The 235344-nt window shown below is 45.5% G+C and overlaps 2 protein-coding genes, 1 non-coding gene and 1 pseudogene across 5 annotated transcripts; 2 read left to right on the forward strand and 2 right to left on the reverse strand.

The window, feature by feature from the left end:
* Positions 1 to 9427: 9427 nt before the first annotated feature.
* RHBDD2 (rhomboid domain containing 2) lies at positions 9428 to 21120 on the forward strand. Its single transcript, XM_077482177.1, has 4 exons — positions 9428 to 9833; positions 15368 to 15769; positions 19429 to 19579; positions 20307 to 21120. The coding sequence occupies exons 1-4, from the start codon at positions 9578 to 9580 to the stop codon at positions 20602 to 20604; spliced, it is 1107 nt and encodes a 368-aa protein (XP_077338303.1). The 5' UTR covers positions 9428 to 9577; the 3' UTR covers positions 20605 to 21120.
* Positions 21121 to 33260: 12140 nt separating this feature from the next.
* Positions 33261 to 224437, reverse strand: LOC143982987 (transmembrane protease serine 11D-like). 3 transcript variants are annotated; one of them, XM_077482179.1, is made up of 10 exons: positions 224224 to 224437; positions 100750 to 100875; positions 98702 to 98822; positions 77802 to 78046; positions 69422 to 69489; positions 68765 to 68925; positions 43831 to 43975; positions 40185 to 40420; positions 39974 to 40086; positions 33261 to 35235 (listed from the first exon to the last, which is right to left on the reverse strand). In XM_077482179.1, the coding sequence occupies exons 2-10, from the start codon at positions 100807 to 100809 to the stop codon at positions 35056 to 35058; spliced, it is 1329 nt and encodes a 442-aa protein (XP_077338305.1). In that variant the 5' UTR covers positions 100810 to 100875; positions 224224 to 224437; the 3' UTR covers positions 33261 to 35055. The 3 variants fall into 3 exon arrangements, with proteins under 3 accessions (XP_077338305.1, XP_077338306.1, XP_077338304.1); XM_077482180.1 differs by lacking the exon at positions 224224 to 224437 and adding an exon at positions 179328 to 179466; XM_077482178.1 differs by lacking the exon at positions 224224 to 224437 and adding an exon at positions 131894 to 132165.
* On the reverse strand, positions 47233 to 47449 carry LOC143986416 (small nucleolar RNA U3). The gene has a single exon (XR_013276511.1). It is a non-coding gene; the product is annotated as a small nucleolar RNA U3 (small nucleolar RNA).
* LOC143986376 (U2 spliceosomal RNA) lies at positions 91259 to 91438 on the forward strand (annotated as a pseudogene).
* Positions 224438 to 235344: the final 10907 nt, after the last annotated feature.

Below are 235344 nucleotides of genomic sequence, written 5' to 3' on the forward strand. Positions count from 1 at the left end.
TGCTGCGTACACACGATCGGAAGTTTGGTCGAAAAAAGCTCTGATGGTTTTCCCGATGGAATTCTGACGGTATTTCGCTCAAGCTGCCTTGCATACACACGGTCACACGAAATTCCGACCGTCAAGAACGCGGTGATGCACAACACGTACAACGGAACTAGAAAAAGAAAGTTCAATAGCCAGTAGCCAATAGCTTCCATCTCGTAGTTGCATTTGAGCATGCGTGAGTTTTTGCACGTTGGAATTGCATACACACGATCAGAATTTCCGTTAGAAACTTTTTCCGTCGGATAAATTGAGAAGCTGCTCTCAATCTTTTGCTAGTGGAAATTCGGGCAGCAAAATTCTGATGGAGCATACACATGGTGGCATTTTCAGACGAAAAGCTCTCATCGGTCTTTTGCTGGCCGAAATTCCGACCGTGTGTACGCGGCATTAGCAGTACCACACATAGATACAGATGTGTATGATATGTGATGATTATCCCTTAGGTGCCTAAATATGTCAGTTAGCAATACAACACAAGATACAGGTGTTGGTAAAATGAATCCAAAAAGAACAAAAAGATTAGAATGGGGACTCTTACATTTTTTGAATATATAAAAGGGGCTTAAATGTCACCCAGCCAGATGCAACAATGCTTAAACTTAAAAGTCATGGAAAAGGGGGTTAAAAGGTCACTTTTGCTTTTTGGAAGCGTTCTGGTTTCAGGAAATGGCAGTTTCCCAGATGATTTATTCGTTTTTTTTAAAGCGAAGGTCCACCCTAAAATGGACCTTCCGCTCATCGGAATCCTCCCCCCCTCTGGCGCCACAATTGGCACCTTTCAGGGGGGAGGGGGTGCAGTTACCTGGATAATCCAGGTAACTGCACCCACTTCTGGGATAGCTCTCTGCGGAAAGGGGCGTAGATTACGCCCCTTTCCGCAAGTGCCCGCCCCCTTACGCAAGTGCCCCGCTGCCTGCTGGGAAACACACAGATCCCAGAGGCAGCGGGGACCGTCCTTATTGCGCAGCGCGACTCGCGCATGCGCAGTAGGGAACCGGGAAATGAAGCCAAAAGGCTCCATTTCCTGATTCCCATACCCAAGATGGCGACGGCAGCACCCGAGTGACGATCTAGAGATCGGCTTCGGGTGCCGACATCGCGGGCGCGCTGGACAGGTAAGTGTCACTATTTTAAAAGTCAGCAGCTGCAGTATTTGTAGCTGCTGGCTTTAAAAAAAAAAAAAAAACGCGGAGTCCCGGCGGACTCTCGCTTTAAGGCTGGAATCAACTCATATTTTAACCCTCTGGTCATGCCTTGGTAAAATGAAGCCAAAAAAATTGGTGTGTATGCTGTCTGATGATCAACCCCCAAGAATTGAAAAAATGTCAGTTAGCAGTATAAGAAATAAAAAAGTTTGTATGCCTTGTTATGATTATCCGCCCATTTAAATATGTCAGCAGTACAACACATAGATACAGATGTGCCTGTGTGGTGATTATGCTCCCAAGTGTTGTCTAATGTCAGTTAGCACAGGGCATGTCTGTTTTGACGGACTTCACTTGCTCAGCGGGGGATCGATCCGTTAATCCCCACTGAGCAGGCGGATGACAGGTCTGTCTCTGCTCACTGTACAGAGACGGATCGGTCAGAGCCCCGCTGCTCTCTATGGGAGATCGGGTGAAAACGGATCCACCTGTCCATTTTCATCCGATCCGCCAGAAGGATGGAAGATATGGTTTCCATCCGTCTGTATTTGGCGGATCGGATAGCAGCGGATGTCAGTGGACATGTCACAGCTGACATCCATTGCTCCATAGAGGTGAATGGAGCGTCTGATCGGGTCTGCCTGAAAAACGGACAAGCAGACCTGATCAGACAGCATGTGTGAAAGGGGCCTAAGACAGGTGTGTATGATGGATGTGTGATGATGTTTAAATATCAATTTTCAAATATGTCAGTTAGCAGTGCAAGAAATAGATATAGATGTTTGTGTGTGTGTTGATGATTATCCTTCCAAGTATTTAAAGCAGTATTAAACCTAAAAGCAAAATTTTCTCTTCTTAGATGTGATGGCTGTATTAGTTTCTTTTTGTCAGACTTTCTTTCTTATATTTTCATCTGGTGATCCAGCCAGTAAGTCTGATGTTATTCAAAAGCACAAGCACTCCAGCAGAATGTATCAATTTACATGGATGAGAGAAACCATTTAACACTGGCAGAGGTGATTAAAATGATTAGCTTTTATTTATTTATGTAAAACCTTTACCTCAAAAGCAAAAAAAATAAATAAATTTCTGTAACTGATTATAAAGAATTTAAATATGTCTGTTAGTAGTATAAGACATAGATACAGGTGTGTATGATTTGGATTATCCTTCCAAGTATTTAAAGGATAAGTTCACCTTGTAGAAAAAATAATAATAAATGCACATTTTTTTCAGGTAAAAAAATGTGCATTTATTATTTTATTCTTTTGAAGCCTGTAAAGCATTGCACCAGCAATCAGAAGATTGCTGGTGCCGTGTAGATACACTGACAGGAACAAATTAATGAACTACCACGGCGCTCCACAGTGCTGTGTTAGTTCATTGAGAAGTAAAATCAGACAACTGCAAAGGATGTCAGGGCTTGTAGTTCATTCACAGTCACACAGTGCTTTGTACACTGGTCCAAATCATTTTTTAGAAGGGGGATTATGATGTGGGGTTGTTTTTCAAGGGTTGGGCTTGGTCCCTTAGTTCCGGTGAAGGGAACTCTTCAGGTGTCAGCATACCAAGACATTTTGGACAATTTCATGCTCCCAACTTTGTGGGAACAGCTTGGGGATGACCCCTTCCTGTTCAAACATGACTCTGCACACAAGTGCATTCATAGAGACTCTATGAATAAACTCTGGATAGAATGAAATGCCTTAGGGCTTGGAGGATAGGTGGATCTGCAGAGAATGCTTCAATAAATACACTTAAAGTTATTAAAGTGGAACTTTAGTCAATACATGAAGTCCAGCTAGATCACTTCAGGCTGACCCATTTTGCAGGTATAGCTATGTAAAAAAATCAAATACTGTTTAAAATCCAGTAATACACTGCCTCACCCTGCTCTGCACATGCACAGTTGCACTCTATTTTGTAGGCACTGTGCCAAATTTATAGAAGCCGATCTGCTGACAGCCTTGAAGCAGAATTAAACCCTCCCATCCTTTACAGCCAAGGAAGCTGCTTCTGTTTGATCTGCAACTGTCATGGTGTTGCACATGTGATCAGTTATGACACCACCCACTTGATGGTTTGATAGTTTGGTTGATGACACAATCATATGTGACATTTAGTAATCCCAGCATTCCAGGAATGTCTCGGAGCCCAGTGCCAGAACGATTGCCAGCACTGTGCTCCACTAGTTCCCATGCTCAGACCCCCCCTACAGTGCAGCCAGTTTTTCCTTCTCTCCCTCCTGCTGGCTGTGCTGCAGTGGCATCTACAGTGTCCACAACCAGTGCCTCTCTCCCATTCTAATTTGTGCCCCCCTCCCCCATGTGCCTCCCCCGCCGATCACTCGCACTTTGTAAATGAACGGGAAGCCTCTCAGCACAGAGTACTTTCCATTCATTCACTGTCCGTGGCAGCTGAGGCTGCAGGAAAAAAAACGGAGAGAGGAACTGCAGTCTGCTCACATAATTTTATAATAAAAACATCTTTGCCATTCTGAAGCTTCCCTCCAACAACTTTGCATATTATTTTATATATACTGTGATTCTGTACTTGCCAAATATGCTGCAGAAATCTCCCTCCACTGAGTCTGGCTGCAATCATTGTAACTGTGGGCAACTGAAGCTGCTGCCTGTTCACTTCCTGGATTTACACAGGCACACAGAGGAACACCTCCAGCTCTGCAGCGCTCATTGGCCCTCTTATGACTCACCCCCCCTCCTTTCCTGGCAAACTCTCACAAGAGTAAGGCCCCTTTCACACGATAAGCCTGCTCAAATCTGCCTGTCCATCTTTCAGGCAGATACGTGCACTCCATCCATTGACACCTATGGGCAGGCAGATGTCAGCGGAAATGTGTCCGCTGACACCCGTCTGCTATTCGATCCACTCAAGACAGACGTATAGTGATACGGCTGCCATCCGTCTTGGTGGATCGGATGAGATCTGATGAAAACGGACATGCTGTCCGTTTTTGTCCGATCTCCCCATAGAGATCAGAGGGGCTCTGACAGGTCCCTCCTCACTCCATGAGCAGAGACGGACCTGTCATCGGCTCAGAGGTGTATTAACTCTTCCTGGCAAGACTGGGCACAGATGACAAGAAATCCTATACTGTACAATGAGCCTTAATTAACCACTTCCATACTGGGCCTATTCTGGCACTCCTCTCCTACATGTAAAAATCATATTTTTTGCTAGAAAATTACTCAGAACCCCCACATTATATATATATATATATATATATATATATATATATATATATTTAGCATACCCTAGGTAATAAAATGGCGGTCGTTGCAACTTTTTATCTTGCATGGTATTTGCGCAACAATTTTTCAAACGTGTTATTTTTTTGATTTAAAAAATAACAAAACAGTAAAGATAGCCCATTTTTTTTATATAATGTGAAAGATGAGGTTATGCCGAGTAAATAAATACCAACACATGTCACTCATGGAATGGCGCCAAACTTCGGTACTTAAAAATCTCCATAATCGACGCTTTCACATTTTTTACAGGTTACATGTTTAGAATTACAGAGAAGGTCTAGTGCTAGAATTTTTGCTCGTGCTCTAAAGCATATGGCGATACCTCACATGTGTGGTTTGAACAGCGTTTACATATGTGGGCGGGACTTGAATGTGGCGGTAGCTAACGGGGCGTTTTAAATTATTATTTTTTATTTTATTTTTTTATTTTACATTATTTTTTTATTTTTACACTTTCTTGTACATTTTTTTTTGATCACTTTTATTCCTATTACAAAGAATGTAAACATTCCTTGTAATAGGAATCGTTTGTGACAGGTCCTCTTTATGGAGAGATGCGGGGTCAGTAAGACCCCACATCTCTCCTCCAGGCTGGAAAGCATGATATTGGGAAAAAAAGCCACAATCTCATGCTTACCAGCTGTTATCGTGGCTTTGTTTACATCCACGGCCTAGATGGGATGTTATAAGTTTACGTCCGGGCCTCTGAGGGTCATAGAGATGGTCGTCATCCGGCAGTGGGCGATGGCACGGGAGAGCTTGGAGAAGTACCGGATGGCAGTGGGAGGGGGGTTGTCCCCTCCCATCACCTGTAAGCCCTTGTACACACGATCAGACATTCCGACAACCAAATCCGTCAGATTTTGACCAACGGATTTTGTCCGAAACTTGTGTTGCATACACACGGTCGGACAAAGTTGTCGGAAAATCCGATCATTCAGAACGTGATGACGTTATTTCGTTACGACGGGACTACGCTCAGGCTAGCAGCCAATAGCTTTGATCTAGGAATTTGATCTGAGCATGCAAGGCACTTTGTCCGATCGGAATTTTCTGCAAACTATCGGACAAAGTCCGATCGGATCATGTTGTCGGAAAATTTTATAGCCCAGCTCTAAAACTTTGTCGGTCGGATATTCCGACGGAAACAGTCGGATGGAGCCCACACACGGTCGGATTATCCGACAACACGGTCCGATTGGACATTTTCCGTCGGACATTCCGACCGCGTTTACAAGGGCTTAGAACAATCAAGTGGTAGAATTGCCGCTATGATAGTTCTTATGGTGCACAGAATCCCCAGCTGAAAACAAGGATATCTGAATGATGCCTGTAGCTGCAGGCATCATTCAGATATTCCCACTGAAAATCATATGACATCCTTGGGCAGGAAGTGGTTAAAAAATGTTTTTTTTGGGGTTTACATCCACTTTAAAACAACAAGGGCAGAAGATTTAATAGATGGAAAGATAAAAAAATGACTGAAGTTCTACTTGAAGAATCTCTGTCCTCAGTTCCTCTCTCAGTCTCAAAAGTGAGACAACAGACATGTTAAAAATTTAAAATAAATAAATAAAATTCAAAAAAACTAAAAAAAGGATTAAAAAATAATGTAAAAAAATATAATAAAGGGTTTGCTTAGACTTTGGTACCTGAAGAGCAATCAGCATTCAGATTGCTCTTCAGAGAGCATTTGACAGGCTGTAATAAAGCATTGTAGGCAGTTGCTGGGCACTTGAAGAGCAGCGCCATTCACTTGAATGGGTTGCGTTGGACAGGGGGTATAGGTGATGCCACTGCTGTGAAGCAAAGCATCGCGGCCGCAGCATGTGTACACCCCCCGACGCTACCTCTCAAGCTAAAGGCGGTAGAGGTCAAGGCCCGATTGTCCCCTCCCACCCATCCTAATTTAACCACACCCACTTTTCACAGTGACGCACTACACTCATGGTAGGTCACTGTCCCGCTGAAGTGTCCCTCATTCTCAACTTCAAAAGCTGGGAGGTGCAACAAGTGTCAGAGGAGCATGCTGTAATTTGGCAGGGTGTACACACATAGACACTAGGAAGGGTACATTTACCTTAGTTTGAGTAGCAAAGTAATTGAGGTCTGTGATATGATCAGGATGGATCCTGATGTTATAGTGATCAGAATTTGCGGCGATAATACATATTTTTTTCATTATTTACTTGCTTGCAAGTGCATTAAAAAGTTGGTATTCTCTACTTTATAAGGGGAGCCATGAAACAAAACCACTGAACGTGTGATAGCAGCATAGCTCCCAAATGTCCCTGTCCCTCTGTCCATCATTTTGGTCTGATCTATGTAGACGTATATAAAATGCACTTTTTATCTATTAACCACTTGCTTACTGGGCACTTAAACCCCCCTCAGTCCCAGACCAATTTTCAGCTTTCAGCGCTGATGCACTTTGAATGACAATTGCGCGGGCATACAACACTGTACCCAAATGAAATTTTTATCATTTTTTTCCCACAAATAGAGCTTTCTTTTGGTGGTATTTAATTACAGCTCGGAGTTTTATTTTTTGCTAAACAAACAAAAAAAGATGCAAAAAAAAAAAAATCATGTTTTAATAGTTTGTTATAAAATTTTGCAAACGGGTCATTTTTCTCCTTCATTGAAGTGCGCTGATTAGGCGGCACTGATGGGCTGCATTGGTGGGCACTGATGGGCTGCATTGGTGGGCACTGAAAGGCTGCATTGGTGGGCACTGATAGGCTGCACTGGTGGGCACTGATAGGCATAGTTAAGGCGGCACTAATAGGCACAGATAAGGCGGCACCGATGGGCACAGATAAGGCGGCACTGATGGGCAAAGATGGGCACAGATAAGATGGCACGGATGGGTGGCACGGATGGGTGGCACGGATCGGCACTGATAGGTACCACTGATAGATGGGACTGATGGCCACTGATAGGTGGCACTGATAGGTGGCTCTGATAGGTGGCACTGCTGGGCACTGATGGGCGGCACTGCTGGGCACTGATGGGCAGCACTGCTGGGCACTGATGGGTGGCACTGGGGTGCAGCACCTTTGAGGCAGATTGTGGGCACTGTGGGTGGCACTGCTGGGTGGCACTGTGGGCACTGCTGGGTGGCACTGTGGGCACTGCTGGGTGGCACTGATGGGGGGCACTTACTTTTTATTAGGGTGGCACTGCAGGGGGCAGGTGGGCACTGGCAGGGGGCAGGTGGGCGCTTGCATTGCTGGCCGTGATCGGAACTGATGTCCCGATCACGGCCGCCGGTGATCGGCTTTTTTTTTTCTCCTCGCGCTGTCAGCGCGAGGAGGAATACTAGCCGATTACCGGCTCCGTTATGTCACCTGATCAGCTGTCATTGGCTGACAGCTGATCACGTGATAAGGGGTCGGGATCGACCCCTTGCACGGATCGGTGGTCAGGCGAGTCTCATGGACTCGCCGATCACAGGGCGCGCGCAGGGCGCTCGTACACGGGACGACGTCAATAGACGTTGTCCCGGAAAAGGAGATCCGCGCTGTAGCCGTCAATTGACTATAGCGCAGATCTCAAGTGGTTAAAAATAGTTTCCCATCGCTAAACCTTTCTTCTGATTTGACTGCGTTTGTAAGTACCAAAAGCCAATATAAAGGAATAATAGTGATTAAAAAAAGGACTTGTGGATTTAAAGCGGGAGTCCGCCGGGAGTTCCGCCGTTTTTTTTTTTTAAAGCCAGCAGCTACAAATACTGCAGCTGCTGACTTTTAAAATAAGTACACTTACCCGCCCAGCGCGCCCGCGATGTCGGCACCCGAAGCTGATCTCTCGATCGTCTCTCGGGTGCTGCCGCCGCCATCTTGGGTATGGGAATCAGGAAGTGGAGCCTTTCGGCTTCATTTCCCGGTTCCCTACTGCGCATGCGCGAGTCGCGCTGCGCAATAAGGATGGTCCCGCTGTCTCTGGGATCCGTGTTTCCCAGCAGGCAGCGGGGGAATCTACGCCCCTTTCCGCAGATAGCTATGCCGGAAGTGGGTGCAGATACCTGTACTGTACATGTACCTGCACCCCCCTCCCACCTGAAAGGTGCCAATTGTGGCGCCGGAGGGGGGGGGATTCCAATGAGCGGAAGGTCCACTTTAGGGTGGACCTCCGCTTTAACCAATCTTGTTTTTTGTATACAATGCCCCATTAGAGGGGCGTGGTAAGGGGTGTGTCCTATGTCTGCATACTTTTGCTGATAGGTGCCCCTCATTCCCATCTCAAAAAGTTGGGAGGTATGTAGCAGGTGCTTCAAGCGGAGGTCCACCCTAAAGTGGACCTTCCGCTCATTGGAATCCTCCCCCCTTCCGGCGCCACAATTGGCACCTTTCAGGGGGGAGGGGGGTGCAGGTACCTGTACAGGTATCTGCACCCACTTCCTGGATAGCTCTTTGCGGAAAGGGGCGTAGATTACGCCCCTTTCCGAAAGTCCCCCGCTGCCTGCTGGGAAACACACAGATCCCAGAAGCAGCGGGTCCATCCTCATTGCGCAGCGCGACTCGCGCATGCGCAGTAGGGAACCGGGAAATGAAGCCGAAAAGGCTCCACTTCCTGATTCCCATACCCAAGATGGCGGCGGCAGCACCCGAGAGACAATCGAGAGATCGGCCTCGGGTGCCGACATCGCGGGCGCGCTGGACAGGTAAGTGTCACTATTTTAAAAGTCAGCAGCTGGCTTTTAAAAAAAAAAAACACACACACTCCCGCTTTCATTTCTCGTGTACATGTCTGCCTTTGCCCCTATTGTAAATGATGCTGAGCACCCATTGGTGGGTGTTGAACCTGTAGTCCTCCAGCTGTTGCGGAACTACAAGTCCCATCATACCTCTGCCTTTGGGACTGTAGCTGTCAAGCATTGCAAAGCCTCATGGGATTTGTAGTTCTTTAACAGCTGGAGGGGCATAGGTTGATCACCTAAATTAGATCTTCCATATAGTCTGCGGGTCTGGGCTTCCCATTACATTGTGGAGGAACAGGAACACGCAGGAGTGCCCGATTGATTTGTGTTTCTGCTCCTCCATCCAGCACAATGCGGATGAGCGGACGTGCAGGAAATGTTGTGTACAGGCCGGGAGGCACGTGAAACGCATGTGGAACGCGGAAGTGCCGCACAGGCATTGGGCGGATAGAAGAGCTGCGACAATGGAAGATGACCGACCGCCGAGCTCATCGTGGAGGAAAGTTATTTTGTCCTGTGTGCCAGAACTGCATCTGAGCCCGGGCTCCACTGTCACCATACTGTTGTCTTTAGCGATCTCTGGGCCGGCACTGCTGAGGAAGGTCAGGGGAGAAATCGGGGACAGTGACCTGGACCTGGAGGCCGGAGTGCTGGACACAATGGCAGGTAATGGGATCAATGATGGAGAAGTTTGGGCTCTGACCTCCCATCATATCTGCTACTTCTGATCTCCAAGACTTTCTATAACAGAAAAAGTTTGATCTCTCTAAGAGGACAAAACTTTTCAAGTTTTGCACATGATGCCCAAACTTTTTTTTTTATTTCTTCTTGAGGCATGTATCCCCTGGTGGTTTTAATATTTCCATCTATACACAATTGGGGAAATTTCCCTTAATTTCCTGTCCCAGAGATTCAGCAGGAAGTAAGAGGAATTCCACTCATAAGGACTTGTTCACATGGCCAATTATACCCGTCCACTGCCCAGGTCTGTGGCATGTACGGCCACATTGACACTGTCCACACGTGTTTGCTAAGGATGAGCTCAGGCGTGTTTGCATATTCCACATGCAGAGCCCACCAGGAAGTCGGTGCAGGCAGTGAGACATTGCCCTGATGCACGGCTGCAGAGATCGGGAAATGTCTTACTGCCTCTGATCAGCGATGCACCGACTTCCTGGCAGGCTCTGCACGTGGAGTAAGCGAACATGCCGGAGCTCATGCCTAATGTTCGCATGTAATCACATATAGAACAATTTTATACTGTGCAGTTAGGGACACGTGCACTCCTAGATGCAAACTGTCTCCTAGCGGCATGCTTTTGTCCCTATTCCTGTGCAATTACTTTTCTGCAGAAGTATACTTTTATGGGCAGTATACAGCCCTAATTGGATATGTACACAAGCCCTTGTACATTTGCCTCTGGAACAGGTGTCGCCTCGCTTCTTGTTCTGGGGACAATTTTGGATCCCCCCGCTTTCTTTTTTGGGGACCAGTATAAATGGAGCGTGAATCTCCCCATTGGAGGCCCAGACCGAGATAAAAACTCAGTAGGGGGTTTAACCATTCTCTTAGCTCCCGTTCACACCAGTGGGGCTTTAGCGTGATTTCAAAGTCGCACATTAGTGCGATTTGCTCTACCAATTTAATTGTGGCTTGCAACGTCATACAACAGATGTCTATGCAAGTCACAATAAAATCAGCAAAAGCTAGTGCAGGATCCTTTTTCAAAGTCGCAGCAATTTGAACAGTTTCATTGCCAACAATGGGGTGTGACTTGTAATGCGATTTGGAAAGCTCAAATCGCACTGGTGTGAAGAAGTGGTTGTAAACCCATTACAACCACTTTTTGCTACAGGTGAGCCTATAATAAGGCTTACCTGTAGCTACCCTGGATATCTAAAACTGCATGGTTTAGGAGATATCCCCTGTATTTGCATGTGCCAACGTCATTGGCACATGGACACTGAAGCAACGTGCAGGAGTGACATCATTGTGGCTCCGGCCAATCACAGCGCTGGAGCCCACGATACCTGGAAGTAACTCCGGTAGCAATGTCAGCCGCCGGAGCGGGGTATGAGGACAGCTGCAGGGGCTTTGATATCAGGTAAGTAATTCATGATGAGCTAGTATGCTATGCAAATCACAAAGAATCACAGTATGTATAAAATGATATGCAAAGTTGTTGGAGGAAAGCTTCAGAATGACAGATGTTTTTATTACAAATTATGTGAGCAGACTGCAATTCCTCTTTAACCACTTGCGGACTGCCCGCCGTCGTTGCACGTTGTTAGTTTGAAGAGGAATATCTTTGTTATGGCAGCAGCTAACTGGCCATAACCCTGGTATCCTCTTCTTCAGCGAGCAGTCAGCTTTCAGATAATAGTGGTCTCTGCAGCGGATTTGCAGCAAGATCACTTTTATCGAGGGCTGGAGAGGGCCCCGTGCTCCGGTTGCCCCTGCCACTTACCCGAGTTATTGGTAGAGGCGGAGACGATCGCGTCTGTTCTCTTCTGAGCCTGGACGCTGAGTGAGGGGCAGAAGGCCCCCACTTGGCTCCATAGCGTTGGAGGACAGAAACAATGTAAAACGTAATTTCCGCCCAATGCTCTTAAAGGGGATTTTTTTTTTTCTTTCATTTTTTTATATATATCTCTATATCATTTTAGTGTAAATATGAGATCTGAGGTCTTTTTGACCCCAGATCTCATATTTAAGAGGTCCTGCTTTTTTTTTTTTTTTTTTTTTTTTTTTTTTAATCCTATTTTTAGTAATGGCTAAAGTATAATAAAAAATATGTGAATAAAATTATAGTCGACCATAGCCAAAAGCATTACTCATATAAAGGCATAACAAATAGGTCAATATTAAAGCTGGTCTATATTTACATATGTAAATATAGAAATATGTGGCCACGTGTGTGTGCAATTGAGTATCATTAAATGCATCATGTGATATATCTTGACTTGGTATATATTTGCTTAAAGCGAGAGTAAACCCGCTGACTTTTTTTTTTTTTTTTTTTTCTAGACCTGTAAGGAAAAAGGCATAATGAGCTAGTATGCACCACATACTAGCTCATTATGAAATACTTGCCTTAGAACGAGGCGCCGGCATCTCACTTGGTCCACGCAGAATGAGCTGACATGTTCCCTCGGCATGTCTTCCGGGTTTTCGCGACTCCGGCACTATGAGTGGCTGGAGCCGCGATGTCGTCACTCCCGCGCATGCACGTGGGACTTTTCTTCCTGGCAGGGTCTGGCGTCTTCTGGACTTTCAGCCAAGAATCCCCAAGTGCATGCGCTGCTGAAGTCAGTGGCTCATTGCGAAGGGAATATCTCCCGAACCGTACAGGTTTAGGAGATATTCTTTTTACCTACAGGTAAGCCTTATTATAGGTCAAAGTTACAAATCTGACTATACAACCGCTTTAAACAATATGTGGTCATTTAGCTATGATTAAGCAACGATGGTGTTGTGAAACACATCAGCTGTCTTGCCTTGCTTCTGCTGTTACATGAACTTGTGCGGCTGTCCAGATTACTTTTCTTCACCATTGTCATACCAGTTACATGGGAATAACCTATCACTGTCTATGCACTTTCTTCCAAATTTTGATCACTGATACCATTGTATATATTTCTTTAGCTTACTGCTGATATCTGGGACATTGATGGGAATTTGACTGAGATCTTTAGTTACTTGAGAGATCAGCTGATTTTACACATTTTCTGCTGCATTATACATTTTATTTATTTATTTTTTGAAGGTTATCAGAGGTGTTTACATACCGCAGTTGTGATGCTGTGCTTCACATCTGCAGCCAAATCTATCGCTTCTGTTCCGATCGGCAGCCGGTAAGGCCACTGAACACAAGCCATTTAAGTAAAGCCAGCAAACCATGCAGCTGCAATGTGTTTTGTGAGGCAATTACAGGGTTAAAACTGGCATTAAGGAGGTGTGACCATTGCATCCTCACTGCCTGTCAAACACCTCTGAAAATCAATCTGAACCCAAATCACTTTTCTGAGGCATGGCGTTTTTAGATCCAAGCCTAAATTTAGCCTTACTGCCATTGAACTGTATTTGAAATTTAAATAATAATAACTCAAATATAAGAAAATGAAGACCAAAAAAAAATCACATAAAATTACTTGTTTATACCGCAACTTGTGATCAGTTGCCTCGTCCCTTTGAAATTTAGTAAGGAAAAAATTGGTGCGATTGACAGCGGGAGTGATTTGAAACGTGTAGTAGGACTGATACCATTGCCTCATGTACTCTCATGAAGGCATTTGATTGCTAATAATTTTAGTTTTGCAATTTAGATAATAACGCATACAGCCTTATTTCACAAGAGTTGCATAAAGTGTGGAACATGGCATTGAAGGTTGCAGGATTTCTGGTCAGGAAGGATGCCAAAGGAATAACAAGCTGATGGGGTTTTACAAATCCCATAATGCTTTTCTTTATGGCCACAGCAAAAATGATGCCCCATCAAGTTCGGCAGGCTGTGCCGCCACCAAATGTTAAGTGAATAGGGCTGTGCTATAACCGCAAACCAAATGCTAGCTGTGCAGGTAATGGCCCAGTATTTACATTCAAAATACCCCTTCGGGTGTCAAAAATACAGACATGCAGGAGGTGGAAGTAGGTAGTCACTTTCTTACTAGTATTAATGTGTTTGTAAACCCAACACTTCATATTCATGATATGTGCTTGCTGTACCAAGTACTTGTATGAGAAAGTCTCCTGTCCCTCTGCTTTTCTATTAAAAACTGACCACACTAAGGGCATTTTCACACTGAGCTGCCCCGAGTGTCGGCGGTAAAGTGACGCTATTTTTAGTAAAGTTTTTCCATTGTTTTAGCGGCACTTTTCGGCCGCTAGCAGGGGTTAAAAGCTCCTCGCTAGCAGCTGAAAAAGGGTTAAAAGGAACAAGGCGTTCCCCTGCAAGTGCCGTGACATTGGGGCGACGTCATGGCCTCATACCAGGAGAGAGGATCCTGTCATTTGACTATAAGAGAGCTAGTTAAAGCGGGAGTCCGCCGGGACTCCGCGTTTTTAAATTTTTTATTTTTTTTTGTTTAAAAGCCAGCAGCTACAAATACTGCAGCTGCTGACTTTTAAAATAGTGACACTTACCTGTCCAGCGCGCCCGCGATGTCGGCAACCGAAGCCGATCTCTCGATCGTCTCTCGGGTGCTGCCGCCGCCATCTTGGGTATGGGAATCAGGAAGTGGAGCCTTTCGGCTTCATTTCCTGGTTCCCTACTGCGCATACGCGAGTCGCGCTGCGCAATAAGGATGGACCCGCTGCCTCTGGGATCTGTGTGTTTCCCAGCAGGCAGCGGGGGACTTTCGGAAAGGGGAGTAATCTACGCCCCTTTCCGCAGAGAGCTATCCTGGAAGTGGGTGCAGATACCTGTACTGTACAGGTACCTGCACCCCCCTCCCCCCTGAAAGGTGCCAATTGTGGCGCCGGAGGGGGGGAGGGTTCCGATGAGCGGAAGGTCAACTTTAGGGTGGAACTCCGCTTTAAAGAGGGAGTCCACCAAAAAAAAAAAATATTAAAAGCCAGCAGCTACAAACACTGCAGCTGCTGACTTTTAATAAATGGACACTTGCCTTTCCTGGAGTCCAGTGATGTCAGCTGCCAGTGCCATTCTCGGTGAGGGAACCAGGAAGTTAAGCTTTGCGGCTTCACTTCCCGGTTCCCTACTGCTCATGAGCGAGTTGCGCAATGCGAAGTGTCTCAGAGACATCCCGGACCCGTATGTGCCCCAGCAGACAGCGTGGCGGGACAGGAAGAGGCGTAGGAGCCGTAGGAGTCTGTGCCCGGAAGTGGGTGCAAATACCTGTTGGTATCTGCACCACCCTCCGCCCTGAAAGGTGTCGAATGTGACACCGGAGGTTCAATTTTTGTGTGATCCTCCGCTTTAAAGAATATATAAACTCTCACCTTGTAAAACAACCCAATCAGTTTAAAATCAAGATAAAAGGCAAAATATTTATGTATAGCTTTAAAAACAAAATGCTTTTTGTGAAAACTGGCAAAGAACGGGTCTGGATCCCTGGGGTGGTATGACTGGGACCTTTATTTTTGTAATGTCCAAAGCAAGGACATTTGGCATTTGTAAGCACTTGTCTTTTTAGTACATTATGTTATATGTTGTCTGTTTGATCTTCACTTTGTGTTTCCAGGTTACAGGCTGATCACATACATTTATTTCAATGAGGATCTACCTACCATGGTTTGCAGTATCCTACTCATTTGGTATTTTGGTGGAGGATTTGAGGAGAACGTTGGTACAGTGAAGTTTTTCTTCCTTACACCCCTGTTTGCTGTGTGTTCCGGAGTTCTGTATCTGGCTGTCATTGCCACAGGCTTCAACCCTCAATCCGATGTAAGCGTTCAAGGATTTACAGCAGTGGCTTTTTCCATGACCTGCGTCTTCACCATGCGCACTAGTCTACGACGTCTTATATTCTTTGGATTTTTGGTGCCAATAAAAATTATGCCAGTGTTGTTCCTGATCCTTGCCCTCTTGTTCCCTCATGCCCCGGTCCTCAGCAATGTGTGCAGCATTCTGATTGGTGCTATGTGTATCCTTTTCATATTTAATATACATTTCCTTCACAGAGACTCAGTAGGATACTTTTGCTTGTCACCTATTTCTCTGGTTGTCTAATACTTGGTTCCACCAAAATGATAACCGGTTTGGGTTACTTTCACATTTTAATTTTGGCAAAAACTGAGATTAAACTCCGAAAATGCATACTGGGGCACTGCTTGTATACACAGATTTCTGCATTTCATCTAGGCCTAGCTTTAGCCCACTGAGTCACACCAATGCCAAAAGTGGATAAAAGCAGAGAAAAACTTACTTTATTAACCACTTCAAGACCAAAAAAAAATATTAAATATATGTGTATATGTATGTATGTGTGTATGTGTATATGTATGTATGTATGTGTGTGTGTGTGTGTGTGTATATATATATATATATATATATATATATATATATATATATATATATATATATATATATATATATATATATATAGCTGCAACTGTCATCCATAACCCAGTATTGTGGTTTTTTATTTTATTTTTTTTCAGCCCTGTAATTCTATTTCTGATAAATGTGTTTTTTGCGTCAAACCTCACTCTGACAAAAAACAAAAAAAACAAAAACAAAAAAAAAAACATATAACAAAAACGGGTAGACTCGGTGGACCACTCAGTCTTTTTTTCTGCCATCCCACTTTTCTATGTTTCTAATCTAAGCAGTCTGATCTCCGGTGCTTCTCTGGCTTACCGTTCTCACCGGCGAGTCTGGGAAACAATCCAGCTGTTAATGTGGTTGACCATAGAGATGAAGGGAAACCAGATCGTCTCTCTTCACCTCTTTGATCTAGAACAGGGATATGCAATCAGCAGACCTCCAGCTGTTGCAAAACTACAAGTGCTGTCAGAGTCTTGCTATGCCTCATGGGACTTGTAGTTTTGCAACAGCTGTAGGTCCGCTAATTGCATATCCCTGGTCAGAAGCAATGTCTTGACGTCACTTCTGGTGTAGGGCAGATGTAAACATGTTTTCTTTTTGGAAAGCATCATATTAATGGGGTGTTTTTTTTTTTTTTTTTTTGTTTTGTTTTTATCTGATGCTTTCAAGGGTAGAGGAGAGATCTGGGGTCTTAAAGACCCCAGGTGTCTTCATAAAGAAGACCTGTCATGCTTTATTGCTATCAAAATAAACCGGCTTTACTTTGTTTCTAGAGGGAGTGTTTTTCCGTAGAAACTACTGTATTTACTTTTACCCCAAGGGTCATATAGTTAAACTACTGTAGATACAAGTGTTTAAAGTGGATATCCACCCTAACACTAGAATCTCTAAATCTATAGGCATCCACATTCTAAGATTTAATCTATATAGAAGAAAGTCTGAGCTGTCCGCGGTGGCTTCACTAAGTAGGGGGGTGCAGAGGAGGCAACTGACAACAGAAGCCCCATAGTAACTCTATGGGTGACGTCACTTCCCATTCATTTTCCAACCATTGTCGACTGTGTCCTCTGCAGAGCTTCCGCCGCTGGAGACCAAAGCAGTTTCAAAATGGTATGTATACTGATATATATATATATATAATTTTTTTTTAACTTTATAGGACTAGATAGGTTAGTCTTATGCCACGTACACACGATTGGAATTTTTGGTCGGAAAAAGCCCTGATGGTTTTCCCAATGTCAAGAACATGGTGATATACAACACGTACGAGGGGACTAGAAAAAGGAAGTTCTATACCCAGTAGCCAATGGCATCCATCTCGTAGTTGAATCTGAGCATGCGTGAGTTTTTGCGTGTCGGAATTGCATACACACGATAGGAAGTTTTTGCATCGGAAAAAATTGAGAACATGCCATCAAATTTTTGCTGGCAAGATTCGGCCAGCTAAATTCCGATGGAGCATACACATGGTCGCATTTTCCGATGAAAAGCTCTCATCGGTCTTTTGCTGGCTGAAATTCCGATTGTGCGTACACGGCATTAGAATGTGGATTTCTATAGATTTAGAAATTTTAGTGTTAGGTTGGACTTCTACTTTAAAATTAGCATTATCTTTGACAGTGCAGGATGGAGCCACAGTTTATCATTGAAGCAAAATTAATTTTTAATATTCAAAGCAAACGCACTCATTTGAGCAAGAAGACAAAAACGAAAGCAAGGCAAAAGAGAAATCACTTTGATCATCCCCCTAACATTTCTAGCCACAGCCATCTTGAATAAGGGCAGATATTCATGCAGCATTTACTTTCTGAAATCCATCTGCCCTTAGCTCAGTCATGCAGGCAGGAGAGTGTGCTTAGTCGCTCCTGCCTTCCTCCAGATGACAGAAAAAAAAATGCCCATAAAGGCTTCTGGGATGTATGACCTCATTTTGGCCTAGGCCAGAAACCAGGAAGCAACTGGAAAAAAAAGGTTAAAACCAGAAAATATAATCTATCTTTCCTATCTTTTTACTAATGGTAGCAGGATAAGGAATAAAAATTGTTAATGTTAAATGAGAGAGTGACATTCTACTTTAATTGGCAGCTCTATAAGTACACCCACTCTACATAGAAAGGAGGTCGGATGCAGTTTTAGAATTGGCTGTAAAAACCTTTAGGAGAGTCTGCAGTGCGTGCTGAATGCATGTGAACTTCTGCTTTATTCACCTGTCTGCACAACTCTTAGGCCCCATTCACACCTGAGCGTAGCGGTTTCAGGCAGAAAGTCACGCACATTTTTTACACTTTTAAGTGTTTTGCCATGGTTTTTTTTACAACGTTTTGCTGTGATTTTGTGCAGGTCAAAAGGTCACCAATGTAAAAAGCAGAAAAATGCCCAAATCAGCTTAAAAAAAAAAAAAAGTTCCAGAACTTGTTTGAGCTTCATGCGTTTTGGAGCTGCTGGCTTCAGGTGTTTTGGAGAGTGGAGATGTGAACCATCTCCATAGAGGATCCCTTTTTTTTTTTTTTTTTTCCCTCCAGCGTTTTGTAGCTTCAGGCTTCAAGCTACAAAAAGCTCAGATGTGAATGGGGCCTTAAAGGGCAGCTCTAGGCAAAACTTTTTTTTATTTTTTTGTCTGTGTCTCTGTTGGGGAAATTCATCCCTTTTATTTCTACTGGTGACCATTTCCACCGAGAGAATGTGACAGGAAATCCAAAAATGTAGTCCCTAGAACAAGAGGCAAGTGTTATACAGTGTTCAGTGCGATTAAAACTGCACTAAATGCTGTGTAAATGTGACTGGCAGTGAATGGGTTAACCACTAGGGGGAGCTGCAGCCGTTAAGTGTGTCCTAGGGAGTGATTCTAACTGTGGGGATATGGGCCACCCGTGACATGACACTGATCACCGCTCCCGATCACGGGGAGCAGTGATCATTGACACTGTCACTAGGCAGAACGGGGAAATGCTCGTTTACATCAGCATTTCCCCTTTCTTCCTCATGTGAGACAATCGCAGGTAGGCCCAAGGACATAGAGTCCACAGGACCTGCGATCACACTCGTGGCAGGGCTGCACGCGCGCCGCCGACGGCGCGCATGTGACCACACAGCAACAAATTTAAAGGCACATACCTGTACGCCAGTTTGCCTGTCCCTGCCATTCTGCCGACATAAATGTTTGTACAGCAATTAAGCTGTTAACTTGTGTACAAAAAAAAAAAAAAAAGACAGACAACGAGATGGTTACACTGCTGGACTTTAACTTAAACACAGATGGTCTGGGTGGTTGCTTTTTCTTGGATCCCTCCGAATCATTGCTGTCTCGAATAGACCAAATGTTACCATTTAGGGTGCTGAAGAACATTCCGCTTTGGAGATATATTCCTGCAACTTTGGCTGAGCGAAGTGCTTCTCAGAACAAAAAGTAAGTGAGCTTTGTTGTACTACTTTGCTGCTTATTAAGACATACACCATATAATTCTTTGATACTAATGGGTGGTATTGTATTAAAGGATAAGTACACATTTGTAAAAAAAAAATTATAAATACACATCTTATTGCAGGTAAAAAACTTGCAATTTTTTTTTTTTTTTTTTTTTTTTTTTTTAACTAAGAGCCTGCAAAGCATTGCACCTATGATCTCCTGATTGGCTCACTGGCTGTGATTGACAGCAGCGGGAGCCGTTGGCCTCAGCCAATGTGTAATAAGAGTCGTCCCCCCCCCCCAAGAGCTAAGGCACATCGCTGGATTTAGATGGGGCTCAGCTAAAGTATTGGGAGGGGGGGGGGGGGGGAGAGCTGCTGCACATAGAAAGTGTGTGTTTTTTTTTTTTTGGTTTTTGTTTTTTACCTTCATGCATAGAATTCATGAAGGTAAAAAAACTTTGAGCCTTTAAAACCACTTTATTTATGCCAGCTTTCTAACTTTTCTCCCAGGACAGATTTACATTAAACAGTGTTGGTAATTAGAAAGTTGCTTAACAAAGTTAGTGAGATTGCACATTGATTCATTTTTTTTTTTTTTTTGTAATAATTTTATTTCATTTTGGGTTTTATTAGAAACTAGCAGAATCCAGAACTACATGTTTTGTTGAAATGCAAATGTTTCATACTTTTGATATAATTTTTATTTTATTATTTTTTCCCTCTAGGTTAAACCCACCACCTGGGTCTTATCCCACTCAGCAATATTACACTCCACCAGAAGGTCTCCAAGAAATGTACTCTCCATACCACCATGCTAAGGTGCCAGGAACATGGCCTCCTACTGGAGTTTTCAGCTACCCATCTACAACTGCTTCTGGAGCTTATCATCAAAATCACGATTGTTCAGGACACTCCCACAGTCATTCAGATAATGCAGCTTTAGTTGGATTTGGATCAACGACCCAGGAGGATGCAGAAGTTTCTACTTCTCAGACTGAATTACTGCAAGTAGAGACTAGGTGACACAGTGGTGCTAGAATTTGAGCACTGTTTGCTTGATGGCTAAAAAAACTGGTAGCCATCATATGTAGCATCTGTACTTTATAAATTTGCCGAAAAATGGTAGTGCCATTTTTTTTTTTTTTTGTGTTTTTTCGCATTCATATTTAATTGAGGTGCCTGGTGAGGGCTGTGGTGGGCTATATTCATTTCATAAAGTTGAATATGACCTGGTATCATCTGTGCAACAAATTGCTTTCCTATTACATTCATAGATCTTGGTTGGGCTCCCTCTGGTCAACACCTTAAGTTCCAGAGGCGGGGAATTTCATAGAGACTCAAAGGGGTAACATTTTTCTAAATTGGCCATAATTATTGCAATCAGCTTACAGTGCACGGTGTACTTACTGAGCCACATAATGATGCCATATCAGAGGGTTTCTTCTTCTTCTTTTAATTTTTTTATTTTGTTTTATGCCTTTTTGTTATTAAACAGAACTATTTTTTTATAAAAAAACAATAAATGTTTTATTGCTGTTTCTTTTGTGTTAGAGTACTATTGATTTCCCCTTTGGTCATGAAATGCAGGATATGTTTTCTCTTATTTATATTATAATTTATACAGCGGGTAAAATAAGTATTGAACGTGTCACCATTTTTCTAGGTAAATACATTTCTAAAGGTGCTATTGACACAATTTTCGCTACATGTCGGTGACAACCCATTCATTCCATACATGCAAAGAAACCAAAACAAACAAGTTCAGAAATTAAGTTATATGTAATAAAATGGAATGACACAGGGAAAAAGTATTGAACACATGAAGAAAAAAAGAGGTGCAAAAAGGCATGGAAAGCCAAGACACCAGCTGACATCCATCAGTAATTAAAAAGCAATCCTGCCCCTTGTCAGTGCAAAATAATATCAGCTGGTGCAGTCTCTAATGATGACCTATAAATAAAGGTGTCTCATTACCATGGTGTCACACAAGAAACATCTCATGATTGGTAAAAGCCAAGAGCTCTCTCAAGACCTTTGGTTACAGAAGAATTTCCAAACTTCTGAATGTTCTAGTGAGCACTGTTGGGGCCATAATCCTGAAGTGGAAAGAACATCATTTCATCACAAACCGGCCATGACCAGGTGCTCCTCACAAGTTTTCTGACAGAGGCGTGAAAAAGAATTCTCAGAAGGGTTGTCCGAGAGCCAAGGAACACTTGTGAAAAGCTTCAGAAAGACCTGGAATTAGCAGGTACAATTGTTTCAATGAAACAGTAATGCACTCAACCACCATGGCCTGTATGCATGCTCACAACACAAGACTCAATTTCTGAAGAAAAAGCATGTTGAAGCTCAATTAAAATTTGTGGCACAACATTTAGACAAGCCTGTGAAATATTGGGAGAGTATAATCTGGTCAGATGAGACCAAAATTGAACTCTTTGGATGCCATATGGGACTGGCAAAAGCGGTCCCCGGTCTTCTCCATTTAAAAAAAAAAAAATGTCACCCCCCCCCCATACAATTTTGCCTCCAAGAAACTCTCCTTACTAGTACCAAGGTGAGAGCCCTCAAGCGGATGTGGTTGGCTCAGTCCTACCACGCCACCCACACAAACTACTCCCGGAGTTCTCTATTCTACTGGCCAAATCCCTCTCCGCAGAAAGTTTACAAGTTAAAATGGGCCCCAATGTGAGATTTATTATACTCCCTGTACAAATTTGCCTCTGTGACATTCACCTTTGTGACCATTTATATCCCTCCCCCTTTTTCAGTGCAGGTATTGTCCAAATTATCACTCGTGCTATTATCAGGAAACTGTCGGCCACCTTCATGTCTGTTGCATTTTGGGAGTACAGGTTGCTGTAGTAGTTGCTGACCACTTGCATCACAGCCTCCTTCCCCTTCTGGAGTGTTCCGGTCTCATCACACAGCTCTGACAAGGGTGTGTGTCCTGAGTGCAGTTTCCTGAAAAAAGAAATAATTAAATTTCTCACCTTTCTCAAGATTCTCCACCTTGGCATGGAAGACAATGTGCCTGGATTCTTCCTTGAAGTGCCCTTTCAGGCTCTTTTTGGTGTCCTCCAGGTCCTGCATAACATCTCAGCCGCAGTGGTGAAGGTCCTGCAGGGACTGCACCTGACGTTGCAGTCTCCTGAGTTCCTTCTTCCTGGCACACAATTTCTGGCATCCCCTTGGCTGAAATCAGGATCAATCGGGTCGGCACCATGAATAGTTCATGGAACCTTTCACTATGGATCCCACCGCGTCCAGCATGGAAGCCTCCTGAGATAATCTCCCTGAGCAGCCTAGAAGTGGCATCAAGTTTTGCGTACATGATGGAGCTGCGCCCATCCTCCTTGATCGGACAGTTAAAATCACTACTGTTCTGGTGGTGACGAGTTGGGTCCGCAGAGTCTGGATAAGTTCCAGCCGAACATAATTATCTAGGGGGGGGGGGGGGGGGGTGCGGCGCGTACATGTTGAGTCTAACTGGCTCTCCCACCCACGAGCCGTCTATGACCAAAAGGTGGCAACAGACTAGCTCATGGATAGAGTCAACCGTGAAGTGCCCACCCCTGACAAGAATCTCTACCCCTGCGGATTTACAGTTACCACCTCTAAGGATCCACTGGGAGGACAGATGAGTGTACCTCCTAAAGGGAGGGAGAGCGCACTCCTGAAGCATATAGACATCACTCTGCTGAGTAAAAAGAAAGGTCAGCACTGCTTGCCTTCTAGTAAATCCTCACATTAATGGAAAAGATGGAGATTTCAACAATAATGAAAAAGGGTATGAGGTCTAGTCAGCAAAGGGCTGAACTAACCTCCCTGGAGGGGAGGGGGGGGTGACTCTTCCATTGCATCCGCTGCCTTTTCTGAGTCAGACCCAGCTCCTCAAGGACAGCATCCATCATCTGGTTGAGGGTGAGGTCGGGGTCAGCCATCATCTCCTCTTCCAGGTCCTCCTCCTCCTCCAGGTCCTCCACTACTGGCTCTGGTCCATCGCTCTCACGCTGGACCCCGTTGTGCCGTTTGGAGGCGGCGGGTTCCTCTGCTGTTTGGTCTTTCTGGTTTCCGTTCCGGGCTACCTGTTGGGCCACTGGTGGGGTTGGGAAGGGGGAGGGTGGGGAAGTCCACGAGGGAGGACAGGTTCGGGGGGGGGGGGCAGGAGGAACCTCTTGCTGTATGCATCTGCTCCTCCCCCTTAAGGGTCTCCACATTGCTACCCTACCATAGAGGAATGAATCTCGCTGTACGAGGATTATACCCTGGTATGCCTGGCATGAGTCACTTCATGCTCTGCTTTCCGAAATTACCACGTTTGGCGACTACTCTGGCTTCTGGATGAATTGGGATAAGTCCAATATTTTTTATTTTGGATCCCGCTGCGATCTCTCAGATTCACCCGGACTCCAGATTGCAGGTTGTGGCCTCCTTTTAGGCATCTCGGAGTTGTGGTACAGATACCTCTATCTTCCTACATTGCTAATAACCTAGGTCCCTTATTAACTTGGCTACAAGAACAAACCAAGCAATGAATGGATTTTCCTCTAGATCTCATGGGCAGGGCCAACACCCTTGCAATAACTTGGGTAGATATATCATTTCATACTCTGACTAGCTCCCCTTGCAAAATCCCTAAATCCATTTTTAAGCATATAGATGTGATCTGCACGGCGTTCTTATGGAATGGCCGACCCCCAACCCCCCCCCGGGTGGCACTTGAAACGCTAAGGTTGCAGACACATCTGGCAGGTTTAGCGTTTCCTAACATTTATCTCTATTATCTAGCATCTCAATTGATCCATATTCATGATTGGCTGCAGCTAATTAATGCACTACTACTGAGGGAGCCATTGCCTCTTCACTAGAGACCCTCCATAACATTATCTATAAAGGCCAGGTTCCAGCTCGTCCCGGCACATCCATATTAGCTACTTCTCTCTCGTTATTCCGCTCAGTTGTTTCGAAGATATCCAAATAATCTTGGTCGACCTCTCCCAATAACCCCCTCTGTGGTTCATTCCCAATCCGAAGGAACTGTACTCCCTACCTGATCCCAATTGCTGGTACTCTAAGGGGTTAAATACCTATGTCATTTATATGATGCACAAGGTTTTAAATCTTTCTATCAACTACGCATTGACTTTGACTTACCACGCTCCTACCTGTTCTACTAATATCAGCTCCATCATGCTGTTCGAGCCCAGTTTGGCTCATTATACAACCTTATAACTATACCCCCATTGGAGAAACTACTAAGACATGAAATGGACCTCTATGGACATTTCCCTCATGGATGATGACTGGTCGGAATTTAGTGATACATACAAGACCTCAGTTATCTTATCCAGGGACTGAATTGTACACATCCAAATCTTTCACAACTCCCAACTTACTCCAGCTAGGTTACTTAAAATGGGGCTAACCCCCTCGGCTGAGTGCTTCCAAGGCTGTGGCCAAAGCACTGATTTCCTACACTGTTTCTGGTCCTGTCCAGTGGTTCAAGACTTCTGGGCAGAGGTTGGTTCTTTCATTTCCTCAGCGATAGGTCTTCCAAACATTGTCCATCCCAAGAACTGGCTTCTAGGCATCTTTGCTGACTTACACATACTGTCCCATGCTAAGAGACTTCTCCGTAGTCTGTTAAAAAGTCTATCTTGCTGTCTTAGAAGGGAACACAGACCCCCCCTGAAATCCCTGTACAAACTTACTTTTGAACTCCGGAAAAGGAATAAGACATTCAACAAAATTTGGGGTAGATGGATAGCCATTCCTATGACCCTTACCCCAAAGTGAATACATTATAATGTAATTTCTTGGTCGTGCCACTTACTTCCATGTGTTGATCTCCACTGTTGATAAATGAAGTTCACACTGACAGTGTGGTAAATTCCTATACTTATGCAATTAATAATCGCACGCAATAAGTCAATTTGTGTGTTTATTGACTGAAAGAGTGTGTTGCTTGTTTTATGTATACCAATGAACAGGGCTTTTTTTTCAGGTGGAACTTGGTGGAACTCAGTTCCACCACCTATGGCTCAGGCCCTCCGCTCCCTGCTCACCGCTGTTCCTTGTAAACACAGAAGTTCAGCTTCTGTGTTTACAAGTGACTGCTGGTCTCCCAATGGCTCCCACAGATCTGGTCTTCTGAGTAGCTTCCACTGAGTGCAGGATGGGGACAAGGGAGATGCAGATGCCAACACCCCTGCTGAATACAGCAACAAAAATAAGACATGTGGAAGATGGTGGAGCGTTTGAGGGGGTAGAAGGTGGGATGGGGCAGTGGGGGGATTGTAGGCAGAGGTCGGAAGAAGAGGAGCGAAAGTGAGATGTGGATGCAGAGGTGGGCAGTTGTGGAAGAAGACTGAACTCTGCACTTTGTGTGTAGTGCACCCCTAAACTCTGCACTATGTATTCAGCGCACCCCTGAACTCTGCACTATGTACATATTGCACCCCTAAACTCTGCGCTCTCTGTGTAACCACACCCCACAACCCCCCCCCCCAGAACTCTGCACTCTGTACATAATGCACTCTTGTTATTTACTGCCCCTTTAAGACCCTCCCACATTGAAAGGTGTGAGTGTGGGGGAAGGTTTTTTTTTTTTTGGTGGGGGGGGGGGGGAGTCGGGTGTGTTCCTGCACCTATTTTCTGAGAAAAAAAAACATGTCAATGAACAAAAAAAAAAAAAACTCTGCTTACTTCCATCATCCAACCATGTGCAAGCAGAAATAAATAATTTATTAATTTTTTTACATTCTCCTTGCACGTGATTGGGTATTCTTTGCTAAATGAAGCTTTACCTAATTTTTAAGCTCTGAAGAAACTGCACTTGCAGAGTGCAATTGCACTTTGCAAAATGCAGTCTATTTGCCTCTAGTAAATCAACCCCAATGATCCCAAACAAAGGAAACCCTCAATTGGTTTCAAAGAAAATAAAGCTGCTAGAATGACCTGGCCAATCATTTATGCAAATGATTAACATGATACCCTTATCACATGCAGTAAATGTTAGTGAATTGACCCCTTTGTCTGGCAGTGAATTGAGTAGGCAAGGCACAATCGGGAAGCAGAGCCTTCATCTGTGTTAAAAAATGCTTTTTTATTCACAGTAGATATAAGATTTTTAAAAGGTTAGCTATATGTTTTTTTTCACAAAAAAAAAAAAAAAAGCTGCATTATGCAATTTTGCGCTGCTACACCCAGTGCTGTTCTGACTTGTAGATTTCCTGATACTTTCTGGTTGTGTCACAGCTTGCCTAGGAGCAGGCCATCCCAGTGATATGCCATTAGGAATGTATAGAAGGCAGTAGGGAATAGCAAGCTTTCACATTACCAGAAAGTATTGAAGCATCAAAAATTATAGCGACTGAAATGTATGCTTTTTTGCTCATCACAATGCTGTGATATCAGAACTAACAGCCTAGGGCAGTGATGGCGAACCTTGGCACTCCTGATGTTTTGAAACTACATTTCCCATGATGCTCCACTACACTGCAGAGTGCATGAGCATCATGGGAAATGTAGTTCCAAAACATCTGGGGTGCCAAGGTTCGCCATCACTGGCCTAGGGCATGCACATTTGAGGAATCCTGCCAGGTGTAGGGTACAAAGGCAATTCATTTTTTTAAATTTATTTATTTTATTTTATTTTTCTTAAAGTGTCACTAAACCCACATCATAAAAAAACTATCAAATGGTGTATTACATGCTGTTCTTTTTCACTCCATCACTGAGATTCCTTTTCTGTATTCTGCAAAAAAAAAAAAAAAACACAACTGATTGATCCTGCTGTTCTCTATCCCCACCTTCTGTTAATGCCCCCAATTCAGGTAGGGATTGTGCAGCTGTGGTGGTAACTCTGCACATGCTCAGTTTTCAGTGAATTTCTATGCTGAGCATTTCCTCACTATCCCATCTGAGCAGCAACTATAGAGTCACACATGTGGGCATATACACAGTGGTAAATGACAGCTCATTCCCTCCCTCCTCCATGTCCACTAACCAGCTAAACACAATGGGGGTGGGGTATTACATGTAGACTAATGGTGGCTTCACCTCCCTCGTATTTTAAGGCACAGGCTGAAGGGGCATGACACAGCCTGTGACTAGCAGAAATCTGCCCACATCATGTTATTTACTCAAAATAATAAAGATTTTGTTTCAAATATATATTTCTATGCCAATTAAAAAAAAAAGTTTATTGATTTTATTAATTTTTACTTATTTTTTTTTCTAAAGGCTGTTTTTTTTTTGAACATGTGACTGGTAGCAGAGGAGTAGAATTCTGCTTATGTTTCCCTGCAGGCAAGCTGGTAATGTGACTGCTGTAGATCTATTAGGAAAAAGGTACTTGGACATTTAAAAAAAAAAAAAAAAAAATTATAATTACAGTGTCATCATCCATATACAGAAATAGAAGGGACAATGTAAATTAAACAGTGGGGGTTATTTACGAAAGGCAAATACACTTTGCACTGCAAGTGTACTTTAAAATGCAGTCGCCCTAAATCTAAGGTGTAGATCTGAAATGAGTGGAAGCTCTGCTGATTTTATCATCCAATCATGTGCAAGCTAAAATGCTGTTTTTTATTTTCCTAGCATGTCCCCCTCGGATCTACAGTAGGGTTGCCACCTGTCCGGTTTTGACCCGGACAGTACGGGTTTAGGAGGCTGTGCCCGGGTTACCCTCTGCCTCACACCCGGACAGCTGACAGGGGTACCATGGGGCCTCCTTTTACGAGCCCCAGCACACAGGGGGACCTGGACAGCAGGGGCATCGGAGCGGCGGGCGGGGGGAGAAATTACAGAGCAATCAAAACATATGGGAGAGAGAGGCGACAGACAGCTGCTGGTGCGGAAGGTTTTAATAAAATAAATGCTTAAAAGCAATCCACTCACTCTGCATGTCAGAGCTGTATATGTCAGTCTGTGAAGTTGGACGTCCCATCCCCCCCTCCGATCTGCTCTTATCACTGAATCGCTGGAGGAAGCCGAGGATACAGAGCTGCGGGGAGACTGCAGTGAGCTGCCAGCCTGGGATGCTGTGACCAATCGGAGCATTCCAGAGGCTTAACCACGCCTCCATCATCAGAGGCTGACAGTTCACATGAGTTTCCCGATTCAGTGATAAGAGCAGCGTGGAGCGGAGGGGAGGATGGGACAGCCAACTTCACAGACTGACATATACAGCTCTGACATGCAGAGTGAGTGGATTGCTTTTAAGCATTTATTTTATTAAAAACTTCTGCACCAGCAGCTGCCTGTCGCCTCTCTCTCCCTTATGTTTTGACCCTTCTGTGTTTGCCACCCCCTCTGTAACTGCCCCCCCTCCTCTGTAATTTCCCCTCTCCTCTGTATTTGCACCCCTTTCATCTGTAATTGTCCCTCATTTCTCTGTAATTGCACCCCTCCTCTGTATTTGCACGGGCCCCTCCTGTCACACCGCACCCCCTCCTGTCACTCTGCACCCCCTCCTGTCACTCTGCACCCCCTCCTGTCAGACTCTGCACCCCCTCCTGTCACACTCTGCACCCCCTCCTGTCACTCTGCACCCCCTCCTATCACTCTGCACCCCCTCCTGTCACACTCTGCACCCCATCCTGTCACATCGCACCCCCTCCTGTCACACTCTGCACCACCTCCTGTCACACTCTACACCCCCTCCTGTCACACTCTGCACCACCTCCTGTCACACTCTGCACCACCTCCTGTCACACTCTGCACCACCTCCTGTCACACTCTGCACCACCTCCTGTCACACTCTGCACCACCTCCTGTCACACTCTGCACCAACTCCTGTCACACTCTGCACCACCTCCTGTCACACTCTGCACCCCCTCCTGTCACACTCTGCACCACCTCCTGTCACACTCTGCACCACCTCCTGTCACACTCTGCACCCCCTCCTGTCACACTCTGCACCACCTCCTGTCACACTCTGCACCACCTCCTGTCACACCGCATCCCCTCCTGTCACGCCGCAGCACCACCTCCTGTCACACCGCAGCACCACCTCCTGTCACACCGCAGCACCACCTCCTGTCACACCGCAGCACCACCTCCTGTCACACCGCACCCCCTCTTGTCACACCACACCGCACTGCCCTACTGACACTGTCAACTGCTCTACTGACACAATTTACTACCCTACTGACACAATTTAGTGCCCTACTGACACTGTCCACTGCCCTACTGACACTGTCCACTGCCCTACTGACACCATTTACTGCTTTACTGACACTGTCCACTGCCCTACTGACACCATTTACTGCTCTACTGACACTGTCCACTGCTCTACTGACACCATTTACTGCTCTACTGACACCATTTACTGCCCTACTGACACCATGTACTGCCCTACTGACACCATGTACTGCCCTACTGACACCATGTACTGCCCTACTGACACTGTCCACTGCCCTACTGATACCATTTACTGCTCTACTGACACTGTCCACTGCCCTACTGACACAATTTACTGCCCTACTGACACTGTACACTGCCCTACTGACACTGTCCACTGCTCTACTGACACCATTTACTGCTCTACTGACACTGTCCACTGCCCTACTGACACCATTTACTGCCCTACTGACACCATTTACTGCCCTACTGACACCATGTACTGCCCTACTGACACTGTCCACTGCCCTACTGATACCATTTACTGCTCTACTGACACTGTCCACTGCCCTACTGACACCATTTACTGCCCTACTGACACAATTTACTGCTCTACTGACACTGTACACTGCCCTACTGACACTGTCCACTGCTCTACTGACACCATTTACTGCCCTGCTGACACCATTTACTGCCATACTGACACCATTTACTGCTCTACTGACACTGTCCACTGATCTACTGACACAATTTACTACCCTACTGACACCATTTACTGCTCTACTGACACTGTCCACTGATCTACTGACACCATTTACTGCCCTAATGACACAATTTACTGCCCTAATGACACCATGTACTGCCCTACTGACACTGTCCACTGCCCTACTGACACTGTCCACTGCCCTACTGACACTGTCCACTGCCCTACTGACACTGTCCACTGCCCTACTGACACTGTCCACTGCCCTACTGACACTGTCCACTGTCCTACTGACACTGTACACTGTCCTACTGACACCATTTACTGCTCTACTGACACCATTTACTGCTCTACTGACACCATTTACTGCCCCACTGACACTGTCCACTGCCCTGCTGGCTGACAGTGTCCAATTTTAAGGTAGGCTATTGTCACTGACATTTCTTTTATTAATCGAATCATATTTTATGGGTACACTAAATGCTTTTGTTTTATTTAATCATGCCCATTTAAGTCCCTCCACTGTTAATGCAATTTGGCTATAGCAACTGTTCTGTGTAGCACACTTCATTACTACTCTTTTTGGGTAACCCAAGGTATTTTACAATCCTATAGCGTGTACTACAAAAAAATTGCCGTGCGCCGTGAAAATGTTCGGGTTTGGCTTGAAGAAAAGGTGGCAACCCTAATCTACAGCGAGTTTACTTCCAAGTGCACTTTCAGTGCAAAGTGGATTTTCCTTTAGTAAATAACCCCCAGTGTGTGTTTTTTGGTATCACTAATGTGAAGACAGGTGTGTGTGTACGAGGATGATGATGATCACCATGATGACGACTTGCCCTGCCTTTTTATCTCCTTTCCTTATTTGTCCTCTTCTATAGCCAAATTGTTGAATTTTCTTTTGAACATATCTGAGAGATGATTTGAACTTGAAGCGGATCTAGGATAATGTTAAAAACCAACAATTTTGCAAACAGAGGCAGTAAAAGTATATTATCGAGGGTTAGATGGAGGTTGCTGGGCATACAGTGAAATGCATTGAGAGCACCCTGGCAGGGTGGATATCAGTGCAGCAAGGGCAGACATTAGGGAAAAATTAATTGTAGAAGCCTGGGAAGAGGGGGGGAAGGTACAGCCAGATAATTTTATTTCACATAAACTCAGCTTCAGCTGATAATATGATGATAAAGGAGGACTGATAATGCACAAAGTTATCATACCTTACACCTTCTCCATCACTCCAATTTTTGCAGCAAGCCTTGTAAAAGCCTCACATTAATACATCACCACAGCATGCCACCTGGTGGCCAGTAAGTATATTGTACATTAAGGAAAAAAGTTAACTATAAAAATGACTTTATATTTCTTTTAATACATCAGCAAAGATGAGGCTGTGTTCATTAAACTTCTCTTTCCAACGTGTAGCTAAAAACAATAAAAAAACTATAAAGGAATAGGAGTAATGGAAGCCCATCATATAAAGTAGTTCCACGTTAGGACAACAGTGTAATTTCCCTAAAAAGTTCACTTCATTCCAAAACTTTATTTAAATTCATAGATAGCATAAGTAAACCTTCACCTCTCACCATTAAAAACAAATGACAAAGCTGCCATATGTAAAACCAAAGCCCGGGCTCATAGGCATGCCAACACTCTCACAGCTCCCTGCCTAAAATGATATCTAAAAATGCTAGTGATGGAAAAAGCAGAATATGGGCAAAGGCAATTGTTAACTCAGCTGGATAACACTTAGGAGTGATTGACTTGAATAAGCCTCTGATGGAGAGTAGTATATTGACACTCCCAGCATTAACCAACAAGCTTATGGGCTATGTGCACTTCACTGAGATTAAATTGCATAGAGAAATAGCCAGCCCGTATTTTATCCTAGGTAAAGTAATGAAGCTAGCAAGCTAATAGCCCTTCACAAAGAGCTAATAGGCATCAAATTATCCCAGGTAGTGGCTAGTCCTTATGTAGCAAGCAACTGTTAATCCGCTGATTTCCCATTGTGTTGCAGCAGCCTCAAAGCAGATGAAATAGCAAGCAACAGCAAAGAGGATAGTGGCAGTAAGGACAGCACATTAGGCAAGCAGTAAGGTAGCAGTGATTGAAGCCCACACATGCCATCAGTTCACATGGATTACTCCTCCAGGTGCATTAGTACACAGTCCCCAGGGTTAGCAGCACAGCTATTGGTATGCCCGACTGCTTCTGCTACAAATTTCTCACCACTTCATCTGGCCCCGATTCTCCCGATAAAGCTGCAGTCTCCTACACAGGCTGTGCTGTCATCTAGTCCCATTTCTGTATGCAAATACTATGATACAATTTGCTGTGGTTGTTGGCATAGAGCGGCATTATGGATAGGCGACCTGGCATGACCGATGCCCAGGAGTGGTGAAGCAATCATGCCAACACATTTCACTCACTGAACACATGAGTGTCCTCAGGACTGAGAATATAGAATATTGATCTATGTACATTGCAAGGATTTTTAACAAACTTTGTTGCAGATTCCTACCTTATTGTTATTCTGAAGGAATATCTGTGTGTTTTGTCTGTGTCCATGTGCAGAGTAAGTCTGTATGGGAGTAGTTTTATAATTATCTATCAGCTGCTGCACTTGCAAGGCTCTAATGAGGGTCTGCATCCCTTTAGGCGTGATTTCCTATTGGGAGTATCTCCCCAAAAATGGCATTTTTTGTTGCAGGGAATACCCAAAATCTGACTTGTATCTTAGTGCAGACTTCTGGGAAAATCTGTGAGCCAAATCTGTGAACAGATTGCCTCCAAGTAGCCATTTTGCATTGAATTTTACAGAAAATGACAGCACTGCAGATAGACTAGGAAAAGGTAATTTTTAATAACATTAAATTACAATACAACTTGAGTTGCAATTGTATGAGTTAGATTATTGTTATTTGCTATTTTTGTTTCCCCATGAAAGTTGAGTTACGCTTTAAAAATACACTACTCTAAAATTGGAAGATAAATATACCGGCTAGAACTGCAAACAATAATTCTTTTGAATATTGCCCTGGTATTCCACATCGTAAAAAGAAAAAAAAAATCTTCCTCTAGAAAACACCCTTTTAGATAAAATATCCATGCCAGCATTATATTACAACTACAATATACAGTAATCATAACTAGTGTAGAATGTGGTCTAATTTACCACTACAATACAGGGCACTTTCACCCCCTTCCTTCCCAGCCCAATTTTCAGCTTTCAGCGCTCTAGTGATTTCAGTGACAATTGCGCGGTCATGCTACACTGTACCCAAATGAAATTGTTATCATTTTGTTCGCACAAATCGAGCTTTATTTTGGTGTTATTTATTCACGACTCCGTTTTTTTTTTTTTGCGATATAAGCGCAAAAATAGCGGAAATTTGGAAAAAAAACAATATTTTCTTTTTTCTATTTGAAAAGAAATCCAATAAAATCAAATTTTGTCATAAATTTAAGCCAAAATGTATTCTGCTACATGTTTTTGGTAAAAAAAATTCCGTTAAGTGTATAATAATTGGTTTGTGTGATCACGGACATATGTACGCAAATGATCATGTACATATGTGTGCAGGTGATCACGTACATATGTGTGCAGATAATCATTGGGACATGTGATTTTAGTGGGACATATGTGGGGGACATGTTTTTATTATTAGGGACATGTGTTTTTATTATTTGGGGACATGTGTGTTTTGGGGACATGTGTGTTTTGGGGACATATGTGGGGACTGTGTTTGTACTGTGTGGTGTGTTGTGTGTTTACACTAGGCTGGTGATCAGTGAGTAAAAAGCTGTAAAAAGCAGCCCATACTCACTGATCATCAGCCGGCTGCAGCGTTCTGCTCTCCTCTCCTCAGCGGTGACTTCCGTGTGAGGAGAGGAGAGCCGATTGCCTAGCAACCGGCTGTTTGTTTACATCACATGACGGCCGTGATTGGACACGGCCGTCATGTGATCAGGAGGGCTAATCACAGAGCCCTCCTGCCGATCTGAGATGTGCCGTGTCCGGGTGACACGAGCACATCGGGATCGCGCCGCTGCGCGAGCGATCCCGCTACTCCTGAAGGACGTTCCTGAACGGCCTATCAGGAGTAGACGGCTCCCACCCGGCCGTATATATGCATTGGCCGGGTGGGAAGTGGTTAAAATGTATATGTAGTACATTTATATCTGTGAAGATGCTCATTTATTCAGCTCATGATATAACTAGGAGTAATTAGTCATGTTCAGGCCTGGTTCATACTTATGCACTTTATGGTGTTTTTTTGCAGAAATGCACTACAGTTCAATTAACATTGTTTTCTATGGGACACATTCACGTCTATGCTTTTTTTTTCAGCTGTTGCGTTGTTGGAAAGGGACTTTTTAAAACGCAAGACTGTGTGTTTTTGGTTCAATAGACTTCAGTGGAGATGCTACAGAAGAGCATTTAGTGCATTTTTTAATCTGCCTAACAACAAAAAAAATAAAAAGCATAAAAAAACACACTGAAAAACGCAACAACGCACTGCAAAAAGCACTGCGAAAATAGATCAAAAGCAAACTGCACAGGTGTGAACCAGCCTCAGCTTTTCTTGTTCTGTAATGCTGAAAACATTTTGTAGCTTATCCAAGCCACTTTTTTAATTCTGCATATCTTCATTTATACATGATCTAATCCAGTCTACAGCTGGTCCAATATTGGCGTAACTGAGGCAAGTGCTGTTGATGAGATTTCCATTAGACAAGTAAGGTGACATTCCCTGAATATAAGACGTGTTGTCTGCTGTATTTATACACACCAAAGCATTTCCTGTGTCCATCTGTAAAGGAAGAAAGGGATAAAAACATTATTTGAGAGGGGTCTGGCTGCAGAGTGGATCTCCACTGATGTAACGTCGGCTCCACTTTTTTTTTTTTTTTTACTGAACTTTATTGTGAATCTCTGCAGCTGGAGCTCCACTACAGGAAGTGGAGGCCACATGATTCCTGTACATGATTTCTATGTAGATTGGAGCTTCGGTGACTGCAGTCTGCATCACATACTGAGCCGTTATGTTACTATTAATTAAGCCAGGGATTTGCAGAAATACTTTTTGGGAGGTTTTGTAAAAGTGCTGTCCTTGTAAAAGCAATTGTTTATTATTTACCAATGTACAATTTTGGTGATGATGGAAGTTCACGTTTATGGTGGAAGAAGAATGCAATCCATGTCTCTAAGCACAATTTCATTGTCCCTTTTTTCCCCACCTTCCTACCAACTAACAGGACCAAGATTGAGACACAAATGGATCTCCACGCAAAAAATGTTTTACGGTTCAAAGATATGTCGGCATTAAACCTACATCTTCCTGAAAATGATATCTGTTCTGTTTGAAATATTATCCACTTAATGAACGCCCGGCCACATTGTACTGAGGACAGGGAGCGTTGTAGGTAAATCGGTGTGCTGGTATGTTTAGGGCACGCGCATGTTCAGCCCCACCCAGCTCCTGCTGTGATTGGTCACACCCAAGACCAGCTGATCAGCTGTGTCCAGTCACAGCCCAGAGCTATGTGTTGAAATTCAACAGTGACCTCTGTACAGAGGGAGTGATCTGTCAGAGATCATTAGTATAAAGCAGCACATAAAACAACATTTGTTTTATACTATAAATGGTGGCGATAAACGACTTATAGTGCGGCTGTGGTAGTGCGATCTGACACTAACTGCCACTGGGGGGAACCGACTAATTGCCACTGACATCAGCAGTGACACTAATACAGTGATCAGTGCTAAAAAAAAATGATCACTGACAGATCACTCCCTCTGTACACAACCCAACACACAGCTCTGGACACAGTCGATCAGCTGGTCCTGGGTGTGAATCATTGGCCGGGATGCTGTGTAGAATCACAGCGGGAGCCTGGTGGAAGTGAACATGCATGCGCCCTAAACCTGGGAGTAGGCAGCAACGTACCGGCACATCGCTTTGGCTACAGCACCCCCGTCCTCAGTACAAGATGGCTGGCCGGTCGTTAAGTGGATAATATTTGCACCAGAACAGATGTGATTTTCAAGAAGGTGGAGAATTAATTCTGACATACCATTGAACAGTAAAAAAAAATTTGTGTGGAGATCCATGTGTGTCTCAATCTTAGCCCTGTTAGTTGGCATGAAGGTGGGACAAAAAAGGAACAAGTGGATTGTATTCTTCTTCCAATATAAACCTGAACTTCAACCATCACCAAAAATGTACATTGGTAAATGTCAAACACTTGCCGACCTGATGTGCTTCTCCGTGGAGTCAGAGGGGGGCGGGGTCACCTGTTTACATCACCGGGTGTCCCCATCCTCAGCTGTATAACAGCTGTGACCCAGAAGAAGTGTCACTTGGTGGGAGCCTCCCATGGAGGCAAAACTGTTGCAGATTTTTTTTTTTCAGTCCGTTCGGGTGGAGTGAATTTACATCGCTGGGCATATTTATTTATTTTTTAATTAAGGACATGTCCCAAGCTGTCTCTTGTATTTTTTACAATTTTTTTGTGAAAAAGTAGGGGACATCAGATTGCCTAAGACTCCATTCACACAGGGCAACTTTGGATCCGACTTCAAGTCCCCTCAAGGCGCACTACATGTAAAAATCAATGCAAGTGAATGAGAGCCGTCTTAATGCACACTACTAAAGTCGCTCTGACTTCAGAAAAGGTTCCTGTACTACTTCAATCCGACTTCTAGGCGACCTGTACTCATTGATTTCAATGGAAGTCGCCTCCAAGTCGGATCTCCATCTATATTGAAGCGACAATGTGGTCTCTCTCACAGAATAATCAGCTCTCGAGGGTTTCCTACACCGAAAAAACTGTGTGGGGGTCCCTCCAAAATCCATACGAGACCCTTATCCGAGCAAGCAGCCCGGCCGGTCAGGAAAGGGGGTGGGGTCGACCGAGCGCCCCCCTCCTGAACCGTACCAGGTCGCATGACCTTAACATGGGTGGGTGGGTGCTTTGGGGAAGGGGGGCGCCCTGCGGCCCCCCACTCTAAAGCACCTTGTCCCCATGTTGTTGAAGACAAGGGCCTCTTCCTGACAACCCTAGCCGTTGGTTGTCGGAGTCTGCGGGCGGGGGGCTTATCGGATTCCGGGAGCCCCCTTTAATAAGGGGGCCCCCATATCCTGGCCCCCCACCCTATGTGAATGAATAAGTACCCCTACCCATTCACCTGGGGGAAAACGTGTCAATAAAAAAATTAGTCTTCCGACTTCGGGGGTCTTCTTCCGACTTCGCTCTGTTCAGCCTCTTCTCCCAGTGTCCGGCCTCTTCTCCTGCTCTCCAGTGTCGTCTCCCGCTCTTTGGCGTCTTCTCCTGGGCTCTTCCGCTATCTTCTTGCATCTCTTTTACTAGCAGAGGAACGTGGTCTCATTCTTCCCTCTTCTCTATTATTTCTTCTTTCTATGTTTACACGACGCTCTCTTCCACTGAAATGCGGTGTGCGACGTGCGCTGCGACCTATATAGGTATGGGGCGTGGTCACCCAGTGATGTCACACGATGAGCCCACCCCTTTTGACATCAAGTCCCGGGGCATGCTGGGACTGTGACGTCATAAGGGGTGAGGTCACCGTGTTACATCACCCGGTGAACATGCCCCATACCTATATAAGTCGCCACACACGTCGCACACTGCATTTCAGCGGGAGAGAGCGTTGTGTTAACATTGGAAGAAGGACGGAGGAGACCGGGCTCCTCCGCTAGTAAAAGTGCTGCAAGAAGATGGTGGAGGAGCCCGGGAGAAGAGGCCGGACATCAGGAGAAGGGGCTGAACAGAGCTGAGAAGTCGTAAGAAGACCCCCGAAGTCGTTGTGTTTTTTTTTTATTCACACTTTTTTTCCCCAGGTGAATGGGTAGGGGTTACTCATTCACATAGGGTGGGGGCTGGGATCTGGGGACCCCCTTATTAAAGGGGGCTCCCGGATTCCGATAAGCCCCCCGCCCACAGACCCTGACAACCAGCAGCCAGGGTTGTCGGGAAGAGGCCCTTGTCCTCATCAACATGGGGACAAGATGCTTTGGGGTGGGGGGGGCCGCTGGGCACATTATTGTGAGCATAGGCTTAATTGGTCAGAGGTTCTTAGCCCATAGTCTTGGCTGGTTTCTCTATTAGTATGATGTTTTTAACTACTTTGGTCAAATGTTCTTAGCCCATAGTGTTGGCTGATTTCTCTATTGGTTCAATGCTGTTAACTACTCTGGCCAAATGTTCTTAAAGCGGGGTTCCACCCTAAAGTGGAACTTCCACTCATCGGAACCCTCCCCCCTCCGGTGTCACAGTTGGCACCTTTTCAGGGGGGAGGGGTGCAGATACCTGTCTAAGACAGGTATTTGCACCCACTTCCAGACATAGACTCCCACGGGAGTCTATGCTTCTTACTGTCCCAGCGCACTGTCTGCTGGGACACACGGGTCTCAGAGACAGCGCGGACCATTGCGATGCGCGACTCGCGCATGCGCAGTAGGAAATCGGCAAGTGAAGCCGTAATGCTTCACTTCCTGATTCCCTAACTGAGAATGGCGGCGGCAGCAGCCGAGAGCTGAGCGATCAATCGGCCTCGGCTGCCGACATCGATGGACCCTGGGACAGGTGAGTGTCCATTTATTAAAAGTCAGCATCTGTAGTATTTATAGCTGCTGGCTTTTAATAATTTTTTTTCCAGTGGACTCCCTCTTTAAAGGGGAGTTCCACCCAAAAGTGAAACCTCTGTCTATTTGCGGGGACCTGTTTTTGACAGGTCTTCATCCTCACTTCTGTGAAACGGTGCCGTCCCTCAGAAGTTCACCCCCCCTCCTCCTTCCTCTACTGCCGGGCCAATTAGAAAGCTCGGTTTTGCACATGCACATGCAACCGCCTGTCAGTTTCCTTTAGTTGAGATGGCTGTGGCAGCACCCGACAGCCGATCCAAAAATTGTCTGGGGTGCCGATGTCGTGGGCTCCCTGGACAGGTAAGTGTCCATATATTAAAAGTCAGCAGCTATAGTATTTGTAGCTGCTGACTTTAAAAATTTTATTCCGCAGCTGAACTTTTTAAGCTTTCTTCCTTTAGGATTGAATGATAGGAAATGTTATGTTTGGCCAGCAAAATGAACTATAGAATCTGACAAATATTAAGAGTACAATTTGTGGCTTTTACATAAATGCTGATACATTCACAAAGCAACTTTTTTATTTCATTTTTTTTATAACTAGACCCCAAAGTATTCAGGAACATTGATATACATAACTGTGCAGCCTGGGCACCTAGGGAGCCTTGAGTCTACATTGTCTATGGTAAGCTCTGAGGACCAACAGTAAGGATATGCTGAAACCTTTGGTTACCACTATAGGTTCACATCTACTATGTGCCTGAGTGACCACTGGCAGCCTTTGTCAATCTGAAGACTTTCAAGACAGTTATGGCAAGGCAGTAATATGATATACAATTGCACCAAATATAATTACTTTAACAGAGCCCCCAGTGTGTTCTTGCACGTGGAAGCCTGCAGAGGTACACATGCACTCCAGAAGGTAGGATGCAGCTAAAATTACCTGAGTAATTTGTTTTATGGATAGGGTGGGTGTAATGTATATTGTGCCATTCTGTGATTGCTTAAGGCAAATCTCTTCTGAAGCCGTTGTAGAAGCCGCGTAAACTGGACCACCTATGAAGCAAATTGTAGCAGAAAAAGTCCATTGAAAACTGGCATGAGCACATAGTTTGGTGTTATTATGTATTTACCTTCAGCTTTTATTTTTTTACCTGAAAGAAGATCCCCAGCTGAGCCATTGCATACACTGCCTGGGACGGGTTCTTGGATCACCTGGGGCAGGCACTGGGGTCTAATAGAAGACTTGAACCACACTGGCTTTGAGAGATGGATCAAAGCAAAATTGTTGTATATGGGTGCAGCTGTGAAGTTAGGGTGTTGGATAATCTTGGCTACAGTTTCAGAAGAATTTCCAGATTCCAAGGAGACACTGAGCAAAGAGGTATCTCTGAAAAGACACATTTAGGACTTAATTTAATATTTTAAGAAATAATGTACAATACGTGAAGTAACCCACATTCACTTCAATTTCTCTTTTCCAATAATATTTATTGAAGATTTGAGAAAAAGTATATATAGTATGCTATAGATCAGTGATGGCAAACCTTGGCACCCCAGATTTTTTGGAACGACATTTCCCATAATGCTCAACTACACTGCAGAGTGCATGAGCATCATGGGAAAGGTAGTTCCAAAACATCTGGGGTGCCAAGGTTCGCCATCACTGCTATAGATATTCATCCAAATACAAGGGATTGTGAAGGTGAAATATAAAGGTATATTCCAGCGAGCATACTTTGTACATAACTTAAGCGCTGTACCCACGGGCCGAATGTCATATGGCATCGGCCAGTTCAATAGAAACTAGACAACATTTGGCCCATGTGTACCGCAGCCAGGCTGGTTTCTGTCAATGGGGCATGACCAAAAAAGGTCTGCCAACCGTCTTCTTGTCAGAACTCAATAGAACAGCAGGGGAGATTGCTGTACTATAATCAGATTGTTAGTACAGCGGCACCAACCTGAGCTGTCAGTTTTTTATTTTGTTTTTTGTTCAGCCCATTGGGTTGATGGGAAAAAAACTAGCAGTACTAGGCTTTAGCTCAATGAGCTACAACAAGAAAATCAACAACCAAAAAAAAAAAAAAAAGATACAAAAAAAAAAAAGAAGTAGGCATATTCAAGTTTTCCTATTGCTCTTTTGAGCACAATATAGAAAGAAGGAAAATGGGATAGCATAAACATAAAGCCATCATATACACTCAACTGCCACTTTATTAGGTACACCTGCCCAATTGCTTGGTAACACAAATTACTAATCAGTCAATCACATGGCAGCAACTCAATGCATTTAGGCATCTAGACATGGTGAAGACAACTTGCTAAAGTTCAAGCTGAACATCAGAACGAGGAAGAAACGGGATTTAAAGTGGATGTAAACCCTCACATATACCCAGTAAGTGAACAGCCTCAGATGATATATAGAGAGGAAACAAATCTCCCTTATTATATATTATTTAGAAAGTGTACATCGTGTAAGAGATTTTCTCTTCCTCTTCAGCACTGAGTGTGAAGTCTGGGCACACAGCCAAGACAGCTGATTGGAGGAAAGGCACCCCCGCACATAGGCGGATACTCTAAGACCTGTTCTGTGAATAGTTTAGCTGTCTGCTAATATATTTATAGCAACCTCCCTGACACAAAATTCAGGCTGGTTTTATCTCAGTTGACAGAGAACTTGTCAGAAGTTATCATGATGATGACAGCAGAATGGAACAGGAGGTAAGCCACAGGACTGCTTTGAAGAGAGATAAGAAAACACTGCATATATATGTGCCCAGCTCAAATTTCATGAATCACTTTAAGTAACTTTAACATGGTGGCATGGTTATTGGTGCCAAACGGGCTGGTCTGAGTATTTCAAAAACAGATCTACACGGACTTTCACGCACAACCATCTCAAGGGTTTACAGAGAATGGTTTGAAAAAGAGAAAATATGCAGTGAGCAACAGTTCTGTAGAGAAAAATGCCTTGTTGATATTAGAGGTCAGAGGAGAATGGACAGACTGGTTCAAGTTGACAACAGTAATTCAAATAACCACTCGTTACAAACAAGGTTTGCAGAATACCATCTCTGAACACACGACACATTGAACCTTGAAGCAGAAGGGCTACAACAGCAGAAGACCACACTGGGTGGCACTCCTGTTAGCTAAGAACAGGAAACCGAGGCTACAATTCACACAGGCTCACCAAAATTGGACAATATAAAATTGGAAATAAGTTGCCTGTTCTGATGGGTCTCAATTTCAGCTCCAACATTTAGATGGTAGGATCAATATGGACCAAAATCTCTGGACATTTAGATGATAGGGTCAAAACTTGGCGTAAACAACAGCACGGATCCATCCTGCCTTGTTTTAACGGTTCAGGCTGGTGGTGTAATGGTGTAGGGAATATTTTCTTGGCATACTTTGGGCCCCTTAGTACCCATGGTACGTCGTTTAAATGCCATGGCCCACCTAAGTATTGTTGGTCCCTTTATAACTACAGTATACCCATCTTGTGATGGCTATTTCCAGCAGGATATAATGCACCATGTCACAAATCTCAAATCATCTCACCACTGGTTTCTTGAACATGACAATGAATTCACTGTACTCCAATGGTCTCCACAGTCACCAGATCTCAATCCGAGAGAGCACCTTTGGAATGTGGTGGAATGGGAAAATCACATCTTGGATGTGCAGCCGACAAATCTGCAGCAACTGCGTGATTCTATGGTGTCAATATGGACAAAATTCTCTGTAGAATGTTTCCAACACCTTGTTGAATCTATGCCCCAAAGGGTTAAGGCAGTTCTGAAGGCAAAAGGGGGTCCAACTTGGTAGTGTACTAGCAAGGTGTACCTAATAAAGTAGCCGGTGAGTGTATATTCCCATATGTTGTGAAATAAGTGGGGATAGGAGGGTGTATCAGGAGGCCAGAATGATAACCATGGTTGTGCCTCATCCCTTACAACACTTCACTTGTGGCATAATGTCTTATATTATTTGGCTCACTGGTAGATCTGGGGATCTGGGAGGCAAAAAAAACAAAGGGGAGAGAAAGAGTCAGAAAAGAAGAAAAAAGGAGGAAACAAAGGATAAAGGAAAGTAAAGCGTGCACCCTATCTAATCAAAACATAGCTGGCTAATAGTACCCCATAAGACATCGGACCGATAATCGATCCAAGGTTCCCAGACCTTGTCAAAGAAGGCCTGTTTGTCAAGTAATATCATTGAAAGTCGTTGATTAACCATGATCTATGAACTTGGTTTTCACCAGGTCAAAGGGGATTGTAGATGGCCTCCAGGACCTGACTTTTGCAATCCTAGCTGCTGTAAAAATAAATGCTATGAGTTTTCTCTTGTGTCCCGGCGTCCCCTCAACTGGGCGTCTCAGTAACGTCACTTCAAAATTTTTTTTCCTGCGTATTAAAGCGGAAGTGTAGTGACATTTAAAGAAAAAAAAAAACAGCACCAGGAGGTACCTCCATGAATGAAGTGTATCCCATGTGATATGTTAGGGTTGATATCTTAAGTGATCTTCCAGCACTATGAGGGTTAAAATGAGTGGCGTCAGCTGTGACAGTCACTCATCTAGTGTGGACTATGGCCACCCTTTTCTCCCCTGTGCTCCATTCATAGAAGTGGTACTATTGATTTTCACAATATAAAGTGCTCTATGGAAGGAGCTGTATCTTTAGGCTCATCAACCCTGCATGGAAAGAATACTAGTCTAGGACATGTTTTGTTGCTGGACATAGGTCCACCATCTATAACTGCCACGCATGTTTTCATCACGCAAGCACTTACCTGTTTAGAAGACAGTTAGCAGAGCTGAGGACCCAAAAAGCAGTTAATAAACTGCCTGTGCATACTGCAGTCCCATCTACTTTGATAATGACTTGCCAGGGCCAAGGCTGTACTACATCCCAAAACAGTGGGCATGGTGCCACCCCTAAAAGATAAGAAATAGCAAATGGAAAGTATTCACAGGAAAAAATAATAGAAGGGCAACCAACACAATTACTTTTTACTTTTTAACATTTTGCTGTAGAAAAATTAATATTTTGGGAGATGCTGGAGAATTAAACGTCCAAACAGTTAAAACAGGACTTCATTCTCTCAATCAACATGAAGTATTTTTTATCGTTATGCTGCTAGCATTAGCAAATAGATAGGAAAGTATATTATAATTAATGGTTTTAAACTTTTTTACATTTCATGTTACTTCCTGGTTTCTGGCCTAGGCAAATTATGTGATACATTTTAGGAGTCTTCAGGAGGGTTTTTCTCAGATAAGCACTCCCTTCCTGCTTGCATGTCTAAGTTAAGGGCAGATGTATTCCAGGAAGTAAATGCTACATGAATCACCTGCCCTTACTGCCACAGCCAGAAATGTAAAATAAAGTAATTTCTCAGTAAAATAGAGCATGGAGTCATGGACGGATAGGGAAGTTAAATTAAATGAACTAATGCTAATTAAAGCTATATAAATCCTGTATAATAATATTTAACCCCTTCAGCACCGGAGTATTGTAATATGACGCCCGCAGATGGGATCTCCTATCCTGGGTGGGCGTCATATGACATCCTCTCATTCCCGGCCGTCAAGGGGCGTGCAGCCGATGCTAACCTAGTCATTCCTGCAGCAGGAGTCTGCAGATTCTTGCCGTAGGAATCCAGAAGCTGAAACAAAACAGCCATGTGAAAGGAGGCCTTAAAGTGGTTGTTAAGCCACTTTAACCTGTATGCACCATCCACGCTGTCTCCTCTTGTAGTGTCCCCCTCTGTGTATGATTTATAAAAATAAAGGCTGCAAATACCTAATTTCAGAGCCGGGATCACGATCACGTAACCCGCCGGCTTTCTCCTTTCCTCCTCTGAGAGATGCAGTGGGAGGGGCCGAGATTTCCCTTCTGATGTCAGTTGGGAGGGGAGGAGGAGAGGAGAAAGCTGGCCAGTCATGTGATCGCGCTCTCTGCACTGAGGGGAGGGGGGAGGAGGACACAGGAGCAGAGAGGACACCGAGAGCAGGGCTGCGGATGACAGAGGCACATAAACTGACAACAGTGTCAGGGCTCAGTAGCCATGATACACCGTGGTCAGTTTACATAGGGGAGGGCAGAAACTGGCAGGATCAATCAGGGTTTTAGGTGTTACACAGGGGTAAATTACACAGCACAAGCCCTGTCATATAAAATGCTTTTTTGGGTTAACAAACACTTTAACCACCTCAATACAGTGCACTTACACCCCCTTCCTGCCCAGACCAATTTTCAGCTTTCAGTGCTCTCACAGTTTGAATGACAATTACTCATGCAACACTGTACCCATATGCATAATTTTTTCCCCACAAATAGAGCTTTCTTTTCGTGGTATTTAATCACTAGTGGGTTTTTTATTTTTTGTGCTATAAATAAAAAAAGTCTGTAAATTTTGGGAAAAAAATGCCACTCTTTGTTTCTGTCATAAAATTTTGCTAATTAGTAATTTTTCTTCATACATTTTGGCCAAAATTTATACTGCTACATATCTTTGGTAAAAAAAATAACCCAAATTAATGTATATGATGTGCAGTAACCTATAGCAACCAATCAGTGATCAGTATTGATGTACAGTAATCCCTAGCAACCAATCAACAAGCAGAGATCATGTGCTGTAACCTCTAGCAACCAGACAGTGAGTGGTAATGATACACTGTAACCTTTGGCAACCAATCGCTGTCCGATATGATTCAGTAAACTGATTTTCAGTCTAGCTGCTTTTTATTGTATGTCTCAAAGCTGGTGGAGAGCGAAACTGCATGGAGGGAACATCCCTCAGAAGGAGGGGGATCACGCACGTGGGCCCATGCAGCGATGCGATCCCGATGCACTCGTGTCACCCGGACACGGCGCATCTCAGATCGGCAGGAGAGCTATTGGCCTCTCTTCTCTTCACCAACTACTAATGTGTGAGGAGAGAAGAGCCGATCGCCTAGCAGCCCGCAATCTCTGTTTACATCACATGACGGCTGTGATTGGACACGGCCGTCATGTGATGTAAACAGAGATTGCTGGCTGCTAGGCGATCGGCTCTTCTCTCCTCACACATTAGTAGTTGGTGAGAAGAGAGTGTATCGCTGCAGCTGGCTGCTGATCAGTGTGTATGAGCTGGTTTTTTTTACAGCTTTTTACACACTGATCACCAACATAGTAACACAGTGTAAAACCCATGACCCCAAAATACATGTCCCCACATATGTCCCAATGATTTTCTGCACACATATGTCCATGATCACCTGTGCACATCTGTACATGATCATTTGCGTACATATGTCCGTGATCACACGAACCAATTATTATAGACTTAACAGGATATTTTTTTTTACCAAAGATATGTAGCAGAATACATTTTGGCTTAAATTGATGAAAATTTGATTTGAGTGGATTTCTTTTAAAATAGAATAAAGAAAATATTGTTTTTTTTGTTCCAAATTTCCTCTCTTTTTTTCGCTTATATTGCAAAATAAACACCACCAAAAGAAAGTTCCATTTGTGGGAACAAAATTATAAAAATTTTATTTGGGTACAGTGTAGCATGACCGCGCAATTGTCATTGAAAATGCGAGACCACTGAAAGCTGAAAATTGGGAAGGAAGGAGGCAAAAGTGCCCAGTATTGATGTGGTTAGGTACATCTTTTTTTTTAATTTACTTACCTTTTATTGTGTGCATGTGAAGCCCACTAGGACTCGGTTCTAGGATAAGGTGATGCTGGCTACCCAGCATTCACCTCCTGATGATCTTGTGCATTCTAGCGCAGGAATGGTATCTTGTTGCCATTGCAATGGGCGGCGACAGAGGAAGTGCCCGCCCTGTTATGGCAATGCAATCCTGCAGCGATGCCCACTGACTCCTGGGAATTATTTCTCCCAGGAGCAGAGACATCGAAGGAGGCAGCATTCAGTAGACACCCTGGCAACAAGTGAAAACAGTAAGGAAGAAAAAAAAAAAAAAAAAAACATTTTGCCGAATGTTCTTCAACTTACAGGAGCGTACTGATAGAGATAAGAATTAAGTTATGGGGGCAACAAACTACAGAAATTTTGGAGCAAAATGTTACTGATTTTCGCTTAGGAATAATTAGAAAATTGCATGTAGAAATTACGTTTGATTAGAGACCTAAGCTTGCTGCTCAGTAATCATAATTCTATCTTTTACAGTATTATCAAACCACTCAGCTTGTAGTGTCTCCCTCCTACTCTCCTTGAAAGAAGAGAGGTGCGGTCATCTACAGTCAGTAACAGCTGCCATCAAACAGCATTACTAACTCACATCGCGCTCAGGAGAAACTACCACAGCTCCTCATCGTGGTTGGTGAGTTTGTACACTTTAGAGCACATTTCGACAGTCAAAAACTATAGAAATGATCCCTGAAAGTATAGTCTTAACTAACAAATCTCATCAACTACGACCAACCCATAGCAACTGATTGTTCACATTATGGAGAGAAATTTTGTTATGCACCATAACGGCCATTTATATGTTATACTCAATGTGCTTTATAAGACACATATGTCATAAGAACTTTAATATTTATTTTTGTACGAAAAGCTCCTTATATTAGGAAAGAATAAATACAACATGACAATTCAGCATGTACCCAGCACTGCAAGCGTGATTTACATATACCACTCCCACCAACCAATCAGATAGTCCACGTATATGGCGCGGCAGGCTGTGTCTAAACCAGTGGAATGCGCTACATAGCAGATAAGTAGAGGGTAGGACGGGTTTCCTACATTGTCTGATTGCTGTGTGTGACTAATGTTATGTACTGTGTTTCATGATTAGACTGGATTGTTTATGAGCTGCATAGAAGTACAAGGTAGAATGTACTCAGATAAAATCTTTGTTTTTAGATAAAAATAAAGTATATATATTTTTTTCAAAAATAAAAAACGTTGTTTCTAGATGAGCTATAAACCTATATAAATCGGAATAGACAAATGATCTATACCTTCAACAAAATTGTATGTAAAAACAGGGATGTAAGGATCAGAACTGCTGTCAGATCAAATAGAATTAGTTATCAGTGGCAGATGTAAAAATATTTTAAGTACTAGAAAAAAAAAAAAAAAAATTATATATATATATATATATATATATATATATATATATATATATATATATATATATTATATATATTTTTTTTTTCAAATCGATTGACAAAATGCTGTCAAGCGATTTGAAACTGTCATAAAAGTCGCACCAGTGTGACCAGGGGCTTAGTGAATAATTCCAGAACCATATTACATTATGCTATAAATCATGATTTAGATTTTTGCATGTCTTCCAAGCAGCACCTGAAGTAGCACTACTTTAAAATCATGGTACTTCAAATGAAGTATGTCGCGATCAGGTGAAGATGGAAGCGCCTTTGTTTTAAGGTAAGTTACTGTAGCGCCAGCTCCTGACGAGCATGCGCTATATGTTTTTAACTTAACCACTTTCAGACCGGACCATTTTGCTGGTAAATGACCAGAGGTCTTTTTACACTTTGGCACTGCGCTGCTTTAACTGGTAATTGCGCGGTCATGCAATGTTGTACCCAAACAAAATTTGCGTCCTTTTCTTCCCACAAATAGAGCTTTCTTTTGATGGTATTTGATTGCCTCTGCGATTTTTATTTTTTGCGATATAAACGTAAAAAGACCGCAAATTTTGAAAAAAAATGATATTTTCTACTTTTTGTTATTAGAAAAATCCAATAAACTCAATTTTAGTCATACATTTAGGACAAAATGTATTCAGCCACATGTCTTTGGTAAAAAAAAAGTCAATAATTGTATATTTATTGGTTTGCGCAAAAGTTGTCACATCTACAAACTAAGGTACGTTTTCTGGAATTTACGCAGCTTTTAGTTTACGACTGCCTATCTCATTTCTTGAGGTGCTAAAATGACAGGGCAGTACAAAACCCCCCTAAATGACCCCATTTTGGAAAGTAGACCCCCTAAGGAAATTGATAAGAGGCATGTTGAGCCCATTGAATATTTTATTTTTTTGCCTCAAGCGATTGAATAATGACAAAAAAAAAATTTTTTTTTTTTTTTTACACAAAGTTGTCACTAAATGATATATTGCTCACACATGCTATGGGCGTATGTGAAATGACACCCCAAAATAAATTCTGCTGCTTCTCCTGAGTACGGGGATACCACATATGTGGGACTTTTTGGGAGCCTAGCCGCGTACAGGGCCCCGAAAACCAAGCACCGCCTTCAGGCTTTCTAAGGGCGTCAATTTTTGATTTCACGCCTCACTACCTATTACAGTTTTGAAGGCCATAAAATGCCAAGATGGCACAAAACCCCCACAAATGACCCCATTTTATAAAGTAGACACCCCAAGCTATTTGCTGAGAGGCATGTTGAGTCCATGGAATATTTTATATTTTGCCACAAGTTGCGGGAAAATTACAAACTTTTTTTTTTTTTTTTTTTTTTTCACAAAGTTGTCACTAAATGATATATTGCTCATGCATGCCATGGGCATATGTGAAATGACACCCCAAAATAAATTCTGCTGCTTCTCCTGAGTACGGGGATACCACATATGTGGGACTTTTTGGGAGCCTAGCCGCGTACGGGGCCCCGAAAACCAAGCACCGCCTTCAGGCTTTCTAAGGGCGTAATTTTTTGAGTTCACTTCTCACTACCTATTACAGTTTTGAAGGCCATAAAATGCCAAGATGGCACAAAACCCCCACAAATGACCCCATTTTAGAAAGTAGACACCCCAAGCTATTTGCTGAGAGGCATGTTGAGTCCATGGAATATTTTATATTTTGCCACAAGTTGCGGGAAAATTACAAACTTTTTTTTTTTTTCACAAAGTTGTCACTAAATGATATATTGCTCACGCATGCCATGGGCATATGTGAAATGACACCCCAAAATAAATTCTGCTGCTTCTCCTGAGTACGGGGATACCACATATGTGGGACTTTTTGGGAGCCTAGCCGCGTACGGGGCCCCAAAAACCAAGCACCGCCTTCAGGCTTTCTAAGGGCGTTACAGTTTTGAAGGCCATAAAATGCCAAGATGGCACAAACCCCCCCCCCCCCAAATGACCCCATTTTAGAAAGTAGACACCCCTAAATTTAGGGGTACACTAGTGAGACTAGGTAATAAATGGCGGGTGCCCTGAAACTATAAAAAAATAACTAACCAACCAGCGTCACCTGTAACAGTTATATGGTGATCACTGGTGAAAGGGTTAACTAGGGGGCAATCAGGGGGCTTTATGCGGTAGTATATGGGGGTCCCTGGCGCTATAAAAAGCTGCGGCGAACCTAAATACCTACCTGCCTAACTAGCGTCACCTGTGACACTAATACAGCGATCAGAAAAACGATCGCTTATTAGGCTGGGTTCACACTGGAGCGATGCGGGAACGCCACGAATGCGCGGCGGGTTCCCGCATCGCATGCCTCCCGGCGGCAGTTCACACTGCCCTATGCGAACTGCTGGGAGTGTCAGTGAAATGTTAATGACACCCCCAGATCAGTTCGCATATCGCAGTGCGATCTGCAAACTTGGATCGCATGGTGTGAACACCCATGCGATCCGATTCTGCTGCGGACCAAAAAAAGGGTCCCGTGCGAGTTTGCGGCGGGTGCGACACGAATTCAGCCATACTATCTGTATAGCTGAACTCGAATCGCACAGAGATCGGATGTGATTTGCACTGCAGTGCGGTGCGAATCACATCCGTTCTCATAAACCGCTGCAATGTGAACCCAGCCTTAGTGACACTGGCGACGGGGGGTGATCACGGGGTTAAACCTTTATTGGGGGGGTTAGGGGGGTACCTTAGAACTAAAGGGGGCTAACCCTAACTGCCCTAACAGTTATTAGTCACAAATGACACCTGCCGGGTGATCAGGGGGTTAAACCTTTATTAGGTAATAAATGGCGGGTGCCCTGAAACTATAAAAAAATAACTAACCAACCAGCGTCACCTGTAACAGTTATATGGTGATCACTGGTGAAAGGGTTAACTAGGGGGCAATCAGGGGGCTTTATGCGGTAGTATATGGGGGTCCCTAGCGCTATAAAAAGCTGCGGCGAACCTAAATACCTACCTGCCTAACTAGCGTCACCTGTGACACTAATACGGCGATCAGAAAAATGATCGCTTATTAGGCTGGGTTCACACTGGAGCGATGCGGAAACGCCGCGAATCCGCGGCGGGTTCCCGCATCGCATGCCTCCCGGCGGCAGTTCACACTGCCCTATGCGAACTGCTGGGAGTGTCAGTGAAATGTTACTGACACCCCCAGATCAGTTCGCATATCGCAGTGCGATCTGCAAACTCGGATCGCATGGTGTGAACACCCATGCGATCCGATTCTGCTGCGGGCCAAAAAAAGGGTCCCGTGCGAATTTGCGGCGGGTGCGGCGGGTGTGGCGGGTGCGGCGGGTGCGGCGAATGGCTGAACTCGAATCGCACAGAGATCGGATGTGATTTGCACTGCAGTGCGGTGCGAATCACATTCGTTCTCATAAACCGCTGCAATGTGAACCCAGCCTTAGTGACACTGGCGACGGGGGGTGATCACGGGGTTAAACCTTTATTGGGGGGGTTAGGGGGGTACATTAGAACTAAAGGGGGCTAACTCTAACTGCCCTAACAGTTATTACAGTCACAAATGACACCAATGCAAAAAAAAAAAAAAAAAAAAAAAAATGACATTGGTGTCACTGTGACTGGGGGGCAGGGGTAATTGGGGGGGTGATCGGGGGGTAAAGGGGGGGTGTGAGTGTGCCTGGCATGTTCTACTGTGTGTGGGATGTGTTGGTGCAACTCACTGATCCGCTCTCCTCCGTGTCGGAACGAAAAATACCGACACGGAGGAGAGAATACATCACTTCCTCTCCTGTGTTTACATTACAGGAGAGGAAGTGATGTCACCGGGGATTTCCATTCGTCGGGAGCGATCGCGAGGGGGTGGCCATGAATGAATGGCCGTCCCCTCGTCCGGGATCGCTCCCGAACGAAAACCGACCGCCGCAGGCACCGGGCGGGGGCCCGATCGGGCCCCCGACCCGCGGGAGGCAAAGGACGTACATATATGTGCTTATGCCTGCCCGTGCCATTCTGATGACGTACATCGGCGTGAGGCGGTCGGCAAGTGGTTAATATTCCTGAAACTAAAGTTGGGTTTTAGGGCTAATTTTGCTAAATTATGGTTTCAGTACCAGTCTGGCTGGATTGCACTGAGTTCTCCTTGGCTGCAGGTGTCGCTGTCACCACCAGCAAGTGGTAGAACGCAGTCTAGTTGGGTGTATTGAGTGCCACGTTTTTTTCTCGGAACCAGCCCAGTGGGAGTGTTCTCCTGCTGTGCACTCTGGGAGGTGGTATTTAAGGTACTGAGATCACCTGCTTCAGGGTTTCCGGCCCAGAAGATATTTTCTGTCTGCTTGGTCCTGGTCCTCCTGTACAGCCCCCCATGGCCCTCCTGGCCTGGGATGTGGATCCATGCAATTCCGAGTCTCGGGGCTGGATAGCCGGAGGCGAAGTAACTGCAGGGACAGGCCTGAATGGATGTAGAGGCCTGAGGAATCAAAGGTGGTCCGGTGCGGTCTCAACTAATGAGAGGCTCTTCAGGAGGAAGCTATGCACGAGGCTGGTTTCTGGAGGCTCAGTTGAAGGACACTTCATGGACTTACAATCTTACGGTATCGCCGGACCGGCTGAGAGATACTGGTACCGTATGATAGTTCTCTAAATTTGTCCATGACCCTTGGTTACGCTCAAGTAATTCATATCCAAGTCTGTAGCAGAGACTTCACTTTACCTAACACCCTTCTGGCGGCTAGGCCTATTGAGAGGAGGTCTATCCGGAGGTTGCGAGAATCCAGCTGTGAAACGGTTAATCTCTGGATTTCTTCTGTAAGAGACTTTCTATTTTTGCAGTTCCAAAAGTACCTGAACTTTCTCCTAACCCTCTACCCTTCATTAATCTTCTAAATAAATAACCCAAAAGAAGATCCAGTGTCAGTTTCTGCATTTCTTTGGGCCATCTACCACGGGAAACCCTAGACGGAGACAAGGTAAAGAAGGTAACGGTAAGCCCAATAAAACCAGCAGCTCCTTCGGGGGTCATTGCTACATTACTTTAACATAATGTGCACATTATAACATTACACTGCAGGGTAAATAAAAAAAAACAAAAAACATCCAGCGGTTTACAACCAATTTAAAGCGGAGTTCCAGCCGTTTCTGTGTTTATTAAAAGTCAGCAGCGACAAAATGTGTAGCTGCTTTTAATAAACAACCACTCACCTGTCCCATGGTCCAGCAATGCAGCAACTCGAAGCCTCATTCCTCTCCCCCTCCTCTCCTCTGCACCCGGCTGTGTCAGCTTGCGGCTTCACAGCCGGATGTGCATTGCGCATGCGTGAGTCACACTGTGCATCCTGAAAGGTCAGGCAATCTTCTGGGAACAGAGACGTGTCCCAGACGATTGCTGGGAGGGGAGTGAAAGTGAGAGCTGGGTACCTGTCAAAACTAGGTATCCCCCCACAAAAAAGGCATGGCAAATGTGGCATAGGTGGGGGGGGGGGGGGGCGGGGGTCAGGATTCCTTAAAGCGGAAGTTACACTTTTGGGTGGAACTCCACTTTAAGGAACACAGCCTTTAAAACCACTTCAGGCTATACCATAACAGAGACCCCAGCTTGCTTACATTTTGTGGCATAGATAAAACAGAGAGAAACTGGAGGGGCACTGACATGCACAAAGTAGTGTCACAAAATGAAAAACTCTGCATATAAGAGTTATGTACTATGAGCCCCCAGGTTATAAATATTGATATAGATAGAAACTGCTTCATATCAAACTATTAGTATACTGTACAGATTATACGGCAACCCAGCAGTTATGGCATAGCTTTTACACTTGGGTTACACTAGACTCCACATAGGAGGATATAACTTAGTTTTTAGGACCTAGCCATGGACAGTATTTAAGGCTCATGTGGATATATTGCACACAGCATATTATTTCATGGTAACATATATAGATTGTTAGGACCAAAAAGTCACCCATTCATTTTGGAATATCACCCCACAGGGTTTTTTATTTAATTTAATTTTAACTTTAATTGCATAGTTTCTCAGCTAGTCCCCCTAAACTCATACCTTTACTGCAGCAAACCAAAGCACAGGATGCTACTGGTAAACACTGCCCATTGATAACTATTGTATAACTAATATGCTTCTTAGCCACTAGATGGCCACTATAAAGTGAGACAGCATCATGAGGTGGCTCAGGGCAATGCCTGCATAGTTTATTTCATTTTATTTACATTTGGGGATCACAGCACCATCTTCCTATTAAGTGGATGAGTGGAGGGACTCCAGGGTTGCCATATGATATGTACATTAAAGTGATTGTAAAGGATGAAGCTTTTTTTATCCTAATGCATTCTATACATTATGATAAAAAGCCTTCTGTGTGCAGCAGCCCCCTCAGCCCCCCTGATACTTACCTGAGGGCCATCTAGATCCAGCAATGTTGCAGGAGTGTCTCAGCTGCCCGGGACTTTCCTCCTCATTGGCTGAAACAGCAGTTCGGAGCCATCACTTCTTGGCCTTTTTGGCAAAGATCTAGAATCTTACCAAGAGGTTTCTGAAGGCACCAACCTTGCTCAGCCTGGGGGTGTTTCCTACAGGTGTACCCACTGCTGCTATTGGACAAGGTGCTGCTGGAGGTTTGCGAGTCAGGATCGGGTCTAGACTAGTCTCGTCTTGACTTTTTTGAAGATGTCGGGGTATGGACTCCGGGACACCATGCCCTTTCTGGCTCAACCAGGACAATTTGGGAACCGTGATGGTGCATTTGTTGAAGGATGTTTTGAAAGTACAGGTGGGGCAGATTGTGTATCTTCAGGATTTCCCTGCTCAGCGGATTTACAATGTCACTTTTGATTCTCTGGGCACATCCTGGACCGTGTACGAGAAGTAGTTTGATGGAAGTTCCCTTCGTGAAAATGTTCGAAATGATCCCGTTATTCATGGAAGAGGAAAAGGTCATCACTGTTCATCTTTATAATCCGTTCGCAGACGCGGACCTGGTAAGATCCTTTTTATCCTCTTACTGTGATGATTTGAGGGGAAGTGAGAAAGTAAATAATCACTTTGATATTTGGTCAGGGAAGTACCATTTCCTGGGAAGGTTTCGATGAGACCCTGATTCTATAGGGGTGTGAGGAGACCACCAGCTGTCTTTTCTCTTGCAGGTGAGAGGGCTTCCTCTTTTAATCTGGGAAGCCAAAATTTTGACGCAGGTGTATCGCTTACGGTCATACTAGTTCTGTATGCAATCAGGGGCTTGTGTAAGCATTGTAGAAGCCAGGAACATCAGGCATCCCAGTGTAAGGTGAGTCGCGTATGCAACATTTGTAAGAAAGCGGGGCATTTTGCCCGACAATGTAACGAATATAAAGAGGCAAAGGAGTCTTCCTATGCAGATGCGTTGAGTCGGGCAAGGTGGAAGAAGACAGGAACAAAATTAGTGGTAGTGGAGGAAAAGCAAGGAACTCAGAGTTAGGAGGAGGGGGCTGAATAGGCCAAAGGTAGTAAGGAGACCAACAAAACAAGTGAGAAAGAGATGGATGCCTCGACTAGTATGGAGGGTGGGCCTTCTGTGGCGCTGACTCCTGGAGCTGATTCTGGGGGGGAGACACAGGACGTACAAGTGAAGGAGGAGAGTAAGAACTTGGAAGAAATGGATACCGGGACCTCTGCTCATCAGGTACCTGCACAGCGGGTGGATGAGGAGCAGGTGAGTGAGGGGAGCCAATCAGGGTGGGAAGATGCTAGCCCTATGTCTCTGTCTGCTCTGCTGGGGGACTTGTCATCCAGATAGCTAGAAGGGGAAGTGGAGGAAGAGGTGGAGGTAGAGGAGAGTGGAGAAGATCTAACATGTGGGCAGAGAATGGTAAAGAACTTTGGTGAGCAAGAAGGGATAAATAGTAACAAGAAGGCTAGATTGGATGAGGACCCTGGACCTGGGGATACTCCCGGCTCAGAGGGATCTAGTAGGCAAGGTCAGAATTTGGTCTATACCCCTTTGCCTGTTTGCCTGGAGAGTGAGTGAAAGAGTGGAAGGTGGGTACAACAAACCACATTGATTAGTATGGCAGGGGTTTTCTTTTTTTGTTATTTTGTGATGGCTCTTTCGGTGTGCACCATCAACACTAGGAGCGTAGGATCTAGATGGAGGAGGGCTGTGGTGTTGGGAGAAATCCGTAACTTTGAGGCAGATATTATTTGCCTTTAAGAATGTTGCCTGGAAGGATTCCCAGGAAAGGAGGAGTGGCATTTAGGGGAGGCTGTGTGGGAACCAGCATGCTCATCCTGAAAGGAAGGTATTGGTATCTTATGCAAGAATAAAGAAATCCAGATTTGTTCAACCGGGGTGGTAGTGCCAGGGCGAGACCTTATTTGTAGCATGCTTTTCCGTGGAATACATTTTAAGTTGGTTAACGTTTATGGGCATGCCAATGCTGCAGAGAGACGAGATCTATTGCGAGACCTAAAAGTTTTTTTGCCAGGAAGGATGCCAAGTATCATTTTAGGAGATTTTAATTGTATACGATTTTTGAAGGCCAGAGAAGGGTTGGGTGAAAATAAACTTGACGTGTCTTCAAATGTTCTTAATGAGATTATTTCTGATCTTAATCTTAAAGATGTGGCAGAGGAGATGGGTGGAGTGGGAAGGGATTTTACTTTCTTCTCCATCTGTGCATTATGTAAGTCATGGATTGATTATATTTTTGTGGGGCAGGAGGTTCAAATACGTAGTTGCAACACCTTTAAGGTCTCTTTTTTGGATCACCTAATGTTGTTTGGGAAATCTTCTTTTCAGGGTGCACCTGCCTTTGGGAGGGGTGTATGGAAGATTAACACCTCCCTGCTGGAACATAGGGAAGTGTGCGAGGCCTTTTCTTACTTTTGTCAAGTTTAGGCAGTAAGCAGGGGGATTTTGGTAATATTCTTTTGTGGTGGGATTGGGCAAAAAAAGAAACTGCAGAATGGTTTCAGAAGGTTGGGATCCAGAAGGGCAAGGAAAGGAAGGATGTAAACATGAGGTTGATGTCCCTTTTTGCATAGGTGTAAAACCTTGGGGATGGAGGTGGAGGGAGAAATAAGGCAGGTGAGAGTGGAGAGGGATAATGATTTAAAACGGAGGGGGAAGAAGATTATTTTCAGGGCTGAAGTGTGGGAGATGGAGGAGGGAGAAAAGTATACACGGTACTTCTTCAAGAAAGCCCTCAATCTGAGGGGTTGTTTTTCATCTATTGTGGTACAAGGAAGAGAAATTAAAGGAGAGGAGATGCGGGAGGCTATTATTGACTTTTCAGGAACTTGTATAGGGGTGTGGAAGAAACGCATGAGGATGAGATCAAGGAATATTGTGAGATCTTAGAGAAGGCTGTGTGTAGGGAGAAGGTGGAAGAGTTGGAAGGAGAGGTGGCAGCATAGGAACATTTGGGTACTGTCAGAACCATGGCAGCCAATAAGACCCCGGGTAGTGATGGGCTGCCAGTGGAATTTTTTGTCAAATTTTGGACATTAGTGGAGGCTTCTCTCCTGGATGTGATAAAGTTTTGCTTTGCAGGTAATTGCATTTCTAAGTCCATGAAGGAGGGGATTATAACTTTAATTTTTAAGAAAGGTGACCCAAAGGATTTGAAGAATTGGAGGCTGATCACCCTCCTTAATTGTGATTATAAGATCTTCGCTAAATTGCTGTTGAACCGTTTGAGGAGGGTGGTGGACCAAATGGTTGGGGACTGGCAGACATGTGCGATACCGAGTAGGAGGATGTCAGATAGCCTCATTTTGCTCAGAGATTTGATCTTCCATGGTTAATGAAAGTTTGGGCCCCATGGTGGAAATTAGTTCAGGAGTGAGGCAGGGGTGCCCGCTGTCGTCAATCCTCTTTATTTGTGCAGTGGAGCCACTCCTAATGCCGCGTACACAGGATCGAACTTTCCGGCAGACTTGGTCTGGCGGACCGGAATCCGTCGGACAGTTCAATCGTGTGTGGGCTACGGTGGACTTTTTTCCCCCAAAAGTCTGATGGACCTAGAAATAAAGCATGTTTTAAATCTATCTGATGGACTCAAGTCCAACGGACTAAAAATTGGGAAAACCGTTCGTCTGTGTGCTAGTCCGACAGACCAGATACGAAGCAAGGGCAGCTATTGACTACTGGCTATTGAACTTCCTTGTTTAGTCCCGTTTACGTCATCATGTTCAAAACGAATGGACTTTTGAATGGACTTAGTCCGGTCGTGTGTGGCCAAGTCCGTTCGTTCAGAAAGTCCGTCGGACCTCCACCGAAAGTCTGTCGGACCTAGTCCGCCGAAAAGTCTGGTCATGTGTTTGCGGCATTAGGCGAGTGCAGAAGGACAAGACCTTGAAGGGGTGTTTCTGCCAGGTGGGAATGGGCAATGGGTGAAGTCATTGGCATATATGGATGACCTAGTGTTCCTATTGAACTTGCAAGTGGAGTTCAATAGAGTAAACCTACTACTACAGATTTACTCTGGGGTATCAGGACTGAAAGTGAACTGTGGGAAATGTCAGAGGTGCAACTTGAGTAGCAATTCAGAGATTGGAGCTGGTGTAATTCCCAAGACTGACACTATCAAGATCTTGGGTGTTGTATTCGGGAAGAACCTTAATAGTCAGGTTAATGCTGAAGCAGCAGTAAGCAAAATTCAGAAGAAAGCGGACTTTTGGAAGACAAGGACACTATCCTTAGCAGGTAAAGTTTTGGTTGCTAAAGCTGTGTTTTTGCCGTTAATTTTCTTTTTTAGTACAGTTTTCCCACCCAATAAGATCTGGAGTAGGAAGTTGCAAACAACTCTCTTCCGGTTCTTTTGGGGTTCCAAGATGGAGAGGGTCTGCAGGTTAGTAGTTCAGAAGGAAGTGGAGAAAGGAGGGTATGGATTTCCAAGTGTAGATCTTTTTGTGAAAATGCAATATTGGTTGTATAAGCATAGGATTGTGGTAAGGGGATTTAGGTCGGGAAACAATATGATTTATCATGTGGGAAGATTGTTTTCAAAATGGGGGTGGTGTGGGAGGATCTTATCCAAGCCTGTATCCCTGATCACTCCGGTTTTCTATTTGAGGCTGAAGACTTTCCATGAGGAGTTTGGCCTGGAGAGTCTGGGTGAGGAAAGCACGAATAAGGTAATACTTAAGAGATGGATGGTGAAGGAGCAGACGGTGTATAATGTTTTTCATTTCCAGGCTAATATACTGTAGCTGAAGTTGTGTGGCAGAGATTTAAGTGGAATGGGCTTCAAGTTATGTGTATGGAAGCATAGATTTTTGGGTTGGAGGGTGGTGACAATGGCGACAAAGGAGGGTCTGGACATTTTCATGTATCATCAAAGAGGTTTTGTAGGATGCTAGAGGTCTATATGTTAGGAAGAGTATGGAGTTGATGGCTGATGAATGCGTGGAGGAGGGGTGGACCATGCGGAAGAAGCTTTTGAGAAAACGGAAGTGGCAAGACACAATCAGGGTCCGTCAATGAGTGACTTAAAGGGGTTGTAAACCTTTGTGAAAAAACAGCTGGCAATGACCGGCTCCTCAGCCCCCCATTTTACTTACCTGAGCCCTGGAACTTGACCTGGCGGGGATGCGCTGTCTCTCTACCCGGGGTTTTTGGCTCTTAATTGGATAGATTGATAGTAGTGCAGCCATTGGCTCCCAGGCGGCGAGGCCGAGTCATACATTTGTTCGTTATGGACACCGAATGCTGGACACGGGAGCACTCCCGCAGGGTAACCCCCTTGGGAGAGCGCTTCTCTTAGAGGGTTATCTGATGTGGGGAGGAGCCGAGAGAGCCCCTGGGGGACTCCAGAAGAGGATGTTCAGGGCCACTCTGTGCAAAACAAGTAGCACACTGGAGGTAAGTATGATATTTTTGTTATTTAAAAGAAAAAAAACGAACCCTTACAATCACTTTAAGGTGTTGGTAGCAAATAAAGGGGGATTGGGGGCTTAAGAAAGGCAGAGTTAGAGTTATGCCGGAAAAGTCCGGCAAACTCAAGTCCACCGGACAATCCCCCCGTGTGTAGCCTCCGGCATACTTTTTTGACCCGAAAGTACGGCGGACTTAGAATGCCATGTTGCAATCCAATCTTCCCGCCGGACTCGCATTTCGGCGGACTATCCGGCCGTGTGTATGCCAGTCCGACGTACTTTTGAAATGAGCGGACTTTTCCCGCCCGGAGAAAAGTCCGCTCTTTTCGAACGGGTCTGCAGGTAGGCGGGGCCCGCGAAGGAGACGTCGCTGGCCCCGCTGCCTGGTATGAACTTAAAGGGGAACCCCAACACCGAAAAAAATTGGCGTGGGGGTCCCCCCCAAGTCCACAACAGACCCTTGTCCGAGCACGCTACCCGGCCGGCCAGGAAAGGGGGGGCAAGCGAGCGCCCCCCCCTCCAGAGCCGTACCAGGCCACGTGCCCTCAACATGGGGGGTGCCTTGGGGAAGGGGGGGCCGCGCGCCCCCCCCCACCCCAAAGCACCTTGTCCCCATGTTGATGAAGACAAGGGCCTCTTCCCGACAACCCTGGCCGTTGGTTGTCGGGGTCTGCGGGCGGGGGGCTTATCGGAATCCGGGTTAATAAGGGGGCCCCAGGATACCGCCCCCCCACCCTATGTGAATGAGTATGGGGTACAATGTACCCCTACCCATTCACCTGTAAAATAAAGTATAAAAAAAAACACAACACACAAGATAAAATAATTTATTGCACAGCTCCAGGGTCTTCCGTCTTCGGGGATCTTCTCGCCGGACTCCTCCGCTATCTTCTTGTAGCTCTTTTACTAGCGGAGGAGCCCGGCATTCTTCTTCGTCGCCGCGGCCTCTTCTTCCGACTTCGGGGGTCTTGTCCCCCTCTTCGGTTCTTCTGCCGGGCCACCACGCCTTCTTATAGCTCTTTTACAGGCGGTGGCCCGGTCTTCTGTCGCCGCCACCGCCGCCGCCACCTTCCGTTCTTCCTCTTCTTCTTCTTCTTCTCCAGGAGATGTTGACTTGACGATCTCTCCGGCCGCAATGCCAGGGACGCGCTGCGCTGCCACTTATATAGGGACAAGGGGCGGTGTCACATGGGTTTATGTCACATGGTGACCTCGCCCCCTTACGATGTCACAGTCCCGGAGGATGCTGGGACTGTCGCCATGTGACATTAACCCATGTGACCAACCCATGTGACATAAACCCATGTGACACCGCCCCTTGTCCCTATATAAGTGGCAGCGCAGCGCGTCCCTGGCACTGCGGCCGGAGAGATCGTCGAGTCAACATCTCCTGGAGAAGAAGAAGAATGGAAGGCGGCGGCGACAGAAGACCGGGCCACCGCCTGTAAAAGAGCTATAAGAAGGCGTGGTGGCCCGGCAGAAGAACCGAAGAGGGGGACAAGACCCCCGAAGTCGGAAGAAGAGGCCGCTGCGACGAGGAAGAATGCCGGGCTCCTCCGCTAGTAAAAGAGCTACAAGAAGATAGCAGAGGAGTCCGGCAAGAAGTCCCCCAAAGACGGAAGACCCCCGGAGCTGTGCAATAAATTATTTTATCTTGTGTGTTGTGTTTTTTTTTGTACTTTATTTTACAGGTGAATGGGTAGGGGTACATTGTACCCCATACTCATTCATATAGGGTGGGGGGCCGGTATCCGGGGGCCCCCTTATTAAAGGGGGCTCCCGGATTCCGATAAGCCCCCCGCCCGCAGACCCCGACAACCAACGGCCAGGGTTGTCGGGAAGAGGCCCTTGTCCTCATCAACATGGGGACAAGGTGCTTTGGGGTGGGGGGGCTGCGCGGCCCCCCCTTCCCCAAGGCACCCCCCATGTTGAGGGCACGTGGCCTGGTACGGCTCTGGAGGGGGGGCGCTCGCTTGCCCCCCTTTCCTGGCCGGCCGGGTAGCGTGCTCGGATAAGGGTCTGTTGTGGACTTTGGGGGGGACCCCCACGCCAATTTTTTTTGGCGTTGGGGTTCCCCTTTAAGTTCATACCAGGCAGCGGGGCCAGCGACGTCTCCTTTGCGGGCCCCGCCTACCTGCAGACCCGCTTGAAAAGAGCGGACTTTTCTCCGGGCGGGAAAAGTCCGCTCATTTCAAAAGTACGGCGACCTGGTACGGCTCAGGAGGGGGGGCGCTCGCTCGCCCCCCCTTTCCTGGCCGGCCGGGTAGCGTGCTCGGACAAGGGTCTGTTGTGGACTTGGGGGGGGACCCCCACGCCGATTTTTTTCGGCGTTGGGGTTCCCCTTTAAAGTCCATACCAGGCGGCGGGGCCAGCGACGTCTCCTTCGCGGGCCCCGCCTACCTGGAGACGCGCTCGAAATGAGCAGACTTTCCTCCGTGTGTGTGGGCGAGTCCGTTCATTTCAAAAGTAGGGCGGATAGTACGGCGGACTTAGTACGCCGTATTAGTCCGCTGAAAAAGTACCGTGTGTGGGCAAGTAGCCCGTTCGGAAAGTCCGACGGACAGTCTGGCGGGAAGTCCGCCAGACTAAGTACGTCGGACAGACGGCTACGTGTGTACGCGGCTTTAGAATTAGAGTATGAGTGGAGGGAGAGTGTTAGGAATGTATAAAAGTGTATGTTTGGTTTTGAATGTGGCTATGTGGGTTTTTGTTTTTTAGGGAAGGGGGGTTAAAAGGTTAAGATTGAGGATGATTAAGTGAGAGTTGCTTTGGGAGGTGGGTTTCAAGTCATGCCTTAGATTTATGTTCAAAGGTATGGATGTTTTTTGAATTTGATAAGTCCTCTAGTGATAGATAGGAAAAAGGTAGGCTGTTTATGGGCATTTGAGAAAGCAGGTTGATAGAGTAGTGGTTAGGGTGAGTGTGTAGGGAGAGTAAAATTAGAAGTTCTAAGCCCAGGTAGGGGTAAGTGAGTAAAATTTCTGAGCTCATATGATGATGAGATAGTAGCTCATGTTGAAGTTTTGTGGAGAAACGTTTAAATGTAAGAGCTGTCTCGATCTGAGTTGCTTGGGGGGGAAAAAAAAAACCTTCTTATCCGTTGCCAGAGGAGGTGCTGTGCTACTCCCAAATCTGATGGTGTAATTGTACCTGGATGGCCTGTCTCTTAAGCCCCATACACACTATCCGATTTTCTGCTGATTTTTGTCTTCAGATTTACCAAAACCATGTAGTGCAAGGGCCTGCCTGATTGCATACAAATTGAAACTCCCAAAGTTTGACCTCATGTTACATGGTTTTGGTAAATCTGAAGTCAAAAATCAGCAGAAAATCTGATAGTGTGTATGGGGCTTTAGGCTATAGAGGCCGAAGATGGTCATATCCAAGTAGGTTGGAAGGGTGCTGCTGGTGAGGGTGGGTGCTGCATTTGGTCTGGCCGAAGGGCTTTGGTTTTCCTGGCTAGGACTGGCCTTCTGGCTAGGATTGCTGCGCTGTCGCTGTTCCTGTCATCATCTGGTGGAGAAGCTGGCATCACCCTGGAGTGCACAGGGTGATGCTTTGCAAATCTGCCTGGTTGATGGGGGCCTGGAAAGGCTAGTACCGGTGGAGGCTGCTTTGCTGTCGGCTGTTCTCCCACACAAAACCTGTTAGGGCTCTCTATCTGGCTGGGACGGAGGGCTGCACTGGTCTGGCTGAGGGTCAGGCCCGAAAAGAAGACCATGGTGTAGGTGCTCCTGGAGTAGCAGTCTAGGGGTGCTGTACAATCACTGTGAGTGAGGGTTACTTTGATTTATGGCACCACGGCCACTGCACCATAATCACACTTTTTTTTTCCACCTGCCTCCTGGGCCGGGCCTTTTGGTTGGGACCGGAGGAATTCTTGATTCCTGGCCAGATGGCCTGGTCATTCTTTTACAAAATGCAGACTTTTCACTCTTCTCTCCACTTCCTACTCCCCCAACCTTCTTTTATTTAAACCTACATTTGTATTTTTATGTTTGTATATGTTTTTTTCACGTGTGACTGGTAGGTTGTAAGTCCTCGGGCCTGCTCTGAAAGTCTTGGGAGGGGGTGGACATGGCCTTATGGCTTGGTTCGCTCTCTCTCATGGGGTCTCCCTTCGGGGGAGCCCCACCATGTACTTGGATGGGTCTGTTTCAGCAGACCCTCCAGAGAAAGGGGTCTATTTGGTTTTGGCCAGATGGACCAAGTGTAAAGTACCCCAGTCCCCGTCTGGAGCCTCACGGGGATCAGGGCAAGGCCCTCTTTTTAGAGGGCTTGTGTACACCCGTTGCAGGGTTTTTTTTCGCACTTTTTTGCCAACGGGTGAAGTTATTAAGTGTGTTTCACAGGCCATGGGCTTTCAAAAAAAAAAAAAAAGCAATTCAGTGCCATTGGCTCCCGCTGCTGTCAATCGAAGTCAGTCAGCCATTGAGGAGAGAAAGGGGGTGGATCGGGCCACGGTTCCATGTCTGAATGGACACAGAGAGCTGTGGCTCGGCTCAGGTGCACCCATTGCAAGCTGCTTGCTGTGGGGGCACGCAACAGGAGGAAGGGGCTAGGACCACCGAAGAGGGAGTCGAGAAGAGGAGGATTCGAGCTGCCCTGTGCAAAACCATTTCACAGAGCAAGTAAGTATGGCATGTTTATTATTTTTAACAAAAAAACAGAGACTTTCCAATCACTTTAAATTATCCATGTAAAGGGAAATTGGTGGTATCTCAGTGATCGGGGACTGTATAAAGGATTGGGGCAGGCACCGTGACTTCCACCTTCTGAAAAGATCACGTAGTGATGAAACGCGTACGTAACTCTCAGTGCAGGTGGAAAACACGCTGATGCTTAGCGGCCCCCTGTTCTTAATACATGGGGTGGATGCTTACGTTTGGAGTTTTGATGTATAGAAATGGACATTGGATGCTTTTACAATAAATCTAAAACAATTTTACACTATGTGAAGCCTGTCCTTTTTCTTTCTCCACCTCTAAAATCTTGCCATTGGAGTTATTGGTGATCATGAGGAAAAGATACTGGATACCATATTTCACGTGACCGACCAAACAGCGCTCTCTCTCCTCCTCCCCTCCTGACTGATGTCAGTGTGGGAATCTGGGCCCCGCCTGCTGCAGCTGTTAGACGTGGAGAGCAGAGAGCCGGCCAGTGACATTAGCGCTGAACGGCACTCTGAAATACGGTAAATACTGCATTTTTTTTTATAAATCACAGCGACAGGATCACACAGTATTAGTACACACAGGATTCTATAGAGTTAAATGATTGGGTTAACCACTTTAAGGTTTGGACCTGCTATATATAAAATTTTTGTTTTTTCATTTAACTTTAACAGTACTTACGGTACTTGTCTGCTACAGAGTACTTTTACTTATTTTTTTTCTAGGAATGTTTTAACAGACTTTACATTCATTTTAATGTAATAGTTGTCAATTTATTTAAATGAAATCTGAGTAATACATAGAGGGTGTGCTTGTAACCTCCCCTGAAAATTAAGAATCAACTTCAGACTTTTCTCTACCCTCCTTTCTTCTTTCCAGGCCACTGAATGACAAAAATACTGAAACTAATGCCGCGTACACACGACCGGACTTTTCAACATCAAAGGTCCGACGGAACAATTCCGGCAGACCATTCGATCGTGTGGGAGCTGCAGCGGACTTTTGATTTGCAAAAATCCGACAGACTTTAGAAATGGAACATGTTTAAAATTTTTCCGCCGGAACTCCGCCGGACCCAGTTCCTACCGAGAAATCCGCTCGTGTGTATGCTAGTCCGATGGACAAAAACCGACGCGAGGGCAGCTATTGGCTACTGGCTATGAACTTCCTTATTCTAGTCCGGTCATACATCATCACGTTCGAATCCGTCGGACTTTGGTGTGATTGTGTGTGGCCAAGTCCGTTCATTCGGAAAGTCCGTCAGAACTCTGTCAGAACTCAGTCGAAAGTCTGTCGGACCTAGTCCGTCAAAAAGTCCGGTCGTGTGTACGCGGCATAAGAGGTAAAAATCTGTGTATGCGTGTATGCAGACTTGCCAACTGTCCCAGGTTTGCCACAGTGTATTGCTTCCTAACTAGTTTTACTACAAAGGATTTTTGCCACCTACACCGACCTTCAACCGGTTGGCAATCACAACAGTGTTGCAGTATTCAGCCAAAAGGTCAGTTGCCATATTATGGTTTTTAAATATTTTATTCCAAATATGTTTGCAGTGCAATTCCTGTTTTTCATGTATTCTCTGCAAGAACTGTTGGATTATTAGGCTAGCCATATTAAAGTTGTTCTTGTTTAGCCCTGAATGAGAGAAATCAATTGATTCCCCTATCCACCCTAAACAGTGTGAATGGGAGAATCTCCTCTGGTGGCTAGTGTATTTAGACAGCCACAGCAGCTGCAGCTGTCTTAATAGTGGCTGCATCAGACTGGATGATACATATAAAAGGATGCAGTCACTGTTCAACCAATAATTTTCCACCCAGCTTTGATTTTGAAGCCAGCTTTTGTTGAGTTGGGTGATGCCCACAGGGCTACCCATTGTTTGATTTTCTAATTGTTAACGGGGTCAAATCAATGTTCATTTTTGACTGCAGAGACAAGCAAATTTGAAGCAGAAGCAGAAATAAACAAATTTCTTAACATTGCCCAAAATCAAATGTTAACCACTTCCTTCCCCACCCATAATCAAATAAATTACGTCTGCAGGGCTAGGGCACCCACGATTGTCGGTAATACAGAGCAGGGAAGTTGATCTGTGTGTGTCCCAGTACAGAGGAACACCGATCAGTCTTTGTTTTTGTGAGTACCTGTCTTTATATTTTTTAATTCAATAAATGCTGTTAAAATACTACACTATGTGGCATTCCTCCTCTCTTTAAATCCCCACATATATGGTATACTGGTGAGAACCTCCAACCTGGACACCCTAAAACTGCCCTTAAAGGCGACACATAAATGCTGAGAATAGGCAGGATAGGAACGCCAGCAAGGACCTGGACTGCCATATTAGGATCCTTAAAGGGGACGGTCACCAAGGACCACAAAGATACACAAGTCTATGCTGTTACCTTACAGCAGTAAGGTAAGAGGACACCCATACAATTACCACAAAGGATCGCACAGAATATCAATCACCCGCAGCACTTTATATTGAATTTTATTTACAAGCACTAGCACTTTATTATTTTTTGGATTCAAACACACTGTGCACTTTAGGATTTACATGGAAGGAAATATTTATGGACTTTAACTACCTATATATTTTTTGTTTTTATTGATTGTATTGTGTTCCGCATATCTGTGATTTCACGTTAGGATACCAGCACTTTATTTCCTTCTAGCACGTGGGTTTACCACCATTAATACTCACTGCTACACTTACGTTTTACTTTGGCACACACTACGTGCATTGAAACGTAAATTTTTTACCTATGTGTTTTTTTATGCTGTTTTTTTTTCAAATAAGCACTTTATTGCACATCAGTTATGCCATGCCATCCCTGAATCTCTTGTATTAATTTTGAATATTTACCTGCGTAATTTTACCACCTGATACCTCTGCTTATTAGCAGTGGGGCTATTGCCACTGGCTATCACATTCTCTCTAGTGTGATCTGATTCGAGTCTTTTCTGTACAGCGCACCACTATCTCCTTATCTTTTTATTCTTTTGGGTTCAGATATTTCCTTCAGTGTGTGCAGCAGTACGCTAGTTAGTCTTCTTTGAGTTGGCGCAGGAATACCTACCTTTACCAAATATACACTTATTGCAATTTTTTTACCAAAAATATGTAGAAGAATAGATATCTGCCTAAACTGAGGAAAATGTTTTTTTTTTTTTTTTTTAAATTGGTATATTTATTATAGCAAAAACTAAACAATATTGTTTTTTTTCAAACTTGTCACTCTTCTTTTGTTTATAGCGCAAGAAATAAAAACCGCAGAGGTGATCAAATACCACCAAAAGAAAGCTCTATTTGTAGGGGAAAAAATTATAAAAATTTAATCTGGGCACAGTGTTGCATGACTGCGCAATTGTCATTCCAATTGCAACAGCACTGAAAACTGAAAATTGGCCTGGGCAGGAAGGAGGCGAAAATGCCCTGTACTGAAGTGGTTAAAAACATTTTTTTTTCAAAAGTATTTTCAAATAACATTTATCAAGTCATTCAACGTACTGATGAGAATTTTTGTATTTTTGTACAAATGTTGGTACAAACATTTGTTTGGAAATCTACTAGTGCATAACCAGCTGATAATTCTCTAGTTTAGTGAATCTGTCAATCTATAGCATAAATCATTGTAAAGACCAGCAGTCACATACAAACTGAAACAATTGATAGACAAAGCGTTTTCTGTTGCCATATTAACTCCTTGGCACCGGCCGCATGCACATTTGTGGCCTCTCTAGGCGGGCCTTAACTTGCATCATGCGTGCTCCCAGCACAGTTACTAGTAACTAACAGAAAGCTCTTGATCTCTACTTGCGATCATGAGTTTGCCAATCATGTGAGCCAATCACGATGATCACAAACTCTCCCGGAATCTAGAACTCCTTAAAGGGCTAGTGCTAAGGGGTTAAAGACAAATTCTTATGTGCTGCTGTAGGCGGCCATATTTTACATTTTACTTTTTGGCATTCCTCCAAAAATATTGAGTATATTCCTCTTTTACTAATAGATTGGTTCTAAGCCTGCATAAAAAAACAAAAAAACAAAACAAAATGGAATATTACCTCCAACTGCAACACTGTACACATTTATTGATATATTGCCATACTGCTGGCTTATATTGTAACTTTGCAAGATATTAGCCACTGCATCAGCTTTGATTCCACTCCATGTATTGCTTTTGTTGCAAAACAGCAACTGGAAATAGGCAATGGTCGGACCAGATCTGAAACATAAATCATGACATTTCCCATTATCTCTACAATAAAAAACAGTCACTTTACTCATGTAGCTTTGGTATTCTAAATATCCATAGCAGACCCTTGTGGTGACATTCATGGATCAAGAACCCAGGGCATCAAATGGTATATCCCAGCCATTCTCAATCAGGGTTTTGTGGAACCTTGGGTTCTTCCAGAGGTTGCTAGGGGTTCTTTGAGTTGTGGCTGATTGACCTCCCATCTGATGATGCCTTCATGGTTTGAGGTCCAATTCCATTTGGCAGAACCAGAGGCATGACAGCAGTGATCTTTTGAGCCATCTGTAAGGGTAGCATTCTTCCCACTGACCACCAATGTTCAGGGCATTTTTCCCACTGATCCCAGATTTATTCATTTTATTAGGGGTTGCCTGACACAGAAAATTTTATTTAAGGGTTCCTCTAGGGAAGTAGCTAGAAAGGCTGGTAAATACGTTCTTTTGCAAAAAATGATAAACTTTACCTTAGTGAAAAGAGAGATGCTCTTCTGTAGCTTGAGTATAGTGGACTGTTAATAAACGTTTTGTTCAGCTGAAAGAAATTAAATAGAAATTCAGTGAAACTGCAAATAATTAACATTTACTTCACATAGATATAGTATAAAGATTGTTGAGTACCACCAAGGCTGCTAGTTGACTGATGGATTTATGCCCATGCATTGAAACAAAGTATTATTATTATACAGGATTTATATAGCGCCAGCAGTTTTCACAGCACTTTATAACATAATGGCAGACAGCAGGACAATCTTTAACATTGATTGGACCCTGGGCAAACATTTTCTTGGCCCCCCTCCTTGTAATTTCGCTCTCTACCTGCTCTGAGACATACAATAAATAGCAGCTAGACTCAAAATCAAATCAGGCAGTGATTGAGATTGGTTGCCAGAGGTTAAAGTGTATCATTACTGCTCACTGTCTGTCTGTTAGAGGTTATAGCACATATTATGGCTTATTGATTATTTGCTAGAGGTTACAGCACATGACTTCTGCTTGTTGATTGGTTTGTAGAGCTTACTGTACATCAATACTGCTCACTGATTGGTTTCTAGCAGTTACTGGACATGCTTATCACTCATTAATTGGTTGCTAGATGTTACTGCACATCCTTACCACTCAATGATTGGTCACAAGAGGTTAGTGCACATCATTACTATTACTGGTTGCTAAAGGATACAGCACATAATTTCCTCACTGCCTGCACACCATGGACTGGGGAGGTGAGGGGACCCATCAGTAGACAGAAAACTCCTAGGGATCCTAGGACTCCTGGGAATAGTGGCAATGCCGGTAGAGGGGGGCTGTGTGTGATCAGTTGAAATTCTAGGGGTTGATGGGATCAGTGGCAGTGGTGGGGGGATAGGATTAGTTAGGAGGCAATACACTGTAGCACATTCTGAATCATGTAGAGCAAAGCTGGAAATCTTTTGCAAGTATATATTGGGGGATTCTACACTGACCACCAATGTGAGGAAGGATTTACAGTGACCACCAATGTGAGTGGGAATTTGCACTGACCACGATGCAACTGGGGATTTTACGCCACCCACCAATATAAAGAGGGATTTCTACACTAACACCCATGTAATAGGAGCATTTACACCAACCACCAATGTAAAGGGGAATATACAATGACCTCCATGTAAGGGGGAATTTACACTGATAACCATTGTTGAGGAGATTTGTACTGACCACCAATGTAAGGTGAAACTTCTACAGTAGTAAAGGGGAATTTACACTGACCACCAGTGTAAGGGCAAATCTGCACTTACCACCAATGTAAAGGGAAATGTACACTGATCACCAATGTAATAAAAAATGTATATAGACCACCAATGTAAGGGGGGCCTTCACACTGGCCACTGGTGTGAATAAAATAATTTTACACCAAGCTCCAATGTAATGAGAAGATTTACACTGACCACCAATGTAACTAGGATATTTAGCCTGAATTCACATTTCTTTGTGTTGGGAACGCATGCAGAATCACTTTCCTGACACCACAGAAACATGATGCCCTTTAGCAGATACACAGCAGTGCTGTTCATTGTCAATGACACCCTCTTGCATCTGCTGAGATGTGTGTATTCACATCCACTAAAATTCACAGTGCTGTGGCACCATATTTTTGAAAAAGGGTTCCGTCTCCAATTTGCGTACCTTTGCAAAACAGGCTGATGTTAGGCTTAAATGACCACAGTTGCAGGCAGGACTTTCAAGCATGCCCCTTTACCTCCCCAGTGGGCAGCATTCAGGACAAGTGATGGTGGATATGACCTCAGGGAGCATAATATACATATGAATGCCACCTCTATTTACATATCAATGCAGCGTTCCACAGCTATTTACATATTAATGCTGCCACTATTTACATATCAATGCCGTTTATTCACATGTAAACACAGGGTCTGCAGGTGAGTCATCTGTACATGACAATAGGGCAGCGCTTGGCAGCATTAGTAACAAAACTTTACATTGAGATTTCGGGACACAGCACGGGACTAAAACTTTAAAGGACAAGGGAATTTAAATTGTGATAGTTGGCAAGTATGAGGCAGCTGCTTTGGACCTCACAACAATGATGGGGCCCAGGGTGGCTGCCCCTTTTGCCCTGCCTTAAAGACGGCCCTGGTCATTGGTATGCACAGCCTATTGCCTTAGGGTGTGCACACCAAAGCTCAAACACACATGCAGTAGAGCAGTAGACAGTGTCAGTAGGAATGAGATTGATGTCAGTAGTTTTTCGCTTTTATTATTTTATTTTGTTATTTTTGTTTACAGTTTTATTTTAATTTTTTTTACAGTATTATCTTTTTATTATTATTATTTTTTGCAATTTGTTAGGAGCCTATGGCCCTGGCAGACAGTACAGTTACAATACAATTCAATATAAGCGGAATCATAGGGTCCTGCTCGTTACAGCTTACAACCGAAAAAGGAAACGAATGTCAATTGCTCACACTGTTGTCAAAATTTTGTTTGTAAAATGCTGCATACTATATTGTATATGGTTTATAGATTGGATAAAATAAGAATAAACTGAAATCATTTATTTTGTTCTCATTCGTGGCTGTGTGTCTTGTAGTGCTATTCTCAAAATGTGACAAAGCTCAAAACGAAGAATCCCATAGGGCACATTCACACATGGGAAATTGTGTCACCTGTTGCATGAAGCTCAGAAAAGCACATTAGCCTTTTTGGGGCATAATCGTGCAATTTTGGTCCCATAGTCTTTGAGCATTTTTTTTTTTTTTTTTTTTTACTGATAGATCATTTCTAATGCCGCGTACACACGGGCGGACTGTATGGCCTACTTAGTCCGCCGAAACACATTTCAGCGGACAGTCCGCTGAAGCCCACACACGAGCGGACTGTCCGCTGAAATGTGTTTCGGCGGACTAAGTAGGCCATACAGTCTGCCCGTGTGTACGCGGCATTAGAAATGATCTATCAGTAAAAAAAAAAAAAAAAAAAATGCTCAAAGACTATGGGACCAAAATTGCACGATTATGCCCCAAAAAGGCTAATGTGCTTTTCTGAGCTTCATGCAACAGCGGCGGACTAAGTATTTCGGAATGTTCAAAATACTGTCCGTCGTACTCGCATTTCGGCGGACAATCCGCCCGTGTGTATGCCAGTCCGCCGTACTTTTGAAATGAGCGGACTTTTCCCGCCCGGAGAAAAGTCCGCTCATTTCGAGCGGGTATCCAGGTAGGCGGGGCCCGCTCGAAGGAGACGTCGCTGGCCCCGCCGCCTGGTATGGACTTAAAGGGGAACCCCAACGCCGAAAAAAAACGGCGTGGGGGTCCCCCCCAAGTCCACAACAGACCCTTGTCCGAGCACGCTACCTGGCCGGCCAGGAAAGGGGGGTGAGCGAGCGCCCCCCCCTCCTGAGCCGTACCAGGCCGCGTGCCCTCAACATGGGGGGGTGCCTTGGGGAAGGGGGGCCGCGCGGCCCCCCCACCCCAAAGCACCTTGTCCCCATGTTGATGAGGACAAGGGCCTCTTCCCGACAACCCTGGCCGTTTGTTGTCGGGGTCTGCGGGCGGGGGGCTTATCGGAATTCGGGAGCCCCCTTTAATAAGGGGGCCCCCGGATACCGGCCCCCCACCCTATGTGAATGAGTATGGGGTACAATGTACCCCTACCCATTCACCTGTAAAATAAAAGTACCAAAAAAAACACAACACATGAGATAAAATACTTTATTGCACAGCTCCGGGGGTCTTCCGTCTTCGGGGGTCTTCTCGCCGGACTCCTCCGCTATCTTCTTGTAGCTCTTTTGCTAGCGGAGGAGTCCGGCTTTTTTCCTCGCCGCCGGCCTCTTCTCCCGACTTCGGGGGTCTTGTCCCCCTCTTCGGTTCTTCTGCCGGGCCACCGCGCCTTCTTATAGCTCTTTTACAGGCGGTGGCCCGGTCTTCTGTCGCCGCCGCCGCCGCCGCCGCCGCCTTCCGTTCTTCTTCTTCTTCTTCTTCTTCTTCTTCTCCTCCAGGAGATGTTGCCTCGACGATCTCTCCGGCCACAATGCCAGGGCCGCGCTGCGCGGCCACTTATATAGGGACAAGGGGCGGTGTCACATGGCTTTATGTCACATGGGTTGGTCACATGGGTTGATGTCACATGGGGACTATGACATCTTAAGGGGGCGGGGTCACCATGTGACACCAACCCATGTGACATAAAGCCATGTGACACCGCCCCATACCAGGCGGCGGGGTCAGCGATGTCTCCTTCCGCCTACCTGGAGACGCGCTCGAAATGAGCGGACTTTCCTCCACGTGTGTGGGCGAGTCCGTTCATTTCAAAAGTAGGGCGGATAGTATGGCGGACTTAGTACGCCGTATTAGTCCGCTCAAAAAGTGGTGTGTGTGGTCAAGTCCGTTCATTCGAAAGTATGACGGACTGTCCGTCGGACTGTCTGACGGACTAAGTTGGCCATACAGTCCGCCCATGTGTACGCGGCTTTAGTGTGTGCAAATAAAACAGAATATTACCTCCAATTGCAACACCGTACGCATTTATTGATATATGCTTGAAAAATGTGTGTTTACATTTACAAGTGACATTATTTCAACGTTAACGAGGTGAAAAACTCATGATTCTGCTTCTGTACTACAAGTTGCACATACAAACACACAAAAAAAGCTTCTAATTCGAAGGTTCTTGGTAGAAAGGGGAGATTAGTAAATGTTTGTTTGCCTATCCCCCTCCCCTATACCTAGCAGCACCCACCATGCTTGTCCCAGGTCCATCGATGGAAATGCAGAGCCTGGGAAACATGGCAGGGGGGCCTGTGCAGAGGGAAGCCAACTGTTGCCAGAGTGTGTGGAAGAGATTGGGTGGCTGTACAGCCAACCGCCAGCTGTAGCAGCCAGGAGTGTGTAAACCCCCCCCCCCCATTAGTGACAACATATGGCATACATCAGTGCCAGGGAAAAGGGTTAAGTGGGGCCTAAGCGCAATTCTGCCTCATAGAAGCTCATGTACATTTCTGTGCTTCATGCAACAGGCAACACAATGGTCAGGTGTGAAAGGGTCAATTGAGAATAATAAGATTCTTCATCCTAAGCAGTGTTGCACTTTGGTAATTGTGCAACAAAATACGCAGGTGTGAATGGGCACTCAGGCCTGGTAAATGGGCAATCCACCACTAAGTGCTGTGTTGTGAGAAAACAAGGGAAAAGGTTACGTATGCCTCCATACTTGTGCTTCAGAGCAAGAGGAAGACAAATATTTGCTTCTTACCATCTCTGCTTTAAAGTAATTGTAAACCTCGGATATCAAATATGAACAATGCTGCTTCATTCCTCTGCTATCAGCATGAATAGCTTCTGACAAGTTTTCCTGATACCAAGAGAAAAATGGTGGCAGGGGAGACATCTCTGATCTCAGCGCTGTTCCTGTGAGTTGTGTGAAGGGGGGTCCCTTCCCTCCCCTCCAATCAGCTCTCAGAACTCTCCTTACTGAGCTCTGCAGAGTGTAACTTTACCTCTCAGTCCCCTTTTTTTCTGAACTCTCAGAAAAGCTTTATAATTCAGCGTTTTGATGTAGAGAAGAGAGGGCTGCAGATAAGCAGTTACAACTTATGTAAGATGATTTGTTTCATCTCTGTGTATCACCTGAGGCCAGTCTCTTCACTGGGTATATGTAAAGGGTTACTACCACTTTAAGACAAACTTGTTACTTTGCCCTGAAGGGGCAAATAGAATGCAAGATCACATTAAGTTTATACTTTGCACAAATATATTGTATATTCATTAAAAATAAAATAGGGTTGGAGAAAAATTATGTATATATAAAAAGAGGTCTGTGGTGTATGTACACGGTGAGGGAGCTGAAAAGCCAGACGGAGGGGAGTTGATGTGACATTAGTGGTTTATAAAAAAAACTTTATACAAAAAGAGGATGGTGGTGAGGAGATATGCCTGGTTTGCCTTTTCAGAAGGGAATGTTTTCACCCAATGTTCTTGTCTCAGATTTATTTTATAATGCTCTGTTCTTTTCATTATGTACTTACAAACAGGTTAGTTCTCCTACCATTATGTTCACTACAATGCAGCGCTTTGTAATCACTGCTAGCTTATATATCAGAAGTGCACCTGTTCTGTATCACATGATAAGCTTTATTTCCACAAGCATTGTAAAGATTATGTAAGTGAAATACATCCTATGTTTTATGAATTTACTAGGTAAGAATTAGAAGCTAGGACGGTCACGAATATTCAGCTGTGAGCCACCTCCTGCTGACCCACAGTGGCTAATAACTGACCTGAGTAACCCTTTTTTATTTGACATGCTATATAATATGTACAAAGAGACATTTGACCACTATTTAATAGGTGGATGCTATATGAATAGAGATTTTTTTGCCCACTATCTAACAAATTGATGCTGTACTGTATACATATTTTTGCCTAATGCTGCCTACACACGATCGGACTTTCTGGCAGACTTGGTCCGGCAGACCGGAATCCGTCGGACAATTCGATCGTGTATGGGCTCCAGCGGACTTTTTTCCCCAAAAGTCTGATGGACCTAGAAATGAAACATGTTTCAAATCTATCCGATGGACTCAAGTCCGACGGACTAAAAATCGTGAAAACCGTTCGTCTGTGTGCTAGTCTGACGGACCAAATACGATGTAAGGGCAGCTATTGGCTACTGGCTATTGAACTTCCTTGTTTAGTCCCGTATACGTCATCACGTTCAAAATGACCGGACTTCCGAACGGACTTAGTCCGGTCGTGTGTGGCCTAGCCAAGTCCGTTCGTTCAGAAAGCCCGTTGGACCTCCGCCGAAAGTCCGTCGGGAAGACCGCAGGACCTAGTCCATAGAAAAGTCCGGTCGTGTGTACGCGTGATAAGATCTTCCACTCCTTTTTTTCCTCTGTTTTTCATATGATTAATAGATCCAGTTCCGGATTTCAGCTTCAGTGGATGATTTGACCACATACAAATTGGGATGTTTCATCTTTCCAGGCACTCTTATTACTTATTTGATTTTAGTGAGTATATAGATACTCTCTTTGGTAATATACAACCCCTGACAAAAAAGTATTGGAATCACCACTCTTGGAAAATGTTCATTCAAATGTTTAATTGTGTATAAAAAAACGAATCATAGACATGCCTCTAAAACTATTTTCATTTAACTTTCCCACCTTCTGGCTTTAAGAAATAGTTAAAAAAAAAGAAAAAAAGAAAGAAAACTGTAGTCAGTTGCAACTGTTTTTGAAGATCAAGCAGAGAAAATAAATATGGAATCACCATGTACTTTGCAGTTCTAAAACAAACAATTTGGTTTGAGTATGTTTGAGATTCAGTCTTGCCCTGTGTCATTGTGCCCCTTCTATAATTGACCCAAAGCATGGGTGTGTGTGTGTGTGTGGGGGGGGGGGGGGGGTGTGGGGTGTGGGGGGATTGAGGTCCCATGTTAGGACCCTTGAATGGTCCGTGCACCCCCTGTTTCATTTGGGATGTTCCTCCTCTCCATTTCTAGCCCATAATTCCATCTAGGTGTAACCTGAGGGAGCCTTGGTATGTGACGTGAACCTGTTATGTTATAGAAACTGATTATTGCATATATGTTTTATTAATTATGATTATTATTATTTCATTTAGTTATTTTGTACACACTTAAATACTTGCTGAAGAAGCCATTTTGGATTTTTTTTTAGAAAAGACTATTGCGCTGGAATTGGCTCATATTGCTTCAATAAACAGGACTGATGTCACTATGTGAGCATTATTCTCTGCTTCATTCAGGCCCGCCAATCACTGACAAGAAGGGGGAAGACCCTGGGATGCCACATAACCAAACAAAAGACATTTGGATTGTAGATATTTCGTTTGAGGGAAGGCCATTAAAAAACAATCCCATGCTCCCTGTTGGAATGTATATTTATTCCATATTCTGGAGCATGCAACAGAGAAATCTGGAGCATGCAATGGTGGGCAGGAACACCCAATCCCCCAGGTGGATAAGAGTAGAGTCACTAATTAAGGCAGGGAAATCTCATTGTTGGAGAATCAAAAACATAAAGCTGGCCATACACCTATAGATTATTTGCAGATTTTCTATGGTTAGATGGAAAAAGTGGGAGATTCCTCCATCCACACAGTTTAGCAAACATGGAGAAATCTGTTGCACTTTTTCCATCTAACCATAAAAAAATCTGCAAATAATCTATAGATGTATGGCCAGCTTTAGAAACCTGGGTCTGCCTCAGCCTTCACCTATAATATTACGTTGGTGGCGACTGGCCATTTAAATATATATGCATTGGTATATCTGTTGTTCATGTTAGTCCACCAAATTACACATTAGTGAAAAGTTCAAACCTACCAAAGTGTTTATACGCTGAGCAGTTGCCTGAAATTCACGACTTGATATGTCCCCATACTGCGGTAAATAGGTTTCATTTAACAGTTCAAAGGAACCCACAAACATCTTGCATTTTTCAATTGAGATGTCATTGGAGGTTTGGTTAGATGGCTCTTCAAAATATGTTGTTACCTCCATTAATGCTTCCACTGTCTCCTTGGAAAAATTCAAGGTATTCCTGAAGCCATTATAAATTACTGGAAACTCTGCAATGATAAATATTAGTATTTATGGAAATAATACATGCATATATTTCACATATGTGTGTCTACAGTTAATGCAAGTGGCCAGTTTTTTTTGTAGAAGGGTTCAGATCAAATATATATAATGTCACATAAAAGGCTCCGGAGTGTACCAGTGTCTCTTATTGGGAAAAAAAAAGGTTAGATTGGCATATTTGTTCTTGTCGATAGCTAAAACTCATTCACACTATAGCATTCCACTGCAGCTGCAAGTCACACTTGCAGTGCCATAAGTTGTTAATGGCACCCCAACCATGGCAAAAAAGATATGCATTTTTCATGTAAAAAACACGCACAATGAAGGCAAAAAAATGCACAGATAAAAAATGCATGAAACACAAAAAGGAGCCAAGTTTGTCACCCTCAATGCAGCCAATTAAAAAGAATGGGCTGCCCTATGAGCGTAGTGCAACAACCTGCAGAAAACATGCACACATTCCTAAAACGCTATATTGAATGCAGTCTAATTTCACGTACACGCGACCGGACTTTTCGACAGCAAAGGTCCGACGGAACGAATCCGTCGGACAATTCAATCGTGTGTGGGCTCCGTCGGACCTTTGCTGTCCAAAAATCTGACGGACTTTAGAAATGTAACATATTTCAAATTTTTTTCGCTGGAACTCCGCCAAACCCAGTTCCTACCGAGAAATCCGCTCGTGTGTATGCTAGTCCGACGGACAAAAACTAACGCTAGGGCAGCTATTGGCTACTGGCTATGAACTTCCTTATTCTAGTCCGGTCGTACGTCATCACGTTCAAATCCGTCGGCCTTTGGTGTGATTGTGTGTGGCCAAGTCTGTTCATTCGGAAAGTCGGAACTCCGCCGAAAGTCTGTCAAGAAGACCGTCGGACCTAGTCCATTGAAAAGTCCGGTCATGTGTACGCGACATTAGAGATCTGTGTAATCTAGGGGGATATTTATTGTCAAAAACAACATGAATTGCCAGCCACAGCAAACAGCTAAATAAATATTTTTGACAGTTAGAAACACTTGGGGTGCTCACATAGAAGAATAATAATAATAAAAAAAAAAAGATATTCTTGAACCACCAAGTAAAGAACTTTTCTTACTTGTTGTTACATGTGGGTGTTTTATAACATGATAGCCTCTATAATAGTAAAGCTACCCTGAACACCCTTAGGCTCGGTTCACATCTATGCGGCTTTGGTTCATGCGTTCTTCCATCACGTTATGCAGTGCATTTTGCATTTTTAAACCTGTGTTTTTGATGCATTTTTGCATGCAGTTTTTATACATTTTGCGTTTTTTTTTCTCTTTAACAAACTGTGAATAACTGTTTGAGTAGGCTGGGAAGTTGGCCACTCCTTAACAACTGATAAGTCATCAGCTGTCAGCAGGGTTGCCCTCTGAATGTAAAAAAAAAAAGAATTGCCGACAATAAAAAAAAAAAAAAAGGGAACAAATGGTGTTGGGCCCCCCTCCCAAAGTCTCTACCAGACTCTTATTTGAGCATGCAGCCTAGCTGGTTAGGAAAGGGAGGGGATGAGCGAGCTCCCCCGCCCAACCTCCGGAAACCATACCAGGCCACATGCCCTCAACATGGGGCATGCTTTGGAGCAGGTGGAGCTCAGCCTCCCCCACCCCAAAGCACCTTATCCCCATCAAGCCTGACAGGGCCTCAACCTCCAACATTGTAACCCCTCTACATCTTATATACATCCAGCGCCAGTGGCGTAGCGTGGGGGGTGCAAGGTGTGCCGTGGCCCTGGGCGTGAGATTTAGAGGGTGCCAGTATGTGTCACTGGCTGCCTCCACCTAATTTTAAATTCCTGTTTCCCCCATGCTCCGGCCACCATGTTCAGTGTCTGGCGCCCTGTGATTGGGCATATGGGGGTCATGTGAGGCATAGGGCTGGCCTGCCTGCGATCGCTCCTGATATCCCGCCTCCGCAAATGACCCCCCATATGCCCAATCACAGTGCGCTGGACCCTGAACTAGAGTGCGGTGAAGAGAAGCAAAGTGAGCCGCCAGTGTCTCTCCTATCCTCCGGACTGATGCAGGCCAGCCAGAGTCAGACAAGAAGGTGAGTGAGAGTGAGACTCCCTCGTGAGAGTCATGTTACTGGCTGGGGGGGAGGGGGAGAGAGAGAGACAGAGAGAGAGAGAGAGAGAGAGAGAGAGAGAGAGAGAGAGAGAGGGTAGTGTAGTTATGTAGTATGGTGGTCAGTCAGTGTAGTGTAGTATAGTGGTCAGTGTAGTGTGGTATGGTGGTCAGTGTAGTGTGGTATAGTGCTCAGTGTAGTGTAGTATAGTGGTAAGTGTATTGTAGTTTGGTGGTCAGTATAGTGTGGTATGGTGGTCAGTGTAGTGTAGTATAGTGGTCAGTGTAGTGTAGTATAGTGGTCAGTGTAGTGTAGTATGGTGGTCAGTGTAGTGTAGTATAGTAGTCAGTGTAGTGTAGTATGGTGGTCATTGTAGTGTAGTGGTCAGTACAGTGGTCAGTGTAGTGGTCAGTATAGTATATTGGTCAGTGTAGTGGACAGTATAGTGTAGTGGACAGTATAGTGGTCAGTGTATTGTAGTTCTCAGTGTAGTGTAGTGGTCAGTATAGCGTAGTGGACGGTATAGTGGTCAGTGTAGTGTAGTGGACGGTGTATTTCTCAGTGTAGTCAGTATAGTGGACAGTATAGTGGTCAGTGTAGTGGACAGCATAGTGTAGTGGACAGTATAGTGGACAATATAGTTGTCTGTGTAGTGTAGTAGACATTATAGTGGTCAGTATAGTGTAGTGGACAGTATAGTGGTCAGTGTAGTGTAGTAGACAGTGTAGTTGTCAGTACAGTGTAGTGGACAGTATAGGTGTCAGTGTAGTGGACAGTATAGTATGGTGGTCAGTGTAGTTCTCAGTGTAGTGGACAGTATAGTATACACCCCCCCTCTACACCACAGATATCCCTCCAGCTCTCTGACCACTCTACACCCTAGATATCCCCCTAGCACTCTGACCCCTCTACACCCAAGCTATCCCGCTAAGCACTCTGACCCCTCTACATCCTAGATATCTCCCTTGCACTCTGGCCCCTCTACATCCCAGATATTCCCCCAGCACTCTGATCCCTCTCTGCACCCCAGATATCCCCCCAGCACTCAGACCCCTCTACACCCCAGATATCCCCCCAGCACTCTGACCCCTCTAGACCCCAGATATCCCCCAGCACTCTGATCCCTCTCTGCACCCTAGATGTTCCCCCAGCTCTCTGGCCCCTGTACACCCTAGATATCTCCCCAGCACTCTGACCCCTCTACATCCCAGATATTCCCCCAGCACTCTGATCCCTCTCTGCACCCCAGATATCCCCCCAGCACCCAGACCCCTCTACACCCCAGATATCCCTCAGCACTCTGATCTCTCTACACCCCAGATATCCCCCCGGCATGCTGACCCCTCTACAACCCAGATATCCCCCCAGCACTCAGACCCCTCTCTGCACCCTAGATATCCTCCCAGCTCTCTGACCCCCTATACACCCCAGATCCCCCCTCAGCATTGTTTTCCCCATACACCCTTGATATCTCCCAGCACCATTATTCCATCGATGTAGTACCCCCTTTTCCAGTGGAGATACAGTGCATGTGAACTTTTGGCTATTTGCCCACCTCCAGCACTGGGATAAGGACTCACCTATACCAATCAAGTCATGCAGGCAGAAGGAGGGGCAGAGGAGAGAGCATCCCCCTGGGAATTCCAAGCCCTTCGGTGCAAACAGTGGTGGACAGCTGGGCTCACCATGACACCATCCACAATGCCACTTCTGCAGGCGGGCTCTCAGTGCTGCAGACTTAGCAGCTCCCACTCCAGCTCCTACCCTGGGCCCTCCAAATCGTGAGCATTCAAGCTACATGGGGCGGGGTCAGGGCCAGGGCCACTGTTAGAAATCATGGGGCCCCATACAGCCTACTTGACGGGGCCCCCTTGACCCCGCCCACAACCCTCCCTGGCTCCGCCCACAATCCCCGCCCCTCGTTCCACCCCTGCCTCCGCACTGTCAGGATGGGGGTGTCTGGAGGAAGGAGCTGGAACATGTAACATTTACAGCGCCCCACCAATCATAACTGCATCTGAATGGGAGAGATGTCAATGTTTTGACATCTGTGCCCATTCAGTTTGTGTCTTCATACACCACCAACTTGTGTCCATTTACATCAGGCTACCTCTGATCTGTCACATTTAGGTCTGGAAAAATAGAAAATGATATTCTTTTCCAAAATTTTTTTTCCCACCTGAATGGACACAGAAGAAGGTGGATCTAAATGCACACAAGTCAGTTCATACCTGTAAACCTACATGGAGCTTTCAATCAGGTCTGCATGAAAAAGGACCTAATTGCAAAGCTTGGGTGAAAGGTTATGAAAGGGGAGTGGTTTGGGGGTGGTAAAAATGCAGCTTGGCTGTGTGTTTTTACTGTCCCTTCCCCCATCACATGTGTAAAAGTAGCATCTCACTATGTGCTCATTGTCATTATCATTATGATGATCAGAGCACAGGAGGTGATGTATGGCTCTGTCAGTGTAACATGACTGTGTGGTGCTGACTTGCTGTTATGGCTGTGCTGAGTTATAGTCTGTAACACACAGTACAGCCATATATCAGGAAAGTCAGCACCCAACAGTCATGTTACACTGACAGAGCCATACAGCACCTGCTGTGCCCTGATCATCATAATGATAATAACCATGAGCACAAAGAGTCTGGGGACTGCACATTCTACAATAGTGTGACCTGTCAGTGAGTGTGTCTGTGCAGGGGACTGCTTGCCTGTGCACCACTGCCGTTTTCCACATTACTCCTGCTGTTCTGTCTGTCTCAGAAGCCTCAGTGATAAGTCCCTCAGGCTGCAGCACTTACTGAATGAAGGGAGCCGTATAACAGTAATATCAATTAGTTTGTGCAGGTATACTGAGAACAGGATGCGGCACAGCACTGTATCCCTGCACCCAAAAATGGAAAAAAATGTCCCTCTTCTGCTTTCTTTCTGGTAACCTGATGGGGCTCATGAAATGAATATATATTGCTTATATACTTTAGTAATCAAGTGGATGTGGGTTAATTTAGTTATTTAGTTTTTTTTTTTATAGCTAGAAGTTAAAAGCTGCTCGGGCCCGGTACAACAGGGCTGGTTGTACTGCTCTATCAGCGGCCCTGGTCAGAGCATCACTGGCTCTTCGACCCCACCCCGCCCCTCACTGCTGGCAGTGAAATAGGTATTTTTCTGCACAGCACGGCACACTGCTGCCAGCCTGTCTCCCTTCTGTATCCATCACTCTCAGTGTCATCATGGGGCCCCCAATTTCTGGGCAGAATGGGCTCAGAGAGCAGATTCTTTGGGCAAAGTACTGGGGCCCCTGGGCAGTTCCCAGGTATGCCCTCTCATTAAGACGGCCCTGCATTTGTCCCCTGCCTGCTCTAAGGCTGGGAGCTGAGTGATCAAACACCACTGATCGCTCGGTTCTCCCAGCTCCCTGAGCAGAGAGCTGGTAACTGTCAGTCACTGCTGCCTGCTCTGTCACCCCGCATTCACTGGAGCTCTGGGGTGTGGAGGGGGGCGGGAGCAGCCAGCATTTTTATGAGAGGCTGAGCAGGATGATGGTCCAGGCATGTGGGTTGATCCTGACCATATGGTGGCTGTCTTTCCTGAGCCTGGACCGGCTCTGTGACGTCAGCCGACAGAAGCTTCAGCCTACTGTCAACTGAAAACGGATCACAGGAGCACAGAACAAACTGCATCCCTATGATCCACAGGAGAAGTACAGCCAAATTAACTTTGGCTGTATTTCTCCTTTAAGGGTTGTGTGAAAGAGCTGGGCTGTTTCTTGAGTGTGAGACTCTCCTACTGGGTGCCAACATATAGGAATATGGGCCCTTTCACTTGTGTCCCTGCTCTAATCCTCATTTTCTATCTCTGAGTAGTACTGTTGATTCAACAGTGTTTAGAGAGTGTGTGGTGAAACTAGGTTGTTTCTTGAGTGTGAGACTCAGTGGCGGCCCATCCATAGGGGGTGCAAGGATGCCGCCCCCACCTATCCATGCATCCGGCGCCCTGATATACATGCAGGTCGCTGGACCCATGGATTCCAATTAGTTTTTTTTTTTGAAGAGCGTGATTAAAGCCAAAGGCTCTAACAGGCTTCAAAAAAGGGTGGGCTTGGGTGCAGAGCAATGCACCTGAAGTCCACCCAGTTGTGTGACAATAGTGAATGAATATTTGCTATTGTAACATTGATTCTACTCCCGGCCAATCAGGAAGCGGGTCCTGAACCATCGCCCACTCTCCTCCTCTAAACAGCCATTTTGATTTGTTCAGAGAGTGTGTGGGAGAGGTAGGCTGTTTCTCGATTGTGAGGCTCTCCTCCTTGCTGCCAGCGCATAGGAATATGGTTGCTGCTCTAATCACCATCACTCTCTCTTTTAACCCCCCCTGGCGGTATTCCCGAGTGTGGCTCGGGGTGAGATTTCAGTACCATTAGCGGTAACCCCGAGCCACGGGATCGCATCGCTGGACCCTGGAAGAGGTTACTTACCTTGTCCCCGGATCCCACGATGTACTCCTTGTGTGTACGGTGGCCGGATCTTCCGCCCGATGCACTGTGTGTCCTGGCTTCTTGCGAGTGCCGTGACACAAGGGGTTGTAATTGGCAGCAGATTCAAATAGTATAAAGCACAAACACACTGATAAATTGTAATCCTATTGGATTAAATTACTAAATAAAATAAAATTGACCTTAGTTTGCCCACCAGTGCTTTATCCAGTGCCCTTGTCTGCAGTTTTACTGTACTTTCTGTCTGGAACACAATGACCATGGCATCAAAAAAGCATGCCTCTACCTCAAAAGCTGCATATGACCTGCTGGAAAACAGCGACAGGGATAAAGAAACACTTGCAGAATTGAGTGATTGCAATTCATGGGAAAGTTTGTCATCAGGCACAGAAAGCTATTTCAGTGATGAACCCATGACTGTGCCTAGTGATGTGGGGAATTGGTGCTTGATTGACTGCGGTACAGAGCACGCAGCTCCCCCAAGATTCCCGTTTACTGGAGCACCCGGTATCAAAGTGGAGTTTGAAGATGACAACCTGTCACATACCTTCTAGTAGCGAGCCCGGATTGCGGAAAGAGGCCTCCCTTACGACTCCCACTACCGGTTTCCTGGCAATGTAACAGGGAACACAGGAGTAAGGAGGGGTACAGGTGCCTGGCAGGATCAACAGATGAGAAGGATGGATAGGTGAAGTTCAGTGGAACAGGTAATCTCAGCAGATGAAAGCAGTGCAGAGAAGTAGGCACTTGTAACAGACGAACGGTGTAATATAGCAGGTACTTGCAGCAGATGAACAGTTCAATGAGATAGGTAACTTGTAGCAGATGAACAGTGCAATATAAGCAGGTACTTGCAGCAGGTGAACAGTTCAATAAGACAGGTAACTTGTAGCAGATGAACAGTGCAATATAAACAGGTACTTGCAGCAGGTAAACAGTTCAATACAAGCAGGTTACTTGCAGCAGATGACACTGTTCAATATAAGCAGGTTCACCTTAGCAGACGGATGGTCAAAGCAAGCCGGGTCAGATATCAGACTGGAAGCGAAGTACAAGGGAACAGGCAGGAGAATCGTCACAACAAGCCGGGGTCGGGTGAAGGCGGATAGCAGATGGGTCACAGGTAAGCCGGGTCAAACAGGAACAAATACTACAGATCAGGTCTCAAGGTATAACGCTGTAGAGCAGACAGCAGAGACCATTAGGAAAGGGCTGGTTTAAATAGGCCGTTTGGCGCCAACACGGGATCGCGCACGCAACCGCGCACGTGCCCACGCACGCGCACGATCGCGCTCACCCGCGGTGACGCCCGCGATCGAAAACCAGAAGACCTGGGGGTCAGTCTCTTCATGCGACTTTCATGACACAACCCTTTGGCATACCTCCAACTCTTTTTGACCAATGAGGTTATAGAAAAAAATTGTTACAGAGACAAATCGGTACCAGGAGCAACAAGCTGCTACGCATCAGAGGTTTGCAAGGAGCAGAAAGTGGGAACCAGTGACCAAAGAGGACATCTGGAAGTTTCTGGGCCTAATAATTCTTCAGGGAGTGTTACTGCAGAGGTGGTATTGGACAATACTAGCCACTCCTTTTTTTTGGCACGGTCATGTCAGAGTACAGATTTTTTCTGATAATGAAGTATTTGCACTTTCAAAATAATGAAGAATTTTATGAGACTTGAGAGGTATATAAAATTATTCAGAAAGAGAGGTACTTAGCAGGGTTTCCAGAGAGGAGGCAATAGCTCCTTCAGTGGATGTACAAGCATTCACCACAACCGGGTGCAGCCAGTAATGAATGTGGACCAGTTGGGAGGCCAAATAGTACAAATAGAAGTTCCATAAGTACGCCATACAGGTTGTATCTATCTGCCTGAAGATGGTGCCCCTAGTAATGTGAAAAGTGTCTGTAATATGGGAATTAACTTGTATACAGTCCAATGGGGAGGGGTAAAGGAGTCTTATCCAAGCTATATTGCGTGGGCCGAAGCCATATCATTGTAATACTTGAAGAAGATAAGTACACGCTGTCAAAGGCTTTGCATGTATCTAGAGATACAATCGCCTGGGTAGGAGGACAGCGGGATGGGTGAGTTTGCTTTGAACATTATAAATTAACTAAATTGTTTTTGGTTTGTGGCACTCAGATGCAATGTAGTTCCACTTAAAGCAGTATTGAACCCAAAAACAAACACTTATTATATTGCAACTTACCAATTCTTTGACGATATGGCTGTATTAGGCCTCTTTCACCCTGTCGGTCAGATTTTCAGGTGGACCTGATCAGACCATCTATTGCCCTCTATAGAGCGGCGGGTGTCAACGAACATGTGTCCGTTGACACCCACCGACATCTAATCCTATCCATTAAAAACAGACAGATGGGGATCTGTTCTCCATGGCGAACCTATGGCACACATGCCACAGCCGGCACGCCAAGCCCCCTCTGTGGGCACGTGAGAAAATCCTGTACGGAGGTGTATTTCATGCACAGCTCCCCACCCCATAGAGCTACATTTCCCACAAGTCTCTGGGGCAGGGGTGATGTGTCTAGGATGGGCGTGGATGAGATGAAGGGTTGCTCTGGGTTGGATGGCAGGTGGAACATGTGGTGGGGATTGAGCCAATGGGGGGCCGTGTCTAGGATGGGCGTGGACTGGATGAAGAGTCGCTCTGGGTTGGATGGCAGGCAGAACATGTGGTGGGGAAGATGCCCAATCACAGGCCGTTCTTGAGCCCGGGAACTGAGTCGGCTGATGGATTTATTATTGGAGTGCTGTGGCAAGCGTTGTTAAAGTAAGTGTACATGCTGTGTGGGGAATAAATGTCTTTAGCTGTGTACACTGTTTCTGTGCCTCTTCAAATAGAATCTATTTCTTGGGGACCTTTCTTTTTTTTTCTTCTTATTCCCAACATTGCCACAAAATAAGGAAGGGTATGGTCAGAATAATGTTGTGTATATGCTGTCTGTGTTACTCTCTACCAAAGCTGTTGGAAGCATTTTCTGTAGGATATGAGCTTTGATGATACTTTGTGTTGGCTATTCAGGTTTATCTGGCTGGGAAAGCCTGCTAGATTTAGCAAAGACCACTGCAGTACAGTGAGATGGAAATACATATCGTTTTTGTCCCTGCCATCCCCCTGTATTTCATGACACAAGTCAGGCCGCGTACACACGCGCGGACTGTTCGCCCAACCTTGTTCGGCAAACAGTTTGTCAAACAGTCCGCTCAAAATTTGCATGAGCGGACTTGCCCACACACGAGCGGACTGTTTGACGAACAAGGTTGGGCAAACAGTTCGCTCAACTTTTGAAATGAACGGACTCGCCCACGTAAGGAGGAGGCAAATCCGCCCATTTCGAGCGCGTGTACAGGTAGGCGGGGCCCGCGAAGGAGACGTCGCGGGCTCCGCCGCCTGGAATGGGCTTAAAGGGGAACTCCAACGCCGAAAAAAATCGGCGTGGGGGTTCCCCCCAAGTCCACACCAGACCCTTGTCCGAGCACGCTACCCGGCCGGCCAGGAAAGGGGGGCGAGCGAGCGCGCCCCCCCTCCTGAGCCGTACCAGGCCGCGTGCCCTCAACATGGGGGGGTGCCTTGGGGAAGGGGGGGCCGCGCGGCCCCCCCACCCCAAAGCACCTTGTCCCCATGTTGATGAGGACAAGGGCCTCTTCCCGACAACCCTGGCCGTTGGTTGTCGGGGTCTGCGGGCGGGGGGCTTATCGGAATCCGGGAGCCCCCTTTAAGAAGGGGGCCCCCGGATACCGGCCCCCCACCCTATGTGAATGAGTATGGGGTACAATGTACCCCTACCCATTCACCTGTGAAATAAAGTACAAATAAAAACACAACACAGGGGGAAAAAATATTTTATTGCACAGCCGGGGGTCTTCCGTCTTCGGGGGTCTTCTCGCCGGACTCCTCCGCTATGTGTGTGTAGCTCTTTTGCCAGCGGAGGAGTCCGGCTTTCTTCCTCCCCGCCGCCGGCCTCTTCTCCCGACTTCGGGGGTCTTGTCCCCCTCTTCGGTTCTTCTGCCGGGCCACCGCGCCTGGTCCGGTGGCCCGGTCTTCTGTCGCCGTCTTCCGTTCTTCTGTCGCCGCCTTCGGTTCTTCTGCCGGGCCACCGCGCCTTCTTGTAGCTCTTTTACAGGCGGTGGCCCGGTCTTCTGTCGCCGTCGCCGCCTTCCGTTCGTGTTCTTCTTCTTCTCCAGGCGATGTTGACACGTCGCTCCCTCCGGCCGGAATGCCAGAGCCGCCCTGCGCTGTGACTTATATAGTGACAATGGGGCGGGGTCACATGGTATATGTCACATGGGTTGATGTCACATGGTGACCCCGCCCCCTTACGATGTCATAGTCCCCATGTGACATCAACCCATGTGACCAACCCATGTGACATATACCATGTGACCCCGCCCCATTGTCACTATATAAGTGACCGCACAGCGCGTCCCCGGCATTCCGGCCGGAGAGCTCGTCGAGTCAACATCGCCTGGAGAAGAACAAGAAGAACAAGAAGAACAAGAAGAAGAACACGAACGGAAGGCGGCGACGGCGACAGAAGACCGGGCCACCGCCTGTAAAAGAGCTACAAGAAGGCGCGGTGGCCCGGCAGAAGAACCGAAGGCGGCGACAGAAGAACGGAAGACGGCGACAGAAGACCGGGCCACCGGACCAGGCGCGGTGGCCCGGCAGAAGAACCGAAGAGGGGGACAAGACCCCCGAAGTCGGGAGAAGAGGCCGGCGGCGGGGAGGAAGAAAGCCGGACTCCTCCGCTGGCAAAAGAGCTACACACACATAGCGGAGGAGTCCGGCGAGAAGACCCCCGAAGACGGAAGACCCCCGGCTGTGCAATAAAATATTTTTTCCCCCTGTGTTGTGTTTTTATTTGTACTTTATTTCACAGGTGAATGGGTAGGGGTACATTGTACCCCATACTCATTCACATAGGGTGGGGGGCCGGTATCCGGGGGCCCCCTTCTTAAAGGGGGCTCCCGGATTCCGATAAGCCCCCCGCCCGCAGACCCCGACAACCAACGGCCAGGGTTGTCGGGAAGAGGCCCTTGTCCTCATCAACATGGGGACAAGGTGCTTTGGGGTGGGGGGGCCGCGCGGCCCCCCCCTTCCCCAAGGCACCCCCCATGTTGAGGGCACGCGGCCTGGTACGGCTCAGGAGGGGGGGCGCGCTCGCTCGCCCCCCTTTCCTGGCCGGCCGGGTAGCGTGCTCGGACAAGGGTCTGGTGTGGACTTGGGGGGAACCCCCACGCCGATTTTTTTCGGCGTTGGGGTTCCCCTTTAAGCCCATTCCAGGCGGCGGAGCCCGCGACGTATCCTTCGCGGGCCCCGCCTACCTGTACACGCGCTCGAAATGGGCGGACTTTCCGAGCGGGAACAGTCCGCTCATTTCGAAAGTACAGCGGACAGGCCCACACACGGGCGGACTGTTCGCTCAAACACAGTTTCAGCGGACAGTTTTTCGGAATTTCCGAAAGACTTTGTCCGTCCAACTGTCCGCTGAAACTGTCCGCTGAAAGCCCACACACGAGCGGACTGTCCGCCCAAACACTGTTCAGCGGACAAGGTTGGGCGAACAGTCCTCCCGTGTGTACGCGGCCTCACATGACAGACAGTCCAGAATCACTGGCATTATACAGGGAAGAGGTGTAGAGCTGCTGGGAGTTTGCATTTGACATGCAATGAACTGCACAGCATTGTGGAGTGAACTGCATTGGTAAAGCATTATTGCTACAGTTGTCCTTGAGTGTTCACGTTCAGAAGGATGTTTCCTGGACATATAGGACTGTGAACATAGTCAGGAATGAGAGATTTTTGAAGTAGTCTTCTGCTACAGCAATGCAGAGCAACCAGTACGTCTTCAGCTGGAGTAGAACTACAGATCTCAACATACCTTGGCAACCAAACAGTGCATAATGTGTGCCAGCAGGGCATGGGGGGACTGGAAGTTCTGCTGCAGCTAAAGAGTTGCTGGTTGCATGTCACCCCTGTAACAGGATTTCTTTATCATCCAGCCAGTGCTTCTACTGAACAACTAGTCATTTAAAGTGTACCTGTCATGCAACTTGACTGTATTGAATATTAATATATAGTTAGTAGAATAGTGATCCTGGAATTTGATTGCACAATGCTAGGACAGCTTCCAAAAGATTTAACTTTTGTCAAAATGTGTTCTAGTTTTAGATCTTCTTGTAAAAAACACTATGACTACATAGTGAATGCACAACGGTTTCTGATGTGTCCCATGTTCACCCCCAGACATCACAGCATACGCTCATCAAGTTCTGTATATGTTGGCACTTTGAAATTAATACGTTGGTTTTGTGTTGCAGTTTGGGCACTCGGGCTCAAAAAGGTTTGCCATCACTGGTCTAGGGGATTGGATGGCCGTCAAGTGTAAACAGACAGGTGGTCTGTTTACATCCGAATGCCCATAGAGGACAGTGGGCTGTGTCTGTATTCTGTCTGATGTGCCTCATTGTTCCAGAGTTGTCTCTCACTAATATAGTACGTGTGTTACTGACCAGATCAGGTGAAAAGAGAGGGGAAACTCCAAAGAAAATAAAACTGATGCAGCCACCACATCTATTGATTGGTAATCGCTTCTCAGCCTTTTGGCTAAGATCAAGTTTAGTATCTGTTCTTATCAGTTACCAGGAGGTGGCGCTTGCTCCCATCCCTGTTCTATGGCGAAGTGGGCCAGGGGTGGCAGAGGCTATGTAAAACTTGCTGGTGTAAAGGTAACCTGGAGTGGTTTGTAGCCGAAAGAGAAGCCTTCTGATGGGGATGGAGAACCACTGGTTCCGGGCCGAAGGGTTGGGTCCCTGGCTTTCTGGCCTGGATTGGGGTAGTCCTAGCTCCATACAGTTTCTCTGGAGAGAACGTTGGTTTCTCCTTTGGGGGGAGTGTGGTTAGTATCTCCTGAGTGTAATTAGGAGGAAGGGATGGGGGTGAGGGTTGAGCCCAATGGTAAAGGGCTCTCCCCATGCTCTCAGAACTTCAGTTCTTCCTGCATGGAGTGGGGGCTGCATTGGTCGGTCAGGGTTGCAATGAAAAGCCCGTGGTGAATGTGCCCCTAAAGTGGCAGTTCAGGGGTGCCGTATATTCACCGTGATTATTCACTTTAAGTTATGGCACCATGGTCACTTCACAACAACACACGTTTTTCGCACCTGCCTCTAGGCCCGAGCCTTTTGGCTAGAAACAGGGGAAATTTTTATTCCTGGCTGAAGGGGTGGCCATTTTATTACACAATGGTCACTTTTCACTCTCCCACTTCCTTCTTCCCCACTTTCTTTTTATTTATCTCGTGTTTGTCACTTTTTTGTATTTTTTTGTTTGGTGTTGTCACGTTTTGTCACAGTGTGATTAGTAGGGTGTCGGTCCTCGGGTCAACCCTGAAAGTCTTGGGAGTGGGGACATAGGCCTTCTGGCTTGGTTTGCCCTCTCTCAGGTGGTCTCCCTTTGGGGGAGCCCCACCTAGTACTTGGGTGGGTCTGTTTCGGCAAGACCCTCCAGAGAAAGGGGGTCTGTCTGGTTTCTGCCAGATGGACCCATGTGATGTACCTCAGTCCGTGTCTGGAGCCTAATGCCCCGGGGGATCAGGGTAAGGTCCATCCCTAGTGGAGGACAGTGTAACCCCCGTTGCACGTTTTGTGTCTCATGCTTTATGTGCGTGTACTTTTTTTGGCACCGGGTGGAGTTTTTGGGTGTGTTTCACATGCCACTGGCTTTTAAAAAAAAATGGTTATTTTTTTTTTTATTGGTAATCTGCAAAATAATTTGTTTTTGGGCTTAATATCACTTTAAGCATTTAGCAGTTATAAAAAGTAGGAGATAAGCAGCCTTAGTGCATTAGAGCAATAAATTCAGAGGGGTTTTGGTCTTTAAGCTCTATCTCTGCTATAAACCGGTTCTGAATGTACAGTCAGCACATGGGACAAAGGATATTTGCATCGCATTATACAGTATCCTAAAATATATAGAAAAAAAACGTATTTTTGTACTTGCAATGAACGTAAGACATATAAATAATGGACCTTCTGCTTTAGGAACCTGGGATATATTACAATTTCACATTTATGTAATTTACAGAGGTAAATACTTAATCTGACTAGCACTTAATTTATAACATAGATCTATGCAATGACAGAACTTTACAAGTACACACTTCACAACTTGTTTTTATGCCTCAGTAAACATAGTAGACTGTTATGAGCATTTATGCTAAAATTGTGAACATTTACTATCTATACTGTTAATTTACTCTCAACACAAGGGCTGCTTGTAGATAAGGAATGTTTGTATGTAGATGGCTACAAGACTTGGCCATTCTCAGATATATTTTAAAATTTAACTGTCTGTATATAACACAACATTTTGGCAATATACCGTACAGTACACATCCAGTGTAGGGCAGTGGTCTATGCATTGGTCTGCATTGGTCTTGTTGATGTCAGAGGGCATAGGGGAGAAGAGGCTACGGGGACCGGTCTTACACCCAGGGAACCTGCAGTAGCAGGGGATCAGGTAAATAAAACTACTTTGCACCCAACCCAAATCTAAAAAAGTATTTGCCTTTACCCAAAAACTACCTATGCAGATAAGGGGTGTGTGTGGATAAAACAAACTGCGCAGCTATGACCAAAGTTGAACAACGCACTTACTATAGGTGTAGGCTATTTACATATCTCACAAACCCTGACTGAAAAATTCCCAGAAATTGCATCTCACTATCTTGCTTTATTGAAAGGACATTTCTCCCAGTTGTTACTGTTCACCTTTACCACCTCGGGAGGTGTTTCTCTGATTCAAACTAGTGATGAGCCGAACACTCCCAGGTTTGGTTCGCAGCAGAACACGTGAATAGGCAAAAGACTTGTGCGAACACCGTTAAAGTCTATGGGACACGAACATAAAAATCAAATGTGCTAATTTTAAAGGCTTATATGCAAGTTATTGCCATAAAAAGTGTTTGGGTCCTGCCTCAGGGGACATGTATCTATGCAAAAAAAGTTTAAAAATGCCAGTTTTTTTGGGAGCAGTGATTTTAATAATGCTTAAAGTGAAACAATGAAAATGAAATACTTCTTTAGCTATCATGCCTGGGGGTTGTCCTTAGTATGCCTGTAAAGTAGCGAATCTTTCCCATGTTTATAACATTACCACAGCAAAATTACATTTCTAAAGGTAAAAAATGTAATTTAAAACGGCTTGCGGCTGTATTGTATTGTCAGATCCCAGCAATGTAGATAAAAATACCCCCCAAAAAAAAGGGGGACGTCACCCCCTCCCCTCAAAATCCATACCAGGCCCTTCAGGTCTGGTATGGATATTAAGGGGAACCCCGCACCCAATTTTTTAAAAAAATTACGTGGGAAATATTATATAAAATATTTTAATTACATGCCCCTGTTAAACGGGCAGAAAAATTGGGCCTAGGGTGGTGGTGCCACAACACTGTAAGCCCTCACAGATACTCTTGTTGGGTGCAGGAACAAGCCCTGCTGTGAAATATTAGATCACATTTTGTAATTACATGCCCCTGTTAAACAGGGGCAGAAAAATTGGGCCTTGGGCGGTGGCGGTGGTGCCACAACACTGTAACCCCTCACAGATACTCTTGTTGGGCACATGAACAGGCCCTGCTGTTAAATATTATATAAAAAATTGTAAGTACATGCCCCTGTTAGACAAGGGCAGGAAAATTGGGCCTTGGGTGGTGGTGGTGCCCTAAACCAAAAATATTGTTGGATAGGCCAGTAGCTCTATTGCATATTGCGTAAGTTCTGGCCAGTGGTCCATCCTCAAGACCCAGTAACCCAGTGGATGCTCTGTTGGAAAGGTCTCCAAGTCTGCTCTTGCCCCTAGATATTCCTGCACCATGTAATGCAGACACTGGCGATGGTTGCTTGAACCAATCAGACCCTGGCGCTGAGGACTGAAAAATTGTTTAAAGGCATCGGTCAGCCGGCCACCTTCTCCACCGCTCTTCCTCTGAACGAAGCCTCGGCAACACGTTGTCCAGCACAAGGAAATTGTAACCTTCCAGGGTATGGAAATGCATTGCACAAACCTTTCTTAAAGGCCTCCTGAAGATGTTTCATCCTCTGCTACCTCTGCGAAAGCAGGATGAGTTCTGCAACCTTATCTTTGTAACGTGGATCAAGAAGGTTTCCCAGACAGTAATGATCCCTTTCCTTGATACCATGAATCCTAGGATCCTTTCGCAGGCTTTGCAGAATCAGGGAGGCCATGCAGCGTAAGTTTGCAGAGGCATTCGAGTCCTTTGGGTCACTAAGGATCACATGATCCGTAGCTACCTCCTCCCAACCATGTACAACTCCTTGGGTTTCTGGGGACTCAAAACTATCTCTTGAAGACTGCTGCTGAGTCTTATCCTCTACATCCATGCTGACACAATCCTCCTCCTCCTCCTCTTCTTCCTGTGTGTTTGACGGGCCCATAGGAATTCTATCTGGATAAAGGGGGCCTTGAGAGGTAAGGAAGTCCTCCTCCTTTTCCCACTGTTCTGTCGCAAGTGCCCTGTCCATGATTCCACCAAGCGTGTGTTCCAACAAGTAGACTAGAGGCACAGTGTCACTGATGCATGCATTGTTGCTGCTCACCATCCTCGTGAGCCTCCTCAAATGGTGACAGGACAGTGCATGCATCCTTGATTAATAGCCACTGGCATGGCGAAAAGAAGACAAGCTCCTCTGACCCTGTCCTGGTGCCATACTCACACAGGTACTCATTGATGGCCCTTTGCTGTGTGTGCTGCCGCTGCAGCATTGCCAACGTTAAGTTCCACCTGGTGGGCATGTCACAAATGAAGCAGTTGTTGGGGAGGTTGTATTCCCTTTGAATGTCAGCCTGCTGAGCACTGGCATTGTATGACTGGCAGAAATTACCACAGACTTTTCTGGCTTGCCTTAGGAGATCCTGTAAGCCTGGAGACCTGCTCAAGAACCGCTGCACCACCAAATTCAGGACGTGTACCAAACATGGAACATGAGTCATGTGTCCCTGTCAGAGGGCGGAGAGAAGGTTGGTGCCATTGTCGCATACAACCATTCCTGGGTGAAGCTGGGGTGGTGTCAACCACCTCTGAGACTGACCCTGCAGAGCTGACAGAATCTCTGCCTCAGTGTGGCTCCTGTCCCCTAAGCAGACCAGCTCAAGCACTGCATGGCATCTTTTAGCCTGACTGCTTGCATAGCCCCTTGAATGCTTATGGAGCACCGCTGGTTCAGAGAACAAATCTGCAGAAGAGACCACTAGCATTTTGAAGGCATGGTGGCGGAACAAGATCCAACAACACTGAACCTTGTCCTGCATCCTTTCCAGCTGCCAGCAGAGTTACCCAGTGCATCATGAAGAAAAGGTAATGTCCCTGGCCATGCCTACTGGACCATGAGTCAGCGGTAATATGAACCTTACTGCTGACCGCCCTGTCTGAGGCCAAAACATGGCCTTCCACATGCCGGTAGAGAGCCGGAATGGCCTCCCGTGAAAAATAATGGAGTTTTGGAACCTGCCACTGAGTTACACCACATTCCACAAATTCAAAAAAGGGGGCAGAGTCTACCAGATAAAAAGGCAGCAGTTGCAGTGCTAGCAATTTGGCCAAGCTAGCATTTAGACGCTGAGGATGGCTGGGACCAAATTTCTTTTTACAGTTCAGCAACTGGGGTAGGGAAATTTGCCTGCTAAAATCAGATGGTGGTGTACTGCTAGCAGATTGGCTGCAAGTACTTGGGACACCTATTGCTATACCTTTATTCCTCTCAGTGAAGGTTTTTGAGAGGACTGGAGCTATAGTAGGGTTGGAGATCCCAGATGAAGAGCAAGGAGAAGTCTGCCTTTTTCTTTGATGTGGATCTTTCTAGTACTGTTGCCAACAGACTGCATGGCAGGTCATCATATGTCTGGTCAAGCATGTGGTGCCTAAGCAGCTGCTGTTCTGGCCACACTTGATCCTCTTCAGACATAGGTTGCAAACAGCAACATTGCGATCTGCTGCACATGTGTCGAAAAAAGGCCAACAGCAAGGAACTTTTAAAAGTCAACAGGGAGTCAGCAGCACCCTGCACTGATGGAGCTCTGTGGTGTGATGCAATAGGGTGGCTGCCCTTTAGCTGCCCCCTAGAGGACATCCTGCCTCATTGGAGTTGTGCCTTATCCTCCTCTCTTCTCTCAGGCACCCAAGTACAGTCAGTGACCTCATCATCCCCTCCTTGCTCGTCATTGGCAAACTTGGCAATATACTGCAATATGCTGCAGCTGGGGGAACATGACTGCCAGTTTCTTGTCCTTCTTGGGCACCCTAGGCTCATGCTACTCTCTTCCTCAACCTGGGAACCAACATTGGATCCTCCAGCAGCATGTACCCAACACTGTGGTCAAATAATTCTGGGGACTCCTCCATGCATGATGGTGGGGCTATGGAAGGAGTGACTGTGGACATGGAGTTGGTGGAATAGGCCGCTCTGGCAGCTGCTTTGGAAGGCAAACTACTCTGAGCCTGGGCGACAGAGGATGAGGAGGATGAGGACTTCTTTGTTATCCACTCCACCAACTCTTCTGCATGTTGTGGTTCAATAATAATAAAATGACAAGCGTACCCCACAGCCACCTGCAGAGAATGCACCATGTCCAAAACCACCACTGTTGACTGTAGATACAGAGGCTGCTTGCCCTCTTTTAATGGCCTGTGAGCATCTGCCTCTCCTTGATGGCCTTCCGGACATGATGCATTTCTTGTTTTGCAACACCACACTACACTACACTACACAAAACAGTGCAGCCATTGTACAGTTGCTAATACAGTGCAGGCGGTGTACACAGTATCTAATACGGTGTGTACAGTTTCTAATACACTTCAGGGTACACAGTCGCACGACAAGTCGTACCCCATGATTTCCAATGAGTACCGTTCATATCTGTGTGACTTCAAGACACAGCGACTTCAAAGTAGTCCCTCCACTACTTTGGTCCCACTTTGATGCGACTTGAGGTCCATAGACCTCAAGAATACACAGGCATTGCTTCCAGTAGCGGCAAAAAATCGTGGTAAAATCGCGTCAAAATTGCGCGACTTTGGGGATGCAATAGTGGAAACATAGCCTTAGTCCCCCTGAGCCATGATTGGCCAAACGCACCCTGCCTTTGGCCAATTATGGCACTCTTAGCAGAGCATGCTGTGATTGGCCAAAGCATCCAGGGCAATCTTGCAGTGCATTATGGGGCATTCCGCGGTGCTTGAATTTTCCATGAATGCCCCATTATGTTTGCTGTTTGGCGAACGGGTGAACACCCAATGTTCGAGTCGAAATTATGTTCTGCCCGAACTTTGAGCTCATCCCTAATTCAAACTTCCTCACGTGTGCTTTCTTTTCCCTAATGCAGTAGTTCTGAGTTCAGAGTTTAAGGCTCGGTTCACACCTAAACCAGCTGCGGATCGCACAGGAACACTGTGCGTCCCTGTTCACCATTTAAGGAACGAATCAGGGCTGAATCTTTGCCTGAATTCAGCCCTGAAACGGAACCAATGACGCACAGCATTTCTGTGCAGTACACCATGTCTGTTTACTGTTTCTAATAATGGAGTCTCCATTTTGGCATCTAGAGGGGATCTTCTGTCCCTGCTCGCTCTCACAGTCTAAAAAAAACACCATCCTGCAGGGCTCCACCCCCCTGGCCGTGTCATCCAATTACAGTGTTCTGTGAATGGGAACATTACAAGTCCTGATAGCCTTTGCTGTTGGCTTGTAGCTCTCAATGAACTACCAGGTCGCTGTTGCTTGCTCTAGGTAGTTCATTGAGCTTCCTGTCAGAGTGTAACTGTCTCACCATATTGGAGGTACAGGCAGACAGCTACACAGATGGCCTGCAGGACTATGGCATTATACCCACAATTTGCTGATCATGGGTGCAATGCTTAACAGGTCCCTAACAAAAAATAAATGCATATTTTTTTACCTGCATGTACTGTTTTTTTGTAAAAGTGAACTTAGCCTTTAAGTTATTATTTCCTTACCAAAAAAGACTCTGAAACATAAGACGATTCCAGCTATCACCAGAAGAACAATGAATCCACTCATCCATCTGATACAGCAGATGCAACAACTCTTGCAGCACCCATGGCATGTCTCCTTAGGCTGAAAAATTAAAATAGTGAAAATGTAATGTTGTAGCAAATATTGTAAACATATCATATGAACTAGATGATTATATTTATATTTAATTTATATTTAAACTACAGTGGGGAAAATAATTATTTAATCCTCTGCAGATTTTATAAAAAGAAATAAAGGATCTATAATTTTTATCATTGGTGTATTTTAAATGATCGAGACAGAATATCAACCAAAAATCCTGAAAAAAACACATAAAACAAATAAGAAGGTGCTACTAACAACAACTCATTGTGTATAAAAGACACCTGTTCACAGAATCTCTTTATTCCATTCAAACCTCACCATCCTGGGCAAGACCAAAGAGCTGTCAAAGGACATCAGGGGCAATATTGTAGACTTGCACAAGACTGAAATGGGCTACAAGACCAACAGCAAGAAGCTTGACAACTGTTGGAGCGTTTTTTTTTGCAAATGGAAATACAAAATAACCATTAATCGCCCTCGGTCTGGAGCTCCATGCAAGATTTTGCTTCATGGAGTAAGGAGAATCATGGGAAAAGTTAAGGATCCGCCCAGAACTGCATGGGAAAATCTTGTGAATGATCTCAAGGCAATTGGGACTACAGTCACCAAACAAACCATTGGTAATACAATACGCCGCAATGGATTGAAATCCTGTAGCGCCTGCAAGGTCCCCCTCCCCAAGAAGGTACATGTACAGGCCTGTCTGAAGTTTGCCAATGAACATCTAAATGACTCAGAGAAGGATTAGGAGAAAGTGCTGTGGTCAGATTAGACCAAAATTTAGCTCTCTGGCATTAACTTCACTCGCTGTGTTTGGAGGAAAAAAATGCTGACTATTACCCTAAGAACACCATCCCTACAGTCAAGAGTGGAGGCGGAAACATTATGCTTAGGGGCTGTTCCTCTGCTAAAGGTACAGGCTGACTTTGCCGCATTGAGGGGCCAATGGGCATGGCCATGTATTGTAAAATCCTAGATGAGAACCTTCTTCCCTCCAGCCGGAACACTGGAGATGGATTGTGGATGGGCTTTCCAGCGTGACAATGACCCAGCACATTCCACCAAGGCAACAAAGGAGTGGCTCAAGAACAAGCACATTAAGTTAATGGAGTGGCCTAGCCAGTCTCCAGGCCTTCATCCTATAGAAAATTTATGGAGGGAGCTGAAATGTCAAGTTGCCAAGTGACAGCCAGGAAAACTTAAGGATTTAGCGAAGATCTGTAATAAAGAGTGGACCAAAATCCCTCCTGAGATGTGTGCAAACCTGGTAACCAACTATAAGAAATTACTTACCTCTGTGCTTGCCAACAAGGGTTTCTCCATCAAGTACTAAGTTATGTTTTGCTTGGGAATCAACTTATTTTACTCACTGAACTGCAACTCAATTTATAGCATTTGTATCATGTGTTTTTTTTCTGGATTTTTAATTTATATTCTTTCGTCCGTGCGCCCTGCAATTTAAACTCAATGTTCAGAAGAGCTTTACCTCTATTTTTAGGAAAAAATGTACAGATACAGAAGTCCTTTTCATTTCTCAGACCCACTGGATACTCTTCACTGCAACTTAGATTTCCTTCTTATAAGGGATGCATGTGTAATACTAACCAGTACTTTAGAATAGTAGCTATTCTTCTCATTGACTTAACATTGTCCACAAATAAAGTTGCACTTTGTTTATCTCTTTTTCTTCTATTGAACCTGGTAGGCTTGTGTAAAACTAAAAAAAAACCTACTAAGATTCATAAAAATTGGTAGCCCAAAACTTGTATGAGCCTATTCAATGCATTTGTATAGGACAAGTGGGACTCTAAAGATTTTACAGTTACACTTCCAACAATGAGCTCTGTAAATAATATAGACAGAAGGGTGTCTATATGCATCCTTCTTCCACAACAGTTGTGAATTTTTACAATATTGTAATTACCTTCTTGTGCAGTAACTGCTGGTCTCCATCCTTTTCAACAGCTTGAGCCATTAAAGCCATTAGTCAACAAGTTAAGTTAGCAAACCCAACTGTGTTTTAACTGGACATAAAGTTTTGTTTCTTATTCTAGAAAAATATACAATGAGACAAAGGAAAAGTACTCTTTTAATAGGGTACCAAATAAATGTATTTGTTTATTCATTGTAACACAAGAAAATGATAACCTATAGCAGCCATTTGGGATTCAACTCTCACTGCTCTCACTTATTGAAAATCTGGTTGCCACAAGTTTCTGCACTATATTATATCATTGTACTTTGCACTAAATACTGTAAGGCTGTTAGCATATGGCCAAAACATTACATGCTCTTTAAGGTAAGCTACAGAATCGTTGAGCTGTGCTGAAGTTTTGGATTAAGTAGTGAAGGGCTAGTATTTTTTTTCTTCTTTTTGTCTGTGCCCAGTTGGAGATATTTCCCCTTCACCTCCTGTCTCACAGACAGGAAGTCTAAAGTGAGGAAATTCACAATTTTCACAGTTGCCCACGATGTAAGACTACACCTCTATTCCTATTCTGGTGACAACTTGAAATTTTGGATTTTTTTCTCACTTTTGGGACCAGTGACAATAGTCATTAGGAAAAGAAAAAGAGTCTGAATCTCCCCAGCATAGAAACAAACATAAAAACAACAGGTTAAAATTCATTCCTGCCCAAAATATGTTTTAGATAGACTTTAAAGTGTAGCTGTACTTAGACTAGAAAAATCAAATTTAGACGAGAGGAGTCAAACCATGACACCACATCCCCAATTAATATTAGAAGAAAAAGGGGAGGGACTAGAGGTCACAAACCTCGGGAGTTTAAAGATGTCTATATATTGTAAATAGTAGCACAGAGATAGTATATTGGAAAAATACAAAAGTAATTTTTATTTAGATTACAAAAGTATTTTTTTGTTAAAAAAGATATACAGCAAAAAACACAAATTCATAAAAACAACATTATAATTCAAAAAAATCTATTTTTACACTGCAAACACATTTGCGCACAGCTACTACCACTTTCTCAACATGTTTCGCCCGGTAGAGCTTCTTTGGGAGATAATGTATGTGGAGACTGTTAAACAATGAAAAATAAATGAATAAATATTAAATATACAGAATTTATATGATTACATATCATCAAAATAAAGTATATATTGTTGAAGTAACAAAAATATCAATAAATCAATAAATCAAAAACATGATTGTTGAATAAATTATCAAATAGATGATGGGAAATTTTCAAAACTTCTTACATTATCGTGGGCAATAAACATAAACCATGAATCAAATAAACACCAAGAAGAACCTTACCAAACAACGCTGCAAAATGAATATCAAAAGTAGATTAATAGATATGTGGAACTACAAATTTATATATGCACACAGACCCATCCGTGTACTGATGAACGTTTTTGGAATGCAGAGTAGACAAATAATTTAATCAAAATGTTTTTTTCTAAAAGAAAAAAAAACACACACAATGAATAAAAGTAAAACTAAAATCAACATCAGCATTCATGTGAGTGTATCAACAGTAATTTATGTTATATATAATTTACATTTAGGAATTAAATAACAATTGAATTAATGAGGAAATCTGGTGTGTTGCTTTCAATATAAATCCTTGCACCCCAATTAAATAAGGCTGAAGAAAAAAACAAATAGCAAAAAAAGGGATTTCTTTGCACTTGATGAAATTGCTAGAGCCAGGACAGTAGGACTGCAGACTAATCCCAATCAACCTTAAATAAAATCTATGGAAAATTAGATTAAAGAAAAAACCTTAAGACAATTTGTGCTCGGAGACTCTTATAACAATGATGAAATGGAATTGACAGATACTGAAAGAAAGTGACCTGAAGGTGTGCCGTGGTCAGTATGCCTAAAAGGGGGCATACCCAAGTAGTACTAAAAAAGAAAAGGAGATAAAAAGAAAAAGGGGGAACGGGAGGGTGGAACAACCTCCAGAAACATCCGACAGGGCAGGGAGGAACCGAGGCCGTCTTATAACGGCGAGGCTCCTCCCACAAATGCAGGCGGGCCTGCGTCCCGCCTCCCCACTTGTGCTCGGAGACACTTATAACAATGATGAAATGGAATTGACAGATACTGAAAGAAAGTGACCTGAAGGTGTGCCGTGGTCACGTGGTCAGTATGCCTATAAGGGGGCAAAAAGTACAACAGACAGAGAGATGAAAATACAAAGTTTATTTAACCTGAACCAATCAATCAGTCAAATAAAGAAACGCTTGGGACATCTCTGTTACTGGCTCCGGGACCTGGCATAGCATGAAGACCTCCACCTACCTAATCTCTTAATGATGTGCACGGGGACCCCCTGACGTGAAGCTGCAGAGGCTGCCCTGATCCTAAAGGAGTGTACCCAAGTAGGACTTGGGGTTGAGCCCCAAATTCCCCAAAAGTGTGAGGCAGTATTTGATGAAAAGTGATGAAGTGAGCGGGGCCCCGTTAAAGGGCAAAAGAGGACTATCCCTGGGTTGTCCTGCCAATTGGAGCAACAACAGATCAAAAACCATGACCGGGCACCAACTAGAATTGATCCTGAAAAATCTGTGCCGGACCCAATCTGTTGCGTCTTACAAACCTCTAAATGTAACAAAAAATGGTCAGGATACTTAACTAGTTGATCAATGAACAACGTACGAGACCCAGCCCCGGTACGAGCAAATTCCCCTGGCCTAAGAAAACCGTAGAAGGCCAAATAGATTGCCACCTTCAGCACCATACTAAGTAAAACCCCGAAAGGAGATCTAGATAACATGACCGACAAGGCCCGGAAAATGTCCCCGGAGATAGGAAGCCTATTGCTGGGGCTCGGCGAGCTACCGTTCTGAATACCCCTCAGAACCGCCTTGACCGCGAGAGCCGCAAACACCGGGGGTCTACCGGGATATTGTAAAGAGAAAAAAATGCTGCACGCCCGCCAAGTAACCCCTGATTATGCCTTGAGATAACCCGAGCTGAGAATGACAGTAAGCTACAAACGCTAAAATGTACCGCACGTCCAAACAATCCGACCTGGGGTACAGGGTACGAAACGTCTGAAATGCTTTCCAAGCTGTGTGGTAAGCCCACCTGGTGTTGATGGACAGAGACCTGTCGATCAACCCCAATGCGCCTGTCAAGTGCAACCCTAATCCATCCTCAGAAATTAAAACTGCGGGGAGGGGATCGCCAAGACGTCTGCGTCCAGATGAAAAATCAAACCGGGACAGAGCATCTGCTGCAGAATTTTGCACGCCACTAATAAACCTGCAGTGTATGTGAAACCTAAAATTAAGTGACAACCAAGTGAGCCTGCGTAAAAAAGACATGATGAACAAGGAACTAGACCTGCCTTTATTGATGACTTCCGAAATTGCCTGATTGTCAGTGAAACATGTGACCGTATTACTCATCCATAAATGCCCCCACACCTGGGCTGCCGCCACTATGGGGTAAATCTCAAATAATGCCGACGTCTGAAAGAACCTGGGAATCATGCCACATTCCTCCGGCCATGCCCCCGCCAGCCAATGCGTATCAAAAATGGCTACTTGCAAAGAAGACAATGACACTGCCGGGATAAACATAGAAATACCGTTCCAGTGATGGAGGAACTCACCCCACATGTGCAAATCTGACAAAGCTGTGGAATCTAAAACGACCCTAGAATCCGATTTGAGGGCCACTAGTAGCAAAGCCACCAACCGGGAAATGAAGGACCTGCCCTGAGGAATGATCCTCATGGCAAAGTTCAACATGCCCAGTAACGACTGCAAATCCTTCCTAGTAGCGGCCTGGGAAATTAGAAATCCATGGATCTGCTCTCTGATTCTGATCAACTTATCTTCCGAAAGGCTGGCCTGCATGGCCTGGGAGTCCAGAATGATACCCAGAAAGGTCAGAGTGGTAGCAGGGCCCTCCATCTTTTTGCCTGCCAAGGGAACATTGAGAGCAGAAAAAACAGCTACCAACTTCTGAAGATCCGAAGGTACCCGACCCGTACTCTCAATCAGAAGGTAGTTATCCAGGTAATGAATAACCTCCTGACAATGCTCCTTCTGCTTGAGAATCCAATTGAGCGCCTCCGCGAACACATTAAAAAGCCAAGGACTACTTCTAGACCCAAAGGTAAGCTTGGTGGCAAAATAATACAAACCCCTCCATTTGACCCCCATGCCACTGCCAAAGCGCTGGCTGAATAGGAAGGAGCTTAAAAGCATCAGAAATATCTGCTTTAGACAGCCAAGCATTCCTTCCTGCACAGATGATGCGTTGGATAGCTAAATCCACTGATGCATACTTCAGTGAAAATTGCTCAGAGGGAACCAGGGAATTCAAGCTAGGCACTACTGAACAATGAGGCGCAGACAAGTCATAAATTAACCTTACTTTATTGGAGAAATACGCCCTGACCAACCCCAAAGGGTTGACCCTCCACTGGTGAAACGGAGGTGTGGAAAAAGGGCCGATGATGAACCCCTTCTCCAGCTCCGATTGAAGCAGCCGATCCACCGCCTCCATGTCTGTGCCTGCGGACAATAAATTCTTGCACTCAAAGGTGCCCTGTGGTAAGGTGATGAGCCCCGTGTGAAACCCGTGCGTGAAACCCTCCACCAAGAATTGCCGTAGAGAGAGAGACGGATGAAACTCCAAACAGGCCTGTAAAACCAAGACGTTGATCCGGCTTAGTCAGGAAGATTTCCCCTGCTTGAGTGAACACAATGATTTGGGATGTGCCCTAAAGCAGCTGGCACAGACATGAAGGAGACGACACTGGCTGTAATTACATGAACCCTGATTGAAATTGTTACAGACCTGCAATTTCCCCAAAAACTGAATAGGCCGGCCCAGTTTGTCAAAATAAGTGGAAAGCCCTGGAGAAGGTAAAACACCAGAGAGGCCCCTGGAAGTGCCCGGCACTGACGGGGAACCCATGAGAGGGCACCAGTAAGTAGTATGTGCTGAGGACTTGCAAGTGGCGCAGACCAGGGACCTCAACCCAGCAAAATGCCGGCAAAAAAGTTTGGTGTCCACCTTGCTCCAGTCAGTTGTGACCTGGTGCTGAGCGAACACCGCCGCCGCTTTAGCTGAAAAGGACCGATGATAATCATAGAAAGGCCGACCCTCCATACTTCTGTCCCAACTCCACCACCATGTATAAATATAGGTGAAGCTCCTCCTTTCTCTGAGGACTGACCGAGAAAACAACATCCCTGATGCTAAAGGCTAGCACAAAATCAGGGATGGAAAGTTTGCAACTGAGTCTATGGTCCCTGGTCTTGACTACCACTGACATGTCACCACAAGCATATGACTTGTTGTCCGCAATGTCATGGGCCGCGATCAAGAGGGAGGCCAAGTTAACATCCTTTCCCTCCAAGATATCTTTTTTAATATTGACCAGGATAAAATGGGCTGGAGTGACCGAAAATGAACTAGCACTATTACCTGCTGCCGATGGCAAGACCAGAGGTAACCCCGGGACTGCTGATCTGGACCGAACGCACACCCCTCTTTCCCCGAAAACCTACCCTAAACCCTGCATGTGTGCCCTGTCTGGACCCCACACCGACCGAGCTTTCCCAGCGACAAGACCAACCCAGAACTGACCGCACAGGCACTTACTATGGGTTTGACAAAAAAGCAGGGCCGTCTTTAGCGCAGGGCAAACGGGGCCCGCACTGCTATCCGCGAATTGGGGCCCCAATGAAGGTTTTGCAGAGTGCACAGAGGACACGGGAGGCTATATTCCTGTGCTAGCCAGATGAGAGGGGGCGGGGCCGGGAGCTCCACTGATGCTCTGACCCCGCCCCCGTGCAGCCTGTATGCTCGGAACAGAGCGGCTGTAGTTAGAGCAGTGATCAGAGTGGGAGCGTCAGTGGAGCTCCCGGCCCCGCCCCGGACCTCTATTCTCCAGCCAGTGTAGAGGGGGCGGGGCAGGGAGCTCCACTGACACTCCCACTCCGATCACTGGCTCTCACTACAGCCGCTCTGTTCTGAGCATACAGGCTGCACGGGGCGGAGTCAGAGCGTCAGTGAAGCTCCAGGCCCCGCCCCCTCTCAGCTGGCTAGCGCGGGACTACAACCTCCCGTGTCCTCTGTGCACTCTGCAAAACCTTCATCGGGGCGCCAATTCACGGGTAACGCCCCCCCTACAAAGCATCAGTGGAGCTCCCGGCTGTTATAGTGAGATCAGAGAATGGAAGCCCCGCCCACATACCTCTAAATGTATGTAGTGAGTTTGGCTGCCCAGGTATGTCCTTGCACCCATAAAATGCCTGACTGCTTAAACCCTAAGCTGTGTTATTCAACTGTCAAGCTGTGCGTTGCTGAAAGTTCTCTGGCCATCACCTGTAGTATGTCCGCAGTCTCTGATTGTCTCCTGCAGTATGTCTGCAGTCTTTGATTGTCTCCTGCAGTATGTCCGCAGTCTCTGATTGTATCCTGCAGTATGTCCGCAGTCTCTGATTGTCTCCTGCAGTAGGTCCGCAGTCTCTGATTGTCTCCTGTAGTAGGTCCGCAGTCTCTGATTGTCTCCTGCAGTATGTCCGCAGTCTCTGATTGTCTCCTGTAGTACGGTATGTCCGCAGTCTCTGATTGTCTCCTGCAGTATGTCCGCAGTCTTTGAGTGTCTCCTGCAGTATGTCCGCAGTCTCTGATTGTATCCTGCAGTATGTCCGCAGTCTCTGATTGTCTCCTGCAGTATGTCCGCAGTCTCTGATTGTTTCCTGCAGTATGTCCCCAGTCTCTGATTGTCTCCTGCAGTATGTCCACAGTCTCTGATTGTCTCCTGCAGTATGTCCCCAGTCTCTGATTGTCTTCTGCAGTATGTTCCCAGTCTCTGATAAAATACCGGCAGTATGTCTGCAGTCTCTGAACCTCTCCGGTAGTATGTCCGCAGTCTCTGATTGTTTCCTGCAGTATGTCCCCAGTGTCTGATTGTCTCCTGCAGTATGTCCACAGTCTCTGATTGTCTCCTGCAGTATGTCCCCAGTCTCTGATTGTCTTCTGCAGTATGTTCCCAGTCTCTGATAAAATACCGGCAGTATGTCTGCAGTCTCTGAACCTCTCCGGTAGTATGTCTGCACTCTCTGACACTCTCCTGTAGTATGTGTATTAATGTACCCCTTTACTTGCTCAATTATTTAGGATTGCTCCACTGCTCAGTGAGAGGTAATGATGTGCATTAACCTCTAGCAACCAATCGGCAAGCAGAAATTATGTGTTGTAACCTCTAGCAACCAGCCAGCGAGCAGTAAGGATAGGCTGTAACCTCTGGCAAACAATTGCAATCACTGCGTGATCTGCTGCAGTAAACTGATTTTGAGTCTACCTGCTGTTTTTTGTATGTCTCAGAATGGAGGGGGGGCCCCAAGAAAATGTTTGCCCAGGGCCCAATCAAAATTAAAGACGGCCCTGCAAAAAAGTATAACTTTAATTGGCTGCTCACACCCACAGACAGCTCCAAATAGTTCCTGAGGGAAAAGGAAAGGAAAACATAGCATAAAATGACATTGCAGTATAACTGAAAAGAGAAACCCCCAACATTCCACAGTGCCCTGCAGTAAGGAGCCAGAGCCTGGGATCATGAAATGAAAAAATGACAATGAAATGACAACCAGAAAGAAATGACTGTAAAACATACCAGCCGTTACCCGTGCATGACCATGACACCATCCTACTTCTAACAATATCGCCAGCAAGAATGTCCTATCCCAGACAGTGATGCCCCTATGGAAAACACTGCTGTTAGCGAACCAGTGACATACTCCCCCCCTGCACCAACCCCCCCCCCCCCAGACAAAAAAGCAGACATCGCCATCTGTCAGACCACCCCACCCCCCTCCTTATGATCCCTGAGAAACGCCCACAACCTCCAGCAAGAACGTACCTATGTTGGCCAGTGATACCCCTATAGAATGCACCGCTGTTATGAGACCAGTGCTACCCCCCCAAACAAAAAATTAAGGCAGTGTCATCTACTGGCTGTGACCACCCCCCACAAATGATTAAAATGAACCGCACATTGTGACAATTCCCCCCCCCCATCAGAATGCAACCATACCTCTAACCTGAAATGACCCCCTCTGCCAACCTGCGACTACCCCCCGCTCCCCCAAAATAAATGCCCCCCACCAACTACCTGACCCTGCACGACAGCAGGGAGAATAGGAACCCACCACCGCCGAACACCTCCACGAGTGGCACCGGAAATGACACGTGCGATCGTAACCCAGCCTCCTAGCACTGAGATACGCCCACAACCTCCGGAAACATCCGACAGGGCAGGGAGGAACCGAGGCCGTCTTATAACGTCGAGGCTCCTCCCACAAATGCATTCGGGCCTGCGTCCCGCCTCCCCACATATCTATGGGAATGTCTGATAAACATATGGTATGAGGCAGAAATAAATCTCACCATTAATGTTGGCAGGCATCAAGCATAGGAAGCTACCCGGGGATATGTTAGGCCGCGTACACACGCGCGGACTGTTCGCCCAACTTTGTCCGTCCAACAGTTTCGGCAAACAGTCCGCTCAAACTTAGCATGGACGGACATGGCCACACACGACGGACGAACAGTTTGCTGAAACCGTGCGCGATGACGTGAACGGCACGTACGACGGGACGAAAAATACGACGTCCTATACACTGCATTATAACTTTCGGCATGAAAATCCTTTCTGAGCATGCGCGCAACTTTGTTTGACGAACAAGCCTACACACGAGCGGACTGTTCGCTGAAACAAGGTTTCAGCGGACAGTTTTACGGAATTTCCGAAAAACCTTGTCCGTCAAACTGTCCGCTGAAACTGTCCGCTGAAAGCCCACACACGAGCGGACTGTCCGCCCAAACACTGTTCAGCGGACAAAGTTGGGCGAACAGTCCGCCCGTGTGTACGCGGCCTTAGTCTTCCCCTGCTTACAGGCGTTTCTGACAGAGACACGGTGGAGAGAATCCCCATATTTATATCTACACTTGGTGAAGCGACGTCTGACGTCATTGCGACAACACGGACAGCAAAAGGATGCCGCGCGCATGCACCCTGTGAACCACTGGCAGCGCATAGGATGACGTGAAGAGGGTACATCACAAGCGGCCATTTTAGAAATTCTCAATGTCCACACTGAAGGAATAAGGAGCTGCCAGACTACAAGAAATACCTAAAGTGAAACCGACAAGGTCTGCCATCACCAGGTACCAATTGTAGCGAAAATGGGACTAACAAAAAAGGGGGCAATATAACAGGCCCCATAGCGGAAAACTATAATAGGGCAAAAAACGATCGGACCATTGACTAAATACCGATCGGGAAATGCCCTGGGTGTCCGTACATTCCTAATTAGGGAAACAGAATCACACGGGGTCTCCATAATAGCACATAGGATACATTATGAATTTAAAAAGGAAATATTTAGATGGAATAAAATAATTAATAATTGTAAATTTTAATTAATATTTTAAATTCCAAAAGGAATAAACTACTCACAGCAGTAAAAACTAATTATATAAATATAAATTTAATATTATATACTCGCAGCATTTTTGGCAAAGTTTAACCTGGAGAGAAAAAAATATATATATATTTATAAAAATGGATTAACGCTTAATGTGTCATTCAACCCTGGAGGCCTAAGGGCAGATAAATTAGAAATCCATCTGACTTTGCGCTTAAGTAGGATCTTATCATAATCTCCTCCTCTTTCAGTTGGAGGGATATGTTCGATGGCAAAGAAATGCATCTTTCTATCATCAAACTGGTGACAAAGGCCCATGTGCTGACTAATAGGTGTTTCCACATTCTTCTTTAGTACTTGAGACATGATAATGTATTCGATGGAAAAAGGGGCATTTTGTTTTCCCCACATAGATTGCATTCAATTCACACATCATCAAGTATACTATGCTAATGGATTGGCATGTAGCCAAAAATGTATCTACAATAATCACATATATGGCATGGTCTCGTACCCTTAGTACTGGTGGTACATGAGGGGAGAATAGTGTAGTGACTATGCACAATATTATCTTTAATTGAGAGTGACTCACTACCAGATTTTCAAAATTTCCGGCCTTGAATCAAGGCAGATCGATCCTCTTTTTTCGCTCTAGCATAAGCTTTCATTAAACATTTATTGCTATAACCACGTAGTCGTAGGCGAGTTTGCAGGGCCATAGCTTCCTGTTCAAAATGTGCATTTTCACTACAGTTCCTTCTAATGCCGCATACACACGTAGCGGACCATCCGGCGGACTTAGTCCGGCGGACTTCCCGCCGGACTGTCCGCCGGACTTTCCGAACGGGCTACTTGCCCACACACGGCACTTTTTCAGCGGACTAATATGGCGTACTAAGTCCGCCGGACTATCCGCCGTACTTTTGAAATTTACGGACTCGCCCACACACGCGGAGGAAAGTCCGCTCATTTTCAGCGCATCTCCAGGTAGGCGGGGCCCACGTAGGAGAAGTCGCCGCACGTCGCGTCCGTGCCATTGTGAGCGGAGGATGCGACGAGGCAACATCTGAAGAGAAGAACAGAAGGCGGCGACGACAGTGGCGATGACAGCGGCGACAGAAGACCAGGCCACTGCCTGCAAAAGAGCTAGAAGAAGGCGCGGTGGCCCGGCAGAAGAACCGAAGAGGGGGACAAGATCCGGTGGCGGTGGCGAGAAAGAAAGCCGGGCTCCTCCGCTGGTAAAAGAGCTAGAAGAAGATAGCGGAGTCCGGCGAGAAGACCCCCGAAGACGGAAGACCCCCCGGAGCTGTGCAATAAACTATTTTAACCCTTGTGTGTTGTGTTTTTTTTTAACAGGTGAATGGGTAGGGGTACATTGTACCCCATACTCATTCACATAGGGTGGGGGGCCGGTATATGCTCTTTAGGTTTAGCTACAGAAATGTTAAGCTTTGCTGGAGTTTTGGATCAAGTGGTGATGGACTAGTGTTTTGTTCTTTTTGCCTGTGTCCAGTGGGGGATATTTCCCTTCACTGCCTGTCCCACAGACAAGATGTCTAAAGTGAGGAAATTCACAGTTGCCCACAATCTAAATCTACACCACTATTCCTGTTCTGGTGCCAACTTTACATTTTGGATTTTTTTTTCACTTTCAGGACCAGTGGCAAATAGTCATTAAGGAAAAAAAAAAAAAAAAAGAGTCTGAATCTACCCAGAAGAGACACAAACATAAAAAACAACAGGTGAAAATTCAGCCTTGCCCAAAACAAAAAAATGGTTTTGGTGCGGGGCTGCATGTAAATCACATTCATTCCCACACCCACAGCCAAAACACACTGCTCTTTTGCAGATGCGTGGGGGTGCTATTCATTCTTAATGGAACCGCCTCACTGAAAAATGTTACTCGCTTTTGGGTGTGTGAAGATGCATGATGCTTGCAGATGTGTTAAAAAAAAAAGTTGGGGGGTCTGGCAAGCCGGCAGAGAGTGTGGACGCTCACTAACACAGCTGCACTCCGCCACGGGCAAGCAGGGAGATTTAAAGCAGCCAGAAGCCTAATTTCAAAGCGCCATTACACATCTGAGAGAGGGGACACACCGAGATTGGCTGTCAGAAACCATGAATCAGACCGAGACAGAAGTACAATTAAATCACACTTGTTTATTAAATAAAAAGGTTAAATAGAGAAAGCGTAGTCAAAGCATAGCCAGAGTCCAGTAACTGGATCGAGTAGTCAGCCAGTCCAGAGTTCAATAACCAGATCGGGTAATCAGCCAGGCCAGAAGTCAGGTATCCAAGTATAGCAACAGCAAGCAGGTTAAGGAGCCAGAAGGGATGTCAGCAATCCAGTCTTTGAACAGTACCACAGGAGATGGTTTCTTGTGATGTGACCAAGGTGAAGGCAGATATGAAGTGAGCTGGACAGCTTTAAGTAGGCAGGTCAGATGAGCTGGATAAGGAACAGCTGGTAACTGTGGAGAGAGATGGGAGCTGACAATTAGCTGACAGCTGAGCAGCCAGCCCAGAGAAGGAAGGGCTAAGCCAGCCCTGACAGTACCCCGTCCTCAATGACCCCTCTCCCTTGGAGGGCCACCAGGCTTGAGGGGAAAATGTCTATGGAACTCGCGGAGGAGGGCAGGGGCATGTACGTCCGAGGATGAAACCCAGGAGTGTTCCTCCGGACTGTACCCTTTCCAATGCACCAGGTACTGCATGCGCCCACGGAACCTACGGGAGTCAACAATGGATTATACCTCATACTCCTCATGGTTCTCAAAATGAATAGGGTGAGGACGTGGCACCGAGGTGGTAAATCAGTTGCAGACCAACGGTTTCAATAAGGAGACATGAAACACATTTGAGATGCGCATACTAGGAGGAAGGTCCAATGCGTAAGCCACTGGGTTAATCCTGCGAAGGATACGGAAAGGCCCAATAAACCGAGGTGCAAACTTCAGTGAGGGAACACGAAGCCGGAGGTTGCGAGATGACAGCCAGACCCTGTCCCCAACCTGGTAGGAAGGCGCAGGCAGGCGTCTGCGGTCAGTATGGAGTCTGTACCTATCATTAGCATGACGCAAAGCCTCCTGGACTTGTACCCAAGTGGAACGAAGACCACGGAGATGCTCCTCTAACGCAGGAATACTCTGCGGAACAAACGAGTCAGGAAACATGGAAGGTTGGAAACCATAATTCGCCATAAATGGAGGGAGGTAGAATTCAAGGCACTGTTGTGAGCAAACTCTGCCCATGGTAATAGGTCTGACCAGTTGTTATGGTGGTCAGAAATATAGCAACGTAGGAATTGCTCCAAGGACTGATTGGCTCGCTCTGCAGCCCCATTAGACTGCGGGTGATACGCAGAAGAGAATGCAAGCTGGATTCCCAACTGTGCACGAAAGGCTCGTCAGAACCGGGAGACAAACTGACTGCTCCTGTCCGAGACAATCACCTTGGGTAGCCCATGTAAGCGAAAGATCTCCCGAGCAAAAATGGAAGCCAGTTCCTTAGAGGTAGGCAACTTAAGTGGAATACAATGACACATCTTTGAGAACCGGTCAACCACCATAAGGATAACAGTGTTGCCTTGGGAGTTGGGAAACTCCACAATGAAATCCATTGGCAGGTGAGTCCAGGGCCTCTCTCCACTGGGTATGGGTTGTAGGAGGCCCACTGGAAGGTGTCGTGGAGTCTTACTCTGAGCACACACAGGACAAGCAGTGTCATGGATCTGCCACCTAGGGGTTAAAATTGTGCAGACTAATTTCAGTGATTGGTAACAGGCTGCCTTATTTAAACACCTCAGCAGCACTGTGTCTTTGCTGTCTGGTCTGCAGCTCATACCTGTTCCTGTGACTTCCTGTTCCTGTGATCCGATCTGTTTCCTGTGTTTGACCCAGCTTGTTTGACTACGGTTGATCTCTGCTATCCTGACCCTGGTCTGCCTTGTAATCACACTCTACTCTACTCTGCTTGATATCCTGTTGCCGAACATTGCCTGTATCCTGACCATTCTCTGCCTGTTGTCTATATTTACATGTGATCATCTGTTACCAAACCCGGCTTGTCTGACTACGTATTCAGTGTCTTCCCAGTTTACCAACCTGCTTCCTGTTTCCTGCTGCACCAGCTGAACTGACAAGACCAAGATGAACCAGGCACCCATTCACCGCCAGGCTCTTGCAGCCACTGTTGCAACATCGGTGGCTCTTGAGCCGGGGTTGTATGAGACAGCCTTCTCACTGCACGTCAGGCTCATCCAGCAGGTACGTAACAGTACCAGACAGCCATGTCTGAGCCTGCAAGTGGGAAGTCGGCCATGGATGACAACTGTCAGCATCTTGCAGCCCTTGCCCAAGCAGTTAAATCTCTACAGGAGGGTTATGCACAACTGGAACAACGTGTACAGACTATAGCTACACCAGCAAGCGCTGCTGCGCCTTCTGCTTCAAGGACTGCACTGCAGCAACCTCAGTGGTGATGTTGCCCCCTGAATCCAGAGTTCCAGCACCAGAGAAATTTTCAGGTGATCGGGGAAAATTTCGATCCTTCCGTAACGCATGTGAACTATACTTCGCCTTGCAACCTCGAACCTTCTCCCTTAAAGCCACCAAAGTAGGATTCATCATATCACTGCTTCAGGGTGAGCCCCAGTCCTGGGCTCATCGGATGTTGGAGAAGAACGATGTCTTGTTACAGTCCATGTCCGCCTTCTTCGGCGCGATGGCCGAATTATACAACGACCCGCAACGAACCACCACAGCAGAGGCTGCCCTTCATGCACTCCAGCAAGGCCGCAGAACGGCCGAAGATTATTTTACAGACTTTAGACGCTGGAGTGCAGACACCCAGTGGAATGATGCAGCCCTGCGACACCAGTTCCGTTTTGGGTTATCAGAAGGTCTGAAAGACGAATTGGCCCGTGTCGGAGTCCCAAATACCCTGGAGGCCCTTATTACACTGACCATTCAAATTGACCGTCGGCTCCGTGAGCGACGATCTGAAAGATCAGCCCAGCAGCCACTACTATTGCTGCCGAAGCACCGGAGCCTATGCAAGTTGGCCTAATACGCCCCTCTCTGTCTCCGGAGGAGTGCCTGCACCGATGATAGAACAACCTCTGCCTATACTGTGGGGAAGCGGGCCACTATGTACGTTCCTGTCCAACCAAGACACGTTGGTGGCAGATGTTTTCTTCCGTAAATAACTTTTCTTCATCTACCAACGCCACCAACCAACCCTTTACATCTCTTTCCAGCTGCTAGAAAGGGAAGTGCCAGTTACCGCGATCATTGATTCCGGGGCTTGCAGTTGCTTCATTGATCTAACCTTTGCAACACAACAACGTATTCCCTTAAGACCTAAAGCACAAGAACTTTCTGTTTTTCTAGCTGACGGGTCATGTATCAAGTCCAGACCTGTGACCCAAGAGACATTTCCCTTACCCGTGTTGGCCTCCTCCCAACATAAGGAAGTCCTAAGCCTCAATGTCATCTTTTCCCCACTATTCCCTGTTATTCTGGGCCTACCCTGGCTGCAGGCGCATAATCCAGGAGTTAACTGGGCCACAGGGAGAATTGATTTCCAATCAGCCTATTGCCAGGAACACTGCCTTCCAAGAGCCCCAGCTTCTTCTACAACACTACTTTGTGTGGACTCTGAGTCTGAGGTGCGGCAAGTCGTACCTGAACCAAACCATGAGTTCCTGGATGTCTTTAGTAAGCGAGGGGCTGACACTCTTCCCCCGCATCGGCCATACGACTGCCCAATTGAACTGCTTCCAGGGTCTGAAATCCCTTTTGGTAGAATCTTCCCCCTTGCTGAACGAGAATAGGAGGCACTAAAAGAATATATCCAAGAAAACTTGAAAAAGGGGTTCATCCGACCCTCTACCTCCCCAGCAGGAGCAGGAATATTTTTCGTTGAGAAAAAGGACCACTCCCTACGACCTTGTGTGGACTATTAGGAGCTCAACAAAATTACAGTTAAAATCCGGTAACCTCTCCTTCTAGTACCTGAACTATTTCAGAGATTAAGGTCAGCAACCATTTTCACCAAACTCAATCTACGGGGGGCCTACAATTTAGTCCACATCCGTCAAGGGGATGAGTGGAAGACAGCTTTTCGCACCCGATTCAGCCACTATGAATACCTGGTGATGCCCTTTGGACTATGCAATGCCCCGGCTACCTTCCAACACTTTGTCAATGACATTTTCCAAGACTTTCTGGATATATTTTTGATTGTTTACCTAGATGACATTTTGATTTTTTCCATTTCCCTAGACTCTCACTGAGATCATGTCAGAAGGGTGCTGAGCCAGCTCCGCCAACACGGACTCTATGCTAAAGGTGAAAAATGCGAGTTTGAACAAAGCAGCATCCAATTCTTGTGACTGATAATCTCACCTGAAGGCATTAAGATGGACTCTGAAAAAGTCTCTGCTATCTTAGACCGGCCTGCACCTACCGATAAGAAGGGGGTGCAGCGCTTCGTAGGATTTGCCAACTTTTACAGGAGGTTCATTAGGGGCTTCTCCGCTATCATAACCCCTATCACAAAGCTGACTAAACAGAACCTCCGCTTCCATTGGACACCCAAGGCACAAGCCGCATTTGATACCTTGAAGGGACTGTTTACTTCAGCACCTGTTCTTGGTCACCCAGACCCGTCACTAGAAGTAGATGCATCTGAAGTCGCTATTGGAGCAGTCATCTCCCAACGCCAAGGCCCTAAGGATCTGATGCATCCAGTAGCCTTTTTCTCCCGCAGGCTGTCTCCAGCAGAAAGAAACTATGACGTTGGGGACCGAGAATTGCTGGCCATAAAGGCGGCTTTAGAAGAATGGAGGTACCTCCTGGAGGGAGCAGCGCATCCCATATTGATCTATACTGACCAAAAAAATCTTGAGTACCTGAGGACTGCTAAACGCCTTAAGCCACGTCAAGCATGTTGAGCCCTGTTCTTTTCCCGCTTTGTTTTCCACATTACCCACCGGCCGGTTTCGAAGAATGTCAAACCAGATGCACTGTCTCATATGTTTGATGACCCCAAGGAACCACCAGTGGCAGATACCATCTTGTCTGAAAATAACTTCTTACTTTTACAGGGCAACTTTCTCAACCGAATGAAGCAGGCTTCGACAGATGTTCTTAGCCTTCCAGGGGTCACACTGACACTCCAGGAAGTATTGCTGTTTAACAGAAGCAAGGTATTTGTGCCTGAATGTCTACGTATAACCATTTTGGGTCTGTGTCATGATCATCCCCTAGCGGGTCATTTCGGTGTGCACAAGACGCTTGATCTCCTGAAACGCACATTCTGGTGGCCAGACCTGGAAGAAACCTTTAAGAGATACGTAAATTCCTGTGCAATCTGCAACCGGAGCAAGGGTACAAAGATCCGAGCCTGGGGTCTACTTTGGCCACTGCCAGTCCCTGACAGACCATGGAGAATGATAGCCATGGATTTCATTGTGGAACTTCCCCCATCAGAAGGATGCACAGCCATCTTCGTGGTAGTGGACCGATTGTCCAAAATGGCTCATTTCTTGCCTCTGAAGAGTACTCCCTCTGCCATGGAGACGGCTAAAGTGTTTATCAGGGAGATTGTTAGGCTTCATGGAGTCCCTATGAACATTGTCTCTGATCAGGGGGGTTCAGTTCACTTCCCGTCTGTGTGAAGCCCTCAAAATTGAAAGATCCTTGTCCTCCGCCTACCATCCCCAGACCAATGGACAGACAGAGAGGACCAATCAGACGTTGGAGCAGTATATCCGATGCTTCACCACTTTTGTCCAGGATGACTGGGTATCGCTGCTACCACTAGCGGAGTTCACCTACAATAATGCCACTCACTCAGCCACAAGTCAGTCACCCTTCTTTGCAAATTATGGTTTTCACCCATCCTTCTTGCCCGACTTTCTTCCAGAGACCACAGTCCCTGCTGTCCAAGACACAGTGGATTTCCTCAACCGCAACAATAGGTTACTTCAAGAAGTGGTTACCAAGGCACAAGCAACAAGCAAGAGGGCTTTTGACAAGAAAAGAAGGGGTGAACTGATTCTCCACCCGGGAGACCGGGTATGGCTGTCTACTATGAATCTTATGTTGGCATGTCCCTCAAAGAAACTGGCACCTAAATTTGTGGGACCATTCCCAGTCAAGAAGAAACTTAATGAGGTTGCTTATGAATTATCTTTACCTGATTCACTTAAGATACATCCTGTCTTCCATGTTTCTCTCTTGAAACCCGCAGTCCCTGACTCTTTCCCAGGTAGAGTATCCAGGCCACCAGAACCTGTGACCATCAATGGCAAAGAGGAGTACGAGGTAGAGGCCATCATAGACTGTAGGAAAAAAAGGAATCAGGTACAGTACCTAGTTAAGTGGAAAGGTTATGGCCGAGAGGATAATTCTTGGGAGGCTAAACAGGATGTGCATGCCAGAGACTTTTTTCGCAGTCACCCACAGAAGAGAGACCCGTTGGGCACCCGGAGGTTGCCCGTAAGAGGGGGGCAATGTCATGGATCTGCCACCTAGGGGTTAAAATTGTGCAAACTAATTTCAGTGATTGGTAACAGGCTGCCTTATTTAAACACCTCAGCAGCACTGTGTCTTTGCTGTCTGGTCTGCAGCTCATACCTGTTCCTGTGACTTCCTGTTCCTGTGATCCGATCTGTTTCCTGTGTTTGACCCAGCTTGTTTGACTACGGTTGATCTCTGCTATCCTGACCCTGGTCTGCCTTGTAATCACACTCTACTCTACTCTGCATGATATCCTGTTGCTGAACATTGCCTGTATCCTGACCATTCTCTGCCTGTCGTCTATATTTACATCTGATCATCTGCTACCAAACCCGGCTTGTCTGACTACGTATTCAGTGTCTTCCCAGCTTACCAACCTGCTTCCTGTTTCCTGCTGCACCAGCTGAACTGACAAGACCAAGACGAACCAGGCACCCATACACCGCCAGGCTCTTGCGGCCACTGTTGCAACATCGGTGGCCCTTGAGCCGGGGTTATACAAGACAGCCTTCCCACTGAAAGTCAGGCTCATCCAGCAGGTACGTAACAGGCAGCTACAAAGGTAGTAACATCAGCCCGTAGACGAGGCCACCAGAATTGTTGGGAAATGGCCCAAAAAAGTTAATTCTTCCCAGGATGGCCAGCTGCCTTGGGAGAAAGGTAAGTCTGGGGCACAGCAGTACGGAGACTCTCTGGGACAAAGCAGTGGTCACAAGGTTTCTCAGGAGGAGCATGGACATGAGCGGCAAGAATTTTGTCACCCAAAGGAGAAGTAAGACTGGTGCGAACCGTTGCCAAGATACGATCAGGAGGAATCATAGGAACCCGAACCGACTCCGACTTAGAAGTGGAGGAAAATTGTTGTGACAAGGCATCAGCCCTTACATTCTTAGTACCGGGTAAGAATGAGACAATGTAATTAAAGCTCGACAAGAAAAGAGCCCATCGCCAACAGCTCTCTGTCACCAATCTCATAATTGCACTCAGTAGGTGACAATTTCTTGGAAAAGTAGCCACACGGATGCATAGAACTCTCAGAGTTAGGACATTGGGGGCGTGACTGAGACATGTAAGAGGACGTGCATCACGGAGCTCCTGCACTGATCCTGCACAGATCCTCTTCCCAGCCAGCTAATACACCCGAAATTGGGCTGACCTCAGCACAGGGGATCCCACTGGTGTGCCTGGAACCGCGGCCACGGTCCGTGGAGACTATGATGACCCGAAAACACACGGAGACCGGGACACCAGATTCCCAACATGGCACCGCAGCTCCTCTCTCACAGTGTGCTCGTGGCAAGGAGAAGCACAAAGATCCCGGTAAGGCTCCTAAGACCCCTACAAGCACAGTGAAAGACCCCCCAAGGGACATGTTATACTATGCTCAGAAAATAGTGCCCCAGACGGCCCAGGGGAGTGGGGAGGACATGTCTGCCACCCCTGCGGTGTTTCATACTCAGCAGGAGGAGGGGAGCGACGCACAGGGCCCTGTGGCGTCCCCCAGCCAGAGCCTTCCTGCTATGGAGGAGGAGGATGAGGGAGAGGAAGCAGCTCAGCCCTCCCTAGCAGACATACTGAGGGCAGTAAAGCGATGCACAGCTTCAGTTCATACTCTGCAGGATCAGTTTGGTGGTCTGAAGGAAGAACTGGGGTTTATTAGGCATGATCTACAGAAAACGAGGGAGAGCACCACCGCGGCGGAAGGCCACATCAGTGAGATAGAGGACAAGCTGACACCCCTGCTGAGAGACACACAAATTACAGCCAGGATTGCTAGAGCGAATGAACTGAAATCTGACGAAATTGAGAATCGCTTGAGACGGAATAATATCTGTATTGTGGGGCTCTCCGAGAAGACGGAGGGTAGGGCTGTGACAAAGATTTGTACTTGAGATGTAAGCTGCAAGTTGTACTCATATGTTTTTTGTTGTTATTCAATAAAATTTCTCTGATTTAAAAAAAGAGTTAGGACATTGAGACAGAAGGGTGCCAACTCCAGTCTCAGAAGCATCAACTTCTAGTATAAAAGGCAACGTAGGATCAGGATGTGCCAACACAGGAAGCCTTGACAGTCTCAAAGGCCTTAATGGACTCTGGAGACCAACTCCGTGGGTTACCGTCCTTTCTGGTCATATCAGTCAGGGACTTGACCAGAAACGAGATGTTACGAATAAACTTCCGATAGTAGTTGACGAAACCCAGGAAACGCTGCAGAGGACGTAAACCCACGGGTTGAGACCACTGTAGGACTGCCGAAAGTTTCTCTGGGTCCATTGAAAAACCAGCAGTGGAAATGACATAGCCCAGGAATGTAACCTGTTCATGATGGAACTAGCACTTCTCCAGTTTACAATAGAGATTGTTCTCTCTTAGTTTCTGAAGAACACGACAGACATCTGCTCTCCAGGGACTTTGAAAATATGAGAATATCATCAAGATAAACCACCACACATAACTGCAATAAATCTTGGAGGACATCGTTAATAAATTCCTGGAAAACTTCCGGGGCGTTACAAAGGCCAAAAGGCATTACCAGGTATTCATAATGGCCTGTTCTGGTATTAAACACAGTTTTCCACCTGTCGCCCTCCTTAATGCGCACAAGATTGTATGCCCCTCTCAAGTCAAGCTTCGTGAAAACCATTGCTCCCTTGAGGCGGTCAAATAACTCTGTAATCAATGGAATCGGGTAGGCATTTCTAATCGTGACATGATTGAGACCCCTATAATCTATACAAGGTCTCAGTTCACCGCTCTTCTTCTTCACAAAGAAGAAACCAGCACCAACAGGAGACGAGGATTTGCGGATAAAACCTTGAGAAAGTGCGTCAGCAACATACTCCTCCATGGCCTTATCCTCCAAGACTGACAAAGGGTAAACCCGGCCACGAGGAGGTATGGCACCAGGTTGAAGGTTAATTGTGCAATCATAAGACTGCTGTGGAGGCAAACTACTGGCTTGACCTTTATCAAAGACGTCGCTAAAATTGCGGTACTCCTCCGGCAGGTACTCCTCCGGCAGGGAGGGGAGTGAAGAGGTGCACAAGACCTTGGATACCTTTGTCTCACTGCATTGTGGTGACCAGGAAAGAACCTCAGCATGGAGCCAATCAAAAGAGGGGTTGTGCCTCTGTAACCAAGGATAACCAGCGGAAACCTGGGTGAGGAAATAACTTGGAATTGGATTATCTCATGGTGAGGGGCCCCTACGGTCATGGACAACAGAACCGTCTCATGAGTCACATGGGCAGACTGTAAAGGTCTCCCGTCAAGAGCCTCAATGGCAAGTGGAGTGTCACGCAGCTGCAGCGGAATCGAGTGCTGCAAAACAAATTCAGCATCAATGAACAGGCCTGTAGCCCCAGAGTCGATTAGAGACTATATCTCGATGGACGACCAAGAAAGGGTGACCGAAACCAGGGGCTTATCCTTCTGGATAACTGGGGACGAAACCACTCCACCTAAGATCATTTCATGACAGGACCTCAAGGTTCGGGCGTTCCCTGGACAGGTAGGACAAGACTTCAAAAAGTGACCTGCCTGGCCACAATAAAGGCACAATCTCTCCCTCCTCCTAAAGGCTCTCTCATCCGCAGAGAGACCCATGAAGCCCAGGTGCATGGGTTCCTCTTCACTGACCGACTCGGTACCAGGAGGCATGGGAGGTGAGGGAGGCATGGGTGGGACTACAAAGCTCGGAGGCAAATGTACAGGAGGCTTCCTCAAGTGCTCCTTAAGAGAAAGTCTTTCTCTGAGTCTGGAGTCAATGAGGATGGCAAATGAGATTAAGCTCTCCAGCTCAGTGGGTATATCTTGGGCTGCTATCTCATCCTTGATGGAATCCGAGAGACCATGAGAAAAAGCAGCCACGAGGGCCTCATTGTTCCAAGCAACCTCTGCTGCCAGAGTATGGAAACTCAATGGCGTAGTCGGCAACAGTTCTCGTACTCTGTTTGATGGACATGCTGGCAGCAGTAGTGGAGCGTGCGGGAACGTCAAATACCCTTTTAAAGGAGGCCACAATCTCAGGGTAACTCAAGACAACAGGTTTTTGCGTCTCCCATAGAGGGTTAGCCCAGGCCAAGGCTCTCTCAGAAAGCAAAGATATCATGAAACCTACTTTGCTTCTGTCCGTGGGAAACGCCTGGGGCAGCATCTCAAAGGATATCTCAACCTGATTGAGAAAACCTTCTGCATTGAACTGGGTTCGGCCCCAAATCGATGGGAAAGCGGAGTGGAACCAGACATACCTCTTATAGAGGTAGTACTCAAGCCAGGTGCCTGCACAGAGAATGGCACAGCAGCAGGGATGGCCTGCGACTCAGGTTGTACCGGAGCAGCCACAGTGGGGGATTCCAGGTGAGCCGTGTGGCTCAGGAGCTTTGTAATGCCAAGGCAAACTGATCCATGCGGTGATCTTGCTCATCCAATCTGGAAAAAATATTACCAACAAGTGGATTGACTATATCTTCTGAATTCATGGCCTTCGCCTACTGTCAGAAACCATGAATCAGACCGAGACAGAAGTACAATTAAATCACACTTATTTATTAAATAAAAATAAAAAGGTAAATAGAGAAAGCGTAGTCAAAGCATAGCCAGAGTCCCTTAACCGGATCAAGTAGTCAGCCAGTCCAGAGTTCAATAACCAGATCAGGTAATCAGCCAGGCCAGAAGTCAGGGATCCAAGTAGAGCAACAGCAAGCAGGATAAGGAGACAGAAGGGATGTCATCAATCCAGTCTTTGAACAGAACCGCAGGAGATGGTTTCTTGTGATGTGACCAAGGCGAAGGCAGATATGAAGTGAGCTGGACAGCTTTAAGTAGGCAGGTCAGACGAGCTGGATAAGGAACAGCTAGTAACTGTGGAGAGAGATGGGAGCTGGCAATTAGCTGACAGCTGAGCAGCCAGCCCAGACAAGGAAGGGCTAACCCAGCCCTGTAATTGGCAAATCAACAACTGGTAATACCGGTTCAACGGTGTCCACCCTGGAAACTCTGACATGGAAACAGGCTGAATATCCTACATGTGCTATGCACACTTGTCCAATCCCTATTGCCAAAGATGGTGCTGCATTACTTACAGTTAACCCCTTATATTGAGCGGTGGTTCTACCTCACAGATTCTACAAAGAATCACAAGTTACTCTTTACTGACTTCTTCACCTCTTTGGTTGTTTATTAACTGTCTGTCTTGAAGGTTTCTACAATGGATTCAGCCTTCACTATCTCGACCCGGGAAACACCATCTCATTTTCCTTTGGACATCCTCTTTCTGGAATCGCAACGTTATCCACTCTGGACCAGGTAATTTTGCATATCATTGTTATCCAGTCTCCCATTCTATAGCCTGTCTCCTCCAATACTATGACATGCCATTCAAAATTTCCTCGCTCAAAGTAAAGGGTCTGAACAGCCCCTTTAAACGACAAATGGCATGGAAAGAAGCAATGAGACTCCATAGTGACATGATCTGCTTCCAAGAGACCGACTTTGTCTCACACAGGACCCCTACATTCCAACATCGCAAATACCCACATATCTTTCAAGCCAACGGCTCCTCTAAAAAAATGGGAGTAGCAATTGCCATCAAGGACACTATCCAATTTAAAAAACTGGAGCTATTCCTATATGACGCAGGTAGATACCTAATCCTGGTATGCGAGATTAACAACTCCATATATACATTTGTCATTGTATACCTCCCCAACACAAAACAACAGACATTTCTGAAGAAAATTTGGAAGAAAGTATCAACCATGAAACAAGGGAATGTAATAATATGTGGAGATTTCAATGCAGTACCCAATAAAGACTTAGAATTCTCTAGCGATACTAGGCTCAAACAGCTAGGATCAACTCTGGGCAGCTTCATTTCTTCAACAGGACTGTATGACATATGGAGGTGCCAACACACGTCTGAAAAGGACTTTACATTTTTCTCTAATGTCCATCATACCTACTCTCGAATAGACTTAATTTTAACTGACAAATTTCTTTTTCAGAAAATTGTAAAGTCGGAGATTCACTGTATCACGTGGTCTCAATAATTTCTATCAGTGTGGGGATTCATCGTACCACAACCAGGGCACATAGATGGTGTAACGATATTTACACTCTATCTCAACCGACTCACTCAACCCAAATAAGCAAAGCACTAACAGAGTTTTTCAATTTGAATGCCCCATCGGTCAATGATCCCTTCACGCTATGGAACACACACAAAGTATATATCAGAGGCCTACTCATACAGTTAAATACAAGGGTTAAAAAGCAACATTAAAAACAACTCAATGAATTGCTAAATGAAATTAGTCGATTAGAAATTATCAACAAACAAAACACAACGCCAAAAACTAGGGAAGCTCTATTTCTCACAAGACAGAAATTACGAACCCACCCAACATGGCCCAACATGACTACCAGATGCGTTCCTTGAAGGCCCAATCCTATAAATATGGCAACAAAGCAGGTAAGCAGTTAGCAAACCAACTAAAAGAAAAAATTGCTAAAGAAAAAATCCACCACATTATGAATCCTAAAACTAAGTTAAAAGTCACAAATCCCAAGGAAATCGCGGACACATTCAGTGATTACCACGAGGAGCTTTATAACATTAATAAGGACCCTGACACTTACCAACCGAATGAGGATATCATTACCAATTTTCTAGCCTCTGTAAATTTACCCACAGTAACACAGAATGATAAAATGATTTGAACCAACCATTTACAATACAAGAAATAGAAAAGGCAATCAAAAACCTGCCCCACAATAAATCCCCAGGGCCATATGGGTATTCTTCTGAATACTATCAATTATTTAGTCACATTTGATCGCCATACCTGCATTGAATATTTGAAGAAGCAAGGGAATCGGCAAGATTCCCTCAAGAAATGCTAACGGCCACCATCATCACCCTCCCTAAGTCAGGCAAGGAACCCAGCCTACCTAAACTGATCAATTATGATCAAGTGGGATTTGTGATCAGCTGCCAAACTACAGATGCCACCAGGAGAATGGTCAATCTTCTCCACTTAATGGAGAGGAAAGGAGAGCCTTCTCTGCTCCTTACATTGGACACAGAGAAGGCTTTCAACAGGGTACACTGTGGGTATCTCTGCAAAGTGCTAGAAAAATTCGGACTGGTCGGCCTAATACAAAAAGCAATAATGGCATTATACTCATCCCCCCAGCCTTTGTTTTTACTGAAGGAATGTTCTCTAGAATGTTCAGAATAACAAATGGGACCAGACAGGGGTGCCCCCTATCTCCTCTAATTTTTGCACTTATTATGGAACCCCTACCAGAAAAAATAAGGTCTGACCCGAATATACAAGGCATTACAACCCATAATCATCAGCAGAAAAAATAAGGTCTGACCCGAATATACAAGGCATTACAACCCATAATCATCAACATACAATATCATTGTTTGCCAATGATGTCATCTTATCCCTATCTAACCCGATCCAATCACTACCTGCAGTTCATGACACATTACAGCTGTTCAGTAAAGTTTCCCTCTACAAAGTAAATACCACCAAATCCAGTATACTAGGTATAGCGGTGGCCGCCAAATTGGAAGTTACCTTGAAAAAAAAGAGCCTCCCGGGGGGCGTGGCTAGCCAGGAAGGAAGATGGACGCCTGATTCCTCAGCTCGTCAACCGGGAGCTTTTATCTCACGACTCAGGCCAACATCGACGAACCATCCGCGGGTATTCCGCACAGTAACGACCGGAGAAAACGATGAGCTCATCTCGGAAGAGACTCACCGATCGCAAACCTCAGAAACTCACTGAGTTTGCATACAAACCGGCGGATCGTTCCGCGCCCAGTCAAAATGGCACCGACCGGACTGCACGAAGCGAGGCATACAATGTTCCGAACGATCCAGCGATGGATACCCTGGACACAGGTACTCCTTCTTCACCCCCCCTTGACCAAATGCTCGATTCTTTACTGGATAGTCCGGCCAAAGCCAAAGTGCAGCTAGACACGCCACCGCAGCGGCCTTCCCACCCCCAAATTGAGTCCCAGGCTTCAACTCCTCTGTTTTCTGGACAGGCCCTGCAATCCTCCATGGCTGCCTTTCCCACAGCAGGCCAGCCAGTGCTGGACACAACTTTAAAGGAGATGCTCCTATCCCTCCAGTCTTCCTTAATGACTGATCTCTCCTCAATGTTCTCTAAAATCACATATGATTTTAACTCTTTATCTGACAGAGTGACTAAAACAGAAACGGCAATGGCTGACTGCTCCACTACAGTCAATGACATAATTGATACCTGTGAGGACCTAAAAGAAGAACAATCCTGGATAAAAGCCAAACTGGCCGACCTCGAGGACAGGTCTCGCAGGAACAACCTCAAGCTGCGGGGGGTCCCCGAAATTGTCCCCCCTACTGATTTACCACGCTACGCCAAAGAGCTCATTCGGGTTCTAATACCAGACATACCCCCACGCGACTTGATCATTGACCGCATTCACAGAATTGCCAAACCGCCCCACTTAGCGGCCTCGGTCCCTAGAGATGTTCTCTTGAGGATCCATTTCTACCACGTGAAAGAAAGAGTACTACTAGGCATGAAAGAAAAATCTCCTTTACCGTCTCCTTATACAGGAATCCAATTGTTCCCGGATCTCTCCAAATATACCTTACAAATGAGAAGGCATCTTAATCCAATCACCAAGTCGCTGCAAAACCACAAAATCCCCTACAAATGGCGCTATCCAGCCACACTCCTCATTGCCAAAAATGGTCACACACATGTGATTGGTACGCTTGACAAGGGCCTTCATCTCCTCCACTCCTGGGGTGTTGTGATCGAACCCCCCATCTCGATCAACCATCAAAGAGCTCAACCTGGGCCCAGTCGAAACCTTGACTTTAACAAATCCTAATGCCGCCTCACCTACTACTACTCGGCCGCTTTATGCTGTTCTGTTTCACGTTTTATTAGCTCCCGGGAGCTTTGATTTACCGACACCCCACCTTTCGTTTCCTGGATATCCGAACTGTTCAACCCCTATTTGGAGGCTTTAATAAGTGCTATTTGCACCCCTCCAACAAGTTTTCTTTGTATATTTTAATTTTCTTTTTTTTATTAATACCATTGCAAGTACATACAAAACTACCAACCCCGAGCAGCCTAGAGTTCTGAGACAGATTTGTATCACTGGGACACACTAGTACCATCAAATTTCACTCTCTGCCTCTGTTTTATTTTTAATTTAACCAGCACAGTATTGCTCTATCCACAGCTCAGAGATCACTTGAACTCCCGTCTCCTTTGACCGACACTTTTGTGCCTGGATTCGTATAGCTTTTGCTCAATACTGAGTTCCCCTAATCGTGAGGGATCCCAATACAATACTCCACTGATTGCTCACTTTCTCCAACACAGGATGTCACTCACCATTGTGTCTCTGAATGCCAATGGTTTAAACCATCCGGCCAAACGCCACTCACTGTGGAAAACTGCCTCTGACCTCCGTAGTGACATCATTTGCGTACAAGAGACCCATCTACTGCCAGAGGACACCCCGCTCTGCAAACACCATTTGTTTCCTCATGTCTTCCACGCCACTCATACCACCAAATCTAGAGGAGTTATGATCGCTGTCAAACACACTGTTGACTTCCAACTTCTAGATGCCACATCAGATCCAGAGGGCAGATACCTCATCCTCACCTGTAACATTAACCGAACAACCTATATGCTCCTTAATGTTTATGCTCCTAATTCCCTTCAATTGAGCTTCCTCCACAAAGTACTCCGACTCGCAAAACCTGATCAAAAACATTGATTCATAATGTGCGGTGACTTCAACTTGACTCCAGATCCACTGATGGATTCCACATCTACTGCTACAAGACTCGGGTCACCTCTGAGAGACTTCATTTCCAACCATGACCTTTACGACATCTGGCGTTGCCATCATGGCTCTGAACGAGACTTTACCTTTTTCTCCGCCAGGCATCGTTCTTACTCGAGAATAGATCTATTCCTATCTGATAAGTGGACCTTGCAAAAAATTGTAGATTCTGCAATCCACACCACGACTTGGTCAGACCACGCCCCTATTTATATTTCTGTCGATACTTCCCGTTCCTCCCCCACTGCTCACCTATGGAGAGCTAACAACTACCTCCTCCAAAACGATCAATACACATCAGAAATCTCAACCCATATTACAGATTATTTCCAGCTCAACAAGGGCACTGTGTCTGATCCAGGAGTGGTGTGGAGTGCCCATAAAGCATATGTGAGAGGGGTACTCATAAAATTGGGTTCCCTTCACAAAAAAAAGAGGACGCAACGTTTTGACGAATTAACAGCCCAAATTTCTGCATTAGAACTGAAACATAAATCAGACCCTAGTCACATATTGACAGACAAATTATTGTCCCTCCGTCAGGATCTCAGGACCCTTTTGCTCCACTCTTATGAACATCTCCTGAGGAAAGTGAAAGCAACGACGTACTCAACCTCTAATAAAGCAGGCAAAAAACTAGCGCAGCGCATAAAAGGGCGACGCCTTAAGACCAAAATTACCCATTTGATTCACCCCCATACCAAAATTAACCTTAGCGACCCCCAGGACATTGCTGACGCCTTTAGTTCCTATTATAGCGACCTGTACAACCTTGCACGAGACCCTACTATTCCACAACCTTCGCAAACTAATATCGACAATTTCCTTCAAAATCTAGACCTCCCCACTTTGACTGCAGACCAATTGAACGAACTCAATGCCCCGTTCTCCGAACAAGAAATTTTGGAAACTATCAAAACACTGCCAAATGGCAAATCTCCAGGCCCAGACGGACTCACTGGAGAATATTTTAAACAATTTGCTCCACTTCTAGTCCCCCATTTGACTGAACTTTTTAACAACGTTGCCTCCTCTTCTACTTTTAATAAAGAATACTTAAAAGCATTTGTGATAACTATACCTAAGCCAGGGAAAGAACCGAATGTCCTCCAAAACTTCCGCCCAATTTCACTATTAAATCAAGATCTGAAAATATACGCCAAAACTATTGCCCGTAGACTAATTAACATCATGCCCCACCTCATTCACGCTCAACTTAATCTACCAAGCACAATCAACAGGAACTCCTTCTCTGCTTCTCTCTTTGGATGCAGAGAAGGCGTTCGATAGAGTTCACTGGCCCTACCTCACCTCAGTCTTGAAAAAGTTTGGTTTTACAGGTCTTATATTAAATGCCATCATGGCACTATATTCTACTCCGGAAGCACAAGTCTTCACGGAAGGAATGCTATCCCGCCCATTTTCCATCACCAATGGTACCCGCCAGGGTTGCCCCCTATCACCCCTTATTTTCAACTTAGTTATGGAACCCCTGGCTGAACATATAAGGTCTCTCTCTACTATCACTGGTATAACAATTGGCCCTGTTTCTTACCCCTACGGGGTGCTACACTAGTGGGAATTCTGGTTACGTTTTCTCGGGTCATACTACTTACCTTGCTTTTCTTTTTTCCCTTTCTTCCTTTTTATTTCCTTATATACATTTTTGAAATACACTACCTACTGATGTATACGTATAACAGTGTTAAACAACTAAACCATTGTATATGTTATGTTTTGACGTCGCTGTTCGACGTACTGTGTTAATTGTACCTGTAACTCTATATTATACTCAATAAAAAACTTAAAGTCGAAAAAAAAAAAAGAGCCTCCCATAACCATGGACAAATGATTCTATCATCTATCTAGGAATAAAACTAACATTCTCCCTCTCAAGATTATATAACACTAACTACCTCCCACTTCTCATTTCAACAAGAACTCTCTAGACTTCAAAAACATTACTTATCTTGGTCAGGTCGCCTGGCAGCGTATAAAATAATACTTCAGCCAAAATTGATTTACTACTACAGAGCCTTACCTATACCTATACCCACATCTTTCTTTATGACAATGCAGAAGCAACTATTGAACTTTGTATGAGCAGGAAGTAGAGTCGGGTGTTCTCCCATCATTCAGCATAGGCATAAATCTGTGGGGGGCATGGGCATACCGGTTTTAAAGGACTACTGTATAGCAGTGGTAGAAAATCAACTCAAAAGTTGGTTCCAGAAACCCACCATTAAACCATGGTGCCAAATAGAACACATGTTGATGCATAACAAATCCCCACTTTCTATATTAATGGCCACTAATTTACTCTAAACAAGTGATTTATTAAATCACCCTACCATTCAAGCTGCAATCCAGGCCTGGAATGCTCTAAGCCCTAAAGGATTTGGAATACACTCCACCACTGGGATTGCCATTCCCCTCAAATCTCTTTGGTGGACGATTCCCAATCTAAGATTGAATACATGGATTAAGAATGGTATTAAGGATAAAATACTACCCTTCACAGCTATACAATGTAAGTACCAAATTCCATAAACTGAATTTCTCACCTACACACAGATAGCTTCCTATTACCAAAAAAACAAAATTACTCATGTACCTATCATGGAAAAAGCATGGACCTTTATCCAGTCTTGCAACCAGAAATTAAAAGGCATATCATTAATTTATAAAACATTAAACTCTAAGGACACATTCACCAAGTACACTCCATTATTAAAATGGGGAAAAGAGTTGGGGAAAGAGTTCTTGGCACTCCAATGGAAGAATGCAATTAAATGCAACCTCCAATTCTCGAGATGTTCTAACTATGAGGATCTGGCCCAGAAACTTACGCAAAGGAGGTACATAGTTGCTAAATTTTCAAAAGATGCGATGAACCTATGTTGGAGAGGTTGTGGAAAGGTGGGAACCCTAACACACATGATATGGTCCTGTGTTTGTCTTCGTAACTACTGGACAGAAATATTCAAACTAATCTCAAAGGTGACAGGTACCCACATTAAACCGAATATCGAACAAGCTATTCTAAATATAAATATCACAAATCTTCCTAAAACTATTAGGTCCATTACGACCAACATATTACTAGCAGCACGCTCTGCAATTATGTACAGATGGAAATCCTCTGATATTCCCAAAATAAGAGATATAATTTCAAAACTAAACACAATAGCTGAATACGAAAGAATATTGGCAAACAGAGATGGTAATACCTCTAAATTCGAAACCAATTGGTCCAAGTGGAGATCCTTTTTCTGTACTTCTTGTTAATTGCTTAGTTGTCTATAAATGACATCTTTGTTTCTTTTCTTTCTTTCCTTTATTTGACTTAATATTAAGTGTAATTGCCTCTTGATGCTGCTTTTCACATGCTGATAATAGGAAGGGGCCGAGCTGGGAGATTCACCCCCTTTCCAGACACAGCATGATCCCACCGGGCTGTGTGGGGGTCGGTTTCCTCGACCAGTGGCTTCCTCAAATTAAATCAAACCGTATTGTTGCAAGGAGAAGGGTTACATTCCTCTTTAGGGGCAAAGCTTGACATTCTTTCCCTATTAATAATTAAATAGATGTGGATGGAACTTATTATGTGAAAAGAAAAGGTGATTTATGTTGTTTCATTTCAATGGAATTGTTTTGTGTATCTATCGTGTACCATTTTCTCTCTTATCGTCAATAAAAATAAAAAGCACAGTAAAAACAAAACCACACACACAACAGCGATATTGTTAGAATGATTGAGAGAAAACAGATGAGCCACCAAACACATGTATAAATAATACAAAATATATATATATATATATATATATATATATATATATATATATATATACTGTATATATGCAAAAATATGTGAATATGGAGGAAACTCAAAGCTAGTCTCAATCATAGTAATGGGTCAGGTCCCATTCAAAATGTAACCCAATTGGGATTCTGATTTGGAGGGTAAAAATCCAGAAAGCCTCCCATTTGTACAGGAGTCTGAAGCTGTCACCACCCCTCCTAGGGACTACTACTTTCAATGCCTTATATTTAGAACAATAATTTATATATTATGGTGTTCGGGCTCAAATTTTAGGCCATATATTTTATATTAGTTTCATTGAACTGTATCTGAATGAGCAAAAATAATTAATTCAGATAAGAAACATTTATTTAAAATATTTATTTTAAAATATCATTGTTTTATGTATTTTAGACATTTTCCTCAACATATGACTGACAAAGTGCTTCAAGAACACCCTTTCTTTCTCTTCGTATAATAGACCCCTGGATAGTAAAAGGTGGAGGTTTAGATATACTGAATTTTGGTAGAAGTTTTCTCAGCTTACCTCTTAACCCCTGTACACACGGTCGGACATTCTGCCAACCAAATCCGTTGGATTTTGTCTGACGGATTTTGTCCAACGGATTGTGTCCGAAACTGTTGCATACACACGGTCGGACCAAGTTGTCGGAATTTGCGGTTGCCAAGAATGCGGTGACGTAAGCCGTGTACAGCGGGACTAGAAAAGGGAAGTTCAGCACCACGTCCGGCACCCTTTGGGCTCCTTCTGCTGATCTCGTGTTAGTAGAAGTTTGGTGAGAGACGATTCGCGCTTTTCAGATTTGTGATTCAGATCGCTACTGCACTTCGGTTTGTGCTTTTCTTTGCGTATCTGATAATCAGTGTGTGCAGTCAGTAAGTATTTGTTGATCATTGTGGACTATATTTTGGTATAGTATGCTTTGAAAGGCATTTTTTATTGTCTGCTTGCTTCTGCTATTCAGGTCGTTCTTTCAGGCCTTGCGGTTTATCGGTGCTTTCTGGTGTCCGTTCTGACGAGCCAACCATTTTCAAACCATGTTTCATCAACATACTCATCGTAGAGTTTGCGCTGTGCAGGGGCTTCGTGTTGGGGTTGTTACTTTGACACAAGCCCGGTCCATGAACAGGGAGGGGAGGCGTTTGTGGACCAAGAATTAGTTGCGCCAGCGTGACCAGTTCTCGCACATGCCTTTGCTCCGTGAGATCCGGCACAATAATCTTGATTATTTCAGGAATTATCTCCGGATGACGGAACCCGTTTTTCACCGTCTGCTGGCTTTGCTGACCCCTTATATCACCAGGCAGGATACCTGCATGCGGCAAGCCATCACTCCGGAGCAGAGGCTCATCGCCACGTTGCGCTACTTGGCGACTGGGAGCAGCCTTCATGACCTCAAGTTCTCTACAGGCATCTCCCCCCAGGCTCTGGGGATCATTATTCCAGAGACCTGTTCTGCCATCATTCAGGTCCTGCAGAAGGACTATATGAAGGTAAGTTTTATCCTTTAACATCACATTCTATGTATTTAATGCTTGCTAATGTCTTGCATTTCTTTCCTCATTCCCTAATTACCATCATTGCAATATGCTCTAATTCATATGCTCTGCCCCTTTGTCCTCATGCATATTTGCCTCACTAACTTCCCCACCATGCTCTTCAAGGCCCATAAAACTATAGTCTAGTCACTTACCAATGTCTTTTGTCAGCTCCATAGTATTACTTTCCCCTAAACACCCCCTAAAATGTCTACAAATGTGATGTGTGTGCTTCAATTCATGCAGAGTGACATTTTTCTTTTTTTGGGGTTGTGCCAAACTCATTAAGAACCCCCCCCAACTGCTAGCTCAGCTGATAGCAATCCTCTGATGACTTTACCAAACCCAATACACACTCTACCTACCTTTTTGATGCTCAATTTTTTTTTTTTTAAACCTATTAATTATCTGGCTATGTAATAGCATAATGTCAAAAAGTGCTTCGATTTTGGTTTCTTTTTGGTATTATGACACTTCTTTCCTATCCGGTGGGCTGCCAATAGTGTAACTAAGGAGGGGCTTCCCAAAGTAGCACACATTATTTAGCCATTCAGCTCTCAATCAAGTGGATAGGGTTACCTGTCCTAAATATCCCCCCTCATTTTTTAGCAAGGGCCCATCAGATGGGGGATATGGGGGGTGGGGGAGGGATGGGGGGGGGGGGGTGATGACTCTCATAAGGGGACCTTAGACTTTAGGCTTTAAATACTCCGTTCCCAAAATGTTATACTAATTTTGACCAAAAATGTTGGTGTCTAATCTGCTTGCAATGTTGATTTGTCAAATTACAAATTTTTGTTCTTGTTTCACTCCACAGTGTCCTTCAACGCCACAGGAATGGCAGACTGTGGCCTCCCACTTTGCCAGTCGTCGGGACTTTCCCAATTGTGGAGGAGCAATAGATAGGAAGCACGTCCGCATCGTCCCACCACCCAACTCGGGGTCATACTATTATAATTATAAGGGGTTTCATAGTATCGTGATGTTGGCGGTGGTGTCTGCGACATATGACTTTTTGTATGTGGACGTTGGGCAAAATGGACGGATGTCGGATGGTGGAGTCTTCGCACGGACGGAGTTCTACTGGCGTCTCCAGAGTGGCAGTTTGGGCTTGCCACCCCCAGAGGAGAATCAGGAAGGACTCCCGTTTGTCTTTGTCGCGGATGAGGCGTTTTCCCTGGCGAACCTTCTGATGCGGGCTTTCTACATGAGGACCCTCACCCCAGAGCAGAGGATTTTTAATTTCCGCCTGTCCAGAGCCGAAGAGTGGTGGAGAACACTTTTGGTATACTGGCCAGCCGGTTCCACCTTTTTCTTACGCCTATTCACATGGCAGAATACAAACTGAATCACATAGTGCTGGCGTGCTGTGTCCTGCACAATTTTATGAAAACAGTGCAAACCCAAGTTCAGAGCGAGATGAGGGGACAGTCTCTTCTTCAGATAATCTTATTATGTTGTGGGTCTGCTACACACACACCTTCTTTTTGTAACTAATGTATGTAGTGCATTACTGACCAAAATCGTGCTCATTTTCTGCACCATGCCAGGAAAATGGCATGATTGTCCAAATTTACACCTCACTGTGGGTGTTTTTTTCTAAAGGCACATCCACTATGCACTACAAATTTTACTACAAATACATTTTTGGTACAATGAAAAAGGAAGCCACACATTGTTGATAATTAAACTTTTTAATACAAGCACATTCCATGTGCGTTTCGAAAAGGTTTTTACAACAAACCAAGAAATTGTGTGTATCAAAAACAGAGTTTAATCAAAATTTGGTTTACTTGGTGTTTTTGTGTAAGCAGGCATGTATCAAAGCGTAAAATACAGAACACAGGAACTTACAAAGTTCAATTTTGAAAAGTGAAGACAATATCAGACATGAGTATGTACAAACTGAGCTGATATTGCCTTCATCACATGGGGTGTCACCCCTGAAAAATCCAAATTTGGAAGATGCACACAGTGTGTCAACATGTGCTATCTCCCATCATGGGGGATCAATGTACATGTTTTGGGGCTGCAACCCCTTCATCTCTGACACTTTCCACAAAACACGTGCATTGATCCCCCATGAAGGGAGATAGCGCATGTTTACACACTCTGTGCATCTTCCAAATTTGTAATTTCGAGAAATACAAAATTTTTGGTTTAAAATATCAAAAATATTTCACACTCTCCCCAAAACATCAATGATGTTCTTCATTTTATTTTTAACATCATTGATGTTTTGCTGTATATTTTCCAAATCCCGATTGCACCCCATTATCTCCCCAATCTGGATCTGGGCACTTTCACTGGTAAAACGGGAATCTTCTTCTTCATGAAGGTGGACTTGAAACATCCAGATAGCCATTGTTTGCTCCAATTAATGACTCACATAGAAACAAAAACCCCCCTTGCCATAGAATCCGTCTAACTGATCTGGAAGTAATTTGCAGGACGTCCTGTACTTGGTTGACATCTCGATAGTATTTGAAGTACTCTTCAGACATACTTATATTTTTCTAAATGGCAGGCATTTTGATCCTCGAACTTACACCTCACTAGATTGCTATATCATCAAGTTTGTTCACCCCTGATGAAGGTTCTGAATTATCAGCAACTGGAAACGCGTCGGGTGTGGGTGATATAGGACAAGCATTATTTTAATCATATTTTGTTCTGTATATATGTTTGTTTATTTATTAATATACCAGGAGGACATTGTTTAGCCCATTTGCACTTCCTGGTAATATTATGTACATTGTGTAATTTATGAATAAAAATTGTATATTATTGTGTCCATTTGTGTCCGGAGTTGATGGTCATTTAAAATCCTACCCACTCAAGGGGAAGCCTTTTTTTTTTATAAGTATATAGGGATTGGACCACTTCACCGTTATTTGACCCATTTTCAGTTCTTTTCTTGTTTATCGATAAATACAGAGACATGCCCTTCCTCTGGCAAGCAACACACCCACTATATAGTAACAGACAAAAGAGGCAGGCAGCAATGTTGCAACTGGTTGAGTTTGTGAAGCCGGTGGTCCCCAGGGCAGATGTCAACTATTTAAAAAAGAAAATTGTTAGCCTCAGGAGTACATATCTGAGGGAGAGGAACAAGGTGCTGAAGTCCATGCAATCTGGAGCTGCAGCAGATGATGTTTATGTCCCCACCCTGTGGTATTATGACAGGATGCATTTTCTGGCAGACCAGGCTGAGGTCAGAGAATCCCTCTCTACTCTTCCTTCCAGGCATCGTTCTATGCTCCATTCCACACCCGATGAGTCTTCTGACGCCCAACCTGGGCCTTCCACTCAGGAAGAACTGGAGGAGCCCAGCTGGAGCCAGGTATAGTATTGTTGTACATATTTGTGGAGTCAAAATGAATGATGTTAACTTGATTTTTGCTCCCTAATTGCTGAGTTTTGAAAGTGTTTCACATATCAATAGACAGTAGTGGCCAAAACCTTGGGGACAAGAAAGAAAAATGCTGGGCTCAGAATGATAGTCTTTTCTATTGATTAACAATTTGCAACAGTGTTGATATGAAAATTGTGTGTGTTTGATGAACCAAAAACTCAAACTATGTCCCTTTTTCGTACACAGGAAGAAGGAACAGGAGGGTTTGGAATGCAGCAGCCAGGAGGTGGCTGTGAAAAGTGGCAGCCAGGAGGAGGCGGGGGTAAGCAGCAGCCAGGCGGTGGGCAGCCAAAGGAGCCTCACTGAATGCCAGGTCCCTCCCCTCCGCCTTCCACGCAAAAGGGCAAGAAAGGGGGGGAATGTTGAGGAGTCGGCCCTGAGGCTGATTGGTGAGGCTTCTGCGGCACTCCAAGCAAAACCCACCTACCAAGAGTCCTTTGCAGCCATGGTTGCGTGCAAGCTTGATAAAATGGAGCAGGGGCAACAAATCTTGTGTGAGGAGGTTATTCTCCACACCCTTAACAAGGGTCTGTTGGGCCAAATGACACAAGAAACACACTTGTGTGGTTTGGCCCATGCCCCTGCTCCTCCTCCTCCTTCTTCTGCCACACCTCCAGCACCACAGCCACAGCCTGGAAGGAAGCGTGGAAGGAAGACCAGAGTGTGATGACCTGGGTTCAGTCTGGTCTGACAGAAGATGCAGCCTGTTGTAGTACCACAGCCTGGGAACATAGATGTCATCTGCTGCTGTTCCGGGTTTCTTGGACTTCAGGACCAGACTTCTCTCCCTCAGACATGTATTCCTCAGGCCACCAATTTTTGCGTTTAAATAGTTGATGTGTGCCCTGGGGGCCAAAGGCTCCGCTAATCTCCCCAGTTTCAACATCTCTGCCTCCCTCTTTATCTGTTACTGACACCTAAATAAAGGTATTTTTTGTTTGAAGAAATACTTGCGTATGTGTTTTCCTTCCAAAAGGCCAGTTTATTTGTGAGCCGGCAGGTACATTTAAAAAAAAAACAAAGTGAAATGAATAACAAGGGGTAACAACAATAAACAACCTCCTGTAGATTAAAAAAGAAAAACAAAATATCAAAAATAGAATAATGTTGTTGTGGTAAGTTTACACACCAAAAAAAAAACCAAAAAAAGGAGAAATGAGCAAACTGTCTTTAAAGGACATTTTTAGGGAATCCAAAAAAAAAAAACATCCCAAAAAGAATAAACAAAATCTAAAATTGTGTAGATGTGACGCAAACTAAAATTGTATTGCTGAAATGGTTAAAAAAGAGTAATGAAATACGTTCGGGAGAAGTGTGTGTGACTATGAGCAGCAAAAGAAGTTCCTTCTTGCAGCATTGTAAAGAACAAGAGAATGCGCTTCATGAAAGAATTTTTAACATTGCAGCGTGACGAATGTGCTATATCGCTTACGAGCAGTAGTTTTACCTGAACGAACGCTTCCGTGTCGGAATTTGAATGTGAGCATGCGTCGCACCTTGTCCGTTGGAGTAGGCTACACATGATCGGAGTATGTCCGATCGGACCAGTTTGTCGGAAAATATTTCCAGCAAGTTGGAAAATTGGGTCCGTTGGATATTCCGACGGAATCAGTCCGATGCATACCACACACAGTCGGATTATCCGACAAAACAGTCCGATAGGACACATTCCGTCGGAATCTCCGACCGTGTGTACAAGGGCTTAGAGGGATAATACTTTTATAAATGAATGTACAATTTATGTGCCTACATTGTAACTGACTCTAATGCCGCGTACACACGAGCGGATTGTATGGCGTACTTAGTCTGTCATACAATCCGACGGACAATCCGTCGTAGTTTCCACTGAACGGACTTGACCACACACGGATGCACAAACAGTAATAGGAAATAGGAAGTCCAAGACACAGCGAAGCACCCTTCCGCCGTGTAAATCCTTTCTGGGCATGCGCCATTCTTAGGCCGCGTACACACGGGCGGACTGTCTGCCCAACTTAGTCCGCTGAACAGTGTTTCAGCGGATAATCCGCTCGTGTGTGGGCTTCAGCGGACTTTTTCAGCGGACAGTCTGACAAACAAAGTCTTACGGAATTTCCGTAAGACAGTCCGTTCAAACTTGGTTTTGTCCGTCCAAACTTGGTTTCAGCGGACAGTCCGCTCGTGTGTAGGCAAGTTGGACGGACTAAGTATGGCGCATGCTCAGAAAGGGTTTACACGGCCGAAGGTTGCATTGCAGTGTATAGGACGTCATTTTTCTAGTCCCGTCGTATGTGCTGTACACGTCATCACGCACGCTTTCAGCGGACTGTCTGCTCATCGTGTGTGGTCAAGTCCGTTCATGCTAATTTTGAACGGACTGTCTGTCGGATTGTCTGCCGAACTTAGTTGGGCAGACAATCCGCCCGTGTGTACGCGGCCTTAGTCCGTCAAACTAGCATACTGCGACCGTATTGTCCGCTGCACGCTGAAAAAGTCCACTGAAGCCCACACACGAGCGGATTGTCCGCTGAAATGTGTTTCAACGGACTAAGGTCGCCATACAATCCGCTCGTGTGTACGCGGCATAAATGTAATCCATCATATAAACACATCCTTTTGCCACAGTTCACCATTTTTTTTAAATAAAGGTGTAATGTAGAAAATGCAAAAAAATAAATAAAAATTGTTAGGTCTTACTTTCTTGAAAGCCTTAATAAAATCAATGGGGGAAAATGTAAAAATAAGGGTCAGAGATGTTTTACCTGTGAGAAACGCAGGAGCAGCCTATTCGAATTATTGATCTGCAGTGTCCACAAAAACTCTAACTGCACCATCCGCACAGATACGAAACAAGATTTTTATAGCCCAGATGAAACAAATGTTGCCTATTTAAAAAAATGTAGCATCATTCACTTTAGTTTATTTTATGTATTAACACAAATGAGGCTATTATATAAACATAGTATCTTTTTAGTTCTTAGAAAAGTTTGGACAAGATACAAATATTGGCCAGTGAAGTACATACTATCCATGCTTCTAGTTAGTTGCCTTCCAACAATCTGCATGTAGCAGTGTGAGAGATAAAGATGGAAATGGGATACAGTGATGCAAAATATATGATAGGTAGTGATGCAAAATATACACCAGTTCCCTTTTTCTTAGAAAATAAACTGATTTAACCACTTTCAGACCGGACCAATTTGCTGGTCAAAGACCAGACCACTTTTTGCGATTCGGCACTGCGTCGCTTTAACTGACAATTGCGCGGTCGTGCGACGTGGCTCCCAAACAAAATTGATGTCCTTTTTTTTCCCACAAATAGAGCTTTCTTTTGGTGGTATTTGATCACCCCTGCGGTTTTTATTTTTTGCGCTATAAACAAAAATAGAGCGACAATTTTGAAAAAAACGCATTATTTTTTACTTTTTGTTATAATAAATATCCCCCAAAAATATATAAAAAAAATGTTTTCCCTCAGTTTAGGCCGATACGTATTCTTCTACATATTTTTGGTAAAAAAAATCACAATAAGCGATTATTGATTGGTTTGCGCAAAAGTTATAGCGTTTACAAAATAGGGATAGTTTTATAGCATTTTTATTAATAATTTTTTATTATTTTTTTTTTTACTAGTAATGGCGGCGATCTGCAATTTTTATTGTGACTGCGACATTGTGGGGGACCCATCGGACATTTTTGACACATTTTTGGGACCATTGTCATTTATACAGTAATCACTGCTATATAAATGCAGTGATTCCTGTGTAAATAACACTGGCAGTGAAAGGGTTAACCAGTGGGTGGCAGTGTAGGGGTTAAGTGTTCCTAGGGGTGTGTTACTAACTGCGGGGGGGTTGGGCTTTCATTTAGTGTACACTGATCTCTGCTCCAATCATATGGAGCAGAGATCAGCGTCACTAGTTGCTAGGCAGAATGGAAAAATGTTGTTTACACAGCATTTCCTCCATTCGGCCGCTCCGTGAGACGATCGCGGGGATGCCCGCGGCGATCGAGTCCGCGGGTCCCGCGACCGGACTCACGGGGGTCCCGACCAGCGCGGGAGCGCGCCGCCGGCGGCGCGCTCCCGATGGCAGGGCGGCATCGAATATTGGACGTACCTGTACGCCAATATGCCTGCCCGTGCCATTCTGTCGACATACATCGTCGTGCGCTGGTCGGGAAGAGGTTAACTGAATAAAATCTTTTAAAAAAAAATCTGTATACCTCATTAAAGCTAAACTCTAGGCAAGCAGCTAAAATACAATTGAAATGTGTATACAGGAACTTCTTAACTTCCAAAGGATATGTAAATTTGACTAGCCAGTCCTGAGATTTAAACAACCCTGCTGAATAGTACAGACTGATTGTCACTCCTCCCTATTGAATTTAAGCAATCCATGTTAAATACATGCTTGACCCTAGCCAGTGACTGAACAGTGAAGAAGCATTCCTCTCTGTTAGTTTGTTCCTTGTTAGTACATGGTATGGAACAGGATTGGCACAGAAGACTTTAAGTGACAAACACAACATCACAAGCAAGCATAGTGTAGTAAGGCCTTTTGGCTAAGATCAAGTGTAGTATCTGTTCTTATTAGTTGCCAGGAGGTGGCGCTTGCTTCCGTCCCTGCTCTATGGCGAAGTGGAGCAGGGGTGGCAGTTGCTATGCAAAACCTGCTGGCGTGAAGGTAACCTGGTGTGGTTCGTAGCTGAAAGGGAAGCCTTTTGATGAGGTTGGAGAACCACTGGTCGGCACCAGTGGAGGGGACCCTGGCCTTCTGGCCTGGATTGGGGCAGCTCTAGCTCTGGTCAGTTTTTCGGGAGGGAACGCTGGTTCCTCTTTCTCCCACTGGGGGAATGACCGGTACTTCCCGAATGTAATTAGGTAGGAGTGATGGTAAAGGGCTCTCACTAAGCTCCTGGATCTCCATGCCTTTCTGGCTGGGGTGGGGGCTGCTGTGGTATGGGCTGGGGGGGGGGTGTCGGGATTCTTTTGAAAAGCCTGTGGTGATGTGCCCCTGAAGTGGCAGTTCAGGGGTGCCTTACTTTCACTGTGATTTTTGGTACCTTGGTCACCTCACCATAACACATGCCTTTTCACACCTGCCTCTAGGGCCGGGCCTTTTGGCTAGGACCAGAGGAATTTTTGATTCCTGACCAGAGGGCCTGGTCATTGTGTTACACTATGGCCACTCTTTTCACTCCTCTCTTCACTATCCCTTCCCCACTTTATTTATTTATTTTTTATGTGTGTTGTGTGTCACTTTTTTTGTTTGTCACTGCTTGTGTGGCGAGTAGGGTATCGGTCCTCGGGCCAACCCTGAATGTCTTGTGGGAGGGTGGACATAGGCCTTCTGGCTTGGATTGCTCTCTCTCTTTGGGGGTCTCCCTTCAGGGGAGCCCCTACCCAAGTACCTGGGTGGGTCTGTTTCGGCAGACCTTCCAGAGAAAGGCAGTTGTCTGCTTTCGGACAGATGGGCCATGTATGGTACTTCAGTCCCCGTCTGGAGCCTAACGCCCCGGGGAATCAGGGTAAGGTCCTTCCTAAGGTCCTTTTGTGTTCACTCTTGATGTGTGCGCACTTTTTTTGGCACCGGGTGGAAGTTTTTGGGTGTGTTTTGCACGCCACAGGCTTTTTAAAAAAAAAAAGTAGTAAATAAAACGTGGGTAAAAGTAATAAATTCACATTAGTATAAAAACTATAACTATGCCATGGAGGGTAATCCCTATAGGTGGCCAGAGGTCAGTAGTCATGTTGCCTAACAGACTTAGATGCTAAGGAACCAACACAAAGAAAGCCAATGTCCAGCAAGCAGCGGAAACTTGGGACTTCTCTTCCAGCGGTGGCACAGAGGTCTTTGTTTTTCTTTTAATTCCAATTTTTACACGAAAACTAGTTTACCAAATATGAATAATGTAACAGTTGTTCAAATTACTGTTTTGGGACGAATTTGATCTTTAATGGAGCAAGAGTTAAAGTGGTTGTAAACCCTTACAAACCACTTTGACCTACAGGTAAGCCTAGATTAAGGCTTACCTGTAGGTCTAAGCAATATCTCCCAAACCTATACGGTTTAGGAGATATTTGCCCGAAGACGGGCACCGCTATCTACGGCTCATGCGCCGTAGACAGCGGCGCGCAGGCGCACTGAGCGGGGCATCGTCGATGACGGCAATGCCGCGAGTCTCGGCTCCTGTGCGCATGCGCGGGAGTGACGTCATCGCTGCTCCGGCGAATCACAGCGCCGGAGCAGCGAGACCCATGGAGACCCACCAAGAAGATGGACGCTTGGAACTACAGGGGACAGCGGTGACTTCGCTGGCTCCTGTGTCAGGTAAGTGACACATAATGGACTACTATGCGATGCATAGTAGTCCATTATGCTTTGCCTTTACAGGGAATGAAAGAGGAAGTAAACTCATCAGGGTTTACTTCCTCTTTAAGCTCTCTGGTTTGGCGTGATAAAGGGAGTCAGTTGCACTAGTTGCATTTGAAACAGTTAATTATTTTATTAATAACTACATTAATTAATTAAATCGTGTTTTATTTGCCATTTAGCTTTGCAATATTACACAGAATTTTGATTTCAAAATGGTCCTTTCCTGATTTCAAGCATATTCTTACTAGACATCTGTTGTGTATTGTTCATGATGAACTGAAATTTGAAACGGTACATCTTGTGCCTTGCTCTGAAGCAGTTATGCAACCCTTTTTGTGATCTTTCCAACTGTTACACAACTACTAAATTATTTTATTTGGAGCTGCCAGTATGGGAGAGGCATAGACAGCTGTTGTTACATATAGCAGTTTATGAAAGCAGATGTGAACTAAAATACAGTTTAACAAAGGATTATATATCTGATTTTTTTCTTCTTTTTTTACAATCCTTTAATTTTTATTAGATACTGTTTCACCTTTTGCTGCCTTTTTTGGATATTAGCACTGCTGATCTACTGCAGCATATTTGCAGCCACTGCCTGTCTACATGTATGCACTGTATTTTTGGGATTCTGTAAAAGCTTCGTGCAGCAGTCAGCCTATATGTACCTCAACAAGAGTGATTTCTAAGTATGTTTGAGCAGGTTGCTCTCTGTGTTTGGAATGTTTATTGACCTAATTGATCAGCAGGCCTGGAGATGCATGTTGGAAGTACTGTTAAAGTGTCAGTAAACCCAGAATTTTTTCAAATGGTTCTTGATTCAAAAGCTCTTACTCCTTATTCAAAGTGGCAATGATATTTTGTTTGTTCTTCCACTTTCTGCACTGCCAATCTTACTGCACATTCCCCAGTTCTTCCATCAGTGGAGAGCCCACTCTCCTTCTGCCTGTGGGACAGCTTCAACACTCTGAGTGGTGGTAGTCCCCTTTTGATCACTCTCCCTCTGCTTATGGAGCATTTTATAGCATTGTGAGTGACAGCGGACACTTTTCTTTATGTATTCACATGCACTTTTTTGGTTCACTTTTGTGTGTTTTTGCGCACCACACTGAGAGTTCAGAAAAGAAAAAAGACAACAGCCTTCAGCCTGTGGGGAAGCTCTAGTATTATGACAGTGGTCACCTGTCAATGCTGTGGCTCCTGTATTGTGACGGACAGTGCTCCCCTGTCAAAGGTGTGGCTTCAGCATTGTGAGTGACAGTAGTCCCCAGTCAATGGTGTGGCTCCTGCATTGTGAGTGACAGTGGTCCCCTGCCTATGGGGTGGCTGTCAGGAACCATAAACCAGACGGAGACAGTGCAGTTAAAATCACACCTTTAATTAAATGAAATTAAAATAACAGTTCAGGAATGTAGTCAAAAACAGAAGCCAGGGTCTGGAAACTAGAAGTCAGCATAGTGAAGAGCAAAAATCAGGAACAGGAACTGAAGCAAAGTCAGCCAGGCCAAGTCAAACACAGGAACACAGTAACGAATGCACTTAGAGATCATAGACCACACAAGGGCAAGCAGAAAAAAAGCTAATCTGCTTAAATAGCAAAAAGGGGCTGACTGTACGCTGGACTAGTGAGGCATGTTAATGGTAACCAGGTGAGTCACTGTGTAACAATGATTGGCTGGTAATTAAAGGAATAGTTATGTAAGTAAAGCCGCGCCTATGGAATAGGTTTTTATCAGCAGGAGCAAGTATAGATGTTATTTTATCTGTGACCTTATGTTCTATATGGGTTTTTTTATTATTGGTCTACCCAAAAGGCAAAGCTCTGCTTATTTGCCTCCTCCCCTCCTCTGCTGCCATCTTTGGCACCTTTTTTGGGGGGTGAAAGGAGCAGGTACCTGGTTTTGACAGGTACCCACTTCTGGCTGACTTCCCCGGGGCAAACTCATGTGGAATTTTGGACCCCTCTGCCTTCTCCCACTGCTGGGCCATTGACAAAGCACAGCATGCTTCGAACATGTGCAGTAGGGAATCACTGCCAGTTTCCCTTACCAGAGATGGCATCGGCAGCACCCGAGAGCCGATTCAAATATCAGCCCGGGTGAAGACACTGCTGGATTTGTGGACAGGTAAGTGTCCTAATATTAAAAGTCAGCAGCTATAGTATTTGTAGCTGCTGAATTTTAGTTTTATCTGAAGGAGCCTCAAGCTCCTTTTAAACAACAGTGGAGCAGCTTCTGAGCACTGAAAGAAAATAGTGGCTCCTGCATTGTGAGCGACAGCAGTCCCGTCAATAGTGTGGCTGCTGCATTGTGAGTGACAGTGCTGCCCTGTCAATGGTGTGACTTCAGCATTGTGAGTGGCAGTGGTTGCCTGCCTATGGGGTGGCTCCTCCATTGCGAGTGATAGTGGTCATCTGCCTGCAGACCAGCTCCAGCATTATGAGTCATGGTTTTTAGTAATAAACATGTGACCGCAAGAGCACTAATCAGCTCCTGGCAGCCACAGGAATAAGGAAGCATACCTGCTCTGAGGTATGCAGGACTTATCACAAGCCTCAGAAGAAATTCATGTGACCACTGTAATTACAATTAGAAAACTATATTGTGGCAGAGTAAAGTAGTAACATACATGCACTGTTATTCATAGCCCATTATCATATGCTTACATTGAGAAAGTTGGTTTAATGGTTTTACATTCACTTTAAATATTTGTGACACTTCATGTTGTGTTTCTTCTCTCATTGGGTTTCCCTGTGATGATGTTACTGTGAAAGACTTGTCTCCATCCCGAGGCCATTGGGCTTAGGGTTTGAAAGGAAAAAAGGCATCTTACCTTCTGGGAGATATTTCCTGAAGATGCTGGTTATATGAGGCTAAAGAGCCCCCCACAAGAAATGTGGTGAATGATTGGTTGAGTCAGGAGTATAAAAAACTGGGGGTATCCAGCCAGCATAGTCTGTGTTCAGAAGGTGCATGGAGATTTTATTAGAAGTGAGAGACTTAGAAAAATTAGAGGCTAGTCGATATCTTGATGCACACCTTACTCTAATATCTTCAATACACTTTGTTATGTCTTCAACTCACTAAAGTGACTGCCGCCCATCCTTTCTACAGCCAGAGAAAAGAACCATGCCTAAGACTGAATGTGCCTGAGATCTTGATGCTATGTATGAGTGCTCAGGACACTGACCGTGTAGCTGTTGGTTATATCGATGTCATATTAAATGAGGATCAGTACCAATAGTTCTACACCATGTTCTGTAGTGACCTAAATGTATTCCTTATTCAGATCATATAACTTCAATTTTATTGTTACGCAATTTAAGGTGTCAGCTTAAAAGGAAATTACCGTGGAATTATGACAGCTTTTTTACACGGGGTTGTTCAGAACTGGCAAAATTATCATGATTGCACATATGGCATGACTAATGATCATTTAAATGTGTATAAACTGAAATAACCTTCCCAACTTTCAGGTTTTACAACTAAGAAGAAAATAAAATGCAATTATAAATGTAACACTGTGTATTGTTACTGTGACTGCAGATTTATATTTAACCACAAGATGGCAGTGTTTAGCATTACTGTTCATCAGGTGTTTAGAGACTGCTGGGAGTTGTATGCTGAAAGCAGAACTTTCTTCACTAGGGATGGCCGAATGGTTCGCCCGGCGGTCATTTTACGGCGAATTTCGGCTGTTCGCCATCCGCCCGATCGGCGGACTATTGCCGCTGTTCGCCCGGCGGACTTCCGTGTTTACTGTGTAAAAGAACTTTGACCTATGATGACACATCCATCATGGGGTACAGGACAGCCAATTGAGACATTACAGCACATGGACACTTGGACATTCCCCCTAACTTATAAATAGACCCGATCCGGCGGCCATTTTACATTCTTTCTTCTGTCACTATAGGGAGAGGTTGCTGTGTGGAGCAGGGAGAGACTTCAGTGACCCAAATCGCTATCTATTAGGTCCACAAAAGTTCTTTTAAGGACTGGTATCATGGTATAGGTGTTAGGTGTAGTTCAGGATATAGGTTTGAGGCAGTGCTGTGCTAGTGATTGTTGCAGCAGCCTGAGTGTCTTTTGTCAGTGTAGAGAAAGGGACAGGACACTGTGTGCTGCAGGGACAGTCAGTTTAATCATTAGCTGTTACTATTAGGTCCACAAAAGTGCTATTCAAGTTATTGTTCCAGCAGCCTCTGTTTTGTCAGTTTAAATAGGGACAGGCAGGAAGCTGTGTGTGAGGCAGTGAGGGACAGTCAGTTTAATCAGTAGCTGTTACTATTAGGTCCACAAAGGTTCTTTTCAGGACTGGTATGGTAAAAGGCTTGTACACGTATAATATTCTTTCTTCCAAATATAGAAAAAATATTATACTTGACTGCTGCCCTTCTGCTGCAGTAGTCCTTTATCAGTATAGGGACTGAGGTACAGTCTGCAAATCATTCACAACCTACTTGTTCCACAAAGGTCCTTATAAGGACTGGTAAGGTATAGGGTACTACAGTACATAGGGTTGAGTGAGGTACAGTCTGCTATTCCTTAAGGACTGGTATAGGTCCACAATACATAGGGTTGAGGTGCACTACTGGTGACTGCTGCCCTACTGCTGCAGCAGTCCTTTATCAGTATAGGGACTGAGGTACAGTCTGCTAATCATTCACAACCTACTTGTTCCACAAAAGTCCTTATAAGGACTGGTAAGGTCTAGGGTACTACAGTACATAGGGTTGAGTGAGGTACAGTCTGTTATTCCTTAAGGACTGGTATAGGCCCACAATACATAGGGTTGAGGTGCACTACTGCTGACTGCTGCCCTACTGCTGCAGTAGTCCTTTATCAGTATAGGGACTGAGAGTTTTGTCACAGGGTCATTTAAAAAATGACAGGTAGAGGAAGAGGCAGGCCCTTCCGCAGGGGTGGTAGGGCTTGAGCCAAAGGGGGAAGTTGCAGAAGGTGCGTTCAATTACTTTAAAGGACGCACCAGACTTGGTTGAGTGGCTCACTTAGCCTTACTCTTCTGCACCCTCCTCATCCTCTCGATCTGCACCCTCTTCTTCACTCTCTGCTATGTGCACCCCCAAAGACACTACCACCAACAACACCACCACCACCACCACCACATACCTTCCGCTTGAGTCACAGGAATTATTTTCCGATCCATATCAAGACATTTCTGATGCGCAGCCACTCTTGGTATTGGATCAGGAAGAGGAGGTAGCAACAACCACCACTCAGCAGTCTGACGACAGTACCCAGATCAGCCCAAGGAGGAGGTTGGTCCCCGGTGTTGCTGCCTACTCCGAGATCTCTACTTATAGCGGTGGGGAAGGTGACGTCGATGATGACGTGTCTAGTGATGTCACGTGGGTGCCCACAAGAGAGGAAGAGGAGGGGAGTTCAGAGGGAGATATGGACCAGCAGATAGGGAGGAGAAGCAGGAATAACTTACATTGCACAGGAGGGACAAAGCAGACTGCAAATGTATCAGGAGCGAGTCATCGACCATGTATGGTCACATCTGGCGCTCCCAGGACACCGGCACATGGCTCCGCAGTGTGGGCTTTTTTTTAACGTGTCCGCTGCTGACAATAGCGTTGCCATCTGCAAACTTTGCAGTCAACGCATTAGTCGCGGTAAGCTCAACACTCACCTAGAGACGACCGCCTTAAGAAGGCACATGAGCAGCCATCACCGAGCCCAGTGGGAGCAACGGAACACACAAAGCCACACTCCAGGCTCTCACCGTCCAGCCTCGTCTTCTACTTCTCCTTCTCCTCTCTCCTCACAATTGTCCTCCACTCCACCTTCCATCACGCCAAGCTCACGTTTTTCTGCAAAAAGGCAGGCTTCCGTGGGCCTAATGTTCAGGCGTAAAAAAATTATGACGCCGGATAACCCTCTTGCCCAACGGTTGACGGCTGGCTTGTCAGAACTGATAGCCCGCCAACTACTGCCATATAAACTGGTGGACTCGGAGGCCTTTCGAAAATTTGTGGCCATTGGAACACCACAATGGAAGGTCCCAGGAAGGAAGTATTTCTCAGATAAGGGCATCCCAGAGCTATATGGCCATGTTCAGCAGCAAGTGAATGTATCTCTGGCACACAGTGTTGGTGCCAAGATACATCTGACCACAGACACGTGGTCTAGCAAACACGGGCAGGGAAGGTATATAACTTTTACTGCCCACTGGGTGAACTTTCTGACGGCCGTCAAGCATGTAACCCGTGGCACCCGTGTAGATTTGGTTTTACCGCCACAGATTGCATGTAGGCCTGGCTCTTCTTCTCCTCCTCCTCCTACTCCATCCTCCTCCCTCTCCTCCTCGGCTGACTCCTCCTTTTCCGCTGCTAGCGTCTCTTCTGCTGCGCCGCCCAAGCTCCCCAGAACCTATTCGACATTCCAGGTGAGACGCTGCCATGCCGTGCTGTGTCTGTTGTGCCTGGAAGCCAAGAGCCACACTGGCCCGGCACTCCTTTAAGCTTTGCGTTCACAGGCAGATCAGTGGCTAACACCGCTCAATTTGACAGTTGGTAAAGTGGTGTGTGACAACGGTGCCAATCTGCTTAGCGTATTGAAACAGGGCAAAATCACGCAAGTGCCATGCATGGCACACGTCTTAAACTTGGACATCTTGCGGCAGGCAAGGAAAATCTCAGCCCATTTCAGAAGATCTTACACGGCCATGGCTCGCCTTGCTGACATTCAGCGGCGACACAATCTGCCGGTCAGACGTCTTATTTGCGATTGCCCGACACAATGGAACTCAACCTTCTATATGCTTGATAGGCTGCTCCAGCAGAAACGTGCAGTTAACGTCTACCTGTATGAACTCTGCGGCAGAACAGGTTCTGGGGAGCTGTTTTTTTTTTCACCGCGCCAGTGGCTGCTCATGCGCGATGCATGCAGACTTCTGCAGCAATTTGAGGAGATCACCAAACTAGTCAGTCGCAGCCATGGCGCCATCAGTGACATGGTACCTTATGCCTTCTTTATGGAGCGTGCATTGCGTCGTGTCATTGATCAAGCTGTGGAGGAGCAGTAGCGGGAAGATGAGGAAGTCGCAATGCTGGATGAATTCCCAGGGGGGGCTACTCTATCTGAGACAAGTCAACAACAGGAGTCTGAAGAGGAGTCAGAGGAGGATGGTTCCGGGGTGGATGAGGAGGAGCAAGAAGAGCATGCTTTAAACCTTTCTGGGATCCCTGTTGTTGTGCGTGGATGGGTAGAGGAGAATGAAGAGGACGACATTATCCTGGATGATGAGCAGGAGCCAGGCCACCACACCGCTTCCAGTTTAGTGCAAATGGGGGCCTTCATGCTCCAGTGTTAATAGGGACCCCCATATAAAAAGCATAAGGGTCAAGGACCAGTACTGGGTGGCAACATACTTAGACCCCCGGTACAAACACAAAATGGCGGAAATGTTACCGCCGTCACAGAGGGCTGTCAGAATGGAGCACTTCCAGGCCTTGCTTCGAGAAATGCTGCATTCTGCTTTTGCGTGCGCTGGCAGAGGAGCAATTCCCACTCCCAGAGAAGGAGTTGCGGGTACCAATCCAACAGCGCCTGCAAGAAGAGGCCGGTTTGAAGATGTGTTGGTGACTTCGGATATGAGGTCATTCTTTCAGCTGACCCATCGACAGGTGCCATCCGGATCCAGCATCAGGGAACGCCTAGACCGCCAGGTGTCCGACTACATCGGGTTAACGGCCGATGTGGACGTTCTGAGGAGTGATGAACCCCTGGACTACTGGGTGGGCAGGCTTGACCTCTGGCCAGAGCTTGCCCAATTTGCAATCGAACTGTTGGTGTCTTGAAAATCCCATGAAGAGACTGACCTCCAGGTCTTCTGGTTTACGATCGTCGCGGGTACGCACGATCGTACGAACGCGCATACGTTCGTACGCAGGTGCGTGTGCGCGGGCACGTGCGCGGTCGCGTGTGTGCGTCCGTGTTGGCGCCAAACTGCCTATTTAAACTAGCCTCTTGCTAATGGTCTCTGCTGTCTGCTCTACAGCGTTATACCTGTGAGACCTGATTCGTAGCATTTGTTCCTGTTTGACCCAGCCTGCCTGTGACCCATCTGCTATCTGCCTGCACCCGACCCCGGCTTGTTGTGACGATTCTCCTGCCTGTTCCCTTGTACTTCGCTTCCAGTCTGATATCTGACCCGGCTTGCTTTGACCATCCGTCTGCTAAAGGTGAACCTGCTTACATTGAACTGTGTCATCTGCTGCAAGTAACCTGCTTGTATTAAACTGGTCACCTGCTGCAAGTACCTGTTTATATTGCACTGTTCATCTGCTTCAAGTCACTTGTCTTATTGAACTGTTCCCCTGCTGCAAGTGCCTGCTCATATTGAACTGTTCATCTGCTGCAAGTACCTGTGTATATTGCACTGTTCATCTGCTACAAGTTGCCTACTTTCCTGCACTGCTTTTCATCTGCTGCAAGTTACCTGTTCCATTGAACCGTGTAATCCGCTATAAATTACCTGCTGATCCATTCGCTGTGATTACCTGCTCCACTGAACTTCACCTACCCATCCTACTCATCTGTTGATCCTGCCAGGCACCTGTACCCCTCCTTACTCCTGTGTTCCCTGTTACATTGCCAGGAAACCGGTAGTGGGAGTTGTAAGGGAGGCCTCTTTCCGCAATCCGGGCTCGTTACTAGAAGGTACGTGACAGTAGCAGACAGCCAATGTCTGAGCCTGAGCGGGGAGCCTCCGCCATGGAAGAACTTTGTCAACACCTGGCAGGACTTTCTGAGGCAGTTAAGGGCCTCCAGCAAGGCTACACCCGGCTGGAAGAACGGGTGATTGCTCTTTCCAACCCCTCCGGATCCTTGGGGGCCCCTCAACCATCAGTTTCTTCAGCTGAAGCAGGACCAGCACCTACAGTTGTGATGTTACCACCAGAACCTAAAGTTCCCACACCCGAGCGATTTTCTGGGAATCGCAGTGGCTTCAGGGCCTTCCGCAACTCCTGCGAATTATATTTTGCCCTCCAACCACAAACCTTTTCTCTGGAGGCTACCAAGGTTGGTTTTGTGGTATCTTTACTCTCTGGAGACCCCCAGACCTGGGCCCACCGCCTGTTAGAACAGAAGGACGCAGCGTTGGCTAATTTTACTACTTTTTTTGATGCAATGGCTCAATTATACGAAGATCCCCAACTGTCAGCGACTGCAGAAACCGCCTTGCGGACCCTGCAGCAGGGACGAAGGGCGGTGGAAGATTATGTGGCTGAGTTCAGGCGATGGGGCGCGGATACGAACTGGAATGATGCTGCCCTTCGTCATCAGTTCCGCATGGGACTCTCTGATTCTTTGAAAGATGAGCTTGCTAGAGTCGGTGTTCCACAGACCTTAAACACACTAATTGACTTGGCGATACAGATCGATCGTCTCAGAGAGAGGAGAGCCGAGAGGGCCACAGGTTTCTCTCGCCCAACCTGGATGCTTCCAAGGGCCCCAAGCCATTTACATCCAGCACCTGCCACCCGACCCGGGGCCACGTCTGACACACCTGAGCCTATGCAACTTGGGGTCTTGCGACCATCTCTTACCCCCGAAGGTCAACGTCGGCGGAATAACAATCTATGTCTCTATTGCGGGGAATCTGGACATTACGTCAGGAACTGTCCTATTAAGCTCCATAAGTGTCCATCTATGCCTCCTGATCTCCCAGACTCTTCAATAAAGTTTTCATCTCACCCAGGCCCGGGACTGGGACAAAAAATAGGCCCGGGCATTTTAGATTGAGCAGCCAACCTTTCCAGGGACCGGAGGGGGGGGGGGTTCGGTAGACGTTAGCGGGGGTGGCTGGTGTTGGTCCTCCACACTGTAATGTGCAGGGACACTGTGATATAAAGGGAACTGCACTAAAAAGGGGCACTGCAATGATTACAGTGCCCTTTTACCGGGGCAGTCCCCTTTATATTATAGTGTCCCAGTCCTATTGTGGCCATGCCAGTACTGTCTGTCTCCTATTGTGTCCATGGCCCAGTTACACTGACCTGCTCTCTGGGGCTGCGGGTACAGGGTGGCTCCCTCTGGCGCTGCGGGTACAGGGTGGCTCTCTCTGGTGGTGCAGTGCAGCGTGGCTCTCTCTGGTGGTGCGGTGCAGCGTGGCTCTCTCTGGTGGTGCGGTGCAGCGTGGCTCTCTCTGGTGGTGCGTTGCAGCGTCACTCTCTCTGGTGGTGCGGTGCAGCGTCACTCTCTCTGGTGGTGCAGCGTCACTCTCTCTCTCTGGTGGTGCGGTGCAGCGTGGCTGGTTGTGCTGGGGCTATTAGTTCCCCCAGCACAGTCCTCTGTTTCATTTGCCATGTCTCCTATAGTAGCTGTAACAAGCACTCCTCAGCTTGTTTCTAGGTTTTCTCTTTCACCCCCAGCAGAGTGCATGCTGGGGACTGTAGTCTGCTCCCTGCTGAGACCATTGGTGCCATGTATCTCTGGGACTACATTTCCCATGATGCCCCTCTAGTTTCTTCTGATTGGCCCTCTTTGTTGGCCAATGGGGAGGGAAAACGACCAAACAGGAACGCCTTCTCTTTCCCTGCTGCCGACGTTAGAAGGGGAGGGGGAGCGAGGGGGGAATAGTGACAGCAGAAGCTTTCCCCACCGCGTGGACGCCCATGGCTGGAGGAGGAGAGCGGAACTGTCAGCGCGGCGCTGAGGTTGAGCTGTGTGTGAGAGAGACACACAGCCACAGCCCATGCAGCCGCCAGTTCTGCATGACACAGGCACGGCCGTATGGCGGTAGGCGAGCGGCGGCCGTGGCCTGTGTTACCCACGATCAGGCCACGGCCGCCGCTTACCTCCTGCTGTGCGGCCTGATCATCAACAGGCCACGGGCGGCCCCGGCCCACTGGGCAAATGCCTGATCTCACCTTATCATTTCTGTCTCCTTTCAGTTCCCAGGAAAGACTTTACAGACGCCCGCCATTATTGATTCCGGGGCATGCAGCTGTTTTATGGATTCATCCTTTGCTGCCCAACATCAGATTCCTCTCCTACTAAGACCCGTGGACTCTCTATCCATCTGGTCGATGGCTCCGCTATTAAATCTGGTCCTGTAACTCAAGAAACTGCACCTCTATCTACTGTTATCTCTGGTTCGCATTGAGAACTTCTCCGGATGGACATTATCACCTCCCCACTTTTTCCTGTAATACTTGGGATGCCCTGGCTACAGGCCCACAATCCAACCATAAATTGGGCTACAGGAGAAATTACTTTTTCTTCACCTTATTGCCAGAAGTTCTGTGGTTCCTCCGGTTTCCTGAGACCAGCAACCTTATTATCTATTGACTCAGAGATCGATTTACGTCAGGCCATTCCCGAAGTCTACCATGAATTCCTGGACGTGTTTAGTAAACAAAAGGCAGAGGTGCTCCCGCCCCACCGAGCTTATGACTGCCCCATTGAGTTACTTCCTGGAGCCAAAAATTCCGTTTGGAAGGGTTTTCCCCTTAACAGAGGTAGAGCAGGAGAAACTCAAAGAATACCTCGAAGAAAATTTAAAAGAAAGGGTTCATTAGCCCGTCTACGTTCCCAGCAGGTGCGGGTATTTTTTTTGTTGGGAAGAAGGACCACACTCTCCGACCCTGCGTGGACTACCGTGAATTAAACACATCACTATAAAGAACCGGTACCCTCTCCCTCTATTTCCAGAGTTATTCCAAAGACTGGGAACTGCTACGGTTTTCACTAAACTCGATCTCCGCGGGGCTTACAACTTGATCCGTATCAAGGCCGGAGATGAGTGGAAGACCGCTTTCCGTACCCGATTGGGACACTTTGAGTATTTGGTGATGCCCTTCGGTTTGTGTAATGCCCCCGCCACCTTCCAATACTTTATCAATGATGTGCTCCGGGACTTTCTGGACTTATTCGCTGTCGTTTACTTAGATGATATTTTAATTTTTTCTTCCTCCCTTGAAGCCCATTGCAAGCACGTCAAAAGCGTGTTGGGTCGGCTCCGCCAACATGGACTATATGCAAAAGCAGACAAGTGTTTGTTCGAACTGGAAAGTATACCATTCTTGGGGCTGATCATTTCTAGTAAGGGTATAAAAATGGACCCCCAGAAGATCGCTGCGATTTTGGACTGGCCAACTCCTGTAGACAGGAAAGGAATCCAACGTTTTACTGGATTCGCCAACTTCTATTGCAAATTTATTAAGGGTTTCTGAGCTATTGTCGCACCCATCACACAACTAACTAGACAAGGAACCCATTTCATTGGACCTCTGAAGCTCAAGAAGCATTCGAGACTCTCAAGGGACTTTTCACCTCCGCTCCTATTTTAAGACATCCAGATTCCTCCCTGCCATTTGTTTTAGAAGTGGATGCATCCGAAATCGCCGTAGGAGCTATATTATCCCAAAGACAAGGAACTAAGGCCCTGCTCCATCCTGTGGCTTTCTTTTCGCGTAAACTATCAGCAGCCGAGAAAAATTACGATGTTGGAGAACGGGAGCTGTTGGCGATTAAATCTGCATTAGAAGAATGGCGCTATTTGTTGGAAGGAGCTTCTCATCCAATTTTAATATTTACCGATCACAAAAAGCTGGAGTACTTAAGATCTGCAAAAAGACTAAAACCAAGACAAGCCAGGTGGGCACTCTTCTTCTCCCAGTTCTCTTTTTATGTGACGGATCGCCCAGGGTCTAAGAATAAAAAAACAGATGCCTTGTCACGGATGTTCCACAAGTCCCAGGAAATTTCTCCTCCAGATACCATTCTCGCTCCTGGGAATTTCCTTCTGATTCAGGAAGATCTTCTCTCCCGGCTTAGACAAGCCTCCATGGGACAAAGACCTTTTTCAGAACCAGAACTACAAACCAGAGGTGGGTTACTGTGGTATAAATACAAGATCTACATCCCCGGGTATCTATCCTAGAGCTGTGTCACGACCACGCACTCGCCGGACATTTTGGTATCACTAGAATTATTGATTTGGTACAGCGTACTTTTTGGTGGCCTCAGTTACGGGAGGATTGCAAGAAATACGTGAACACCTGCACTACGTGCATTAGAAGTAAGAACTGTAAAACTAAGGCCCGGGGCCTCCTTAAACCGTTGTCTGTTCCGGACAGGCCATGGAAAATGCTGTCTCTAGACTTCATTGTTGAATTGCCTCCGGCAGACGATCATACTACTATCTTTGTGGTGGTTGATCGTCTGTCAAAGATGGCACATTTTATTTCCATGAAGGGTACCCCCTCAGCCTCTGAAACCAAGGAAATCATTAGGCTCCATGGGGTACCAGCCAATATAGTTTCAGATCGAGGGGTACAGTTCACCTCTCAATTCTGGAAGTCCCTCTGCAAGGCCTTGAATATTGAACTGTCTTTCTCATCCGCCTATCATCCTCAGTCCAATGGGCAGACTGAGAGGACGAACCAAACTCTCGAACAATATTTACGCTGTTTTTCCTCTTTTGCACAAGATGATTGGATCTCCCTGCTTCCAGTAGCTGAGTTCGCGTATAATAATTCTCTCCATTCCGCCACCAGACACCCTTTTTTGCCAATTATGGCTTCCACCCTTCATTTCTACCCAACTCCCTTCCTGAATGCTCAGTACCAGCAGTCCAGGAAAAGATGAACTTTTTCTCAACCAACAACAAACTTCTGCAAGAAACAATGACTAGAACTCAAGAGCACAACAAGGCAACCTTTGACAAGAAGAGACGAGGGGAGTTAGTACTGGTACCTGGTGATTTGGTGTGGCTATCCACGGTAAACTTGAAGATGGCATGCCCTTCTAGGAAACTAGGTCCCAAGTTTTTAGGACCTTTCTCAGTCAAAAGGAAGATTAACGAAGTTGCTTTCGAACTAGAACTTCCAGACTCACTAAAGGTCCATCCGGCATTCCATGTGTCCTTATTGAAACCTTTCACTCCCAATCCATTTCCTAACCAAAATACCACTCCTCCTGATCTGATCTGGGTTGATGGTGAAGAAGAATTTGAAATAGAAGCCATCCTAAATTTCAGAAAAAGAGGAAACCAGAACCAGTTCTTAATCAAATGGAAAGGATATGGTCCCAAAGAGAACTCCTGGGAGCCCGAGGACAACATTCATGCAAAAAACTTGATTCAATCTTTAAAAGGGCCCATCCGGAAAAATTTGCCCGAAAGGGCATCCGGAGGCTGCCCCTTGGGAGGGAGCAATGTCATGAAAATCCCATGAAGAGACTGACCTCCAGGTCTTCTGGTTTACGATCGTCGCGGGTACGCACGATCGTACGAACGCGCATACGTTCGTACGCAGGTGCGCGGGCACGTGCGCGGTCGCGTGCGTGCGTCCCTGTTGGTGCCAAACGGCCTATTTAAACTAGCCTCTTGCTAATGGTCTCTGCTGTCTGCTCTACAGCGTTATACCTGTGAGACCTGATCCGTAGCATTCGTTCCTGTTTGACCCGGCCTGCCTGTGACCCATCTGCTATCTGCCTGCACCCGACCCCGGCTTGTTGTGACGATTCTCCTGCCTGTTCCCTTGTACTTTGCTTCCAGTCTGATATCTGACCCGGCTTGCTTTGACCATCCGTCTGCTAAAGGTGAACCTGCTTACATTGAACTGTGTCATCTGCTGCAAATAACCTGCTTGTATTAAACTGGTCACCTGCTGCAAGTACCTGTTTATATTGCACTGTTCATCTGCTTCAAGTCACTTGTCTTATTGAACTGTTCCCCTGCTGCAAGTGCCTGCTCATATTGAACTGTTCATCTGCTGCAAGTACCTGTGTATATTGCACTGTTCATCTGTTACAAGTTGCCTACTTCCCTGCACTGCTTTTCATCTGCTGCAAGTTACCTGTTCCATTGAACCGTGTAATCCGCTATAAATTACCTGCTGATCCATTTGCTGTGATTACCTGCTCCACTGAACTTCACCTACCCATCCTACTCATCTGTTGATCCTGCCAGGCACCTGTACCCCTCCTTACTCCTGTGTTCCCTGTTACACTGCCAGGAAACCGGTAGTGGGAGTTGTAAGGGTGACATCTTTCCACAATCCGGGCTCGCTACTAGAAGGTACGTGACAGTTGGCTTGCTCCTCGTCCAGTGTCCTGTTCGAAAGGACGTTCAGCGCAGCAGGGGGGATCGTGACCGATAAGCGTACTCGCCTAGCTCACGACAGTGTTAACGACCTCACATTTCTAAAAATGAATGAGGCATGGATCTCAGAGGAATTCAACACATGTGACCAGTAGACCATGTATATGTCTATAAACAATTTTTTTAATCGAGCACACAGACCTTCTTTCTTCATTTGGCTCACTTCCTTGTCCAAAAAAAGCACACCGTACTATATGCCCGTACCCTCCTGTTTGAAGAGGTTGAGCGGTGTCATATTTCTACTGGGGCTGCTTATTATGAGGGGCTCCCACCATCCCTGTGCTGTGCTGACTTCCTCCTGGGGCTGTACCTCTGCTGTGCATATTATGAGGGGCTCCCACCATCCCTGTGCTATGCTCATTATGAGGGGCTCCCACCATCCCTGTGCTGTGCTGACTTCCTCCTGGGGCTGCTTATTATGAGGGGCTCCCACCATCCCTGGGCTATGCTGACATCCTCTTGGGGCTGCTTATTATGAGGGGCTCCCACCATCCCTGTGCTGTGCTGACTTCCTCCTGGGGCTGTACCTCTGCTGTGCATATTATGAGGGGCTCCCACCATCCCTGTGCTATTCTCATTATGAGGGGCTCCCACCATCCCTGTGCTGTGCTGACTTCCTCCTGGGGCTGTACCTCTGCTGTGCATATTATGAGGGGCTCCCACCATCCCTGTGCTATGCTCATTATGAGGGGCTCCCACCATCCCTGTGCTATGCTCATTATGAGGGGCTCCCACCATCCCTGTGCTATGCTGACTTCCTCCTGGGGCTGCTTACGGTGCAGGTGTCAGTGCTGTATATCACGGTGCTGGTGTCAGTGCTGTATATCACGGTGCTGGTGTGAGTGCTTTATGTCACGCTGCTGATGTCAGTGCTCTCTATCACTGTGCTGGTGTCAGTGCTGTATATCACGGTGCTGGTGTTAGTGCTTTATGTCACGCTGCTGATGTCAGTGCTCTCTATCACAGTGCTGGTGTCAGATCACTCTATCACGGTGCAGGTGTCATTGCTGTATGTCACGCTGCTGATGTCAGTGCTCTCTATCATGGTGCTGCTGTCATTGCTGTATATCACGGTGCTGGTGTTAGTGCTTTATGTCACGCTGCTGATGTCAGTGCTCTCTATCACGGTGCTGGTGTCAGATAACTCTATCACGGTGCAGGTGTCATTGCTGTATGTCACGCTGCTGATGTCAGTGCTCTCTATCACGGTGCTGCTGTCAGTGCTGTATATCACGGCGCTGGTGTTAGTGCTTTATGTCACGCTGCTTATGTCAGTGCTCTCTATCACGGTGCTGGTGTCAGATGACTCTATCACGGTGCAGGTGTCATTGCTGTATGTCACGCTGCTGGTGATCATCTCCTGCACCCTCTTCTTTGCCTACCCTGACCTTCCCTCTCCTCCATTGCCTTCTTGCGCTCCACAGTCCTGAATTGTCACAACAATTTCACATATAAAAAAAGAATGCATGTAGTTGTCGATCCCAGATTCACCTTATACATGTGTTATGTCATTGGCCATGTGGTGGGACTATGTTTGCACAGCTAGTAATTTTTTTTGTGGTTGCAAATTTGACCTGTAGGTTTGCAAAGTTCGCCTCCCATTAAAGTCAATGGGGCCCGCCGCGAACGTTACGGTTCGCAAACTATCGGCCGCGTTTGCGGTCCGCGTTCGCGAAGCGTCCCGTCGGAAGTTCGTCCATCACTATTCTTCACAGTCAAGCTGCAACTACACAGCCCATGAGCAATCACCAGGGGACAAGAACATATAATCCCCCAAAATATTGAGCACCAGCCACCATCACAGCTGCATCTCTAAAAGATAAAAGGGGCCAATCACCGGACATTCATTGCTTCAAATAACCTTTTTATTCCAAGACAAAGTTCAGCATTGGCCTTTACCAGAGACACATGTGCCAGTGCTCTTTTACTGCTGTAGGCTACCATCCTTCAACTGATAACACTGTCACCACCTGCAAGGTACTGAACTAAGTTGGCCCCTTTGCTCCCTGCTATGCAGAAACCTGTAGCTGCATCCATTTAGTTTCAACCCAGGAATTCTTTCCACTTAAACCCAACTTCATCCTTTAAACGGAAACTCACATGTCAATTCCTGCTCCTTTCTCTTAAAGTGAACATTAACCACAATTAAATCACTAAAGTGACTCTTTTCTGCAATTCAGTACCTTGAAGTGACCCAGCCCACCAATTTCACATATTGAGGAGAACTGTGCCAACCACTTTGCCTCCTAAAGGGAATCATCCTATTTTCCACGTCTTAAAGGGACTGCACCCTTCAATGCATGCCAACAGAAAGGCCCCAACTAAGCCGACAGAAGAATTAACCTTCCAGATTGATTGTCTTCAGGGACTATCTTCCTTAGAAGTACTCAGGGCCGCTGATAGGCCAGTACATCTGGCCCTGCTGTACCGGGCCTGACCAGCAGGGGGGCCCGGGCAACCTAACTGCCAAAAATTGTATGTATTAAAAAAAAAAAAAGTTCCTCCTCCAGCACACCGCCACCCGTCCCACAACTAACCCGTGCGCAATCCCCCCCCCCCCCCCCCCCCCCGTCGGTACAGTTTTTTTTTTTTCCAGTATGTTTTCTACGTATGCGGCTGCCTGTAGTGGGGGGGGACTCTTTCTTCTTTTTCGGGCACGGAGGAATACATCTTCTGCACCCGCTCCGCACATCGCACAACGCACAGCATTAACATAGAAAGGTTATGCTGCGGAGTGATATGCCCAATCCTCTCTCTCTCTCTACACATGACTAACCAGAAGCAGAGAGAGCAGGGGCCGGGCGATCGAGGTGAGAAGTTGGGGACAAGGTGAGGTGTCTGTGTATTCTTGATCTTGAGGCATAAAAGATAAAATAATTGTTTTGTCGATGTGGTAAAAAGTAAAAAGCAACAAATAAAAAGTGCCATCCGCCCCCAGCAGTGCCATCCGCCCCCAGCAGTGCCATCTGCCCCAGTGCCATCTACCCCAGTGCCATCTGCCCCAGTGCCATCCGCCCCAGTGCTACCTGCCCCAGTGCCATCCACCCCAGTGCTACCTGCCCCCAGTGCCATCCACCCCAGTGCTACCTGCCCCCAGTGCCACCTGTCGTCAGTGCCACCTGCCCCCAGTGCCACCTGTCGTCAGTGCCACCTGTCGTCAGTGTCACGTGTCATCAGTGCCACATAGTGCCATCTGTCATCAGTGCCACGTATCAGTGCCATTTGTCATCAGTGCCACCTGTCAGTGTCACGTGCCATCTGTTGTCAGTGTCACGTGTCATCAATGCCACTTATCAGTGCCATCTGTCATCAGTGTCACGTGTCATCGGTGCCATGTATTAGTGCCATCTGTCATCGGTGGCACGTATTAGTGCCACGTATTAGTGCCATCTGTCATCAGTGCCACGTGTCTTCAGTACCACGTATTAGTGCCACGTGTCATCAGTGCCACGTATAAGTGCCACGTGTCATCAGTGCCACATTGTAGTGCCATCTGTCATCAGTGCCACCTGTCATCAGTGCCACGTATAAGTGTCATCATTGCCACGTATCAGTGCCATCTGTCATCAGTGTCACGTGTCATTGTCCTGGTGCTTCAAAAGTGTAATAAGTAGTCAACAAGTTAGGCCGCGTACACACGCGCGGACTGTTGGCCCAACTTTGTCCGTCCAACAGTTTGAGCGAACAGTCCGCTCAAACTTAGCATGGACGGACATGGCCACACACGACGAACGAACAGTTTGCTGAAACCGTGCGCGATGACGTGAACGACACGTACGACGGGACGCAAAATACGACGTCCTATACACTGCATTATAACTTTCGGCTTGAAAATCCTTTCTGAGCATGCGCGGAACTTAGTTTGACGAACAAGCCTACACACGGGCGGACTGTTCGTTGAAACAAGGTTTCAGCGGACAGTTTTTCGGAATTTCCGTAAAACCTTGTCCGTCCAACTGTCCGCTGAAACTGTCCGCTGAAAGCCCACACACGAGCGGACTGTCCGCCCAAACACTGTTCAGCGGACAAGGTTGGGCCAACAGTCCGCGCGTGTGTACGCGGCCTTAGATGTGTAATTTATGTTCCTAGAACACATGATGGCGCTACCTGCATGTTGGGCCTCTCTATGTGGCCAGGCTGTGAAAAAGTCCCACACATGTGCTATTGTAATACTCAGGAGGAGTAGCAGAATTTTTTGGGGGGTGTCATTTGTGGTATACACATGCCATGTGAGAGAAATAACCTATTACAATGACAATTTTGTGGAGAAAAAAAAAATGAAAAATCTTAATTTTGCAAAGAATTGTGGGAAAAATATGACATAAAAAAACTCACTATGCCTCTTACTAAATACCTTGGAATGTCTACTTTCCAAAAAGGGGTCATTTGGGGGGTATTTTTACTTTCCTGACTTGTTCGGGTCACAAGAAGCGAGATAGGCCACCAGTACATCAGATGTGATCAATTTTGTGCGATTCGCACCACACCTTGTAGACTCTCTAACTTTCACAAAGACCAAATAATATCCACTAATTTGGGTTATTTTTACCAAAGATATGTAGCAGTATAAATTGTGGCCAAAATTTATGAAGAAAAATTAATAATTTGCATAATTCTGTCACAGAAACAAAGAAATATGCGTTTTTTTTCAAAATTTTCGGTCTTTTTTCATTTATAGCGCAAAAAATAAAAACCCCAGAGGTGATCAAATACCACCAAAAGAAATCTCTATTTGTGGGAAAAAAAGGACAAAAAATTCATTTGGGGACAGTGTTGCATGACTGAGTAATTGTCATTCAAAGTGTGAGAGAACCGAAAGCTGAAAATTGGTCTGGGCAGGAAGGGTGTTTAAGTGCCCAGTAAGCAAGTGGTTAATGAATTCTAGCACATGTAAACACAAAAGAATACCCTTTTTTTTTTTGTTAAATATAAAAGATGTTGCACCGAGTAAATAGATACCAAACATACCATGCTTTAAAACGATGCCCACCTGTGGAATGGCAGAACACTACGGTAAATTTATATTATCCATAGACGGCGCTTTAAAAGCCTTTAGGCTGGGTCCACACCGCTGCGGCAGCGAGAACCGGATGTGATTCGCACCGCACTGCAGTTTCAGTGTTTCAAGGCGGGGTCTGGGGAGGGGCAATGGGTGGGACCAGGGGTGGGGCTGGAGGAGGGACTAGGGGGCGGGGCCAGGGTGGAGCTGAAGGGGGGCCCCGTCAGGTAGGCTGTACGGGGCCCCATGATTTCTATCAGCGGCCCTGGAAGTACTAGTGTGCAGGAGAATTCCTAGCGCTTAGACTCTCCTGACTGAGGGCCTACAAGTGAGGTAGCCTCTAAATCCTTGTTAATCATACACCTCTTGCTTGGGGAGTAATCACTCAGTCGGACGTTTATAACCTTCTGCAGCACAGGTGGCCACAGTTTAAAGGTTATTTGAATGTATTGTATTGCTGTTGTGCTGATTCACCTCGCTTACTGTTTAACACATTCTTAACTGTTGATTTGTCTTCCATTCTCTGTATTGCTATTAATACAACCTGATCATTTTATTTTATAATCGTGTTTTCTTATTTTTCTTGTGTGGCTGCTGGGAGACTCCACGCCCAAGAGATAATTTGGTGGTGTCAATATGAGTGGGGCTCCGTTTAGGACCAAGTGAAGAATAGAGGATATAAATATACCAGCAGCTCCTTCGGGGCTACACAAATATACGTGGTAAACTTCAACATTATTTTCTAACAATGTATAGACAAGTCTAATGACCCATACACACGATCGGACTTTCCGACAACAAAGTTTTGTTGGCGGAAAATCTGAGAACCTGCCAAGAAACATTTGTTGGCGGAAAGTCTGACAGCAAATGTTCGATGGAGCATACACACGGTCGGACTTTCTGACAACAAGCTCACATCGAACATTTTCCCGTCGGAAAATCCAACCGTGTGTACGTGGCATTAGTGTATACCTGAACATGGACTGCTGAAACCTGTATCCACTATAAATAATAAAATTCAATATGTAAGTTCAATCAAAACTGATAACTTTTATTTGGATGCAGCTCTTTACTTTCAGCACCTCCTTAATGATGGAGCTTTTTTTTAAGAGCCAGGTTCGATTTCTGGAATCATGCTTCCCAGTTTTTTTATGAACAATGGATGACCCACCAGGAGCCAGGGAAGTGATCACAAGACTTGATAAAAGCCAAAGTAAGATGCAGTCACTGGGTCATGACTTGGGGGACCCTGATCCCTAAATGTTATTCAGACCCACGCCCCGTCACACCTATGTGATTTGTTGCACATTTCCTAAAGAAAGACATTGCATATCAATAAAATTCCCATTACAGTATATTCAATAGTGCTTATTCACGCCTCAGCATCTTGCTGATGATTGTTGCACAAAAAAGAACATGGTCATTTTTCAAGCACAATTTCATGTCTTTGGCCCACTGACTTCAATACAGACTCCTTTAAAATACACATGTTTTTGCACCTAATAACCGGTCACCCTCCTCCAAGTTGCCAAGTGGCCTGTGAACAAAATGGAGAATTCAAGAGTGTCTATGCTTTTATCCATTTATGTGCTTCCCATACAAGAAATCGTGGCAGGTGGCAGAGTGCCTGGAAAGGGAAATTGACACAGTGGATATGGATTAATAGTGCAAGACACCGCAACACCTTACAGTAAAAACAGGAAGCAGATGCAAGGACGATTGCTACATATGTTGTTATAAATTATACTGATTTACGTTGAGCAAAAACCAAGATGCCTGAAGTTTAAAAAACTTTGCATCAGCATGGCAAAAATGATCCCCACTGTCGTATTCGGTGAGCAGTACAAACCACTGGGACACTGTTCTAATAGTTTTTTTACACTGGTCTTAGGCAAGTGCTGTCTTTAACCTAACCAAAAACAGATGTTTTGAATACCCCAACAGCAGGATCTCCCTGGCATAATACCTGCTAGGTGATGTTATTCGGACAGCCAAGAGCTGTCAAAATACTCGAATAGTGTCTGCAGCTGATTGAATGCGGACACTGTTTGGTCAATAATTTTCAGCCTTACTCATTTGACAAAATTTGATTGAATAAATCAGGTAGGACCACCCACTAAATGCTTCATTCACATTGGCACTGTGTCCTGTACAGCATGAATGAGCACCTTGTTTATGTGGCTGGACTTTGGAGCCGCCTTTATTAACACGGCCACGCCTCCTAATTTGACAGGAATGCAGAGGTAGGCAAGCAACCTCAATCACCAATCGTGTGCATTCGAGGCTGCTCACCTGCCCCTGCATACCTGTCACCTTACGAAGAGAGGCTGTATCTGTATAAACATTAAGTATCCATTGAAAGAAACATGTGCTGACTGCATGCAGCTCCTGCCGCATAATCAAGGCACTCATTCATGCCACAGCACCCATGTGAATGAGGCCTAACAGTGTATGGCCAGAGTAGTTGTTTTCCTTGTTCCTGCCTATTTTTGTGCGTTCAAACTCTATGAAAAGTCTGAAAGCTGCTGCAACTGGACTGTGCACTAAGTGTACTAATGTTTAGGGCAGTATGTGTTTAGGAAAGAATGCCTGGAATGCTGACTTCTTGCATTCCGGGCATTCATCCATGGGTGCATACTGCCTTAAACATTAGTATCACTCGGTGCACTGCCCAGCTACAGCAGCTTTCAGACTTTTCATAGAGTTTCACAGACTGCCACCAGTGGGACTGGATGGAGTGCCTGTGCCTTCCACCCACACGAAAATGCTGTAATCTCATGTACATCGTCTAAACGCCCAGTGCGCATGATGTCTAAAATGCACAGATCTATTCAGAACTAAAATATCAGCTATGGATGGACTGAAACTAATCATATACAGTGGTGTGAAAAAGTGTTTGCCCCCTTCCTCATTTCCTGTTCCTTTGCATGTTTGTCACACTTAAGTGTTTCGGAACATCAAACCAATTTAAACAATAGTCAAGGACAACACAAGTAAACACAAAATGCAATTTGTAAATTAAGGTGTTTATTATTAAAGGTGAAAAAAAAATCCAAACCATCATGGCCCTGTGTGAAAAAGTGATTGCCCCCCTTGTTAAAACATACTATAACTGTGGTTGTCCACACCTGAGTTCAATTTCTCTAGCCACACCCAGGCCTGATTATTGCCACACCTGTTCACAATCAAGGCATCACTTAAATAGGAGCTGCTTGACACAGTAAGGTCCACCAGAAGATCCTTAAAAGTTACACATCATGCCGAGACCCAAAGAAATTCAGGAACAATTGAGAAAGAAAGTAATTGAGATCTATCAGTCTGGAAAGGGTTATAAAGCCATTTCCAAAGCTTTGGGAATCCAGCGAACCACAGTGAGAGCCATTATCCACAAATGGCGAAGACATGGAACAGTGGTGAACCTTCCCAGGAGTGGCCGGCCGCCCAAAATTACCCCAAGAGCGCAGCGACGACTCATCCAAGAGGTCACAAAAGACCCCACAACAACGTCCAAGGAACTGCAGGCCTCACTTGCCTCAGTTAAGGTCAGCGTTCATGCCTCCACCATCAGGAAAAGATTGGGCAAAAATGGCCTGCATGGCAGAGTTCCAAGGAGAAAACCACTGCTGAGCAAAAAGAACATCAAAGCTCGTCTCAATTTCTCCACAACACATCTTGATGATCCCCAAGACTTTTGGGACAACATTCTGTGGACCGATAAGACAAAAGTGGAACTCTTTGGAAGGTGTGTGTCCAAGTATATCTGGCATAGAAGGAACACTGCATTTCATAAAAAGAACATTATACCAACAGTAAAATATGGTGGTGGTAGTGTGATGGTCTGGGGCTGTTTTGCTGCTTCAGGACCTGGAAGACTTGCCGTGATAAAAGGAACTATGAATTCTGCTGTCTACCAAGAGATCCTGAAGGAGAATGTCCGACCATCTGTTCGTGTACTCAAGCTGAAACGAACTTGGGTTCTGCAGCAGGACAATGATCCTAAACACACCAGCAAGTCCACCACCGAATGGCTGAAGAAAAACAAAATGAAGACTTTGGAGTGGTCTAGCCAAAGTCCTGACCTGAATCCTATTGAGATGTTGTGGTATGACCTTAAAAAGGCCGTTCATGCTCGAAAACCCTCTAATGTAACTGAATTAGGACAATTCTGCAAAGATGAGTGGGCCAAAATTCCTCCAGGACGCTGTAAAAGCCTCATTGCACGTTATCGCAAACGCTTGGTTGCAGTTGTTGCTGCTAAGGGTGGCCCAACCAGTTATTAGGTTTAGGGGGCAATCACTTTTTCACACAGGGCCATGATGGTTTGGATTTTTTTTCACCTTTAATAATAAACACCTTCATTTACAAATTGCATTTTGTGTTTACTTGTGTTGTCCTTGACTATTGTTTAAATTGGTTTGATGTTCCGAAACACTTAAGTGTGACAAACATGCAAAGGAACAGGAAATGAGGAAGGGGGCAAACACTTTTTCACACCACTGTACAGTAAAACCTTGGTTTGAGAGTAACTTGGTTTCAGAGCATTTAGACAAGCAAGACAAGCAACATTTTTAAATAAATTTTGACTTGATATACAGGTGATGTCTTGATATACAAGTAACATCATGTCACAACTGAATATAAAAGAGAAGAGACGTAAAGCAATGTGGTTACATTTAAATGAAGGTACAACATTTAGCAACTCACATGGTTGATGATTAACCACTTGCCTCCCACCATAAAGCAATATGGCGTCTGCAAAGTGGGTGCGATATCCTGACCGGACGTCATATGATGTCGTCAGGATATCAAGCCGCTGCGCACCCCCGGGGGCGATCGTTGTTGAGGTGTGTCAGTCAAACACACTGCAACTACAATCTAGGTATTGCAAGGTCCAATCACGGGTGATCACGATGTAAACAGGAAGAGTTGTTGATCTGCTTTTCCTCACTCGCGTCTGTCAAACGCGAGTAGAAGAGAGCCGATAGGCTGCTCTTCTGACGGGGGGGGGGGGGGTCTATGCTGATTGATTATCAGTGCAGCCCCCCCAAGGATGCCTGCCCAGGACTACCAGGGATGCCACCATGACTACCAGTGATGCTCACCACTAGTCATCACCAAGTATGCCATCCTAGACCACCAGGGATGCTGATCAGTGCCCACAATGGATGCCAATCAGTGCCCAAAATGGGCATCACTGATTGGCAGGCATTGTTTGGCACTGATTGGCATCCATCACTACCATCCATTAGTGTACATCAGTGCCACCTATCAGTGCCCATCCATGCCCATCCGTGCCACCTATCAGTGTCCATCTGTGCCACCTATCAGTGCCCATCCATGCCGCCTATCAGTGCTCATCAGTGCGCATATTAGTGCCTATCAGTGCCACCTCAACGGTGCCCATCAGTGCTGCCTTATCAGTGCTCATCAGTGCAGCCCCATCAGTGCCCATCAGTTAAGGAGAAAACGTACTTATTTACAAAGATTTGTAACAGAAACAAAAAAACATTTTTTTCAAATTTTTTGGACATTTTTTTTATTTGTTTAGCTAAAAATAAAAATCCCAGAGGTGGACAAATTGCACCAAAAGAAAGCTCTATTTTTGTGAACAAAATTATGAAAATTTCGTTTGGGTACAGTGTAGCATGACCGCACAATTGTCCTTCAAAGTGTGACAGCACTGAAAGCTGAAAATTGGTCTGGGCAGGAAAGTGTATAAGTGCCTGGTATTGAAGTGGTTAAAAGAGGAACATCTAAGTACTGTATGCTGGCATCCGGGGTAAAGCTGTCCACATAGACCATCCTCACCACTATCGTTGTCGTCCCTTCCACACTCCACTCTACTCCACGTGTGCTTCAAGCCTCGCATTTAGATCGCTCTACTGCAGGGTAATTGTCACGGTCACGATGGCAGACTGACAGCGGTGAAAGCCAGCAGTGCATACTTGCTTTGTAGTAGAAAGATGGCAACTATATCTGACTTGTGCTTACCGTATATGTTTCTTTAATCTCTATAATTGACTTATTAGGCGTTGTTCAAACAGGTTACACTATAGTTGGGCCATTTGTTCATGTGTCCCTAGCTGGCAGGTGGTGCGTGCAGGCAAACCATTGAAGTACATGTTGACTCAACACAACCACTCATCCTAATGCGACAGGCATGTTGGTGCAGGTGAGTGGCCCTGATCGTAGGCAGTGTGCAGCTTCTGCATCCTCATAGACTGGAAGGGGCTACCAAGGACACATAACAACACAACAACAACAAACAGCTCAACAACAAACAGCCTGTTGATGGTGTACAGGTCTCAGTGACCATGTGAACAAGGCCTTAACCCCTTCCTGCAGAGCGTACATACATATGTGGTTTCACGGAAATGGATCTCCGTGGGGCACATATATGCACTACTGCATTTCTGCTGTGATCGCACTTTACAGTGTGCTCCCAGCACAGATACACAAAAGCAGACGCGCCTCTGGGTGTAGATCTAAAAACAGTTTTGATCGCTCCTATCAGCCGGGAGACTTCATTCACATTTTCTGGGCCTGTCCAGCGATTGTATGCTTTTGGAAAGAGGTTCTCCTGGTGATAGTTACGACCACTGAGGTTAGTGTTCCTTACGATCCTAAATATTGTCTGCTGGGGCTAGTGGAGCAAATGTCGATCCTCAGGGCTAGGAAAACACTCATATCCCTGTTACTCTACTATGCACGCAAGGCCATCACCATGACCTGGAAACAATCGTCTCCCCCCTCTATCAAATTCTGGAAAAACCTGGTGAACGCTAGCTTGCCCCTCTATAGGGCCACCTACTTGAGCAGGGGTTGCCCACAGAAATTTGAGAAGGTGTGGAACTGCTGGTTGGATGATATCACTACGGCAACGGATGTAGTGAATAACCCATAGTTCATCGTTATAGATGTAGTACGGTTATAGGCTGACCCACCTGCTCTTATGACACCTTATCCGGTCATTTTAACACTTAGCACGAATTATCCTACAATATCCTCTCCCCACAGTGGGGTATAGATAGATAAGGTTATGTCTGTGTTGATTTGCCCTGTTGCGGTCGGTTGCTGCATCAGAGGCAGAATATATGTTATGTAATGTGTCTTTTTGTGGCCTGTTGCCACATTTGGAAGTTTGCCCCTGTGTGGGAAATGTTTGGCCCCTGCGTGGGCAATTTTTTATGTCACCAAAAAACTCAATAAAAAAAAGATTTTACAAAAAAAACTGTTTTGATCACATAAGATGATGATGTCACTGGCATGCTGCGACCGGTCACGAAACCGGTCGCAGCATGCCAGTGACATCATCATCCTCCGCCTGTGTTCCTCCACCTGCTCTATCCACAGCAGCTTCTTGGGTTTGACAGCTTCCAGTGTCTCAGCCGGCAGGATGTGCAGACTAATCTGATGTCTCCCTCTCCCTGGATTGTTTTATCCATCGCACTTTTTTAACCTCTGAAATGTGCGTTTTTTAACTTTATGTGATTAAAACTGTTTTTAAATCTACACCCAGAGGCGCTTCTCCTTTTGTGTATCTTTTACAGTTTGGAACATGGTTTCTGTTTCCTTTGGGGCTGCCCTGTGTGTATGAACTCCCTGTCATCGGATCCTCAACTCTGACTTAAATCCTTTATGGACACTTTATATTATATGGACTCTGTTTGCTTAAACAGCACGTGTATATAGTCTCAGGCTACCTGCTCTGTGTGTGTAAAAAATCCTTAGTGATCTGGTTTACTGCGCATTTACTTGTATATTGATGCTCCCAGCACAGAGACTGAGCTGTCACTGACAGCTCTGGGTCTCGTACTAATGATCAGAAAATGGGAGTAATGTTTCCCAATCTCCTGGCTGCTGTGATAGCCTGTGATAAGCTATCACGGTAAGAAGTCACTGTACAGCCCACCCCGTGTTTGTTTTCTCCTCTTGAATGGAGAAAAAGATACATTGTATCTTTTTCTCCTTGAAAACATAAAAGGTGTGTGTAAAAAAATAAAAAAATAAAGATAAAATAGCTAGATCAGGGTTTGATCTAGGTCAGTGACAGGGTTAGGATCAAAAGTCAGACTCAGAGTCAAAGTCAGTGTCAAATGTCAGGGTCAGTGTATTTTAGGTAGAATTAAAAAAGAAAAGCATTTTTTAATTCAGTATCAGTGTCAGTTGGTGTCAGTGTGTTTTAGGCAGGATAAATAACACATAATGAGCACTATTGCTTTTGGGCTCTACTACAGTCTAAACCACAAAAATTATTTACATATGTGGTATCGCTGCAATTGTGAGGAGCAAGAGAATTTGTTTTGAGTTGCTCTTTGGTGGTAGGTTATAGTAAGAGCAAAAAACATAAAACTAACTTAAAAAAATTACTATTTTGGGGCAATTTTTTTTATAAGAAAAAAAAAGCAGGAGATTTACCATCAAATGAAAGCCTAATTTGTTCTAAAAAAACACAAGGTTTAATTCACCTGGATACACTAAATAGTTGCAGTGATACATACCTCCAAGCAGTCCTGGATTGGGCAAGACTTTCCCGGATTTATAACTCTTTCCCGCTGTACAAGGATTTTGTCCCGCATCACTCCATCAATTATGTAGTAAGTTACAGCGTAAGCGTGAATATCAAGCACAGCCAGGGATTGGCCAGAAAATCCACTGGATGTGCTCTGTGCAGCTGCAGCTGTCAGATTAAAGCCTTGATGTCGGGGATGGGCAGGACTGCTACTCACACCCACCCCTTAGTCAAGCAATCAGCGTATAGGGAAACAGCACACTTATACGTTGCTGACCGGAGTTTTTTTCAGACATGTGGAAGCACTTGTCACGTCACATTCGGCTACCCATCACATTTTGCTACCCGCTGGAGTGCGCATGCACGACACCGCCATAGGCATTCCAACACAGGGCCCCTCACGGGTTTTCACTTTGCTCGCCACGCTTTGGGCACGGCCTCGCTTTGCTCGCCATTATTACAATCTAACTCTATGTCATTATTGCAATCTAACACTATGTCCATTTGGATGGTGGGGCTTGAACCTGTACTCAGGGGTGAAATGCATATGGCAGTGGCATGCATGCGCAGTCCAGCGGGTAGCCAAATGTGATGGGTCGCCATATGTGACGAAACACCCTGCACTCACAGCATGGCTTCTGCCATTAAAAGTAACAGCTGAGCTCTCCCCCATGGCTTCTATAGCAGCCTCCCTGCTCTGCAGTGACAGCGGGAGAAGAGCTGGTCTGTGAGTGCAGCATGATCGAGGGAAGTAGGGGAGGAAGGGGGTGAATTGCATCATTATCCTTATGTGCTTCCTGCTTGAGGAGGGGAGATTGGGAGCTGGAAATGAGAATAGTGTACAGTCAGTGCACAGAAGAAGTAAACAAGGCTGTGATAGAGTCAGCTACAGAAAGGTACTTTTACAAAGATAACCAAGTGGAAGATGGTAGTGCTTTGGGGAAGGGGAGGGCAGAGGAGAGGTGTTGTGTTTTGTATGTGTATGTGTGAGTGGGGTTTGCACGTGTGTGTGTGTGTGGTTTGTATGTGTGTGGAGGTTATAGATGAGGAGAGGTGCAATAGTGAAATGTTAATAGATGAATGGACTCTGTACCTAGCACTCTCTTGAACCCCATGCATAACTTACTCTGGAACCCACCTTTGCACTCTGTACGTAACACATTCCAGATCCATGCACTCTGTACATAACTCACTCCAGAACCCTGAACTTGGTACGCAACACACTCCAGATCCATGCACTCTGTGCCTAGCATTCTCTGCACTCTGTACACAATGAACTACAAAACCCTGCACCCTGTGCATAACACAGTCCAGAACCCACCTTCCTGTACATAACAGACTCCGGAACCCTGCACTTTGTATCTAGCACTCACCTAAAGCCCTCCCACTGTTAAGAGTTTGACCACATCCATTTTTGCCCTGGTGAGTGTAGCACGCTGCCAGCCACTTCCTATCTTAAGTGTCCCTCATTCTCAAGTTCAAAAGTTGGGAGGTATGAATGATATGTACAGTTTTACTAAGACAAGTCAAAGTTGTGTTCAGGCATTAAGATTTGTTTTACCTCCATCATGAAGAGGTTTAAATAATTTAGCTCTACCCCTCAAGAGCCACTTGGTAGATTGGGTTTTCTGTTCTTCTGCCTCAATTTTGAGAACAACCTCATCCCCCCAACACACCAGGTTAAGCAAATGAATACTGCTCTGCTACTGGGAGCACAAATATTGATACCTTGCACACAACTAAGGTTCAGTATCAAAGAGCAAACATCAGACTTTTATTGTTGCGGGCTGCAGTAAATAGCAGTATGCACATAAATGAGTAAGTAAAGGATTAGATCAATCATCCTTCACTAGACAATATGTTCACTAGGTATAGCAGAATAGAATGGAGTTCTATGCAGCTACATTACAGTAAACCTGGTAATCCTCAAAATCAGCAATCAGTAATGGCATTAGAAAACAGTAACAGCAACGATAATCAATTCTCTGTAAACAGTAGGCTATACCCACTTTAGAGTACACGCTATATGAATGGCAGCAATGAAATTGCCCTAAAGAGGTACCTCTTACTATGGATAATAAAAGCTGTTGTAAAGCAGATTTCTGAGTGAGCAGTGTTTAGTCCTAGTTCTTCAGCCGGAAAGCGTTGGGGACCAGTCTTTATGATGATGCTCATGAGTACAGTCTCAGCAAAGTGTGCATGCAGAAAATAATGCTGATAAATAGATGGCCAGTCCCTATGTGCTCAGTCTCTGCTAGCAGCAACAGGTTAAAGACAGCAGAGTTCTCTCAACAGTTCCAGCGCTACATTCAACAGGGGTCCTGCTGTTCAGATGTCAGCTCCCTTTTGGATCTGCCTGGAATGACTCCAATCCTGAACAGATGGGCTAGGAAGTAAGAACACAACAAAGGGATAACCCAGCAGGAACATTGTAACAAAAGAGTAGTTGCCAGGGGTAACCAAGAGCTGGTGGGAAGTATATGGTAGCTTGCTGGTCACAAAGTGTGGTACCTGGCAAAGGTGACAGGTCCTCCAATAGCGAGGGGGTCATTGATCTGGCAGTCGGTTCCCCGGAGTAAGTGGAGCCACTAGGACTGTACCCACAGTACGGAGACCCCATATACCTAGCCACATGGTATGGAAGAGAGAAGAAATACATTTGAGCATGCATGAGTTCCATGCTAGAGCTCGGCAGGACCCCATTCTGTCACTGGGATTGAGGTGACAAAAGTATGTTGGCTTAGAGTAATGGGCATAGGCTTAACGGTATCACTCTTAAATGCAAATACTTGACAGCAAGGTGTGCAGAAGTACAGGATAAGGCACTTTACAGAGGGACTCTGTATGTTTACTTCCACTGCACACAGTGTAGTCTAAGCCGGGGTACCGCCATAATGTTTGGCTTTCACATAAACGCGGCTCGCCTAGTCCCTGCCATTGGTGAGCATGTACATGGTGAAATGTACCCCCACCCCCCACATGCAGGGCGAGTAGGGCCTGCTCACATGTCATAGTAACATAAATTTACCACACTTCATGTCCCATGATTCAGTGCCAAACCTCAAGTCTCTCAAGCTCCTTTTGCTTGTCAGCTCCCCCTGGTGGATGGAGGCGTGGTAATGTTAACCCATTCAGCTGAAGTCCATTGGGAGCATAGTGTCCTAAATTGCTCTCTGTCTCTAGCCAAGCACCTGGCTACGCTACAAAAAATAAAAACACAAAAACTGGGCCGTAGGAACAACATCAGTGCTACCATTGAAATATGACCTTCCTGGAAGCAAAGATTGCTAAATTTGAGCACAGTACATTATATTCTGCTCACAGGATTATTCTATCAGGGCTAGACTGAGCATTGTTCTTCATAGTATCTTGTACACCACCAGGTGGAGAACTGTTTGTTTACTGGGCAGTGTTTTAAATTAAACAAATTACGAATGCAAACAGCTTACTGGTCCCTGACATACAAAAGCTGCCAAAGGATAATGTACTAATTAAGTGCTAAGGGTTTTTTTTTTTTTTAAGTTTATTTAATCCTCTGTTCTGCAAGTCTGCATCATGGTGTGCTATAAATCATGCACTGCTCACATGCTAGCTTGTTAGCAAATATAGCAAAAATTCAAATACACATTCATGTACGCTGTCTCCAAAAACGTATGCCAAGATGTGGGTGTTACTATGGGATCAACTAAACTTGTAGAATATCTAGCAGGCCCAAACTGGGATAAAAAATAAGCCTCTGCTAAGACGGAGCAGCCCATGATATGTTAACTCACTCCCCACTCTCCATCCTGACAGATCCACCACAGCAGCTGACAGAAGAGGAGAGGGGGGGACAAAGCCGGACTGGGGGGGGGGGGGGGTGAGGAGGGCTGGGAAAGAGCAAGGGGAGGCCAGAGAGCACAGGGAGGAAGTCAGAGAACACAGAGTGGGGCGGAGAGCACGGGGGCCAGAGAGCACGGAGAGATGGAGAGGAGAGGAGAGAAGGAGAACATGGGGGAAGTGGAGAACACAGGGTGGGGTAGAGAGCACTGTGGGGGACAAACGTATGGGGGGCCGGAGAGAACTTAGGGTGGGGGCGGAGAGCATAGGGGGAGGTGAAGAGCATGGTGGGGCGGAGAGCACGGGGGCCAGAGAGCACGGAGAGATGGAGAGGAGAGGAGAGAAGGAGAACATGGGGGAAGTGGAGAACACAGGGTGGGGTAGAGAGCACTGTGGGGGACAAACGTACGGGGGGCCGGAGAGAACTTAGGGTGGGGGCGGAGAGCATAGGGGGAGGTGAAGAGCATGGTGGGGCAGAGAACACTGGGGGGGGCAGAGAGCACAGGAGAGAGGCGTAGAGCACGGGGGGGGGGGCTGGAAAACACTAGGGGAGGCAGAGGGCAGGAGAGAGGCAGAAAACATAGGGTGGGACAGAGAGAACAGGGGGGGGCGGAGAGCACTGGAGGGGGGCTGGAGAGCACTGAGGGATGTCAGAGAGCATGGCACAGGGGAAGGTTACAGAGAGCAGAGGAGATTGGAGGCTGGAGAGCACAGGCATATGTCAGAGAGCATGGGGGGGGAGCATAGGGGGGAGCACAGGGGGGAGCACAGGGGGATGCTGGAAAGCACAGGTAGGGGGGGCCGGAGAACACAGCGGGTGGCTGCATATAGAAGAATCAATCTCTTAATTTCCTCCTGCAGCCTCTGAAAGCCTGCTTCTTCTCCTCTCCCTCCCGCAGGCTTTCAGAGGCTGCAGGAGAAAATGGAAAGGTTGATTTTCCTATATGCAGCCGCTTCTATCGCTCCTCCTATTCAGGCGCATGGGGGGGCACACTTATGTTCTGTCTGGTCCGGTTCCATTGTGTATGCGGCAGGTGTCTCCTCTAGCTCTTCTGTCTTTCATGGTCACGGGTGACCTGTTTCCGCCCACCCCCGGCCCGACGGCTGAACTGAACTGGTGGCTCCAGAGAGGCCGGGTGAACCGCTCATCTGCCTTGGGCCCAACATAAATATGTGGCCACAGCCCACCGGGCAAGTGCTTGGTTTGCCCTATGGTCAGTCCAGGCCTCATCTCTAGGATAGGAAAGGTCGAATCCCTGTAGCTGTGGACTCCAAAATGTCACTCAAATCACCCTGTCACAATGTGCCACTAATTCAGTAATTCACATTCATTAATACAGTACAACTGTTATAATTATCATGTCCAGCTGTGGAATCTGTTCGTTGTCCTAACCTTTTGTTGACTGTATTCCTATGGTCACTACCAATGGCTTGCTCACACCAGTCCACATGGTAAAATGCAGTTTCTTAATTTGTGAGATGCTGTCAGGTCTGGCATGAATCGGTGCAATGCATGTTTCAGTGCATTGCACTATTTACATATCTTTTTATTTTATTTTAAGGCCCCTTTCACACTGGGGTGTTTTTCAGGCACTACAGCACTAAAAATAGCACCTGTATAGCACCTGAAAAAATCTGCCCCCTTTCACTCCAATGTGAAAGCCGGAGGGCTTTCACACTGGAGCGGTGCGCTAGCAGGACGGTGACAAAAGTCCTGCTAGCCACATGTGCCACAGGGGTTAAAACCGTCCCGCTAGCGACCACATAAAACGATGGCAAAGCTAAAACGATGGTTAAGCGCCGCTAAAAATAGCGGCGCTTTTCCTGCGACTCCCGCAGCGCCCCAGTGTGAAAGGGGCCTAAGTGTCATACAGGGGTTGGTTTACTAAAACTGGAGAGTGCAAAATCTGGTGCAGCAGTGCATAGAAACCAACCAGCTTCCAGGTTTTAGCCCTCGTTCACACTGAAGGCGGGTTTGAAATTTCAAACCAGCATTTTAGTGCGAGTTTGAGGGCAATCTGAAAGACATCTGTGCAGGTTCATGCACAGATGTCTTATGAAATCGCCCCCAAACTCGCCAAAAGTAGTGAAGGAACTACTTTTGGGAATTGGTGCTGCGCCGTAAAGTCACCATCACACCTGATTCGGATGGGCTGCGATTTGGCATGTAATTTCAAATGTCAAATAGTCCCGATGTGAATGGGGGCTTGTTGTCAAAGCCTAATTGAACAAGCTGAAGTTAGAAGCTGATTGTTTACTCTGCATATTATTATGATTGGCTACCATGCACAGCTGCACTGGATTTTGCACTCTCCAGTTGCAGTGAGATGTGGTGCAATCTGCGGAAAAAGCATGTCTGTATTTTTCCACACTGTACTACACCACACATCACACAAGGTAGTGTGAAGGCAGCACAAAGAAAACAATTATTTTCTTAGTGACGGGTGTTTACAGAGCTACCATTAGAAATCATGGGGCCTCACAGAGCCTACCTAAAAGGCCTTTCCCTGTGAAAATATCAAAGCAATATTTTTACTAAAAATGCACAAAAATTATTATTAGTGGACGCCAGGGCTGGACTGGGACAAAAATTTGGCCCTGGACTTCATCCAGACCACTTTAATTTTCCAAACACGCACAAAAACAGTACATAAACTATACACAATTGCGCAAATAAAACATAAGTAAAAACATTCCAGTATTGGGCATAGCCACACCATTGCCCATTAATGTAGCCTCACCTGTGCCTATTAATGCAGCCTGATCAGTGCCCATCAGTGCAGCCACACCAGTGCCCATTAATGCAGCCTGATCAGTGCCCATCAGAGCAGCCACACCAGTGCCCATTAATGCAGCCACACCAATGCCCATTAATGCAGCTTGATCAGTGCTCATCAGTGCAGCCTCATCAGTGCCCATTAATGCAGCCTGATTAGTGCCCATCAGCGCAGCTGCATCAGTACCCATTAATGCAGCCACACCAGTGTCCATTAGTGCAACCTGATCGGTGGCCATCAGCACGGCCTCATAAGTGGCCATCAATGTTAGTCCCCCCAGTACCTGGTCTGCACAGCTTCTTCTACCTAGGTTCCAGGTGCAATGCTTGTCCTGCAGGTGGTTCATCTGGAGCTGGGAACCCGGGACCAGCTGAGCACTGTTGGTACATCTGGTCCTCTCCCTTCCTCCTGGGTACCGCAGAGCTGGGTAACTAGGACTGGAGGAAACTGTGAGGAAGGGGGGGGCAAGTTTAGCAATGAGGGGACTCCCAAATCCTGTTCACCAGTCAGCTAATCTCCCGACTCCCGCTGTGTAGCTGTTTAAAAAAAAAACTTCTCAGGGTCTCTCTTGTGTTCAGTGGGTGCTGGGGGACAGAAAGCAAACAAATTCATTACTTTCGGCTTTAGGCGGATTAATCCGCAGCAGTTCTCCCGACTGGGTCCAGTGTACTGATATAGCACAGGTTGGCCTTTAACTGTATCAAACAAGTGCAGTAATTTTCCTTTAAAGCAAGAAAAATGTGACACGTAGCGGTAGTGCTAAATATGTGAATAATTCAACTCACACTACCTACCTACTCAAATCAAACATGCTCAAAATATGTGAAAATAATAATAATATGTACACTCACATATAAAATATAAATTATAAAGTGCTACAAGTGCATTAAATATAAAGTGAATCAAATATATGTATATATATATATATATCACAAAAAAATATATACCAAAATTATATATATATATCTATATATACCTAAGTGTATAGTAAACACCAATTGCCACACATAATAATCAAGTGAAAATAAATTTGAAAAGTAAATATATAAAAATATATCAATATATACAAAATATATATAGTAATCAAAAAAAAAATAATAAAATAAAAATATATCAGTCCAACACAAAAAAAGTCCATGTGAAAGTGATGCTCAGTGTCCAAACAAATTAATTGCTCCTTCACCACACCTTCTGTGACCGTGAATCCCCCGTTGTGAGTACACTCACCAGCTAATAGACATGTGCGCTTCGTTTTGTACGAATTTTTCAAAATTCGTATGTTCGGGAGGATCCGAAATACGAATTGCCGTGCGTCCGAATTCTGTACGGAATACGAACTTTTGTTTACGAATTCCGGATCTCAGTCATTATGCTTATTATGACTTGCAGAAGACTTCTGTGATAGAAGTCAATGTAAATTGCCTGAAGACATCAGTGACGGACTTTCATCCTCTCTGGGCAGGCTGCCAAGAAAAGAACAAAATGATACAATGTTTCTTCTTCAATGGGCTGAACTCCCTGTGTAGAAGTTTTCAGTTTAACCATTTAAAGACTAAATCTTTTCTGACACTTGTTGCTTACAAGTAAAAATCCAGAAGCCCCAAAAATGATATATATTTTTTTAGCAGAGACCCTAGGGAATAAAATAGCGGTTGTTGCAATATTTTATGTGACGCAGTATTTGCGCAGAGGTCTTTCAAACGCAAGTTAGCCCTTTATCACGGTGCTGGTGTCATTGCTGTATGTCACGCTGCTGATGTCAGTGCTCTCTATCACGGTGCTGTTGTCAGATCACTCTATCACGGTGCAGGTGTCATTGCTGTATGTCACGCTGCTGATGTCACTGCTCCCTAGAGGTCGACTGAAAAAAAAGGGCTAACTTGCGTTTGAAAGACCTACTGGATTTTTCCTTTCAAGCAACAAGTGTAAGATAAGATTTAGTCTTTAAATGGTTAAACTGAGTTTACACGTTAACGACAATTCGTATTTCGTACAAAACAGAACGGAATTTCGGACATGAAATACGAAGTACGAATTCATTTTATTACGAATCGAAACAGAACAGAACAAAACGAATTTATTGACGGCGCCCATGTCTACCAGCTAATAAGCCTCACACTCACGCGTTTGGCCAATAGAGCTTTAAATCCTCTAGCTGTAAACCATCAAATTTGCAAAGCCCATACACCTTGATCACTTCTCGGTAAAATACGTGTATATGTACCTTGCAGAAAAAATAATGGAAGCCTCCAATAGCGTAATACAGTTTCAGCACTTTAATAAATAAAACCAATCTCAATGCACTCACATGAACAGTATAGAGGACAAGCCAAATCATAAACCACTCCACTTCACACTTGAACTCATCAGATGCCTAAATATACTGGGGCATTGGTGGTCACGGCGGACCTCTGAATAGGGAAACAAATGACTCCTTCTCACCCCTCCTCACACGTCATGCACTTGTTTGATATAATTTTTGTATAAGTAGCAGCTGAGGTTATAGGTTGGGAGTGACTTTAGCGCAGTGGTGATACACAATTTGGTGGGAATTTGAGTGGTGTATCTATTTTTATTTTTATGGCCTTCAACTGTGTAGTGTGCTGCTGCGGATTAATCCACCCAAAGCCAAAAGTGATTAAATAGTCCACTTTCTGTCCCCCAGCCCCCACTGAGAAGTTTTTTTTCAAAACGGCTGCATAGCGGGAGATACACTTATTGGTGGACAGGGTTTGGGAGTCCCCACCCACTCTACCTCCACTGTCACTGAAACCGGTTCACTGAGCCATCAGCCCACTAGGAAACTCCTGGTAGTGCCGATGGCCAGTACATGCCTGGTGGATGCAATCACAATATAAATACAAAATTCCTGCTAAATCTAAAAGACAAATCTGTATTGAGTTAATAAATAAAGCTGTGTGTGTAAATTAGGTTTTGGGATTCATTCACATGGTGCTGTGGTCTTTACAGTGCAAATCAGTTTTTTTTTTTTGTCTATTGCATCCTTTTTTTTGGGCTATTGCATACTTGCCAACAGTCCCAATTTTCCTGGGACAATCCCGATTTTGGGACCCTCATCCCAATCAGAGCTCGCCCGATTAAATTCCCGTTATTTTGACTTTGTCCAGGGAAAATCGGGAATGTTTTAGGCAAAAAAGGGTGGCGGGATACAAAAAGATGTCCATCCCCATGTGTTCAGTTTTGAGGGGAAGGGCAGCCAATCAGCTTCTCGCTTCAGTGTACAAGTAGACAATTCTCTTGTACACTGAAGCCGATTGGTTGCCTGGCCTGGAGGCTCCTCCCCTCTCCACTGAACACATGAGAAAGCCAGGAACTGTGTAGCTTCCTATGATGGGGACAGACGCATGAAGGAGGGCTCTTCTGCCAGGGACACAGATGTAAGGAGGCCGGCTCCGCTGCTGGGGACATTGATGTGAGGAGGGTTCTGCTGTCAGGTACACAGATGTAAGGAGGGCTCCACTGATGTCGACACCAGATGTGAGGAGGGACTCCACTGATGGGGACACTGATGTAAGGAGGGACTCCACTGCTGGGGACACCAGATGTGAGGAAGGGCTCCGCTGCTGGGGGCACTGATGTAAGGAGGGGCTCCACTGCTGGGGGCACCTGATGTAAGATCGGACTCTGCTGCTGGGGGTACCTGATGTAAGGAAGGGCTCCGCTGCTGGGGGCACTGATGTAAGGACGGACTCTGCTGCTGGGGGCACCTGATGTAAGGAGGGACTCCGCTGATGTCGTCACCAGATGTGAGGAGGGACTCCACTGATGGGGACACCTGATGTAAGGAGGGGCTCCACTGCTGGGGGCACCTGATGTAAGATCGGACTCTGCTGCAGATGTAAGGAAGGGCTCCACTGCTGGGGGCACTGATGTAAGGAGGGGCTCCACGGCTGGGGGCACCTGATGTAAGGACGGACTCTGCTGCTGGGGGCACCTGATGTAAGGAGGGCTCCACTGATGTCGACACCAGATGTGAGGAGGGACTCCACTGATGGGGACACTGATGTAAGGAGGGGCTCCACTGCTGGGGGCACCTGATGTAAGATCGGACTCTGCTGCTGGGGGTACCTGATGTAAGGAAGGGCTCCGCTGCTGGGGGCACTGATGTAAGGAGGGGCTCCACTGCTGGGGGCACCTGATGTAAGGACGGACTCTGCTGCTGGGGGCACCTGATGTAAGGAGGGACTCCGCTGCTGGGGGCACCTGATGTAAGGAGGGTCTCTGCTGCTGGGGGCACCTGATGTAAGGAGGGACTCGGTTGCTGGAGGCACCTGATGTAAGGAGGGACTCCGCTGCTGGGGGCACCTGATGTAAGGAGGGACTCCACTGGGGTCACCGGATGTAAGGAGAGACTCCACTGGGAGCATCTGATGTAAGGAGGGACTCCGCTGGGGGCACCTGATGTAAGGAGGGACTGTGCTGGGGGCACCTGATGTAAGGAGGGACTCTGCTAGGGGGCACCTGATGTAAGGAGGGACTCTGCTGAGGGCACCTGATGTTAGGAGTGACTCTGCTGCTGGGGGCACCTGATGTAAGGAGGGACTCTGCTGCTGGGGGCACCTGATGTAAGGAGGGACTCTGCTGTGGGCACTTGATGTAAGGAAGGGCTCCGCTGCTGGGGGCACTGATGTAAGGAGGGGCTCCACTGCTGGGGGCACCTGATGTAAGGACGGACTCTGCTGCTGGGGGGCACCTGATGTAAGGAGGGACTCCGCTGCTGGGGGCACCTGATGTAAGGAGGGTCTCTGCTGCTGGGGGCACCTGATGTAAGGAGGAACTCGACTGCTGGAGGCACCTGATGTAAGGAGGGACTCTGCTGCTGGGGGCACCTGATGTAAGGAGGGACTCCACTGGGGGCACCTGATGTAAGGGGGGACTCTACTGGGGGCATCTGATGTAAGGATGGACTCTGCTGGGGGCACCTGATGTAAGGAGGGACTGTGCTGGGGGCACCTGATGTAAGGAGGGACTGTGCTGGGGGCAACTGATGTAAGGAGGGACTCTGCTGAGGGCACCTGATGTTAGGAGGGACTCTGCTGCTGGGGGCACCTGATGTAAGGAGAGACTCCGCTGCTGGGGGCACCTGATGTAAGGAAGGACTCTGCTGTGGGCACCTGATGTAAGGAGGGACTCCGCTAAGGGCACCTGATGGCATCTGGTGGCAGGCGACGTAGCAGGTGACACGCTCAGGGCTCCCGTTGATTTTGCATTCTGGTGAGTTGAATGATTTCATTTTATATAATAATGTAATAATAGAAATAATGTGCTTCAATCACCCTGACACCATAACAACCATGGTGCTGGGATGATTGAAGCATTAACATCAGATGTTTGGAGTATCTTTATCTTCTGATTGTTAAACTTTCTGGAATACACCTATTTCTATTGTTGTGTAGGATCAGAGCCTGCTCTCTCTCTCTCCCTCTCCCTCTTCCTCCCTCCTTCTCTCCCTCTCTCACTCCATTCCTCATTCATCTCACACTCTAACCACACCCCTTTAAGCAATGCCCAACATTCCACTGAAACCACGCCCATTTTCGGCGCAGCACTTCAAGTGCCACACTTTTTCTGTCCCGCTATGCCACGCCTACAAATTAATGCTCCATCCCCTAATTATAATAAGACTCCGTCTACAGGCAAAAAAGTGTCCCTATACATTTTTTTACAATGTGCTTAACTATGCTATTGTTTTGTGCAGGCAGCCTATGTTATGCTATGGAATCGCAGCAGCTGTAGAAACACAGCCACAGATCCTGATTTGACAGTGTGTGGGTGCAGGTGCATGGCCAGCCCCAGCTGTACAAACTGCTCATCCACACTGTATGGGCCAGAGAACCCATATAAATGTACCCTTCATTTTTAACCACTACAATACAGGGCACTTTCACCCCCTTCCTTCCCAGCCCAATTTTCAGCTTTCAGCGCTCTAGCGCTTTCAGTGACAATTGCGCGGTCATGCTACACTGTACCCAAATGAAATTGTTATCATTTTGTTCGCACAAATAGAGCTTTATTTTGGTGTTATTTATTCACGACTCCGTTTTTTTTTTTTTTTGCGATATAAGCGCAAAAATAGCGGAAATTTGGAAAAAAAACTATATTTTCTTTTTTCTATTTGAAAAGAAATCCAATAAAATCAAATTTTGTCATAAATTTAAGCCAAAATGTATTCTGCTACATGTTTTTGGTAAAAAAAATTCCGTTAAGTGTATAATAATTGGTTTGTGTGATCACGGACATATGTACGCAAATGATCATGTACATATGTGTGCAGGTGATCACGTACATATGTGTGCAGATAATCATTGGGACATGTGATTTTAGTGGGACATATGTGGGGGACATGTTTTTATTATTAGGGACATGTGTTTTTATTATTTGGGGACATGTATGTTTTGGGGACATGTGTGTTTTGGGGACATATGTGGGGACTGTGTTTGTACTGTGTGGTGTGTTGTGTGTTTACACTACACTGATGATCAGTGAGTAAAAAGCTGTAAAAAGCAGCCCATACTCACTGATCATCAGCCGGCTGCAGCGTTCTGCTCTCCTCTCCTCAGCGGTGACTTCCGTGTGAGGAGAGGAGAGCCGATTGCCTAGCAACCGGCTGTTTGTTTACAGCACATGGCGGCCGTGATTGGACACGGCCGTCATGTGATCAGGAGGGCCAATCACAGAGCCCTCCTGCCGATCTGAGATGTGCCGTGTCCGGGTGACACGAGCACATCGGGATCGCGCCGCTGCGCGGGCGCGCGCGCGCGCGATCCCGCTACTCCTGAATGACGTTCCTGAACGTCCTATCAGGAGTAGACGGCTCCCACCCGGCCGTATATATGCATCGGCCGGGTGGGAAGTGGTTAAAATAATTTTTTCCAAATGTAAAAAAAATTTTTTTTCCAATTCTTTAAAAAAATATATTTTTACAAATATATATTTTTTACATTTTTAAAATAGATTTTTATAATTTTTTTTTTTTTACAGAACTATTTGGGGGGGGTGGGTTGCTTGAGTGAAATATCAGGGGTCCAAACAGACCCCTGACATCTCACTTTTGAGACAGAGAAATGAATTGAGCACACAGATTTCTTCAATTCCTTTCTCTGTAGCCTGAGCTGCACTGAAGATGAATGAACAGGAGACAAAGGCTCCTGTTCATTCATAAACTAAAGCATAGTAAACACAGTTTGCTATGCTCAGTTATGAATGGACACATGAGCGATTGGTACCGATCACTCACTGTGTGAAATTCAGAAAAGGAAGGGGCCAGTATAATACATATTTACTGGCCTCTTCCCCCACTCTCCATTCGCCTGTATACCCGCAGCACTGCGGGGGGGGGGGGGCGTGAGGGGGGGCAGGCACATAGGGGGGAATCAGATGGGGCAGCACAGGGAGGGGGATTGGAACGGTGGGGGAAAATTACAGAATGATGTCCTGTGTCTGTGTCTCTCCCTCCAGCAGCTGAAAGCCGGCGGGAGGTAGTGGGGGAGAAACTGGCTTTCAGCTGCTGCAAATAGCCACACAGGACATCTTTCTACAATTGTCCACTCCGCCTCGCTGCACCCATTCCCCCACTGTTGATCTCCTCCCTGTCAGTGCCCCTTGGTGTTATGTAATGTAGAAAAATGCCAGTCACTTCACACAGTGTATGGAAGATTAGGTAAAATTACTGCGCTTACCATACAACAGTGAAAATGCAGCAGCTGACACCACAATATGACAAAATTGAAAACGTAAATGAATAAAAGTGCAGTGCTATGAATATACCATAAATGATAGGTGTATAAATGTTTGTTCTGACAAACAAGATGCATATAGACTAGTGCAACAAGGCATGTGAAAAAATGAACTGCCTTACCAAGTCAACAGTATCACATAAACATCAATGACCCAAAGTAAAGTGCATCAGTGCAAGGATAAACCTATACATACAAAATGACTGAAGATAAACACATGTGCTTATGTGCAAAGCAATACAAAATCACTAAAACGTGAATGAAGTTCAATGAAAACCAAATCAAACTTGGTCTGCTGAAATGTCCACACTCAGAAGTAGGGATGAGCCAAACAACCCCCGGGTCGGTTTGCAGCAGAACATGCGAACAGGCAAAAAATTTGTGTGAACACCATTAAAGTCTATGGGACACGAACGTTAAAAATCAAAAGTGTTAAATTCAAAGGCTAATATACACGTTATTGTCATAAAAAGTGTTTGGGGACCCAGGTCCTACCCCAGGGGACATGTAGCAATGCAAAACAAAGTTTTTAAAATGGCTGTTTTTTTTCAGGAGCAGTGAGTTTAACCACTTACCGACCAGCGCACGGCGATGTACGTCCTATTTTTGAAGAGGGATATCTTGGTAACAGCAGCAGCTGCTGCCACAACCGAGATATCCATCTCTTCAGGCTGTACGATAACGGTGGTCTCCCCAGCGGATTCACCGTGAGATCACCGCTATCGCGGCGGGAGATGTCAAAACGTCACTTACGCCCATATCTCTTAAAGGTATATTTTTTTTTAAATGTCATTTTTTCTTTTTTTTTTTTGTTGCATTTTAGTCCAAATATGAGATCTGAGTACTTTTTGACCCCAGATCTCATATTTAAGAGGACCTGTCATGCTTTTTTCTATTACAAGGGATGTTTACATTCCTTGTAATAGGAATAAAAGTGATCAATTTTTTTATTTTATTTTTAAACAGTGTAAAAATAAATAAAATCAATTAAAATAAATAATAATAAAAAAAAAGGTTTTTAAAAACACCCCGTCACGACAAGCTTGCGCACAGAAGCAAGCGCATACGTGAGTAGCGCCCGCATATGAAAACGGTGGTCAAACCACACATGTGAGGTATCACCGCGATCGGTAGAGCGAGAGCAATAATTCTAGCCCTAGACCTCCTCTGTAACACAAAACTAAGTAATTTTCTAGAAAAAAGAACAGTTTTAAACATGTAAACACCAAATCTGAAAAAGAGGCCTGGTCCTTAAGTGGTTAATAATGCTTAAAGTGAAACAATAAAAGTGAAATATTCCTTTAAATATCGTGGCTGGAGGGTGACTATAGTATGCCTCTAAAGTGGCACATTTTTCCCCGTGTTTTGAATAGTCCCTGCACCAAATGACATTTCTAAAGAATAAAAGTAATTTAAAACTGCTTGCGGCTGTAATGTAATGTTGGGTCCTGGCAATATAGATGAAAATCATTGAGAAAAACGGCATGGGTCCCCCCCACCCCTAGCCTATTACCAGTTCCTTTGGGACTGGTATGGATATTAAGGGGAATGCGGCACCCAAATAAAAAAAAAAGCCCAGGCCCTATATACTCTGAAAAGCAGTATACAGGCGGTCCCCGGGGACTGTAGGTTTGTTCTTAAGTTGAATCTATTTGTAATTTGGAACAGGTACATTTTTATGTGTAGATCCACCCAAAAGATCTATTTATAAGCTTTTTGTATAACATAGGGAAGGGACAAGGATTGGTGATAAAGCATCAGTGGAGACACCACCGTTTGTAAGTAGGAGTCATTTGTAAGTCAGATGTTTGTAAATAGGGGACCTCCTGTATATACTCCTGCCCTATACACTCTGTGAAAAATTGGGCTTTAGGTGTTGGTGGTACCAGTACACCATAAGTCCTCACAGTTACTCTTGGTGGGTGCTGGAACGGGCCCTGCTGTGAAATATTATATCAAGAATTGCAATTACATGCCCCTGTTAAACAGGGGCAGAAAAATTGGGCCTTAGGTGGTAGTGGTGGTGGCACAACACTGTAAAGCCTCACAGAAACTCTTGTTGAGTGCAGGAACAGGCCCTGCTGTGAAATATTCAAACAAAAATTGTAATTACATGCCCCTGTTAAACAGGGGCAGAAAAATTGGGCCTTAGGCGGTGGTGGTGGAGGTGGTGGCACAACACTGTAAAGCCTCACAGATACTCTTGTTGAGTGCAGGAACGGGCCCTGCTGTGAAATATTGGATCAAAAATTGTAATTACGTGCCCCTGTTAAAGAGAGGCAGAAAAATTGGGCCTTAGGCAGTGGTGGTGGTGCACTGAATCAAAAATATTCTTAGAAGCTATTAACATGAAGACTGAGGATGAATAGGATAGTCACTCAGCATAAAAGGATAGTCACTCAGCATATGCAGTCTTCAAGGGATCCCACATCCATAGAAAAATCAATTGGTTATATCAGCATCAGGTGCTTGGTAGCTGGTGATCCAAGACTGATTCATTTTTATGAATTTGAGCCAATCAACAGAGTCTGTGGACAGGCGCACTCTGTGATCAGTTAAAAAGCCCCCAGCAGCACTGAATGTGTGTTCAGAAAGAACGCTGGATGCAGGACAGGCCAGTAGCTCAATTGCATATTGAGCAAGCTCTGGACAGTGGTCCATCCTCAAGACCCAGTAACCCAGGGGACGTTCTGTTGGAAAGGTCTCCCAGTCTGATCTTGCCCCTAGATATTCCTGCACCATGTAATTCAGACTCTGGCAATGGTTGCTGGAACCGATTAGACCTTGATGCTAAGGACTGAAGAATTGTCTGGAGACATCGGTCAGCTGGCCACCTACTCCACCACTCTTTCTGTGACTGAACTAAACCTCAGAAACATGTTGTCCAGCAGCAGAAAGTTGTAACCTCTCAGGCTCTGGAAACACATTGAACAAACCTTTCTGCATGGCCTCCCGAAGACGTTTCATCCTCTTCTCCCTCTGCGAAGGCTGGATAAGTTCTGCAACCTTACCATTGTAACGTGGATCAAGAAGGTTTGCCAGCCAGTAATGATCCCTCTCCTTGATACCACAAATCCTAGGGTCCTTTCGCAGGCTTTGCAGGATCAGGGAGGCCATGCAGCGTACGTTTGCAGAGGCATTCGATCTTGAGTCCTCTGGGTCACTAAGGATCACATGATCCTCAACCACCTCCTCCCAGCCACGTACAACTGCTTGGTTTTCTGGGGACTGAAAATGATCCATTGAAGACTGCTGCTGATGCTGAGTGTTATTCTCCACTTCCATGCTGACACAATCCTCCTCCTCCTCCTCTTCTTCTTCCTGTGTGATCGGCAGGCCCGCAGGAATACTATCTTGATAAAGGGGACCTTGAGAGGTAAAGAAGTCCTCCCTATTCCTCCCGCTGTTCTGCCTCAAGTGCCCTCTCCATTATTCCACAAAGCCTGTGCTTCAACAGGAAGACAAGAGGGCAATCCCCCCGTGTGTAGCCTCCGGCATACTTTGTTGACCCGAAAGTACGGCGGACTTAGAAAGTAGTTTTGCACTCCAATCTTCCCGCCGGACTCGCATTTCGGCGGACAATCCGGCCGTGGGTATGCCAGTCCGCCGTACTTTTGAAATGAACGGACTTTTCCCACCTGGAGAAAAGTCCGCTCGTTTCGAGCGGGTCTCCAGGTAGGCGGGGCCCGCGAAGGAGACGTCGCTGGCCCCGCCACCTGGTGTGGACTTAAAGGGGAACCCCAATGCTGAAAAAATCGGCGTGGGGTCCCCCCCCAGGTCCACATCAGACCCTTGTCCGAGCACGCTACCCGGCCGGCCAGGAAAGGGGGGACGAGCGAGCGGCCCCCCCTCCTGAGCCGTACTAGGCCATGTGCCCTCAACATGGGGGGTGCCCCAAAGCACCTTGTCCCCATGTTGATGAGGACAAGGGCCTCTTCCCAACAACCCTGGCCATTGGTTGTCCGGGTCTGCGGGCGGGGGGCTTATCGGAATCCGGGAGCCCCCTTCAATAAGGGGGCCCCCGGATACCGGCCCCCCACCCTATGTGAATGAGTATGGGGTACAATGTACCCCTACCCATTCACCTGTGAAAAAAGTACAAAAAAAACACAACACAGGGTAAAAATAGTTTATTGCACAGCTCCGGGGGTCTTCCGTCTTCGGGGATCTTCTCGCCGGACTCCGCTATCTTCTGCTAGCTCTTTTGCTAGCGGAGGAGCCCGGCTTTCTTTCTCGCCGCCGCCCTCTTCTTCCGACTTCGGGGGTCTTGTCCCCCTCTTCTGGGGTCTTGTCCCCCTCTGATGTCCCCGCCTATTATGATGTCACAGTCCCAGCATCCTCTGGGACTGTGGCACCATAATGGGCGGGGACATCATCCGATGATGTCCCTATATAAGTCGCCGCGCGCCCGGTCCCCAGTCATTGTGAGCGGAGGGAACGACGAGTCAACATCTGAAGAGAAGAAGAGAAGAAGAGAAGAACAGAAGGCGGCGGCGGTGGCGACAGAAGACCGGGCCACCGCCTGTAAAAGAGCTATAAGAAGGCGCGGTGGCCCAGCAGAAGAATCGGAGAGGGGGACAAGACCCCAGAAGAGGGGGTCAAGATCCCTGAAGTCGGAAGAAGAGGGCGGCGGTGAGGAAGAAAGCCGGGCTCCTCCGCTAGCAAAAGAGCTAGAAGAAGATAGCAGAGGAGTCTGGCGAGAAGACCCCCGAAGACGGAAGACCCCCGGAGCTGTGCAATAAACTATTTTTACCTTGTGTTGTGTTTTTTTTTGTACTTTTTTTCACAGGTGAATGGATAGGGGTACATTGTACCCCATACTCATTCACATAGGGTGGGGGGCCGGTATCCGGGGCCCCCTTATTAAAGGGGGCTCCCGGATTCCGATAAGCCCCCCGCCCGCAGACCCCGACAACCAATGGCCAGGGTTGTCGGGAAGAGGCCCTTGTCCTCATCAACATGGGGACAAGGTGCTTTGGGGTGGGGGGGCCGCGCGGCCCCCCCTTCCCCAAGGCACCCCCCATGTTGAGGGCACACGGCCTGGTACGGCTCAGGAGGGGGGGCGCTCACTCACCCCCCTCTTTCCTGGCCGGCCGGGTAGCATGCTCGGACAAGGGTCTGATGTGGACCTGGGGGGGACCCCCACGCCGATTTTTTCAGCGTTGGGGTTCCCCTTTAAGTCCATACTAGGTGGCGGGGCCAGCGACGTCTCCTTCGCGGGCCCCGCCTACCTGGAGACCCGCTTGAAATGAGCAGACTTTCCTCTGCGTTTGTGGGCGAGTCCGTTCATTTCAAAAGTAGGGCGGATAGTACGGTGGACTTAGTACGCCGTATTAGTCCGCTGAAAAAGTGCCGTTTGTGGGCAAGTAGCCCGTTCGGAAAGTCAGACGGACAGTCTGGCGGGAAGTCCGCCAGACTAAGTCCGTCGGATAGTCGGCTACGTGTGTATGCGGCATAACGGAGAGGAGGTTGGTGCATACAACCATTCCTGGCTGAAGCTTGCGTGGCATCAACCACCTCTGAGCCTGCCCCTGCAGAGCTGACAGAATCTCTGCCCCAGTGTGTCTCCTGTCCCCTAAGCAGACCAACTCAAGCACCGCATGGCATCTTTTTGCCTGAGTGCTTGCATAGCCCCTTGAACGTCTACGGAGCACCTCTGGTTCAGAGCACAAATCTGCAGAGGAAGAGGCCATAGAGGAAGAAGAAGAGGAGAGTGTGGAGGAGAGAGCTGTGGCAGAATCACCACTAGCATTTTGGAAGCGTGGTGGTGGAACAAGCTTCAACAATACTGAAACCTGTCCTGCATCCTTCCCAGCTGCCAGCAGAGTTGCACAGTGTGCCGTGAAAGAAAGGCAACGTCCCTGCCCATGCCTGCTGGGCCATGAGTCAGCGGTAATTGCACCTTACTGCTGACCGCCCTGTCCAATGAGGCCAAGACATTGCCTTCCACATGCTGGTAGAAAGCCGGAATTGCCTTCCATGAAAAGAAATGGCATTTGAGAACCTGCCACTAAGGTACCACACATTCCATAAATGCACAAAAGGGGTAGAGTCTACCAGCTGAAAAGGCAGCAGTTACAGTGCTAGCAATTGGGCCAAGCTAGCATTCAGACGCTGAGCATGTGGATGGCTTTGATCGAATTTCTTTCAATGGTTTAGCAACTGGGGTAGGGAAATTTGCCTGCTAAAATCAGATGTTGGTGTACCGCTAGCAGATTGGCCACAAGTACTTGGGACACCTATTTCTATACCTTCAGGCCGCGTACACACGGGCGGACTGTTCGCCCAACCTTGTCCGCTGAACAGTGTTTGGGCGGACAGTCCGCCCGTGTGTGGGCTTTCAGCGGACAGTTTCAGCGGACAGTTGGACGGACAAAGTCTTTCGGAAATTCCGAAAAACTGTCCGCTGAAACTGTGTTTGAGCGAACAGTCCGCCCGTGTGTAGGCTACTTTCGAAATGAGCAAACTGTTCCCGCTCGGAAAGTCCGCCCATTTCGAGCGCGTGTACAGGTAGGCGGGGCCCGCGAAGGAGACGTTGCGGGCTCCGCCGCCTGGAATGGGCTTAAAGGGGAACCCCAACGCCGAAAAAAATCGGCGTGGGGGTTCCCCCAAAGTCCACACCAGACCCTTGTCCGAGCACGCTACCCGGCCGGCCAGGAAAGGGGGGCGAGCGAGCGCGCCCCCCCTCCTGAGCCGTACCAGGCCGCGTGCCCTCAACATGGGGGGGTGCCTTGGGGAAGGGGGGGCCGCGCGGCCCCCCCCACCCCAAAGCACCTTGTCCCCATGTTGATGAGGACAAGGGCCTCTTCCCGACAACCCTGGCCGTTGGTTGTCGGGGTCTGCGGGCGGGGGGCTTATCGGAATCCGGGAGCCCCCTTTAAGAAGGGGGCCCCCGGATACCGGCCCCCCACCCTATGTGAATGAGTATGGGGTACAATGTACCCCTACCCATTCACCTGTGAAATAAAGTACAAAAAAAAACACAACACAGGGAAAAAATATTTTATTGCACAGCTCCGGGGGTCTTCCGTCTTCGGGGGTCTTCTCGCCGGACTCCTCCGCTATCTTCGTGTAGCTCTTTTACTAGCGGAGGAGCCCGGCTTTCTTCCTCCCCGCCGCCGGCCTCTTCTCCCGACTTCGGGGGTCTTGTCCCCCTCTTCGGTTCTTCTGCCGGGCCACCGCGCCTTCTTGTAGCTCTTTTGCAGGCGGTGGCCCGGTCTTCTGTCGCCGCTGCCTTCCGTTCTTCTGTCGCCGCCTTCGGTTCTTCTGCCGGGCCACCGCGCCTTCTTGTAGCTCTTTTACAGGCGGTGGCCCGGTCTTCTGTCGCCGCTGCCTTCCGTTCTTCTGTCGCCGCCTTCGGTTCTTCTGCCGGGCCACCGCGCCTTCTTGTAGCTCTTTTACAGGCGGTGGCCCGGTCTTCTGTCGCCGCTGTCGTCGTCGCCGCCGCCGCCGCCTTCCGTTCTTGTTCTTCTTCTTGTTCTTCTTCTTCTTCTCCTGGAGATGTTGACTCGACGAGCTCTCCGGCCGGAATGCCAGAGCCGCGCTGTGCGGTCACTTATATAGTGACAATGGGGCGGTGTCACATGGTATATGTCACATGGGTTGGTCACATGGGTTGATGTCACATGGGGACTATGACATCGTAAGGGGGCGGGGTCACCATGTGACCAACCCATGTGACATATACCATGTGACACCGCCCCATTGTCACTATATAAGTGGCAGCGGAGCGTGTCCCTGGCATTCCGGCCGGAGAGCTCGTCGAGTCAACATCTCCAGGAGAAGAAGAAGAAGAACAAGAAGAAGAACAAGAACAAGAACGGAAGGCGGCGGCGGCGACGACAGCGGCGACAGAAGACCGGGCCACCGCCTGTAAAAGAGCTACAAGAAGGCGCGGTGGCCCGGCAGAAGAACCGAAGGCGGCGACAGAAGAACGGAAGGCAGCGGCGACAGAAGACCGGGCCACCGCCTGCAAAAGAGCTACAAGAAGGCGCGGTGGCCCGGCAGAAGAACCGAAGAGGGGGACAAGACCCCCGAAGTCGGGAGAAGAGGCCGGCGGCGGGGAGGAAGAAAGCCGGACTCCTCCGCTAGCAAAAGAGCTACACACAGATAGCGGAGGAGTCCGGCGAGAAGACCCCCGAAGACGGAAGATCCCCGGAGCTGTGCAATAAAATATTTTTTCCCTGTGTTGTGTTTTTTTTTGTACTTTATTTCACAGGTGAATGGGTAGGGGTACATTGTACCCCATACTCATTCACATAGGGTGGGGGGCCGGTATCCGGGGGCCCCCTTCTTAAAGGGGGCTCCCGGATTCCGATAAGCCCCCCGCCCGCAGACCCCGACAACCAACGGCCAGGGTTGTCGGGAAGAGGCCCTTGTCCTCATCAACATGGGGGCAAGGTGCTTTGGGGTGGGGGGGCCGCGCGGCCCCCCCTTCCCCAAGGCACCCCCCCATGTTGAGGGCACGCGGCCTGGTACGGCTCAGGAGGGGGGGCGCGCTCGCTCGCCCCCCTTTCCTGGCCGGCCGGGTAGCGTGCTCGGACAAGGGTCTGGTGTGGACTTTGGGGGAACCCCCACGCCGATTTTTTTCGGCGTTGGGGTTCCCCTTTCAGCCCATTCCAGGCGGCGGAGCCCGCGACGTCTCCTTCGCGGGCCCCGCCTACCTGTACACGCGCTCGAAATGGGCGGATTTGCCTCCTCCTTACGTGGGCGAGTCCGTTCATTTCAAAAGTTGAGCGAACTGTTTGGCAAACAGTTCGCTGAAACAGTCCGCTCGTGTGTGGGCAAGTCCGCTCATGCAAATTTTGAGCGGACTGTTTGCCGAAACTGTTTGACGAACAGGGTTGGGCAAACAGTCCGCGCGTGTGTACGCGGCCTCAGTCCTCTCAGTGCAGGTTTCTGAGAGGACTGGAGGTATAGTGGGGTTGGAGATCCCAGCTGATGAGGAGCAAGGAGAGCTCCGCCTTGTTCTTTGATGTGTGTCTTTTAAGTGCTGTTGCCAATGGACTGCATGGGAGGTCGTCATATGTCTGGTCAAGCATGTGGTCCCCAAGTGGCTGCTATTTTGGCCACGCTTGATACTTCAGACATATGTTGCAAACAGCGACGGTGCGATCTGCTGCACACGTGTCAAAAAAGGCCCACACTAAAGAACTTTTAAAAATATGCTGGGAGTCAGCAACGCCCTACACTTGCTTAGCTCTGTGGTGTGATGCAATAGGGTGGCTGCCCTTAAGCTGCTCGCTGGAGGGCATCCTGCCTTGTTAGAGATGTGCATCCTCCTCCTCCTCTCTTCTATCAGGCACCCAAGTAGAGTCAGTGACCTCAACATCCCCTCCCTCCTCGTCACTGGAGCAAACTTGGCAGTATGCTGCAGCTGGGGGAACATGACTGCCAGTTTCTTGTCCTTCTTGGGCACCCCCTCTCTCTAGGCTCACGTTACTCCCTTCCTCAACCTGGGTATCATCATCTAAGCCTTCAAATCACTGCGCATCCTCCTGCAGCATGTACTGTGGTCGAATAGTTCGGGGGTCTCCTCCATGCATGAGGGTGGGGCTAGGGAAGGAGTGACTGTTGAAATGGAGCCAATGGAATAGGTCACTTTGGCAGTTGCATTGGCAGGCAAACTACTCTGAGCCTGGGTGACAGAGGATGAGGAAGATGACGATGGCTTTGTTCTATCCCACCAACTCTTCTGCATGTTGTGGCTCAATAACACGGCCAGCTGCAGAAAAAAAGGACAAGCATGCCCCATGGCCAGGTGTTGAGGATGCACCGTGTCCACGACCAGCACTGTTGACTGTAGACACAGAGTCTGCTTGCCCTCTTTTAGTGGCCACAGTGTACACTCTATTGTGTACTGTGTACACCACCAGAAAAGTAGTAGCAACTGCACTAGGGGTGCACAGTATTGTGTACACCAACAATAGTGTAATAACAACTATGCACAGTATTGTGTACACCACCAGAAGTCTAATAGTAACTATGGGTGCACTGTATATATTGTGTACTGTGTACACCACCAGAAAAGTAGTAACAACTGCACTATGGGTGCACAGTACTGTGTGCACCCACAGAAGTGAAATAACAACTATGGATGCACTGTATATATTGTGTACTGTGTACACCACCAGAAAAGTAGTAACAACTGCACTATGGGTGCACAGTACTGTGTGCACCCACAGAAGTGTAATAACAACTATGGATGCACTGTATATATTGTGTACTGTGTACACCACCAGAAAAGTAGTAACAACTGCACTATGGGTGCACAGTACTGTGTGCACCCACAGAAGTGTAATAACAACTATAGATGCACTGTATGTATTGTGTACTGTGTATACCACCAGAAAAGTAGTAGTAACTGCATTATGGGTGCATGGTACTGTGTGCACCAACAGAAGTGTAATAACAACCATAGGTGCACTGTATTGTGTACACCACCAGAAAAGTAGTAGCAACTGCACTATGGATGTACACCGCCTGAAGTATATTAGAAAAAGTACACCAGGAATGGCCTGCAGTCAGATATACAGTGGTGTGAAAAAGTGTTTGCCCCCTTCCTCATTTCCTGTTCCTTTGCATGTTTGTCACACTTAAGTGTTTCGGAACATCAAACCAATTTAAACAATAGTCAAGGACAACACAAGTAAACACAAAATGCAATTTGTAAATGAAGGTGTTTATTATTAAAGGTGAAAAAAAATCCAAACCATCATGGCCCTGTGTGAAAAAGTGATTGCCCTCCTTGTTAAAACATACTATAACTGTGGTTGTCCACACCTGAGTTCAATTTCTCTAGCCACACCCAGGCCTGATTATTGCCACACCTGTTCACAATCAAGGCATCACTTAAATAGGAGCTGCTTGACACAGTAAGGTCCACCAGAAGATCCTTAAAAGCTACACATCATGCCGAGACCCAAAGAAATTCAGGAACAATTGAGAAAGAAAGTAATTGAGATCTATCAGTCTGGAAAGGGTTATAAAGCCATTTCCAAAGCTTTGGGAATCCAGCGAACCACAGTGGGAGCCATTATCCACAAATGGCGAAGACATGGAACAGTGGTGAACCTTCCCAGGAGTGGCCGGCCGCCCCAAAATTACCCCAAGAGCGCAGCGACGACTCATCCAAGAGGTCACAAAAGACCCCACAACAACGTCCAAGGAACTGCAGGCCTCACTTGCCTCAGTTAAGGTCAGCGTTCATGCCTCCACCATCAGGAAAAGACTGGGCAAAAATGGCCTGCATGGCAGAGTTCCAAGGAGAAAACCACTGCTGAGCAAAAAGAACATCAAAGCTCGTCTCAATTTCTCCACAACACATCTTGATGATCCCCAAGACTTTTGGGACAACATTCTGTGGACCGATGAGACAAAAGTGGAACTCTTTGGAAGCTGTGTGTCCAAGTATATCTGGCGTAGAAGGAACACTGCATTTCATAAAAAGAACATTATACCAACAGTAAAATATGGTGGTGGTAGTGTGATGGTCTGGGGCTGTTTTGCTGCTTCAGGACCTGGAAGACTTGCCGTGATAAAAGGAACTATGAATTCTGCTGTCTACCAAGAGATCCTGAAGGAGAATGTCCGACCATCTGTTCGTGTACTCAAGCTGAAACGAACTTGGGTTCTGCAGCAGGACAATGATCCTAAACACACCAGCAAGTCCACCACCGAATGGCTGAAGAAAAACAAAATGAAGACTTTGGAGTGGCCTAGCCAAAGTCCTGACCTGAATCCTATTGAGATGTTGTGGTATGACCTTAAAAAGGCCGTTCATGCTCGAAAACCCTCTAATGTAACTGAATTAGGACAATTCTGCAAAAGATGAGTGGGCCAAAATTCCTCCAGGACGCTGTAAAAGCCTCATTGCACATTATCACAAACGCTTGGTTGCAGTTGTTGCTGCTAAGGGTGGCCCAACCAGTTATTAGGTTTAGGGGGCAATCACTTTTTCACACAGGGCCATGATGGTTTGGATTTTTTTTCACCTTTAATAATAAACACCTTCATTTACAAATTGCATTTTGTGTTTACTTGTGTTGTCCTTGACTATTGTTTAAATTGGTTTGATGTTCCGAAACACTTAAGTGTGACAAACATGCAAAGGAACAGGAAATGAGGAAGGGGGCAAACACTTTTTCACACCACTGTAGGTTTGGCTACACTGGATGCAGTGTGTGTGTGTGTGTGTATATATATATATATATATATATATATATATATATATATATATATATATATATATATATATACACAGTGCCTTGCGAAAGTATTCAGCCCCCTTGAACTTTTCAACCTTTTGCCACATTTCAGGCTTCAAACATAAAGATATAACATTTTAATTTTTTGTGAAGAATCACCAACAAGTGGGACACAATTGTGAAGTGGAACGAAATCTATTGGATTTTTGAAACTTTTTTAGCAAATAAAAAACTGAAAAGTGGTGCGTGCAAAATTATTCGGCCCCTTTACTTTCAGTGCAGCAAACTCACTCCAGAAGTTCAGCGAGGATCTCTGAATGATCCAATGTTGTCCTAAATGACTGATGGTGATAAATAGAATCCACCTGTGTGTAATCAAGTCTCTGTATAAATGCACCTGCTCTGTGATAGTCTCAGGGTTCTGTTGAAAGCGCAGAGAGCATCATGAAGACCAAGGAACACACCAGGCAGGTCCATAATACTGTTGTGGAGAAGTTTAAAGCCGGATTTGGATACAAAAAGATTTCCCAAGCTTTAAACATCCCAAGGAGCACTGTGCAAACGATCCCTCTAAACTTTCAGCTCAGACAAGGAGAAGACGGATCAGAGATGCAGCCAAGAGGCCCATGATCACTCTGGATGAACTGCAGAGAACTACAGCTGAGGTGGGAGAGTCTGTCCATTGGACAACAATCAGTCGTACACTGCACAAATCTGACCTTTATGGAAGAGTGGCAAGAAGAAAGCCATTTCTCAAAGATATCCATAAAAAGTCTCGTCTAAAGTTTTCCACAAGCCACCTGGGAGACACACCAAACATGTGGAAGAAGGTGCTCTGGTCAGATGAAACCAAAATCAAACTTTTTGCCCACAATGCAAAACGATATGTTTGGCATAAAAGCAACACAGCTCATCACCCTCAACACACCATCCCCACTGTCAAACATGGTGGTGGCAGCATCATGGTTTGGGCCTGCTTTTCTTCAGCAGGGACAGGGAAGATGGTTAAAATTGAGGGGAAGATGGATGCAGCCAAATATAGGACCATTCTGGATGAAAAAAGAAATTTATGGGAAAAGATCAAAGGAATTCGTACATGGGACATCATAACCATGATTTGCCTTTAGATCACCCCACAGAATGATGGACTGTCTTGATACCAGGTTTATATAAAAATTACAAATATTTATTATTGAGTATAAAAAACTTTTTTAGAAAAGGAGAAAGTTTGTACATGTAGGAACACTTAACCCCTACACTGCCACCCACTGGTTAACCCCTTCACTGCCAGTGTCATTTACACAGGAATCACTGCATTTATATAGCAGTTATTACTGTATAAATGACAATGGTCCCAAAAATGTGTCAAAAATGTCCGATGGGTCCCTCACAATGTCGCAGTCACAATAAAAATTGCTGATCACCGCCATTACTAGTAAAAAAAAAAAAAAAAATTATTAATAAAAATGTTATAAAACTATCCCTATTTTGTAAACGCTATAACTTTTGCGCAAACCAATCAATAATCGCTTATTGCGATTTTTTTTTTACCAAAAATATGTAGAAGAATACGTATCGGCCTAAACTGAGGGAAAAAAATGTTTTTTTTATATATTTTTGGGGGATATTTATTATAACAAAAAGTAAAAAATAATGAGTTTTTTTTCAAAATTGTCGCTCTATTTTTGTTTTGTAGCGCAAAAAATAAAAACCGCAGGGGTGATCAAATACCACCAAAAGAAAGCTCTATTTGTGGGGAAAAAAAGACGTCAATTTTGTTTGGGAACCACGTCGCACGACCGCGCAATTGTCAGTTAAAGCGACGCAGTGCCGAATCGCAAAAAGTGGTCTGGTCTTTGACCAGCAAAATGGTCCGGTCTGTAAGTGGTTAACAAACATTCTTATTTTGCCTGATTCTGAATCTCCCATCAACTGCCAGTACCAGTCTCTCACTCCCATGGTAAAATGGTAAAATGGTAATTTTCCCAACCCTCACTCAGCAGCAGAAGAAAACCTCTGATTGGTCAACAAAATACCAGTCACATTTCCGCTGTAACGGAATTTGGTTCCAAAATTCATCAATGAAATTTCGTATACAATTCGGAAGCATAGAATTTTTTTTTTTCAGATGCTTCCGAATGTATGAATTTTCAGAAATTTGTATGAACTTTTGATTCGTATGAAACGAACCACACATGTCTATATATATATATATATATATATATATATATATATACAAGACTGTAAATAAATATATATAGTAAATACACTGCAGTTAACTCAAAAACCCGCCTGCTCAATCTTGACATGCTTGATGCCTTAATTTTAGCCATTAACAAGAACACTTTTAACCTCTACTTCACTGTGTCATATAGTAATGATATAGTTAAGTTTTTGGACGTTAAGATTAGAAAGAACCCTTTCAAGTGGTTTATTTCATAAGCCTACTGCAGGGAACACCATTCTCCATGTGTCTAGTGCACATCCCACACATCTCATACAGTCTATCCCATACAGTCAGTACCTAAGATTGAGAAGGAATTGTTCAACAGAGACCACTTTCTTATTAGAAGCCCACCATCTGAAAATTAGACCTTTAGATCGTTGCTATTCTCTTACTTGCCTCAAAAAGGCTTTCAGACGTGCCAGGAATCATAGAAGAAGTAGCCTCCTTTTCCCTAGTCACCCAAAGAAAAGTAAAAAACCTCCAACCTTGCGTATTATAACGCAGTACAATAACCAGTACAAAACACTCAGGAAAACACTGGAAAAACACTGGCATATACTAACAATTGACCCAGTGTTGAGCCCACATATACTATCGTACCCCACAATCACTTATCGTAGATCTAAATCTATCAAGGGTCAGTTAGTCCAGAGGGAGTTTGTGGGCACTTTTAGAGCCGACCCTTGCAAAAATATAGGTCACATGTCACTATATGAACACCCAGGCCAACACACTGCTACCCAATGGTCATCCATTTAAGGCTCAATATTTTTCAATTGTAATACTGGCGGAGTGGTTTATTTACTCAACTGCCAGTTCAGCGGTTTTTACATTGGTAAAACTAAGCTGTAATTTCGCAAACAAGCTAGGCAGCATGTCATTAGCATGCTGACTGCAAACCCAGAACTCCCCTTGGGGAGATATGTCTGCCGTCACCATGCGGGAATATGCCCCATTTTTTTATTTTTGATATTAGATCATATTCACCCAAAGTCAAGAGGATGAGATTGGAACAAACTCCTCCTACAGAGTGAAGCACGTTGGATTATGGAATTGAATGTCACTCCCCCCGGCCTCAATATCCAACTGAGCTACAGACCCTTCTCAAAAGGGTTTGATTCAGGGGTATGTGAGAAGCAGTGCCCAGGTCGAAGATGGCAAACTGCGCCTCCCCCCTTTTTAAGAAAGAATCAATGTTGTTTCAAAACAAGAATATACTTATTATTATTATATTAACCAGTTGCCGACCGCCGCACGCCGATGTACGTCGGTACAATGGCACGGGCAGGCATAAGGACATACATGTACGTCCCTTGCCTCCCGCGGGTCGGGGGCCCGATCGGGCCCCCGCCCGGTGCCTGCGGCGGTCGGTATTCGTTCGGGAGCGATCCCGGACGAGGGGACGGCCATTCATTCATGGCCACCCCCTCGCGATCGCTCCCGACGAATAGAAATCCCCGGTGACATCACTTCCTCTCCTGTAATGTAAACACAGGAGAGGAAGTGATGTATTCTCTCCTCCGTGTCGGTATTTTTCGTTCCGACACGGAGGAGAGCGGATCAGTAAGTTGCACCAACACTCACACACACAGTAGAACATGCCAGGCACACTCACACCCCCCCTTTACCCCCCGATCACCCCCCCAATTACCCCTGCCCCCCAGTCACAGTGACACCAATTTCATTTTTTATTTTTATTTTTTGCATTGGTGTCATTTGTGACTGTAATAACTGTTAGGGCAGTTAGAGTTAGCCCCCTTTAGTTCTAATGTACCCCCCTAACCCCCCCAATAAAGGTTTAACCCCGTGATCACCCCCCGTCGCCAGTGTCACTAAGGCTGGGTTCACATTGCAGCGGTTTATGAGAACGAATGTGATTCGCACCGCACTGCAGTGCAAATCACATCCGATCTCTGTGCGATTCGAGTTCTGCCATTCGCCGCACCCGCCGCACCCGCCGCAAATTCGCACGGGACCCTTTTTTTGGCCCGCAGCAGAATCGGATCGCATGGGTGTTCACACCATGCGATCCGAGTTTGCAGATCGCACTGCGATATGCGAACTGATCTGGGGGTGTCAGTAACATTTCACTGACACTCCCAGCAGTTCGCATAGGGCAGTGTGAACTGCCGCCGGGAGGCATGCGATGCGGGAACCCGCCGCGGATTCGCGGCGTTTCCGCATCGCTCCAGTGTGAACCCAGCCTAATAAGCGATCATTTTTCTGATCGCCGTATTAGTGTCACAGGTGACGCTAGTTAGGCAGGTAGGTATTTAGGTTCGCCGCAGCTTTTTATAGCGCCAGGGACCCCCATATACTACCGCATAAAGCCCCCTGATTGCCCCCTAGTTAACCCTTTCACCAGTGATCACCATATAACTGTTACAGGTGACGCTGGTTGGTTAGTTATTTTTTTATAGTTTCAGGGCACCCGCCATTTATTACCTAATAAAGGTTTAACCCCCTGATCACCCGGCGGGTGTCATTTGTGACTAATAACTGTTAGGGCAGTTAGGGTTAGCCCCCTTTAGTTCTAAGGTACCCCCCTAACCCCCCCAATAAAGGTTTAACCCCGTGATCACCCCCCGTCGCCAGTGTCACTAAGGCTGGGTTCACATTGCAGCGGTTTATGAGAACGGATGTGATTCGCACCGCACTGCAGTGCAAATCACATCCGATCTCTGTGCGATTCGAGTTCAGCCATTCGCCGCACCCGCCGCACCCGCCGCAAATTCGCACGGGACCCTTTTTTTGGCCCGCAGCAGAATCGGATCGCATGGGTGTTCACACCATGCGATCCGAGTTTGCAGATCGCACTGCGATATGCGAACTGATCTGGGGGTGTCAGTAACATTTCACTGACACTCCCAGCAGTTCGCATAGGGCAGTGTGAACTGCCGCCGGGAGGCATGCGATGCGGGAACCCGCCGCGCATTCGTGGCGTTCCCGCATCGCTCCAGTGTGAACCCAGCCTAATAAGCGATCGTTTTTCTGATCGCTGTATTAGTGTCACAGGTGACGCTAGTTAGGCAGGTAGGTATTTAGGTTCGCTGCAGCTTTTTATAGCGCCAGGGACCCCCATATACTACCGCATAAAGCCCCCTAATTGCCCCCTAGTTAACCCTTTCACCAGTGATCACCATATAACTGTTACAGGTGACGCTGGTTGGTTAGTTATTTTTTTATAGTTTCAGGGCACCCGCCATTTATTACCTAGTCTCACTAGTGTACCCCTAAATTTAGGGGTGTCTACTTTCCAAAATGGGGTCATTTGGGGGGGGTTTGTGCCATCTTGGCATTTTATGGCCTTCAAAACTGTAACGCCCTTAGAAAGCCTGAAGGCGGTGCTTGGTTTTCGGGGCCCCGTACGCGGCTAGGCTCCCAAAAAGTCCCACATATGTGGTATCCCCATACTCAGGAGAAGCAGCAGAATTTATTTTGGGGTGTCATTTCACATATGCCCATGGCATGCGTGAGCAATATATCATTTAGTGACAACTTTGTGAAAAAAAAAAAAAAAAAAAAAAAAGTTTGTAATTTTCCCGCAACTTGTGGCAAAATATAAAATATTCCATGGACTCAACATGCCTCTCAGCAAATAGCTTGGGGTGTCTACTTTCTAAAATGGGGTAATTTGTGGGGGTTTTGTGCCATCTTGGCATTTTATGGCCTTCAAAACTGTAATAGGTAGTGAGGAGTGAAATCAAAAAATTACGCCCTTAGAAAGCCTGAAGGCGGTGCTTGGTTTTCGGGGCCCCGTACGCGGCTAGGCTCCCAAAAAGTCCCACATATGTGGTATCCCCGTACTCAGGAGAAGCAGCAGAATTTATTTTGGGGTGTCATTTCACATATGCCCATGGCATGCATGAGCAATATATCATTTAGTGACAACTTTGTTAAAAAAAAAATAAAAAAAAAAAAGTTTGTAATTTTCCCGCAACTTGTGGCAAAATATAAAATATTCCATGAACTCAACATGCCTCTCAGCAAATAGCTTGGGGTGTCTACTTTCTAAAATGGGGTCATTTGTGGGGGTTTTGTGCCATCTTGGCATTTTATGGCCTTCAAAACTGTAATAGGTAGTGAGAAGTGAACTCAAAAATTTACGCCCTTAGAAAGCCTGAAGGCGGTGCTTGGTTTTCGGGGCCCCGTACGCGGCTAGGCTCCCAAAAAGTCCCACATATGTGGTATCCCCATACTCAGGAGAAGCAGCAGAATTTATTTTGGGGTGTCATTTCACATACGCCCATAGCATGTGTGAGCAATATATCATTTAGTGACAACTTTGTGTAAAAAAAAAAAAAAATTTTTTTTTTTGTCATTATTCAATCGCTTGAGGCAAAAAAATAAAATATTCAATGGGCTCAACATGCCTCTTATCAATTTCCTTAGGGGGTCTACTTTCCAAAATGGGGTCATTTGGGGGGGTTTTGTACTGCCCTGCCATTTTAGCACCTCAAGAAATGAGATAGGCAGTCGTAAACTAAAAGCTGCGTAAATTCCAGAAAACGTACCTTAGTTTGTAGATGTGACAACTTTTGCGCAAACCAATAAATATACAATTATTGACTTTTTTTTTACCAAAGACATGTGGCTGAATACATTTTGGCCTAAATGTATGACTAAAATTGAGTTTATTGGATTTTTCTAATAACAAAAAGTAGAAAATATCATTTTTTTTCAAAATTTGCGGTCTTTTTACGTTTATATCGCAAAAAATAAAAATCGCAGAGGCAATCAAATACCATCAAAAGAAAGCTCTATTTGTGGGAAGAAAAGGACGCAAATTTTGTTTGGGTACAACATTGCATGACCGCGCAATTACCAGTTAAAGCAGCGCAGTGCCAAAGTGTAAAAAGACCTCTGGTCATTTACCAGCAAAATGGTCCGGTCTGAAAGTGGTTAAGGGACACTCTGATGGGCAAATTGTATGTTAAGGGGCGCCCTGATGGGCACATTTTATATTAAGGGACACTCTGATGGGCACAACAAAACGTGCCCCATTAACATAAAATCTGCCCATCAGAGTGCCCTTAATACAAAATGTGCCCATCAGTGTTGCTCTTAAAATAAACTATGCCTATCAGAGTGCCCCTTAACATAAAATGTGCCCATCAGCATGCCCTTTAACATAAAATAAGGATCACGCTGATGGGGGCACCTTTTATGTTAAGGGGCACTCTGATGGGCACTTTTTTATTTAAGGGGCATGCTGATGGGTATATTTTTAATGTACATGCTGATGGGCACATTTAATGTTAAGGTGCCCATCAGCCTGACCTTTAACAACATATGCTCAGCAGTGTGTACAAAAATATGCCCATTAGTGATCACTGGTTAACATGTGGCCTACATAACTTGAATGCAGGAGGGCACAACTGAAATACCAAAGGGGCGGAAGCTGCGAGATATGGACCCCAGAACCACGAGTAGCAGGGCGGCGACGCGTGGGGCGCAAACGTGACGTCACACCCCTACTCGCGGCCCGTGAGTGTGAGCTGGCCTACTGTCAACTCCGAGACCTGTGGTGAGGAGCAGGGGCGGGCGCATGCACGCAGTGTCACTGGTTGCTGGGGAAACCCACGGTCCCAGCAAACTAGTGACGGCTGTTTTATAAGGATACTTCACTGCGCCCCCCCACCCAGGGCATCCGCCCCTTCCACCCCCCCCCCCATACCAGTTCTGGTGAGAGGGATCTTTAATCAACTGGTTGGGTGGTGTGTGAGCATAAATATACCTATGTACACTGTGTATGATGTAACAGCTTGCAAAATGTATATTTTCCTATGTATTTTGTACATTGATATATATTTCTGCATTGTTATGCCTTTTTTCTGAGCGTTCTCTGTATGTTTTTATTTTTTATTTTTTACCTTTGTCTGCACAAATATATTTGAGACCCCTTTTTTATGTGCCCTGTGGTGGTCTTATAATCCCATGAGGCTAAATATGACAACTGCCAGTCACTTTATTTATTTTTCTACCTTTCCCCTGTCTGCTAGGCTTCGTATTTGCAGATATTTAAGGAGGAAGCTATTTTCATCTCATCTGCTACCACTTCTGCCGCACCGATATGGTGCTCTGTTCCAAACCGGACTGCCTGCGCTGCTCAGCCCTTTTAAGGTCAGTATAGCTGTACTATATATATGTTCTTCACAGCTCTTCGATGCAATGTTGTATCCCAAGTAAAACTAGCCACTATACTCAGAGCCTCTGCCTATTTACTCATAGGGGAGCCTTCATCCTCTGTATGATCCTCTGACTACTATATATAATATTTATATATTAATTTGATTTAAAATTATCCACTTGACCACTGGGCACTTAAACACCCTTAATAACCAGACCAAGTTTCAGCTTTCGGTGCTCTCACATTTTGAATGACAATTACTCAGTGATGCAACACTCTACCCATATGAAATTTTAGTCCTTTTTTCACACAAATAGAGCTTTCTTTTGGTGGTATTTGATCACCACTGGGTTTTTTTATTTTTTGTGCTATAAAAGAAAAAAGACCGAACATTCTGTAAAAAAATGAATTTTTCTTTGTTTCTGTTATAAAATTTAGCAGATTAGTAATTTTTCTTAATAAATTGTGGCCAAAATTTATACTACTACATATCTTTGGTAAAAAAATAAGTACAAATTGGTGGATATTATTTGGTCTTTGTGAAAGTTATAGAGTCCACAAGCTATGGTGCCAATATCTGGAAATTGATCACACCCGAAGGACTGACGGCCTATCTCATTTCTTGAGACCCTAACATGCGAGAAAAGTACAAATACCCCCCAAATGACCCCTTTTTGGAAAGAAGACATTCCAAGGTATTTAGCAAGAGGCATAGTGAGGTTTTTGAAGTTGTCATTTTTTCCTACAATTCTTTGTAAAATCAAGATTTTTTTTCCTTTTTTTTTTTCACAAAATTGTCATATTATCAGGTTATTTCTCACACACAGCATATGCATACCACAAATTACCCCCCAAAACACATTCTGCTATTACTTCCGAGTATGGTGATACCACATGTGTGAGACTTTTACACAGCGTGGCCACATATAGAGGTCCAACATGCAGGGAGCGCCATCAGGCTTTCTGGAGCACCCAGGCCAATTCTGACATTTCTCCCCTACATGTAAAAATCATCATTTATTTGTTAGAAAATTACACAGAACCCCAAAACATTAATTTATGTTTTTTTAGCAAAGACCCTAGAGAATAAAATGGTGGTCATTGCAACTTTTTATCACGCACGGTATTTGCGCAGCAATTTTTCGAACGCGTTTAAAAACAAAAAACAAAAAAACTGTTTTGTGCTTAAAAAAAAACAAAACAGTAAAGTTAGCCCAATGTTTTTGCATAATGTGAAAGCTGAAGTTACGCTGAGTAAATAGACATCTAACATGTCACTCTTCAAAATTGCACAGGCTCGTGGAATGGCGCCAAACGTCGCTACTTAAAAAACCCCATAGGCGACACTTTAAATTGTTTTACTGGTTACACGTTTTGAGTTACAAAGGAGGTCTAGGGCCAAAATTATTGCTCCCGCTCTAACGTTCGCAGCGATACCTCACATGTGTGGTTTGAACACCGTTTTCATATGTGGGCGGGACTTACATATGCGTTCACTTCTGCATGCGAGCACATGGGGACAGGGGCGCTTTAAAAATGTTTTTCTTTTTTATTGTTCATTTTACTTTATTTATTTTAGTTTGACATTTTTTCCCCAAAAATTATTTTTTTGATCACTTTTATTCCTATTACAAGGAATGTAAACATCCCTTGTAATAGGAATAGGCATGACGGGTCCTCTTTACAGTGAGATATGGGGTCAATAAGACCCCACATCTCACCTCTAGGCTGGGAAGCCTGAAATAAAGAAATAAATAAAATAAAAAAATGGCAGGGTATTGCAGAGTATTGGCAGGGTATTGCAGAATATTGGCAGGATATTGGGTATTGCAGAGTATTGGCAGGGTATTGCAGAGTATTGGCATGGTATTGGGTATTGCAGAGTATTGGCAGGGTATGGCAGAGTATTGGCAGGGTATTGCAGAGTATTGGCAGGGTATGGCAGAGTATTGCAGAGTATTGGCAGGGTATGGCAGAGTATTGGCAGGGTATTGGGTATTGCAGAGTATTGGCAGGGTATTGCAGAGTATTGGCAGGGTATCGCAGAGTATTGGTGGGTATTGCAGAGTATTGGCAGGGTATGGCAGAGTATTGGCAGGGTATTGGGTATTGCAGAGTATTGGCAGGGTATTGCAGAGTATTGGCAGGGTATTGCAGGGTATTGGGTATTGCAGAGTATTGGCAGGGTATTGCAGAGTATTGGCAGGGTATGGCAGAGTGTTGGCAGGGTATGGCAGAGTATTGCAGGGTATTGCAGAGTATTGGCAGGGTATTGCAGAGTATTGGCAGGGTATTGGGTATTGCAGAGTATTGGCAGGGTATTGCAGAGTATTGGCAGGGTATAGCAGAGTATTGGCAGGGTATGGCAGAGTATTGCAGGGTATTGGCAGGGTATTGGCAGGGTATTGCAGAGTATTGGCAGGGTATTGCAGAGTATTGGCAGGGTATCGGGTATTGCAGGGGGCGCGCGAGAGCGGAATTCTGGGAGGCCGTTAATTAACGGCCTCTCAGAGTTAGACAACCGCCCTGTAGCCGTTAATTGGCTATGGGCCGGTTGTTAAGTGGTTAAATATGCATGGTGCTTTCTATGATTATTATTAATATCCGGCACCTAATGTTTTCTTATGTGAACATTGTTTTGGCTTGTTATATGGCTATATATCTGCAGGTATTATACTTATTAAATATATTTGTTCTCTTTTAGGTCTTCGCTCTCCCCTAGGGGTACTGGTTGATACCATCATTACACAGCAGCACTGTTTGGGTCCCCATTGGGATGCAATAGAGTTTTTTTCCACCTATTATTTCTTTATATGCTTCCCCCTTTTCCTTTGGATTACTAACATATATTTTTTAGGCCTTGTACCCACCCTGACCTTCTTGCGGCAGCTGTGCTTGTTTCTACCTTTGGCCACGCCATATGTGGAAGTTCTTGTTGCATCTTCTCTACTTGACTGGTATGTTTGTTTTTACTTGGCTTCAACGATGCTCATTCCTTTAACCATGAATATGAATCTGATGTGTGACTTTATCTCATTATAGAATATCAATATAGCAGCACTACCTCGTATGAAATGCCCCTGATGAAAGTACTCTACACAGGTCCAGAAATGTGTTGGGCTTAATATTTGAAGGATATGTCACTCTTCAAAATTGCACACGCACGTGGATTGGCGCCAAACGTTGCTACTTAAAAATCCCCATAGGCGACGCTTTAAATTTTTTTACTGGTTACACGTTTTGAGTTACAGAGGAGGTCTTGGACCAAAATTATTGCTCCCGCTCTAACGTTCGCAGCGATACCTCACATGTGTGGTTTGAACACCGTTTTCATATGTGAGCGGGACTTACGTATGCGTTCGCTTCTGCATGTGAGCACATGGGGACCGGGGCGCTTTAAATATTTTTTTCTTTTTTATTGTTCATTTTACTGTATTTATTTTAGTTTGAAATTTTTTCCCCAAAAATACATTTTTTGATCACTTTTATTCCTATTACAAGGAATGTAAACATCCCTTGTAATAGGAATAGGCATGACGGGTCCTCTTTACAGTGAGATATGGGGTCAATAAGACCCCACATCTCACCTCTAGGCTGGGAAGCCTGAAATAAAGAAATAAATAAAATAAAAAAATGGCAGGGTATTGCAGAGTATTGGCAGGGTATTGCAGAATATTGGCAGGATATTGGGTATTGCAGAGTATTGGCAGGGTATTGCAGAGTATTGGCATGGTATTGGGTATTGCAGAGTATTGGCAGGGTATGGCAGAGTATTGGCAGGGTATTGCAGAGTGTTGCAGAATATTGGCAGGGTATTGGGTATTGCAGAGTATTGGAAGGGTATTACAGAGTATTGGCAGGGTATTGCAGAGTATTGGCAGGGTATTTGGTATTGCAGAGTATTGGCAGGGTATGGCAGAGTATTGGCAGGGTATGGCAGAGTATTGCAGAGTATTGGCAGGGTATGGCAGAGTATTGGCAGGGTATTTGGTATTGCAGAGTATTGGCAGGGTATTGCAGAGTATTGGCGGGTATTGCAGAGTATTGGCAGGGTATTGCAGAGTATTGGTGGGTATTGCAGAGTATTGGCAGGGTATTGCAGAGTATTGGCAGGGTATTGGGTATTGCAGAGTATTGGCAGGGCATTGCAGGGTATGGCAGAGTATTGGCAGGGTATGGCAGAGTATTGCAGGGTATTTCAGAGTATTGGCAGGGTATTGAGTATTGCTGTCACGGTACTACTTACAGCGAACCCACAGGCAAGCAGGTGACACGGGATCCCCCAGGGCGTGGAATCTAAGAGTCAGCCGTTGTTCCGCCAGGGACCCTCTCACGAAGGTTTGGACTTAGCTGCGTGCTGACTCCAGGTCACGACCCCCCGGTTCACCCTGCTCGCTAGGGAAGTGCCAGAAGACACTGTAGAGAAGGATGAATGGATGAAGCAAGGAAAGCCAGGTAGTGAGCCAAGGTCAGGGCGGGCTGCAGACAACGTAATCAGAACAAGCCGGGTTGGTACACAGAAGATCAGTTCACGAGAAGTCAGGTAAAACAGGTTACACAGGGGAGCTTCAGAAACAAACGTTGTTCAAGCAATGGTAGCAAGTTAGGAAGGGATTTAAATAGAGAAGCACATGAGGGGCTGGACAGGAAGTAGCAGGAAGGAAACATATATCAGGCAACAGGTGAAGGGCGTCGACGCCCATAGCTGCAGAGTGCACAGAGCTGAACACCTGACAGTGGACAACAGATGCCAGCCGACCCACTGCAGTAAAGGTGAGACACAGATCAGCTCCGCAGCTGATCTGTGACAGTACCCCCCCTCTTACGAGGCCTCCCTACACGTCTGGGGGCTGGCTTGGAGGGAAATTTCTGATGGAATCTTATCACCAGATATGGGGCAGAGACATCAGTGGCAGGGACCCTAGACCTCTCCTCCGGACCATAGCCCTTCCAATCAATGAGATAGAATAACTTCCCCCGGGAGTACTAGGAGTCCAATATTACTTTAATCTCATACTGATCCGTGGTATCAGCCACAGGAGCAGGGTGAGAAGAAGGGCAAGAAAAGTGATTGAGGACCAGTGGCCTGAGCAGGGAGACATGGAAGGTGTTGGGTATCCTGAGATGAGAGGGTAGACGGAGCTTGAAGGCCACTGGATTGATCTGGCGGAAAATAGGAAATGGACCAATGAAGCGAGGGGCAAATTTCATCGAGGGTACCTGGAATCGGATGTGCTTGGTGGAGAGCCAAATTCTATCGCCAGGCAGGAACTTAGGAGCCGGACGGCGATGATGATCTGCCGCCGTTTTATGCCTGGAAGCAGCTAGATGAAGATTCCCAGAGACTTCTTTCCAGATTGAGTTGAAGGACCTTTGGGTCTTGGCTGCTGCTGGTACCACAGGAGAAATGGGAACAGGAAAGAGGACAGATGGATGCTGCCCATAAACTGTGAAGAAAGGAGATTCCCAGAACTGGCATTGGCGTGATGGTTTAAGGCAAACTCTGCCCAGGGCAAAAGGTCCACCCAGTCATCTTGGTGAGCAGAAATGAAGGCACGGAGAAAACGTTCTACATTTTGATTGACACGTTCTGTTTGCCCATTGGACTGGGGATGAAAGGCAGATGAAAAATCCAATTTAATCCCAAAGGAGCTGGCCAAGGCTCTCCAAAACCGGCAGTAAATTGAACTCCTCTGTCAGAGACGATATGGGAAGGCATCCCATGAAGATGAAAGATCTCCTTAATGAAAGTTGTGGCAAGACTGAGAGCAGAAGGTAGACCTGGGAGAGGAATCAAGTGACACATTTTGGAGAACCGATCCACCACTACCCAGATGACTGTAGAACCTGTTGAGGGAGGCAGATCTGAGATAAAGTCCATGGCAATACAACGCCAAGGTACATCGGGCACTGGTAAGGGCAAAAGCAACCCCGCAGGGGCGGACGTGGAAGATTTGGAAAGTACACAAACCGAACAAGCTTGAATGTATTTCTTGACATCCTTACGAAGAGAGGGCCACCAATAATGATGCTGAAGAAGGTCGCAAGTACGAGGTATGCCAGGATGTCCAGAGAACTTGGAGTCATGTGCCCAAGCAAGGAGTTTGGAACGAAGTGCAGGGGCTACAAAAGTTTTACCAGGAGGAGGCTGCATAGACTGGAGCTGAGTGGTGGCTAGAATACGATGCAGTGGAATGATGGGACCAGGATCTAGGTGATTCTCAGAATCATTGACATCAAACGACCTGGACAATGCATCAGCTCGAAGGTTCTTAGCACCTGGACGGAAAGTAATGTTAAAATTGAAGCGCACGAAAAAGAGGGCCCAGCGAGCTTGACGTGGGTTCAAGCATTTCCCGGATTGTAAATACTGCAGATTTTTATGATCAGTATAGATGGTAATACAATGGGGAGAACCGTCTAGAAGATGTCGCCATTCTTGAAGAGCTAGTTTAATGGCGAGTAGCTCACGGTCCCCAATGGTATAGTTTTTCTCAGCATCAGAAAACTTCTTGGAAAAGAATCTGCAAGGTTGAGACTTGCCCTGCTGAGCTTGGAGTAGGACAGCCCCAACTCCTACAGAAGAGGCATCTACCTTCAAAGAAAAGGGTTTAGTAATGTCCGGACGTAGAAGAATAGGGGCGGAGAGGAAGGCTGCCTTGAGTTTGCGGAAAGCTTCAATGGCTTCAGGGGACCAGAGCCGAGCATTTACACCTTTGAGGGTGAGCGATGTAATAGGAGCCACCAAGGTGGAGTAGTTACGAATGAATTGGCAGTAGTAATTGGTGAAGCCCAAAAAGCGTTGGGTGGCTTTAAGACCAGAGGGCTGAGGCCACTCGGAGATGGCCCGAAGTTTGGCTGGGTCCATGAGGAGACCTTGTGACGAGATTATATAGCCCAGGAATGGAACTTGTGTTTGTTCAAATAGACACTTCTCCAATTTTGCATATAGACAATTGTCCCATAGACGTTGTAGCACAGTTTTTACATGAAGACGATGGGTAGGTAAGTCTGGCGAGAAAATTAGAATATCATCCAGATATACAATAACACAGACATACAGAAGGTCGCGAAAGATCTCGTTAACAAAATTTTGGAAGACCGCTGGAGCATTGCATAAGCCGAAGGGCATCACAAGATACTCATAATGCCCATCCCTGGTGTTAAAGGCGGTCATCCATTCGTCTCCTTCCTGGATTCTTATTAAATTGTAGGCCCCTCTAAGATCCAATTTAGTAAAGATATGAGAACCTCGCAGTCTGTCAAAGAGTTTGGAAATTAAAGGAAGAGGGTATCGGTTCTTCACGGTGATGGCGTTAAGACCCCTGTAGTCGATGCATGGATGGAGGGAACCACCTTTTTTCGCTACAAAGAAGAACCTGGCTCCAGCAGGTGAGTTAGATTTCCTGATGAAACCCTTTTGCAGGTTTTCCTGAATGTATTCAGACATGGCTTGTGTCTCGGGGATAGAGGGTAGACTCGGCCACGGGGAGGAGAGGTCCCAGGTAAAAGCTCAATGGAGCAGTCAAAGTCTCTATCAGGAGGAAGGCGATCGGCGGCCTTTTTGCAGAAAACATCTTGGAAGGATTGATATTGGGTAGGCAACATGGGAGTTGTGGAGGTCTCAGCAAGAGGAATGGAAGAAGGAGGTAGCACCCTGGAAATACACTGTTGTTGGCATGGAGGGCTCCAAGCCAATACTTGTCCAGAATTCCAGTCAAGATGTGGAGAGTGTTTCTGCAACCATGGAAGGTCCAGGATGATGGGACTGGAGGATTTAGGCAATATTAGGAAAGAGATCTCCTCACTATGCAAAGCCCCAATGCGTAACTCTATAGGGGAGGTTTTAAACCGGATTGGACTCATAGGCAAGAAGGAGCCGTCTACTGCGGTCACGGAGAGAGGCATAGCCAAGGCAACAAAGGCAATGCCTAACTCGGAAGCTACAGACTGTTCAATGAAATTGCCGGCAGCACCAGAATCCACGTATGCAGAGAGTTGATAGGCATTCTGAGCCCAGCGGATAGCTACGGGAAGGGTGAAACGAGGGAAACAATGAAAATTAACGGATCGGTCTAGATCACCTCCCTCTGAGTGAGCTAGACCCTGGAGTTTCCTGGACGGAGTGGACAGGAGTTTAGAAGATGTCCTTTATCGCCACAGTAAAGGCACAAACCCAGTCCCATGCGTCGGCCACGCTCCCCGGGAGTGAGGCGGGTTCGCCCAAGCTGCATAGGTTCTTCCAACACGTGAGAGGTCGAAGACGGAGAGGATTGCACCGATCTTTGGATTACCTGTGCTGGACGGCCAGCAGGGAGATGACTGGATCTGGATTTCTCCAGAGCCCGCTCCTGGAAGCGAATGTCAATTTGAATGCTCAATGCGATTAAGTCATCCAATGTGGTGGGAATGGCGCGTCCAGCGAGTTCATCCTTGACACGGTCAGATAGGCCTTGCCAAAAGGTAGCAGTAAGGGCCTCATTATTCCATTTGAGTTCAGCGGCCAGCGTACGGAATCGAACTGCGCATTGGCCGACTGTCATTTCTTGCTGACGAAGATGAAGGAGGGCCCCAGCAGACGAAGACACTCTGCCGGGCTCATCAAAAGTTTTCTGAAATGCAGCCAAAAAGAGCTGGAGGTCAGAGGTGATAGGAGCGTGTTATTCCCAGAGTGGAGAGGCCCAAGCTAAACCATCATCGGAGAGGAGAGAGATGATATATGCGACTTTGGTGCGATCAGTTGGAAAATGGTGGCTGGAAAGTTCAAAGTGGATGGAACACTGATTCATGAAGCCCCGACAAGCCTTAGGATCACCGGAGAACAAAGGAGGTGACGGCAGATGCAGGCAGGGATTGCCAGGTGCCAGGTAAGACCGGAGCAACTGAAGCAGGAGCAGGAACGGGAGGAACTGAAGTTGCAGCGAGTTGCAGATGATCCAGACGAGAGGCCAGATCCTAGAGAACCAGCATTATTTGCTCTTGATTAGCTTGCTGGGAGTTAAGTCTCGAACTAGATGTTGCATAGGATCCTCGTTCAATGGGCGATTCTCAGAGACGCTCATGGCTTGAGCAAACTGTCACGGTACTACTTACAGCGAACCCACAGGCGAGCAGGTGACACGGGATCCCCCAGGGCATGGAATCTAAGAGTCAGCCGGTGTTCCGCCAGGGACCCTCTCACGAAGGTTTGGACTTAGCTGTGTGCTGACCCCAGGTCACGTCCCCTGGGTTCACCCTGCTCGCTAGGGAAGTACCAGAAGACACTGTAGAGAAGGATGAATGGATGAAGCAAGGAAAGCCAGGTAGTGAGCCATGGTCAGGGCGGGCTGCAGACAACGTAATCAGAACAAGCCGGGTCGGTACACAGAAGATCAGTTCACGAGAAGTCAGGTAAAACAGGTTACGCAGGGGAGCTTCAGAAACAAACACTGCTCAAGCAATGGTAGCAAGTTAGGAAGGGATTTAAATAGATAAGCACATGAGGGGCTGGACAGGAAGCAGGAAGTAGCAGGAAGGAAACATATATCAGGAAACAGGTGAAGGGCGTCGACGCCCATAGCTGCAGAGTGCACAGAGCTGAACACCTGACAGTGGACAACAGATGCCAGCCGACCCACTGCAGTAAAGGTGAGACACAGATCAGCTCCGCAGCTGATCTGTGACAATTGCAGAGTATTGGCAGGGTATTGCAGAGTATTGGCTGGGTATTGCAGGGTATTGGGTATTGCAGAGTATTGGCAGGATATTGCAGAGTATTGGCGGGGTATGGCAGAGTATTGGCGGGGTATGGCAGAGTATTGCAGGGTATTGGCAGAGTATTGGCAGGGTATTGCAGAGTATTAGCAGGGTATTGCAGAGTATTGGCAGGGTATTGCAGAGTATTAGCAGGGTATTGCAGAGTATTGGCAGGGTATTGGGTATTGCAGGGGGTGCGCGAGAGCGGAATTCTGGAAGGCCGTTAATTAACGGCCTCTCAGAGTTAAACAACCGCCCTGTAGCCGTTAAATGGCTATGGGCCGGTTGTTAAGTGCTTAAATATGCATGGTGCTTTCTATGATTATTATTAATATCCAGCACCTAATGTTTTCTTATGTGAACATTGTTTTGGCTTGTTATATGGCTATATATCTGCAGGTATTATACTTATGAAATATATTTGTTCTCTTTTATGTCTTCGCTCTCTCCTAGGAGTACTGGTTGATACCATCATTACACAGCAGCATTGTTTGGGTCCCCATTGGGATGCAATAGAGTTTTTTTCCACCTATTATTTCTTTATATGCTTCCCCCTTTTCCTTTGGATGACTAACATATATTTTTTAGGCCTTGTACCCACCCTGACCTTCTTGCGGCAGCTGTGCTTGTTTCTACCTTTGGCCACACCATATGTGGCAGTTCTTGTTGCATCTTCTCTACTTGACTGGTATGTTTGTTTTTACTTGGCTTCAACGATGCTCATTCCTTTAACCTTGAATATGAATCTGATATGTGACTTTATCTCATTATAGAATATCAATATAGCAGCATTACCTCGTATGAAATGCCCCTGATGAAAGTACTCTACACAGGTCCAGAAATGTGTTGGGCTTAATATTTGAAGGATCTGCATTTTTATATTTGTTATATATTCTGTCTATGTTGTATATGCAATTCTCTGTTGGTGTTGTATGCACCACAAATTTTATATTTCATAGTAATACATTTCTATATCTGTTTTCATCAATTGTTGATTAGTTGCCTCAAAAGTCCCTAGCATTTCGTCAGGGGTTGTCTCTTAACAATCCACAAGTCACCTGGCTTTAGTTTTAAATACTTCCAAACTTTTAGGATCTGGAATTGGGGAGAGAACACATAAATGATTTTGTCAAAAACATTAAAAGATCAGCAATATTCTCTCTGTGAGATCCAAATGGAGGACTTCAGCTGCTGAGACAAAAGATAAGTATGCGAGTAACACACTCCCAAAGAAAATCCCATAGGGAAAGAGTCCCATATCCCCTTAAAGGCTTGATAAAATATAAGAAAACATTCAGGCAAAAGTTTTCTAGTTTCTTACTCTACTTTTTCTGCTACATTGTAGACAGTAGGGGGTGTAAAAATAAAACCTCAAAACTTCTAGTAAGGACTCTCCTATAAAAATTATTTTCTCTGTAGAGTCTGCACTCTGTACTTACAAACTACTTCTGATAACACTTTTTACTGTGGCCTTTGCAGTAGCATTTTCCACTGGACATCCAGAAGACATGTCCATACAGACAAAATGCATACCAGACTTGAGTATCTGGATATATCTTTTTGTATTATCTGGAAGGGATGTTCAGCTTTTGGTAACACCTTTGGTAACAGGTAAAACAAGAATTGGTATGTTATAAAAACAATTATGGTGAACCCTGGCTCTTTCCATGCTCATTTACTAAGGCAGCCATAACTGCTTGTGACTGATGACACGGTCCATGTATCAAGCTGGAGGGAAAAGAGTGGCTGGCAGACATAAAAGATCACATTTTTCCAAAGTCCTGTTTCATAAGAAGTTGCCCCCTGTGGACCACTTATTCTTCTCGTTCTGGGGTCCTTAAAGTTGAATTATTAATCCCAGCTATACTGGGCCAGGACTACCCATGTGTGAGTTTTTATGTTGGTATGACTACCTGAGCAGGAAGTTGGAAGACTGAAAACAGCCAATCAATTTAACTTGGTCTGCTTGATTGGTTTACCTGCCGAAGTAAAAACTTCTGGCCCTTCAAATGGAACCGAAAGCTCTTTATATCTCAACAATCTATATAAATATATACTCTTTTTTTATAGCTCACAGGCTTTGCTAAAACATGGATCTCTGCTTCTTAAGCTGGGCAAAAAGCATCCAATGACTCTGAAGAGAGTCCTTCTGGGTGATAAACTGCAAACTCAGTATGGGTATTGCCATCATCAGTATAAAACTGGGACCAAATCTACAGAAAAATAAATATCTGGGTCTTCAAGGAGTGTGTCCTGCACTGAGCTCACAGTAGCTAATTCCTACGTCATCAGTTTAACACATGTGGCTTCCTTGTCTCCAGCCTCCTCCAATAGAGGCAATAAGGTGGCTGGATTCAAATGTACGCATTTTCCATTGTTAGATTTGTACATAAACAAACAAAACAAATTCATATTTTGAACCTTTCATTAGATAAACATTTCATTAGCTGTATATTTGCTGCGCAGAATGTGGGGCCATTAAAAATGTAATATTTGACCAAAATAATGTCTAACTTTGTCTAATAGCACTTTTGCATAAAACTACAGCTCTGATAACTCAGGGTGAACCCTTCATTACTGAGTCCAGCTTGCATGAAATATATTAGAATGGCTTGTTTTCTATCATGCTGTTTTTGTAAGAACTCCAGTTTCATGTTTCATAAAGACAACTTTTTCCTGGCAATATTCTAAATTCTCATTGCTTGCTCTGTTGTTAGTTTTAACTAGATAACACAAGTCCTTAGTTTCCATCTGACATTATTTTCCTGATGTCATATCATAATAAATATTTTTCTGCTTATACCATGGCACTTACATGGAAAAGGGGCACATCATTTCACAATCCACACATTCTGCTTTGGATTTCAAAAATAAAAATAAATAAATAACAAAAAGACCAACAATATGTATATGACAGAACAGTAAGCTCTCAGCCAGATCTAAAACTAGAAAACAATTGGCTGCAGGTGGCATCTATAGTAACAAGGTGTGTGGACTTGATGTGATGGGTCTGTTATATTTAAATTTTATTTATTATTGCTCTCACATCATGGACCGCACATCAATTTATTATCAGCCCTTTAGATTTCATTTTTGTAGAAAAACTTCCTATGTATCCCATCCATTTTGGCTTTGTTAAATAATATGGCAGCTGTAGTCCAATTAACAACCTCATCTTAATCTTTTTTTCTTTCAATAAGAGCTTATTGTATAAATGTAAAATTAAGAAATTGTTATCTTAATCTAAACTAATCCCATTTTAAAAATTTCCCCAATAACCTGGATTTAATTTCCAACCAAAGGTTGTCTAAACCAGTTACAATATATCTATATTATTAATAAAATTGTTAAACTCATATCAGAAATGAATACTCAAGTGATCTCAATATCACATCCTAATACTAATATATATCCACATATATATTTCCTTAAATTAGGACATTTTCCACTATCAATGGATATTAAATTTGTGTAATACACGGTTAAATGTAACCTTCCTTTTACCATGTTTGGAAAACAGATTCAAAATAATTATGATGACATTGTTTATCATTAGATTAATTAACATGGCACATTTTGTTATAAATGTTTTGTCTAAAAAACAGAAATTGGCATGGTGTCCGTCCAGTTTATCACTTTATCACTGATCTCTCACCCCAGCTGCATACATGATACACACAAGAGATAGAACTAAAGGTTCCAGCATTCACACACATACACAAATATCACAAATATTTTTCCCATTTGTACACAACACATGCATATAATTCTCTCACTTTCTTTTAACTGTCTTTAATATTTTGATGCTTTAAATTCTGCTTTCCTTATTTTGTTCTGATATCTTTTGCATCCCATGTATTGTAATCCCATACTTCACATATTCTAGCTTCTTTGATCCTATGGTCAGACGGGCAGCCACAGTGCTCATCCCCTCTTCCCTCTCTGACAACATATAAAGTATGCTGTTTTGACTTTACTAGTTGTAGTGCCTGACCCCAAATTCATCCCACAACTTAACATGAAAATTTTCATTTCTGTCTAGTGTTGTCACCCTTGATCCATCCTGCTCACATAGCTGTTTCTCTAGCTGCTTACTCTGCATGATTCTAAGTCCCTGTTAACTTTGATAATCCAGTTACCCATTGTGGATCCCTGTCCACTCTAACCATTAATCTATGGGCTCAGTAAAGGTGGAACTGCACCTTCGGTTCATATATTTTATAGCGCTCCTCTTGTGCTGGGCATTTTTGAGGGTCTCTTACCCTTCATTCCCTTACTTAATTTAATGCCCATAATGACTGGCCAGTCTTTTTCTCTTCTCTACTTGTACCTATACCCTCTTGCCTCTAAACTACTTTATCTAGCGGATGTGTACTACATATACCTGTGAACAGCCCTATTCTTCCCTTTCTTATCTATAACACTCCGATAGACAGTAGCCAGTGACAACATAACAACATATAACCACAGTTTGATTAAGGAGAGTAAAATAGGTACCTTTTGTCCCAAAAATGCCTTACCAATCAAGGAAATCTGATAACTCAAATGTAAGCAACAGGGCTTACCTCAGCCGGCTGATTATCAGGCATTCCTGGATTGTCTTAAGCTCCTCATTTTGGATTCTCAGAGTCACCTGTAAATCCCCTCCTAGGCAAAGCTTGCCAACTGACATGGAAATTTATAGATAGGCAACTCCTATCCTCATATTGATTAGTGATTGCAAATTAATAATAACTACTGCAGTAGGAAACTGACACAAAAGATACACTCCGCATATTTCCAAATAACTGTTCTGCCTTATTATGATCCAATTTAAGGTTTTTATACACATGATTACGTAGGTATTACATTAATATTACAATTGTATGTTCATGGTAACAAGGGGCGTAACATAGGCAGACTAAGTCTAATCAGGACTCGAAAGAATGCAAACATGTAACGAAAACATTATTAGTGCCGTGTGAACAGTGAGGGCAGTGTGCAATACATACAAAATAGAATATAATTATATACATAACTTACAAATTTCCTTTACAGAGACAAGGGCAATAGAAGATGTCAAAATCACCAGAGTGCATCCCTCACCAGGGGTAAGGGATGGGTATTCTTGCTGGACCCACGTGCTAGTGACAGCAAAAAAAAACAAGCTGAGAGGAAGGGAACCGGAACTCCAATGCAGGTCACGGATAGTCCCAATGATACACACCAAGATCCCGTCCAATGGATATTCAAACATGGGGGTCATAGGAAGAAAAAATGCCTCCAAGTGGTGTAGATCAAAACGGTGGATTTATTTAAAAAATAGTACATAGATCACAAAGATGTGTACAAATAAAATGTGATCAAATATTCAAACACAATATGAAGAGCTAGACTAGCAAACCCGAAACGTTTTGTCCCACTGGACTTCAACTGGGGTACCCCAGTTGAAGTCCGCTTTGGGTTTTCTAGTATATTTTTTAAATAAATCCACCCGCCGCTAGCTGACATTGGGGAGCCAGATCACGTGACCAGACCAGAATGGCTTGAAAATAGGTAAGCGTACAAATCCTTCTTACATAGGTCAGCTGGTATAGGTGTTAGGAAGTGGGAAAGAGCGTTTTTAAGATTAGTTCGGTTTATCTCGGACATCTACTTTAACTGGTATTATTCAAAAGAAATATCCTGTATATAGGGAGCATAGAAAACAGAAAAGGGAGGTCATTGGAAGGAGGAGATAAGCTCAAATAAATCTTGTTAACCTAATAGAAACAGGTATGAAAAGTTTGGTATTTGTATTCTATTTTTACATTTTATTTTAAAGTATCATTAAACTGTTCATGTCCCCAATTCAGTTAGGGATTTTGCAGCTGTGGTGGCAACTCTGCACATGCTCAGTTTTCAGTGAGTTTTTATGCTGAGCAGTTCCTCCATTTCACATCTGAACCTATAGAGTCACACATGTGGGCATATACACAGTGCTCAGTCATGCCCACTAACTAGCTAAACACAATGGGGGTGGGATATTACATCTTGGTTGATGGAGGCATCATCTCCCTGTTATTCTAAAACACTGGCTGGAGGGGTGTGACACAGCCTGTGATTGGCAGAAATGCGCCCACACCATGCTATTGCCAAAAATAATGAAGATTTAATTTAAAAAATGCAGTATATTAGTCCATACTCTTACTATTGGACCTCTCTGCAGCCTTTAATACTGTTGATCACCCACTCCTTCCCAACAAACTCCATTACCTTGGCCCCCAAGATGCAGCTCTTTTCTGGTTCGCCTCCTACCTATCACATCACAGATCCAGTGTTACCTATAACTCTGTCTCCTCCTCTGTAAGGGTCCCCCAAGGCTCTTCTCTATCTACACCTCCTTCCTTGGTCACTTGATAACCTCCCATGGCTTCCAATATCAGCTCTATGCCGATGACACCCAAATCTATCTCTCTACTCCTCACCCCACTCCTTCAGCCCCCTTTTTAATTACTAACTTACTAACTGACATATCAGCATGGATGTTGCACCACTTCCTTAAATGAAATCTCTCTAAAATGGAGTTGATAATATTCCCTCTTGGCCTGTGCCCTCTTCCACGATATTTGTATCTTGGTCAATAATACAACTATCAGTCTCTCCCCTCTTGCCAGGGTACTAGGTATAATCCTTTCGGCCCCAAATCTAGTCAATGTCAAAAGCTTGTAGACTTCACCTCCATAACATTGCTAAAATTAACCTTTTTTTTAACTAACAAAACCGCCAAGCTACTTATTCACTCCCTTGTTATTTCTTGCCCTGGCTATTGCAACTCCCTTCTCATAGGCCTACCTCTCCATAGGCTATCCCCTCTTCTGTCTATCATAAATGCTGCTGCCAGACTCATCCACCTTACCAACCACTCACTGTATGCCACCCCTCTCTGCCAATCCCTCTCGGGGCTTCCCATTGCCCAGCCAGTCTGAGTAGTGATGTATAAAAAATTGCAAATTGCTAATGTAAAGATGAATTTAGGTACTTTAGGTAAACTGACTGAATGTAAAAAGACTGTACATTTAATGATTGTTTATGGAAAACATAACTGCATTACCTGGCATCTGTCTGATGTTCAGCTTTAATGTTAAAATGTCAAAATGACTTACGTGAATTTGCTCTCTTAATGACAGTAAATCTCTCTTGTTCTGCATACAGTGATGTCTCTCCCCAGCAAGCACAATCCCGGATAAATCTGGAGCTCTAGCCTCTTCATCTACCCTCAGGAAATGAAGATTCACCAACACCGCACATCGATAATAATAGCAATCACATGAGCAAACTGTATTGAAGCACCTGCTCCATTAATGATCTTTATTTGTTGGGACTAGGCTGCATTGGGTTCGGTCATCAAATACAAAATATTTGTTTAGACAGTACATATTTACAATATTTTATTGTCTACTAATGGACCTTGGGGTCCTATACATGTACACACAAGGGACAAAGTTGTTTACACATTAATCCTAAGGGTTGTTGTTACAATAAAATGTCTCTACCATAGTCACATACACTCATCATTTTTAATGCACCACAAGTGTGGTGACATCACCGCACTAGTAGTCCATTTGTACCTCCAGCCCCATAACTGAAGGCCTGTATCTTAGTACAGAGATGGGGGTGGATAATATTCTACAGGAGCCAGTGTACTACAGTGATCGCAAGCTCCAATGCAAAAAATAATAAAGATTTTTATTTATTAATCAGTATGGGTGTATTTATTTATTTCATTTTTTTGCAAAAGCTGGACTTTTAAAGTGGCAATACTAAGGTTTTACACAGTACATTATGATATAATCTTTATACAATCTTCTTTAGGTTTACCAATGCCAACAATTCCTACTTAAACAATCTATTGCTAAATCTAAAGGACATTGTACAATCAGATTTTAACATGTGTGGCCAAGTTTAGATTTACCAACAACTATGAAGTATAAGCATGCACCTGATTGGATTGTTTTGAAAGGCCCCAAATGATCACAGTTGTTTATTCAGTTGTTTATACATATAATTATAAACCTATTATAAAGATTGTACAATCAGATCGTTATATATCTTGTCATCTTTAATGTGAGCAAATGTGTGTGGGTAACGTGTGTGTGGGAAAGCACAGAACTGAGAGTGTTTGCACATCCCCAAAGAATGGATGTCTGGTACAGACACCATAGACTTTAGGGCTCAGTTCACACAGGGGCGACACGACTTCAGGACGACTTTGTGAGGCAACTTGGAGACGACTTGAACACGACTTTTAGACACGACCTGGGGCGACTTACAAGTCGCCCCAGGCCAGGCGACTTTTGCCATGGCCAATCAGAGAATGAGCTCTGAAGGGGGAACTCCACTCCAAATTTCTGAAAAAAATTTGGCGTGGGTTCCCCCTCCGAGAGCATACCAGGCCCTTAGGTCTGGTATGGATTCCAAGGGGAACCCCCTACGCCGAATAAACGGCGTGGGGTCCCCCCCAGATCCACACCAGACCCTTATCCGAGCACGCTACCCGGCCAGCCAGGAAAGGGGGTGGGGACGAGCGGGCGCCCCCCCTCCTGAGCCGTACCAGGCCGCGTGCCCACAACATGGGGGGATGCCTTGGGGGAGGGGGGCATGCGGCCTCCCCACCCCAAAGCACCTTGTCCCCATGTTGATGAGGACAAGGGCCTCTTCCCGACAACCCTGGCCGTTGGTTGTCGGGGTCTGCGGGCGGGGGGCTTATCGGAATCCGGGAGCCCCCTTTAATAAGGGGACCCCCGGATACCAGCCCCCCACCCTATGTGAATGAGTATGGGTTAAATGTACCCCTACCCATTCACCTGTAAAATAAAGTACTAAAAAAAAACACAACACACAAGATAAAATAGTTTATTGCACAGCTCCGGGGGTCTTCCGGGGTCTTCTCGCCGGACTCCTCCGCTATCTTCTTCTAGCTCTTTTGCTAGCGGAGGAGCCCGGCTTTCTTCCTCGCCGCCGCCCTCTTCTTCCGACTTCGGGGGTCTTATCCCCCTCTTCGCTTCTTCTGCCGGGCCACCGCGCCTTCTTATAGCTTTTTTTACAGGCGGTGGCCCTTCTGTCACTGTCGCCGTCACCGCCGCCGCCTTCTGTTCTTCTTCTTCTTCTTCTCCTGGAGATGTTGACTCGACGTTCTCTCCTGCCGCAATGCCATGGACGCGCTGCACGGCAACTTATATAGGGACAAGGGGCGGGGTCATCGGTTGATGTCACATGGGTTGATGTCACATGATGACCCCGCCCCCTTACGATGTCACAGTCCCGGAGGATGCTGGGACTGTCGCCATGTGACATCAACCCATGTGACACCAACCGATGACCCCGCCCCTTGTCCTTATATAAGTCGCCACGCAGCGCGTCCCTGGCATTGCGGCCGGAGAGAGCGTCGAGTCAACATCTCCAGGAGAAGAAGGAGAAGAAGAAGAAGAACGGAAGGCGGCGGCGGCGACGGCGACAGAAGACCGGGCCACCGCCTGTAAAAGAGCTATAAGAAGGCGCGGTGGCCCGGCAGAAGAACCGAAGAGGGGAACAAGACCACCGAAGTCGGAAGAAGAGGGCGGCATCGAGGAAGAAAGCCGGGCTCCTCCGCTAGCAAAAGAGCTAGAAGAAGATAGCGGAGGAGTCCGGCGAGAAGACCCCCGAAGACGGAAGACCCCCGGAGCTGTGCAATAAACTATTTTATCTTGTGTGTTGTGTTTCTTTTTGTACTTTATTTTACAGGTGAATGGGTAGGGGTACACTGTACCCCATACTCATTCACATAGGGTGGGGGGCCGGTATCCGGGGGCCCCCTTATTAAAGGGGGCTCCCGGATTCCGATAAGCCCCCCGCCCGCAGACCCCGACAACCAACGGCCAGGGTTGTCGGGAAGAGGCCCTTGTCCTCATCAACATGGGGACAAGGTGCTTTGGGGTGGGGGAGCCGTACGCCCCCCTTCCCCCAAGGAACCCCCCCATGTTGAGGGCACGCGGCCTGGTATGGCTCAGGAGGGGGGGGGCGCCCGCTCGTCCCCACCCCCTTTCCTGGCCTGCCGGGTAGCGTGCTCGGATAAGGGTCTGGTGTGGATCTGGGGGGGACCCCCACGCCGTTTTTTCGGCATAGGGGGTTCCCCTTGGAATCCATACCAGACCTAAGGGCCTGGTATGCTCTCGGAGGGGGAACCCCTGCCAAATTTTTTTCAGAAATTTGGCGTGGAGTTCCCCCTTCAGAGCTAATAATTCTGTCAAAGTCGCCTCCGTATAGACAGAGATCCGACTTGGAGGCGACCTCCATTGAAATCAACGGGTACAAGTCGCCTACAAGTCGGATTGAAGTAGTACAGGAACTTCTTTTGAAGTCGGAGCGACTTCAGTAGCGTGCATTAAGACGGCTCTCATTCACTTACATTGATTTTTAAATGTTGTCCGACCTGAGGCGACTAGGGGCGACCTGAAGTCGGATCTGAGTCGCCCCTGTGTGAACCGAGCCTAACTGATTCTCAATTGGATTTAGGTCTGGACTATGGCTCATCCTAACACATGAATATGCTTTGATCTAAACCATTCCATTGTATCTCTGGCTGTATGTTTAAGGTCATTGTCCTGCTGGAAGGTGAACCTCCACCCCAGTCTCAAGTCTTTTGCAGACTCTAACAAGTTTTCTTCTAAGATTGCCCTGTATTTGGCGCCATCCATCTTCCCATCAACTCTGACCAGCTTTCCTGTGCCTGTTGAAGAAAAGCACCCCCACAACATGATGCTGCCACCACCATGTTTCACTGTGTTCAGGGTGATATGCAGTGTTAGTTTTCTGCCACACATAGCATTTTGTTTTTAGGCCAAAAAGTTAAATTTTGGTCTCATCTGACCAGAGCATCTTCTTCCACATGTTTGCTGTGTCCCCCACATGGCTTCTCACAAACTGCAAACTGACTTCTTATGGCTTTCTTTGAACAATTGATTTCTTCTTGCTACTCTTCCAGAAAGGCAAGATTTGTGGAGTGCACGACTAATAGTTGTCCTGTGGACAGATTCTCCCACCTGAGCTGTGGATCTCTGTAGCTCCTCCAGAGTTCCCATGGGCCTCTTGGCTGCTTCTCTGATTAATGCTCTTCTTGTTTGGCCTGTCAGTTTAGGTGGATAGTCATGTCTTGGTAGGTTTACAGTTGTGCCATACTCTTTCCATTTTTGGATGATGGATTGAACAGTGCTCCATGAGATGTTCAAAGCCTGAGATATTTTTTGAAAACCCTCATTTAAACTTCTCCACAACTTTATCCCTGACCTGTCTGGTGTGCTCCCTTGCCTTCATGATGCTGTTTGTTCACTAAGGTTCTCTAACAAACCTATGAGGGCTTCAGAGAACAGCTGTAATTTATACTGAGATTAAATTACACACAGGTGGACTCTATTTACTAATTAGGTGACTTCTGAGTGCAATTGGTTCTACTTGATTTTAGTTAGAGGTATCAGAGTAAAGGGGGGTGAATACAAATGCACACCACACTTTTCACATATTTATTTATAAAAAAAATGAAAACCATTTATCATTTTCCTTCAACTTCAAATTCATGTGCCACTTTGTGTTGGTCTATCACATAAAATCTCAATAAAAAAAAAAAAAATTAAGTTTTTAATTGTAACATGACAAAATATCAAAAATTTCAAGGGGCATTTCAGAAAAAAAAGGGAAAAGGAAAAATTACCACGTTGTGAAAAAAAGGAAAGATATATCTATACAGCAAAAAGTAGAATCATGTACTAAAGTGCAGCGCTTATATATATATATATATATATATATATATAAAAAAGGACAATATATAATAACAATATATGTTGTGATCAGCTAATCATATGATGAAATATAAAAATAGTCCACCAAGTGAAAAAATGATGAATAATGAAATAAAATGTAAAAAGTCCTGGTATCAGTGAATAATATCAAAAAATTAGACATCTCAACAACATCAATATGGTAAGTGACATCAATGTGAAGAAATTCAGTGAAGAGAACCTTGTAGAGGACACCACCACCAATTGCATGAAGGCTTACCGGAGGTAATGGACTTATATGGGCTTATGGCAGTAAACACTGTATATGGAAGACCATCAGAACTCCTGAGCAGATCTTTGAATGGTGTTAATATCAAATCCAACAGCATACAGGCATATGAGGCTCAAAGATGGAAGGAAGGAAAGCCAGAGGATATTCTTTGCTCACACGTTGAAACCAAAAATCAAAGAAAGGTTCCACATAGTGTGATATTGCTTAAAAATTGCATTTATTTAAAAAAAAAAGTAACAATGGAACACTCACATTTAAAAAGTGCATATAAAGCTCATAAAAGGACATGAAGAGGCGCAGTAGTGTTGGCAGAGATCAACCCAACGTGTTTCATCTGCTTAGACATCATCAGGGGTATGACCTGCTACCAACAACCATGCATTTAAATAGGCTGTGTGGTCCCAAATTAGAATAATAGAAAAACTGGAATATGTCACTTCCGGTTTAGCCACTTCTGGTTTAATCACTTCCGGTTAATCGAAATCCAAATTGGCATAAAATAGATCTGGACGCTCTAATTAATATATATATATATATATATATATATATATATATATATATATAAATGCGCCTCCCAAAAATTAACAGGAGAAAACATAAACCATAGGGTTTTATATTGAATGAGGGAACTATGGTCCACATGACATTCAGTGCTCAGCGCCAGGTGTTAAACTCAGCTGTAAGTGAAATAACAAACCAAGCTTCAGTATGGAGTATGTCTACCAACATCCAGAGGTGTGTATTAAGCTTAACCGGAAGAGAGATGACAAACCAAACCTCGTTCTGGAGTATGGCTACCAACATCACTTCCTGTTGATTAGAACAGAGGTCATGTGTGCATCAAGCCTCAAGCCTGTTGATTGCAGAGGTCATAAGCGCATCAAGCCTCATTTTGACAGTAATAGAGTGGTAAAATTATTGCGTCACTTCGCTATGGGCAAACCAGGAAGTAAATACCAAGCCTCATTTTGAACAGAAGACATGGCTGGCTATGATATACTGGACAAGCCCCGGAAATGCATGTTGTTAATAAACAACCTTCCGGTGACAATTGGATAGCAAACAGGAAGTATATCTAGTTGGAACCACACAAGACCATTATATAGGTAGACATGATATTACCACTAAAATGTACTAACACATTTATGTGAACGTTCATCAGAAATAAAAAGAGCATATATATATATATATATATATATATATATATATATATATATATATATATATATATATATATATATATATATATATATATATATATATATAAATCATATGCTGTAAAACCATCTTAAAAAAACAAAATAGAGAATTACAATTAAAATAAAAGAACAGCCCACCACTATCACCTCCATAAATAATTGTAAATTTGGATTTTAACAATATCATGCTTTATTAATAAAGGCATTAATATCTAACTCCACATTAATCCTAAGTGGAAAATGGGATTGCAATTTATAAATCCAGTAAGATTTGAGTCTCAATACACCTCTAGTGATTGCACCCCTCCCCCTCCAGGTTGGAATGAACCTATCGATAATAAGAAATTCAGTACCCCTTGGGTGTTGATTATGAAACTGACGGTAATGCCGAGGAACCGTATGTTTGGTGTTAGCCTGTCGTATAGTATGATCAGCATATTGTTTGCCACACGGACAGGTCAAGAGATAGACAATGTTGGTAGCAGGACATGTGCAGAAATGTTTAATGGGATATGTACGTTTTGTAACTGTAGATGTAAATTGTTACACAGCTTGCACTAACATTAAATGTACATACTGTGCATTTTTTGCATGGATAATAGCCAACTAGGTTGTGGAAGAAAGAAGCTTGAATAGGCGGATTAATAACATTTGGAGCTATCTTGCTCCTCACGGAGCGAGCTCCTTTATAAATAACTTTGGGTTTTTCCAGCAACAGAGTACCCAGTATGCAATCATTTTGCAACACACACCAGTGGCAATCAATGATGGCTTTTATCTGTTTGTGCTGCACTGAGAATGATGTCAGCAGTGATCACTTAAAAGATTCATCAGGTTCTCGTGGAGGTTTTTCAACTAGCAAAGATGCTCGTTCCACTTGTAAAACCTTGATGAAAATCCCAGTCTATTTCTTACCGGTTGTATCCTTCATCTAAAAACCTTTGTTTTAAAACAGTGGCTTGATTTTTAAATGTATCTGTATCTGTACAGTTCCTACTTAATTGTAGGAACTGGCTTTTCAGAACTGAGCGTAACCAGGATTTATGGTGGCCACTGTCTGATGGAATAAAGCCATTACGGTCCGTTGGTTTAAAATAAGTACTGAATCGAAATTGGCGTTCGCGTAGTTCAATTTCCAAATGTAAAAAAATTATTTTAGTGTAACTCAATTCATAAGTCAAAACAATACCTCTATCATTCATATTGAGAAAAGATAAAAATGGGTCTAACGATTCAGGGGTGCCATCCCATAGGAGGAGGATGTCATCAATGCATCTAGCCCACAGGACTAACTGTGGTCTGTCCTCGGCATAGACAACATCCTCCTCCCACTTGGCCATAAACAAGTTGGCAAGGCTGGGGTCAAATTTCACCACCATAGCCACACCCTTCTGCTGTAAATAAAAACATTTGTTAAACAAAAAATAATTATGTTGGGTAGCGAAATCGAGAAGTTCTATAACATAATCACCCTGGACAGCAGTGAGGGTACAATCTCTCCTTAAGAAACTCTTTACTGCATCTACTCGTCTATGGTGGGGGATACATGTATATAACGAGGCCACATCTGCTGTGGCCATAGTATAATTGGCACCTACATTAATAGATTCTAATAGTTTAATGGTCTCTCTCGTATCCTTAAGATATGAGGAGGTGTTACGAACAAGGGGCTGAAGATAAAAATCAATGTATTTACCTGATGGAGTCAATCCCACTAATGATTGGACATCCTGGGGGCTGTAGTGGGTTTTTGTGAATTGTAGGGAATCGGGAAGTGAAGCATTGTGGCTTCACTGCCCGGTTCCCTACTGTGCATGCGCGAGTCGCGCTGTGTGTCTTCACTGGTCCCCATTGTGTCCTAGGAACTATTTGCCAGAACAAAACGGGGGGGGGGGGGCGGAGCATATGCAGCTAGCTGTGGCTAGCTATTCCCGGAAGTGGGTGCAGATACCTGGATTATACAGGTATTTGCACCCCCTCCCCCATGAAAGATGCCAATTGTTGCACCGGAGGGGGGGGGAGGGTTCCGATGAGTGGAACTTCCACTTTAGGGTGGAGGCCCGCTTTAAGGGTCAGTTCACACGGCCCACACACTAAACCACAATGTTTTAGTGTGTGGGCAGTGCTCTGTTTCAGCTACAGTAAGCCGGTGGTAGGGGGCAGTGTGATGCATGTTTTACCCCATCACACAGATTTCTTCTTGTTTTTACATTTTTTGTACAAACTTTACTAGAAGTGCACAAAAGTGACACTTCACTCATGCTACTATATAGTACCATAGTGCAGTGTGCCGCTGTACAGTGACATGCGGTGCCTTCCTGTACGCTGCAATAATATGCAGCGTGGCTGCATTTTATTGCAGTTCACTGCACCTCAGCTCCAGGTTGTGGTGCTGTGCGAACAGAAGTCATTAAAAACAATTGTTTTTCTGCCATCTTTCCTCTGTTGAAAAAGGCTGGTCACTGTAATATTTGTGAACAGGCACTAACACATTGAGCACAATAAAATAAACATTACACAACTGTCTGTTAAAGGGGTTGTACACCCTGTACAACCACTTTTACCTACAGGTAAGCCTATTTTAAGGCTTACCTGTAGGTACTTGAAATATCTCCTAAACCTCCACGGTTTAGGATATATTATGAAAAAGCTAAGTGCCCATGACTACAGCGCATGCGCACTTTAGAAAGGGCAGATCGTGCCGTTTCTAATAGGGTTTGTGCCGTGACTGGCGGCTCCCATCCACATGCATGGGTGTGACGTCACGTGGCTCCAGCCAGTCACAGAGCTGGCGTTTGCGGCCCCAGAAGGAACAGGGGTGAAGATGGACGCTCGTTGCTAATGGAGACAGCAGTGACATTGCAGGCTTCGGTTTCAGATAAGTGACACATAATGGGCTACTATGAACTATACTTTATACAGCCCACTTCCTGTTTCTTGGCTGATGCATAGTAGCCCATTATGCTTTACCTTTGCAGGGAAATAAAGAAGAAGTAAAACCCACCAGGGTTTACTTCCTCTTTAAAAGCATTACCCAAGCAGTTGCAGTTTACAACTTTCAATGCTACTGATTCCTTCTGTTTCAGTGCTGCTTCCCCAAACTCTCACTCTTCAAAGGAAAGAGTTAACAGTGGACATTGCTGTCTTGGGACAGTATATTAGCTTGATGAAGGGAGGGCGAAGAGGAGAAAACAGCAGGAGAGCACCTTGCCATCCTAGGCTATGGGGTTTTGTGCTTCTAATAATGCACACATTTTAGGGATGCATAATTCTAGTCCCTACATGCAGGAGTGGCCCCATAGGATGCTAAAAGAGATAGAAGCTAGACATTTACATTCGTTTTCGTCTGAATGCATTTTCGTCTGAATTTCAATTATTTTCGTTATCGTTTTAACGAACGATAACGAAAGTGCAGAATCCAAAAAATGAAAACATCCGACATAAATAAATGCTTTATTTTAGTTTTTGTTGTGTCAACAGTTCGATATAGATAAGAGATTCGACATGACGCTGACAATAACAATCTGTGTCTATTGAACCTGTGGTCGAATATGCCTAACCTTAACTCTATTAGTCCAGGATTATTCTACATAGAGAGAAAAGATTCGACAGAGAGAAAAGATTGCTGCTGGAATTGGGTGGGGGAAGTAAAATAAAAATAATAATGATGATGAATTTTATTGGCTGATTGAAACCAAAGAGTAGGAGCAGTAAAATAGGTAGAACTAAGTACACCCGTACAGCCAACTTACTTTCACTTACGATTGCTAGCAGAGAGAGACACACACACTGAATCATTTCAGAAGACAGTCAATCTTAGCTGGTCCATTTGTCAGAGAACCTAAATTATTTAGCAATTAAGCATAAGCACAGCAGCAGAACAATAATGAAGCAAGCTACAGTTCAACTTAACTTTTTTCATAATAATCTGCTGCTATTGTGTTAGTGTTGTGAACCTGATAGTGATACTAGTGTTGCCAGGGTTGTGATAGCCTCAGAGGCTGCCAGTCGGATCTTTGGCTTATGGTGTCTGTCGAAAGTTCTAAGAAGATTCGATAGAGCAGCTAAACTATATGGAGTTATACAGTTTAGCTGCTCCATCGAATCTTCTTTGAACATTCGACAGACACCATAAGCCTTCAATGACAGATTCAACCTTAATTAATTTGGATTTTCAGATGAATGCAATTTTTAACGAAAAACAAAATAAATAAAAACGAATTTCGGGAGTAACTAAATAAATGTATTTTTCGGATGAAAACGAAATTCCGAAACAAAATATTTCAGTGTGCACATTGTTACTAGGGTTTAAAATGACTGGTGAACTTGCACAAAGCAACTTACGAAAAAAAACTGTCCTGTGGGATTCAGGACATTAAGGCTGGGTTTACACTGGGGCGGCTCACAGCAGGGGTCCGGGTTCACAGTTTCAGGTCCGAATTCAGTCTGAATTTGTAGCTGAATTTGGACCTGAAACAGACAAGAAGACGCACAGGACTCCTGTGCAATTCACACTGGAGCCATTCCGGAGATGTGTGAAACAGCTCCATAGAGAGCCAGTCAGAATCTTCTGACATGCGAATTGGATGCAGAGAAACCCACATCCAATTCGCAATGGTGTGAACCCAGCCTTAAGGGAATATGTATGGGCAGTATGGTGGCTAGCACTCTTGCTTTGTGGACTTGAGTGAATGGCCGGCCAACCTTAAAAGAGATGTATGAGAGTTTTTTTTTAAGAATCATACTTACCTATGTGGATGCAGCAGTCGAATGCTGCATCTGTCCTCCGCTGGCTCTAACACTGAGAACTGAGCGCTCAAATACTGCTGATCGCTTGGTTCTCAGGGCTCCCTGAGCAGAGAGCTGGTGGCTATCAGTCACCACTCTCTTCTCTGCCCCCCCACTATACTCACTGGAGTGCTGGGCTGTGAAGGGGGTGGGAGCGGCTGGCTTAGGCTCTCAGTGGCTCTCTGAGAGGCTGAG

Source organism: Lithobates pipiens, unplaced genomic scaffold (assembly GCF_037356315.1).
Source record: "Lithobates pipiens isolate NorthernLeopardFrog02 unplaced genomic scaffold, aLitPip1_a1.2 Scaffold_16, whole genome shotgun sequence".
Lineage (NCBI taxonomy): Eukaryota > Metazoa > Chordata > Amphibia > Anura > Ranidae > Lithobates > Lithobates pipiens.

Bases quoted from the DNA above. Each gene is read 5' to 3' on its own strand.
- RHBDD2 (XM_077482177.1), top strand. From the start codon at position 9,578: ATGTGGAACGCGGAAGTGCCGCACAGGCATTGGGCGGATAGAAGAGCT. The intron at 9,834-15,367 runs GTAATGGGATCA...TTGTGTTTCCAG, and splicing joins AGTGCTGGACACAATGGCAG to GTTACAGGCTGATCACATAC. The intron at 15,770-19,428 runs GTATCCTTTTCA...ACTTAAACACAG, and splicing joins CATTCTGATTGGTGCTATGT to ATGGTCTGGGTGGTTGCTTT.
- LOC143982987 (XM_077482179.1), bottom strand. From the start codon at position 100,809: ATGGCTTTAATGGCTCAAGCTGTTGAAAAGGATGGAGACCAGCAGTTA. The intron at 43,976-68,764 runs GTAATATTCCAT...CTTATCTTTTAG, and splicing joins GTACAGTGTTGCAGTTGGAG to GGGTGGCACCATGCCCACTG. The intron at 40,087-40,184 runs GTAAAAAAATAA...TTTGCTTCATAG, and splicing joins AGCTGGGGATCTTCTTTCAG to GTGGTCCAGTTTACGCGGCT.